The sequence below is a fragment of the Gopherus evgoodei genome, chromosome 16, assembly GCF_007399415.2.
Source record: "Gopherus evgoodei ecotype Sinaloan lineage chromosome 16, rGopEvg1_v1.p, whole genome shotgun sequence".
NCBI classification, from domain to species: Eukaryota; Metazoa; Chordata; order Testudines; family Testudinidae; genus Gopherus; species Gopherus evgoodei.
The window spans coordinates 14,123,848-14,367,640 of record NC_044337.1 but is presented as its reverse complement, the minus strand read 5'-3'; the positions used below and the strand labels follow the sequence as shown (position 1 = coordinate 14,367,640).

The following is a 243,793-nucleotide window of genomic DNA, read 5'->3' as shown; positions in this document are numbered from 1 at the left end:
CTTCTAGGTTCGTTGGGGAAGAGCCAAATTGGGCATGGGACAGGGACTGCTTTGGACAGCACACCTGACGTCTGAGCTCATGGAGACATGTTGCCAAGCAATGGTGCAACCCACAAGTCAGGGGACGTAGGAGTAGTTCACTTCCCCATCAGATTCCACCCCACATCATGTGTGTGTGGATGTGTGTGTGTGTGTTCTCTATATACTCCTGTCCTGCCATACCAGGTTATCAACTTAGCCCTGAACTTGTGGCGCTGCTGTTTTAAAGTTTTCCTCAGTGCAACAGGCTTCTCCAGAATGGACCTTGAGAAGAGGATGATATGACCCAGACTTAATGCTCCTTTGCAGCCATTACTGAATCTTCACCTCAGCAGAGCAGCAGTCAGGCCCTTCCTGTAGCTCCCTGAGGACAATTGACAGATACTGTGACCCAAACGTGTCACTTGTGAAGCTGTGCGACACACTGACTCTGTTCATTCCGAGAGTGAATGTTTGTTTCCCGAGCAGCTACAGCAGAACCACTCGACGACTTCTCCAACATTCCCCAAGGCTGAGCACGGATGGTCACGGTGAGATGAGACTCCAGGAACCGCCCATTAAGTATCCACCATCTATTCAAAACCTCTCTCCCGATCCCTGGCTGTGCTAGGATTTGAACTGGTGGTTTAGCAGTAAAGAGAAAAAAAAAGCTCTGTAGCCTGTTTCTGACTCCCTGAGACATGCGGTTGCTGTAGGAACTTTATGGCCAGGTGTGAAATGTATGAGGTGTGAGAGATTTTTAAACCCGTTTCCTCCTCATGGATAGAGATGGTCCCAGTCCAGCCCCGCTGCATCCATACTGCCCCCAGTTCTGGGATATTCAAAATCTGGCCCTGAGTATCGGGGTTTAGTCCTTCTCTGCTGCTGGGCATAGCTCAAAAAACGGGAAAGAGGGAACGACGTGAAAACAAGTGTCAGGGGCCTGCACACTGGAGCAGCGTGAAGCCAGACGTGGAAGAGCTCCCTGTGTATTAGAACCAAGTGAACACGGTGCGGTTGTGACCTCCCGAACAGGAGTTCCTGCGGCAGGGCTGTGGTGAGGGGCGGCTGCCCTTGCAAGGGGAAAAGAGTCATAACCGTGGGGGGGGGCTAGTTATGGGTGTTCCCCCCTTCACAGAGTACTAAGGCAGCCATGGCTTTGCCTGCAGTGAACCAATCCTATTACCTCTGACAAGACTCAGGCCTTTCAACCAGCAACCAGCACTTCCTGCCCCATGAAATGTAATGAAATCACTAGGCTCTGGCACAGCTCTGCAATGAAATGCCAGGCCGAGCCCTTCGATTCTGTGCCCCTGGCTGTAAGTTTCTATTCCCTCTGGACATCGATGGTGCCGGGCCTTGAAAGCCTCCTGGCTTGAAGAATTCCACTGAACTAATGTGCAGGACGGTTGTGGCTCCTTTCACGCCCACTCGACTGTAGCTGAGACTGTGGTGGGTGAGTGGAGGCCACGGGCAGCTCCCAGTCTCTGCAATATGCGTCTGTTCCTTTGGAACAGGGCTGAGCGACGCCTGGTTATTACAGGGTGGCCTACCAGACATTCAGAGTATGTCTACACTGCAGCTGGGAGATGGAGCAAGCCTTCCAGCTGGCGTCTGCAGCCTTGGGGGTAATGTCACGCAAGTGCACTAAAAATAGCCGTGTAGACGTTGCTTTCCCGCTGTGGCTCTGGCTGCGATGCCTACGCGGCTGTTTTGAGCACGCTGGTACAAGGCCCACCAGCCCAAGGCTGTGGGTATCAACGGGGAGGTTCGTTCCTCAATGCAGCGTAGACATCTCCTCAGTGCTGTGGCACAGTGCTCCCAACTGACATACTCTGTAAGGGATTGGGGGCCAGGCTGAGAGGGGATACAAAGGCCCAATCCCCAACCTGCATCACACATCACCAACATTAATGACGCACCCCTGGGAAAAGACCCAGGGGCAGCGCTAGCATGGAATTAACCAAGCACCTGTGGAAGGGGAACCATTCTCTACTAGGAATCCAACACATCTAGCAGTTAGAGCAGGGCTTGCGAGATCTGCAGCCTTGCTGTTCTGAGCTTCTGTTTCCCCACTTCTTAGCTGGAGATACTAATACACCCCCACCCCGCTTTTGTAAAACACAGAGAGATTCTCAACTGGCAGGAACTATGGGAGCATTCGACAATCATGGTGCAATAGTCAAATACACCCTTGGTGGGGCTTCAACAGATGAGTGCCAGCTCAGTTGGAAGAAGGTGATGCTAAATGCTGCTAAATGGCCCTATTCGTGTTCTTCATCTCGTTACTCTTCTTGGCCTGAGAAGTCCAAAGAGCCCCACCCCGCCATCTTCCAGCGCAGTGCAGCCTCCAGTCCTGCTGGGGGCCGGGCATTGTCCCAGAATTGGCTGTGACAGAGCAGGGAAAGGCTGAATCCTCATTCATGCATCTAGACGCTGAACTACTCAGTAAAATATTTATTTCTCAGTTATTTCACAAGTTGTTCTTACAAAAATTACTTCCCTCCTCAAAAAGAACCCCCCTGAAAACCAAACCAAAAACCCTACACACATGCACAAAAAAAACCCCACCTGAACAACCCCACCCCACCCCATAGATCCTGTTACAAGTAATTGAAATGTACAAATAAAATGGAAGAGAGCAAGCTTAGATTAGGACAATCCCTAGTTCTTGCTGTCACTCCACTGGGGCAATTTGTGTCTTGTCTTGGTAATGCTTTAACGTTAGCTGACAATTTTGGAGGAGGCTGCCAAGAGAGCTGTAAAATTAAGAGCAAATGTTTTCTAATTGAGATTGTGCAAAGAAATATCCCCCTCCCCTTTCTTTTTTACATTTAGAGAAACAGCATCTGCAAACTATTAAACCGGTTTATTTTCATTAATGCTCTCAAAAAGGGAGTGACATTTATATCTCTGCGGTTTCGTCTTATACAACAGGAAAGAGCCCCACGCTTTCCATGGGAATAAAAGCTCCAAGATTTTCCCTCTTCCCACCCCCAAGCAAAGTTTCTCATGATGGGAGTTCTATCTTCAGTGACTCTATGGCTGCACGTCTTGGCTTTGACAGGCTACCTCCATCGTGCGCTGCTTCTCTCATTGCTGCTTGGAGATCTTTATTTTGCATCAAACAAACACTGGGGCTGGAAATTTGGAATTCGTTGTTCCATGGCTTTTCTCACGGGGGAAATAGGACGTTTCAGTCCTTGCATGGTTATCCTGGGCTGTTTGGTGCTGTGCTAGTGACACCCGGTGTTAAACTGAAACCGGTGCAGCCAGAACTTTACTCAAGCCCATGATCTCTTTTCCCTGCCTCATGCGCTTCTGCCTGCGCTCAAGCTCCTTCCCGGGTAAAGGTTTTCTACACTTGCACTCCTGGTTCATGCTAATGGGCCTCAGCCCTGCTCCGAAGACGCTTGCCACCAGTTTTGCATGAAGTGTCACAACTGTTCTCTATGTGCTTGAAATGACCTCTCGCCGAGTGTTGGAAACTGTGCACTGGTTAGATGGTCTTCAAGAGGCTGTGTTAACCAGGATGCTGGCAGGTGCCTGCTGGCCAAGAGACTGCCCTTAAGATGAGGCCTCGCACAGTCACAGCAATGAGGGTAGGGTGGGGTGGGGGTAATTGGGATAGTATCTGATCTGACAAGTATATTTGACCTCATGGAGACAGAATTTTCCTAAGAGACCGGGACCAGATTGTCTATGCCCACCACCCACAGCGGGGGCCATACTTTCAAAGCATTCAGGGCCCAAAATGCTGGCCAGTTTGGAAAATCTGGAATTACTTTTTAAAAGAGGGTGGTTCAGGGGTCAGGGTGCTACCCTGAAGACTTAAGGGACCAAGATTCACGTCACTGCTGTGCCACAGACTTCCTGCATGACCGGCTTGTCTAGGCACAAAAAAGCCACTGCTTTAACTCTACTGGTACACCCAATGCCACTCCTCCTCCCATATCTCTGCACCTTTGCTCTCATCATTTCTGTGGAGATGATAGCACTTCCCTAGTTCACAGGGGTGTCGGGGGGGTAAATGCATTAGAGACTGAGAAGTGCTCAGGTACCACAGCACATGAATTGGTTGTTGGAATTTAAGTCCAGAATCACCAGCATGAGGGTGGGGGCTGGAGCAGCCTAAAAGCATCAGAGCTGTGATTCACATCCATAGCGAGCAGGGCAGTGAACATCTTGTTCCAAGGGGGTGGGTGCTATTATCTGCTCACTCTGACAATGATCTTGGCATTGGTTGTGCTGGTTTCTTTAAGAAGTTTGTGTCCCCATGTCCAGTTAAGATAAACGCACACTAGGTGTCACCACCTTGATTTTGGAAACATCTTTCATCTGTTGGGAAGCAGCTGGGAAGATAAGTCTGGCAGGATCCTCCCCACTGGACCGCCCAGGCCAGGCGTGGCCCTGCTGATGCTGCCCAGAAGGCCTGGGTCTTTCCAGACCTTGATAACAGCAGCTAAGGGTCACTCAGTGGCTACAGCATCACTTCGCTCTACTGGGTGGAAAGTTAGAACAGCTCAGTAGGATCTGCTCCTATCATAACTACAGCAGATACAAACCCTGCTGCTGCCTAGCTTGTGGGGACTCGCCCTTGGCTCAGGCACTAGAGACTTGTGTCTTTTGAAGCAGATGGGCCCGTGCATGAGTCCTCCTGCCAGCTAACGTATCAGGCTGCAGCCAAAGACCCATTGAAGAAAAGGCTGCTCCCAAGGGAAGCACTCAGTGTGGGAGGAATGAGGTTACCTTTATGGATGAGCTATGCCAGCCCGTCAGAAACTCCACATGTGCCTTTGTCCTGGAGCCCGTTCAGCATCTGTGACTACTGCGAGGGAAGATGGTTATGCCTTTTAATGCCACGTTGCAGAATACGAGCTCTTTCCACCTCTGTAGTACTGGCTACAGCAAAACTACTGGGCTTCCCATAGACTAGGGTGACCAGAGAGCAAGTGTAAAAAACCAGGACACGGGGTGGGGGGTAATAGATGCCTATATAAGAAAAAGCCCCCAAAATTGGGATTGTCCCTATAAAATGGAAACATATGGTCATCCTACTGTAGAGAGTTATCTGTAGAAGAGCATCTCAGTAGTAGCCGCCTTTGTTCTTAAAAGTACCAGCATATTCATTCATTCCTTACTAAATTCCCAGCAAGACACAGGCCTTAACAAGATGGCGACTGAATGGGCTGGGGGATTGGTATGGGGAGATGATGCCTTTTACTTCTAAGTCACTAGTTCAAATCCAGGGCAAGTCAGTCAGGACCCAAAGCTGTTTTCAGTTGGTGCCTGCTTGGTGGCCTATGTGAAATGAATAAGCAGTTTCAGCCCGGTTTCCAGTGGGTATTTTGTCCACATCATAAAACCAGCACCATGCAGCAGAGAGGTCGGGGCTTGAATGAAGCCTGGAAACTGAGCTCCCTTCTCCTTCCTGGCCGGAAGCCCCATCAGAGCAGGGCTGAGGCTCAGTGGTATAGCAGTACCAAGGGAAGCCTGTACTGCCCATGTTATACCTGTACTTGTGCATACGTAAGGAAAGCTGTCTCCAGAGCTGTCTGTCCAGCCCCCTGCTCTAGCCCCATTAATTAAAGCCGCAGAATAAAAAGCTCAGAGAAGACCCCTGAGGCCTCCAGCTGAGGTTCTGCTTGTTCACATCTTACACTTTAACTTTGATTTTCAGCTGTTCGGCAGGGAAGAGATTGCTAAGAGGTGGGGTGATGGGGAAAGCCAGCCACTTGCTGCAGAAGGCGTTTAATTTACGAGGCCAGGCCACCAACCACATCCAGGGGAGGCAATTCCACAAGAGAGGCAGTGTTTCCGAAGGAGGCAGCCTGCCTGGCCATTGGACAACGATGCACTCAGCTAAAGCCCACAGCCGTTTTTTTTCCCCCCCGGACAGTTCAAGGACCCGAGCCCCTTCAGACTTGCTTGTGAATTCATTGACTTAACCACAAAGTGCAGAGCAAACATCAACTTTTGGAAAGCTGCAAAGTCCCGTCAGCTAGCTGGAGTGAGTTCTCCTGAGCACTCAAACCATCATCTTTGCCTTTGACTAAGGGTTTAAAAAAAAAAAAGAAGTCGGTAACATATATCTTACATTGGCATGGGCAGCTGGCTACTCCTAAATGTACAAAGCACAATGCAGGGTTAGGGTAATGAATATATACAGCAGGGGTGGGAAGTCCCGCTTGCAAAAGTCTTTCTCTCTCAAGCACTGCAGTCTGGTGACACAAAAATATATGAGCAAAGTTGTCAGCCTTGGAACTGCTGTCGTATAATGTGTCGGCTACAAATGCAATGGCTGAACAGTCAAGTTTGAGTGACAACCACAGGAAAAGGGACTATATAATTGACATAATACAACGTAGTGATCCTCCCAACAAAGACCAGCGGGACGTCCCCAGCGTAGGAGGATACTCAGTCGCTCTTTGGCTGTCCAGCTGAGATATCCAAATTGGTCAAATCCTGCAGTCCAAGAGTCTTCCCTGTTCGGAAGCATCTTCATGTTAACTTGGCAAGTCTGTTCATCCTTGAAATGTGTGTGTGTGTGTGTGTGTGTGTGTGTGTGTGTGTGTGTGTGTGTGTGTGTGTGCGTACGTATATTTTATAATAGAGTGTGTGGGGAAAGCAACTTTCTTATCAAGTTCACTCCGTCCGTGGCTGCAATTACACGCCACTTTCCAAAGGGGATTGTGACTTGCTCTGCTTTCCAAAGGGGCTAGAAGAAGAAGGGGATGCTGGTGATGGACTTGGCATTGGTTGAGAATCAGAAGGGTTTGGGTTTAGACTGGGACAGGAGCAGCAAGCTGGCCTCTTGTGATCGGGAAGATGCTCTCCCGCCTAGGGCAGGCACATTGGTATTTTGTCCCGGTTCTGGGGATGTGCAGTCAGTTCACCGTGGGCACATGGCTCTGATTCAGGCTGAACTCTTTGGCTTTGAGGCGTAAGCTGGCGATGCTGTTTGCCATGTTCACCCCCTGGGCGGGCGTTGCGGTGCTGCTTGAGCTGTAGGATGGCACGGTGCTGCAGGGTGGGGGGGAGAGGAGCGAGGGAGAGGAAAATAGTTATGAGACTTAGGCACAGCCCAGGGAAAGCCTTAGATGCCGACGCTGCAATGGTTAAGTAGAATAGCACCTCTCTATTTGATTCATTTGATTTTAAGTTGTCAGGCAGTTGGCTCCTTTCACCAGCTTCTCAGAAACAATCGGCTGATGCCAATAGTAAACTTCCCCCGCAAACCATAGCAGGGGCTGGATGGCTTTATGCTGCTCAGTGAAGGCAGACAGTTTGTGCATACCAACTTTAAATGTGATTTTTAAGTCCCTGCTCTAGCTTCTAAACTGAATACATTTGAGATGGGCCCAGGGCAAAAACCTGGATCTAGACCTGGGGTGGGCAAACATTTTGGCCCGAGGGCCATATCTGGGTATAGAAATTGTATGGTGGGCCATGAATGCTCATGAAATTGGGAGTTGGGTGCGGGAGCGGGTGAAGGCTCTATCTGGGGGTTCAGGCTCTGGGGTGGGGCCAGGAATGAGGAGTTCAGGGTGCAGGAGGGTGCTTTGGACTAGGACCAAGGGGTTCGGAGCGTGGGACAGGGATCAGGACTGGGACAGGGGGTTGGGATGCGGGAGGGGGACAGAGGTGCAGGCTCTGGGGACACTTACCTCAAGCAGCTCCCAGAAGCAGCGGCATGTTCCCACTTCGGCTCCTACGTGGAGGCGCGAGCAGGTGGCTCTGCGCTGCCCCGTCTGCAGGCGCCGCCCCTGCACTCCCATTGGCTCCAATTGCCAGCCAATGGGAGCTGTGAGGGCGGCGCTTGGGGCACTGGCACCGTGTGGAGCCCCTGGCTGCCCCTTCATGTAGGACCCGGAGCGGGGACATGCTGCTGCTTCTGGAAGCCAGGCCACACACAGAGCGGGGCAAGTCCCGGACCCCGCTCCTCAGCTGGAGCGCCGGAGTGGGGCAAGCTCCAGGCCCTGCTCCCTGGCAGGAGCTCGAGGGCCGGATTAAAACATCTGAAGGGCCGCAGCCCCCGGGCCGTAGTTTGCCCACCCCTGGGCTAAACCCCTTCCCTACCCACTCTGAACATTACAGGGGAGGTTCACTCCAGACTGTGCGCTTGATCGCTAGGGTTGGCAATGGATTGAGTCACAAACCCAGAGAGGAGCATGTCCTGAAGTCCAGATCTGGATCTGAGCTTTGCAGCGCAGGGAAAACCCGCTATCTGAGCACTCAATGACACGAGTCGCTCAAGGGCTGAAGAATGAAACAGGCGTTAGATACAGAAGCAAATCAGATGGGGATTATGCTGGAGCAAACGTCTGTCTCCATACCAATATTCTGCCCTTGTGGCTCTTAGATACTGAAATGCTGGGTCCTTTTTGCAAAGCTCTTCCTCCCAGGCTTTCAAAGCACTTAGGGAAAGGTATTCATTACTGCAAGTATCCCAGGCTGACTTCATTCAGATCACCCGCGGGCCTAGGAGAGAACCCAAGACTGGGATGGCTGATGTTCTCCCCACCCCTTACAATTTCTCAGTTCCATGGTCTGTACAGAAGAGTACACACTCCCAGTGCAGTTTTTATGACTGACTCTGGTTACAGGATTCAACAAATGGGTTTGAATTTGCAATCCCTTTCTTCCCCGGAATGGCTTTGCCAAAGGAAATTCTATTTAAAAGTGAAAAGAAGCTTTTTCCTGGCTGAAACAAAGCCCCTGTGCAGTGTATTGGGGTAGAAGAGCCCACGGCCGCCCAGAGGATTCAGGGAGCCTGGGGTCTTCGTGAAGGGGGGCCCCTGCCACCAAATTGCCACTGAAGACCCAGCACTTCAGCGGCGGGTCCCAGAGCGGATGGACTCCCCGCCGCCGAATTGCCACTGAAGACCTGGCACATCAGCGGCGGGTCCCAGGGTGGAGGGACCCCCCACCGCAGATCTTCGGGGCACTTTGGCGGCGGGTCCCAGAGTGGAAGGACCCCCCGCCACGGGTCGTTAGGGCACTTCAGTGGTAGGTCCTGGAGCAGAAGGACCCCTCGCTGCCAAATTGCTACCAAAGACCTGGAGCAGAAGAAGCTCCGGGGGCCCGGGCCCTGAGATAGTTTTCCAGGACCCCCGGAGCAAGTGAAGGACCCCGCTCCAGGGCCCCCAAAAAACTCTCGTGGGGGCCCCTGCAGGGCCTGGGGCCTGGGACAAATTGCCCCACTTGCGCCCCGCCCCCCTCTGGGTGGCCCTGCAAGAGCCCCTTGACCTGAAACCAAGGTGGTGGGAGGGTCTATCTTGTCCCAACTCCGTGCTTGTAATTATTTGTTAATTAGAATTTCTTCCCTCCTCCTCCCCCTCTCCGGCTCTTTATTTTGATGTCTTTCCCAAGCAGAACATGAGTTTGCATTTCCAAGTGGGTTCTGGGTTAGATAAAACAGGCCAAATTCATCCCTGATGCAATTGCTAGAGTTACCCCAGAAAGAAATTTGACCCTGTTGAGTTTGCCTGTCCCTAGTTTACAGGATTCCTAAACCACTGAAAAAAACCTCTCTTGCAAAGCTTTCTGGGTTCTGCTTTACCCCCAGGGGGTGGAGGGGTGTCATTAGTGCTCAGGCTGCTAAAAAGCTCTGTTGGTTCTCATGACCCCTGGGGAGCACCATGTGCCGCTGACACTTAGAATATTAACTATCCTCACCCAAGTTTCACTCTTATAAATATTTAAACTCAACATTAGAAGACAAGGTGGGTGAGGTCATCTCTGTTATTGGACCAACTTCTGTTGGTGAGAGAGACAAGCTTTCAAGCCTCACACAGCTCTTCTTTGGGTCTGGGAAAGGCACTCTGAGTGCCACAGCTCAATCCAAGGTGGAACAAATAGACTCATAGACTCATAGACTGTAGGACTGGAAGGGACCTCGAGAGGTCATCGAGTCCAGTCCCCTGCCCTCATGGCAGGACCAAATACTGTCTAGACCATCCCTAATAGACATTTATCTAACCTACTCTTAAATATCTCCAGAGATGGAGATTCCACAACCTCCCTAGGCAATTTATTCCAGTGTTTAACTACCCTGACAGTTAGGAACTTTTTCCTAATGTCCAACCTAAATCTCCCTTGCTGCAGTTTAAGCCCATTGCTTCTTGTTCTATCATTGGAGGCTAAGGTGAACAAGTTTTCTCCCTCCTCCTGATAACACCCTTTTAGATACCTGAAAACTGCTATCAGGTCCCCTCTCAGTCTTCTCTTTTCCAAACTAAACAAACTCAATTCCTTCAGCCTTCCTTCATAGGTCATGTTCTCAAGACCTTTAATCATTCTTGTTGCTCTTCTCTGGATCCTCTCCAATTTCTCCACATCTTTCTTGAAATGCGGTGCCCAGAACTGGACACAATACTCCAGTTGAGGCCTAACCAGTGCAGAGTAAAGTGGAAGAATGACTTCTCGTGTCTTGTTTACAACACACCTGTTAATGCATCCCAGAATCATGTTTGCTTTTTTTGCAACAGTATCACACTGTTGACTCATATTAAGCTTGTGGTCTACTATGACCCCTAGATCTCTTTCTGCCATACTCCTTCCTAGACAGTCTCCTCCCCATTCTGTATGTGTGAAACTGATTGTTCCTTCCTAGGTGGAGCACTTAGCATAAGTAGTTAGCACGTGTTCCAAGGGACCATTCCAGGGGAAGTCACCCCTGTAGTCACAGGACAAAAAGGGGGGGGGTTAGTGGGTTACATATTGTTGTAATAACCCATGAATCCAGTGTCTTCATTAAGACCATGATTTTTAGCATCATGCAAAATTATGAATTTCAGCTCCCAGAATAGGCGCTGACTCCATGGGTGCTTGGGGGCTGGAGCACCCATGGGGGAAAATTAGTGAGTGCTCTGCACCCACCGGCAGCCAAGCTCCCCTCCTCCCCCGCCCCACCTCCTCCTCCCCCCTGAGCACACTGCATCCCCGCTCCCCCACCTACCTCCCAGCTCTTCCTGCCTGGCCACTGCCAAACAGCTGTTTGGCAGCATTAGCACGCTCCGGGATGAGGGGGAGGAGCGGGAACATGGCACGCTCAGGGAGGAGGCGAGGAAGAGGCGGAGCTGGGGCAGGGATTTGGAGAAGGAGTTGGAATATTGGCAGGGAGGGGGTAGAATTGAGGCAGGAACTTTGGGGAAGGGGTTAGAATGGGGGTGGGGAAGAGGTGGGGCCTCATGGAAGGGATGGAGTGGGAGCGGGGCTGGGGACAGAGGGGGCTTTGAGCACCCATGGAAAAGAAGGGAAGTCGGTGCCTATGGCTCCCAGGCTTGTCTTTTGAAAGTGTTGTGCAGTTTCCTTTGAGGATGAGTCTGATCCATGGGTCCTACACACGCCTATCACAACATGTCGTGTCGTGTACCTCATCCAGGGCACTAAACAACCTAACAAAAACTATGCGAGTGAAACCCATAGGTGCTGACTCCGTGGGTGCTCCAGGGCTGGCACACCCACAGGGAAAAAATGGTGGGTGCTGAACAGCCACCAGCAGCCCTCCTACTGGCCCCCCCTCCCCCAGTGCCTCCTGCCCACTGATGAGCCCCACTGATCAGCACCTCCCCCTCCCTCCCCATGCCGCCTGCCCGCTGTGATCAGCTGTTTTGCAGCATGCAGGAGGCTCGGGGGGGGAAGGGAAGGAGTGGGGATGTGGCGTGCTCAGGGGAGGGGTGGAATGGGGCAGAAAGAGATGGGGTGGGATTGGGGATTTGGGGGAAAGAGGAGTGACGGCAGGGTATGGGGGTAGAGCATCCCCGGCACATTGGAAAGTTGCCGCCTATGGTGAAACCAGACAACCGCTAACCCCCTGTTTTCGTCCTATGATGACAGTGGTGTATACAGGCCACTTCACCTGGAATAGTCACTTAGTTTAGCATAAGGAGTTAGCACATATTCTATCTATTCAGCCTCGTATTTAGCTGTGGCACTCGGAGTGCCTTTCCCAGGCCTGAGGAAGAGCTCAGTGTAAGCTCAAAAGCTTGTCTCTCTCACCGACAGAAACTGGTCCAGTAACAGATATTACCTCACCCACCTTGTCTCCTAATAACCTGGGGCAGACACAGCTCCCACAACACTGCATTCAACTCAGCACAGCCATTGCCTCCATCCCATATGCTGGCTGTGTTTGTCCTAGTGGCAGGCCGACATCTTGGCCCAATGGGCCTGCAGTTTATTCAGTTCTAACTTCTCCTTCCTACTTGAGGCTTAGGGCCCATCCCAACTCCCGCTAAAGCCAATGGAAAGACTCCCTGTGGCCTTTGTGCCTTCTCCATTTCCCCTGCCTGTTTAATTCTCTCCCTTGGAGGGGGAGCAGTTTTCTAATCAGCCTTCTCTGTCTAGGAAGGAGTATGGCAGAAAGAGATCTAGGGGTCACAGTGGACCACAAGCTAAATATGAGTCAACAGCGTGATACTATTGCAAAAAAAGCAAATCTGATTCTGGGATGCATTAACAGGTGTGTTGTAAACAAGACACGAGAAGTCATTCTTCCGCTCTACTCTGTGCTGGTTAGGCCTCACCTGGAGTATTGTGTCCAGTTCTGGGCACTGCATTTCAAGAAAGATGTGGAGAAATTGGAGAGGATCCAGAGAAGAGCAACAAGAATGATTAAAGGTCTTGAGAACATGACCTATGAAGGAAGGCTGAAAGAATTGGGTTTATTTAGTTTGGAAAAGAGAAGACTGAGAGGGGACCTGATAGCAGTTTTCAGGTATCTAAAAGGGTGTCATCAGGAGGAGGGAGAAAACTTGTTCACCTTAGCCTCTAATGATAGAACAAGAAGCAATGGGCTTAAACTGCAGTAAGGGAGATTTAGGTTGGACATTAGAAAAAAGTTCCTAACTGTCAGGTAGTTAAACACTGGAATAAATTGCCTAGGGAGGTTGTGGAATCTCCATCTCTGGAGATATTTAAGAGTAGGTTAGATAAATGTCTATCAGCGATGGTCTAGATAGTATTTGGTCCTGCCATGAGGGCAGGGGACTGGACTCGATGACCTCTTGAGGTCCCTCCCAGTCCTAGAGTCTATGAATCTATGAATCTCTCATCCATCCAGCCTTTGCCGTCTTTTCTGCCCACTAGGGACAGGCCTGGTAGGGTGGCCTTGGCTGGCTCTCCAGCACCTCCTGAAAGGCAGCCATGGTAACTCAGTTTGGGAATAGATGGGAAAGATAATGATGAGGCTGCCTGGACTTACCTGTATGGGGATGTGGTAGTCCAGGAGAGATACTCTGGGCTCAAGGCAGTCGGCCTGGGGGCCATGGGCTGTTCAATGGCTGCGTCTTGGCTATAGGATTTGAGGAGCGATGCGGACCTGTTGGCCAGCATCGCCCTCTCGTTGCGGCGGAACTTGGCTCTTCGGTTCTGGAACCACACCTAGCGGGAGGAGAGGCAGGACTGGTCACTTGAGCTGCACAGATGAGGCAGGTGGGAGGGAGAGGGGGAGCTGCCCCACGCTCCCTAATGCATAGCACAGCAGGCTGGTTGCACTGAGCAGGGGGCCGAGTTAATTCTGGCAGATCTCAGCCTGGCAGTGACACCTCTTTTCTGCCTGCCATGACACAGTGGGCCAGGAGGAGCTGTGATGCTCCTAGAGGATGCACTGCCCTGATCGTTCTGAACTCTATGAAGGCCTGAGTTCTAGCTGGCCAAGAGGGGTGGGGGGGAGCCAGCATCCTTGCCTAGAGCCAGGAGGCAGAGGCCTAGTGTCTCCCCATGGCTTTGCTCACCTGGACTCTGGCCTCACTGAGGTTGACCCGCCGCGCTAGCTCCTCTCGCACGAAAGCATCGGGGTAATGCGTCCTCTCGAAGACTCGCTCCAGAGCCTGGAGCTGGCTGCTGTTGAATGTGGTGCGGTTCCTCCTCTGCTTCTTCTTCCGCTTGGCAGCCCCGCGGCTCGGACTCAGACTCTCACCTAGGGGGAGCACAAAGGAGACAATCCCAGGGGGGCTGGGTACAAGTGACACGTCCATGGGGCCAGCCCACTTCTCCCCTGCCGGTTAGACAGACACACCCAGGCACTGTTGAGGGGGATGGGGCAGGCAGGGTGCAGCAGGGGCACTGCTCTGTGTCTCTATTCAAAGGGTGAACAAGGCCGGTGACTGACCCTTCTTAGAGAAAAAAGAACAGGAGTACTTGTGGCACCTTAGAGACTAACAAAGGTGCCACAAGTACTCCTGTTCTTTTTGTGGATACAGACTAACACGGCGGCTACTCTGAAACCTTCTTAGAGAGGATTTCATTGCTGGGCCTGGGAGATGACCTTGCTCGGTGCAGATGTCTGCAATTCGGCAGAGGAACACAGCCTGCCCTTCTCTGCAAGGCCTAGAGCCAAGCTTGGCAGAATACAACTCATTTAGAATGTTGATGGATAACATCAATGTTTATTTGAAAGCATGTTTTCCTATTGTTTCCAGCTGATATGTTCACAGCGATGCAGAATTATGGGGGAGAGGTCAGACGACGGGGAGAGTCAGGCAATAATTGTTTGACAGCAGACGTTGGAAGTCAAAAAGCTAAAGCTTTATAGCCATTAAAATACACATTGTCAACATCCCGTGTCAAAAGATACAAGGTAAATACCCTGAAATTGAACTGGACTAAGTTCTCAAGCAGCATTTTTCTTCCTTCGTCTGTCTGTACATTTCGATGATCATTGATGGAAATATTTTTTCTTCAGTTTGCGTGTATAGGGTGAAATCGCTGTTCACCAACATTTACCAATAGAAATCTAACTTTTCAGCCTACCTCGAGGGGAAGCAGCGTGGCCCACTGGACTGTCTATGGGAAGGGGAAGCAGTTCTTTAGTTCCAGTCCTAGCTCTGCCACTGACTGTGTCTCATGGCACATGTCCCAGCCCTTCTCTGTGCATCAGTTTTTCTCAGGGATAATAATTACCTTTGGGGGGATGAATGGGGAAAGGGCTTTCACTAGTTAATATATGCCAAGTGCTATGTAAGTACGAAGCTTAAAATTCCCAAAGGTGGCCACTGATTTCAGATGCAGCAGATGCTTGAGGCCTGATTCTCAGAGGCGACGAGTGCTGGCAAGTCCTGTTGAAGTCAATGCAAGCTGCGGGAGCTCAGCACCATAGCAAATCAGGCCCCAGGATGTCTCAAGTTGGGCACCCAAAAATGGAAGTACCCAAAATCCTTGGCCGCTTTTGCAAATGGGGGTCTTAGTCTCTAACGCCAGCGTCAGCGGTGCAGGAACTAGTGGTGCTGCAGATGCAGCCGCAGTCCCTGGCTTGGAGTAATAATAGCAATGACATATTAGACCATTTTGTCCAATGGCTTTCAACGCACTCACTATAAAAATGGTTCCAGCTCCCCTGCCAGTAATTCCTGAATTAGCAGCAGCTACATCTGTCTGCGACATGAGGAGGACCAGGAGGGTAATTAGAAGAACGTGATTTTTAAGGTGAACTATCTCATGGCCCGCCAGTGCTAGAAACAAATGTTACCAAGGCTCTGAGATTTCTACTCACACCCAGCATTTGTTTCCATTTTTGTGGCTCGTGAAATTTTGAACCTTAAGGCTGCCACTAGTCCATCTTTTTGCCTTTTTGGCCCAGATCCAGGTCTGAGTATGGCACATCTTGGGCCTTCATCCAGGGTAACTCATTCTTTCTTTGTCGCCAGCGTTACATGAGATGGGGCAGGCTGATGGAGACTGGTTCTGGAGGACACAGTCAGTTGCTTACAGAGGCCCAGTGGGGAAAGTATGTTGTTGTTTTTAATTCTTTAGTGGAGTATTGCTCAGTTGTTTTTTCCATTAGCAAAGCATCTGGATTCAATTTGTACCTAATGGCGGGAAAATATTTTTGAATTGTTTGAAATGTTATAGTTTTATGACATCCCATGGATTTACAGCCGTTGCATTGGATTTCTGTGCCCTATGTCAAAGTTAGAGCCTGTGAGGTGAGAAATTGTTGCCTCTTGCTAAAAAGCTTCAAATGCAGCTTTGCAAAATTGTCATGAGATGATACCAGCCCAGACACCAAATCTCCTGAAAGGAATATAAACCCTCATGCCACCCTCTGACTACTAAAAAAAGAACAGGAATACTTGTGGCACCTTAGAGACTAGCAAATTTATTTGAGCATAAGCTTTCGTGGACTACAGCCCACTTCTTCAGATGCACGATGCCCACGAAAGTTTATGCTCAAATCAATTTGTTAGTCTCTCAGGTGCCACAAGTACTCCTGTTCTTTTTGCAGATACAGACTAACACGGCTGCTACTCTGAAACTTCTGACTACTACGGGCTAGATGGAAACTTCTGTGCCGTACTCCATTGCTACCGCAGGGTTTCTTGCACCTTTCTCTGAAACATCTGGTGCTGGCCATTGTGAGTAACAGGATACTGGAGTAGATGCACCATGAATCTCATCCAATGGGGCAACGTGATCCAGTGTGATCTGATTCCTACTTTTACCACGCTGATGAAAAACTAAAGATAATTTAGACACCCATCAACCCCGTGCTCACCCACCCCCAATCTTAGGTGAGTGGGGCAGTAGAAATGTGCATGGCTGTTGTTACGACCCTTCGTGGTTCTCCAGCATCTCAAAGCACACTACAAAGGGCAGCATTACCCCTGTGTTACAGAGGGGTGAAGTGAAGCACACAAAGGTGAAGTGAGTTGACCAAGGTCACACAGTGACTAGAACCTGAGGGTCTGTCTACACTGGAGAAAAAGACACGTGGTAGTGAGTCTGAGCCTGGGTCCACTGGCTCAATGTTTGGGGCTCTGAGACCCTCCCTGCCTTGCCAGGTTTCAGAGTCCAGCTTCCAGTCCAAGCCCAAACGTCTACGCTGCTATTTTTAGCCCCACAAGCCCAAGCCAGTTGCCCTGGGCTCTGAGACTCACTGCCGTGGTTTGGTTTGGGGTTGGTTTTTTTCTGTGTAGATGTGTTCTAAGACTCCTGAGCCCTTGTCCTAATTACTGGTCTGTGCTGTCTGCTTTATCGGTTAAGGAAACCGAGAGTAGGCATCTGTGCTGCTAATTTCCAGGTGGACCCTTTCTTTGCTACACTTTGTATTTGAGACTCTCTGTAGCCTGGAGCACTGGGGAGCGTTCAGTATGGTTGGACAGAGACTTCGGGGACAGTCCCATTTTAATAATGAATAAACTGAGCCTAGTCTACTTCAGCCATGCTGTGCCTGTGGCTATCAAGCAGGGGCGGACATAGCCTCTCTCAATTCAATGAGACTGCTCCTCAGCCCGCCGAGGGGGCACCGACCACCCAGAGCACCTCCATCCCTAATCCTGGCCGGGCATGGAGGGGAGGCCCCAGGGGTGGGCATGGAGAGTGAACCCCCTCAATGCTCATTCAGCGGTTGTGACTCCTGTCCCATGGGGCTGGGCCCAGCTGCCCACTCCGGGCATTGTGACTGGGTGCACAAGGTCACAGTGCCACCACTCAGGTCTGGCCCAGCTGCCTCTGGAGGGACAGCCAGGCCCAAACCTGAGACAGGAGCCCCTGTGCAAGTGCTCCCATTGAACACTGGGCCTGATTTTGAAGGGTGCAGTTGCAGCCATGGACCTCCACTGAAGCCACCACTGCTATCAGGTCCAGGGTTCCCAATTTTTGGTTGGCCATATTCCTGGAGGTTTCATCGCATGACATAGTCTTTAATTAAAGATTAATCTTTAATCCCTGGAGACTCCAGGACTATCCTGGAGGGTTGGCAACCCTAACTTAGGGCATAATTGCAGAGGCAGCTCTCCCTGGCTTGAGTCAGAAATCCTGACAACCACGTGGCAGTTACCCCGGGGGAAGTGGCAATTGAAATCTCTGAGAATGAGGGGTTAGGTTTGTGGCTGGTGCTGACAATGGCCTAGTGTGAGATGAGTCTTTGGTGCTTTCTTTACAATGCACATTGAGGCCTGAGATCCCTGGATGCCGTCCATCATTAGAAACCATTACACATTACGGGCAGTGAGAATGCTCTGCACCTTGTAGGAATGGCCTCTAACAATCCACAGGTCAGGCTCAAAATGCAGCACTCACCCTACTCCCTGACCTGTTATTGGTGCAGCTCCTCAACAAGCGTGATTAAATAGATCTTGCGTTGTGTCAGGGTACCTCATTCCTCTGCCTCAGCCACACAAGTAGGTGTCCAGGGGATAGAGGAAGGGAACTGTCCACTGAGACCACCATCCCCATGACTGGATGGTGAAACAGGAACTCCCTTGAGGGGCTGTAGAAAGAGAGGTGACCTCAGCTACCATGGGCCCTAGTTGTCTGAATAGCGCCGGGGAGCTCCTTATGTACTGCCGCTTTCTGATCATTTAGTTACACATCTTTGCATTCCAAGTAAGTTTCATCCTTTCTTTGCCCCTGTAAACCCCTGAGGACAGAGGGACCCTCGGGCTGGTAGAAGCTGAGCGCGGCTGCATTTGGGAAGCTCCAGGACTGGGGCGGGGGAGAATGTTATGAAAGGTGACACGTGTTTGGTTCAATCTGAAATAAACGCAAGCTGAGTCAAAAAGCCGAGAGAGAAAGACGCTCTTTGCCCCGCCCAGGAGACCGCAGTCTAGCTTTGCATCACAAATAAAATTCCGAGAATTCCCTCCAGCCCTTGGTTCTGTTGAGAGCCTCAAATTCGCTGCCAATCTCTATTTTACAGTTGCCCCTTTTAGTTTAACTCCTTTTTTGGTTTTGTTTTCCTTCAGCAAGCTAATGAGCCTCTGGATTAAAAAAATATGTCAGGTCGCTGCTGTCCCAGCTTCCTCCCAGAACCTGGCATTGACATGGGCCGGCATGCAAGAACCATCCCTGATGGAAAAGCCCTACAGAATTTAATAGGGAGCAATAAGCTCCCTATAGGATTTATGAACTACCTGATAGGGTTTAATGGACAAATTATAGAAAGAGGATCTCATTCTCTATTAAATGGTATAGGTTTTTATAGTGATTTCTATTGAACCCAGCTGGGCTGATCCTTAGTTAAATCTGTCTGTAGGACTTTTCCATGAGCAATAGCTTCCAGGTTGCTCTGTTGAAAGAATGAGGGAGAAGAACCTATTGATTTAACTCTTAAAATGGCATGTGGAGAATGTGCTCTCAACCGCACCCACTCTGCCTGCCCTCTTTTCCTCCTAGCAAAGCAGGACTCCTGATCTGTCTCCCACTGAAATCAACACAAAACCTCACATAGAATTTAATGGAAATGAGGTCAGGCGCTACCACGGACCCACTGTGTAAAATTATTTCCATGTGGGATTTGCATCAGAGATGGGCCCAAGCTGCAAGATTCCAATATGGATTACACCCCCCTTCCATGTTTGGAGTGAGGCGGACCATTTTAAAGAGTTGTAAAGTCTGGGGGTGCACGGGTCCAGTTTTTATGTTCAAGCCCCTCTGCTAGTTTAAATGTGCCCCTAAACCATGTACAAGTGAGATCTTCTGAGCCACAAAACCATGCAGCACATTCCAGGCAAACTCTTAAAAGCTATTGTTAGCTGGTGAAAGCCTTTCCTCACCTAATCAAACCTTCCCTTGAAAGATATCTGCCCCGTACAGCTCAAAGGGTATCATTGTTCCTGAACTCTACATAGGTCCTTCTGCTTCCAGATGAATTCTCCATTATGTGATGTTTTTCCCTCCTCTTTAAAAAAAAGCCCATCCGTTGATTGCAGATGAGGCCGCTCTTGATCCAAACGTACCTGTTTGATTCCTCTAATTAGCCCAGAGACAGGGTTCTCCCGCTCCATAATGAATCCACATCTTTTCTCAATTAGCTTATGCTTTGGAGCCCTGCCCATACTCCAGAAATGTAGGACCAGATAAATGCCACTCTAATTGCTGATGGCATGTGTGTGATAGGTTTATGGTGTGCAAGGTTGGGAGTGATAGCCCGTTCTATAAAAAGATAGAGCTGAAATCAGCATTAAAAAATGAATGTCATTAAACGTTCCATTTTTGTGCTTTCACGGGGTGGGATAGGAGGATAAACCTAATAGATCCTATTTCCATCTGCAGTCACAAATCCTACATGAAATCCACAGCTGACTCTGGCCATCCAGCCATTACTTTTTCATGCCAAAGGCTGCTGTGCCATAAGATAACCCTATTCACTTCTGAGCGTTAGACACACAGAAGGAAAAGTTACTTAATTGGCTTCTCTGTGATTTTCACCAAGGAATTAGAATGTGTTTTCCCATCCTGATGCTCTTCCAAGAATAAGATTCATTCATTATGGAAAGGCAGAAATAGCTCCGCACAGGATTTCTTTCCCTCCTGAAGGACTTTGCAGGCCTCGTTTTGGGAGGCAAGGGGGGTTGAAAGGATGGAGCGAATTTGCAAGTTTGCATTTGTCATTTTTTGGTTACTGTCTGGCTCACTTGGAGATACTGACTGTGTTGATTGTCCAACCTAGAGGTCAGAGGGGACATGTGAACATTCCCCCTTCCTGTGGCCGCTTTTCGTATGGTGTATTTATTTTCCGCTGATTACAATTTCCTCTAAGGGGAAAAAATAAAGAGGGGAGGGAGGGATAATATTACTGAATAATGAACGATGACATTGCAAGGATAAAAAGGGAAAGCGAGACTGCTCAGTAACCCTGAGATGAAAAACACATTCCCCAGGGGAAACTGGCATTAAACGGAATATACGAGACATAGAATTAAGCTGTTGTTTTGTAACAAGTGCGTGTGTGTGCGTCTCAGACATTGCACAAACTAGAACCTTGTTGTCTGTTTAACACTAAATCTAGCCCACTCATCGCTGGGGTATGTTAACGATAAAGGCTGGAATGTCCAAAAGTGCCCAATGGACGTTGGCTTTCGGTAGAACTTGTATCCCTGAATCACTTAGAAGCTTTTGAAAATCTCATCCAAATAGTAAATTATTCCAAAGGACTTGAGCTGGGATTTTCAAGCTTGTTAGAGAAAATGGGATAAAATGTTCAAAGTCACCTAAGTGATTTAGGATCCTAAGTCCCATTGTTCAAAAGGGACTTAGACACTTAGGAGCTGAAGTTTCATTAGAAAGTCAATGGGACTTAGCTTCCCAGGTGCCTCAGTCAGGGTACAGCTAAACTGAGAGTGAAGGTCTGACTGTAGCATGGCAGACATACCACTAATGTTAATCTATCTGGTACGGGTAACAGTAACAACGTAGACATGGTGAAACAGGCTTCAGTATGGGTTAGCAACCAGTGTGTGTCCCCGTGTTCCCTGACAGGCTTGCGGTCTGGGTGCTAGATGGTGCGGAAGCCCGTGCCACCATGTCGCCACGGCTCTTGTTACCCGTACTAGCTAGATTAAAGCTAGAACGGCTGCACCTACCCACGCCACAATATGCTGTGTAGACATCAGGTGCTTCTGAACATTTTACTTTGGGGCTTAACCCTCTAAGGATCTTTTGAAAATCACAGCCCTTCTGGTCCTCTTCTTAAATTAATCTTGATCATCCCATTTGATAGCCTCCCTTTTCTCCTTTGCCTCTTTTCCTTTGTCATTGTCCTGGCCGTTCTTTACTTAACACTGCTATTCTACCAGGTAACCCCATAACGCATGTGAGACAGTCCGATCCTTGTCCCTCCGACGTCTATGCACATTATCATTTAGCTTCAGTGAGAGCAGGTTCAGACCTGTGGCTCGTAGGAAAACTGCTCTGTCAAAATACAGGACTGATCCTGCATTCCTTATCCAGGTAACATGCCTGTTTGGAGTCACTGAGACTGCAGGATCAGGCCCAAAGGCAGTATTCCGATGTTCATTTTCTAAGCAGCTCACAGCAGCTCTGCTGAGTTTGCACTTCTCATCTGTGCTCATAGCAGTTTTCTTTAATAATTATTTGCTGAGCTGAGACTAGAAAGCCAGGTATTATAGCAAATCTGGATCATGGTTAAATATATATGTAGTGAGGGATTTTAACCCTTGAACTCCTCCTAGGCTATCAGCAGTAGAAAGTTGTACTTTGTGCCATTAGAAAGGGAATTTTCCCTACCTTTCCACCAAGGTTTCAGATTTGATTTATGACCGTTGTTCACGAGCGATTCATGAGCTCAAGGCAGTCGTGATCCAGGCAATCTGAATGTATTATTATTATTATTTTGATTTGCGCTGAAATTACATCCGTTTACATGTTGGAACTCAATGAGGGGAATGTCTCAATTTCTAAATGTACCTTATCTACATGGAATGTCCCTGTGCCATGGGAGAGGAGTGCCCATATTCAGGGAGAGATGGCAATTCCCTTTCATTCAGGCAAGTGTACTATTCCTGTAGGCCTCACTAGGGTTGCCAACTTGGTAATATTTAAGAACTGGACCCTCCAGCAGGAGTGCCGGAACCTCCCCTGCCCTGCCTCTTCCCCCGGATGCCCTGCCCCCATCCACTCCTCTTAGCTCGCTGCTTTTCCCCTCCCATCCCCCTGCCCAGTTCAGGAGGGACTCACCTGCTTTGCTGGGGCTGGGAGCTGCAGCCACCCCACGCAGGTAGGAGGTGGCCCTGGCTGAGTAGGGACTGGCATGGGTGATGACCCAGCAGCTCCCCCACCCACTGTAACCAAAATTTAGGTGTCCAGTCAGTACAGCTGACGGACACTGTCAGGTCCCCTTTTCGACCAGCCTTTTTGGTTGAAAACCAGGCACTGGCCATCGTCACATTGTGTGGAAAGGGGAGATTTTTGTAATGGAATGTATGACCCTCGGTGCTTTTCTGCACCTTCCAAGTGCAAACTGCCTCCCCTAGTTCTTGCTTTGAGATGAATCTAAGGGGGAATGGTCTCATTTCTCAGAGGCTGAGCTACCTTAAGTCAACAGGGGATGGATACCTGAAAACTAGCCATCAGGGTTTATTTAAGGCCTAATCCTGCCACTCAGGCAAGGCCCTGAATGCAGGGGTTCTGATCATGGTATGCTGCTAAGCTCAGCTCCACGGCAGCTCCTGGTGCCCTATTGCTTAGGGAAAGTTTTGGGAACCCCTGCTGAGGTGGGGTGCTGCAACAGTCAGCCACAGTGCTAAAGTAGCGTCTGTAGAATGGGTCTGCAGCTATGGGCTAGGGAGAGAAATGAGCCTGGGGGTTAAAATAAGGCCTAGTGTGGGGAGCCCAGCTCAGAGTAGGAGTGCACCCCTCATCCCCTGGCTTTGGGGAGCAGTGCAAGAGACACTGGCTGGCCTCCTTAATATAGGAAAAGCTGACATTTAAACCAGGGACTATCATAGAATCATAAAATATTAGGGCTGGAAGAGGTCATCTACTCCAGCCCTGCTCAAAGCAGGACCAACCTCAACTAAATCATCCCAGCCAGGACTTTGTCAAGCTGGGCCTTAAAAATCTCTAAGGATGGAGATTCCACCATCTCCTTAGGTAACCCAGTCCAGTGCTTCACCATCCTCCTCGTGAAATAATGTTTCCTAATATCCAACCTAGACCTTCCCACTGCAACTTGAAACCTTTGCTGCTTGTTCTGTCATCTGCCACCACTGAGAACAGCCTAGTTCCATCCTCTTTGGAACCCCCCTTCAGGTAGTTGAAGGCTGCTATCAAATCCCACCTCACTCTTCTCTTCTACAGGCTCCCTCTGTTCCTATTTCAGTCTAGTTCTGCTTAGTGTGCAGGCGTTGGGTGGTGGGTGCTAGTGGTCCGTGACATACAGGAGGTCAGACTTAGATGGTCGGGTGATCCCTTCTGGCCACATGCTCTCTGATTGCTTTAACTACACAACCCCTTCCTCGCTATGTGCAGCCCATTCTCTGGACAGCAGCTTCGACCCTTAAACGATTATGATTTGGTGGTGAATACAGAACACTACTCCTCGTGCATCTCTGGCCTGGTCAGATCAGACCCACATCTCTAAAAGCTTAAATTACATCTCGCCCTATTGCGTTGCAATGTAAAAACCTGGAGCGGAGCAGTTTCTTGCCATTAAATTATTTTACACGTTCCATTTATTTGTGGATAGTTTGCCAAAGACCTTTTTAAGCTTTATATTTTTCACCCAGCCAAATGATCAAATCTCCTCTACAGTCACTTCCCCTCCCTTTCTTCCTCCCACTTCTCTCCCTCCCAACCCAGCCTTTTTTTTCTTTTTCCCCTGATTCTGTATAATTTAAGATTTGAAATAGCCTGGAGGGAATTAACTGTAAATTCTTCCTAAAACAAATAAATTCAGCCCTCTAAGTTTGTGCCTTTTTCAAACTGTTGAGAGACATTTTGGGTTTGTTTTGTTTGAAATAATGATCACGGCATATATGACCCCAAGGCTGCGACCAGCTCTAACCAAATAAATAGCTTTTATTAATTAATGTTTATCCAACCAAATAAAACCCCAATTTGATCTCAGCCGGCTGAATTAGCAAAAATAAACAACTGGTTCTCCGGACACTTGATGTGGATTTAACAAATTAACACTGGGCCTTAATCAGGGAAGCTGCAGGGCAGCGGAGGGCTTTTACAGCCAAGAAATTCTTTGGAAAAACAATGTCTTTCATTTCCCCCATGGTCTTTCTCAGTACACATGTGGACTGCCATTATATACTCTAGGGAAACCAAAAGAACTACACCAATGACGTCCACCTAGATTTCAGGTGCAATTGTTTTAACTTTTTCCTTAAATCACGAAATCTATTTTCAATGTTTCCCTTTGGATTAATCTGTGGAGTAAATGATCCAGGGGATGCAGTTATTTTTCTGTGTCCTTTCCCTCCCCCTTGAACACTAATAATTGTCTTGCCAGCACTTTTCATCTGAGGAACTCAAAGCACTTTACAGATGTTAATTCATCATAATTCCTCCCCAAGACGGAGGAAAAGGGGAGAACTGACCACAAAGAGTTACGGTCATTTGTTGCAAGTCGCATTTCAGATCAGTTGGGAACAGAATCTGGAGTTCTGATGCCAAGTCACCAGCTCTAACCACTAGGCAACTCCAAACTTCCTAAATAGTATCGCTTCCATTTTAGATTGTGGCTCAGAAAAGTATTCCTATTCAGGACAACACTTAAGCACTTGTTTGACTTGAAACCTGCTGTGTTTAAAACCAAATACATGCTATGGTGCTCTTGAATAGGAACGGACTTAACTCATGTGCTTTCTTGAACTGGGTCTTACAGAGTGGGGGAAGTGGAGGCAGAGAGAGACTTTTTGAAGGTCACAGCATGAGTCATCTGGGAATAGGACCCAGGCATCCAAGTGCTCAGTCCCCTGGTCTAACCACTAGACTGCACTGAATTTCCCATTAGACAGTCATGGAAATGGTAGGAACCAAATACTCTACAAAAACATTTTAATCTGTACAAATTATGTCAACAAGGCTATTGTGCTTGAGAGGTAATTGGAAGCCCTGACTTTTGAAAGTGTTTGTGCTTGCCTCTGTGATGTTGTTTTCAATTATTCCTTTTATTGAATTTGGCCTGCGTTACACAATAGAAATACAAGATTGCAAAAGTATGGGCAGGCTGACACCGAGTGCAGTGTATGTGCACTATGCTGGTGTCTGTGCTTTGAACTGTCTGCTAGTTTGGAAAGCTGACTGCATTTGTATAGCCAAGCTGGCTATTTGGGCTGGAACCTGCTTTCCATCTTATAGACTGAAAAATACAACAGAAGAAATATCTGCCCCCGCTCATGAATGCACAACTGTCTGCCACAGAAGGATTTGGTGAGGGGTGGGAAGCAATTAAGATGCATCAGTTTGCTGACACTGGGCCTGATCCTGCAAGGTGCTGAGTGTCTCCCATAAGGTTCTGTGCACCCTCCACTCCCATTGACTTCGCTCAGCAACTTGCAGGATGAGGTCCAAGCCTGCTCCATTCAGGTCAAAGCAATACTCTGGCTAACTTCAGTCAGAGGAGGAGCAGGCCAAGGGAGGGAGATTTTTTTAAATTATTTGTATGGCTGTAGCACCTAGAGGCCTTGGCTGAGATCAGGGCCCCATTGTACATACAGTGAGAGACAGCCCTTGCCCCCAGAGTTTACAATCTAGATAGACAAGGCAGGAGCAGACGCTCAGCATCACACAGCTGGTCAGAGGAGGAGTAGAACACATGTCTGCTGGAGCCCAGTCTAGTGTTTTATCCGCTAGGTCACACTGCCTTCCCAAAGAGAGAGAATAGAATGATCTTTTCTATGGAACCCAGCTGCCACTTTCTGTTTTGGCTCAGGGTGTGAAGCCACTTCTTGGCCCCAGAATTGAAGACAATTTCTTGGCGTGAAATGAACTGACCCAAGCAGGGTTCCTTGAGGTCCACTGAGTATTCTACTGGTGTAAGGTGATGCAACAAGGACACGGGGCTTGACCCAAAGCCCACTCAAGTCAATGGGAATCATTCCACTGACTTCAATGGCTTTGGGTCAGCACTAGAGCAGGTGCACCACGGAGCTTGCATTTTGCACAAGCAAGCTGCCCTGGGCAATTAGGACCTGATTTTTGTGCCCACTGATGCCAATGCAAAGTTCCTATTCCCTTCAGTGCTGCAGGATTGCACCCCTAATTAGCAACTCCAAAGATGAGTAGACACATATTTAATAAGTTATAGTGCATTTTATCAGCAATACTAACCTCCTCTGGGTAATCGTCTACCCACCCAAAAAAGGAAGGGAATGATTCAATCTGGACCCATTGGGCAATGAGCTAAATGCTCTGATGGCTGAGAAAGAAGAGCTCAGGTGGGCTGCCTCCAAAAGCAAGAACCCACCACTGACACTGTCTTGAGTCCTCATTAAGGCTCAGAACTAAAGATTACCAGCAACTCAGCTGTTGCAAAGAAGAGAACCACCTTGGATGTAGCCAGGTGCAATATAGGATGATGCCAACCCCTTGAGCTGCGCCATTTGGCCGGCATCCGTGAGCCAAGCTTAGTTTGTGTGGATGTGCCAGGGATGCGTGTGCAGTTCTAGACTGAGCCTGCCTCTCACGGTTAAGTCCCTGGGGACATTCACGAAAGTAAGACGTGGCTCTCTCAGGCCTATTGCAATGAACTCTCTTTTAATGACTCATCCCACGTTCCCCAGGAGCCATCTGCCACGGAGAGGGATGTTCTCTGCTTCTGCATCTCAAACCACGCTGAAAGCAGGTGTAATCTGCAGTCCGGGCACACGGGCCCTTGCTTGCTCTGATCGAGCTAATGCGCTAAAAATAGCAGTGTTGCCATAGCTGCGTGGGTGGCGGGGTGGGCTAGCTGCCCCAAGTATGTCCTGAGGGTTTCAGACGGGGCAGCCAGCCCATCCCGCTGCCCAAGCAGCTGGGGCTACACTAAGTGACTGCAACTAGGACGGGTATGTCTACCCCAGCTCCAGTGTAGACACACCTTGTTAGTGAGCTCTCTTCGGGGCGTGGCTAAGAAGTGGAGAGAAAGCTAAAGCCTCAGCCGATGGAGTCATCATGCAAGCGCAGGATTTGCACCCCGCCCCCTTCCTTCTGCAGAGCTCTGGCTTTAGACCTCTCCAAAGGCAGGGCAGGAAAACAATGTTTAGCTATCAAATGAACGCTTATCCAGGCCTCTTCTCCACCTCGCCTGCCAAAAGCCAACCCCCAGTCAGCCCCGCCCCTCATGGGCTACTCTGTCTCCAGAAATGCGTTTGAGGATTAAGGGGAGAGCTTTCATAGCAGCGATTACAGTGCCGGTTGCATAAATCATACGTGGAAAATTCTGCCTGAGTGCATCCTGCCAGGTGCAGCATTGCCAAGCCACAAACACTGGCACTGGTGCTCCATGGCTGGATGCAACAGGTTACTCCCCCTTGCCATCACATGGGATGGGGCGAGGGAGGGAATAATCATCCCAATAGGTGTACAGTTGGAGCTGTCGGTCAACAGCTACTAGGGAGAAGCTTTGGCCATCAACAGTGGCGTCGGGTTGAAGGCATGTGGCGCTGTTAAGATATAGAGTAAAACCACCCGACAGGAGGAAATATGCAAGAAGCCCCAAGACTTGGCTCCCATATCAATAACCAGCCTGCTTGCTGCTCTGGCTTTTTCCACTCTGTGGTGAGTTTTCAAACAAAGAGCAACGTGCGAGCTCATTGTGGAAGGGCCCAGGCTCAGGATGGAGCCAAGCAAAGTGCGTGTGGAAGGGGGGAGAGGCTGAAGAATTGCTGAATCCTACGGAAACTTCCCCAGCACAAGTGGAGTCCATGAAAAATTTGGGGGAGAGGGAGAAGATCTCCGCTACTGTAGCAATGTTACAGCGTCAGCCGAATGTTTCCGAGGATGTTTCACCTCATTAATTGTGAAAAAACTGAAACACTGACACTTTTTACAGGCTGCCAGTTTTGCTGGGGGGAAGTGTCTGTTTAAAAAGAGCAGCGAAAGCCGGGACCCAAAAGGAGGCCAAAGCTGTCCCGTGAGCCTGAGGTCTTTCCCTTCCAGTCACTGACAGGCAGCAGCAGAGGAGTTTATGGTTATGAAGCTGCAGCCTGCACCGGTCAGAAACCACCCAGCCCAGCCCTTCGCTGCCACAGACCTTGTTGTGGTGTGTGAGAAGCGTACAAGTGGGTTAGGAGGCAGGGTCTCTACCCAGAACTGTTTCTCCAGTGGGGATGCCCAGAAGCCTACGTAGATATGTGGGTGTTATGTGTATCCCCTCCAAATCAAGGGCTTCAAAGGAACCCCCAGAATTGTGCCCCCAAAAGATGCACATGCAGATCCTTTATGTGCACGTGGTGCACGATTGCCCATTTTGGGTGTGCAAGACATTCACACCGAGGGCTTTGGTTCAGGCCCATTGTGCTGGTCGGGACAGATCAGATTTATATGGGTGCCAGGGGCAGAACCACTCTGGAAGGGAAGGACCATAACTCCTGCGATTTGTGACACCATCCTGTGAATCCTGGCCACAGAGATGTCTGCACTAGATGGCTCTAATAGACCAAAATGGGAAAGCAGCTGCATTTTACTTCTGTAGGTAGGATTCCGCACTAGATGATAGCTAACAAGGTAATGTATTTGAAGGGCATGAACACCAAAGAGGGCTGAGGGCTAGAGGTGTCCAGTTTAGGATGAAATTAAGGCAGGACAATGTATGAGGAGAAGCGTCCTGCCAATGAGCTGTGTATGATCCCAGGGCAGTGGCAGAAGCTCCATTGTCTGGAACGTTGTGATTTCGAGAACAATCCAGCATTAGCCAGGAGAAGGGACTGGCTGGACTCTTCCCAGACCTCATTTTATTCTGCAAACTTGCTTGAAAACTTGCTGGGAGAAGGACTTGCAGAATGCCCCTGATTTCACCTGGCTCACAACTGGATGATAGGCTCTGCAGTCTAGGGACCAAATCCTGCTCTGAATTTACACCGTGTTACTTACAGCAATTCCACTGACTTAAATGGACCTAATTTGGATTTCTACCAGTGTAACTAAAAGACTCTGAACCTGTCATCCTTACTCACATAAATTAGGAATAAGCCCATTTACTTCAGTAGGGCTTCTTGAGTGACTAAAGGTAGATGGGTTGGGCCCTATGAACAGAAATTATTTAGACTGTAAACCCTTTGGAGAAAGGACCATCTTTTTGTTATGCGTTTGTACAGCTCCTAGAACAGCAGAGCCCTGTGCCATGACTGGGCTCCTAGGCATGATCGCAATCCAAATAATAAAGACCAAGAGCTGGTGCAAATCAGCATAGCTCTCCCAAACTCAATAAAGCCACATTTATCAACACCCCGACTGTTACGTTACAATACTGCTGATATTCGCTTTAACCTTAACTCTAGGCACGACCTACAGAATCGCAGTGGTTTAAGCTGTTTCCACAGCAGCACTTTTTAGTCTAAAAAAGACACTTGCCCCAGAGCTGTGCTGATCTAGCTGAGGCCAGGGCACAAACAAAGGCGTGTGGGCAGGGCAAGGCGCTTCAGTCAGCGGAAGTAATTGAGTCTCTCTCCCATGTTTACCCCATGGGGAAGGTGAGTTAGCAGGGAGTAAAGTGTCTAGGAGGGTCTGCTCAGCAAGGGAGAGGATAATCGATAAATACAAAGGACTGGGCGTGTAGCTGCAGGGTTAGCATTCTGAATAGCCAGAAGGACTCTTCTCTCTACTGCCCAGAGCTGCTCTGGGCTTGGAGAGCTGGAGAGGAGGCAGAGATGTGGGGATGATCACAACTGTTTAAAAGCAGCAAAGAATCCTGTGGCACCTTATAGACTAACAGACGTTTTGGAGCATGAGCTTTCGTGGGTGAATACCCACTTCCTCAGATGCATGAATACCCACTTCCTCAGATGCATGGAAGTGGGTATTCACCCACGAAAGCTCATGCTCCAAAACGTCTGTTAGTCTATAAGGTGCCACAGGATTCTTTGCTGCTTTTACAGATCCAGACTAACACGGCTACCCTCTAAAACTGTTTAAGAGACTTAGGCTCCCACATCTGACTTTGGGGGTAGGGATAGCTCAGTGGCTTGAGCATTGGCCTGCTAAACCCAGGGTTGTGAATTCAGTCCTTGAGGGGGCCATGTGGGGCAAAATCAGTACTTGGTCCTGCTAGTGAAGTCAGGGGGCTGGACTCAATGGCCTTTCAGGGTCCCTTCCAGTTCTATAAGATAGGTATAGCTCCAATATTTTATTATTATTATTTGACTTTCACAAGGAGTTGGATGCCTAAATATCTTTGAAGCTCTGCACCTTAGACATTTTTAAAAATGTTACTCAGTATGCTTTGAGCTGGGGAGAGAATGCCCTGCCTTGTTCAGGGGCAAACCCCACAGATGAACAGGATGTAGAGTCAACAGGATTCCCCAGCTTTCTGGGCAGGGGTTGTCTTAGTGTTTGTATGGTACGTAGCACAATGGGCTGCTGGTCTATGATTGGCACCCCTAGGCGTTACTGCAATGTAAATAACCAATAATGAATAGTAAGGGAGAATGATCCTCAAAGTGAGTGGCTGCCAGGGCCTCAGTGAGTGGAGAAAGGTTGAAGGAAGGAGGAATATTGAAATAAGGTTTGATCGCTCCTCCCGCCTGGCCTGGGGGCATGTGGGCCTGGGGTTTTGGTTCGGTCCCCTCTTCAATGAGGTGGACATGATATTCAGGAGGGGGAGGAACTGGAAGACAGCTATGGAGGAAAAAGTCTTCCCACAGGACCGGTATCGCACAGGGCAAAATTCTCCCACACTGCCCTGAGCAGGCCAACTCTCAAGGGCAAGATGATAATTCCATCTTCTCAGTCCATTCAGTCCTTGCTGAAACTGCCAATCAGCCAGCCAGTTCAGAGAGAGAGAGCGTGTGTGTGTGACAGTGTGTGTGCACACTGCACACTGCAGCCACTTGCCCACTGGGATCTTGGCTGAGACAAGCACATTTCACACAAGCCACTGAAGAATCATCACCTAGCAACGTCCTGTCACTGCCGCTCAGGACGGGATTTGAACAGAGGCCCTAGAAGCAACCTGTTCTTTTGCCTAAATGAAACATTGAATGTGACTCAGCCACAATGTTAACGAGTTCTGGACTCCGAAAAGACCTTTGGGAAAGGCTGAGGTAGGGCCGCTGAGAGCGGGATCGGGCCCAGGTGAAAAAACATTTTCACCCCCCCCACCCCTCCCAGCAAGGGCGGACTGGGTAAACATGGCCAATGAAGCCAGGGAAGCTGGGTCCCCTTCTGGGTCCCGGGCCCCCTTCTGGACCCCTTCCGGATCGTCAGGCCCCGATAATTTGTATTGGCTTCTCCCCCCTCTTCGGCTCTGAGGCCTTGTCCACCTGGGAACGTGCCATCCAGCCTAAAACACTGCTGTAGCTGCACCAGCACAGACCCCTAGTAGGCACAAAGCTACGGTTTGTACCAGCAGAGTGGGAGAAAGTGGCACTGGTGCAAACTGTAGCTTAAAGCAGGTTTAACTGCAATTAGAGCAACTCCCCATTGTAAAGCAGGCTTTTGTTACTGCATTTATAAGAACAGGCAAGAGCACACACGCCGTGATCTGTGACAATGACTGTTGCATAAAGATTTCTAGCTTTTGGACTGTCTGCCCGTAGTTAAAGTTTGCTGTCTTAGCCAGTGATCTGCAAACTAAAACTCCCTCCTGCGGCCAACACTATGCGGGTCATTACAACCCGGAGGAGAGCTTTCATAAGCTGCCAAGAGAATCATGTGCGTTCGAAAGAGTCTGTAATTACATACTTGCACAATAGACTGTGATGGCTCTAAAGCAGCCTCTTAGGTCTATTGTATCGAAGCTCCTACAGTTTTAAGGCAGATGGAGCTACAGCGGAAATTAAACCACAAAAGAAAAGAAATGACGTTAAAGTTGCACTGAGGATCTGGCTTTAACCCACACAAGAAGGGAGAGTCAAAATTCAAGCTGTCCTTAGCTCACCCGAGTGGGGGGGGGGAAGAGATTTCTTTCTTCTCGACAGCTTTGTGAATGAATTGCATGTCATGGGAGAGAGGGAAGGAGGGATTTGGGTGGGTTAGAGACAGACCTTCACTCTAGCTCTCCTGGTTGAATGTGCTTCATTCGGGGAACTTTAATGACACGGTAATGCTGGGCGTTATTTGTGTACTTTTATAAAGCTCTTTCTAGGAGAGGAGTGATGGTCTTCCGTTTAAGGCACTGGCCTAGGACGTGGGAGCTGTGTGTGCTGTTCTTGGCTTTGCTACGCATTGTGTGTTTGTGACTTTGGCAAGTCACTTAAGCTTGCAGTGCCTCAGCTCCACATCTGTAAAACAGGAGAGTGGGGGGAGGGCTGGGGGAATGCTTGTTTATTTAGACTATAAACTAATCAAGGCAACCACACAAGCCTTGGTTGGGGCTCTAGACACTACTGTAGTAGAAAATATAATAAATAATCCTGTATGCAGTGGAGTTACGCCAGCAGCACTTAGCAATTTTAATGTGCTCTTCATCTTCAAAGCATTTCCCAAACGTTAACTACTTAAACTGGGAGGTATCGTCCCCATTTCACAAACGGGAAACCTGGGAGGCTCACCGAGGTTAATGCGCTATAACGCCTTTCAGCGCCAGGTCGCCTATTCAAATTCGGCTGCTAGCAATCCATAACTCCTCCATGAGTGGCCTGGCGATCTCAGTCTAGCATCTCACTAACTCACGACTGCAGCAGACATTATTTGGCAGCCTCAGGAGAGAAGCCAAGGGCTGAATGGCCCATGGAGATCAAATGCTTCTGACACACAGAGTGAATCCCTCCCCGCCAGTGCTAAGGCAGGCTGATATGAGCAAGCCATGCCTGGCTGCTGTTTGCTCTGCAAATAAACGGAGGGCATAAGGCTGCTGGCTAATTCCACCAGAGACTCCTTTGCATAGCAGAGGGCTTGGTCTAGGGTTCTCTGTTCTGTGGTCACTTCTGAGTCCATCATCTTGTACCTATGCCCTTCACTCCTGTCGCTGTATTTTCATTTGTTGTCCTCTGTCTTTAGTTCATTCCTGGGTCTGTGGCCCCCTCCCTCATCTGAGGGAGGCAGACAGTTCATTCTGGTGAGCCTCAGGATTCACAAGCATGTAGAGACAAAATTAGAACCCCGCCAAGGCACAAAAGAAGATTAAGCTAGGTAGAGACATAAAGGGTAGCAAAAAAACTTTCTACAAATACATTAGAAGCAAGAGGAAGACCAAGGACAGGGTAGGCCCATTACTCAAAGGGTGGGGGGAAACAATAACAGAAAATGTAAAAATGGCAGAAGTGTTAAACGCCTTTTTTGTTTCAGTTTTCACCAAAAAGGTTAGTAGCGATTGGACGTCTAACACAGTGAATTCCAGTGAAAATGAGGTAGGATCAGAGGCTAAAAGAGGGAAAGAACAAGTTAAAGATTATTTAGACAAGTTAGATGCCTTCAAGTCACCAGGGCCCGATGAAATACATCAAAGAGCTGACTGAGGAGGTATCTGAGCCATTAGCAATTATCTTTGAAAAGTCATGGAAGATGGGAGAGATTCTAGAGGACTGGAAAAGGGCAAATTTAGTGCCTATTTATAAAAAGGGAAATAAGGACAACCTGAGGAATTACAGCCCAATCAGCTTAACTTCAGTACCCAGAAAGATAATGGAGCAAATAATTAAGCAATCAATTTGCAAACACCTAAAAGATAATAAGGTGATAAGTAACAGTCAGCATGGATTTGTCAAGAATGAATCCTGTCAAACCAACCTAATAGCTTTCTTAGCAAACCTTGTGGATGCGGGGAAGTGGTAGACGTGGTATATCTTGATTTTAGTAAGGCTTTTGATACTATCTCTCATGACCTTCTCATAAACAAACTAAAGAAATGCAATCTAGATGGAGCGACTATAAGGTGAGTACATAACTGGTTGGAAAACCGTTCCCAGAGAGTCATTATCAGTGGTTCACAGTCAAGCTGGAAGGGCATATTGCGTGGGGTCCCACAGGGATCAGTTCTGGGTCCGATTCTGTTCAATATCTTCATTAATGCTTTAGACAGTGGCATAAAGAGTGCACTTATAAGGTTTGCGGACAATACCAAGCTGGGAAGGGGTGTAAGTTCTTTGGAGGATAGGATTAAAATTCAAAATGATCTGGAGAAATTGTCTGAAGTAAATAGGATGAAATTCAATAAGGACAAAGGCAAAGTACTCCACTTAGGAAGGAACAATCAGTTGCACAAATGCAAAATGGGAAATGACTGCCTAGGAAGGAGTACTACGTAAAGGGATCTGGGGGTCATAGTGGATTACAAGCTAAATGTGAGTCAACAGTGTAACACTATTGCAAAAAAAGCAAACATCATTCTGGGATGTATTAGTAGGAGTGTTGTAAGCAAGACATGAGAAGTATTCTTCCGCTCTGCTCTGTGCTGACTAGGTCTCAACAGGAGTATTGTGTCCAGTTCTGAGCGTCACATTTCAGGAAAGATGTGGACAAATTGGAGAAAGTCCAGAGGAAAGCAACACAAATGATTAAAGATCTAGAAACTACAACCTACAAGGGAAGATTGAAAAAAATGGGTTTGTTTAGTCTGGAAAAGAGAAGACTGAGGGGGGACATGATAACAGTTTTCAAGTATATCAAAAGTTGTTACAAGGAGGAGGGAGAAAAATTATTCTCCTTAACCTCTGAGGATAGGGCAAGAAGCAATGGCCTACATTGCAGCAAAGGCAGTTTAGCCTGAACATTAGGAAAACCTTCCTAACTGTCAGGGTGGTTAAGCACTGGAATAATTTGCCCAGGAAGATTGTGGAATCTCCATCGTTGGAAATTTGTTAGATCAGGTTAGACAATCACCTGTCAGGGATGGTCTAGATAATACTTAGTTCTGCCATGAGTGCAGCGGCCTGGACTAGGTGACCACTCGAGGTCCCTTCCAGTCCTATGGTTCTATGACTTGCCCATGGTCACAGAGGAAGTCAGTGATAGAGCTTGAAAGAAAATCCAGCTCTCCAGACCCTCCTATGTTCACTTTGTGCCCCTTTTAGCTCTTCTTGCTGGAGAAGGAAGATTAATAATAATAAAAAAACAGCCACTGCCTGTTGCTCACCAAACTGGAACAAGTCCTCTGAAAGGAGCCTCCGTTTCTGTAGGGCAGTGCTGGCCGCTGTCACCTTGACCAAGGCATCGATGGACAGTGTGAAAGGATGGATCAGCCCAAGTACAAAAGGGTGGATGGATGTGGTCAGAAACTTCAGTTTAGTTGTCCAGAGTAATTGCCACCCCCTGCTGCAAAGCACGATGGACCACCACACACCCTTATAAAATGAACTTGCTGATGGGTTTCTCCTTAGTCTCCAGGCCAGGAGACAATCTCATGATAGAAGCGAACCTACTCCTGGTCTCTCCTGCACCCTGTCAGCTCCGCGAGTTACTTATTGGGATGTCTTGCTGTTACAACCGGGCCCCTGGAAACAGGCCCAGACTGACCCACCTGGGACTAATTTAGTCTCCTTGTCTGCTAACACGTTTTATGTGGTACGTTATGTCTTGCTTCTTAAGTTTTAAAATTAGTAAGGGAAAAAAATAGCTGAGCGAGAGAATGACACGCTGGTGAAGTTAACAGATGTGGGAATGGCTTCTGCTGTGAGTAAGTATGATCGATTCCGACTCTTAATAAAGGAGTCATGGTTGTAGCTCGTCTCAGAGTCTATGCTATCACCACTGCCTCGTACGTGTGTGTACATATTATGGTACGTTGTACTTCCCCTGCAGCTACTATTCAAGGAGCTCAACCTCGCAGCATCTCTGCATTGCAATAGCCCCGCAGCTCTGCAGGGTGGGTGTTGTGTTATATGTCCCCACAGTCACAGGTGGAGAGATCAAGGGACAGAGAAGCGACTTGCCTAGTAAGACAAGGAGTCAAAGTGGGAATAGGACCAGTCGGCTGCTTTCATTCTGTGACAACATTCCCACTGTAGAGATCCAGTACATGTGGGATCACAGCCAAAGTCTGCCCTTGTCATAGCTATCGTTGGCATGGGGGCTTCAGAGCTCGGCCACTGTAGCCTGGCCTGTGACCTTAGGGTCTCCATCCAAATCTGCAGAGGCACTAACGTCCTTCTCGTGATCCCGACATGAAGGGTGACCTGTGGTGTGTGGGGAGTGAACGGAGGCATTAATTACTGTTAATAAGGGTCTCCCCGCTGAATCACTGAAAATGGAAGCCTTTACTGTTTGCGGACACGCTCTATTGAAATCTCTCGGTTATTTTACTGGGAATCTCTTTTCTGTAAGTGGTTAAGAAATGTACTTACTGGAGAAACGGAGACACTGGTCAATGGCAATATTACAAACTCAGGTGTCTACGTTTATGCTTCCCTTCTCCGCAGTCCATACTGAGGCCCTTAACTAAGTAGTCTGACTTTTAAAGGGGCCAAGCACCCATAGCCCCCCCACTCCTCCCCAGAAGTCAATTAAATGTAAGTACTGAAGGCCCAGGTGCTCAAAGGGATTTTGGTGCCTAACTCCCACTGATTTCAATGCTTGAGGAGCCTAAATCCCTTTGTAGTTCTTGGCCAACAGCTCCAAACCGCCATGAGCTCCATGAAGGCCGAATTCTGCACCCGCTAACTGTAATGGAGCACCACATGGTGCCAGGATTGGCTCACACTTAGATCATTGCAGGAGTGAGACCTAAATGCTTAATGCCAAGTGCCCTGGTTTGAACCTGTTGGCTTATGTGTCCTGCAATTTAATGAGCTGGGACTAGAAACTAGCTCTCCTGAGTCCCAGTCTGCTGCTCTATCCACTAGGCAACACTGCCATCGGCTGCAGTATGTTTTAATGTTACTTTTTGTATTTAACTTCTTCCTGTTTCAAATTTGAATAGACAAGCAGTACAACTAGCCACCCCAGAACACATTGCTATTGACAGGATAGAGATCGGTGGGGTCCCTCACCCCAGTAGGATGTCAATAGTTGGCAGAGATTTTGCATACCAAAAATAAATCCAGTGTGGATTGCATAGTAAGACTATTATGCAAAGCCCTGGCCTTCCATCCAGGGGCCCCTGGCACGGTGCTCCCACTCCTCCCAAAGCATAGTCCTTGAAATTTAATAGGCATTATAGGGAAAGCCATGGCAAAACCAGTCCAGAGGGGCATCTGGCATGAAATCCAACACTGCCCCTCCAGGTTAAAGCAGAGACCTAATTGCATTAGGGAGACTGCCAAGTACAGGTACTAACATACACTCCCCTCTATAAGGATAGTTCCCTGTAGCCCTGCACTGCCACTGCAGTATGTACGGCCTGAGCCTCACTGCCTGGCACCAGGACTGTGTTTTCCGGTTAAAGGCCAAGATTTTCAGTGATTTTTGGTGTGCAGCCTGAAAACGCTTTAAAGGCCCCTGATGTTCAGACGTCCTGAGCACCCACCCTCTGTGACTCAGGCCCCTTTTGGGTGTCTCAACTCAAACCCCCTGCAAAGTGGAGGCGCCTGAACTCACTTTTGAAACTCTTGGCTGGTGACATAGAGAAGATCACGGGGGGAAGGGCCAGCGCCTGGGAGTCGCCCGGCCCGCACAGTCTGTGATGGCAACTCGGCGGGGCGCAAACACGCATGCTGGAAGCCCTCACTCTGCGCACGGAGTCGCTGTCCTTCAATCTGGTTTTCATTTGAGGTCGGTGGCCTCTCGCCAAATTTATTGTAAAACATTCATTTTAATCAGTGGCTTGTATCTCTTCAAACCCAGCCCCTTTAACCGTTTCTAGGTTAAACCAAAGCCTTGTTTAGCTTATGATAAGGAATCCACAAAAGAAGACAGTGGTTACAGGGGGAAACAGCGCTTTAGTGGGCAGGTGTTGGAAAGCGACCTCCAGCACACCTACTGGTGCTTCCTGCAAACTGGGAGAGCATCAGATTATATCAAATGGGGGCAGGGAAAGGAAACAGGGCACCGTATTATTTTCCAGACCCACCCCAAACGTCAGGCATTCACTGGGGTTTATACTCCCGTTCCCCTTGAAGCCACATTCCCCTCAATGCAGGGGAATCCTGGCCCCATTCAAGTCAATGGGAGTTTTGCCATTGAGGTCAATAGGAGCAGAACTTCTCCCAGGATATTTATAAATCTACGATGGAGAGAGATTGGATTCACAGATTCCAAGGCCAGCAGGGATCCCTGTGATAATCTCATCTGACCTCCTGCGTAATTCAGTCCATAGGATTTCCCCCCCAATCATTCCTGTATGAACTAGAACGGTTCTTTTAGAAAAAACATCCACTCTTCATTTTAAAATGGCCAGGATGGAAGCTCCACCACCAAAGGTGTTTCCTAGAGGTATGAGCAAAGGACTGGGAGCCAGGAATTGACACAGACTCACTCAGGCACCGAGCAGGTCCAGCTGACATGCCGGTGAGAATGGCTGGTCTACATCAATTGCACTGGTTCTAGCATAGTGGTGAGATTTCCAGAGAGTCCCAGCGTAGACACAGCCATGGGGCAAGGTCAGGGATGGACATAGATGCTGGTGTTGGGGGGGTCAGGGGGACAAGAGTGAATGTGTCTCTGCCCTTTCACCCCCTCCTACCTCACCAGGACACGTGATGTGCCCCAGGCTGTGTGGCTGCTGGGAGAAGATGAAACAGCAACTGTGTTGCTGGCTTCAGTCTGTCTGGCTCATTTGGGCAGAGACAGCTGACCATGTGAGTGACTCCAGTCTGCCCGTCACACTGCCTGAGCAGCAAGGGATGCTGTGACGTTGCGGTGGTGGTGGACAGGGAAGCACTTAGGAAGCCCAACCGACCGCGGGGCAGTCCGAGCAACACACGGGCACGCAAAATGCGGACAGAGGACTAGATTGCAATGAGATCTGGTGTTTCTGACCTCCTAGCCCCTGAGTCAGCTTAACCCACCCCTGGAACTGGAAACACAGCGAGTGTTTCTGAGAATAGATTCTGAAGTAGCAAGAGCCGGCTGGTTCTCCCTTCCGAAGTTCAGAGCAGACGCATAAGCCTTGCATGGCCCCTGATTTACCTTTGGGAAGATGAGATAAGACAAGAATGACCTATGAGAACAGAGGGAAGAGGCCTATGATTGAGCCAGCTCATGTGTCTTATCCGATCGAAGGAGAGCTAGTGCCTCTGCCTTTGGAACAGTGCACCATGAGACTGGCTTTCCGCTCTAAGGCATCGTCTGTTCTAGCCTACATTCCTGGGACTCCTAAGAGGAGTGGTTGTAAGGCCAATGTGGCTCCCAGAAGGTGCGCTTGAGTGTCTATGCTTGTTACAGCCTGTCCACCACTTGCAGAGATGCTTAGGAGTCACTTGTGGTTCTCCAGACAACAGAGAGTGAACACGGTGTTCCAGGAAAGAGAAGGGCTGGGAACGCTGGTTAAAGCCACAGCAGTGTAGGCAAATTTCCGCTAGGCACGACTCTACCCAAAGCCCTGAGACCTGACCTGCAATGTCCTCTGCGAATCCCAGACCTGCTGCTCCTCACAGCTCTGCCAATTCAGCTTGACTTCAAAAGGCCAGAAGGGACCATGAGATCATCTTATCTGAGAACCAGATTCACCAGAGGTGGAATTCAAACCCAGAATGTGCAGAGGACATTGGATTAGCAGGCTATTACTGCTCCGTCACCCTCATCTCATTATTCACTACTTTGCTACCTGCAGGACCTTCTGCTCAGCCAGGCCTGGGAGACTGCCATGTGCGCAGATGGGACCAAAGATCCACTCCCAACTCTATTTTATTTATGTTGGTGACCTGGTTCACCTTTGAACCTGGCTCTCCAGAGTGAAAGGCATTAAGGAATGTGATAATTCTCTCTCCCACTGTACTACCAAGGTCCCAAAGCCTTGAATGTCTTACTCCCAGAATCAGTGTTAAACTTATATTTTGTTAATTTAAATAAATAGCTTTTTGCCATACATGCTTACCAGAACATTCCTCCTTTATATACATGTGGTATAACAGAAATCCCTTGGTCCCAAGAAAAAGCCACGCAGACAGGACATGTGGCCAGTATTCCATATCAGTGTATATACCTACACAAATGGAAGAGGGCTTTTTAATATCAAACTGGGATAACTTACAATTTCTCTTTTTTCTTCTTTTTTCCTCCAAGGGAAAAATGTAAGAGGCCAAAGTACCAAACCTTGCAAGGGAAAAACCACTGACAAAGTAAACACAAGGTGACCTCTTCCTCCGATGTGCCCCATATGAAAACATTTATCGGAGTATCCATTTTCGTTCGTGTCCATTCAGACTGTCAGTGTGCAACTGAGAAGAGAGAGCCAAAGCTCTTTGCATGTAGCCCCACAGGAAAAGGGTTGGGGGCTGGGCTTACCTGAAATAGGCAAAGGGTTTTAAAACATTTTTCACCCTAGGGACAAGTTGTCTAATGAGGGTTGAATGTAATCAACAGCCTGGTTTGATTCCCTAGGCTAGCTTGATAACCGTGGTAGATAACTGTAATTACATTTGCATTCTCATCCCTTGCCATCTCCCTCCCTCAGCCAACAATGCAATTGGCATAAGCACATTTTGCAGGAGCACAGGGTGTTTGGAGACAGATTTTCAATGGGATTTAGGAGCCTAAGGATGCAGATAGGCGCCCATCTGCGTCTTGCAGGAGGAGCCTCAGCACTGTGCAGGATTGGGCCCTGAGGGGTGTAACTTTGTAAACCTGTTGATTGCAGGATTATGGGCCTGAGTCTGCAGAAGCGTTGTGCTTGTGAAAGAATTGTGTTTGTCAGGGCTATTTGTGTGAGCAAGGATTGGCGGGACTAGGCCCCAGATCTGTAAATGAGCTGCTTTTTCTAAAACAAAAATAAAATGACAATGGCAAAAAGCTTGTCAAAAATGGTCAGTAAATGACCACATTTAGTGGTTATTTGCTTCATTAAAAGGACATTGTCCGGTAGTTGAATTTCAACATTGTTTTACGTTTTATAAGTCCCCTAAAACTCATATAAATGGTTCAGTGTCTTTCCATTTTAATTAAAAAATGTCCCTGCAGTATTTACAATCCAAATGTGGACATGAGCTAACCTATAAAGAACCAGAAACAAAATAACTAGAAACCAAGGTGAAACTGACTATGTGAATGAAGTGCAGAAAATTCAACAAAGAACATCAATGGCAACAATATATTGTTAGCTGTGTTGTTCCCAGATCTGAGAGAGACAATATGTTATCTAATTCCTGTATTTTTAATAATGAGGTGTTATTCAAAAGGCTTGTAAGGAAAGTTGGTGCACTTAATATGGTCTTAATTGCCTATTTAAAATCAATGCACAAGTCATTTTAAAACTAATGTATAACACATGATTCCTACATGTTGCTTATTGACATTTAATGGACTAAAATCTATTCTGACTCTTTGCAAACCCCAGCCATAAATTCACAACTCTACAGTTATGACCCCAAGGCTATTTTTTATGTTTTTATCCTGAGTTGTAGGTGTATTTTGGAGCTGCTCTGGAGAGTAGGGTGTGTTTTTACAACAGAAGGAACTATAAAAAGAGAATTGGAGAAGATGCATCCTCACCTTTTCAGATTTAATACCAGTGAAAACACCTTATAAGCTTACAGTTGATTTGTGAGCAATCTGGTTGCTAATAAACAGGAAAATAAAAGCAAAATGGAAGCAACCCAATGCAGCTCCTTCTCCCTACCTAGATTGAGAGGCCATCACGCATTCCAAGACCCTCCCAAGTTTGTTTTAAGAACTGTACACAGATCCTTAGCTTGCAAGAACTAAGTAAACAAAGCAGCTAAGGCTCAGACTACTTCCTAGTGTGTTACAAACGATCTACCCTTGGTCCCTGATTTTTTTAATTATTGCAAGTAATTAAAACAGCCCTCTGCCTCTTTCTGGAGCAGTTGCTTAAATGTTAAACCAAGTCATCATTTGCAACTAAAGCGCTGGTGGTTTATTTTTTTCCCCTTTTATTTCCTTGGGAGGGAAAAAACTGAGACCAAGAGCCAGGTATTGAAAATAGTCCGCTGAGTTCTGCAAACAGGCTAATCACAACTGCAGTTTGCACCACAAATAAAAGGGTGGAGGTAGGGTAGGGACACTTAGGTCTCCGGGACCAGGGTGTTCCATCTCGGGCAAGGAAAACGGGTTTGTGGGGTTCTGCCCGCCAGGGTGATGAGGCGGGAGCGGGGTGAGGGCCAAGCAGTTTGTCTAGTGCAGCCTCCCAAGCAGGTGGGTTGGTTTTTGGTCTCCGGGGATCTGGGCACCTCGCCTTTGTTTTGCAGGGTACACGTGGAAAACGCGCGCGCCGCTGTGTGGACGGGTCAGCTGTGCAGCCTGAGTCCCGCGCGTAGCAAACCCCACGCGCCCCGCCTTGTTCCCGGGGCAAGACGCCTGCACCAGGTCACGGCGTTGCTCCCCGCGGGGAAGACAGGTGGAGTCCTGCAGCCTGGGCTTGCGGACGCTGGGTGACAGAGGAGAATTGCTGAGGGCCCGGGGAGCAGTGACCTGAGCAATGCCCAGCAGGGCTCGGGTTAGGGAAGGCGGCGCAGTGCCTGCAGCAGGACCCCCCCATGGCAAACGCCGTGCACGGCGCGGCAGAGCGGAGAGGGAGCAGCCTGGCCCTTGGCCGGGCTGCGCGCGCAGTGCTTTGATACCCCAATAGCCAGGCAGGCTCGGTGCACCCTGGCCAGGAGCCGGCTGGCTCGCTAGGGCAATGCAATGGCTCGCATCTCGCATGCGTCCCCCGGCAGCTCCTCGTTTGCCAGGAGGGTTGCGCGTCCTCTGGCTGCAGCCCCGCGCCATGTGCTCGCCGGAGCAATCCCCTGGCTCCCCTGCCATGTGCGCGCCAGTTTCCTTGCGTGTGAGGGCTGCAGCCTCTCGGATTCAGTGGCTGGAAGGGATGGCGCCTCTCCACATCTGGTTCAATGTGAGAGCCTGGCGCCTGGCTTAGCCACAGACTTCACTCAGAGACACACAGCCTTTAATAGACTCATGCATTCTTCCTGATCTGTCACTGCAGCCGCAGCTGAAAAGCTGCTTTATGAGCTGCGCTCCGAAGGGGAGGGCGGGCTAGGTAGGGTTTCTGCAGGACCGGCACCAGGCTCTGCTCTCTCTGGGGGCTGGCAAAGGCCGTTATCGCCCAGGTCCCGCCGTCTCCAGGGAAATGGGAGCCCCATGCTGCGCACCAGAAGGGAGGAGAACTATTGCCCAGGTCCGGGGATTGACTTCAGGGCGGGCTCCCCACACCCCCCGGGGATCAGCAGCCCTTGGCAACGTGGTTTTTGCTCCAGCGGTTCAGACACGCGTCCACACGCAAGACACTTCCCCAGAGCAGGACGCCTCCAACAACTGATTAATTTCCTGCTGAATTAACACCTGGCCCTGCAGAGAGCAAGCTGCCTACCTGCCTATGTAGGACTCAGTGTCCCAAACTCAGCTGTTGTGTTAACCCCCCCTTCTCTGCTGCACAGCGTGTACTGTAGTGTCTTCATTGGGGGGCTGCAAACGGTCAGTCTGTGCTTCCACACCATAGTGATTACTTCTGTGTTAAGTGTCTGCCAGGCACTCCGGAAGGGATGGGAGAGAGGGTGGGGGGTGCACAAAGCCCTAGACAGTTTAAATACCTAGATAGATTGATTTGTGGCTTGCCCGCTCCTAGCCTTTATTGTAGCTGCAGGTTCCCCATTTAATAACTGAGCTAATCCATTGCATCTCACCAGACCCTGGCTTTGAGCTTCCCAGAAACATGGTAGCTCTTGAAAAAGCCCTTCAGAGCCTGCCTTTGCAACTCTCTCCCCTCTGGAGTGAGAGGGGTGTGAATCAAAGAGGTCCCCTGCCTCCTCCTTGCCTGGCCTTTCTCTGAGGAATGGGCAAGACTCTGAAATTCAGCTCATTTAACGTTTGGGAGCGTTCAGCTGGGGCTCAGCCATTGCCAAAGCTAAAAGGGCCAGCTGCAAAATCTAGGTTTGAACTCCACAAAGTTTGGAGAGAAAAGAGTCTGTGGAGCTGAATCCAGGGTGTTGGCCTGGGTGCTTCTTTCATTTCTATAAAGTTCAGCCACCAGGTGAACCTAAGGCCCAGCATCCCAACTTCTCTAGAGGGTCCACAGGAGTACCTGTAGTAATTTACTAAAGTTTGAAGATCAAATCTGCAAAGCTGTTTCTCTAAAGAAGTCCCAGACTATTAACAATAATATAAAGTAAGACTTCAAAGTGCAAATATGCTTATAAGAGTGCAATATATTTAATATGTATATATTCACTTCCTTCACAGACTTGCCCAGTACAGCATTCAGGATTTGGTGTTTGATGGTACCTGGATGAGTATCAGGACGTGTTTTGTGAATGTCTGTGATACTACAAGGGAAACAAGGAATCCCGAGTTAATATCTTAGCAGGTAAGTGAAAGCAGAACTCCCCCAAAGTTTAAAAATATATTTATTTTCTATAAATGTGTTCTTTCGTGAAGGTAATATGTAGAGCGTTAGTACCAATAAAACATCATGAACATTATATCTAGGGCCCTAGTAGTTAGGGATGGAAAAGATGTATTGGATTCTCAAATCCACTACTACAAGGACTGGAGGTGAAAAAAGGGACATGCCAGTCATGTTACACTTGTAACATGTAAGGAAGAAGGGGCTTCTGGGAAAGGGCATTTCCCCTTGTTGTTCACTTACAAGACTAACATCAAATCTGAAGAGCTGCTGAAGCTGTTTAAGTGCCCCTGAGATACCACTTTTCACTTTGCTGCATCGAAGTAAGTGTGTGATGTACCTTGGATTAGGTAAACAATTAGACATTTATGCCATTCCAAAGCGCCACAGAACTTATTTCCATGTGTCTCATCTTTTTCTTACACCCAAGTATCTTCCAATGCTCTAGGAATATATTTCCCCCTATTTTTTCCTCTTAAAAAATCCAGCTTGAAGCTCATAGAAGTCACAACACACTCCTCTTATAGGCCAGGACTTAAAGGCTCACTCTCTGGGTCTGAATGCTGGATATAAACCTCAGGTCTCCACTTAAGATAGTGCCCCTGCAAGTTCTTATGAGCAAAGTGACTTGTTATAGTGGTTAAGCATTGACTGGAGCAAGGAAACCTGCAAAGAAGGAAACCTGCAAAGAACTAGTCATAACACCCCTAAGAGGGGAAGAGGGATGAAGAACAAAGAGATAGAGTTCACCTCATGGCTCCTCTTTTCTGATGTCTGCCCCATAATTGTTGCTCTGGTGGCAAATGTTTTGCATGATGGAGGGTTGGATGATTATACTGTGTAAAGTTTGAAAAGCCAATCTTTTACCTCCCTTATGGAGTGAAAGAACTGAATTTTTAATATGAAAATGCACTGTGATCAGTGAACATTAAAAGCCGCTGTATAATCAGACTTCTTATCTAGTAGAGCCTTATTTTACATAATAAATTAAGCCAGCCAACACAAGTCCCCTACCAGATGACATCAGATGCACTGAACTGGGGATTCTGTTACTAATATCGTTTCTTCAAAAGTTTAGGACCAATATTTTTAAAAGTAACTAGTGATTTTTGGGGCCCTGATTTAAGATATGTCAAAATGTCCTGGTTTTTAAAGGGTGGATGCTTGGCTCCTTTTGATGATCAGGACTCTTTAAGGTGTCCAATTTGTGCCTCCAAACTCACTAATCACTTTTGGAAAACCAGGGCTACACTTCCTCTAAACCAGAGCTTTCGATTTCTCCGTCTACGAATAATGCTATAAATTGTCCTGCCCACCCCAACTGATTTTCATACGAAGTAAGCCTCTAGCATAAACGTCTTCCTGTCAGTTTCCACTGGAACCCCTTCCATTCTACTTTTAAAAAGCATCACTTGTAGTTATAACTAAGGCTAGTGATGATAAATTATCCCCTTGTCTTGGCTCTGTAATTTATAATTTGTAATTTATCTCCCTTTCCCCCCACACCTCCTTTCCATACTGCAGCCAGGAACAATATCAGCCTCCAAAACAGAACTTGGGTCTAAAGAGCAGCACAACCACAATCACGAGGTTGCAGAATGGACCAGCTTAGCCAGAGGGAAACTTGAAGGAAGCAAACATTAGTTCATTGGCGTTGGGAGCTAAGATGTCTATATAGGGGAGGGAGTAGAGGAAGTGCGTTTTCTTCCCCCCCCGCCCATTCAACAGAATTGATCACTCTCTGTAGAATGCACAGCCTAACATATTGCCCATCCCAAAGACAAATCGTTGACTGCAGACTTCAAGTATTTGGGATGCCTTTAGCCTCTATTTCTGTCCTGCCCTGAATGATGCAGTTCCCTGCCTTATTTCGCCTTCCTGGTTAACTTGTTCCATGTGTGGGCTGTGTTACTGGAGTTTATGCTGCAGGCTGTTAAACTCCACAGGGGAGGGGGAGGGCTGGCCCTTGTAGTCCAAACATTGCCTGTGGTAAACCAGTCTGGGGGCTTAACCACAGGAAGTAACTAAACCCAGTTCCACTTCAAACCTAGCCCTTTCAACTCAATTATTTACAGCTTTCAAGGCTGGTGAAGGACTACTACAGTACACCAAGTTTAAGGGTGCATTGTAGTGTGTAGATGGTACAAAGGCATAAAATATTGGCTGGAGTTCAGAACTATAATGGGAAAACATTGCCCGGGGAGGGTTTTAATCACTGCCCCTAGGAAACCATTATGTCAGTGCAGTTGGCAATAGTATTTCATGCTTCAACACAATGGGCCAGATTCGGATTAAGTGTGACCCAGGAATAAAGCCCCTGAAGTCAGTGTTTGTTACTCTGGGTTTGCACTGGTGTTACCTGGTCTTCTGCAAGCTGCCCTTGCTCTGCTAAGGTATCTCAGTCCTGACACGCAGCTATTCTGTTCTTAAGAGATTGTCGACCATGTAAAAGTATGGAGATCTGGGATGTCAAACCCGTGCCACTGAGTACTAGAATCAGATCATCAGATTCCATTTACCTTGTGACCTCCACTCCCAGTCTAGTAAGTCTCCAGCAGATAGATGTTAGGATTTAATCAGCTGCCCCACTTAAATCCTCGAATATTTGTTGTTAAAACTTTGAAGGACCTGGCTTCAGTTTCATTTGCCAGACGTTTGTCTTAGCAGGCAATGCCAGCTTTTCAGAGCTAGTAGCAATTCATGGAAAACTGTTCAGTAAAGCCTGTTTATATATAATTATTATTTATAGAGTGCTTATCTACCAAAGGCTAAATGCTTGACAAAAAGTAGAGTAAAGGTTTACAGAATAAATCCAAATAGAATCAATGTACAGCAGTAGGATCAATTAATATATAATGTACAATTCGTATTTATGTGCATGTATTTATCCACACAGGTGCACACTCTAAAGGTGTACATGCAGGTGTGGGACACTCCCCAAGATCAAATTGCATATACATTGTCTACACAGAAATGTGTGTGAATATGCCTAGCTGCAAATAGACACATGGAGGTCTGTGATACTCCAGTACAGAAGCTAGAAAAGGAGTCTTTCTACTGGGCGCTTTGTGAAAAGGTATTGAATAAAAGTTGTACTTCCTTCTGAAGTTTAGGGCTAGGATTAGGTGTGGAAATCCCTTTGATCATATTTTTAGGGCACTAACTGAGGGCTGGAGGACCCTTCCCTCACACACAGCCCCCTTCCCGCTCCAGATCGCTTTAGCATTTATGGAATAACACAACTCCTGTCAATATCACTCAGAGCAGCGAAGATTTCGAACCACGATTAAATCATTTCAACAACTGGCGTTCCAGAGACACACGCCCCGTCTCCCTGAAAATGCTGATTCGGTGCAATTCGCCCCACGGTTTAAATTTCACATTTTCCCCGTGAATCAGACCCGCTCTCCACACGAGAGCCCCGGGGAAGATCGACATGATCCTCCACTGAGCCGCTCGCATTTCCTTTTGGGCCCCGTTTTAGCTGGACACCGCGAGGTTTAGGGGTAGGGAGAGGTGATTGATCCAATCCTCACCCCCCCGCAAAGTGATTTAAAATTAAACTGTGAGTTGAGGGTCGCTCTGTAGGAATCCTGCCCACCCGGCTCGGCCTCTCACTCCGCTCTCAGTCCCGTTCACACTACGGTGGAAGGGGGAGAAAACCCATCTGTGGGGGCGATGGCAACGTGCCGCTAATTAGCACTAATGAAGGGCGGGGCTGGCTGGCAGAGTCTGTGCACCACTAGGGCGCCGGGGCCGCTCGTCGAGGAGCCAGCCGGGTACCCTAGAGCCCCGCTCCTGGGGATGCTGCGGAGCCCGGACCGCGGACCTGGGTTCACCTGGCCGGCGAGGGCCGGCGGCTGCCCCGGGGATCCGCCGCGCGAGCAGCGACTGCACTGGGGCGTTAGGAGATCAGAGCGGTGTCTGCCCCGGAGACGCCTCCTAGGCGCTTTTCTCCTCCTCCCCTGCGTCCTGGGAGATCGGCAGGGATGGGGCGGGTCTCTCCTCCCCGGGGCTCCCTCGACCCCTGCCGCCAATACACTTGCAGCCCCTGCAGTCGGCCCAGACCTCGCTCCCTCTTCCCCCGCTCCCAGCTGGGTGATTGGCAGAATCATTCCTGCGCTGGGGGCCGTGGGTGGCAGCTCACGCCCGGGCTATGTGCGGGGCAGGGGGGTGCGCTATACAGAAAGCAAAGGAAGGTGAGGATGATGCGTCAGGAGGGAAAAATATTTATCTTCGGGGCAAACGCCGCGAAATCCGAGCAGTAAAAGGACAAGGGCTGAACTCGCGGGGGTGTCTTTAGGGCAGCGGGCCGATTTACTATCTGCTCTGAAAAGTTTCATTGCAAGAAATAACCTGGTAAGAGACAGAGATTTGCTAAGAGAACTTTTATTTTCACTATAGCAAGAATGAATTTGTCTCTAGGAGGAGTCTGGAGAGACTGGGGTAGGGGTGAGACAGAGAAACCAGTCTCCACAAAAATCTCCAATTAAAACAACTTCCTGCCTGATAGACTGGGCCGGGAGGGCGGGGACACCAACCCATTTGGTCCTGTTTTCTTTTTGACACTAACTTCCCTTCACGAGCGTGGGTTTTCCAGCAAATTTTCGTTTGTCTCATTTAAACAAACAAAAAACTTTTTGGATCCCTTTTTAGCTTAAATAAACAGAATTGATTACTGTAGAGAAATGATCTTTTAACGTCCCCCCACCATCACCACCAACCCCTCTTGATTTTTAAGCCCTTTGGAATAGCCACCCGCAAAACATTAACGGGGAACTTATCTCGAAAGCATCAAGGATGCTGATTCTAGTGTCCAGTCCTATTCGTGGGCCCCTTCAGCTGATAAACCAGGCCATACACTGCAAAACACCTGAGCACGTTCCTCTTTCCAACACGATGACATTAAGGGGCACGAGAAAAAGAGAGCAGCGTGCTGGTCTGTTCCTGCCCAGCAATTCGTGTGGGTGCCACACAGCTCATATTCTGAGACTCAAACTCTCTAAATACCACTAGGGCAGCAAACTCCCTTTCAGCTCCACCTACGTATAGATACACAGGTCCAGCTAGATTTTAGTTACAAGCCACATCTGCACTAATGGGGCCTGAACAGTAGGTTAGGTTATATTTATTTATTTGTTATTGGAGCCAGATCTGCTTTGGTTGAAAACATTTTGGTTCTGGAATTCTATAGAGTGAGAATTTATTAAGATGCAAGTGAAAATAAATGATTCCCTTTATCTTGTATGATTGGTGCGTGTGTGTGGTGTGTTGTGTGTGTGTGTTTTGTTAAAGCATCTCCCTTCCCAGTCATTGTCCCTGGTAAAAAAAAACCAAACATTTCCATCAGCCTAGGTATTTGTGTACAAAAATGCTGGCCCATCTCTGCTGCATACTGGTGAGGGTGAAAGCCGAGACATCGATGCACAAATATACACCTGAAGTTGTGAGTTTTGTATGTAAGTTGTATATTTAGCCTGTCTGCAAAATAACAGCAACAACCAGTCTGGCTCCCAAAGCAGCCGGGTAGATGTGAGACCTTGAATGACAAATAAAAGAAAATATGGTGCGGGAGAAGCAGGAATTTCCATCCACCATGCAGTAGAGAAAAAAACATGGAAACTTTTTTTTCTCGTTTATTTTTCCCAGAACAAAACTTGCTGTCTTCCCTCCAGAACCTTGGAAAGTAGGAAGCCAATGAGCCAGAGGAATTAATATTTCTTGCTTCCTTCTCCTTCCATTTGTCTGTTTATAAAGCACTTTCTCTTTCTCTATGGCTGTGCAATTGACAACTAAAATACGATCAATGCGTGATCGTAGCTTTAATCCGCTGGAAATCTGTTTTCTATCAGCCCCCCCCCCTGTGTGTTTTACAGTCACAGCAAGAGAGAAAGAGAGAGATCCGGTCCCATATTGACCCCAGCTTCAGACCTTCTGAATATGGCCTAATGCAGAGAGTATTGACGTCAGTGGAAATCTTTCCATTGACTTCAGTAGGCTTTGGATCGGGCCCCAGCTGAGCAAAGTTTGCAGCACACTCTCTTACCAAGAAACCCCGTAACCGTGCCTTATGGTTTTGTTCTTACAGACCGGGCTCTGTTTTCCCTGGCTCCTGGGTTCAGTGCCATTTCCCCTCTCCTCAGCTTGCAGGAGGTTTGCGGAGAATCAAAGGTCTGGTTTTTGGGCAGTGTAGGATTTGCATGGTTTCTACAGCCAGAAGAGGAAAAGGAGTATTCCCCCAGTGCTGTAAATGAATATGGCTGGGGAGGGGAAGGAACCTCACCTGGACAATAGGATGCTGTAAATGTTAATTGTGTGACTAGGAGAGAGCCCGCCAAATGCGTAGGGAGGAAGGTAGAACTGCCCCACTTAGCACTGGGCTTTTTAAAAACAGTTTTCTGATTTTATCCACCTCCTCTAGGAACATCCCATGTCTAGCTTGTGGCCACGGGCCATTTCATAATGTTTTGTACGATTATTGCACCATCATTCAAGGGGCTCAGCGTGCTGTACAAAAGGTGGGATAGCAGAGGTTGAGATTAAGGGCCCAATCCAAAGGCCATTGAAGCCAGTGGGAGTTTTCCCCGGGACTTCAATAACTTTTAGATCAGGCCACAACAGGCCTGGTCTACACACAGAGCTACACCAGTTTAACTAAAGGCCTGATTTAAAATCCAATTAAACCAGTGCAGCTTTGCTGATGGGACACTCTTCAATGGATTTGAACCTGGCTTACATTGGTTTAGCTTGCACCAGGACGTTTCCAGGCACAAAGTAAACCAATGTACCCAGTTTTAAGCTGATCTAAGTGTGTCCACACAGAGGTTTGCACCAGTTTAATTAAATATTTTTAAAACCGATTTAAGTTAAAGGGATGCAACTTTGCATAGAGAAATCTAAGCGACTTGCTCCAGTCAGTGAGAAAAGAACCTTCCCTCTCCAGGCTCCCAGCCCTCTGTTCTAACCAGTAGACCACACTGTCTCATCCAGTGATCTGTGCCACTGCTGTTTTAGAACATCCTGGACTCCTTGGAACTGTGAACTGGGTCCCTGCGGGGCTGGCTCAGCTAAATTAAGTATGCAGCAACCTGCATCGGAGTCTTTGGATGAGACATAGAACATGTAGGACTTGTCTGCTCTGCTTGCCTTAATATTTGCTCAAGGAGAGCTCCATCTCTCTGCGGAGGTGTTGTGCGTGATGGGTACCCATGGGAGGCAGCTCCCCATCCCTTTGAGTTTAAAATGGTTAGCATTTAATGACACATTGCTTTTCATTGTTGCATAATATGGATCGGGCCCATTTGGTATATAAAGAAAGAATGCTATGAATTCAGTGGAGTTGCATTGGTCTGTAAGCAAGGGCAGAAATGGCCTCCTCTGGCTCCGGGAACATATGCTGGAAAGGTTGTTGTGCATCTTCACGTTGCTTTTTACAATATTGGTTTGGGGTTCTCTGCTCCCCCAGTGAGGCACAGCGTGAATGGGAGGATAGAGAGTACGCTAGGGATGTGGCTGTATCATGCTTGTGGGGGGAAGTTACACTTCCTGGGGTGATGCCCACCTAAGTCTCAAACAATTCTATGCAGCTGAACCTTGGGGTGGGAATACTGCAATGTGGAACGCTCTAGGGGGAGGGAGAGGAGGCTTTCCCTATAATCTTTTGACTCGGATGGAGTTGGATTTTTACCCGCTGCTGAAAATTAGCTCACAGGCACCACAACTCATTAGTTTCCCTGAAAGGTTTTGGGGGAGAGGAGGTGCCAAGAGGCAAAAGACAAGCTTGATTAATTGGCAGATCTTAGTAAATACTGATTGATTGATGTTTGTCCAATGCCTCGAAAACCTGAGAGAAGTGCTGCTGTTGTTAAAGGAAGTTATGCAGCATGCCATCTGTATAAAAGAATGTGAATTAATGGGTAAAAAGGATTGAGAGTTACCAGAAATAACTTGCAATCATACAGCAATGCATCTCAATGGCTAAAGAGGCATCCAGGAGCCACCTCCATCCAGTGAGGATAGCACTGACTTACAATGTCCTACCTCTGTGCCAGCAAGAGGCAAGTGAGATTGAACACAATCCTAAACCTGTTTTCCAACATGGATTTTGGCTCTGCACTTGTTTTTCCCACTACTCCATGAAGTTTGCATCCAACTGCTTTGCACATGGCTTCAGTGCCATGTTCTCAGTGCTTATTATTCATGTATTTTTTGCCAGCGGATTTTGGCTCCTTCAAAGCTGATTCCTGTGAAGGGGTATCGTATGACCCTCAGTATTGTTATGGACCCTTAACGCATGTTTTAACCACCAGCACTGGCTGCAGCGGCCTTACAATGACTGAAACAAACTAGACTGATCTAACACATGCTCCTGGTTCACATTTCTCAATGGACGTTGGAGAAGATTCCCTTCTAATGCCTCATACCATTTCTGGCATTTGTTTCTCTTCTCTCCGTGCGAAACAAAAGGGGGTCAGACCTAAAAATATTAGAATGATCCTTGAAAGGTTTGTCTGAAGCTTGATAGTTATAATGGTTCCAGAAGGAATCGGTTCAGACATGAGATCCTGTGCCAAGGGGTCTCCAACTGATGCCATGTTTGGGAGAGAAAAGGGGAGATAGATAACATAAACTCCAACATCTATGATCTGGAACATCTTGTTATATGACACCAGATCATACGTTCAACCACAAAAAAAAGATTAATGACATAGCAAATGCCCTCAATTGTCTGAAACCTCAATTATCCACATGTCTAGCTATTCTCTGTCAGGTCATTTGGGGAACTGAGATTGCATTACGTATATAATATATGTGGTTCAAGCCAGTGCAAAATTTCTTGGAGGTTGCTCCATCATTAATTCCCCCTTTAATGTCTCAGTATTGGGCAGAACATGTAGGAGCATCATGCCCTGTTTTTAGAGTCCAAAGTGCTGCAACTGGGTGATGTTAGTCTTGCCTATGCTGGGTTAATTTTTTGCACTAGTCTAGTTGCATGGACTTTTGGAGTTTGACTCTAAGTCCTAGAATTCCCCTGGCTTTCACTGTGTATCCCACCATGTACAATGAGAAAAATCCCAGAAAGCACACACAGCTCAGTAACGAAGCAAAGGACCGTGCTAGTGAGTACCAAGGCCCTGTTGTGTGTCCGCAATCTACAGACCAAAACAGGACACCGTTGTCTGTAAGAATGCTATTACTGTGGCTTATGCATTGCACACCAGTTAGTGCGTAGTAAACACCGTGCATAGACAAGCTGCACGGCGGCACACGCTGGCTGTGCATGCACTACCTGGTGGATGCTGTCCCAGGTACCAGCATGGCTTTTCACCGCTTAAGGTGTAAGACCCACTGGCGCAGCCCATCTACACTAGATCAATGTAGTTACAGGGGTGCAACAAAATCAAGGGTAGGCAAAGCCTTAGTATAAGCTTTAACCTATTCTATTCTGTCTAGGATCTTACACCATACCCATCATCAGGGCCGATTCTAGGGTCCTGTTATTGGGCAGAGGGACAAGTGGGCATTTTGGGGCTCCTGGATGATGCTGTTTAAAAACAACCAGCCTTCCAGGAGTCCAGGGGCCAGTGAGACCCCTGGAAAAGCTTCGATTTTAAGATTTAGAAAAAGTAAACTTTGGCTGCTGTCAATATTTTGTCTTTGTCACTTCTGCTGCTTAGCACTGGATAACTTTGTACATATGTTGTATGTATGCTTTTGACAGTAATTTGCAGCCCTTTGCAGATTATTGGGGGGGGTAGCAGGGGGCAAATGTTCCTGTACTGCCTTGGTTCTGGGTAGCACCGGGGCTGCTCATCATAGCGTCTGAGTGCCTGAACTTGCTTAAAACTCATTTGCCTTGACTGTGTTCCGTGCGCTTGAGAGCATATGCGGGTCTGAGGTGATGTTTATATGCACAAAGAAGAAGAGCAAGTAACTTGTGGGAAGGCCCATTCTGGCTTTTGAAGATGAGGATGTTGTTTTTCCTCCCCACACCTGGGAGATCATGTATGGTGTGTGTTTATTCTGGAGTCTGACATGACCTGTGCTGCAAAGCTCCTGATGTTAGGAGGGCCCTTGCTAACTTGTACAAATAAATCAGTTTTGTTGAGGTTAGATCTGAGATCCACTGCAAGTGCTCCCCATACAGACAGAATGTCAGGGTCCTCTGCTTATTTTTCTAAGCTAATTTCACAAGAGTGTATTTTTACGATGTTTAAAAATAACTTGTTGAACCTTTGAAGCATGCTTCTTCCACCAGGCACCGAACCTCTAGTTCCCCCACCAAGATACAGGCTGCCAAAATATAAAATCACAGAACTAACCAACCCCATAATGTACATCACCGCTCACTCGCTGTCCTTCTCGGCATCTCATTCCCCATCCATGCCCATTGGTTTAAACTGGAAGGCCTGGATTCTCAAAAGTATTTAGGCACCTAACATCCAGCGAGTTCAATGGAAGTCAGACGCTGAAGTACCTTTGTAGATCCATCAGGGCCTAAGTTCTTTAATGCAACGACCTTGTCTCCTTTTAGGCTCTGGTCCTGCAAGAAGCGCCACGCGCGGCGTACACAGAGCTGTGTTACGCTTGCCTACTGCGCGGTTTCTTACACTTTCCCTCTTAGCATCTAGTGCTGGCTACTGCTGGAGACTGGATAGTTGACTAGTTGACCCTATAAGTCTGAAGAATCCTGGCTCCCTGAGAACACTATATAGGTTACAATACAACAGTCTGTCCATTTTCACACTTATTGTGCTGATAAATATAATGCATATCGCTGGTATAGTCTCTCCTTGGGGGGAAAACTACAGCCTGTAGATTAACTTGGTCTCTTCCATCTCCAGCTTTTGGGGCTAAGTCAAGAGTAGGGACCAGCACCAGAACCTCTCAGATATTGGCCTCTCCCCACAATAATCTTCCTCTTCCCCCGACACACACACACTCTGTTGGCAGCATGTGCTGCTGATGCAATTCAAGTTGGAGTCATGTGAGAGGCACCTTTGGCCCAGGGTTTGTCTCTTCCTATTTGGGGCCTGTGTCAGCAGCAGTCAGCTGTGTGCATTGCCACTGATTGCTCACGGCTGCACTGCTGCAATGGGCCCTCTGCAACTGAGGATTCCCTTGGATTCTGCCTTTAATCCTTCCCTGCCAGCTACAGCGATCTGTATGCTATATACACAGTCTCTGTGCCATGGGGCTGGAAGATTTAAGGTGCCTGATGAATCGTATTCTTTTCCCAGCGTCAGCACAAAAAGCTGTAATAACTGGCTAATGAAGTACAAGTGTTGCAACCAGATGGGGATTTTTAACACGGTCTGGGAGGTGCATTGGCAAACCCCATTGGCTCAATGGGGAATGGACTCCTAACCTTGCTCAAACTGCTTTTTGTGGTTGGAAAAAAACACACTGTGGCAGGGCAGTAGAGGCAGCTTTTGCAGATTTTTCCAGCGGCACCACTCGCCCCTAGATTCTCTTACGGTTGGGATTGAGCTGTCACAACTCAGCATGGCTACCCGTTTGCATTTCCTCACAAAGCGCAAGCACTACATCAAAACTAAACTTTCATTCATGTCTGTTTTTTAGGGGTGGCAGTGCTGTTGAAAAGGCCTGGACTGACAGCCTCAGACTGCAGATAATGATTATGACTTATTTGTATTATGGACATACTCAACATCTGGGCCACCCTGTGCTAGGTGCTGTACAGGCACATGGTAGGAGACAATCCATACCCTGGAGAGTTTACAGTTGAAATAGACAAGACTGAGCACAGGAGAATGGGAGCATTATTATCCCCACTGGGCAGCTGCAGTAGAAAGGATGGTCTGGGAGACAGGGTACACAACTGGCCCTCAAGAGATCTCTGTTCAATCCCTGCCTCAACTGCAGATTTCCTCTGTGACCTTGGGGAAGTCACTTAGGCCCAGATCCTCAAAGATATTTAGATTCTTAATTTCCACTGATTTCAATAGGAGTTAGGCGCCTAAATGCCTTTGGTGATCTGGGCCTTTGTTTCTCTGGGCCCCAGTTCCCCATCTGCACAATGGGGGTAGCAGTTCCTTAGCTCAGGGGGCTGTTGGGAGGTGCTCCAAGTGGAGGGAGGGCTGCAGGAATACAAACACAAGATTGGCCGAGGCACTTTCTAGTGACTGGAGTCACTTGCCAAGGGTCACACATGGCGTCTGTGGCAAAGCCAGGAGCTGAACCCAGGTCTCCTGAGTCCCACTCCAGACACTTAATCATGGGGCCAGCCTTCCTCTCTACAGCTTTCAGACAGATTTCCCCACCCCATCTTCTTATCTTAAGCCTGACTTAGAGGAATCCTCCCTAGGACTGAGATAGGAGCTTAGGTTCCCTGCCCTGTTTATTCCTGGGCCTCTCTGCAGAGATCACCCACAAGGCAACAAAGGTTGATATAGTTTTAATTTCTAATTTGCATGTGTCTGATACACTCACACTGTACATCTAGGTGCCATGTTTGTTAGTGAGGCCAGCACCGCTTCTGCCTGGAATATGCAGCCTCTACCCCCTGAGCACGTTCTGCTCCGCTCTCCTGTCGGATGTCCCTTTTATTCAACCTTGCGGGCCAAATACTGCCCTAGTCTAGAGAAAGATTGCCCAAGTGTAAATGGGGGCAAGAGCTGTCCTTGTATTTGCCGGCATCAAATAGAAACCGTGTATAATGTTTACATGGAAGCATTGGAATGGTTAGTATTGCCCTTAGATTTGCATCACTTTGGTTTATGGACCAACCAATGTCTACACTCCGGGACCGTATTGTAACTCCTGGCCAGGCTATCCCCAGGGTAGACCTGTAATCATTTTGCTGCTCTAAACACAAAACCTTCTCTCTCGGGATCTAAATATTGTAGGTGACACAACAATTAATCTCAGAACAGAATTCTTTGTTAACTTCAAATATGGTAAAAACCCTCCTCAATCCCTGGGTATTTAGACTGTCTTTGCCATGTAATTACATAGCAGCTGCATGGATGCAGCATGTACCATGGAAAATAAAGGGACTGCTAAAAAGATGGGCTTGGACTTGAGTGTGGTAGCAAAGGATGGTGACCAGTGGTAGAGAGCCCAGTGCCGGACCTCTGCCAAAGGGACGCCTGGATTGTAACTGTGCTTTGTGATTCCTCCTGTGACTGAGACAGTTGAAACAGAGTAAGCATTTCGATAGCATTATCCATCTGAGCAACTCAAAGGGCTGTACAGATGTTGATTGAGCTTCACATCAGCCCTACACAGTAAGTGCCACAGGCATGAGTAGCCTCATTTCACCCATGGGGAAACAGAGGCACATGCCATGGGTAAGTGAACTGACCCAAGCTGACACGGGTTCTGAGCTACAGCCCATTGGGTGTCTTTCTATTGCCTGAAGTGGATTGGGCCCATAGCGAATAGTCAGTTGTTGAGCTGGGAATTCAGCCCAGGGATCCTGCCTCCTGCTTCCCTGCTCTAACTGTGAGACCAAACTTCCTTCCCCCACTGCATCTTAGTAGATTTTTATCCTGTTGTGGAAGGGAAAGCCAGCCACTTCCCCCCTCATTGGAAGGGCTTGCTTGTTAAATCGTGAGAAATAAATTCGATTTAATTCTGAGCATTACGAAACCTGTGATCAAAAGGCAATTGGAAAGGGTGCGGGAGAGGGTTTCTCAGCTGCCTGCTGGCCCAGCCAGGCCACTACAACTAGGAAATTCATTTTCTTAGGCCCTTGGATTAATAGTGAGCCTAGGATCCATTGCCTGGCTGGAGAGTCAAGAGCCCATTGAGACTGGACATTGAGGGTGAGATATTTTTCAATGCTGCCAATGGGATTTAGACACCTAGGGTGGTGGTTTTGCCATTCATTTCAATGGAACCAGGATTTCACCTCCAGTTCCCAATCCCTTATTCCCTCAGTAGCTTTGTGACTCTTGCCCCAAGGGTCCATTGTCTAGCTGTGCCCGCTGTTCCTCTAGCTTCTACTCAGGATTTCAGGCCAGTACATGCATAGTATGTACAGACCGAACTCCACTGCTCACCAGGCCTGCTCACAATCCCCAGCTCTGCGCTGTTGAGCACCAGACTGCCATAGAGAGGAGTGCAAAGGGGACTGTGACTGGCACATCGACCCAAACTTTGGTTGGTGGGAGAGGGATCAGCAGCAGGCTCCATCCTCTCCTCCACCCTGCAGGAGTGACAGCAGAGCGACTCCACGCCAGCTGTTGAGCTTGGAGATGGGGATTCCACCCCTTAGCCATGATATGTGCATCGCCATGTGCACATCTCTTTTACTTGGGCTGTGTGCTCTGTGCAAGGATTTGGCCCTAGATGGGAGCTCGCACCATCTATTGTTTTGAGAGTGACTGTGATTCCTTTGGTGGGTGGCTGGGTCATCCTGGGGTGAGGTTAGGGATTTATCACCCGATAGGTTTTGGTTTGGCCCATTCAGAGGAAACCTGGATTTTCTGATCCCATAGCAGGAGAATTCAGTGGCAGGTGGAACTGCTGGACTTGTGATTCTTTGCCTTTGGTTGACATCAGCATGTTTGTACATGATTGGGATAGAGATCTGCACTCTGGAAATCAGGTTGGGGAGAATGAATCATGACATCTTCCCACTTTGCCTTGTCCTATGCAAGAGGTGAACTGAGAGGAGAAGGGGTCAACAGGAGAGAGAGAAACTGAATTAGCTGAATCAAAATAGAAACTAGAAATGATCCTGGGAATGATAAATACAAAACTTCAATCTTGCCCTATCCAACGTCCTTTTCATCAGAACTTCCAAGGCAGGTTCTGAAGGGACAGACCTTGATGGAGGGAGGGAGCTAATCCATCATCCATGTGTCCACCAAAATACCATTCCATCATCTGACAAAGATTATAAAACTAGCCACAGACACAGACAGCCAGGTTATACACGTGTCCTCTCTGCCTCTATAGAAACTTAAAATGAAGCCCTCTGTGGTTAGTCAATAGTAATACTAATAATTCATTTTAAAACTCATGTAGCAGCCCGTGAAGAGCCGTGGGAAACTGCAAGCCTGGAAAGATCTGACAAAAAACCATTGAATCCCCAAACTCAGAATGCAACTCACCATCCGGCACAGTAACCCCCTCATTAAAGGGGCACTGTCAAGATAAAAACCAACCCTATTTATATATTTTAGAACTGCTTGAAATGTTCTCCATTTTTTCCCCATTGAAAATCGCCTTTTTTCCCCCCAAACCAGAAACCTTGGTGAAAAATATTTTCAGTGAATCCCCCCCCAAATGTTTTTAATTTCCCCCCCACCGTTTTTTTCAGTGGCAAAAGGGGAAAAGAAGAGAAAAAGGGGGCAAGGAAAAGAAAGGGGGGGCTGAGCCCCAAAAAACTAGGAAATGATCTGAACCAAAATTTTTGTGACAAATTTCAAATAAATAAATTGTTTTTCAAAACCCACAAAGTGAACATTATTTTGACATTTTCTCTCTACCGTTTTTGACCAATTCTAACTTATTTCCTCTTATCTGTGCTGTTTGCAGCACCTTCATCTCACTACATCTGAAAAGTTTTAAAAACCCAATGTATACAGCTAGTCAAAAACTTTCCACTAACCTTTTATGAGGACAAATTGAATTTTTGACTAAAATATTTTTTTTTCATGAAAAGCGTCTAGTTTCTGTGGGGAAAAAATTCACTTTTTTTCAATAAACCAAAAACCTGAAGGATTTTCAGTTTTTTGATGAAAAATATAATTTTTCCATGGGGTCCTCCTCCCCCACCAATATTCTGACCATCTCCATCACTGTATTTTGCCTCCTTTTTGCTGTTTACTACTTGCGCTTTTCTTGAGACTGGTTGGTTTCACTTCCTGTTTGTCATCAGTGTCACTTCTTGGTTCTCCAGTTGGGACAGGGGAAAGGCCTGAAATGCCCTTGACCCAGAAACTCCAAGGAATAAAGTGTGTTGTTTCTTCTACTTTCCTTTTTAATTTCAGGCAGAGGACATGATTTCTGCTCCGCTACTTATCTCCTTATTCTTCCCTTTGTCTGTGCTTTCTTTCCCTGCTCCCCACCTTCTCTCGTTGGTTTAAGATTATTTATTTTCCTGCACCAGGAGATGGGCTTGTTTGGAGAAAAGCATTCAAAATGGAAGATGGGATTTTAAACCTCTGTTGGAATTGTAGGTTGTCACTTTAATTGGTAAAGGGGTTGCCATTCCTACTTGTGGGCTAGGGGGCTTTGTAGGAAAGCAAGAGATCCCAATTAGTCTAGAGGCAGCTATCCTACAGTAAGGTGGGGTGAATTGTGTCACTCTCTTTTAGGGAGCAGCTTGCTTTGTCTCTCTCTGTTTTGGGTTCTTGTGTGTTAACACAGTGAATTATCAGAAATAATGTTATGTTACAACCTCCCAGCAAGAGTATTTCTGTGTTTATTTAACTGTGTGTGTGTGTGTCTTGAATGTAACAGAGGACGTTCTCCTTTAAAGGCTAAGTCCTGCCCAGAAGCAGAGTTGTGTCAATGAGGGGGTCTGATCGGTCTCTTAGCTTTAGAAGAGGTTTATTTAGACTGGTTAAAGACCCCGTATACTGTGTCTACATATAGGTATGTGAAATATTATTGCTCTTATTGTCCTGGTTGTTGTTTATATTCACACTAATTTACATTTAAAAAATCACTCTAGCATCACTGGTCCCAGCTGCCATCTTGTATGTGTCTCTGTTCCTTTCTTCATTTACAGCTGCTTTACATACAACAAGAGCAAACCTTCCCATTCCGATGTCTAACTCTTATCATTTGGGGCAGAAGCCAGAACTAGCACAATGGGGTCCTGCTCCAGGACTACTGTTCCAAAGCACTATGGTAATATAAATAATAATAATGACAAACTTAGTAAATGAAGAAGGACCTGGCTTGAAATCAATCCATTCTGGTGTCCAAGACTATGAGGGGGATGAAACAGTCTCAGTAAACCACTGGACTCTCTCATGAACTGGGGGTTGCACATAGACTAGTCCTATCTGAGAAGGCTTTCTCTAGCCATGCTGTATGAATCGTCTCTTTTTTTTTCCTGGGAGCTGGGACCTCCAGGTGCCTTTGAAAATCCTGCAGAGGGCAAATGTTTCTCCTGGGTGACCACATTTAACTTTGGTGCAGAAAATCTTTGCAATGGAACAGCTCAACTTACAGAAATTTCTCTAGGAACCCTGATGAAACAGATCGTTCCCAGAGGTTTGTAGCTTTAGCCAGTGAGAAACCAACCAACCAAACCAACTCTGAGGTTCACAATTTCCTCTCCATCCCCAAGAAACACCAAAAGTAACTGTACTGTTTGAAAAGGCATCAGTCAAGGCCTGCTGGCTAAAATTATCCTTCTGCTTTATCATTTTGAGAACATTAAAGGCTGTTGTTAACAGATGGTTTGCATTAGACGTTATTTGTTAGTCTAATGAAAGGAGGTGAACAAGCTTTCAAGACCTCAAAAGTTCTGTGTAAGGTTTTATATGAGAGATTATTGCATCACTCTGGTAGAGAAAAGACCTCCTTGCCAATTCACTTGGCATTTCTTCCTTTGATTTTGTTGTATTCAGTCATTTTGCATTGTAATTTTTGATCTAGTTAAATGTCCCATTTAATAAGTACTGCACAATGTGTATTCATGTGCACAGCTGAACATCAACAAATAGATGGATACTTTTGGTAGTAGTTGGAAACTGAACTGGCTTGCCGTACCTGTGTTCTAGCAAGGAAGAAAGCAAATTACCCATAAAGCAAATGCTACATGTGAAGAGGGGAGTGGTGATGGCCATGCAGATGAGAAGCAAGAGATGGTGATGGCTGTTTGCCAAGAGCCACTTGGAGGAGAAGACATTGTCATTACATGACCATCTATGGTGGTGGCTTTGGGATGCCATTGCTGGAGAATGAAGGGGGCGTGTGGCCAAGGATGAAGATGAATTTGCTGTGCTCGCTGTGGGAGGTGTAGTCGTGATATTCCAGGAACAAGGAAGAGGGGCAATGCCTGCATAGGGCTTTCTGCTGGCCAAAGGAATAACCCTTTGTGTCTCTCTGGCAAGGATCTCAAAGTGCTGTTAATCCTCACAGCAGCAGATAAGGTAGGGAATATCTCTTTATGGATGGGAGGAAAACAGGGATCCAGGGAGGGGAAGCTACTTGCCCAAAATCACAAAGGGGATGGGTAGCAGAGTGAGGAATAGAACTCAGGGTACTGGAAGTCACCCTAGCCATTCTGGGCATTGGGCCTCCCTGCTTCCTCACAGCTGTGGCCTTTCTGTATATATAAGGGGGTGGAGGGAAAGAGTTGTCATGGAGACATGATGCAGGTCTTCGTTCAATGTGTTCGTGTTCAGGACACATGGTGAGAATGGCATTGCCACCATTGGGACCCACTGAATGATTCCATTCCAGAGACCTCATGTCCTGGAGGGGCCACAAGGGTGTTGGACTCTGGGCCTCAGCTCCTTCATGGAAATGCTCAGGGAGATTATTTCATTTTACTTTTAATGTTAATAAACTTGTTGCCACAGTCTGTGACGTCAGCCATCAAAAACTACATCTAGCAGAAGACGGCCATAAAAAGAAATGAGACATCATGTCGAGTGCCTGTTTCAGTTTAGGATGACAATAAAAGATAAGGTTATCATGCGAACCTTCTCCTGTCATCACACTGTCTCCTCTCCATAAGGGAAAGCATCCCAGATGTGCAGTGAGGGTGAGTCTGGTTGCAAAGGGAGGACATGCTAGTAGGTTCACCTGGTCTGTATTTGGATTCTGAGTTTAGACATGGCTCAAGAGGCCAATCCTCAGTTTAAAGGGCCTTGACACTTACATGGCTGGATCATTTCCCCCTCCTCCTCTTTATGTTCAGCTTCTGATTAGTGAGTTTTAGCTCCCAACTTTTCCATCACCCAATTAGCTAAATAGTCAGGTATGGCTGAAAGACTTCACTTCCATGGTGCCTTTCCTCAGAGAAGTTCAAATGCTTTCCCGAGATGCATAAATATAATTTATCCCCATTTTACTGATAGAGACACTGAGGTAGGGAGAGGTGACATTATTTGCCAAAGGTCACATAGTGAATCAGTGGGAGAACCAGCAATAGAAACCAGGAGGCCTGATCCCAGACCTGTGGTCCAACCATTAGAAAACATTAGGGCCCAATCCTGCAGACACTTACAGGGCATGATGCTTACTCCTGCATGGAGACTCACTGACTTCAAGAGGATAACTCGTGCAAGTAAGGACTATGCCTGGAAGTAAGCGTTTGCAGGATCAGACCCCAGTTAGCAGTTTGGACATGTGGTGCTAAAGTAAGTGCAATGGGAATTAGTTAGGAAACACACTTTATGACAATAATATCAGTTCAGGAAATTAAGGCTCAAATTCTGCTCTTTGTAAATCAGGTGTAAACCTGAAGTAACTCCACCGACATCAATGGCGTTGCTCCAGATTGACGCCAGTTTTGCAGAGATCAGAATTAGTCCCTCTGGATCAAACGTTGCCATCTCTCAGATCTACATGGGTGCTGTTCTGTACAGCACAGGGGAGGGCTAGGGAGAGAGGAATCCTTGCTCTGCAGATCCCAGCCAGCGTGTGCTTCTCTCCCAACACAGAGACCCACATTGGTGGATGAGGTTTATGAGCGGATTGAGGAAATTGGCATGCCCCCTACATGTGGTCTGCGGCCCACGCATCATTAGCCCCAGATGTGGAGCTTGCTGCTACTCTTTATGGCCCTGAATCAACAAGGCACTTAAGCACATGCTTAAGTTTAAGCACGTGAGTAGTTTAATTGAAGTCAGTCTATTCACACGGTTAAAGTTAGGCAGTTGCTTAAGAACTTTGCTGAATCAGGGCCTAGGTTTTGGTTAATTTGTCAGAGTGGGGTATGACGCTTACATGTTTTAATTACCATTTACAAAGCACTGTCAGGGCACTATTGGTATTCATTTGTGCAGTGGTAGCAGGCAGGAATCCTGGCATGGGCCCAGAACCCCACTGTGCTAGGTGCTGTACGTACAAACAAAACAAAATGCTGGTCTCTTCCCCAAGCCACTTGTGCTTAACTGGGAAGGTTCAATGTCTGACATTTGGGAAAGAATTTTAGGCTAGCAAATGCTACAAATACAATCTGCCAAATATTAGAAAGCAAATATTTACAACCCCTCCTACCCCACCTGTCTTCTTTTTTTAAGGCAATATTCCTTTGGAAGTGCTGCTTTGGTTTGGAAGAGATGCTGAAATTCTGCTTGTGCTTAGATGATTCCTGTCATTCCAAATGCTCAGGTGGAAATGCCATGTAAGTAAATAGGAAGGCCGATATTACAAGTAACTTGTGTGTTAACACGGAAACTTTAAGGCCCTGATCCTAATCTTGCTGAAATCAATAGCAGCAAACCCCTTAACTACAGGGGAAAGGTCAGGACCCTAAAATAGCAGTTATATACGTGATAAAATTGTGGGCTCATTGAATCCATTGGACAAACAAGGAATGCGAATCTGGACCCTGTGATCCTGTATCCCTGATGTCAACACTGGGTGAAATCCTGGCCCTGGTGAAGTCAATAGAAGTTTTGCCACTGACTTCAATGCGGCCAGGATTTCACCCACTGACTTGGGCTAGACAGTGCATGGAAGTCAAGACTGCAGCCTGGAGCCATTCAACGAAAAGACCTGCGGGCCATTTTGTGCAAATCTCTGCTCCGGGCACAACAGCAATCCGCAAAGCAAACAAAACGTTAGCTTGAACAAGGAATGGGATGCAAAATAATGCACAAAATATTCCAATGTCATTGCAGAAATCAATGGCGCAGCCTCATTTGGAATACTGCGTTCTGTTCTGGCCACCCCATCTCAAAAAGGACATAGCAGAAAGAGAAGGGTGATGAAAAGGACCAGAGCCCCGGAGGGATTTCCAACTGACAAGAGAGCGAAAGGAATGAGGCCGTTTTGGGGGGATGAAGAAGAGGAGACCTGAGGGAAGTCTTCAGAGTAATGACAGGTACAGAGAAGATACTTGGGTGTTCCCTGTCACCCGCCTGTGATTTACATGAGCAAGGGACAGATGAAGATGCTGAAAGGCAACACATTCAAACCCGATACCAAGTAATGTTTTTTTTTACCTGGTTAGCCTGTGGAACTTATTGCCACAAGATTTCATTGGGCCTGAGAACGCAGAAAGATTATAAAAAGGATTAGACTTTTACATGGATAATGAGAACAGCCCCAGCTACACTAGGCAGGGTGTGAACCAACCAGTAACTGACGGGGATAAGAGTTAAGAAGAAACTGTCCTTATGGGCAGTTTATCCCAGAACTGCCCTCATCGGGGTTTATTGCCCCTTCCTCTGAAGTATCTTGTACTGGCCATTGTGGGGAACAGGACACTGAGTAGATGGGCCACTGGTCTGATCTGATCTGGCAATTCTTATGCTCCCTGTGTTTATACAGCTCCCTCTGTCTATGCTACGCTCCTTGTATTTCCACATCTCCATTGAAAGAACGTATGGGGTGCCAGTGATGCATGGGAGGGGTCTATTGTAGCTTCATTTTCCCCAGTACTTTCTGGGGGCAACAGTTTTGGTCTCTTCGCTTTCCCCTCTATTCATCCCCTTCTCCGCAACACCCCATTTTGGGCGACCTATGAATGTTAACAACATGTTGAGGCTGCAGAACAAGATTCTGGCAAGCAGACTGCTGCCACGGCTTGCAAAATCTGAGCCCCATAGCCACCATCAGGCCACTACCAAAGGCATGCGGCATCACTCTCATAGCAGCCTCTGGCCCCAAGTACGGAAACAGGGATGTATGATCTAGTGCTAACAGCAGGGTTGGAAGCCAGGGTTATCCTGGGTTTGAATCTGGCCTGGGCCACTGCCTGCCTTGGTCTATCAGCCCACCTGTAAAATTGGGGAGGAGAGCAGGACTTTGGTGAACACCAGATTCCAACACCCCCTCCTCCACCATGAATTGTAAGCTGTGAAAAACAACAGCAACCAGTCCTCTGATTAATAAGTGCTAGGTACCAGCTATTGCAGTGCTCTTAGCCCCAGCCCATCAGAAAGCCAGATGCGGCTAAATGGGGCCTGTGTTAACCAGCCAGGACTTTCCAAGATTAAGAGAGCGTGCCTGAGATTTTCAAAGGAGCCGGCCATTCTTCATCTTCCCTTTCCCCCAGTTCAACAGTTTCATTCCCCTCCCTGTGTGGTCGATAAATCCTTCTGCTTTCCTCCTGTGCGGACACTCGCACGAGGTGGATTGGTGGGAGTACGCGCTATCTCGGATTGGTTTTTCTAGCTTTCTCTTTGCAAAGCGCTTCTACGTTCTACGCTACCCACATGTTCCTTATGCTGCTCTTGGCTCCCCTGGAGATAAGATGGGACAGACTGGAGGGGTAAAATCCATGGTTAACCCTTTACATTCCTGCTCTGGCAAGTGTCTGGTGCTTATAGAATTGCACTGAATGAACATCCTATCACGCACATTAATGGGGAACGTCTGAGCATATCAGTGGAGAGAGTTTTCCCGTTATAAGCTTTACTTAGATGTTAGTGAGCCCTTAAGGGGCTTAGGGATCCCTTAGGTTCAATGGTGAGGTCCTGATCAGAAGAAACAAAGGCAGTTGACAGCTGGAAAAGTGACTTTTGTTTCTGTCCTGCACTGGCCGGTTGGTTAAAAAGGCTTTTCTGACTCTCTGGTCCTCTTTAGTTTTCTGATATGAGCACACGGGAAATGTAACATTACATGGGTTCATTAGCCGCAGAGTTTCCAAGCAAGTCACAAAAAGGGGCAACATTAAACTTGGAAATCCAGTTCACTCCCTCATGGCACTAATTGATTACAGATGCCCCTCAGCTCAGGGAGGAACTAGTCCGTCTTACCCGAATCCCCCTATGCTGTCTCCCCAAACGAAGCCCCCTAAGAGATCCTGATTTATTTCTATATATCTCTTTGCAGTTTCCCATTATCTCCCCCACCACACCCACCCATGTTATACATCAGGCAAACAGGACGGTGCGGTGGAAGTTGGGGTGGGAACTAATCACTGGCGTCTCACAGGATCCGAATAAAACCTTCTGTGGTGCTCTCAATCTGCGAGAGCCTGCGACTGATTTATAGCTGCTGAAATCAAACCCTCCCTGTCCGTTTCTTGTAATCAGATCGGGAGAAGAATTACACATTTTACATTCAAGGGGGAAATTTATTTGCTTTTTTAAAAAAAAATTGTCTTATGCTCGTTAAGAAACAAACTTGGGATTTAGATTTTTTTTTTTGAACATGCGAGGGGGGAAATTGGAAAGGATAAAATAATTCTACATGGCAGGGAAGTTTAATTATTCCCTTTTCTATGTAGGTTTATTTCAGTGGCAGTGGTTATCTGTCCAGTGGGGAGAAAATTTCAGCACTGATATTATTTATTTGCTGTAGTTTACCGTGGATTAAAAATGAAGCATCCAAACCCTTTGCTGGGATCCATCTGCCTAGCTCCAGTCAGGCCAAATGACCTCAGCTGGGGATGTGGCCCAAACTTCTAATTTCTGCATGTGCTTGATTTATTTTAATACTCCTAATTCATACTTCAAAGTTTGACTTAGGGGGACCAAGACACGGCTTTTTTTGTGGCTGCCTCTTTGCAATGTTGTCTTCTGTTTGTAAATCTTTCTTTTTTAAGGGTCATCTCCTAAGATCTTTCCTCTGTTCCCACTCTGGTGAGCTCCTGCTCCCGTAAAACCGTCAGTTTCCCTAAGTAAGATGTGAGCAAAACTGGAGTAAGGACTCTAGGAAATGGTTACTTGGCAATAAAGGAACAATCTGGGCCAAATAACAAACTGGTGTAACTCAGCATAGCTCAATGGAGCTACTTCGATTTATGCCAGCTGAGGACGTATGAATCTGCAATTTCAGGAAAGCGACAGAAAGATTGTTAAGTGCAGGACTTCAGCTCAGTCCCTGCTAACCACTCCTCTGCTAATTTTTTATTTGTTGCTATTATTTTATATTTATTTGGAGCTATGGAGGCACATTTTTATCTCTTTCTCCTGTAAAACCCCAGAGCATCACAAAGAGCCGGGCGTGTTTCTAAAGGATCTGCTCTAGGAATTATTTTGGGAAAGTTCTCTGGCCTGTGTTTTATGGCAGGTCAGGCTAGATAATCACAAAGGTTCCTTCTGGCCTAGCTTCACAAAGGTGTCTGGATGCTTTAGGAGCGGGCTTCCTGTTTAAAAGGCTGAGGACCCAGGGAATATTATAAAGAAGTTGGCTAGGAATGGGATCACAGGGGCCTGACTGTGGCGGCCATCGAACAAGTCTATTGCTCTCGGCTTTCCCAGGCTTCCCATGTGCAACACAGACCCAGAATGAACTCCATGGCAGGACGAAAACCAGCAAAGGAGGCCGCTGGAAGTGAGGAAGTATTCACTCCTTTAACATGTACATAACTTTTCCTCCTATCGAAAGGCTTAATCTTGCAGCCCTGTCACACACGAGCGAGTAGAGCTGTCGCTGGGACTTAAGCGGGACAACTTGCACGCGTAAGTTGCTCGAGCAGAGCACATTGGGTTTATTTTTTAAAACTATTATTACTTCCTCTTCCTTTTTTTTGTGGGGGGGAGGGATCAGCTTTTTTGATGTATAAACATGTTCACAGCAACTCTGTTGCTGTCAGCACGTTACTCTGGAGGGTTCCTCTAGGAAGTACGGCACCGGCGAGCATCAAGGCTGATCATGCCTCTTACTAACTGTCTCTTACTCAACTAACATCTTGCCCAAGTAAGGGCTGCAGGATTGGGCCCTCGCTTTCATGCAGGACCATGAGGAACTGATGGGGTCCAAAATAAAACGGGCGGCTTTGCAATCAGTCCCAGTTAAGAGGCATGCCTGGGAGTGGCCTCGCATGGCAGCCTGCCTCTGACCTCTCAGGTATGTTACACTACAGAGGGGACGCTGGTTGAACCAGCAGGTCTCTGATGGACAGAAGTGCAGGTTGGAGTTAGGTGGAGGTGCTCAGGGTCTCTCCATCTGCTGCATGGGATGGTTCACTACAGGGGCACTTTTAACTTGCAGCTCCCCCGGTGCTGGTCTGGGACCATCACTTCCCAGTAATTCCCTTCCCTACGTGCAGCGACTTTGAAAAGGCTTTGAAGGGCCCTTTGTTTTCTCTAGCAATCAGTTACATCAGCCTTGATGCTCGCCGGTGCCGTACTTCTTAGAGGAACCCTCCAGAGTAACGTGCTGACAGCAACAGAGTTGCTGTGAACATGTTTATACATCAAAAAAGCTGATCCCTCCCCCCCACAAAAAAAAGGAAGAGGAAGTAATAATAGTTTTAAAAAATAAGCCCGATGTGCTCTGCTCGAATCAGATGTACTGCTGCTGATCTCAGTGTGCCACGGTGGAAAGGTTTAATTAATGAGCTGTAGAGACTGTCGTTATCTGACAAACTGATAACATTGCCCGAGTTCTCCCAGTCTTGAGCTGTGGAATGAGGAATCTCAGTGTTTCCGGGTAATTTTTTTTTTGGCAAATCTGCCTAAGTGATTTAGGATCCTATTAAAAGTCACCGTGATACCTAAGTCTCGGTGAAAAATCAATGGGACTTAAGGCTCCTAAGTCATTTAGGTGCTTGTGAAAATGTTGCCGTCTGTCTCATTGGTAGAAATGGCTAGTGTCATTTAAACTAGCCCGGTGGGCCTAGACAGCTATTAATCCTTACAAAACGGGCATTTTCCAGCCTTCCAGTCAAATACCTATTTAGGGATGTGTGTTACAATACAGCAAAGTTTGTCTGTGTACGTATTTTCCCCAGCATCCCTTTTCCTTTCACTCTGCAATTCATTGAGGGCACTATATGTTATCATCACATGGGTAGCGTTTAAGATTATGATTATGAAGGGATCCCTTCAGCAAGCCCTTACTCACATGAGTAGTTCCACTGTCGTCCACTCCCATAAGGACTGTTTCCAAAAGGGTTTTTCGGGATTTAGCCCTAATTCTCAACCCATGTCTCTTGGGCATTGTTTAGAGTCGGGGAGTACTGACGTAGAGGACTGTAATGTTCTACCCATTTTGGATAGAAACACCACATGGATGGGTTCCACTTGTTGTGATTTAGCAATTTGCTTCTTTTAAAATTGTGTTTATTTTCCCATGTATCAAATATTTTATTGATGAAACCCAGTGTAATTTGGCGGGAAAAACGGGATTATTATTTGATCAATATTTTTTTCCTGCAAAGTAATCTTGCAGGAAGTGATTTGATAGTATTTTCCCTCCTTATTCTGCAGAGGTTCACTATAACCAGAATTGCATTCTGTATACTGCATTGCTTAGAAACTTTGCGATTGCTACTTTGTTTTGCTGGAAAGCAGATGACGTTTCTTTGCGAAAGGAGCTTCCCACAGTATTTTAATCTCGACTCATCAGAAAAAATGTGCATTGAAAAAGCTTTGTAATGTGTGTTCCAAAGGAAATTGACTTGGTTGGCTTTCCCATAATCACTGTATTTTCTTTCCTTTGGCATCTATCTATCTATCTATCTATCTATCATACTTCTAAGGCACCGATTATATTGGTATCTTAAACACAATACAAAATCAAGAAGTATCAGAGTCTATATTCAAAAGTTGTGTCCATTCTCTGTGATTTGTGAAATTAAGTGCTGGAGGTTTTCTGTTGCAGAGGGTGTGTGTGTATATGCTCCTTCTGAAGGAGACTGTCTTTCCCCCTCTCTGATTCGGTAACAATAACAGATAAGACCAGCCACAAAAATAAGAGAGAGACAGAGAGAAACCTGCGTGGTTTTGGTCTTTCCTTTTTCAGAGATCCGCGCAGAACTGTAGCTGATTTGCTTTCCAGCTTCTCTCTCAAAATTTACTAGAAATCAGTAGGAAGAACTTTAAAAAAAATGTGCTAATATTTTTTTCCTGGGAGGGCAATAAACCAATATCCTGCAAACCCCCAAGAATCTTTCCAGTGCTTTTGCATCGACTGGCGAACGTATTAGTCATTTTCTAGATGCAATAGCTAGCCCAACTTCCTGGCAAGAATGATGCTGTGAAAAAGAGACCGTACATGGAGACTCTAATGATAAGGAATGAGATTAAGCGGCTTCTCTGTTGCATTCAGATAGATGCTAGTCACTCGACAAGACGCCGCTACCAGACTGAAAACAAGAAAAATGCTTGTTCTGCCTTCGTTTTAGTGCATTGGCTCTTTGGAGTGTGCTTCTTACGGGTGTTTACAAGTGCTCTGCTCCACTTCTTCAAGGGGTCTCTTTTCATTTTCTTTATGAGTTTAGAAGGAGCTGGGATGCCTACGTCTCAGTTTGCCTTCGGCGGAGAGGAAAAAGTGCCTATTGAAGCTCAGATTAAAAACCTAAGCCAAATTATTTTCCTTACTTAAAAAAAAAAAAAAGAGGGGCGGGGAGTAATTTTTGATCCATAAATTTAGGATGGGTAGAGACCTATTGTGAATTTTCCAAAGAGAGATCAAATAATTGATCTTTTTGGGTTACCCAGGTTATTGGACAGCTAGGAACCAAACTTGAGTGTTTATGGCATTAAAAAATACTTCTGGCTCTTTGAAGTTCGCTGTGTTTGGTTTGGACCTGTGATATTATTGCAGCAGACCCAGCAAAATATCAATATACTATTCTACCTTCGTGACTTTAGAAGCTTGCTTGCAAACCTCACACAGCACTCAGTTAATTTTAAACCAGAGGTCGGATTCTGCCCCTCTGACTTAGACTGAGCAGTGCCCTGCTGTGTGAATGGTCCAATGGATCTCATTGCTGTGATTTGTGGAGCCAGGGACTGCTTAATCTGAGTGAAGAGGGGCAAAATCTAGCCCTTTAAAAATCAAAGACGTGCTGGTTTAATTTAATTTTTTAAATAAAGATGGGCACTTGCTCTAGCCATAATGGTTTGGTATTATCTGTTCTGGAAAATAAAATAATGGTCCAGATTGTCAAGAGTGACTAGTGATTTTTGGATATCCAGCTCAAGACACCTAAACGCAGCCTGACTGTCAGAAACGCTGAGCCCTTGCTCTCTGAAAATTGGGCAACATTCAGATGCCTTGGGTTGGGGAACCCAAAACTGAGGCACTCAAAATTCCTAGTTATTTTTTAACATCTTGGTCAGGGGAGTATTTGGCCTGTAGCATTTCCTGCCTGAATGGAATGAGTTTCTTTCAATCGAATAGTCCCTTTGCTGCGCTGGTGCATTTAAAGTCAGAGTATTCAGACCACAAGGTCTGTCCACAGGCCTGTTAATGGAACTCGCAAATAGAACCAGCAAATCACGCTGCCCAAACCCTGTGTGCATCAACAGAGCTCTCCCTGACCATGGACGATGCTCTTCCTCTGCCCCTTACTCACTCCCAGGCACTTTTAAGTCTCCCATGCTCTTCTCCCAGCCCTCAGACCTGCGGCTCCAACCAGCCACCAGCCCAGTCTCACATGTCTATGCCCACTGGAGCCAGGCTTGATCTGGCCTTTATTTGGTGCCGGTGGCCCAACAACAACTCTCTTTCTGTCACAGTTTGTAAAGGGCAACCAGTGGCCCTGTCTCATCCACAATCAGTATAGAGATGCCAGCCACCCATTTAGGAGTGTGTGGGGGGAAGGGGAAGGTGTCCCATTCTTATCCCCACCCACAGCACAAATGTCTTGGCTGAGTCCAATCACATAAGTTTCAAAATTAGCTGGAGAAATAAGTTAAAACCAGGGCTGGGGGCCTGCGTCCCATCCCAGCTGACACTCAGGGTCTGACCCTATGAAATCAGGTGCTCAGAAGCTTGGTTCAATCGCTGTTGATACCCTGGATTGATGCCCTCCACTCAGTGCTTAATTTGTAGTGAAAGAGGTGCCGGGGCTCAAGCAATATTTTGACATTCATAACGGATGTGCCAAGCCCAGGGGTGCTGGGGCTAGGAACCGCCAAGCCCAGAGGTGCCGGGGCTCGGAACCGCCAGGGCCAGGGGTGCCGGGGCTTGGAATCACCAGGCCCAGAGGTGCTGGGGCTCAGAACGGCCAGGGCCAGAGGTGCCGGGGCTCGAAACTGCCAGGGGTGCCAGGGCTCAGAATCACCAGGCCCAGAGGTGCCAAGGCTCGGAACGGCCAGGGCCAGGGGTGCTGGGGCTCGGAACCACCAGGCCCAGAGGTGTCGGGGCTCGAAACTGCCAGGGGTGCCGGGGCTCGGAATCACCAGGCCCAGAGGTGCCGGGGCTCGGAACGGCCAGGGCCAGGGGTGCTGGGGCTTGGAACGGCCAGGGCCAGCGATGCCGGGGCTCGGAATCACCAGGCCCAGAGGTGCCAAGGCTCGGAACGGCCAGGGCCAGGGGTGCTGGGGCTCGAAACTGCCAGGGGTGCCGGGGCTCAGAATCACCAGGCCCAGAGGTGCTGGGACTTGGAACGGCCAGGGCCAGCGATGCCGGGGCTCGGAATGGCCAGGGGCAGAGGTGCCAGGGCTCGGAACCGCCAGGCCTGGGGTGCCCCTGGCACTAAGTAGCACTGTCCCCTCCCTTCTCAGTTGTGTCCCATCCCAGCTGCTGCTCAGCTGATGCCTCTAAGGGATGCTCAGATTCTGCCCCCCATTATACTGGTCTCACCCCCCCCCCGGCTATTTCTGGGGGCTCCGCTCCCTGCCCCAGCAGTGACCCTGCCCCCTGGCTATTTCTGAGGGTTCCCCTCCCTGCCCCAGCAGTGACCCCACCCGGCCGGCGCTACTCACTGTCCTGGGGGGTCGCCTCGCTGCCGCTGCTGCCGCCGGACGGCTCCTGCAGCCCCTTGGCGCCGTCCCTCGCCTCCGCGCCGGGCTCCTTGCGCCCGTTCATGCCGGCCGCCACTTCCTCCAGGTCCAGGAGGTGGCTGACACTGAAGTTTTTCCTGCCCTGCGGGTTGTCAGGCGGCTCCGGGATCCGCCCGGGGCTGGGGCCGAACTGCTTGTCCACGCCGAAGGCTGCCGCGCTGTCCATGGCTCGCTCCGGCGCCCCCCAGCCCGCCCCGCGCCCCCGTGCCCCGAGCGGCCAGGCAGCCACCCTGCCCCAGGCAGCCAGCCCCTCGCTCTCCCTCTCCCGGCCCGAGCGCCGGTCCGCCTTGTGCTGACGTCTGGGGGAGAGGGAAAAAAAAAAAAGAAACACCCAAAACTTTCCTCTCCCCTTCGCTCTGCAGTGGCTCAGCGAAACGTGTCCACACAACGCCCCTTCTTTGAAACTGACGCGAACAGCCCCCACTGCCCCCCCCACTTGTCTGCCCCCTCTCTTCTGCTGCAGAGATTTTTTTTAAATGAGAGAGAAACCACTTCGCTTTCCCTCTTACCCCGCACGCATTTTCCCCCCTCTCCTGTGCCTGAGAAAGTTAAGTGCTTCTATCAACAAGTGTAAGTGAATGTTTTCAGCAGAGCTTCGACAGGGGAAGGGCTTTTCACATGTACGGATTCCACCGGAGAAAGATCTGACCCATGCTTTGGCATAAGGGACCTCATAAAATCAAGCTCACACGCACATCAATGTAACCCCCCCCTTCCATATATACAACATACACACACCCTCCTCAAAATCTCTGCATAGCCCCCACTGCCTCCCTCAGCCTCAGATCAAGGTCACTTCTCTTGGGAAAAACCCAGCTCTCCTGCCTTAACGAGATAATTATGCCCTGCACCACAGTTAAAAACTCATAGGCTGCTTCCCTAGGGATTGCTAAGGAGCCTCCCTAATGAAAAGCAGCCACTGAGAGAGGAAAAATGAGTTTTTCCTCTCTAAAAATTAAAAAGAAAAAGAAAAAGAAAGAAGCAAGCTTTGAAAAGTGAGGTAGGGGCTTGTTATTAGTGTCTGGTGAGGGGCTGCAGTCAGGACAACAGGAGGGGAGGTTAGTTATTTTTTTCTTTCTTTTGATGTATCTGTGCCTATCCTGATTCTTCCTCAGTGCTGTGGGTGAGCTTGTTTTTGAAGGCACATGTGTGTACAGCTACGTGACCTGTATTGGCGATCCAAACTCCTAGCTCATAAAAATCTACTCCTGAACTCTTAACATGCCCTAAAATATCCCAGCTAGGGAGCTCACTGACTGAATCAAGTTAAAATATGTAGCAAGTTTCACTTGTGCATTCTGTTTTTCGGTGACAGATGTGCCTATTTTAAAACAAGAACAAGGATGGAGTTTCAGAGGCTGTTTTTTAAGCTTCCAAAACAGGACTCCAGCCTCGTTCATTAGTATTAAATGTTGCCAGTTCTGATCTTCTTAGCCCTGGTGTGATCTGGAAGTGACTTCACTGAAGTCAGCAGAGACTCCAGATTTAGACGGGTGTACCTGAAATCAGAGCATGGATCTCTCTGAATTAGAGTGAGGCAATTTGGGCTGATAAAGAAGCCAATCCAAACTTTTCTCTTTTCAAAAGATGTTATTGCATGAATTTAGAGATGGGCTGTCAACCTGAGAGTCTCTGACCAAAGGACAGGTAAATCATGAGACGAAGCATGACAGGTTTCCCATCATGCTCTGTCACCAATCAACTCCTCAGCTGAGCTGCAGGGTCCAGATCTATGGATGAGAGTTGAGTGTGGTCTCCTGGGCTTGTATAATCTGACTCCCACAAAGAATTTAGCTAATTTAATATCCTCTGTGACCTAATCCTCATCTCCACCTGCTAGTGTCACAAAGAGTAAATTATGTCTTCAAATGGGTAATGCGCAGGAGTGGATGGAGTCTGAAGGAGTAAAGACCTTGCTGTCATATAAATGTCTGTAAATTACTAAAGGATAAATTGAGAGCAAGACAGGATGCAGAAACAAGAAACAGGCCCAGGGTAAACCCCTGAATCAGACCTCCTTTGATTCTTAGATGGTTTGGAATCTAATCTTTTGGTCCGAGCCCTTTGGCTCCGGTTTTTATCCAAACCCAGGAAGGGCCTGTTTTGTCGTTCTGATGCTGGTGCAATCTCATGAGAACAGCTGGTGAGATAGCATCACCACCAAATCTGAACTTAAAAGCCTTATGCTGACTTGACCTCGTCCCTGAATCAGAGCCTAAATCAAATCTAAATTTGGACAATGCTGGCCCACCCTTGGTATAAACAAAATGCTTGTACAGCTTACAACATTTTTCAGTTTTCCTAGAGGAGTCAGCAGCTGGAGCCAGGAATGCTGTCCTTATGAAGAGTCGCCCGGCTCAGATTTGGATTCAAACTTCCTCAAGGTTTGCAGATACTGGAGCTGAGGTTTTGGGTTGGACCCATTTCTGTCCTTAGCCTTGTGTGTTGTGTGGGAAAGGATTGTGTTTCTAGTAGTACCAGAGAAAAAGGGGTGGGTGGCTTCCGGATGGAATCGATAGCATCCCTTCCATGTCAGGTTCGAATTAATCCAAAAGCTCAATGTGAAACCATCACATCTGACCTGGTTTCCACCAGGAACCATAAAGAAGGCCTGAAACTGGCCCAGAGTGGCTCATCAGCAAACTCTCCAGCAGTTTACATTTTTTGAAGTACTTTAATAAGATTCATGAATTAATGCTTCCCAATAGAGCAGGTCATATAAGAAAACAAACATGATGCCTTTTTTTTCAGATGTTTCTGCCTTTTTTTTTTTTTGTTTGGTTACGGAAGTTTGAAATTCATTCTATTTTAACCAACTCTATAGTTGGCTAAAAATGGAGGGGGGGGGAATTTCATCAAAATGTTCCCCTGCCTATTTTGTATTGATTGAATTTTCAAAATGTTGTTCAAATTTCAAGCAGCTCTGCACACAAAACCAATCCTCTTGGGAGGTAGGTGAGGATTATCACCCCCATTTTAAAGATGGGGGAACTGAGGCTCAGAGTAAAAGACCTTCTGTTCTAGTCATTGTCCTTAGGCACAAAGGGTTGCCCTGAGAGTATCTTAATCATAGAATATCAGGTTTGGAAGGGACCTCCCAAGGTCATCTAGTCCAACCCCCTACACAGGATCATTGGTACTTTTCAAAGCTTGTATTTTCATAGAATATCAGGGTTGGAGGGGACCTCAGAAGGTCATCTATTCTAACCCTCTGCTGAAAGCAGGACCAGTCCCTAGACAGATTGTTGCCCCAGAACCCTAAATGGTCCCCTCAAGGATTGAGCTCACAATCTTGGGTTTATCAGGCCAATGCTCAAACCACTGAGCTATAACCTCATTGGTATCATCAAGGTAGGAGCCTTCAAACACCCGGCTCCCAGCTCCAAACGCAGTTCACTAAGCCATGCTGCCATTTGGCAAATGTAAACCAAGTTTTGCTTCGTTTCACGTTTTGCTACCAGAGGTTTGCCCAGCTGTGTTTGTTCCCTCTTGTCAATTTCTGACTTGGGTGAACTCTTCCCAGAGAACGATCAAGACAGAGATTACTGGGATTAATCCTGAAGCACACTGGACTCAATTTTTCTCACGATAGTCGATCAAGCAATGGCCTGGCAGATATTTTGGCAGCTGCGGCTAGAAATGTATCTTTAAAAGAAGATTGGGTTTGCCCAAGAATCTGCTCGCCGCGTCCATTATTATGCACCAGGGAGGTCATAAACTCTGTCAGACCGATCTTACTCAATTATGTCTTACAGTTACTGTAAATTACAATTAAATTCTAGAAGTATCAGACCAAGCTGTGAACACTGAAGGATTAACAGGGCTGCCCAGCGCTGCCCCTCTCGGCTTGGTGGATGGAGATCTACCTCCCACAGCTGGACAGTGGACAGCACTGCTGGGCACCTCGCACAACACACTATTTTAGGGCATCAGAGGCAACACAGCAGGACTGGTGGAAAGCTAGTAGCTTAATACTGGCAACTAGGGTTCAAGGGCTGGTATCTCCTGGTTAGGGATTGAGCATTTGTGGCTAGAGGATAGGTCCTGAAGGCTAAGGACTGGCCTCTGACCTTCCCACAAGCCTTCTAATTGCTCAAACCCAGAGGCCTTCTTTTAGCTGGGTAACATCTTGCTGTGATTATGTTGTGGAGCGCTGGAGATCTGCAAGGGCTATTCATTTTCAGGCCATGGGGGAGGGGGAGGCTGAATGGTTTAGCCTTGTCTCCCTCCTACCCTATTTAATCAGGGTTATAATTATCATCAGCATCATTGTTATTATTTAGACCCTAGGCATGAACCCAGGCCAGCCTGTTTCTTTCAGAGGAGAGTTTTGCTCAGTTCAGAGTGTTAAATAATGAAACGGAGGGATTAATCGGCAGTGAAACCCCCTTGGGCTCGCACTTCCTCAGCCCCTGTGATTGCTGATATTTTTTTGGGTGAAATATGACCTTTTTTATGATCAAAGGGGATCAGAGTTCCAAAGGAAAGAAAAAAAGGCAGCGAGTTTTCTTTTTCCCAATCCTAGCGGTCTGGTAAAGTTTCTTTAGACATGCAAAGATTTACACACCTTTCTGCAGGGTGCCTTAAATTACCCTCCAACTCTTTACACATTTCCAGGAGCAGAGCAAGAACAGTAAGTCATTGAGAAATTAACTGGCCTTTCAATAATATCCCCTGTCGGCCTTTCAGAAGGGGAATGGCTAATGACTTTTTTGAAGTAGAGGTCAGGGTTTGCTTTTTTAAAATAAAACAATCTGTATTAATGCAATTTCCTTTCCAGCTGTAGTATTTTTTTAAAGCATCATTTTTCCCCCTCCAGCCATACGATGCATCTAGAGTTAGAGACATCTATGTAAAAACACCTATCTCCTTGCTTTGTTGGCTCCTTCGGATGGGACCCTAATGTTTTTTTTAAATTTTCATTTGTTTTAAATGATCAAAACCAGATCTCAGTGGGGCCCCAGTTCAGCAATCCACCCCTCATCCTTGTTCAGTGACGCATTTAAGCACGTGATCAACGAGATTTTAGCGCATGCTTAAAGTTAAGCATGTATGTTTTGCTGAATAGCTTAAAGTATGTGATTAAATGCTTTGCTGAGTTGTGGTGTAAATGTGGCATATTTCCATTGAAGTCAATGGAGCAATGCAATTTACCCCTACTACGGATCTGGCCCATTGTATGGTCAACGTTTGCGAAGGCTGCAGTTTGAAACCCTGTGGATGGACTTTTCATTGCCATGTCCTGTTTCCTTCAGTTTTTTTTCTAAACCTTTCTTTTTCTTTTATTTTATTTTATTTTAGTAATCTCATTGAATGTCTTCAGGTTTTCTTTCAGATTATTTATTTATTATGTAGTGCCTACCAGCACAAAGGAACTTAATATGTTTTACAAACACAATCCTCTTCCTCATCCCTGAAATACAGCTGCCTCTAGGGGTGGAACATCGCAGCAGTTCAGTAGCAATGCTACACAACACTTTTAGGTATGGAAGGTAGCTTGCACTTACTGGGTCGGTGCTTCTCTAGCACACTCGCATGCTGCAGTGATGAGAATGGCATCAGCATCTCTCTAGAACTAACACCATCTGAGATGTGACCCATATTTTCTGTCTGAAACTGCAGAGGAAGTTTACAGGGCATAGGCAGAATGCAATTACCTGGGTTCACAGGGGTATTCAGTGTTTTACTAGTGTAGCGTTTACCTTGCATCAGTACTGGACTACTCTGTCCATAATACCCCATTAGAGTTTCTCCACCTTTTGAATCTGCATCTTCCTTGAAACCTTCCTGCACTCTTTAACAGCTCTCATGCAAATCCTGGCTCCTCTTCTCCCTGAGCAGCAAAACCTCTCTTTGCAGTCAAGCTTTACGCATCCGACGAAGTGGGTATTCACCCACAAAAGCTCATGCTCCAATACGTCTGTTAGTCTATAAGGTGCCACAGGACTCTTTGCTGCTTTTACAGATCCAGACTAACACAGCTCCCCCTCTGAATCTTTATGCTGTGATAATTCCTAGCCATGTACACTTTTGACCTTTCTGTTTCATTTGCTGGGCTCTCTCCCCCTTTACGCTCGTAGAGGAGATGATCCAAGAGGTCAAACCAATAAATTTTCCTTATTTACCCTACAAGTTAGGAAGCCATTTACAACACGTGTGTCTCCTGACTTGCAACTGATTTCAAAACATCAGGCACTGAAACTAATTCCAGAGAGGGAATCTCAGCTAGAAGTTTATCTAGTTTCATCGCTTGCAACAAAAGCAGAATATTGCTATTCTCCATGTGTGTGTCATTAAGGACACGATCCAGCAAAACACTTAGACACGTGCTTAACTTTAAGCACAAGAGTAGTCCAGTTGCAGCCAAGGGACCTCGTGTTAAAACGTTTTGCTGGATTAGAGCCAAAGTCTTATCTTCCCCTTGGTTTTTATCCAGGCACAGCTCCCATTGGCTTCAAACAAGGATTATTTGCCTGAATAAGGATTACAGTCTTCAGGCTCTAGAATATCTGCCTAAACTTTCGGACTCCTACCCGCGATTCCTGAACACCTACCAGAATTGTCAGCTCCACAATGTGGAAGAGCCACATATGGTCTAGCTGAGTGTAGAAGGCACCTGATATCACAGCAGAGGAGCTGTCGGTGGCGTGTATCCCGTCGCGCTGCAGGTTCACTGCAGCGCAGGGTACAGAACATTACAGAGCCTCTGGGTGTTGGTAGTATTGTTTGGGTTTGGGTGGTGGTTCCACCTCCTCCGTAGCACGGTTCTCAGCTCACGGGAGCTGTGAGGAAATCAGAAGGAAATGGAATGGGGGGAAGCTGACAGAAACCTGCAATTGCTAACAACCCTCTCTGCCCCCTCGCTGGCTGTGCGGAGGAGAGTGGTATTCAGGTGAAGTAAACAAGCAGCTGGCCTGGTAGGAAATCCAGGAGACCTGCCAGACTGGCCGTCTACAGATCACAAGCTTTCGCCTGACATCTTCGCACCCACACTGATCCAGCAGGAAAGGAGTTTTTTCCACTGGGCAACAAGATGGGTACGAATGCGATTGCAAGGTTGTATATGTTGGCGTTGGTCCTGCTTTGAGCAGCGGGTTGGACTAGATGACCTCCTGAGGTCTCTTCCAACCCTAATAATCTATGATTCTATGCTGTGTGGTTTGCAGGTTTAAATAGACAAACTGAGCACCAAATCCACGGAGCTCCCAGGAGTGACATAACTGAATGGCCAAATTCAAGCCGGCACAGAAGCTTGAGGGCAAAGCTGCGCTGCTGGCTGCTTAAGAGCATTTATTTATTTATTTTTTAGAGGGAGTGAGCACCAGGCTGCAGGGGCTTAGGAGGGCAGCAGGGGCTGGAGGAGGGGGAGTCAGAATTAATCAGGGAGCTGTTGTGGGGTTTGCTCAAAGGCCACTAGGTTCTAGGTTTTAGCAGCTACACAAGGCTGCTGAAATTTGCCTCTCCCCCCCCCCCCCCCCCGTGGCTTAGACGTTGCCTCTGGAACTCCAGTATGGACTAATGTAGCCATGTCTCTGTGCACGTGTGTGTGTGTGTGTGCATGCGTGCGTGTGTGTGTGTGTTCCTAACTCCTGTCAGCAATAAGCCCCTTTCCAAATATACTGCCCTAGGGCTCTGCTGCGTCACAGTCGAGTGCATGTGACGGCATATGGCCCAGGGCATGACAAGGCTCCCCTGTGATGTTAGATACAATAAACACCAGAGGTGAACTCCTGCCTCATTGGCGTCAATGGGAGTTTGCCAGGCCAGGTTTTCAATCAAGTTCTTGACCGCTGGCCAGGATGTCTTGATTCACTCGCCTGCATGCCAGCTTCAAAGCCACCTACTTTGGAGTCCCTGCCCCTGTGCCCGTTACTCCTGGGGATTACTTCCCTTGGTGCACTCCCTCTACCTGCAGGACAGTTCCTCCTTTCAGTTTGATTCCCAGTCCCTGCTGTGCTCCGGGTGGCACCATCACAGGCTAGGAGGGCCATTGGTCCGAGCCCTTATGGCCATCACATGCCTGCAACAGGGGCCCAATTGCAAACCTGGGAAGCCCAGATGGTTGCCTCATGCTTTGGGTTTGGGTGGAGGGCCCAGAGCAGGAGCCTAAGGAAATGTTTCTAAGCCAGGGGTCCTCAGCCCTATAAAACATAAGAACGTCCATACTAGATCAGACCAAAGGTCCATCTAGCTCAGTATCTTGTCTCTGACAGTGGCCAATGCCAGGTGCCCCAGAGGGAATGAACAGAGCAGGGAATCATCAAGAGATCCATTCCCTGTCGCCCATTCCCAGCTTCTGGCAAACAGACGCTAGGGACACCATCCCTGCCTATCCTGGCTAATAGCCATTGATGGACCTATCCTCCACGAATATATCTAGTTCTTTTTGGGTGGAGGGCCCTTATGGACATCTGGGCTGGAGTCTGAGGTTCAACAGTAACAATCTCATCTCCTGCCCAGTCAACAGGTGACCAACAGGGGGATATTTTCGCCTGCCAGTGGCCACGCTTTACACTGCAGAAATAATAATTCCCTCCCTTCACTAAAAATGCCCATTTTCATATGTCTGACCCCTTTTGCAGACTGATTCTGCTGACTAAGCATGTTTAGGCATAGTGAGCTCTCCACAGCTGGATGTCAAAGGGGGGTGCTAGGTTTTTGGGCAGGGGGCTTTTTTTCCTCAGTGCTGTTTGTCTGAACTTATCTTCCTCTTGCATAGATTGATGTAAATCAGGAGTAACTCCACTGAAGTCACCAGACCGATAGTGGTATCGGGCCTTCTGTGGGCTGGTTGGGTTGTTTTCCCCATTAGCAGATGAGCAAGGACTACAGGTCGATAGGAGCGAGAATGCTGGAGGGTTTCAGAGAGCTGAGAAATCTAGACTGTGTGTGTGTGACGCGAGGGGGGGGTGTTATACTATATGAGAGAGAGAGACAGAGGCTTAGCTGTGGGGCTGAGTGGAGTGCAGTGCTAATCTATTCGGAAAGGAAATCTATTGTGAGGGAGGCAGGCCATAGAGGGTTGGCAAAGGAGGTGGTTCTAGCTATCTCTATCTGCCTAATTATGAATGATATTTCTTTATTCACTGATCTATTCCTATTTCTCCTGCCATCTCCTTAATTTCCAGAAGGTGCAATTCACTGGGAATTTAGATCCTCTCCCTGTATCTTTTAGGATACCCAACACACCCACACACACAGCCTGATTTAGCTACTTGTCCACATTGTTACAAAGTGCCCTGTTCCATGCTCTTGTTAAAGATTTTCTCCCAGATTTCTTATTCCCTCTATTTCTCTCTCTCTCTCTCTCTCTCTCTCTCTCTCTCTCTCTCTTTCTTTCTGTGCCAGGAATTCTAGTCCCAGATGAACCAATGCTCCGTGGCTCTGCTATTTCCCGTTTTCCCCCCACCCTTCAGCAGCGAGATGGGAAAAGACTGAACTAAAAAGAAAAAAAAGAAAGAAAAAATCAAAGCTGCACATATTGGATCCAGATGTGCTCCCTTGTATACAGCCCTCTCCAGCAATTTAATTAAATTCCCCCAGACAGCCAGGAGGGTTTCTTAATGATCAAATTTCCCTGGCTCTCCTCCTAAAATGCCCTCTCTCTCTCTCTCCCTTGCTCTGTCTCCCTGATGGATAGCCAACTGCATTCTTCCTGCAATCAGCCCAGCCAAAGAGATCTGGAAAGAGGGCAGCTCCCATCTCTATTATTCTAGCAGGGCACAGAATGCTTGTGGCTGGCGGTGGCCAGCAAAGCTTTTATTCACAAGGCAATCGCTGCTTGTTTCCCTAAAAATGCACTTCTTCCAGCTCTGGAATCTGGAGTCACTTCCCCACCGGGAAGGTTTGGCTTGCAGGGTTTGGAGCTGGATACCTAGAGTGGGAGAGATTTGAAGAAGGATGTTATACACATGGATACTTTGGCGCCCTTCTCCTCATTGGGATGAGGGACAATAAAGAGGCATTCACCTATGCCTTGGGGGTCATAAATATTCAATAATAAGGCGGGGCTTGACCCATTGGGTACCTCTGGCCATTACACTGCCAGAGGCAGTTTTTGATCTGCCTTTGGCACTGAGCATGGTCCCCCCAAACTAATTTCTGACCAGCCGGGGCTATTCTGAGATGGAGAAGGGCCTGCCTGGCCGGAGCCGCAGACTGCTATTGCTCTGCACCGTGCCCGTGGCATGTCACGTCTCAGGGCTATAAATGGCCATGATGGGGCAAAAGCCTGAGACCTTTGAATATGGTTAGTGAGAAACTCTGCTAGGCTGACAGGGCCGTTTCTGCAGCTGGTTCTGCTTGTCTTATCGCCAGCAATAGATCTTTGATGGCAGAAAAAAAGATTTAGCTAAGTTCCTGGAGGATCGGTCCAGCAATGGCTATTAGCAACGGATGCAACCCCATGCCCTGGGTGTAGGGTGACCAGACAGCAAATGTGAAAAATCAGGATGGGGATGGGGGGTAATAGGAGCCTATATAAGAAAAAGACCCAAAAATTGGGACTGTCCCTATAAAATCAGGACATCTGGTCACCCTTCCTGGGTGTCCTTAGCCTCTGATTGCCAGAAGCTAGGACTGGATGACAGGAGATGGATCATTTGATAATTGGCCCTGTTCTGTTCACTCCCTCTGGAGCATCTGGCACCGGCCACTGTCGGCAGACAGGATACTGGGCTAGATGGACCATTGGTCTGACCCAGTCTGGCCGTTCTAATGGTCTTATGAGAAAGGGCTGATAACCCTGTTCATTGGGTACCACCCCTCCCCCAGAAAGGTGGTGGAGCTTGTGAGAGCCAGGCCTGAATGATGATGCTAATACCTCATGCTTATCTAGCGCTGCCTTTCACATGAGTACTCGTGATTGACAGATGGGGAAACAATGACCTAGGATCAGAGGGGCAGCCATGTTAGTCTGGATCTGTAAAAGCAGCAAAGAGTCCTGTGACACCTTATAGACTAACAGATGTATTGGAGCATGAGCTTTCGTGGGTGAATACCTACTTGGTCGAATGCATGTATTCACCCTCGAAAGCTCATGCTCCAATATGTCTGTTAGTCTATAAGGTGTCACAGGACTCTTTGCTAATTTTAGTGACCTAAGAGGGGTTCTGTGACTTGCACGTGATGGCACAGCAAGTCAGTGGCAGACCTGGAACTACACCCCTGGAGTCCTGAAACCCAGCCTCACTGCTCTGACCACTAGCCCACACTGCAAATGCTTGTTCCTGCTCCCATTAATGGCAATGGGACAATGGCCATTGACTTCGATGGGCTGGCTCAAACCCCAAGGGGTGGATGCTTCCCCAGGTGGCATGGGGATAGACCCCGTCTCTGTGATCAGGGCAGTAGAAATGCAGTAGGAGGAATTATTCTGAGTGTCACAACATATCTCATTAACACATACACTGTTTGAGCTATTTCTAAGCCCCTTAATAGATGAAGAGGAAAAATGTGGTAAACCCATACAAACATTTAATGTGTTTGGTAGCGCAAGGGATTTTTTTTTCTGTTTTCCTTGCATGGGGCTATAAGACATGTTCATTGCCCCCATCCAGAGTGGTGCATGTAGGAAACCTCAGTGCCTGGTGATGCCACACAACGCCCCTCCTCCCCCGCCCCCAATGCACTAATGTCTGCAAAGTGCTTGGAGCTCCCCTTTCGAGGAGCGAACTGTTGTAACGGTGTCACTGTGCAGCAATGAACCCACGAGCCTCAGGCCTGATAGCCCACTGCCACAACTGAATAGTTACCCTCAGGGACCAGCCCCCTGGGTCACATAGGGGATGGAGTGTCCTGTGGTGTCATTAAACCATGATTTGAGGCCTGCCGTAACTCAGCCAGAGATTAGGGCAGAGGTGGGCAAACTTTGGCCTGTGGGATCATCCTGCCTGGTCTTGAGCTCCCGGCCGGGGAGGCTAGCCCCCGGCCCCTCTCCCACTGTTCCCCTCCCCCGCAGCCTCAGCTCGCTGTACCACCAGCGCTCTGGGCGGCGGGGCTGCGAGCTTCTGCTGGGCAGTGCAGTGGCGTGGCTGGCTCCGGCCGGGCGGCGTGGCTGCCAGTCCTGCTGCTCTTGAGTGGCATCGTAAGGGAGCGGGGGGTTGGATAAGGGGCAGGGGGTCCTGGGGCAGTCAGGGGACAGGCAGCAGTTGAATAGGACGGAGGTTCGGGGGACAGGCAACAGGGAGGGTTGGAGAGGCATAGGAGTCCCGGGGGGGGGGGAGTCCTGTCAGGGGGCAGGGTTGTGGATAGGGGTCAGGGAAGTCAGAGGACAGGGAGCAGGGGGCGGTTGGATGGGGCAGAGGTTCGGGGGGGCGATCAGGGGACAGGGAACAGGGAGAGTTGGATATGCATGGGAATCCCAGCAGGCCTGTCAAGGGGTGGGGGTGTGGATAGGGGTTGGGGCAGTCAGGGGACAGGGAGCAGGGGGGGTTGGAGAGGGGGTAGGGTCCCAGGCGGTTAGGGGCAGGTGATCCCAGGAGGGGGTGGTCAGGGGACAAGGAGAAGGGGGGGTTGGAGGGGTCAGGGTATCTGAGGGGGCCATCAGGGGATGGGAAGTGGGAGGGGGCAGATAGGGGCAGGATCCAGGCTCTTTGGGGAGGCACAGCCTTCCCTACCTGGCCTTCCATACAGTTTTGGAACCCTGATGTGGCCCTCAGAACAAAAAGTTTGCCCACTTCTTGGGCTAGGGGTCTGTGCCAGGAGTGGGTGAGCAGCTCTGGCCTGCGATGTGCAGCAAGTCAGAGTAGATGATCACGATGGGCCCTTCTGCCCTTAGAGTCTATGGGACAAAGCCCATTGTAGCAACAAGAGACTTTCCTGAGCCAGATCCCACTGAAGCCAATGCTTTGGGGCAGGCTCTTTGCTGGCTCACAGGCTCCGTGCCAGACTCAGGCCCCAGGAGCCAGTGCTCTGGGGAGGAAAGGAACAATTGCGAGCTGGGTGGGGGGTGACAGATGGGTCTTTATGGACCTCACCACAGCTTTCCTGCATGCCCTTGGGCAAGTCACTTAGCATCTCAGTCCCCATCTGTAACACGCCCTGCCTGTGAGCTTGTGGGGTGCTCAGATATTACAGCAAGCCGGACTTGCTAAGTACCATAGATAACTCACCCTGCAGCACCAGGGTTTGGGGACAGGGCACTCAATGGGCAGGCGATGTAAGGCTCTGCATAGTGGTAGATTCTGTTTCTTCCTCACCCCCAGAGGTTTGTTTGCTGTGCCCTGATGAGGGACAGTGGATCCGCAACATTGTACAAAAGTGCCCCCTGCACACCTATGCACACCTGGCCCTTTGGGGTCTTGTTCTAGCTTGGATGGCAGCACTGCGATGCTCTGCATTCCTGGGGACTGCTGTGTCCTGCTGAGGAACCTGGGGGCGGGGTTTAAAGTGCCTCCCCACAGCTGCACCTCTGCTCCAGTTTAAAACAGCTGGGGAAGGTGGAGAGGATTGGATTGCATAGGACTGGCCCTGGGCTACATCCCGTTCATCGCCAGTCAAATCTGCTTCTGTTAGTACAGCACCTAGCACATTGGCGGCGGGAGCGGGGACTCATCCACAACAGGGGGTCCTAGGCGCTAGGCTACTAAACCTAACTATGCTGGGCTGCAGGAGCTGAGCTTAGAGCATCCGTCTAGGCCCCAGGGAGAGCTGTCTGCCTGCTGGTAACTCTCACCACAGCTGGCATTTGTGCCCCTCCCCCGATTTCTTGTGGGGGTGAGGGGTCAGCAGGGAAGCCAAGAATTGACTGTGGAGTCTGGTCTCCCTTCTCAGTGCTAGAGGGGGACAGGCAACTCCAGGGCTGGGCTGAGGCGCACAGCAGGGGGCAGTGTGAGGGAACTTGTCATTACCCATAGTAGGTGAATTGGAGGCTGAGCCACAGATGATAAGAGTCTACTACTGCTGTGTGCTAACAGCATTAAACCATGGGTTAAAAGGGTAGTGGCGCATGGTTTTAGCCCTGGTGGTCACAAGTTCAAACTCCACTGGTAGCTCAAGAGAGGGGCTGTTATACTTAGTCTGTGGGGGAGAGGCTCTCAGGCAAGTGCTATAACCCCACCCTTTTGCTCTGCCTCCTACAGGAGATGGAAAGAGGGGGATGGAGGGAGCATTTCATGACTACATGTCAGAAAAATGCCAGATTATTTGGGCTGCATGCCTTCTCTGCCCCCGCCCCGCCCCCCTCCCTCCAGGGACGCAACCCTGTGTTGAAATTTGGATTCATTCCGTTAAAAAAACCAAACCCATCACCAGCCCTGCTTCCCTTATTGTTAACTTTCCAACGATCCAAATGCCTGGAAATGCCAATAGCATCGTTAAAAGCAAATCAAAACCCCAGACTAACACCACCCTCCCCCGCCAGCCCACCCAGCGATGTTCAAACTCTGTCGGCCCTGGGAGAGGGGCAGGGGCGATGTTGGCTGTAGGCTCACTGGCTTCGTTTGGCTAGAGAGCTTGGGCTCAGGAAGTCCTCCTGAGGCTGCAATGCAAGAGGGGAGCAGGCTAGGCCTGCTGCAGGTGGAGGAGAAAGCTAACAGCAGCCTTGCAGGCACACACGCAGCTGAGCTTATCCCTGCAGAAAGTCCTGTTTATCTGGGCCAGGCACATAAGCAAGGTAACAGACCTGGTGCTGGGCCCTGCAGGTGTGAGTGGGCACTGGAGGGGGGAGGGTTTTTTGGCGAGACGGGAGGTAGTATTTCAGGAAGGCAACCGTCCCGCCCCACTGGAATTTCAGCGCCCTGGGACGATGCTAGTTTTGGATTTCTGCAGCATCTTGACACGCCCTTGGGATTAAAGTGTTTTGCAGATAGTGTGGCTGATTCTCAGCCGCCCTGCACTTTTTGTAGCCATTTACACCATGCAAAGCGGATGGCTATAAAGCTCCTAGGCTGTTGGGTTAGGCCAGTTGGACTCTTTACTAGTCTCTGAGTACCCTGATGGGCTGCATCTCCCAGTGGCTCCAAAATGTATTTCTCTGCCTCGATTCTGCTCCTGCAGGAGAAGTCGGCTCCCGGGCAGGGAGGAAAAGTCTGGAGGGGAGGGCTCTGAACAAATCCTTCTTCCAGCATCTCAGTATATGGGGAAATTAAAGTAGCAAAAGAAAGAAAGCAAGTGAGACGAGATGATCACAATGGAGCCGTCAGGACCTGTGGACCAAAGAAAGCCTGGAGGAACAGCAACATGAAAGCAGACCATAGAAGGGACCGTAGCTTGAAGCTGTGTCTGAAGAACTCCACTGGAAATAGAGCTGTAACCGATCACCTCTGCCAACATATTTTCCCTGTTTGCATCTCCAACTTCCAGGTGCTAGGCCTCAGGTCTGACAGGTCTGGCTGCCTAAGAGCCTGGAGAGTTTTCACAGGAAAACTCTGATGAAAGATTGAGTGAGTTTCACACCCGTTCCAGGGCAGAACTAGTGGCAAGGGAGCGTGCCCCTTCCCCAAATTACAAACTGCTGATTAATTGGTGACAGAGAGAAGGCCAGGCTGTGGCTTACTGGCTTGGCCTCACAGTCTTCTGACCGCAGGGTTCTGACCTACCCATCAAGGCGGGGCAGTTGTCAGGGTTCATTTTCTCCCAAGGGGGCTAGCAAACACCCAGCTGTGATGCCCACAGCCCTTTCCAACCAAGGCGCAAGTAAACGTTACAAAGTGCCGTCGTGCTCATGGGGCGCGAGCGGAAAGGCAGACGCGAGGATAGGCTGGGACATGCTGGCTGCACGTGAGTGGCACCTTGCCGGTGTTCGTTTTGCACGGCCAACAAGGCGACCATGGCAAACATCTAACAGCCAGCCGGAGTACAGGTGTAGGAGCTGGGAACATCTCAGCCTCTCAGCTTGTTGTACAGACAAAACTACACAGGATCTTTTCAGGGGGCAAGACAAAGATGCCACATTTATTATGATAACAATCTGATTTATGACCAATAACTAATATCTTAATCCTTATACACACACATTATACCTAATACCTATACACACACACACACACACACACACACACAACATCCATCAGATGTTCTGCAGCTACTGCATAGTTACCAGTCCTGAAGATAGCTTAAGTTCATGGCTTGATTTTGCAGCTTGGGTTCGTAGCTTGTGGTGGCTAACTGGCCAGGAAACTCGGGCACAAGAATTTCTGTTGGGCATGCACCGATGTCCTTCCACGTTGACAGCAGAATGTTACCTTCCAAAGTCTCCCATCTCATCCATCCTTTTTGTAGGCTTTAGTTTGAATCCAGAGTCTCTAGGTCTTGCACTGTCACGCTGCCTCTGGGTTTGGTGACTGATCACCCATCAATTGCAGGCGTGACTTTCAGCCTGGGACCTGGCTTTGATCTTCCTTCTATTGTACCTTTTCTGTTTAGGGTGGACTCTTCTTACTTTGTTAGGGCTCTTGTCTGCATCTTCAGTCGGTGGGGTTTGAACTTTATTTCATCAGGACAGGCTGGGGCTGGAGGTTGATTCCATCATCCATACATACCTTAGTCACACATCTAAACTAAACTAATAAGATTACAGCAGGGTTTGCAAACATGAAGGTTGGAGGAGGCTTTTACAAAATGGAGTGAGTGTTTTAAAGTGGGGTTTGAATTACAATATGGCAAACAGTGAACAGAAGTTACAATATAGACAAGTGTAGTGGATGGTGAACAGAAGTTATATTAAGAAAGTGAACAATTAAAAACAATTTCATTTATCAGCTCTACAAGCTGACTTGGGGTCTTTGCTAAAACTTAAAGGCCTGAGGCTCCTGTCACTTGCACTCGTTTAGCCTTGGTGTAAATCCCTGGATTTTTGTGGCTTTACGCCTTGTCTGCATGAGAGGACAATCAGGTTCTTAGTGCTCGCAAGCCCAGGCTCTGCCCCTCTAAGCAATGACTCTGTCTTGGCACCTACACAGTACAGTGAAGGGCACTGGAGAAGACCCTTGGTAGGGCATTTGTTCTGCCATACGGTGCAGGAACTGCTGTGCCCTACCCCAGGATCGTCTTCACAGACTCTCCATTCCCCCCCTGCTCCTCTCCACCTCTCGGCCTCTCTCCTTCTGCTCCCCGCAGAGATAGCTTCAGCACTCAGCACGCTGTCTCCTCAGAGCTGCCTTGCCTGAGGCCACAAACTCACTTTTCATGCCCTACTCAGACACGCTCCTGAGCACACAGTGGGCATGGGTTGCGGAGCGAGCTGGGAACCAGACATGGCTTTTTTCCAGCTGCAGGTCAGAGTCACGGCCCCGAGGAATCACAGGGCCCTGAGTGCCTCCATCTCATCACGAGTATGGCCATAGCTCAGAAAACACAAAGGACCCCCATCACTACTACCCCAGCCCCACACTGTGATCATGGCCCTAAGAAACACAGGCACTCCCCCAGAGTTATACAGCCCTGGGAAAGCCAGTCTGCAAACCAAACTGCACCATGCATCGAGAGCCCAGCAGGATGATACAACGTCCAGGGCGAAAGAACATGGGGTGGGCGTGTGAGGAAGGAGAGGAATACTCATAAAGCAGGCTGAAGCTAGGAGAAACGGGGTGGTAACTAGAGCCTGATGGAGCTGGGTAGCAAACGAGGCATTTTTTATTAACAGAAAGGTTAAAAGGCAGATTCATTTCTGAAGACAGGAGCCTGACATTTGAACCTGCGGGGGTATCAAATGTCGTTGAGTGGCAGTTATCAAAAGTAAGTCCCACTTCCTCCGTTTCAAACTTAGGACAGCACCAGTGCAGAGAGGACGAGGCCTCTGGTCATGGTGACTAGTCATTGGACTTGCCACTGTTAAAAAAATCTTTTGCTTCAGCAGTCTCTGGCATGACGGACTCTTTGGTTTGCTGGCCATTCGGGGTAGGGGGTGGTGGTGGTGGTTTTGGATTGAATGAAAAAAAACTTTTAAAGTTTTTTGGGGGTGAATTGAAAAGTCGAAAAAAATTGTTTCAGTTAAAATATTTCGGGTTGAGTTTTGAGCATCATAAACCATTTTATTTTTTTAAAATGTAAAATTAAAGGATAGTTTGAAACAAAAAGGTCATTTTCAGTTGGGAAATCTAAAGGTTTTGATCGTTGGAATGTTGGGGGGGGCTATTAGGGTTGGTTTTTTTGTTTGTTTGTTTTTTAACCAAAACAATTCAGTGGAAATGACACAAATTTGCAAAATGCTCCAGTGTCACTGACTCTGCACTGGGGGGGGGGGGCAGCTCTACCTCTGAATCTTTGCTGTTTCTCCCCTAGGACTGCATGTGCCATGCCACATGGCCTGTATGTCTGCTGATGCTGCTACAAGGCAGAGGGTGACAGGATTAACATGGGCAAAGGGCTACACTGGGACAAAAGCAGGTCTATAACTTTGGGTTCAGCGGCCCCAGAGCAGACAGCACGATGCGCTATAGCGAGATGTGGCCGAAGCCAGTTGGGTAGAATTTCAATCAATCATACTGATGTTTATTTTAAGCATTTTTGTCTCTGTTTAGCTATTTAAATTTTCACGCCTGCATGAAAATATGGGGCTCAGACAATGACAGTAATTACTGAATGATAGTAAACGCGCTGCGATTCAAAAAGTTAAAGCATTGTACGTGCAAATTGTGAACATCACAGCACAATGGACAAAGTGACAAAAAATCCTTAAATCAAATCCTAAGAAGTTGTCAAGCTGCTTTTTTCTTACTTTGCCTAGCTGTGAAGTTTGATTAGCGATGGACATATTTTTTGGTTGGTTTGTGTGCAGCTGGTGCAATCAAAGGTTACTGATTAAAAGCTAACCCTGCCTAGCCTACCCTTACCTCATAAGAGACTGCATCGATCTTCAAGGACTGAATGAGAAGCTGGAGCTTCTGTGAGGGCCACTTAGTGGGTGCTACAAGGGACATGCTGTAATTACAAGCGTTTTCCCCTACTTACAAGTGGGGCGAGCAAGGCTGAGAGCCTGAGTGAAATTCTGGCCCCATTGAAACCAATGGCAAAAGGCCCATTGACATCAGTGGGGTCAGACTTTCACCTGATAAGATTTGTTCCGTGACAGACGGGGCCAGTGTCAAAGACAGGATTAGAATGCAGGACTGAGCCTCTTTTGCTTAGACCAGCGCTCTCTCCATGCAAAACCTTATATCAGCAAAAATTGAAAAAAAAATCACTGAAAACATTTCTTAAAATGTGACTAATCTTTTGGGTTTGGTAAAGCCAAGTGGTGCTATTGTCCTAGCCCTGGAGAACCCACAAGAGCTATTGACCATAAGCAAAGAGGAAAATGACCTGCCTATTTTCACTGGCCAGCTGAGTGAGTTGTAAGAACTAAATAAGCAGTAATGTAGTTTGGTTTATGGTTATTGCAGTTGCAATAACTTAAACTTAGTTTTAGCATCTTATTAAATCTTGGGTATTTCTAAGGCAGCTATCACCAAGGTTTCTCAGTGCCACATAGCTTATGTGAAGTATGTGTTTATTTCAAATGTTTGCTCTCCAGGAGCACCTCACAAAAAACAAGGAGACAAGCAGGTATACAATCAAACCCCTGTGTTTTTCAGAGGCCTCTGAATCCGAAACCTTCCTGCACCATCAGACGGTGCTTAGGGCACGAAAAGGTGTTACCCTCCCTGTCTCGCTTGGGTTGCTGCTGGCATGTCCTCTATGTTGTTAAGTCCCATAAATTACAGCTTATGGGGGGGGGTCACTGGGCCACATGCACCTTCCTACCATGTCAAGGTGCAGGCCCCAGGGAAGCTTTCAGAAGTCTAGACGAGCAATATGATATAGGACACTTTGGATGGGCTTTTTTTCAAAGGCCAGCACTGAACACAATACCAGGCACCATTTCAGGGGTTTTTTTTCCATTGGCAAGGACTTCCTTAGATACGTCAAAAATATCAGTCACGCCATGTGGCCCTGCATTTCAAGGAAACCAGGACATGAACTATGCAGGACAAAGAGTATTGCTAAGATAGAGCACCGCACAATGTTCTATTGATGGGATCAAACCATAGATGGCACAAAAATAATCAAACATTTGTATCATAGCATATGAGACTTTGTGTGCCGTTTGTTACTGAGCTATAGACACAGCGCAGCCTCTATCGCCATGCCATAGTAATGGGCCAACCAGCTCCAGATAAGGTCCATCACTTAGCCCAAAAGCTGAGTAATCACTTCAGGCTGGCTCTGTTAATGCGACAGAGCACCTGTCTGGAGCTGTGATCCCAAAAGGTAAAAATATGTACTTTTAAACTGCAGTGCCTGGCCCTGAAGCACAGCTCACGTACTGACATCATTTCTTTTTTTACGCATTAGCCCTTTGCAAGCCAAGCTGGCCCTGTTAGGTACTTTAAACTCTGGTTAACAGCAGATGGGCGTGTTTGGGTTATCAGTGCACAAACAAGGTGCACGCTCGCACTGTGTGCCACGCTTGGGGTGTGTGTGTGAATTTTGGCCCAAAGGGTTGTTGCTACATTTGCAAATCTTGCACGTGAACCCCGACCAACTTTGAGGGTGGGCATCTAGCCTGGCCCTGGTCCAGCGCTGATGGCCTTGAGACTTTGGAGCTGGGGTGTGTGACATGCCCAGCCCCCGAGCTACAGTAGCTGGGGGGGGGGGGGGGGAGCCAAGGTGGCGAAGGAGCCCCTGCAAAGCACATGCTCTGCGGCCAGCCCAGGCTGCAACGTGCATGTCGTGGCTGGCTCCCCTTCCCCTGTAGGCTGCTGCCCTCTGCCGAGCCAGCCCCCCTGCAGCATCCCCCTTCGGCCGCTAGAGGGACCCTGAGCTGCAGCCCGTGCGGCGGCGGTTTCCGTTTCCTGTGCGCTGCGCTGCCCGCGCGAGGGGCCCCGTGCAGGTAGGAGCGCGCGCGCCCCGGGCCGGGCTGGGGGAGCCGGACTGGCCCCGGGTCCTAGGGGGGCAGTGGGGACTGGGTGCTGGGGAAGGGAGCTGAGCCCGGCCGCCCCCCCCGGGTGGGCGGTTCTCAGGCGCTGCTGTGGGCTCAGGCAGGAATCGTGGCTCCCTCTGGTGCAGCGTGTGCAAGGGCATACATGTGCGTGCAGCAGTGTGCAATGGCAGGCAGGGGTGTGTGCAGAGCACTGTGCAACGACAGGGGTGTGTGCGTTCGAGTGTGCAAATGACGTGTGGGTGCAGCAGTGTGCAGTGGCACACACGTGTATGCCACAGTGTGCAATGGTAGGCAGGCGTGTGTGCACAGCACTGCAATGTCAGGGGTGTGTGTGTGCAAGTGTGCAGATAGTGTGTGTGGGTGCAGCAGCATGCAATGGCGGGTGCGTGGGTGCAGCACTGCAGGGGTGGGTGCATGTGTGCAAATAACATGTTTGGATGCAGCAGTGTGCAATGGCCTACACGTGTGTGCAGCACTGCAGTGGCAGATGCGTGTGTGCAGGTTGTGCAAATAAAGTGTGAGTGCAGCAGTGTGCAATGGCAGACGTGCGTGCTGTTGCTGACTGCAGGGTCTGGTACTTGTCTTGACTAGCTTTGTGGCTTGATGGTCACATCCCCTATTGCAATGCCTGGTAGCTGCACTGTAGCAGATGCTGTTGGTGGCCATAAGCACTAAATGAAGGCAAGATGCTGCTTTCAGTGAGAGATCCCCCAGAGAGCCACCCTGCTTCTGCAAGGAAGCGCATGCCCCTACAGATGCCAAGTGGTCATTGAGTCACCTGGCCTGTACCCTGGGACCCACTGTGTGAGGACTCCTGGTGTGTATGATCGGGTCGAGCTGCTTGGGAAGCATACATATGTGTGTGTGCATGCATGTAAACAACATTGCTTGTTTATAGTACATTTGTGAAATTTCCCATCCAGCTGGGTGCTCTTGTGCTGTGCATGGTCCTGTTTCAAGTGGAGGGAGGTGTTACCTGCTTGATTCCACTCTTACAAATTCCTCATTTGCATCAGGTGAATTAAGCACCTTGTGACTGCTGTGGTAACCTTGTGGTATCTTGATATTCTTGTTATTCCGCAGGTGGTGGTATTCATTTATTGTGGTAGCAACCAGCAGCTCCAGTCAGGATCAGGGCCCCAGGGGGCCAGGCCTTGCACAGCCACACACACAAAAGACAGTTCCTACCCTAAAGAACTTACAGTATTACACCCCAATCCTCTGAAGCTTTATGCCTGTGCTCAACTGTATGCACTGTGAATAGTCAATGGAATTACTTGCAGTGCTTAAAATTAAGCATATGCCTAGGTCTTAGTAGGGTCAGGGCCATAGCAGTAGAAGAGTCAGAAATTAAATCTATGTTGAAAGGAACACGCAGTCAGGCTAAAATTCTATTTTGGAGAAACAGAGCAAGAGTTCCTGCCTCTGGTTACTAATGATACTTAAAATGATTGAAACTGAAAAAAAATCTAATTTACTTCTATCTCTGGTTTTGGTTATTTTTACATTTGGTATTTGGACAATGAAAATAGACCAGTGGCTTTAATGTTTTGATTCTTCTGAATTAACCCAGGAAACAATGCAGGGAATGTTTTTTAATTTTAAAAAATTGTTTGAATTTAAAGGGGCATGACCTAGACAGGGGCCAAATTTTTAAAATGTGTAAGGAATGGGGGAAGCCCTCCAGCTTTTCTAAAAACCTAAGACCAACATGGTGTGTACAAATTAAAAGGGAAAAAATCCAGTGAAAACAGTTGCTTCTAAACAAAGATATTTCTCTGCAGAGATTCCAGTTGTGCTCCACACAGAACCTGAAAGTGAAATTGACTGAACAACAGTAGAGGTGACTTTATTGATTCCCATTGTCTACACTGGGAGAAATGCAAAAAGTAAACAAAGGAACTAAATAGTGATGACTTAAATCTGATCCTTACAATCCTTTCATTTTAAAAAATCTTACTCTGGTTAGGTTCTTAGATCATGCTCAGCACTACGAAATCAGAGCACCTAATGTGTTACTAGTAACACAGCAAAAAGTGTTTTGTTTGCAACATTATGATCTTTTAAGTTCAGCGTAGTTAATGGTTTTTAAAACACCTAGGGAATGTTTCTGTTTATAGCCAGTGTTGAGAACACTTCTTAAAAAAACAGAACCAAGACTCCCTGATCATTGTTTCTAACTATTCTATTGATTAAAATTAGGCCACAGCTAAACTAGGAAATACTGTTGGGTTTTAAAACATATTAATCAATGTGTTTTAACTAATACGAATTTTAAACAGGGCTTTGGTTCTAGTGTAGACAGGACAACTTGTGTTTAAAAACATGTTACCTGGTCATGATTAACCCTCAACTCTCCTTATTTATCCTAGGCTGCCTTTAGTGAGACCTCGCTAGTTTTGTGTGAATAAAAGATTTTTCAGTTCACTGGCAGTTTAAAAAAAATGTTTTGGGTCAAACTGAAAACTTTTTTTCAGCATATTGAAAAGTAAAATAAATTTTATTTCAGGTCAAACAAATCATTTTGTTTTGACAAAACAAACATTGTTTTGATCATTTTAAAACACTTTTGGTTGTTTTGAATAAAATTAAAAGATACTGTGAAACAAAAAGTTGTTTCAAACTGAAAAATTGAAACATTTTGAAAATACTGAAACAAAAATATTTTGATTTTTTTCCACAATTGTTTAATGTTTTTTTCCAATCCAAAACAATCGGATGAAACCAACACAAATTCGCTAAATGTTTTGGTGTCACCGAATTGTCATTTTTTGCCCAGCTCTGTATCTGATGCTCTCCTTCCAGAAACCTGTAACTGATCCGTGTTTGAACATCTCTCTGATTTCAGGGAGAAAAGAAGAATCCATCTCTTGGGCTTGAGACAACCGGATATTCCGGATGATCTTTGAATAGAAGAGCACAATGCCTTTCTTGCATGGCTTCCGCAGGATCATTTTTGAGTATCAGCCTTTGGTAGATGAGATCTTGGGATGTTTGGGGATACAGGATCCTGAAAAGCAGGAAATTCTAGAGAGGTAACAAATTTCAAGCCTGTACTCTGTGACAGCGTTTTGTTTGTTTTTTTCTTAAGTAACTGAATGAAGGATTAAATAAGCGATTGTGGGTTACTCTAAGCTTATCTCCACAGAAGTTCCTCTGAATAGCAGTGTTGTATCTAATTAGCACTCTAAATTGTTGTTTGTATTACAGTAGCATGTAGAGGTCATACCTGAAATCAGGGCCCCACTGCGGTATAGGCATGTTGTAAGAGGCGGTCCCTGCCCCAATGAGTTTACAATTGAAATAGACAAGACATATAGAAAGTGGAGGAGGCAGCAGAGAGATGAAATGACTTGCCCAAGGTCACCTGGCAGGTCCAGTGGCAGAGCTGGGACAAGAACCCAGGTGTCCTAAGGCCCTGAATCACTGACTGGACCATCAGAGACTTTCGCTGTAGGAAAGCTGGATGCTGATGTTGGATGGATGTGGATGCCAAGAAGATTTGGGGAGCCCTTTAATAGAGGAGGGCCAATTGTTTACACAGGGGTTAAAAGGCAGATTACGGTGTTCCCCAAAACCTGCAGAGGGGGGTGATTTAACCCTATAGAGAGACCTTCCCTGTTAGTCTGTTGACCTGGAGCGAACTCATGCAATAGGAACTAAGTCAGGCAGCTGACCCTTAATTCTGAGCAAGTAAAACCTCCCCCGGTGGTCAGACCCTAACCGAGAACAGCAGCGAAAGAAGGCGCAGTGCACCGAGGGGGCGGCTGGCTCCCGCAACACAAGACTGGAGCGATAGGAGGGCAGGACACCTGCAGAGACCGTTATTGGCCTGGGCTTTGTGAAGGAGCCCAACAGAGTCGCAAAGAATCCTGTGGCACCTTATAGACTAACAGATGTTTTGGAGCATGAGCTTTCGTGGATGAATGCCCACTTCGTCAGATGAACGTCACCCACGAAAGCTCATGCTCCAAAATGTCTGTTAATCTATAAGGTGCCACAGGATTTTTGCTGCTTTTACAGATCCAGACTAACACGGCAATCCCTCTGATACCAACAGAGTCAGGTGCCCAAATCCCATTAGAAGTCAAAATATCTTGGGCACCTCGATCGCAGCTGTGGTCCTTGCAAGGCTAGTGAGAAGGGAGAGTCATCTAGTGGTTGCAGCGCAGCTCTGAGAGGTTGGTGAGTGGGGCCCTGTTCTTAGCACGCCCTCAGATGTGCCATGTGGTTACAAGCAAGTCCCTCGTGCTGTCTGTGCCTTGATGATTTTTTTTTTCCTCCTCTGCAAAGTGGAGTTGAGACTTTGCTATGGTAGGAAAGTACTTTGAGATCCTCTGAGGAACGGTGCTGTCTCAGGGCCTGATCCAAATGCTGGTGGGCGTCTTTTCGTTGGTTTCAGTCACTGTGGATCAGGCCCTTCCTGCAGGTAATAGCAGTGTCAGTGTTAGGCCTCCCTCCTGCCCTTTGCCAATGCACATCCCAGGAGAAATGCGTGGAGCTCTAACAATGGGCCACTTTCTTGTGTCTCAAGCCCCAGCTGCCTAGCTGAAGACAGTGGCAAATTCTTGGTCCTCAACAAGCTGTTGGAGAGAGAGACCCAGTCCCCATTCTACCAAGAAGGCGTGAGCTACTCCTTGCTGAAGGTAACGGAACTCGGGCTGGTGCCTGCAGCTGAAATCCTCCTGCAGAACGGGGCCAATCTTGTCTTTGAAGGTAAATCTGGGGGAGATGATGCGTTCTAAGCACATCCCTGTTCCTGACGCAAACAGGCTTCACGGGCGGCAGAGAGGGGGAAGGGTTGTTTGTGGGCTGGCCAGCGGATTGGAGCCACGACGCAGCGTCCTGGATCTGAATCAAGGTCCCAAGCCCTGCCCCTTGCTCATTGGGCTGGTCCTTCCCGAGTTAACCTGTCTGAGGCGTGGAGCAGTGTTAGATGTGTTATGAGTTTTGGAAGAAGCCAACGCCCAATCCTCTTCCATCAGAGGGAAGATCAGTGAGCTGAGTGGGATCATAGGATAGTCCACTTTCCCCTCCAAGCCCCCATCAGTGGGTAATAAAATTGGTCCTTTGTTATCTGTCTCCTAAGACCTTCCATGCCCCTTTCCCTCACAATGGATTGATTCCCCCCCGCCCCCGAACACTTAAGCCAGGGAGAGGATGCCGCGTTGCCTTTTTTTTTTTAATCAATGTTAATGAAAATGCTATTGCTGGCACTGGGCCTGGTCTCTCCCAGCGGTCCTTGATGCTTTCTTCTGAGCCAACTTCGACATGTGTTGTGCTAATGGTCCGGGCATCGCAGGAAGTCAGTCAGTGCCTTTAGGTTTAAATCATAGGTAGGAACGTGCTGGCTTCCCAGGGCGCAAGCACCAGCGTGGTTCCAGGAAAACAGAGGAAAATGTTAGGCCAGAATCTGATGACACCACTTTGATTTTACCAGCTCGTGGGGCAGGCAGGCGATGGGCTAGTGCCGTGGTTTGTCTGGCAGTCTCTGTAGCACAGAGGATGCTGCAGGGGGGACTGCATGGCTCAGGGGTGAGTAATGGGCTCTCTGGCCCCCTCACCTTTAGGTTGCCAGTTCAAATCCACCAACACTGCCAACAAGCTGTTACCGACTGGTGGCTGCTTGTGTGAGATGAGCACAGTGGGGGTTCCAGCCAGTTCAGTGGCCACATCAGGCACCTGCGTTGCCAGTCCCAGCAGCGAGCACAAGGATGCGAGTCCCCAGGATTAAACCACCCCTTCAGCTCAGGATTGAGGCATGCTGGCTGGTCTGTGCTGACTAGCTTGTCCTAAGCGTGGGCTGTGGATGGCTAGTGAACACCAGGCTCCAGGGCTGTATGTCCAGCCTCGCTCAGCAACGCTCCTTGCATTAGCCCTGTGCGTTAGCACATGGCCTATTTAGCAGGGTGAAGGGTTTAAAAAGCTGCAGAAACCAACACTGACTCTTCTGTTCAGCCCGTGGCCAGAGAAACCCTCCCTTCCAGCAGTGGCTGGGCTTTTGTGACATCACACCCAGAATGCTGGCTGTGCTCCCGCGGGGTGGCCAGGTTTAAACAGCTGGCCCTGTGATCTGGGGAGCACCCAGCTGTTGGGAAGGGGGTGGGGATGGGGGAATTGGACCATGAATTGCTTCCCTTGCAGGCCCAGCCGCACCAGGGTAGCAGCGACATGCAGTGAGTCTCTTGTCCATCCATTCATCCCTCCCCCCTCCCAGCCTTGCTGCCAGGGAGGTGGTTGGGGCCTGCCTGTGGGTCGCAGAGCTTGTAAGGGACGCAGGCTGTCCCACTGCCGCAAAAGCAGGGCTGCAGCCTGCCAGAAAGGGGCTGGGATGGAGTTGGCTCTTCTGATCCAGCTGCTGGAGGCTTAGGGCCAGCTTGTTCATTGTCCTAGAGAGGAGGCCCGCACAACAGCAGAGCCTGGGCAGCCAATTGCTTAGCTTCAGCCCAGCCCTCCTTGTAATTCCTCCAAGCCCAGCAGGATCCAAGCCCCTTCCCACGCTCTCAGCCCCATTTGGGAGCTGGATTCTCTTGAACCCAGCTGCTTTGGGTTATTCTGCCTTAGCGTGGACTGTTTCTGATTTTTTGGAGAGTGTCTTTAGTCCTGAAACTCCCTGACTTTTTGTTTGGTCTGGCCCTAGATCCCGTCACCTATTACACTGCTCTGCACATCGCTGTTCTCCGAAACCAGCCGGACATGGTGGAGCTGCTAGTGCGCCGCGGGGCGGACATTAACCGGAGAGATCGGGTATGGAAAGCACCCACCTTAGACGCAGGGTAAAAGGATCTGACCTCTCCTAGGTTTATGGTACTGATAATGCCTCCTGGGAGACCTGGGCCTGTGAATTCCTTTGCAGAGAGCACACGCAGAGAGGGATCCAGAGTGATGCCTGCTTAGCTTATCTCCCTTTATCTTAACGTCTTGAGGGGCTGGGGTCCAGGTGGAGCATTGCATGCTGGGACTTGTAGTTTGCACAGGCTGCACTTCAGTAATGAGGCCTGGCTGCAGTCAGTCCTTTGCATGCCCTGCCCCATAGCGCTAGCACTAATGGGGGGAACCCCTGCTACTCCCTTCTGGCCGTACTAGCCCTGCTTTTCAACCGCTTATCTGACTGTGGAACCTTTTCATACGGCAGTGATCGTTCCATGTGATCAGCCGCCACAGCAAAGTACTAAAGCGGAAGATCATTGGCTTTTTCTCGTCCTTGTCGTCTTCCTCCCCACAGATTCACGAGAGCAGCCCCCTGGACCTCGCCAGTGAGGAGCCCGAACGGCTGCCATGTTTGCAGCGTCTCCTGGAACTCGGTGCTGACGTCAACGGAGCTGACAAAAATGGTCTGTGCCCCTTTCCATCACACACAAAGCGTTAATGCCCCCACCCCCCAACTCCTGTTGCACTTGATTCCCACCCAGAAGCAACCGTTGGTATGTGTAGCAAACAGAATGGGCAGACAGTGTGATCTAGTTAGAGCAGGGGACAGGGAGGCAGGACACTTGGGTTCTTTTGCCTAGGCTGTTAAATTTGGTTCTGGATTTCTGAATCGCCCAGTGCTCAGCCCGTTTTAGAAGTCAGAATCACCTGTGGAAATTCAGATCCAGGTTAAGATCTTCAAAGCCTACTGGCGTTCAGGGGCATTGGCATCTCTAGGACAGACAAAACAGGCAGGGATTTAAGCACATTCAAACATGGTGGGTCTCAGCCATGCCCTAGCACTGCAGTGTGGCAGTGCTCAGACTACCTGGTATTGCCAGTCTCTGGCGCCTTCTGGCTAGCACGCTTCATTCCTGCCCACCCCCATCTGTGCTAGTGCCACTCACGCTGTAACATGCCTGCAGTTGCCCCGCTGTGCTCAGGGGCTAATGGAAGTGTCACGATGTCTGATGCTCCCTCTGCTGACTCTAAAGCAGTATTGCGCCAACATGCACTAGCCCCAGGTTGGGTTGCCAACCTTCCCAGTTTCGCCCGGAGTCTCCCAGAAGCGGAGGGTAGGGGAGAGTGAGCAATGGAGGGAGGGGGGACGGAGTGAGCAGGGAAGGGGCAGGGCAAGGATGTTTAGGTTTGTGTGATTACACAGTTGGCAACCCTATCCCCAAGGCTGTGTGTGCTCCCGCTGCTGCATCCTTGTGGAGTTTGACTAGCTCCCTAATGGGGTTCCCCTCCATACTGTCATGGTTCGTGGACAGAGGCAGCCCCAACAGGGACTCCTCCTAGAAGTCACTCTGATGTAATGCTCCCCCTCCCCGTTTTACGCTCTTCTCCGCAGGAAAGACAGCTCTGCTGCATGCCCTGGCCAGCAGCGATGGAGTTCAGATCCACAACACCGAAAACATCCGGCTCCTGTTGGAAGGAGGTGAGGGCAGCCCAGCAGCTGTTGGCTCATTGCCCTGTAAAGACCGAGCACGCTTTTGGGCAGGGCCCGTCTGTTCTGTGCTTGTACAGCACCTAGCACCATGGTTCCTAGGTGCTACCACAATGCAAACATTTGGCACTGGCCTTTCCTCCCTGGAATAGTCCAAACAGGAGCTTTGTCTCTCCTGATTCACCTGCCCCCAAGTGCAATAACTCACAGCTTCACCCTTCTGGTTCGTGTCTGATAGTCCTAAAAGCTCATGCTTCAGGGCTTCAACCTGCAGGGGTCAAGAAGAGATTGCCCTTCCCACCCTATTCTGGAGTTTGGTTGGTCTCCTCCCTCTGAAGCATGAGGGATGATCACAGCTGGAGATAGGACATTCGATGAGGAGGGCCAGGGCTTTCAGGTGGCACCAGGCATTCTCTCTCTGAGGTGCTTGGCTGACTGGTTCTTGCTCCTATGCTCTAGGTCTTAACTGATCGCCATGTGGGATCAGCCAGGAGGGGATTTTCCCCCAGATCAGGCTGGCAATGCCTATGGGGTTTTTTTTGCCTTCCTCTGCAGCATGGGGTATGGGTTGCTTGCCAAAATCAGCTGGGTATATCTTGCTTAATCAGTTATTCTACAGGGGCCTGGCATTGGTGCACATCAGTCCCCCCATCCTCTGCCTGCGACATAATATTGGTCTAATGTCAGTGATTGGGTTTAGCATGCAGGTGCTGGGACCTGTGATATACAGGTCAGACCAGATGATCTCGTGGTGCCATCTGACCTTACACTCGACAGCTGCACTCTTCTTAAGCCTACTTGTCACTGTCTGCATGAAATCCTTGTATTGGTCACACTGTGAACCCTCGGTGGAGATTGTTTTAACTGGTCACACAGGTTGGTGCAGAGAGATGCTGTCCCTCCAGGTGAAACAGTCTCAGTTGCTACGGTGCGCTCCATCAACTCCCTAAATGGCAGGCAGAGGAGGGCTGGAGATGAGTGACAATGATCAGTGGCTTGGGGCTGCAGTTCAGAGGAGCGGTACCATGTGCTGTGACACATACCAACACCTGCTCTTCGGGGTCAGTTCCCCATTCTAGGGAGTCTGCGTCCATTGCGGCCTCTGACCATGGGTCCCCCTTTTGTCTCTGGCTTCAGGAGCAGACGTGAAGGCCACCACGAAAGATGGTGACACCGTCTTCACCTGCATCATCTTCCTGCTTGGTGAGACAGTGGGCGGGGATAAAGAGGAGGCACGAATGATCAACCGCTTCTGCTTCCGGGTCACCCAGCTGCTGATGGCCCATGGTGCTGACCCCAGCGAGTGCCCAGCCCATGAGTCCCTCACGTACATCTGCCTCAAAAGCTTCAAGCTCCACTTCCCGCTCCTGCGCTTCCTGCTGGAGTCGGGGGCCTCCTACAACTGCTCCTTCCACGGCCCCTCATGCTGGTCAGGCTTTCACATCGTCTTTGAGAGGCTGTGCTCCCACCTCAGCAGCTCGGAAGACGACAGTTTCTCTGCTGACCTCCTGCAGAAAGCAGAAACTGTCCTAGAACTCATGGTGGCCAGCTCGCAGATCCCCAAACTGCCCAGCAACTTTGACATCAGCTCCACCAGCTGCAGGTTCCAGGGGGAGAAGATCAAGGCCCTTTTCTACTCCCTGAAGCAGCTGCAGCATTCACCACAGGCCCTGAAACATCTCTGCAGGGTATACATCCGGCAGCGCCTCAGACCGTGGCCAGTGGATGTGAAGATCAAGGCACTTCCTCTTCCCGACAGGCTAAAGTGGTACCTCCTCATAGACCACGGCAACACTGGCGAGGACATCTGAGCCAGGCAGGGCGCAGACCTGGAATCCTCACTCCCATCCCTCCCCAAACACTCTGGTGACTTGGTTTCCCCACCCAGAAGAGCAGGAGGTTCCCTAGGGTCCAGTCAGTGTTTTGTTTGATCATGCTGTCCACAAATACTGCTGCGGGGCCTGTGCATTTAGGCGCCACATGGGCCTGGCTTCTCTGGGAAGGGACACCCTCAACAGCACGTTACCTGTATCCCACTGAAGTGTGATTCGGGGTGGGAGGGTAAAGGGATAAGTGGATTGGGCTGGTGATCTGGACTTTGTGCCTTTACGAGCAATGAGTGTTGGTAGGAAGGCTGCTTTGCACGGACGTACAGGAAACGCCTGCCTGGAGTTGGGATCATGAGCCCGGTCTGAGGAGCAGAAACCAGAGTAGACTCAGGTGATGCTCCCCCTAGGTTGTCCAAATGCATGTGCCATGTTGTTTGAATTAGGCCGAGGAACAACCATTCCCCCTCTCCCTCATGCGCCCGCCAGTCTCCGGCCGCGCACTGAAAGCGGGAATGGCTGAAGCGGTGTCTTAGACAAATGGCTGCTTCTAACTCTGCCGCCGCTGGGGAGTGCAGCCTGTGGCGGGAAGATGCCTTGGGCTGCTAAGAGAAAATGTTCAGCGAGTGCCTCCCCTACCCGTCTCCTCGGGAAGCTAGCAGGAGGCTTCCCCTCAGGCCAGGCCCAAGCGCAGGTGGTGCTGGCCGAGGGAGTGATGGCCTTTCGCCAGCCCCCTCTGCGCAGAGCTTCGAGCAGCCTTGGCTCTCCCAACACTTGGAAAGCAGGAGACGTGGCCCTTTGCAGCATGGGCCACGTGCCAGAGGAGCAACTAAATTCACCCAGGATTTCCAAGAGCCCTGGTCAACGTCAGCAGTCACACAACAGCTTGTCCACTTGTACCACCTGCTAGGACTAAACGAAGAGCAGAGAGAGGGTAGCGTTCTTGCTCTCTCTCTTTTTTCCCCAGGCATCTGCCAAGCACTTGGGGTGAAGGCTGGTGCCCCTGTGAGCCGGGTGGGCTGTGGGCTCAGAGAAACATTTACAAATGAGAGGGAAGTGGCAGGGCTGGGCGCAGCACCTGAAGCTGTAGCCCAGGGCTTTGCAATCTGCTGATATTGCAAGTGGAGGGCGGCACCTTTTGCGGCAAGAGGAAATGATTGGCTTGTGAAATGAAGTGCTCTGGGGCTATAGGAGGAGATAGTAGGAACAGTGCTAACATGGGGCCTGGTTGTGGATTCCCAGGCCAGGCTGTCCTTTTAGCTTAGTCTAGTAGCAAGTTATTCCCAGCTCCTCTTGTGTTGGGGTTTCTCCACGCTGCTGCCTGCACCACTCAGTGCCTTGGGGGTGGTGGACAAGTCTACTTGAGCAGAGGAGCCACTAACCTTGTTTCCAGCCTAGGCTCCATTGACCCTGCCCCTGAGGCCATGTCTTGGGCTGGAGGTGCCTCCTCCTGGAGGCTGTGCACTTTGCAGCACACTTCTTGCAGCACTCAAGGCCTGGTGGCAAAGGGTGGGGCTCTCGTTTTTCTCGGTTAGTGCCCTGCTAAACTCTAGGTGTGATCTTGCCTGGGGCTGCAGACACAAAAGGCCAAGTCACAGCACCGCCCACTCAGGGTAATTAACATGCTGGAGGGAAACCTGCCCTAAGTGCCAAAGCCAAACAGCTGCTAAGCCAGTCTCACCCCTGGGAGAAAAGGCAAGGCTCCAGTGAGGAAATCCCCTGTGATTCGCCTCCAATTACCAGCTAGGCATGAAAAGCCATCGTGTATCTGGGGCTAACATTGCAGCTGGGTATGATAGGAGGCTCTTCCTCCCCGGGCCATCACCTCCACCCATTTGTTAACACTCACAGCAGGGCAAGAATATGAAATTCACTCTCGTGCCAAAATCCATCCACCCATGTCTCCCCCCTACATCCCCACCCCAAACACTTCACAGGAGCAGCTGACAATCATATTGACAAATGAGTGTAAAATGAAACACTGTGCCAGTGTCTTGCTGAGCTCAAGCCATTAAACATGACCTATTGTCTCAGAAAATGGATGCTTGTTTCCTTTGGGGTGAGGGTTCCCCAGGGGCTCAGCAGCTGGGTCCTACCTGTCTCTTAGGGGGATGAAGACTTAACAGCAGCACTCTTTCGTGGGGGGAGGCTAGTCGCCCAGCTGTCAGTAAGTGGGTAACACTGAAGGGCCAGGCCCCATGGAATCATTCCTTATTTTCAATGAGAGAGGGAACAAAGGAGGCAGCGATTGCCCGCCCACATCTTTGACCGTGGGAGTAGGTGTAGGACTCGATTTTGAGCTTGATGAAACGAGTATAAAACTGGCATAACCCAAAATGATGCCAGCTTCCAGGATTTACATTGCTAGCAGCAGTAGAGAGATGCCAGATTTACACTAGATTGCGACCAGAATCTCAAAAAGAAATCGGGCTCAGCTGTTTGTTCACAGGGCGACAGAATAAAAACATCAAAGTTACCCAGAGCTAGTGGAAAAAAAAAGAGCCTTCGCATTGTCAAAGCCTGGCCCTGATGCCAAGATTTTATTCCCAGTTCTGTACTGGGCACTTGATCAAATCTCTGAACTGTAGGCAAGGGATCTCTCCCTCCCGGCCAACGGGGGCCTGGCTGCTGACAGCCCAGTCAGGGCTGGGCCTAAAGAGGTGCTAGACAATACTTGAAGACACTGTCAAGCAGTGAAGTCAGACCTAGACTGTTACTCTGCTGGCCCCTGCCCCTGCCCCAAACAGAGCAGCCACTGGGCCTGCTTGCTCTCTCTTGGGAAATTAGCCCCCCCTCTATTAGTCCAAGAGCAGCACTGAAATAGGGGAGGGGGCCCCCTGTGTAGCTTCATTCATGCCGAAGGACCACGGTTGCTCTCTACAAAACAGGCCGACTCCGCAGCATGGCCAAGGGGCTAGAGCCGCAGCTTTTCCACGTTAAATGGTGGGGGGGTTGGGTAAAGTACAAAAGCCAAGAACGAGCTGCCCTGGGCTGGCCGGGTTTGTCTGCACAGTGATGGAGCGCAGGGCGCACGTCGAGAGCTAGCGAGCGCCGGTGTCGCTGCCTGGCTTGCTCTAAGTCGCTGTGCAGACAAGCCCTTAACCATCCCCCCCGAGCTCCTCCACCAATCAGCGTTTCCTTGTGGGCTGCTCACGCGCTGAACGGTAATGGCTGGGCCCTTGCTCCGGCGGGGGTGGTTTGAGAGGCCTGCCGCAGGCTCCCACTCTGAAGTGCTAGAACAGCCGTGCAAGATGCCCTGCCCACCTGGAGCAAGCGGGATGCAGCCGTTCACAGCCAGGCTGTAGCCTGGGCTCTTTATTCTGCAGCGGGTGGCAGGGCAGGGCTTGCGTAGAACAAGCTCATTCGGAAGTATTTGCCACTTCCTAGCCTGTAATTCTACAACGGCCTCAGAGCCCCTGCCCCGTGTCAGCAGTGAGGGGCCAGCCTGCCCTCCCAACTCCCGCTCTGGGCGAGGGGCCAGGGCTGCATTTGGAGTCTCTGTTAATGGGTGGTTGGCTACAACAACATTATTTTAAAAATCCTTTAGGGTGAGAAATTTCCTTTCTCCTGGACAGGGAGGGAGGAACATGAGAGCACAACCCCAGCAAGCCATGGGGAGCCTGATTCCCCCCTTCTGAGTCAACTGTCCAACAGGTACAGCAGGCAAGCTGGTCCCGGCCGAGGTTGTGTATTAACCCAACTCTGCTGTGCCCCTGGGGAAGGGGGCACCGGCCTCTCAACCCCTACGCCTCCCACCCCAGCACAAATAAATATGGATTTAGTCAAATCTTGAAAAAGTTTTTGCTCTGAGAAACTTCCCGAGATTCTATGAAAACACTAACGATTTTGCTATTACTACTGATTTTGCATGAAAGATACAATGGTGATGGGCAGTCATATAAAACCCCACGATAGCCCCAGAGCCTCTTTTCTTCCTCCCCTTGGGAAGATCTGCTCCATCCTGAGGAAATGGCACAGATCTTGGAGAGAGGCCAAACAAAATCACCCCTTTTTCCATTACTGTAAGCGAGCCCCAACCTCTACTCTCTGCCTTTGCGACAGATTTCACGTCCCAGGAACCTACAACCTCCTGCCTCAGACTAGTTTCGGGAAGGCAGCAAGAAATGCCTAGCTGAACCGACCCCAGTTCAGGCACCCAGAGGAGAGGAGGGTTAGGAGCAGCAAAGTAGTGAGCTGGAGCAGGAGCCAGTGAGTTCTACCCTCTCATCTCCTGGCTCCCCTGCAGCAGGGAGAGCTGACGCTGCAGCTTCGTCCACGCGCCCAGAACCAAGCGGGGTTCAGGCATAGCGCACACAGCATCCTCTGGCAGCAGGCAAACAAACTGAGGTAGGGCAGCTGCAGGAGTTCTTACTCTGCCTCTCATACCCCCATCTGGTGCAGCTTCAAGGCTTTTCCTCTCTAGAGAGCCTCCAGCCTCGGTGGGTGGCGTGGGCGTTTAAGCAGAGTCTGTGTACAGAGGTGCAACAGCAGGAGAGTGTATTTGGCAACTGTCTTCTCACAAACAGCAGCAACGCAGAAGACCCGACCCGATCTTTCCAGCCAGCCCCAGCAGGGTTATTCAGGACACCCCACCCCACCCTGAATTTTAACCATGAAGTGTCTGAACCACACGATAGGTGTCCTCTGGATCCCCCCAGAAGGGGCCTGCTGGGCTGGTCCTGGCACAGCAGTACCTCTTGGTAAACAGCATCTCCCAGCCCGGGTTCATCTCATGGCAAATGTATAGACATGGTAGATTTCGTCAGGGAAGTTCTCTTGCCTTTCTTCAGCCAGGAGGTTGAGGCCTGCGCGCCGGACGATTGTCCGCACTACGTCCAGGTCCCGGCACACGCTGCTGTCCACATCGTCCATGATGACTCCCTCCTGGGCCATGTTGTCCTTGATGACAATGATGCCATTGGGGCGCAGGCCAACCTTGCATCTCTTCAGGAAGTCAGACAGATGGTCATCAGTCAGGTGTCCTGGCGAGGGGAGGAGCACACGAGCGTTAGCAGGGTCCATGTAGAACACAGACCAGTCATGAGGGGCTGAGTACTGGTGTATCTGTGGGAGGAATAGCTAGTGTTCTGGTGATCCACCCCTAGACAGGTGTGTGGGTCAGTTCTGCAGATCATGGCATCACCTAACGGATTAAGGCAAGCTGATCTACCTGCCCTCCTCAGATAAATCTCACACCAGCCAGTGCATATCCTCAATACAAGGGAACATAAGTAGGCTGGGGACAGCAGAACCGAATGGGCCTTTTCCATATGGCCGAGATTCTCTCACCTATTACCCACTGGATCCAGACGACGTCATAGGAGTTGGGCTCAGGGCTGAAGTCCTGCAGGCCGCAGCAGAAGTAGTTCCTCACTCGCCTGCCCTCTTCTCCCAGGTAGGTCCTCGCCTTGGTCAAGAAGTCCTCAGTCACATCCACCATGTCCACTGCTTTGAAGAGAGGCAACAGCAGCCTCTTGGTGATCCTGCCAATCCCAGCCCCACAGTCCAGGGCGCAGGTGGTTCCTGTCCTGTTAGGCCCATCCTGAAATGAAAGTGAAAATGAGGGACAGGAGAGACATAACCCTGCCAAGAGGAACATTAAAGCTCACAAGCTATAACAGAGGGACATGGCAATGGGCACTGGGAACTGGACCTTGGCAATGCCAGCTGAGGGCCTTTGTCATAGAACAGCATGGTCAGGAGCGCTACAAGCTGCCCTCATGTTGCCTGGCAGAGAGGAGGTCCGCTCCAACAAGGAAGTGGGGGGCTGAGTCTCCACAAGTTATTCTATCCATGGCCTCTCAGCTGAGACACCAACAGGGGAGTTTCCCCCCACACACACATTCAGTGAGACTCGGTTGGGCTGCATGGACACTTGGTTGCTACAGGTATTGAACTGAGATCATTTCCCAGTGAGCAGAGGTTTGGGGTTGGCTTCATGTGGCGCGATCAGCCAGACATCAAGACCACTCACAAATTCCCCTTTAATGGATGACCAGCTAGGCCTTGAAGGCACTGGGCAGCCAAAGGAAAGAGACAACAGTCCATCTTCCCCCTGTGCAGAACAGTCAGGTCTCTAGACAGAGAGCTATGGAAAGCTGTGGGATGGGAAAGAGCCACTCAGCAGGTGTTTGGAGCATGGAGGACATCCACCCACTGTTAAAGGACAAGCTGTAGGACATCTCCGCCCCTCCCCAGACGGATCCAGACCACCTACCCGAAGGAACTTAAGCAGGAATTTTTTGGAGCTGTTGATGTCAATGCTGGAGATGTGGCCGTACCCACCCAGCATGCCGTCCACCGTGGGCGGCACATCCTTCCAGTATTTCTCAGCCTTGGAATAAAATTCCATCTCATCCTCCACAACCTCGCTCGTCATGCTGCTGAGTGGAATTGCCCCCTGGGTTAGGGACTTACCTCACTCCTCAAAAGAGAGGAAAAGAAAACAAAGATATGTCAGCCTGCCAGAAGCAAAAAGTCACTTTACACCAAGAGCAGCACAAATCAGGGAGACCAAGCAGGGCAACGTAGCGTCAGGCCCTGTCTACAAGCCACCAGTATTCATACCACCTGGGCCCATTCTGAACAGGGTTAAATGATAAGAGTTTAACCACCGTGTTCTCAATTGCAGGAGCAGCAGGAGGGCCTGGTAAATTTCACTTTATGGCTACTTGAGAAAGTTTTGGGCAGTGGCAAAAGCATTAGAGCAACCTGCAAGCTCAGTGTATAAGTACTGCACTGGCTTGCAAGCTGGAGTCTTCCCCTTTGCAGCTATCAGGCCAGGGTTTACCTTTTTTTTTTTTTTTTTTTTTTTTCCCCCAGTGAAAACTCATGCCTGGGACACCACCACCCTCATTAAGGAAGGTTTCCTACCAACCACCCGCAAACATCTTCTCCCATCTCAAAAGCCCTGACAACTTTTCTCCCTTCCTGGCATCTGCTCTCTTCTAATCCATACATGGGTTTGCCCTTTGTTCTTAGAGCTTACATCTGTCAAGTGTTTGCGAATCCATCACAGCCTCCCTTTAAGAACTCGCAGCCAGACTATACATACTGAGCTCTGCTAACCTTTCCTCCAAGTCATCCCTTCTTGCCCTTCTCGTTGACAGGGTGAGATTCTGGGCAGCATCTTGGGGCTTTAAGCCACTTTTGCAGCCTTCCAGTCCTGGGCTCTTCATGGGGCTGCCTGACGAGCCACAGCATGGCACAGAATCTCTGCAGCTCCCACCACGCCCCCCCATTCCCACCACATGCCCAGCTGCAGGGCGACCTTTAAAGCTGATTTCTGCTTGGCCTGCACTGACAGAAGTCTCCCCTCAGCCAGATGCAGGCTTTTAGGACCTTTCAGGTCCAATCTGGTCCTTTTATGCAGCGTAAAGGCGTGGGGCCGATGACCTCAGCCCCAGTACCTATCTGGCAGTGACGTGCCCAGAACTGGACGCAACATCCCAGGGGCAGTCACACCATAACCAGATGGTCATAACCCTGCTCCATGATGTGCATTTTTGGAGGCCGAACTCTCATTTTCACTCATCCTTCCCTTCCCTTCCTACCCCTGCCTGAAAGCCTTATGAGAGTTACATTTTATAGATTACATGTTTATCTAGGTTGACACCCCATCAGTCACCCCCAATTACAGCCAGGGTAGCTAAAAGTTATTCTAAGCACCTACCTGAAGACTGTAAATTTCAGTCATGACCATAAGTTGGACGCTTGGCAATATAACAAAGTCAAGGTATAATCAGGAATACAAGCTGTAAATTCCTAAAGACATCTCATAATTCAAACCACTGAGGACTTGATTCAGTGCGCTGAGGATTAAAAACTAGATTTAACATGGCCAAAGGGTAAATTCAAGGACTCCAAACACCTTTACAGCGAAAGAAACAGATGGTTTCGTGGACTAAATTTCCTGAGAAATATAAAAATCTTTTCTAGGGTAGCCTAAAGAGCTTCCAATACCCTGGCAGGATTTCAAACAGCAACAGAGAGGGAACAAAATAAAAAGTATCCAGAGACTAATAGCTCAGGGAGGTGGTAACAGGTTATGGGAAGTCTCACCTTGATCACCAGCTCGAATCCAGCTTGGGTTGCTAATGATGAAAAGCAGATCCCTGTTCTATGGCCTGTGTGGAAATAAATGGCTAGGTGTCAGTCCAGCAGCTATAGCGCACACGCAGATTCAATACCGCAAGTGTCAGCGATTAGCTACCATCTCAGCAAGGAACCATGGACCGACGGAGTCTCTCTCTCTAACCTGCAGGGGGCTCCTGCATATAAGTGCTGAGGCACCTTTAGGTTTGTGATCTTGATGCCTGCACTATTCCTGTTGTGGGGATCTCAGCGGGTGTCAGTCATCAGGGCAGTCACATGTGACAATGTTAGCTCTGCCCCTCAAGGCACAAGTGGAAGGGGCTTACATACTATGGGGCCGAGGGCAATGTATGAACCTACAGAATAGGGCCCTCAGCCCCGCACCTTTCATCAGCAGTAAATTCCCTTTAAAGACACTTACGATGCAATGCAACAAAATACTCACACTTGTTCCCTGATGGGGGTAGGGGGACCATGAGTATTGGGTTCTATGCCCCAATTTAAACCCTCCTTTGGGGACTTGAGTTGGGCAGAGTTCACAGCCCTGGACAGGGACACAATCCCATGCTCTAGGTGTCCCTAAGCCTCTGACTGCCAGGAGCTGGGACTGGAGGCCAGGGGATGGATCACTTGATAATTGCCCTGTTCTGTTCATTCCCTCTGAGGCATCTGGCATTAGCCACTGTCGGAAGACAGGATACTGAGCCAAATGGACCTTTGACCTGACCCCTTACGGGCATTCTTACGGACAGGAAAAGAATGTGTTGTGGCAACCCTTCACAGAGGAGGCAGCAATATTCAAGTGGGACATTGGCACTTTAAGGGCTTGTCTACATTACAAATGCTGTGCTGGTAACACCAGCAAATTTAGCTTGGGTTGCTAGTGACCGAAAGCTAATGCCAGCAAAGCCGTCTAATGGAGACGCAGCTTCTACTGACAAAAGTTCTTTCGCTGGCATAGTTACACCACTTCCCTGGACAACATAAGTTACGCTGGCAGAGGGACTCTTTGCACATACACAAGGGCTTTTACCAGCACAGGTATGTGAGGCAGGGGGGTGTGATCATTTTCCCCACACTCCTTGCTGACATAACTATGTTGGCAAAACTCAGTACCGTGCACCAGGCCTACGAGAACATACCAGGTCCGCAGAGGAAGCACTGGGAGTTCGTTTTGCCCTTAGTATGTTAGGGCCTTACCCTGCTCCATGTGAAATTGACGAGATCAGGTACGTAGGGAAACAGACACATAAGCACAACTCAGAGATACTGGTGTTAAACTGACAAGAATGTAGGTTGGGTTTTTTTAGAATCCACTGCTCAGATCTGCCCCCAAATCACTGCAGGGATTGGGGCCCCTCTCTGCGTGTCTCCTTGCTCAGGCTGATGGGAAGAGGGAGTATCAGTGTTTGGAGGCCTGTGTCCAACTCCCAAAAGAAGTAAAGAAAGATACCCAAGTCACTGCTGCCCAGTCCCCAGTGAGCTCCCACAAACAACCCTCCTCCTAAGGACGTTCCCTCCTCTTGGCCTCCATGCAGGCATTTCACAAGCATGTGGGACACCTGAGAGTGCCAGGAGTGCAGGTGACACTGAACAACTGTGGCAGCCAACAGCTTCCTCCTGGGACGCTGCTCTGGTGCTGTCATATGAAACTTGCAGCCCAAAGCCAAAGGGCAGGTCCTGCAGCCTGGCTCTTATCTCCAGGGCCCCTATCTCCCACTGTCAGGCCAAAGAATGCACTGGACCCCAGCTGCCAGCACTCCAGTCACATGAGCATGCAGGAGTGTGACAGAGTCCACTAAATATACATCTGCTGCCTCTTTGCATGCCAGGGTAGTTCCAGGTTTCCAACCAGACAAGCACAGGAGAGCACTGAGTATACTCTATACCCAGACGGTGCCAGCAATCCCAGGGCAGAGAACATGGAACCACATCTTCCCTGCTATTGGTCAAAATCCTGCCTACAACAGGGTGTAAGTCCGGGCAGGGGTCTGGCCAAGTGGACCCATGTCTGCCCTAGGGGCTTTCATTCTTGCAGCTACCCCAGTTGCTAAAATCCCAGCCTAGGCAAGACCCAAGAGTTCAATATTTCAGTACCTGGCTCTCAGAAAGACCAGCCAAGTGGTGCTTCCCCTGAAGAAGCGCCTGACTTGGCACACCAGGGGCATTTGCATGGTGCTGTTTCGTTCTGTGCCCAGGCCCTCACCAGTCAGAGGAGCCACTGCACTCTCAGGACAGATCTGATTGGTTTTACCTTCCTACCGCAGTAAGAGTCAGGCTGGAGCAATTACACTGAACCCCCTCGAACCACTCTCTTCTGGGGGGTAACTTGCTTGGCCCCGGGCACATACACCCTTGTAGCGTAGCCAAGGCCTCTGCAGGTACATGGGGAAATGTAATTCTCCCCGAGGGCAGCCGAACCAGCAGAGGGAGCGATAGAGTAAACGGCACACAGGGTGTTTTACCGCCATATTAGTCAGTGCAGTGGTAAAGACACCTGCCCAGGCCCCATCAGAGTTTTCCCCATTACTGGAGCTACCTGGGTGGAGAATTAGAGATCTGTATTTTGCTAGACTCAGCGGGTGGAGATAAACTCAGGCTCCAAGCACATCCTTCTCATGTGAAAGGCAACCCCAGGCACTGGCGACACACCAGCCCCAAAGCTGCATACAAAGCTAACGCTGGTCAAGCTTTTTGTCCCTTGCACCAGCACCAAAAAGGTTCAGGGCACTGCGGCGATGCAGATAACTGTGCTTTTTCAGTTAAGGTTCCCCCGCCCTATCTCCTCAACCTGGCCCCACATTTTAAAACTTGGGCCCATGTTTAGACCCAACTATCGGTGCTGGGCACCCAGAGCCCCTAGTAAAATTGTGTGAATCCAGCAGCTTTTATTTAGGTGCCTAAATTCATGCAGTGAGTGTGAAAACTCTGGCCCCAGTGAATAGCGGCACACTGCTTTCCCCAGCATGCGGCGTGGCTGCTCACCGGGAGAGCCTGCCATTGCCCAGCTGGGGAAGCCAGAAGTGAACATGCTCCCAAGGCAGAAATCCCACATGCCCCTGCAGGCACCCTCATGCAGGGTGCAGAAGATGACAGGAATGCCAAACCCTTGTGCACCCCAGCGCACAGAGCAGAAAGATGTGGCTATGTACATGGTTGGGAGGTTTAACACCCCCTCTCCTTGCCAATTAAAGACCCCTGGGGCATAGGAGTAACAACCAGAAGATGCACAACTCAGCTAAAGAAGCAAATACCAGAGGCCTAGATTGGGGGCTCACAGGTAGATGACAACTCCTCCAGAGATGAGAGGGAACGTGCCTCTACTTCCAGGCACAGTGAGGATCCAAGCCTCCTGGGAATAAGTCCCCATTCACAGCAGCTCTCTAACCTCCTCCCCCACTTACCGTGTAACCCCATCCCCTGCAAACACACAGGGACTGCCCCATGCAAGGTAACGCTGAACCCATCAGCAACCCCCTCCATGCAGTGATGCCCCCTTCTCACAAAAGCATTCACAGGCAAGCATCAGCAGCAAGCACAGGGGAGCCCTGTGTGGAGGCCCTGGGTGGGTGGCAATTTCTCTGCAGATCTTGGGGTATCAGTGGACTAAGAAGGCTGAACGTCCTGCCTGCTCTGTGGGGGGGCAAAACAGGCCTACCCCCCACCCCACCCTCCTGGCAAGATGGCTCAGGGAAGCAAATCCTCTGGACTTCATCTACTCCACCTGTTTCTCACGGACTCTAAGGCCATGCCTACACTGGCACTTATGTCAGCAAAACTTTATCGCTCGGGCGTGTGGGGGAAAAAACAGCCATCTGAGCAAAATAATTTTTGCCAGCATAAGCACTCTCGTGCACAGCGCTATGTCCGCGGGAGACACTCTCCAGCCGACCTAGCTACCGGTGCTTGTTGTGCAGGTTTTATAACAGAGCTACGTGAGCGTTCTTACAGCCGCACAGTGTAAGTGCTCAACTCGACCATGTATTATGAGATTTCTAAAGGCAGAGGAACAAGACAGCTCCCTGAGCCACGGCCCAGGTAAATAGTACGTAGCAGTGTGGTTAAGAAATAAGACTTTGCACCTACAGAGCACCTTTCATCTGAGGAGCTCACAGCACGGAGGTGTCACATAATGCAAGCCACACAAAGAGGTGTGTGTGTGCGCACACCCTGACCATAGGGTGCACACAGGCACACACACACACCTGGTGTGACGTTATTGACCATTTACAGGAGGAAAGACGTGTTTTGAGCTTTGGGGTGGGGATTTCCCAGCTCACCGTACAAATAAGCTCAGCCAGGACTCTTGACACCCACCCCCTTGAGGTTACCCCCAAGTCCTGAAGAGTCACCAGGGGAACCCAACTCACGCTCCCTTGATTTTAGCCTGCTGTGTGTAAGGCTAATCAGTATCCTGCTGGCAGCACGCTGTGGCCAGGGCCCTGAGATATCGCAACCAAGGACCGAAGCCTTCCCCATGTGCCAGGGTCTCTTGCTTGGAGGCCCCGGTGCCCACGCAGAGGTCCGGCTGCCTGGGAGGCACTGGGGCCGCTGGTGCACGGGGTGTCTGGAGGACCCTGGGCCCGGGAGCTTGGTTTGGGGGTGCTGGTTGATGGGGAGAGGCAGGGAGCGCGGGGTGCTGCAGCCGACGGGGCTTCTCTCTCCAGGCCCGGAGCGGAGGAGGTGCCCTGGGGCACCTCGCACTGGAGCCGCCCCAGGATCCTAGCCTGCGGGCCAGCCTCTCCGCTCCCCAGCTCCCGTGCCACGGGGGCCGGCCCGGCCGGCTGGGGGAATGCAGCGAGCCCAGGGCCTCCTCGGGGTAACTGACCAGGGCAGGCCCGCTCCTCCCCTCCCTCGTCCCCGGGGAACCTGCTGCAGCTTCCTCCCCACCCCCGGTGCAAACTCACCCCGGGTCTGCAGCGCCTGGGGCTGAGCAGCTGGGGGGGGAGCGGGGGGTCTCCTCCCGTCCCAGCAGCAGCGATGCACCCCTGGATTTCCCCCCTCCTGCTGCAGCAGCTGCACGCTGGCCTGTCTGCTCCTCCTCCGCGCGAGCGTAATTTCCTTAAATAGTTCAGAGTGAAAATCCCTCCCATCAGGGCCGGGGGGAGAGATTTATTCCAGGTTACAGCAGGGAGCCACCTACCAGGGGGAGGGGCAAGAGAGAGCTCCCTCCTTTCACTGCTCTTCTAGCTCCCCTGCTGGGCTCTGCCCCACTCCTCCCTCTCCAGACCAAGGCAGAGCCACCCCGCATGAAGGCTCTTAGCAAATAGCACCAGGGACCCAGGCAGGCTGAGGCTGGCCCCAGAGTTAGGGCTGTTGTCAGAGTACACACAGCTCAGACTGAGGCCTGGCCCGATGTGGGTGCCCAGCGCCTCTGGAAATGTGGCCCTTTGTGTCTGCATGGTAGTTTCTATCTCACTCCCCAGCCTTAAGGGCCCCAGAGGGTGTTTGCAGCCCATGCCCGTGCAATCCGATTTGTGAACTTTCGACTGGCACGGTGAGCTTTACTAGCGCTCCCCAAGCTAGTAAAATGCATCTGGCCCCTTGGTCTCTCTCTGCGCAGCACCGCTGAAATGCAGCTGCCTATGGGGTGGGGAGTGGCGACCAATTCGTGCATATCGATGGACAAAGAGGGCGCGGAAGGGAAAATTTGGGTGAAGGGCACCAGGGCAAACTTCCTGTTCTTAGGAGGTGAGGTATCCTGGAGCAGAGGGTATGGCCCTGGATTGGAAGTCAGAGAAGCTGGCTTCTGCCCTTAGCTCTGCCACTGACTGAGTGACCTCTGGCAAGTCACATCACCTCATGTCACAGCTTTGTGCCAAGTTTCTCCACTTGCAAAACTGCGTATTGACAGTACTTGAGCTGCTTGGACTCAGGCCAAACCCCAGAGCCCCAAAGCAGGATTCTCAAACCAGGCAGAGGAACAACTGTCGCACAAGTTGGGCTCGATCCCATAGATAGGCGTAGAACACACTTAACACAGGGTATGTGCCTGCCCCTGCGGGAGGGCTGGAGCCAGGTCACTGACAGGTAGAGGAGGCAGCAGAGTGCCAGCTCCAAAGACAGCTTCATTCCCAGAGGTGGCTGCATTTCAGTAACGGCGTCGACAGGCAGATGAGTCCCTGAACATCTGGTCATGTTCACATATTGTGATTCTGTAAAGCTGCTCGGGGGTCTTTGTTTTTTTCAATATTGACTAATAGGGGTTTTTAATGCTTATCTACCAGCTAGGTGAGCGATGGCCCACGGTGAGCCATCACTCTATCACAGGTACTTACATGGCTCCTGTTACCACAGTATGTGAGCAGCTCACACCATCCCTGTGAGGTAGGGTAGAGCCATTTCATGGTTGGGGAACTGAGGCAGAGAGACCAAGACCCGGACTCACAAAGGGATTGAGGTGTTGCCATGCTGAGCAGGGCGATGCCCGATTTTAGGAGCCCAGAAAAATCCCAGGAACTGTGATTCACAAAGACCACGTTCAGCGCCTAGGAACCCCGTACAATGACTGGGAAGTAAGGCCTTAGAACAGGGGTTGGCAAACTTTTTGACCCGAGCGCCATATCTGGGTGGGGAAATTGTATGCAGGGCCATGAATGTAGGGGGTTGGGGTGCGGAAGGGAGTGCGGGGTGTGGGATGGGGTGTGATGTGCAGAAAGGGGCTCAGGTCAGGGGGTTGGGGTGCAGGAGGGGTTGTAGAGTGCAGGAGGGAGCTCAGGTAAGGGGTTTGGGATGCAGGGTACAGGAGGGGTTCAGGGTGTGGGCTCCAGCCCAGCGTTGCTTGCCTTGAGCGGCTCTGGGGTGGCAGCAGCGCGCAGCAGGGCTAAGGCAGGCTCCCTGCCTGCCCTGGCCCCACGCACTCCCAGAAGTGGCCAGCATGTCCAGCAGTGGCTCCTGGGGGTGGGATGGGGGCAGGTGGCTCCGCTGCATGCTGCCCTTGCCTGTGGGTATCACCCCTGAAGCTCCCATTGGCTGCGGTTCCCCATTCCCCTGAAGCTCCCAGGCTGCGGTGCCTGCAGGCGAGAGCAGCGCAGAGTGGAGCCTAAACCTGGGAGTTAGGCACCTAAGAGACAACACCCCAGATCCCACATGGGCAGGGAATTGAACTCCAAGTCTTCCAGGTGCCAGACTTGATCCCTGACCATCCGCCCTCCCTGCCAGTCATTGAGTGCCAGTGCCATGGGTCACTCCAGGGAAATAAATCAAATGATAAGAAATAAAAATCAAAGAAGTTACCTTCTGCCGGAACGTTTCAGTCACATGTTACCGTGGATACAGGGTTCTGTTAACAGTATTCGTCTCTTCCTAGGAATCACTGACAGGTTCAGTAACCAATAAGGAAGCAGCACTTCAGCCTCAGTGTTCCATAGAGTGTGTCTTTTTAAAATAAATGGACATCATTTTATTTTTTCCATCAGGAAGGCCCTCGTGGCCACATGCAAACCAGAGTGTGATGTGGGGCAACACCAGCAGGCCCAGGCCTTTCCCTGCCGGATCCACTGCTGATAAAAGAAACACAACTTGTGATCCCCAAAATAAGGACAACAACCCACAACGTACCAAGGTAGAGTCAGTCACCTCAGACACTTGGGCTCAGTAAACTCAGGAAAAGCTGTGTCCACTAAGTTTGGGATTTCAAAGTTCAAGAGTATTGGGATCCAGAGTTCTGACCTGAGCCATAAAATCTGGATTCAGAGCCAGACTTGTGGGGGAAATGTTGGGATCTGAGGTTTTGGCCTATCTCTAAGGAATGAGAAAACATGCTTTAAATTGTTCACATGTTCAACACATATGAATATACTCACATGCCCTACTGCAAGCACACACAGTTGCACTCCCCACACTATTGCACAAACATGTAAGCACATCTTCACACCTCTAACTGAGAGAGTTAGGAAGAAACTTCCTTCATGGACAGGTTAATCCATAACTTCCCACCTCTAGATTCTTGCACTTTTCTCTGAAGCAGGGAACTGAGGAGGTAACATGGTGCTGGAGAAAAACAATTGTGGTACCAATCTTCAAAATAGGAAAACAGAATGATTCTGGCAATTACCATCTTTTAAGTCTAATTTCAAACTTTCATGGACCAAAAATTAAGAGAAAAAAATCTGCAAGCACATCTGGAGGATAACAGAACGGGTTTCTAACGAACAAATCATGCCAGATATATTTGGTGTTCTGAAGGAACTCAAATATGAAATTGCAGAACTACTAACTGTGGTATGTAACCTATCCCTGAAATCAGCCACTGCACCAAATGACTGGAAGGTAGCTAATGTAATGCTGTTTTTTAAAAAGGGCTCCAGAAGAGATCCCGGCAACTACAGGTTGGTAATCCTAACTGGACAAACTGGTAGAAAGTATAGTAAAGAAAGGAATTATCAGATACATAGATAAACATGATATGTTGGGGAAGAGTCACACAGCTTTGGTAAAGAGAAATCATGCCTCACCAGTCTATAAGAATTCGTTGAGGGAATCAACAAGCATGTGGATAAGGGTGATCCAGTGGATATACTGTACTTGGACTTTCAGAAAGGCTCTGACAAGGTCCTTCACCAAAGGCTCTTAAGGAAACTAAGTAACCATGGGATAAGAGGGATGATCCTCTCATGGATGAGTAACTGATTGAAAGATAGGAAACAAAGGTAGGATTAAATGATCAGAAGAATAGCAGGGTCCCCCTCAAGGATCTGCACTGTTCAATATATTCATGAATGATCTGGAAGAGGGGGTGAACAGTGTAGCGGCAAAGTTTGCAATCTATACAAAATTATTCAAGGTAGTCCAAAGCAGACTGCGAGGAGTTACAGCGGGATCTCTCAAAAGTGATGACTAGGCAACAAAATGGCAGATGAAATTCATCTTAGATAAGTGCAAAGTAATGAACACTGGAAAAATCATCCCAACTATACCTATAGAATGATGGTCTTTAAATTAGCTATTACCATCCAAGAAAGAGATCTTGGAGTCACCATGGATAGTTCTCTGAAAACTTCCCACTGAATGCGCAGCAGCAGTCAAAAAGGTTAACAGTATGTCAGAAACTATTAGGATAGAAAATAAGACAGAAAACATCATCATGCCACTATATAAATCCATGGTGCACCCACATATTGAATACAGTGTCCAGTCCTGGTCATCCCATAACAGGAGGGATATAGTGGAACGGGAAAAGGTTCAGAGAAGGGTAAGAAAGGTGACCAAGGATACGGAACTGCTTCCATACAAGGAGAGACTAAAAAAAATTATGGTTGTTCACCTTAGAAAAGAGATGATTAAGGGGTGATATGGTCAAGGGCTATAATATCATAAATGGTGTGTGGAGGGGGAAGTGTTATTTACCCTTTCCCACAATACAAAAATCAGGAGTCACCTGATGAAATTAATAGGCAGCAGGCTTAATGCAAACAAGAGAAAGTACTTTTTCACACAGTCCACAACCTGTGGAACTCATTGCCATGGGATGTTGTGAAGGTCAAAAATATAACTAGGTTCAAAAAAGAACTAGATAAGTTCATGGAGGATAGGTCCATCCGTGGCTATTAGCCAAGATGGCTAGGAACAGAGCCCCATGCTCGGGGTGACCCTAAACCTTCGACTACCAGAAGCTGGTAGTGGAAGACAGGTGGATCACTCCATAATTGTCCTGTTTTATAAATACCTGCTGATGCTCTATATGGGCCACTGTCAGAGACTGGGTGGGCAAGATCGAGCATGGTCCAACCCAGCATGACAGCTCTTGTGTTCTTATGTAATTTTTATTGATTGAATCACAAAAGTAGCAGATATAGTAAAGTTTGGATTTCAGTAAGGCATTTGACATGGTATCTCACTAAACCTTATGTGGAAAAAAATAGTTCAAATTAGCTTTTACACACTGTCTTGGTGACTGAAAACTACCTGAAAGGCTAGTAATAACAATAGTACTGTAATACCTCGCTTTGATATAGCGCTTTTCATTAGTAGAGCTTAAAGCACTTTACAAAAGAGGTTAGTATCATTATCCCCATTTTACAGATGGAGAAACTGAGGTGCAGGGCAGCAAAGTGACTTGCCCATGGTCACCCGGCAGACCAGTGGCAGAACCAGGTATAGCCCAGGTCTCCTAAATCCCAAACCAGTGTTCTACCCACTATACCAGGGCTGCTGATAAATGGCAATGCAATGTGCTTTGGGGAGATGGCCAGTGGGGTGCTGTGGGTTCAGTATTGGGCTGGTCTTATGTGAAATCTTCATTAAAGAACTGGAACTGGGGGTCAGTAGCACAGTAACTGAACTGGGAAAGGATCTCAAATTGGGGAGTGATGAGAAAGAAGCAAGTACAGAGACATAATGCAAAGGGAGCTAGAGAGGATAGAAATATGGGCAGAGCTAGACTGGACAAACGGAAGCTAAAATCACTGCTGTTTAATAGAAAGGAGACCCTGCCAGAGTGGTAACAGTGACAGCAACATTAGGGTCATACTGGACAATGAACTAGGTATGAACATCATATACTGTCAAGAAGTCAACTCCTGCCAATGGGCCACTGACCAGCCTCGATTGCCCATGTGTTACCTTGTCAAACAAGCACAGGCATGATTTCACCCAGGCTGCCTCTCACGCTTGGGAGGAGCTCCCTTTAAACACCCACAAAGCCACTTCTCTGCCCTGCAAATTCCTCCTTACAACTTTCCTTTGCCAGGATGCCTACAGAAAAGTTGACACCAGAAAGGCAGCTGGCACGCTGGAATCGCTGCCCATCATGTCAAACAACAGTATTTTCCTGTGCTCCCCATCAGGGTGTCTGTCTCCATCTATTACCTCTTGCAAGACTGTAAGGTTTTACGTGGGCGTGGCAGAATTCAATAGTTATTTTTTAAATAATTTTGGCAGATGATAGCAACATTTATTTTTAAGCATTTTTAATTGTTTTAAATGTTCACAGTTGCACAAAATTAAGCATTTTTTCTCATTTTGTCGCTTTAATTTTCACAGTTGCGGGAAATTATGGGGGTCAGACAATTATTTAATGACAGTAGACATGGAGCTATTCAAAGATGAAGCTCTATACCCGTTAAAACACAAATTGTCAACGGCACATGTCAAAATAGACAAACTAAATATCCTTAATCAAACTTCTATAAGTTCTCAAGCAGCTTTTTTCTTACTTTGCCTACCTATACATTTCAATGACCATGGATGGATATATTTTTTCTTAGGTTTGTGTGTATATGGTAAAATCGACGTTTACTGACATTTACCAATCAAAATCTGACCCTGTCAAGCCTAATCATAGGCTCACTGGGGCGGGGATTTTCGTTCTGTGTTTGTATAGCACCTCGTACAACGGGTCCATGACTGGGCACTTAGGCAATACTACAATACAAATGACAACTTGCAGTGTGATGTGGCCACACAACCAAAGCCACCGTCATTCTGGGCTGCTTACACCAAAGTATCTCCTGATGGCGCATGGAGGAATTCCCTGACATGCTGTGCTCAGCTCTGGACACCTAAGATCTGGCTGAATTGGAGGAACTTCGGAGAAGAGCAGGGCAAACTGGTGAAGAAAAGATCCAAAGAATTAAACACGCAGAGTTTGGCTAAACCTCGGCTGCCATGGAGGTGGGTGAGTGAGTGAGTGTAAGAACAAGAGGATGAAACTGCGATACCAGGGAGCATGAAAAGCTTTCTGGCCATGCGTCTGTCAGACCAGATTTGGCAGAGCACTGGGAGCACAGCTGGGCGTGATACTGATGGAGACCTGGGACAGCAGCTAAAGTAATGGGCCTTTTCCAGCACTGGCTGGTTCTGATCTCACCCTGGGTTTAAGGGTGGAGTTATTCCTGGTTTACACTGATGTGTGTGTGATCAGGAACACGTAGGCTTGCCGGAACCTCTCTGGCCCTCCCCCGGTAATCCCCCCAAGTCCTCCCTGCTATGCCCCTGCCCTGCCTCTTATCCCCAAGACCCTACCCCACATTTGCTCCACTCCCCCACTCCCCTGTTGCTCACTGCTTTTCCCCTCCCCTCCCCAAACGGGGTCCACAGGAACTTCCCTGTGGAGCTGGGGCTGGGAGCTGCAGCTGCTGGATACAATGAGGATGTGGCCCTTGGCTGAGTAGGGGCTGGCATGGGTGATGACCTGGTGCCTCCCTGCCTCCCCTGCCCACAGTAACTGGGCTTTGGGTGTCCAGTCAGTAGACCTGGCCGGACATTGTCAGGTCTCCTTTTCTGGGGAAGCACAGCTTTGCATCTGCCAGAGCCAGAAGTGGCTTGCTGTGACAGGGTGGGGCTGAGCCCCGAGGAACATAGGCCCTGGTACCTTTCAACTTCCCTTCTCTGCAGACACAGGAGGGAATCAAACCTTGCGGGGCTCCAGAGCACTGACTCCGCACAGCCACTCAAGCGCAACCATGCCTAAGCCTCCAACTCCACTGTTAGCAAGGCTGCCTCCGGTTACCAGGCAACCTGAGCGGCAAGCGGCTGTGCGGGCAAGGGGCATGGGGCGAGGTGAAGGGCAGAGCCTAGGAAAGTTCTTCAGAGCCCTGCCAGGTACAGGACAGGACTCCGCAGCCATCCGCTAACAACCGCCTTCCTAGCAACAGAAACGTCACAACACTCATTCCTGGAAACCAAGGGCCGGGCTGGAGACAGCCCACTGGAAGGAACAACGGCTCACACTTCAGAGCAGCCCTTGCCAAAGGGATGTCAGACACCGTGAGACCCTTGGTGAGAGACTGATAAAACACACCCAAGGGAAGTAACACAGCCCAAAGAGATTCCACTGCTGCTCTCTACCTCTGTCTGCTTAGGAGTGTGTGTGTGTGGATCTCTCTCTCTACACACTGGTATACTTCTGGGTGAATGTATAAATCAAGTGTGCACGAGTGAATGTGTACGTGCATTTGGCCAGAGCATGTATGCGTATGTGTGTACATGCATCAGGAAGGACTGTGTGTGTGTCCATGCATATATGCATCTGGATGAAATGTGAGTGTTCGCGCATGCACACACACATATCTGCATGGAGAGAGAGTGGGTGTGTATACATGTGCATCTGAGTGGATTGTGCGCATCCTCTGCATTTTCAAAGGCTGAACCTTACAAACAAACCATACAGTCAGCAGCTGTTTCATTAACATTCACTGTCTCATCTAAACTCTACAGGGATTTGAAAGCCTTGTGTTCCTGGACTGACTGCCTGTGGCTGGTGCCCTTTCTCCTGGGCTCATCAGGACGTCCAAGCGGCATGGGGTCACCTACACCTTGGCATACCAACAGGGCTGGCGGATAGCTGCCACACCTGTCAGGAAGGAGGAGCTGCTGTGCAATCACTGTTTCTAGCATTCAAGAGCCTGGCAGGTAGTCTGACGTTCGTTCTCCACAGGGGGAGTCCGGAACGGCCCCTGCTGGGCACTGGCCAGTCCAAGAGGCTGGGTTTGTGATTCTTCCAACTAGGCCTGCAAATGTGCATGGGGGGGGGGGGCAGAAAAGTGCCCAGGTCCAGAGCTCTCCCCAGCAGAGCAGTAAGTGGCTATAATGAGCCAAGGTCCCCACTGACGTGGGAAGGGGACTCTCCCGACATTCACCCCTGCAGTGCATGGAGCCAATGGCCCCTTTCTGGCCAGACATCACAAGGACACACAGTGAGCTGGGGCTGGGGCTGGGGCTGGGTAAGAGGAATAACTGAAAGTGAAGGGCTAACGCAGCAGCAGCAGCTGGACTCACCCCTCTGCAGCTCTGCCAATTCACCCCCCTGCGGCTCTGCAGCAGCCCCGTGCCTGTCCCAGGCTCCCAGATGCCCCGTTCCCCTGCAGGCCAGTCACAGCGGCAACGTTCCTATCACCGAGTATTATTGCTTTGCCAAGGTCCCTCCGTGACGACCTGCAGCATTCCCTGCTGCTGCCGGCCCTGGACTCCCTCCAGCATCTGGAGAACTGTCTGGTGCTCTAGTGACACAGGCAAATGGGGCCTGAGGCCAGGCCATCCAACTAAAATGAGGGTGACCACAGGCAGAATTTGAATGCAGAGCTCCCAAGAGGTGACAGGCTAATGCCCTACCCAGCATCACTGCACAGCCCCCTTAGCTGGTCTCCCTCGTCCCACCGGACAGCAGCTGCACAGCTGGACCCTCAGACGGACCCCCTAACACTGCCACTTCCAGCAGAACCCAACCCCTCCACGTGGAACCACCAGGGCGTAGGTAGCCTCTGCTGGCTCCTGCAGTACCCCGGCACTGGCACACGGGGGCAGTGTTGGCTTTCCTTTGATGAGCCTCGGGTTTCCCCCCCTACATCGGAGCTGGGCTAAACTTCTCTCCTTCTTGCTAATGGGCTGGGAACTGTCCCACCCCCGCCCCTTCCCTCCCTCTGCTGCCGGTGATAATACCAGGCTGACTCCTCTCTTGTCCCCTCTACTTCCATGTCCCCTGCAAGGGGACGAGAGGGGTTTTAAAAGTTAAATGAGGGAGGGAAAGGAGGTGGGGGGGGGAATCCTGCCAGGGTTGCAACAGAGCTGGAAACTGAGTCACGAATGAACCTTGGGACACAGGGCGGCAGGGGAGAATGGGTCCAGTTCCCAGCCCCTCTCTCTCCTGTCTGCTTCCCACCACCCCATCCCTTCATTTACAGGAGACTCAGCAAATCCCCGGGGCCGATTTCCAGCACCTTTAGTCAGAGGATCTCAAAGCACTCTGCAAATAGGAGCTATTCGAGAGAGCTGGGTCTGCCTCCCTCCCCACCCCACACACACTGCATCTCAACACCTCCACCCTCCTTAGCAGCTTTATCCCATGCGCTTTGCTCACCCTGCCCTGGGTGCTGAAGGGGCAGGGCTGGGGATTTAATCCCCCTCCCCCCCTTATATCTCCCGGGTCAGTCAGGGTGCAGCCAGTGCCACCGGATCCTGGAGGCAACATCTCCCAGCCTATCTCCCTCCAGCCAGAGGCTGCTAGCTCTGGCAGGGAGCCATGCCAGGCTTATGTGGCTGAGGGGCTGAGGACCAGCAGGCGCAGAGCAATCAGCTCTGCAGGCTGCATTTGCACAGCAGCACTGGAGGTCAAAGGAACCAGTCGACCCTGCCTGAAATCCACAGAGGAAAGCAGGAATCCTGCTCCTAAGCTTAAGGGAGCCTGACTCCTGGAGAGCTGCTGAGCTTTGGTCCCCTGGGTGGGGGGGGAGGGGAGGAGGAGTCTCCCTTCGCTCTCCAATGTGTTATCCAGGGACTGTGCTTTGCACCCCTCTCTGATGCATTCAGCAAGGGGGTGCACTGTGCAAACACTCCTGCCCCCTCTCTGCCTTGCTCCTCTGCCAACAGAGGCCTCCCACAGGAAGTCTGGGGGAGCTGGTGTCTCACTGGCAAAATCTCCTTGTCGAGCGGCATGTGCCAGGACTGTGCCCAGCACCCAAGCAGGACAGCAGGGTCTGTTCCCGAGGAGGCTGCCCTTCCCTTGCTACCTTCTGCTGAGCTCTGCTGTGGGGGGTACAGAGGTAAGCAGAGTACCCAAGTTTGGATGAGTGCTGCCTACCCCCTCCAAAAGCCACCTGCTCCCATGAGCTAAGAATGCCCCGGCACCCCTGCAAGCCCCAGACCACTTTTAGGGAGAGGGAGATTTGTTCTGCCCAATTTCAAAGCCACGCCCACACGTTAGCTGTGTCGTGAACTTCAGCGCTGTTGAGTTCCCCTTCCACTACAGAGAGAAATGAGAGAGCAGAGAAGGGGACAGAGAGAAGGTGCCAATGTCAAGAATGAGAGGGTGAGAAATGGCAGATCGTGAACCACGTGGAAAAACAGACATAGAGATTTGGGGAGCTAGGAGAGGAGCAGAGATTAAGTCAGCTGGAAATAGACCTGCCCCCTACATAGTTCACACAAGACAGCCCCTTGCCCCATTCCAACTCGGGGGGACTTGTGCAGTCGTTCCTGCCTGAGATTACAGCTACCCCGGACCTACAACAAATGTAGGTTTTTTAAAAACAGAACCCCCCCTTGAAAAGCAACGAGTTTCCAGTAGGTCCGTGGCCAAACCCAGAGTGCTAGATCCAACCACAGCTGAGGCCTAAGGAAATTGGGATCCTGATCCGAATGCCAGGCCTCTCGCGAGAGTGGCCTCAATGGGCATGTAAGCTGAGCACTCCAAGCCTCGGGGGAGTTGGGATCCCAGTCCAAGTCTCACCTTGCTGCTCGGCTCCACCTGGAGCTTAAATTACAAGGAGGGGGAAGGCTCAAGAGCTGAAAACGGTTTATGATGATTAATTATCTGCATTGTGGTGGCACCTATGAGCCCCAGTCATGGCTCAGGGCTCTGTTGTGCTAGGTGCTGCACTAACCCAGAACAAATACTCCCTCCCCTGAGAAGCAGACAATCTAACCAGCTCGAGGTTCACCAAGCCTTGAATACCACCATGTTCCCTCACCCGAGGTCACTTCCCACCTTTCCTTGTCACAGTGGGAGGAGACGGGTAAAGGACAGGAATTATCAGCAGTATAAAATCACCCCACAGCCACATTTTCCCACGCTACCACTCTAGTCTTCCTACACATGGACTTGTTCTAGCCTTCCTTCACATTCCCCTGGACAGCGAAACCATCTTCACATGTAACAAGGCAGAGCTTGGTCACTGGCCAAGCAGCGTAGAGCCTGCCCCATTGCTAGGCAGGGTGACTCAGGAGACTGCAGTCTGAGCAGCAGCCTTGGGGTTGTGGCAAACTCTGAGCCAACCAGCCACTGGGGAGACAAATGAGGACTCCAGATCTCTTGAATGGGATGGATCCGGGAGTGGCCACTGGAACAGATGGGCTAGAAGGATGGGGTAGAGGAGCCCACTGGGCTGGGTTTCTGCATCACTGGAAGACCTGCTGTCGAACGCTGGAGCGAGTCCCCTGATGGTAGGGGAGGGAGAGACATAAAAGCTCTTTCGGGGAGATGGTGCATTTCCATTTCTAATGGCTGGACGGGAGCCAAGCTCCTTTCAGAAGGCTTCATGGGAAAATGCGATGTGAACGCCGGCTGGGCTACAGGCAGCTCGCAGGCAATGCTGCAGAGTGCCAGAGCTCCAGGGCAGCTGGAGACCCACTGGGCACCCCCTGCCTGCCCCAGTCAGTGCCTTGCTGGACAGAGCAGGAAGGGCAGTGAGGTCAGGCCAGACCTCTGAGCACTGCTATCCCTCACCAGTCTGATCTCCTGTCCTACCTCTGGGGGAGGACAGAAAGGGGATGGGGTGGAAACTCTGGTCTCCCATTTACATTCTAATGCCAGCCTGATCTCAGTGAGAATTTGGGGTCGGGGGGATTCCCAGCTCCCACTCAGCAGAATTCCCAGTCCAAAGGTCTCTTTATTGCATGGCTCGGTTGGTTTTCTTTCTGCTCCTGTCACCCCCAGCAATGTTGTGAACTATTGCAAGGAGCCCTGGTAACTAGAGGGGGTGGCATAGTGCACCAAACACCCCGATTCACTGTAAACCCAAGTTCCAATCACAGCTCAGGCATGTAATCGATGGACTTCATTTTGTGTGGGGGACGTGTTTGGGGTGATCCTTAGACGCTGAGGACCTGTGCTTTGTACGCAAGAGAAAGGGTTTGCCATAAGCAACAATAGCTCCTTCCACCACCTTCACCACCATGCCGGCTTGCTGCCAACCTCCTCCACAGAGGTGGCTGCATTTTAGTGGCGCTGCATGTGGATAACTTCCTGGCCCTTTAAAATTCCACTTGGGCAGGATATTTCCTGCCCTGGGGATTGAATTCCACTGATGCTCCCTTTCTACTGGGAATTTTTAAAGTTCTGATGGGGAAACACGTTGGGATGAGAGGCACTGTAAGGTAGAACCATCATTATGGACTTGATATAACAGTTGAGACAGAAAAAGATTTCTAGATGCCAGGGGCACAAGAGAAGGGGACAAGAAAACCCAAGGATCGCCCGTTCCTTCCCAGTCCCGCTCAAGGGCATGGCGTACTGCAGGTTCTTTGGCTCACTGAGCACACCCATAGAAAGGCTGGGCTGGAAGGGACCTCAAGAGGTCATGTAGTCCAGCCCCCTGCACTGAGACAGGATTAAGTTTGTCAGGGGTGGTCTAGGTATATCCTCGGGGAGGAGAAGTGTGCAGCTCCCATCAAGTTACCACAGCCCCCGCATTTCCAGAGTGGTTGAGGATGGGGCCTTGTTCATCTTTGGCAGTGCATGCCAGCATTGTTCATAATTACCGGGAGGGACTTGTACAGACACAAAGAGCAGTGGGACCTGGGCCTTGCTCTCAACTGTGCCTTTAAAAACCTCCCACTATGATCCCTGGTTTCAAAGCCAATTGAAATAGATCACAAACTAATCACATGGATGCAAAGGGACCAACCCCAGAATATCTTGAAATGAAGCACACACCACCTGGCCCCCTCAGCTCCAGATCCCACTCATGGCCCCGGCCCAGCGCTATTAAATATTAACGTCACCGACCATGTTAGACCTGCATTCAAAGAAAATTATTTATGGGGCTTGATCCCAAAGCCCACAAATAGGCAGGACTCCCACTGTTATAAGGAGAACACTTTGCATTTATACGGCGCCTTTGGTCTAACAGTCACCCAGCATTTGCCAGCCATGAATTAATTGTCCCAACATCCGTATGACGAAGGTCAATATTAATAACCGCACTTCATCTGACAGGGAAGCTGGAGTTCAGGGATGCAATCAGGCAGGTTGTCTGCCCAAGTACAAGTTGTGGGTCAGTGACAGAGCAGAGAATAAAACTCTCCAATAATAGTATTTTTCTCCATAGTTCTCAACTCATTTTACAATGGAGGGTAAATATCGATAGAAAAGAGACAGAAAGGAGGCAGAGCCAAGAACAGAATCCAGGTCTGCTAACTCCTACTCCAGTGGTCCGTCCAGTGAACCATGCAACCATCTAGCCCCTACACCACAACCCCACTGGGTGGGAATGTTGTGGTTTCTTCACTGATCCTCTCAGACAATCTCTCTTTTGTTGTGAGGAACCTCACCCCGCCCCGAACCCCTTAGACTCAGGTTGCAGCTGTACTCATAGGCATTCCTAGTACCTGCTTCCCATCACCCTCCTCCTCACTGGATGTTGCATATTACATGGAAATGGTTCATGCTGCAAACTGGCCACGCATCAGGGCCATGGCGTGTGTCACGGGAGCAGAATCGGCCTGGTGCATCCTGGCAACGCTCAGTTCTCTTAATACCCTGGACACTTCATGCTCTGCTGCTGGGATCCTGTGGAGCAAAGGTGGGGTTCTCCAAAGTGCTCTGCCCTGGCTTACCTGTTGTCTCATTGGCATCAACGGTAAAAAGAGCTGGCTGAAAAAGGCCAATTAGTTTGCAGGAGATTTCAAAACTCCCCCCCCCACCCCCCCAAAAAAAAAAAATTTCCCCAAGCAAATGTTTGGATCTTTTCAAAAAAAAGGCAAAGTAAAAAAAGTTGTGAAAAACGTGTGCAGGAAATCTCTCCAGTGCTAGAAAACCAAAACCTGCTGAGTTTTGCTTAAAAACATTGTTTTGACAAAAATATTTCGACTGGCCCTAAGGGTAAAATTCCCATTGACTTCAATGGGAACAGAGTCAGGCCAACACTTAGGCAGGGGTAGTCAATTATTTTCTATCAGGGTCCAAATTTCTTGGCCAAGGTATAGTCAAGGTCCAGATTCCAGAGAAAATAATTTAAAAAAGACAATAAGAAGTAAATAAAAAGATTTCGAGGTCCGTTCAAAAGCATCTGGCAGTGCGGATTGGGTCCCCAGTTCGCCTATTGACTACCCCTGAATCAGGGTATGTCTACACTGCAAAGACCCATGGCTGACTCGGGTCAGCTGACTCAAGCTTGTGGGGCTTGGGCTGTGGGGCTATAGCATTGCAATGTAGACATTTGGGCTTGGTCGGGAGCCTGGGCTCTGAGGCTCTGGGAGCAGGGCTGTCTGAGCCCAAATGTTGACATTGCTATTTTTAGCCCCACAGCCTGAGCCTGAGTCAGCTGAGCCAGGCTCTGCGACTTGGTGTGGCGGGATTTTTATTGCAGTGGAGACGGACCCTGAGAGCTTCTGCCCCATTCTGCCTGCCCAGTAATTGGACAAGCTTCATCCCATCCATGCTCAAAAGCATTTTTCTATTCTTGGTGGAAGATTTTTAAAAATCAAACACCAGGAAATTGTATGCAAAGAGCTTTAAGAGAGCAGCTGCTCCACCTAAGGTGACCAGACGTCCTGATTTTATAGGGACAGTCCCGATACATGCAGCTTTTGCTTATATAGGCTCCTATTACCCTCCACTCCCTGTCACAATTTTTCACACTTGCTATCTGGTCACCTAGCTCCACCCCTACTGTCATGGTTGGGTCAGTAGGAATCCCACTGCCTGGACAGTCCTCGGATCCCCAGGAAGAGTGGGGAGGTTACAGATGGAGTGTCCTCCTTAACTCTCAATTTCCTTTGGCACTATGGTTTTAAGTTAGTCTCTTAATGCTGCTTTACTGTGGATTTTGGGGGGTTAATTGAACTGACGATAAATCTATCTTGCAGATTCCCCCCTTGATCTTCCTTTTGATTATTATTAGCTCAACAGAACATGCTTTAAAATAAAAAAAAAATCATGTTTCCATATTTCCCCTGGTCTTCATTCCTTAACTAGGACCAAAAGCCCTGTTTCTCTTAATCTGTCCCTTTGAATTACACACAGATTTCCATCAGTGCACATGCTATCCCGACATTTGCCATCCAGCTAAATCTTCCAGAATACACGCAACCGTGGGGAAGTTGGCAGCCATCGTATCTCTAGGTGAACTGACAGAAACAGGTGCCATAACCAGTGCTATGCAAGCGAAGACAGTGCTAGCTTCCCCTGCCACCCGCAGGCCTTACCTTACCTAGAGGGCTGTATATGCTGACTACAAAATTAACTGCAGAATTAACCCTATGGCTCCAGAAGCAAATCTTTCATTTAAAAAAAAATGCTTCTAGCCTTCCTAATTGCAAAGAAAACTTTTCCAATGTGAACTGAGCATGAACCAATGCGATGTCTGCCTGAGTTTGAAGACAGCCTGAAGCAATAGTTCTCAGACAGGTATGACCTGCTCTATTATCAAACTGGGCTGTGGCTTCTGAAACCTAATGATGACAGTTTAAATTCAGTCCTATTAACTGTTTCACTGCTGGTACTTTTAGCAGAAATATCCAATCACCCTCAATCCCCAGCTGCCCAAACCTGAGCTCACCCCCAACAGCTTGTGATGCAGTTTTGCTTGGTCAGTACTTTGCAGCATGTGGCAAAGTGACAATGTAGGAGCAGAGTAAAATAAAGGGATTTTAAACTCCATATAAATGACACAAAAAGAATGTGCCCTATTCACTTCTGCATTTAACACACACACACACACACACACACACACACACACACACACACACACACACACACACACACACACACACACACACACACACGTGGAAGCTGTGGCAATATTCCCATTCAGCTACAGAAACTGAGAGATCTTAAGCTGAGCTTGCTGCAAAATGCATACGGCATGTGTTCTCAAGGGTCCTCTTCTAGGCAGGAGTGAGCAGGTGACTCTTTATGGTCCAGCCTACCCAGATCCTCTGCTGTGACTGCCAGCAATGAGCTAACCAGTCTCAACTACTACGGTGGCTTTTATTATGTAGAGACCTGTCTGCTAAGAACTGGACTGAGTCACCAGCTTGTTCTCACGGGCACCTGAAGAGACATCAAGAGATACAGGTTTGCTGTGGCCAAAAGGTCCTGTACTAGATATTAACTGCTGGAAGGTTCTCCATCTCCCCCATCCCCTCCAGTCAATCCAATCCCCCCAACTAAGCAGCCACCTCCTGTTGGGCCAGGAAATCCATAAATCTTAAGTTTGATAGATTGGGGTAAATTTGATGCATAGAAAGTTCAGGGAGTGCCACTCTGGCTAGAGACAGATTGGTGCACGGGTTCCTTCTTACCGCTCTGTTACCTCTTCCCAAGCCTGAGCTTTCCCAATGGGGTTCCCGTGGAAGTGCTGATTGGGCGACGGTGAGTTATCTGCTTTCTTCGTGCAATACCGGGGGTGATGACTGTACTTGGTAGTAGGAATCAGCATTCCAGCCTCTGTCTCTAGAACATCTTTGAGTGTGGGGAATGAGGCTCTGTGCTCTTTCTTTAACAGAACCACTGTGACATCCCTCATAGATGGCAATGAATGTCATCCCTCTGCAGCAGGTTTCATTGGGGGACCATTACAGCATTCCTATGGGGAGGCAATGTGAATTCTGCCTTAGTCACTGGTTATGTAAGGTGCTGCGGCTCGGTGGGAGTCCAGATGCGCCTGAGTCACGTAATAAGGAGGTAGAGCTGAACCTCCCCAAAGTCCAGGGCTGCCTGGATACCGGGCTTTAATCTGAGCGGTTACAGAGGTAGAGTCCAGGGCCAAGTATGGATCTGACCACCCACAGAGTCAAGGAATATTTGGAGGCGGGATTCTGAGCAGGTCCATCCCTGTCTCTGGAATGGTACAAGGGGACAGTCTTGAGAGCCAGCACTGTGCCATATAGAAATACCTGCACAACCATAGCACCGCTTCAGTAGCCCCATCTCTGCTTTTCCATATACCCTTAGAGTCACTAGCAGGCAATGCTGGAGCACGTACCATAGGGCTATTCCTGCTAAGCTTAGTGGCCAATGTGCTTGAACTTGCCAGGGCCTCCAGAGGTATTTGACATGTCAAAGCATTGCAGGATGAAAGGGAATCCGCTGAAACTTGTCTCCCCTCACAGATCACATCACCTCCCTCTTCCAGCAACCGGATCTCACTCAAGGCAACCAGCCCTTTGATGTTAAAGGAGAGAAAGGCGGCTCTTCCCCACTCCAATGGAGCCGAGGAGACAATGAGGCAAACATCAAAGGAAAAGCATCCAAGCCCCTGCTCACCAGCTGAACCCAGAGAACTGGGACAAGGCCAAATGGCTCATTGTGCTGGGCACATCAGCTGGGGATCAGCTTTGCAGCCACCTCTCTGGTCTCTGGTTCCCAGCTGTGCTTTCCTCAACCCCAAGCACACCCACCTCCTTCCAGTGTTTGATGCAGAGCGGTGTGGAAGGGGGAGAAGGTTGCAGGCAAGAAGCAGAAGGAGAGGGTGTTGACAGGGCATTGGAAAGAAATGAACCTTAACAAGGAAAAGAATAACACAAGCGGTGAAAGGGATGGGGGAGAGATGTTTGGGGATCTAAGTGGAGGAGATCTCCACCATCAAAGTGTGATGAGCGGTCAAAGGAGAAGCTGCTGCTTCATCTAATGTTGTGGCAATATGGAGAGCCACCGACCCATCCCTCTCCTTTCCCTGCAAACCCCCCACATGGGAGACTGGAGGTCACCCCCGAGGCATCAGCAGCTGTATGTCCAGATGTGCAACATGCAATAGACATAGTTGTTATATCAATCACAGCCATAAGAGGAGACCGCACAAGAATCCTGCTCCTTCTGCTGCCAAGATGGCCTTTATCTAGCATTAGGTTTCCTGTCCCCTCTGCAGGCCAGGCATTAGAGAGCAACACCCCACACTCAGTCAATGCATGTTACACAGTGGTAGATCCAGCCCTGGAGGACAGGAGGCACTGAAAGAGATGCAGAGAGGAGCAAAGCACCATCCCAGGGGGTTAAGCTCCCAGTTTCAGGGGAAGGAGAGATTCTGGGAATTTGACAATGAGCCATTCCAAGTAACAGAAGCCTCCGAGAGGCCAAGATTCCATTTCATTAAAATGTAACAAGATGTTAGGCCCTAAAGGAATGGTTCAGTGTGGCTGGAATTTTGACAAGGTCCCAGCACCCACATCTGGGGGCCAGATTGTCCAAAGAGCGTGGCGAGCATTGGGTGCTGAGCAGTTTTGAAAGTCTGGCCCCATGTGTAGAAATATTGACCTGTGAGGTCCTGGCACAGGGAGTGTGTTAGCCTTCAGCATGGGATGGTAGGGGGATGGACGGTCTTCAGCTGAGCTTTCAAACCTGGAATTCCATCAAGATACTGTAGAATAATATTAAGAGAAATTTGATCCAAAATGTTGGTGGTCTGCAGATGATTATTTAATATCTAAACTGCAGTAACTTCCAGTGGCCTCAAAGTGCTGGGTTCTGGACATACAGATAGAAAGACAGTCCCTGCTCTGAAATACAAATGGTCTATGTATCACTACCCCAGGAAAAATAGTTCCCAGGAATGAAAAGGCAAAGAATGATTTATCTTGTTTGGCTTCCTCATACACTCTGCTCTCAGTGGCTCCAGTATGTTTCTGGTTTGTACAGGGGCTAGCCCAATGGGGTCCTGGTCCTACAGTAATACAAATACAGAATGAACATCCTGACCAGAGTTACTCCAGATGTTACACTGGGAAATGGGAACAGAATTTGTCTCTCAGAACCAGGGTGACCAGATGTCCTGATTTTATAGGGACAATCCTGATATTTGGGGCTTTTTCTTATATGGGCATCTATTACCCTCCACACTCCTGATTTTTCATACTTGCTGTCTGGTCACCCTACTCAGAACATGCTCAGGCCAAATTCTGAAGTCAATGGGAGTTTGACTGAGGAAACACTGAGTGAGGATCTCAGGCTTAGGCCTCTGAGCTATCTGCACCAGATATTCGCCAGTCATTTTACTAGGAACACAGGATTTGTCATAAAAGATCAGATTATCAAGTGCCATCATGGCCCATCTCATGAGGTTTCAGACTAAGGTGCTCACTCTTCTCTTGGACTTCTACTAAGTCTCTAATGCTGCGCGTGCTGGGGGGGGGCAGCATTACCACCTGACCCCTGTAAGCCACCAGCTTGTGCCCTGAACTGGGAGAGCAGATTGCCCCATTACCTTAGCTTGTTTAGCTAGAATATATCCGCATGGTCATAACATCACTCCGCCCTTGTTTAAAGCCAGCAACGGTATCTGGCTCTGTCACTTACGGCTTACGCAGCCCTCTAAACAAACGACTTACTTTGAAGGCTGGAGACATCACACTCGCATCCCATCAGTTATTAAAAATGTTAGAGGACTCAGGGAAAGGCCAGCTCAAGTTAACCTAAATACACAAGTGACTGATTTTATAATTTGGTCTCTGTTGTTATTTATATCACAGTAGCACCTAGAGGCTCCATTGTGGTAGATGCGGTACAAAGCAAGAGAGAGTCCCTGCCCCACAGAGCTTACAATCCAAACAGAGAACTCCGAATTATCAGGCATATGGGAAACTGAGGCACAAAGCAAGGAATGCTGGGATTTTCAGAGATTAAGGTAGTAATATGCCCAACTCCCACTGAAACTCTCTCATGCTTTTTGGAAAATCCCAGCCCAAGTTGCTTGCCCCACTTCACCTAAGAAGCTTTTAGGAGAGCCAAGAATTGAACCCAGTTCTTGAGTCCTCAGCCAGTCCCTTAATTGCAAGACCATCCTTCCCATCAACAAAAGGTAACTGAAAATGTCTGTTTTATTTTAATTCCTGATCACACAGACCCCTCCTCTTGAAAGATCAGCTTGTTCAGATTCATGTAGACATTACTTAACTTTCTCTTACATAATCATAGGCAGCAGGGCAAAAAGTGTTGACATTTTGGCTGAAAAAGGGCCTTCATCGAGTGAAAAAAAACCACTGGCTTTTTGTTATATTTCTGCTCCCTAGCCATGACCTGACTCATGGTTCTGCCATTTGTGATTTAATAAAAGCCTGCAGCAAATTTGCAAAAAAAATAAATCTGGTATTTTCTTTCTGAGCCATATCACCTTCATGCAGGAACAAAATTTGCCAAAACCCCCCAAACCCTCACTGATAGAGGAACATATGGATTGCCAGACAGGATCAGATCCAATGGCCATCTAGTTCAGTAACCTGTCTCTGACAGTGGCCAGCACCAGATAATGTTTTGGATGATGGTGGGAGAACCCTGCAGTAACAGGTATGGGATAATCTTTCCTCATGTTAGGTCTCATCCTGATCTCTAACAGTCAGAGACTGGCTTCAACTCTAACACATATGGTTTAATATCCCTTCCACAAAATTTGCTATCATTAATTATGTCCAAACACTTACTAAATCTTAAGTCCTTGGTCTCACCAACCTCTTGTGGCAGGGAGTTCCACAGTCTAATAATGTGTTGTGTGAAAAAGTATTTCCTTTTGAATTTGTCATCTTTTAATTTCAAAGCCGACTGTAAAGAGCTACAAAAGGGATCTCACTAAACTGGGTGACTGGGCAACAAAATGGCAGATGAAATTAAACGTTCATAAATGCAAAGTAATGCACATTGAAAATATAATCCCAACTATACATACAAAATGATGGGGTTTAAAGTAGTAGTTATCATTCAAGAAAGTGATCTTGGGGTCACTGTTGATAGTTCTCTGAAAACAACTGCTGAAATGCGCAGCAGCAGCCAAAAAAGCTAACAGAATGTTTGGAACCATTAGGAAAAGGACAGACAATAACACAGAAAATATGATGTTACTATATAAATACATGGTACTCCCACTCCTCCAATTCTGCAGGCAGTTCTGGTTGCCACATCTCAAAAAAGATTTATTAGAATTGGAAAATGTATGGAGAAGGGCAACAAAAATGATTAGGGGTAAGGAACAGCTTCCATATGAGGAGAAATTAAAAAGTCTGGCACCGTTCATCTTGGAAAAGAGGTGACTAAGGGGGGGATATGATAGAGCTCTATACAATCATGAATGGTGTGGAGAAGATTCGTAGGGAAGTATTATTTACTCCTTCAAATAACAAAGGAACCAGGGACCATCCAACAAAATTAATAGGCAGCGGTTGAAAATAAACATAAGGAAGTTCTTTGTCACACAACTCAAGGTTGCCAAGGGATGTTGTGGAGGCCAAAAGTATAACTGGATTCAGAAAAGAATCAGATAAGTTCATGGAGGTTAGGTCCATCAGTGGCTATTAGCCAAGATGGTCAGAGATGCAACTCCATGCTCTGGGTGTCCCTAAACCTCTGACTGCCAGAAGTTGGGACTGGATGAAAGGGGATGATGGTTCACTTGATAATTGCCCTGTTCTGTTCTTTCCTTATAAAGCACTTGGCACTGGCAGAAGACAGGTTACGGGCTAGATGGACATTGGTCTAACCCAGTCTGGCTGTTCTTACATTCTTATTGAATGTCCCTTTATTCTTGTGTTATGAGACAGGCTGAACAGAAGCTCCTGACCTACCTTTAGACGATTCATTTTTTGATCATCTTCCCTCTTATTTGTCTCCTTTCTAAGGTAATGATCCCAATCTTTACAATCTCTCTTCAGAGGAGAGCTTTTCCACGCCTCTAGTCCTTCTCACAGCCCTTCCCTGAACCCTCATTAATTCTGCAATATCCTATCTGCAATGGGGTGCCCAGTGCTGCATGTAGTCTCCCAGAGGAGGCTGCACCACTAATCTATATAGAAGCATCATAATAGCATATGTGTTATTCACCATTCCATTCCCGATGTTAGCTTTTCTGAACACAGCTGATCGTTGAGCAGGGGTCTCCATGGAGCTGTCTACAGCGATACCCAGGTCCCTTTCCTCAGCTGATAAGAGTTCATTTAGAAAGCTCTAAAGTGTAGGAATCGTTTAAAATTTTCCCTCTAACGTACACTACTTTGCATTTATTAACTTTTAATTTCCGTTGCCACTGTGTTGCCCACTCACTTAGCTTCTTTAGGTCTCTCTGAAGTTCCTCACACACCTCTCTGGTCCTGACCAACCTAAGTAACTTCCTCTTATCAGCAAATTTTGCCCTCTCTGCTCACTCTACTTTGCAGTTCATTAATAAATATATTAAACAACATGGGACCTAATATGGATCCTCGAGGCATGCCATCGGTACTCCTTTTCCATTAGGAAAATTGATAATTTAATCCTACTCTTTGATAGCTATCTCCTAGCAAAGTTTTGCTCTAGGAGAATACTTTGACTCTCATTCCAGACCTACTTAACTTCTTTAGTAGCCTCTTGTGCTTAAGGTGACCAGATGTCCCAATTTTATAGTGAAAGTCCCAATTTTGGGGTTTTTTCTTATGTAGGCTCCTATAACTCCCCATCCCCTGTCCCAATTTTTCACACTTGCTGTCTGGTCACCCTACTTGTGTTGGACGTTGTTGAAGGCCTTTTGGAAGTCAAAATAAATTAGTTCAACTAGTTCTCCTTTATTCACTACTTTATGGACATTTCCAAAGAATTCTAAGAGATGAGAAAGACACAATTTTCCTTTGCAGAAACTGTGCTGGTTAGATACTATCGTACATAGGTGTTCAGTTTTAGGTGTTCAGTTTTTTAATTGTTGCTTCATTACCAATTTGCCAGGTACATATGTATGGCTTACTGGTCCAGATCACCCCTGATCACCCTGGAGCCTTTTTTAAATATAGGCATTTGCTACTTTCCAGGCCTCCGGAACAGTAACTTTTAAAATGAGACTGCATAATCTGTTAGCAGCTCAGCTACTTCATACTTAAGGTCTTTCAGAATTCTTGGATGGACCATCTCAGCCTGGCAACTTACTGCAATTTAAATGATCAATTTGCTACAGCAGATTCTTCTTCTGACACCTCAGTCTCCTATTGTAGCTCATCCTTATTACCAGGAAAGAGCAGGGCCAGGGTAAGTACTTTGCCAGTATCCTTAGCAGGAAGGGTTTATATAAAGAAATCATTTAGCATCTCAGCAATGTCCTTATCATCCTTAATTGCTCCCTACCCCCTTGGTGATCCAGTGGACCCACTGATTCTTGCACAGGCTTCCTGCTCCTAATATACTTAAAGATTCAGAGGTTTGTTATATTAACAAACAGGTCAGTAACTCAGCCAGTTTAAACTGGCATAGCGCCATTGACTGCAATGGAGGTACATCAGCTCAGTGGTTTGAGTATTGGCCTGCTAAACCCAGGGTTGTGAGTTCAATTCTTGAGGGGGCCATTTGGGGGATTGGTCCTGCTTTGAGCAGGGGGTTGGACTAGATGATCTCTTGAGGTCCCTTCCAACCCTAATAATCTATGATTCTATGATCAGTTTACTTCAGCTGAACATCTGGCCCCATGCTCTGTTAGAAATTCTGGAAAAGGCAACCAGCAACCATACATCCTCCAACCTGCGAACATAGCTGGAGCAGAGACTATCGGAGTAACGGTTAATATCCAGACAGGTGTGTAAGTGTCACTAGGGATGCACTGATATTGCCATAGTTAGTTATGACACTCCATTAAAAGGGGCATCTGGTTAACAAAATGTTGGCTGATCAGTCATGACCAGGCTGATCAGGAGCGCCTCAAAATCAGATGGTGGGATCATTCCTTGTTTCCTGGTCTCCATAAAAATTACTTTTGTGGCGACGGGAGCAACAGATCCTCAACTAATGCAGATTGGTACAGCTCCATTGACAGCAATGGATTGACATAGAGTTACACTGTTTGTCTGCTAAGACAATAGTAAAACCCTTTGCATCTTAGTGAGATTTAATGGCAAGCCCAGCCCAGGACAATCCCTGCTGGTTCAGATTCCGCTGACATTTGTTGTTAGCCTTAGATAATTTTGCTAGTGGAGCCTTAAAAATAATGAGATTTTAAAAAAGTATATACACTGGGTTCTTTTTATTTGCCTTATGGTTTTGAGGACTTTACAATTTGTGTTTTTAGCTTTCTTCCATGATCACAAGAACTAGAAACCTACTGTTCATTTTTTTTTCTTAAATTGAAAGCTGAGATTCTGCTGTATTCACATGACTCCATGAGCTGGGGCTTTAACAAACATACCATACACCATGAGACTCGTGATAAAACAATGAGTGACATGGTAAAAATACATTTTAATTTTTGTGTTTCTCCCTGACTTTTAATAATCTGAGGAGTCCCACGTGTGAGTGTGTATGTATGTATCTATAGATATCTATAGAGATATAGGACCTCCTCCTACTATTACTAGTCAATTACAAAAAACCCATTAACTTCTAGCGGCTCAATCCTGTAAGACGTTGTGCCCTCCCTGTGTGGTGTTGAGTACTCTCAGTGGTTTAAATGGGATGCACCTCCTCAAAGGGTTGGTCCCATAATTCTTAATTTGATTGCGTCTCTTTAAAAGAAACAAATATTTAAAGGAGAAGGCATCATTCTAACAGTCCTGGTGGTGGAGTATTAAAGTATTTCCTATTGTCACACAGTAAATTCACAGCGATGTTGGATACAGGCCCACTTGGATCTATTTCAGACTAAAGCTTAGCAAGCTCCTATTCTACCACCTTCGCAAACCTCAGACAAATCCATCTTGCGGGTCCATGCAGTAGTCCCCCTGGTTGCCGAGTATCTATAAAGACAAATCCAAGCCTGTCCATCATTTACTATGGTTGGCTCATGCCTGCTGGAGGGTGGTACAGTCAATGTGGAGCAAGGATTATGCTTTTGCCCCAGGCACTTTCCCCGGAAGTGAGTTACTACAGAGAATTCTTTCCTGGGTGCTGGCTGGTGAGTCTTGCCCACACGTTCAGGGTTTAACTGATCGCCATATTTGGGGTTGGGAAGGAATTTTCCTCCAGGGTAGATTGGCAGGAGGTCAAACTAGGTGATCATAACGGTCCCTTCTGACCTTAAAGTCTATGAGTCTATGGCACCCTACACCGTCCCAATGGCTGTCTCACTGAACGACAGCAGAAAGGGTAGAGCCAACAGGGGGAAAGTGTACAGAGCCTGGCAGCATCCAAAGTGGACGGCCAGCACCGAGCACAAAGGGGCTCGAATCCCAAATTAGGATCTTCAGGTGTGACCACAGTACCAATAGAAACAAACCCATTTGTCCCCCAATCACTCTTAGAAAATACACTAGCTCTTTACCTGGCAACCTGCATGTCCTGCACTAGGTCTCTGGAAGGCTAGCAACTATGGACCAGACTCTCAGCTGATGTAAATTAGCATAGCTCCATTGACTTAAAGGGTGCAAAGCCGATATACAGCAAGGGAGAACATGTGGAGCAACTGAAAGGGAAAGAGAAGGAGGAGGAAGAAATGCAGAGAAGGGTTCAAATGAGAGAGAGGAGAAAGAATACAAAATACTCTGAATTATAAAAGCTTCCGTATTTGATTAATTGGGCTTTCTGTTTGATAAATGTTACTCAGGAATATAACTATGCAAAGCACTTAACAAGTTCACATTATTAAAAGAACTCAACTAACCAAATTAAAATTCCATTATATTAACCAAACCACTAAAGATCAACTTCTCCTTAATGCAATGTTTGGGGAACCAACCCAAGCAAATGATTGTGACACAGGCAATTTTACACAGTTAAAACAATCTGGGCATGTTTTTCCTCCAAATGATTACCACAAAAATTGAACTGCAAAGGGAGTAGGTTTGGTCCCAGTGGCCACGGAGAGTGTTACGGGGAGGTGATGTTAGAGTTAGGCCATGTTATCTAGTGGTTACAGCAGGGAAGTTGGAGCAAGAATTTTGGGGTGTTATTCAAAGCTCTGTCAATGGTTTGCTGTGTGACCTTGGACCAGATTGGCAACGGAGCCCAGGACCCAAAGTGCTGAGCTCTTCTGAAAATCTGGCAATTTATTCAGGTGCCTAAATAGGAGGTGAGCTCATCTGAGAATCTGGGCCCAACTGAGAGTGGTGGGACCATCAGAAAATTTAAGTCTTAGTTGCTACATGCCTCCGTTTCCCCCGCCATAAATATTTCTCTGCCACACAGTGGGGTTGTAAGTCTTCATTAATTAACGTTAGCAGAGCAGTTACAGATCCTTGGGTGGAAGGTGCTACCATAAGTACCATGCCCTGTTATTAGGGACATATCTATTTCTAAGCACAGTGTATCTGTGAGACAAGCCATTGCTCAGAGCTCTCAGGGATTAAAATGACACAGGCCCAACTCTGGGCGGTACTGAGTACCTCGTGTCTGAGTTCAGCAGAGGTTGAGAGAGGTTCAGCACCTCACAGGATTGAGATCTGGGTGATTTCATTCCTTCTTTTCCCTGAGGAACCTTCTCCCCCCAGGAATAGTAACATACCAGAGCAAGGAGTAACCTGGTGATAACTAAGAGCTGGTTATTCCTCCTCCCCTAGGGCCTCAGCAGTCTCATTCTCTGGCTAGGCAGAGGCCAGGGGAGGGAGGGTGGAGGAGTAGCTGCACCTGGCCTTTTAGCTCCCAGGTTCAGTCAGACTCGCTCCACCTGTTCTCCGCCTCCAGGGGCAAATACCAGACTGTGGAGAGAGGGAGCAATGAGCATGACATTTTGTGTGTGTGTGTCTTTTGTCTGGAGTGTCGGTGTGTTCTGACGTTGCTCGGTGCATTATGTGAGTCTCATTGGTTGGTGTGTCTGTGTTCTGCCATTGTCTAGTGTGTGTGTTCTCCCATTGTTTTGAGTCTCTCACTGTTTGGTGTGTCTGTGTTCTGCCATTGTCTAGTGTGTGTGTTCTCCCATTGTTTTGTGTCTCTCATTGTTTGGTGTCTGTGCTAATGGATTGTTTGGCATGCCTCATTGTTTGGTGTGTGGGTGTGTGCATTTTCTCATTGTTTGGTGCATCATCCATTGTGGGGTATGTTTCATTGTTGGCTCTGTGTGTGTGTGTGAGTGCGTGCATGTGTGTGGTTCTCATGTAGTTGTTTAGGGTGTTTGTCTGTCACTCACTAGCCATGCTGAGCTGTGCTTCAGGAAGTGCAACCCAGGTTAGAAGGCAACATGGAGGGAGAAAGTGACTTGAAGCCACTTTTGCACCTTCTGGATTCTGAGGCCAGCTCAGATAGGGAAACCGAGGCCCAGAAAGGGTAGGCCAACATTTTTAAACACTTTTACATTTTGGATGCCCCAGTTTTCAGGTGCCCAACTTGAGGCACATTGGGCCTCATCTTCAAAGCAAGCTCAGCTCCCCTTGACTTTAACCGGTGGTAGGGCAGCTGGGCAGCTTCTAAAAATTAGGCCCCAGGCGTCTCAAGAGGGGCACCTCAAAAACTTGAGTGCTCAAAATGAATAGCCACATTTGAAAATGTAGCCCTGCTGGCTTCACAGCAAGTCAGTGGCAAAACTGGGGGCTAGTACTTAGGAGTCCTGGCTCCCAGTCCTGTGCTCACCCAGTGCACCACCCTATCTCAGGGAACAGGCAAGAGAAAGACACACACTCATTTGTTCTTATATTCCGCTGTGTCCTCATCCCTTCCTTTTATAGCCTATAAATCACCAACTCCCAAATCCTCCTCGACCTCTCCTAAAAGGGAAATCTGTCTGGTATGGCCAGCAACTGAGAACTGCTTTCCTGTCCGCTGCTTAACGGTTCTGACAGGTCCCCATCTATCCCCTCAGACCTGGCTTACAAGGCTACAGTGTGTTTGCTAAGCAGTTTCCATGGCTCCCGGCACAATCCACTCCAGCCTGGGCACGGAGTCCAGCCTGGGATTTCTCTGCCACTCTCCCAGGTGAGCAGGGTTTGCAGGAGGCTGCAGTGCCCTCATGTCAGACAGGTAGAGGACTCCTTCAGGATTGCATTTTCGAGGAGAAAGGGGGAGGAAAACCTGGACAGGACTAGAGTCTGGCTGACTCCTGGCTCTCAGGAAGGAACACAGCTGAAAGCCTCAGCTGAGAAGTTTAAACATGAATCCTGAAAGCTTCCCTCGGTCCTAGCACCCACTCTCTTCCTCGGGGCCCGAAAGCGAGGGCTGTCTGAATTAGTATGTGCAGGGGAGAAGCGGAAAAGAGGGGGATTAACATGAAGTCACGCTGGGTCCCTAAGATGACAGAACTCCGGCACTACCCGGGGTCCAGGCTTGCCGTGCTGTGCAAAGCAGTCCAGAGTTTACTTGAAACTACAGGTTTATGGAACCGTGCTGTAGCCTTGATTAACCGCTCTTCTTTCTCCCACTCTCCCCTCTCACTGCCTGATGCTCTGTGCTTTAGGAACTGACTCTGCTGCTCACCGATCCAGAGTGCTGGATTTGTCCCTTTCTTGCAAAATCTGACAAAACTCTTTGCAGCTCAGCATCCTCTACTCTCAGCGAATGCAGGAGTGGAGGCCACTCAGGATCAGGCCCCAGAGAAGTATAAAGGGCAGAGAACTCTTGAAAGACAGAGACCAAATTCTGCACTGATTTATGCTGCATTACGGGGCCATCTGAGCCAACAGATCTGCAGCAGGTGTAAACCTGGCTGCATGGCTACGTTAAAGCTGTGCCGTGCTGCTATTCAGTCCCCTTTTCATTCTTCTCCCAGATTCTTCTCCCGAAGGTCACCAAACAGTTTGGTCAATTACCGCAAGTTACGTCAAGAAATGACAATCCAAGAAAAACATGCAGGAAACAATGAATCAAAGAATATCACCAAAAAATACAGCTCCTAATACAGGCATGCTCTTGGCAATCCCTCTTCCAGTCCCCATCTTCTCATGTGTCTCTCCAGGCACTTCTCCCACCCTTGCCATTTTCACTGGATCCCAGCTGAGTAGCCTGGAAGCTCCTCGGGGCAGAGATCCTTGGCCAAGCTCAGCCCTGAGGCACACAGGCGTCAATTCCTTTGATTTCAGCGCCCATTTCATATGTTTGCAAAGGACCAGTTAGGGACCGATCCAATGCCCACTGGAATGAACAAGAGACCCTGTGGCTCGGCTCGTAATCTCCCATCTCCAATCCCTTCCAGACAAAGAGCTCCAATCGCCTTGCAAACATTCAACCGTCTCCTCCCGGCCACCAGGGTCTGAGCCAAGGAACTAACCATTGAGGGTTAAATGTGCAAGACCTTGGCAGAACTGGGGCAGTACCCACTGACTCTGGGCTTTGCAGCGTTCATCCCAAACCGTGAAGGGCTACAACAGTCCAGGGAGAGGGGCAGTTTACCTTTGACCTTTGTTGTAGGTTTTGCCATGTGGTGTCAACCATCAATCTCCGTATAATAGTGTTTGCATTTGCACATATAAGGCATTTGCAACTGAGGGACAGAACACAACCCCCTCCCCGCCCCAGCGCTGCCTACATCTCCCTGATTAAAAAGGCATGCATACTGCCTAGGAAAGGGTTAACCCATTCCTTCTCTCTCCAGCCTGCTTGTTTACAATTCCGGCCCTGTCATGTGATGCCGGGCTGCACTCTGCATGCAATCCAGTCCCCTATAAATATCTAAGCCTTTCCCTGAGAGATCTCACAGCTGAGCCCCCAACATTATAGCCTGAACCTCTGAACTCTCCAGCACCCAGCGTGGAGACAAATGTCCAGCATCTCTCTATGCCACCACGCTGCAGAGATGCTGTCAAGGGTTGGGGGGAGTCTCAGTTGCTGCTTGCACCCTTCCCAGTGGCGACTGCTTTTAAAAAGCCCGGCAGCCCCATTAGGTCAGCGGTGAGATTAAAAGATCTGTCTCTATCCAAGCTTAAATGGGAGGAAATGAGCTGCCATTTGTCCTCTGCCAGAGCTAAGCGCTTAGCAGACGTGGGTATCCATGGGCCAGTCACTTACTCTGGCTTTAGCCCTGGCCTGGAAGGGGGTGAGGCAGGTGACCCTCACTGTCTCCCTCGATTGTTTCAGCCAAACAGGAAGTGAGTGGCTGCCCTCGAATGCCCACCGGGCACCCACAGCGAGGGGCTGGGCCGTTCCCCAGCTATCTGCACCAGCAGGACAGAATGTTACCACGGCACCTGGTGACTCAAGCTGAGCTCCAGAAAGGCTTTGGCTCCAGCCCAAGTCCCGACTGACTCAGCGCAAGAAGCCTCGTTTTTCTAGGTCACAAGCAAAGCCTCAATCCTTGCTCCAGTCGTTTTGTAATCCACAGACGCCGCCCGGCCCCATACAGGCTTGGCGCTTTCTTTTGCTTTGGGCAAGCGGCCGGCTGGCTAGCACCCGTGAAAGGAGGCAGGAGTGCAGGGAGTCTGCATCCCACTTCTCCTCTGTCTTCTCTAGCAGTTGGACTTTCTTGTCCAGAGAGTGGGCCATCTTCCTTTTCCACCATGCGTGCAAGGGCTTTGCAACAACCCGGAGAGTCCCGGGGCCAGATTAAAGCTTGGTGTAACTCAAATGAAGCCAAAGGACTTACACCAGAGAGGAGTCTGGCCCTTCGGTTAGTAACAGGCCTCAGGCTCATTCCCCCCTCTGTCCTCCACCACTCTCCAGCTCTGAGTATGACCGAGAGCATCTGTGCCATTGAAAGCTGCCAGCAAGAGTGCCCGGCGAGGGAAGTCCTTTGTCCACAGAGCGAGCGGGGCGCAAGGGGACCGTCCCAGCTTCCCTGTACCTCTTGGCCAACGTCCCTCTGCCCTGCCTTGGTGAGACAGGAGCTCGGGCCGAGAGGGAACCACAACCTCCAGGGCCATTTCTGTCTTTAGCACCTGCCAACAAGGAGCCAATTATTGCCAGTCATGGTTATGCTTCTTGGTGTATGTCTGTGTCTGTGTGCGCGCGCATGCAAACGCTGGATGAAGACCCACCAAACTCAATTCACATGCTGCAGAGGGCCCACACAGCCTTCAGAAGATAGTGATTTTCCGAGCTAGGGCAGGAGGCTTCCTGCTCTGTGGACTGGCCACAAAGAAGGGGAGCCAGACAGAGGGGAGTTGGGTGCAAGGAGGGATGTACACATACGTGACCATGTGAAGTGAGGGAGAAGGAGATGCGTGAAAGGGTCCGGAACATGAGATGGGGAGGATCTGTGCAGAAGGGGTGTGCAGTGTGAATGGGTACAGGACGTGAGCTGGAGAGGATCTGTGCAGAAGGGGTGTGCAGTGTGAATGGGTACAGGACGCGAGCTGAGGAGGATCTGTGCAGAAGAGGTGTGCAGTGTGAATGGGTGAAGGATGTGAGCTGGGGAGGATCTGTACAGAAGTGGTGTGCAGTGTGAATAGGTGAAGGACGAAAGCTGGGGAGGATCTGTGCACAAGGGGTGTGCAGTGTGAATGGGTACAGGACGTGAGCTGGGGAGGATCTGTGCAGAAGGGGTGTGCAGTGTGAATGGATGAAGGACGTGAGCTGGGGAGGATCTGTGCAGAAGGGGTGTGCAGTGTGAATGGGTACAGGACGTGAGCTGGAGAGGATCTGTGCAGAAGGGGTGTGCAGTGTGAATGGATGAAGGACGTGAGCTGGGGAGGATCTGTGCAGAAGGGGTGTGCAGTGTGAATGGGTACAGGACGTGAGCTGGAGAGGATCTGTGAAGAAGGGGTGTGCAGTGTGAATGGGTACGGGACGTGAGCTGGGGAGGATCTGTACAGAAGTGGTGTGCAGTGTGAATAGGTGAAGGACGCAAGCTGGGGAGGATCTGTGCAGAAGGGGTGTGCAGTGTGAATGGGTGAAGGACATGAGCTAGGGAGGATCTGTGCAGAAGGGGTGTGCAGTGTGAATGGGTTCAGGACGTGAGCTGGGGAGGATCTGTGCAGAAGGGGTGTGCAGTGTGAATGAGTACATGGGCACAATGCTGTGCGGGTGGGGATCCTTCACGTCTCAGGACACAAGACTCCAAAAGCTCTTGTCCAGCAGGACAGACAGTGGTACCCAGCTGGGCTCAGACCTTCCTGCAAACTACCCAGCTGCTAGCTACAGAAATGTCTCCTGTGGTGTATTGTGTTACATGTGCCTGGTAGTAACAATAGAGTAATAATCTAGCCCGGCTGCTCCATGGGTCTCTCTCTCTCTACATCTCATTTCCCCCTCTTTTGCCATCTTCTCCCTTTCTCGTCTTGTCTCACCTTCTCCACATCCCCATTTCATTTCCTTCCCTCTCTCCTCCACATTTCCCCACTCTTTACTCCTCCTTTTTATCTTCTTGGTTCTCCGCTCTCCAGGAGCTCCGCCAGCTTTTTTGGTGCCCTAGGCGGCGGAAGGTCCCGCCCCCGAAATGCCACCCCAACAGAGGCGGCAGAAGGTCCCACCCCCGAAATGCCACCCTGACAGAGGCGGCGGAAGGTCCCGCCCCCAAAATGCCACCCCGACAGAGGCGGCGGAAGGTCCCACCCCTGAAATGCCACCCCGACAGAAACGGCGGAAGGTCCCGCCCCCAAAATGCCACCCCGACAGAAACGGCGGAAGGTCTCACCCCCAAAATGCCACCCCCGACAGAGGTGGTAGAAGGTCCCGCCCCCGAAATGCCACCCCGGACACAGGCGATGGAAGGTCCCGCTCTCGAAATACCGCTGCCGACTGGGGAGGCTGAAGATTCAGACGCCGCGGTCGCCGCCCCCCAAATGTCAGTGCCCTAGGCGACCACCTAGGTCGCCTAATGGGTTGCATCAGCCCTGCTGCTCTCTTCCTTTCTTCTCCCTCCTCTCCTCCTCCTCTTGTTATCCATTCTTTCCAGGGTGATGATAATTACAGCAACCATCACAGCAGTGAATAAGCTCAAACACAGAGGCAAAGGTTGTTTATGGGGAAGAAAGTAGCTTGCCATGGCCCATGTATATTGGAAAAGGAATAGTCACCCATAATGGAGATGGGTTTTACAAACAGAAATCTTGACTATGCTTACACCACTAATAACCACACTAGGAAGAAACTTGCATGTGGTAATTCAGGACCAGAGTCTCATGGAGAAAAAAAAATAGATGAACATTTTTTCTTCTTTGACTCAACTCCCCTCAAACAGCAAACTATTTTCTGCCAAACTCAACAAGGCTGTTTACTTTCTAGCCTCTCTTAAAAAATCACTATGGTTACATTTGTCACGTAAAGTGGCAGCGAGTAGGGGATTGACTTTCTAGCTTTTCTTACAGGCTCTCTGTGGTCAGAATCATCACCGGGTGGGTGACATTGGTGGACTGAAGTGAAGCAAACCTGATTCAGAATGAACTTGCCAAAATGGCTCTGCCCTGAGCTCCCAATTTCAAATAATCCCTGTGAATCCAGGACCTAACACCTGTAGCTCAAGGTTATTTCATAATCAAAGCTAAGCTAACGATATGAGTTACAGTCCATCCTTTCTCCCTTAGTACTTGGCGCTGTTCCCCATATCTATTTTAGGAGAACAACACCTGCCATCCTTTACTGCCGAACAATCTTCTGCACTATGTTGAAGGGGTGCTGTCAGCATTAAAATCATGGGTCAAATTCTGCACTCAGCTACAGCCACACAATCCTCAAGGTACCCCTGGAGGTTAAACTGGTGAAAATGACACTACAATTTAGCTCCATAAATGTAAAGAAGGATTCCTTATACGCATTGCTCGCTAGAACGGGAGCAGGCACAACTGCTACAGTCCAGTGATTACTGCTTTTACATTAGCACCCAGAAGTCCCAACCGAGATCAGGGTGTTGCACAGACACACAGTGAAGAGTTAACGTTCTAAGTCCTAATGGATCTAAAACTCCCCTTTGACGTGATGCCTTCAAAAAAACTTGACGCTAGCTAGGAAGCTGGGGCACTCAGCTCTGCCAACCCGCCCATCCAATATTATCTCATAGTTCCCTTGTGTTCCCTCATCTGTCTCTACCTACTTGTTGGCTCTTGTCTGATCCTCAGACTGGAAGCTCTCTGGGGCAGGGCACCCATCGGCTTGTTCTGTGTTTGTACCGTGGCCTGCACAAGAGAGGTCTGGTCCATGCCTGGAGCTCTAGGTGCCACACCAATACAAATAAATAGCTAAAATAATTAACAAGCAGACAGAAGCTTGTAAGGGAAAGAGAGGCAAAGTGACTTGACCAATGTCACAGAGCAGGTGAATGGCAGAGCCAGGAATAGAAGCCAAGACTTTGGCATCCCAGACCATTCCCCTCTCAGCTGACAATACTGCCCTTATCCCCCAGGTTACTTCTGCAATTTCCATTCTAATCCCCTGACTGTTAGCAGCAAAGCTGGGTCCATTTGAACTCCTAACTGATGCTTTACCAACCGATGGTTTTTCAGTCGTTTCGGAAATGTTCACTTTGGAGGCCTGAAATTTCCCAGGCTTGGCCTCTGCCTGTAGATGAATTTGTCTGGAAAGTTTGAGCCAAAACCATTCAGGCAGTATAGAGAACGAGGCAAGGGGAAAACAAAATGGGAAAGGAACATCTTGTGAATTTTGTTTGCTTGCCTCTGCAGAAGCAGCAGCTGGGGGGAGAAAGTTAAAGTCACTCCGTATTATTTGAGAAGATGATACGGAGTCAAACAAAGACTGCGCCTCAACACACAGGCACCCGGACAGCATTAGGTGTGTGCGGGCATTTCCAGACTTCAGAGTTCTTAAATGAGCATATTTGATGTTCTGTTAGGGTTTGATTACACTTGTATTTTTAGACATGTTTTAACACCTGTTAACTAATGCAACTGTAAGACAGGACACAAACGTTCGTCTCCTGCAACGCACATTTGTGTAGTGTTGACACTAGAATCTACAGTCTTATTAACGCACATTAAAACTTTACTACAAATTAAAAAACCCAGTTTCTCATTTACACTGAGGCCAACTTGGACGCTGATCTGGCAATGCAAAAGGACTTTGAAGTGGGAGTAAAGAACATTTACACCAAATCTAAAACCTTTTTATACAGCCAGAGTGGTGTAAAGGGCATTGTATACAGGGGCGGCTCCAGACCCCAGCATGCCAAGCACGTGCCTGGGGCGACAAGCCGCGGGGGGCACTCTGCTGGTTGCTGGGAGGGCGGCAGGCATGCTGCCTTCGGCAGCTTGCCTGCGGAGGGTCCGCTGGTCCCGCGGCTTCGGTGGAGCAGCAGGACCAGCGGACCCTCCCCAGGCACGCCTGCGGGAGGTCCACTGGGGCTGCAGGACTGGCAACTGGCAGAGCGCCCTCTGCGGCATGCCGCTGTGCTTGGGGCAGCGAAATGTCTAGAGCTGCCCCTGGTTGTATAGTGAGAATCAGCCCTGTGCAGAGAGCCGGCATAAGGACACATGGGCTGGCTCTGTGCAGAGCAATGGATTTCACTTTGAATGAGATGATATTTTGGATTACCAAAGTTGCAAGATATTTTAAAATCTCATTTGGTTTTCACCACCTACATTATTTCTTTGCTTTTCACTTGGCTTGGAGTTATTAGTTTCACCTCCTGTTTATAAGCAATTTCCTTTCATACACGGGACACCCAGACAAGGCAGCACTGTACTAGTGCTAGATTCCCACTAGGAACGTGTTTAAATTATGTGTGTGTGTGTTTGTGTGTAAAGCTTCTATTAATTTTTGTTTAAATTCGCAAAAACATGTGAGTGATATTAATCACTGTGAAAGCCCCTGGCTGCTCCGACCCTAAATTTTGGCCTATATTACCCAGCAGCATCCCTTTAATTGAAAAGGTGACTGCTACTCAGGGCACCAGTTTGGTTAGCATGTGCATAGCTATTCTTGGAGATGTGAGGAAGATAAATGCACAGAAGGGGAGTAAAAGATATTGGAAATTACCCTATGTCAGCTGGGGCCTTTTCCCAGGGGGAATCCTATTGTTTTCATTTCTTCTTTATAGGCCTGGCTCACAACCCACTGAAAGCAACCATTGACTTCAATGGGCTTTAGATGAGGCTCTGTCTGAGGGTAGCAGCAAGCCCAGCATATCAGGACCACCAGGATCTCAGCCACTACTGTCATGGGGCAATGATTTGGAGATTAATCCCAAGGGATGCCAAGTCTTTTAGCTCCAATCATGAGCTGTGTGGAAGTTTGGGCTCCAGACAGACACACATGCACACACTTATGGGTGGGGAGGGATAAATAGTTCTAATTTCTGTCCCTTTCCTAAATGTCATTGACCCTGAGCCTCCGATAAGACTCGAATAAGCCAGGAACGACGAGTCTTGGCATATCACGGTAGGAACTCTATCATCTCTAGACTATGTGTATTTCTGGAGGACAGACATCCCTCTCTAGCTATGCAGTGCATGTGTGCAAAAAAAAAAAAAATGATACACGCAGAGCTCCCATGAGAGCTTGCCAGCTCCCCGATTGTTTGTCTGAGTAACTGCATCCAAGAAACCTGCTTCTTAAAGACTCCAAACCGAGTTCCTTGGCTCGCCATGGTAGGTTAGATAAAATTGTGCTGACTGTGTTCTCCAAGCCCCCGCTGACAAGCCTGCTGCTTATTGTTAGGGGAGGGCAGACGCCTCGCAGGCTGCTCTAAACCTTCCCTACTGCAGGCTGGGCTCTTCTCTCTCTCTCACTGCTATCCATAATCTCGACAGCCTGCTCTTCCCCTGTATTGATTAGCCACCTTGGACAGGAGTCCTGATCTGTAAGCACCGCGCTGCAGAGAGAGAGAGAGAAAGCTGCCTCCTGGGGGTTATGGATACAGCTGTGAGATATACAGCTGTGTCAATAGAGGCAGCGCAGGCCAGGAGGCGACTCAGGATTTATCGCAACACACTTTCCACTTGGGAAATCTCTTCCAGAGGGGAAGCGAGAGCTCCACTGCTAGCCTAGAAACCAACACCTCAGCAAGGAGAGATTTATTGGTATCGACCCTAAAATATCATCGGTCTCTTTAGGTGGAAACAGCACTGGGCACAAGGGTGGGTTGGACTTCCAATGTTTCTGTGAGTATGAAAGTTTTTATCAGCATGAGAGACATTGCCAACACCTCTCACGGGGAATAGGAGGCGACCCAAAAGAGGGGATTGTTTCCTGCCGCAGGGCTGGGAAAGTATCTGGGGGGTGATGTCTCAATAGGTCAGACACCTTAATAAATGGTCTTGCCACCCACACCTACCCGGAAATCAACGAAAAGCAGGAGTCTTATTTAGGTACCTAAACATGGTGCCTCATTTAGGCACCCAAGTTTGAAGATTTTTACCATCGTGCTTCATTCTCATGTCACTTCTTTTGGGTGATAATCTCAAAGCACTTTATAAACATGAACGAATTAGCCTCACTGCCCACTGGGAGGCGGGTAAATACCATAAGGCCCATTTCAAAGGGGGCTAAACTGAAGCACAGAGAGGTTAGATTAATTTATCCAAGATCACACAGCAAAATAATAGCGGAACCAAGAACTGACCCAGGAGCTCTAAATCCAAGAGCATCTGCTCTAATAGATCATATGCCTGAAGACGCCTCAGAGCTGGATTTCTCTGGGGAAGTCTAGGGACAGATTTTCAGGTTTGCAGCTCCCAGGGTGACATAGAGGTCCAGTTTTTCCGAAGAGCTCAGCACCCAATGTGCACCCAATATGCTGAGCTCTGTTGAAAATCCGGTCCCAAATTTGAGTGTAGAACTCTTTTGAAAATTTGGCCAAAGGCCCTGCTCCAAACCCTAGGAAGTCAATTGCAAGATTCCCCTAGATTTCAGTGGACTTTGGATGAGGACTAGAATGAAGGAATAATTTCCCAGTGAAAGTAAAGATCAAAAGAAAACGAAAACTGACCCAATAAAACTCAGATCTGTTAAACTGAATCCTTTCTGATTTACAAATCTGACATACATCTTTTTATGAAATGTGTATTTATCCAACTTTTGCTTAATCACAAAATGCCAGAGAGCATCAATATCCCTTTCACGCACAATGGTTCAAAAAAAGTTGAGTTATGAGTAAGGGGATACACCAGTTATGGAACCACTGAGTTACTCTTCACAAGGCAAAGTTTATTCATTCACTCTGATACCTAGTTCCGAGATGTAAAATTAAGGGGCTGATTCTGCTCTTCCCTCTCTCACTGATCTATCACTCCCTGGGATGGAGATAGAAAACAAGTGCATCTGCCTCTCAACAGATTCATCACCGTATATTTCCTTGGTAGCCAAGGCCTTTTCACCAGATGCCTATTAAGGATCTGACCCAATAAGTGTGGAAGTCAGTTGCAAAACTCCCATTAACTTCAGTGATAGCAAGCCATAAAACAATCAGTCCTGTTAATAGAACTATTTTGGTGCAACTTGCAGCAGGATAGTGAAGACACCAATGAGGGAGAGGAACGTTTAGGGTGTTTAAAAAAAAAAAAGGTGGAACTAGGAATAAAGGGATGAGATTAAGGAAGAGAACGTTTAGGATGAATATCAGCAAGAACCTCTTGCCAGGAAACATTGCAAAACTGCATGATCCCGACGTGCTGCAGTTAGTACTGTTGTCATTAAAAAAAAAAAGTGAGAAATTAAATACAAAAAGTTTCATTACGGTAAAGTTAAGGCTGCAGATTTATAGCAAACAAATCTCAGTGCTGCCAACATTCAGCACTTGTGATTTTGTCACAAGCCTCATGATAGTCCATGTTTTCTTTAAGCACCAGTCCCTGCTATTGCTGGAGAAGCTCAGCTTTCATTTAAAAGTAAAGTAAGTTTCTAGTCCTCTTGGTTATGGAGAAAAGCTTGAAAATTAGAATGGTAAGGACTCAAAAAGCATAAGGCAAATTCACGGGGAGGGGGGCATGGCTGGAAGATCAGCTCTTGCTATCCAGGATCCAGTAAGAGATCATAGGACTATGCAGTAGAGTGGTGGCAAAGAGCAGCCAGACAGACGTCTTCTACAGATGTCCCAAAATCTAGGAGATACCTGGGTTAAGGGCATGGGACTCCTGGCTTCTTTTGCAGGGGGCTTTTGGAATTTAGCAAACTATGTACTTAATGGAAGAATGAATAGGAAACTAAGCAACTTTTCAACTCACTGGCTTTCCTTTCCTCTGCCTGAGCTATTTCCATGGAGGTGAGAATAGACTCTATCCTGATAAAGGAAGGGATTTTTTAAATAGTATTGTTCCTCTGTATTCAGTGCTGACAATTGCTAGGTGCTGTGCAAGACATTAGAGTAAAGGAAGACTCAAGAAACCTGATTTCTCCCCCCAAATGTCAAAATTAGGATTACAGAAAGAAAAAAATGTGACTTTAAAAAATACTTCCACATGGCCACTGTAGTTCAGCAGTGTATTGATGACTATGGACCGCTTGCCAATTAAGAGGCCAGTGGCCCAAGTTTTTAATGCTGCCAGCCTGCTTGCAAATCTGTAGCCTCCTGCGGGCCACCAAGCACCCACTGCCATGGCCGTGGGCACCTGCCAGTACAGAAGTCCTGTTTGAAAAGTGACTTGGATCCTGAATAAAGCAACACAATGGAACCCGCAGCGAAGATGCAATTGACAATGCACCTCAACTCACTAGAGTCAGGAGTGAATTTTAATGGTTTTTTTTTAGCTCCTTGGAGAAATGAGCAAATTCCACATAAAATCAGGGAGAGAAGGGAAGAGAGAAAAATAACTCATTTTAGTTCTACAAATTAAAACTTAGGAGCCAAAATCTCATGATTTTGTCAATAGGGTTTTGGCTCGTAAGTGCCTAAATCCCTTCTGAAAATGAGACTTGGGCTCTTGCTGGTCAGGCATTGCAATGCTGAGCAAACACAGCAAAGCCTACGTACCTTTAAAAATCCGGGCCCATGCTTATGGACTTCGGCACATGCTTCAGAGCTCTGCTAAATTCTGGTTTAGAAGCAGAATCTAGCCTGGGAAGAAGGTGGAGATATGCCAATGAAGGTCTCCCTCTCTGTTTTAAAGGGACAGGGATGTTTTCTGAATGGCAGGCCCCCCTGCTCATCTGGAAGGGTGCAGGCACCGAGGGGGAAGCAGGCACAGTCTCAAGGCTCAGAGAGAATGACACTACGAACAGTTTATTGTCTATATTTGTAACACGCTGGTACCAAGCCTGCTTCCTACGCTGCAGGATCTCCATCCTTTTTCCCTGCTCCCTCACCTCTCTTTCTCTCTCTTTCTTCCCTTCGTTCTCCCCCCATTACCCTTCCTTAGCTTGCCCTTTCCCTATCCTTCTTTCTTTCTCATCTCAAACCGACTCTCTCTCTTTTCTCACCCTCCCTCCTTTCCCTGCTGCCAAGTCCACAGGTTTCCTGCTGTGACCTTGAGTTGATTGCTGGAGTTGGTGGTGGGTTTGTTAAAGGAGCCGCAAGGGCAGCTGTCACTGGGGCGATTTGTGTTCTCCCGCTGCCAGCCACAGCAAGGGGCCGAACTCCATTGGGCCAGGGCCCTTTGTGGGTGGGGTGGGGGCGCACAACTCTGGCAGCAAATGGGGGAGGACATGGGCAGCTGGCTCAAAGTTCTGCAAGCCAATGGGAGCGCTCGCTCGCTCCAAGCATGGCCATTGGTTGCCAGAGTTATGGACTGGTCATTCCCATCTGTGGCCGCTATGTTTCAGCCGCAGTAGCACAGTAGATGGAGGCTGTTTCTTGCCTCTGTATCTGGCACCTCCGCCTCTCTCCCTTGACTGGGCTTTAGTCCCCATTTAAGTCCTTCAAATTTTAAAGCCTTTGACCTAGCAGGCCGGGATGGGGATCTGCTCTCTAATAGGCTAGTGATCAGGTTCAAGTAGCACAAATTGCTCAGCCTGAGCAATGGCAGCTGCATCAATGGGAGCTCTGCACAGAGATTACAGGGAGAGCAGGGCCCTTTGCTTCAAAGGAAGATTCCACTTCCAAGCCCTGTCGGCAAACCATAGACTTGCAGGCACTGGCAACTTCCGGAGAGTTTTGAATTTCAGCCATACCTAGAGGGGAGAAGTCTCCCTTCCCCTCACCGTGCAAACCCCTCCGCCCCTAGCACGTCCAACTCATCACAAACACACTCACACACCAGCTAGTGTGTTCACACAAATATCCACACACTCAAACTAACAGTGCGTTCACTCACTCTCACACACACACACACAAAGGCACAGAGTTTAGTACACACAGTTACACACACGCTAACCTACCTTCACACTCCTACAAACACCACCATACCAAAACAGCAAAGAGGTGTGCTGGGGATTCAGGTAGCTGGCTCTCTGCCCTCTCTGCCAGTCATGAACCAATGACCCAGCCTGGTGCTAGGGGGCACTGTGCTGCAGGAGGTGCCACTTTTCAGAGACTCAAAAAACCTGTGGTCTCTAGATCTCAACACGCTTTTCACAAGTATAGTATAATTAGTCTTGATGCCCCGGCCAAATGCCAATTTGGGCAATTACGAACTGCCAGCCTCAATCTCCCCAGCAGTTTCAACTGGAGGCAGTACCTTCTGTCTTCAGTTCATGTATAGTTTGGCTGTATACTCTTAAACACTTGTTGCGTCCCAACCAAGAAGTGGCTGCATTTCAGTGGGGGACAAAGTTTATAAACGGTTTTGTAATGAAGAGAGATTTGGGATGTAATTAATTGTGATTATAACATACAAACACATGCTCTGGACTAAAACATGAAAGCTCATATTTCCATTCCCTCAGCAATTAGCTACTGCAGAAATTAAGCCAGCAATGCACAGGTATTGGCCCCATGTAGCTGGGTGTGTCAAACCTGAAGCCGTTAGCCTAGGGCAAGAAATTGTACTAGAGGGTAATTGTGTAAATGCTGGATTGTGAACTTTCTACTCATGCTGGTGAGCAGTTACTCATGAAAGCAGTTCTTTTGACTCCAATAGAACCACTAGTGGGTAGAATTGCTTACCAGTGTAAACGGTTCAAAATCTGCCCTCAGACACTGACGTTCATGGTTAATAAACTCAGCAAACATTAAATAACTTCAGGTTTGTGATTCCTAACCCAGACTCTTTCCGAGTTCTCGCTAGAGCTGGACAGACCATTTGCAGTGCAAAAATTGTGAAATTTGGGACCCTTTTCTGCTGCCAAATTGTGTGCAAACACATCATGACTCCTGTGAATTCATGGGCTACTACTTCTTCAATGGATGTTTTGTGCAAACACGAAATCCCATGAGCGTACCATATACCCCAAACCTGAAGCTGATTTTGAGTTGTATCAAGCCAAAGAAGTCAAATCAAGTAATACCATAGTGAGGGACTTTCTTTACATTCACCTTAGAGTTATTTCCATGATGAGTCAAGTATCAAATTATGCCTGTGAAATTGGCTTAGTCTTGGTGAATATAAAGCCCAAGTGAAAATTAGGCCTATCATGGAGAATCGAACATTTAAAAGTCATCTAAAGTGACTACAAACACTTTACAGCCCAATCAGGAAAAAAGACCCGTGTACTGATGAGACCTCTGATTGTTCAGAACTGCCTCCTACGAAGAGAACTGCGTGCTACCGTGAGTTCTGCAGTCATGGAGCAGTTATTAACGAACTGTTGTCACCGGCATTTTAAGAGGTAATTTGGATAAACCGAATGGCATGAGATTCCAACCTTGTTTGATGGTCCAGGACATGTAGAGGACCACAGTTATTAAGTGCCTTATAGGTGAGTAGAAACACTTAGAAATTTTGCAGGAGTCCATAGTTAGGGTGGAGCTGAATTAACATGGAAACTCATGGGGAACCAGTGAAAGGGGATCAGTTTACAACATGGGCTGCAGCATTCTTCAGTGACAGTAATACCAGTAGCCAAGCCTAGGGGAAATGGTAGCTTCCAAGCCTTTCTTCTCATTAAGCAACAGTCTCAGCCTGTATGTTCTGGAGATGGAAGATGTTCTAGTTACATTGACAATGCCCAAACTATAGGCCTGATCCAAAGCCCGTTGACTTCAGTGAGCTAACTACTCGTGCTAAACTATCAGTTCGCCCTCGTATTTAGCTGTGACACTTTTAGTATCTTTCCCACACCTGAAGAAGAGCTCTGTGTAAGCTCGAAAGCCTGTCTCTGTCACCAACCGAAGTTGGTCCAGTAAAAGATAGTACCTCACTCACCTTGTCTTTAACATCCTGGGACCACCACAGCTACAATACTGCATACTGCAGAACTCTTGTCTTCTTACATGTCTGTAAATGCCATGTGCATCAAAGGTGCTAGATGAACAATAAACACTACTGTACAGCACACAGGCTCAGGAAAATAGTATCAACAGGAATTATCAAGCTGGTTGAAGAAGCACATGAGCAATTAGCAAGATGTCTGTATGAGTGGGATTTAAGCAATGACCTTGTTTACCTTGGGATTCCAGCCACCAGTGTAGCTGCACCACTTTAAAACTGGAGTAAACTGCACCAGTGCAAGCTGTGTGTAAACTGCGTCGGCACCAAAGACCAGATTTTCAAAAGGGTTCAGGGTCTGATTTTCAGCAGCTTGTTGGCACCCACAGTTGGAGCCAGACTTTCAAAAGTGCTCAGCCCCCAGTGTGTCTGGAAATCTGGCTTTGGTGATGGGTGCTGAGCATTTTGGGAAATCTGGCTCTAAGGGTTAGCACTGCTCAAGACAAAATCTAACTAAATCATGTGATTATAAGGATGTGGAGTAAGCAGCTGGAGGAGAAATCACAGCCCAGGGGGTGTAGATCTGGGGGATGAACGGCCAGAAGAGCAAGCTAAAGGATCCTACCACTAAGCCCTAATGCAGGGCAATGCGCAAAGCTGAAAGCTTGGTTAAACGGACCCATGAGAGCTGTTGCTGATCGATGTTGTAAACAAAACTGAAGCCATCGTGACAGCCCAAGAGCACAGTGCAAATGGATCACACAGTCAGCGGTGCTGAGTGCTGCCAAAACAGCTAAAAACCCAAAGCAACACAGAATCCGAATCAAAAGGATCCAGTCAACAAGTCTATAAATAGGATAAATGGACACAAATCAGACATTAGGAATGGCAATATACAAAAACCTGTAGGAGAGCACTTCAACCTCCCTGGCCACACTATAGCAGACCTTAAGGTGGCCATCCTGCAGCAAAAAAACTTCAGGACCAGACTTCAAAGAGAAACTGCTGAGCTTCAGTTCATCTGCAAATTTGACACCATCAGCTCAGGATTGAACAAAGACTGTGAATGGCTTGCCAATTACAGAACCAGTTTCTCCTCTCTTGGTTTTCACACCTCAACTGCTAGAACAGGGCCTCATCCTCCCTGATTGAACTGACCTCGTTATCTCTAGCTTGCTTGCTAGCACACATATATATACCTGCCTCTGGATATTTCCATTACATGCATCTGAGGAAGTGGGTATTCACCCACGAAAGCTCATGCTCCAAAACGTCTGTTAGTCTATAAGGTGCCACAGGATTCTTTGCTGCTTTTACAAGTCTATAAATGTTATCAAATCCACAGCTCCTCAGGAACTTCCTGGGGCTTGTTTCATAGCACCAGCTGGAAGGGAATTCAGACCCTCCTGCCCCTATCGCATGAGATGAAGGCAAGTTGCCGTTAGCTCTTATCAGTCTAGGTTTTATGACATACAGTGGAGCATTCTGGGAAGGAGGGAGATATTGTTGCTAGAAGTAGGACAAATTTGCAAAATCTGGCTCCAGATTTCAAGCACATCACAGTTTGCCAGAGTTCGGATCCAAGGTTTTGGTTCAGTCCATTAAGGTGACTGGTACTGAAATTCAAATCCAGGCTTGGGGTGGGAGGCTCAGATCCAGAGTTTTGGTTCAGACCCATCTCTAATTATTATATCCACATAGTAATGGGGAAACTGAGGCAGAGTGGGGCCAAGGACCCCGAGGTATTCAATGGCACAGCCAGCAGAGAAACCCAGGAGGGCTGACTCCCTATTAACAGACCACAAATGCAAAATAAGAAGTGTACCTAAAGGAAGAACCCCCAGGCCCCCCAAAAGTAGGGTGGACTCCACACTGCTGGATGGCGGCTTGGGAGCTCTTATTCCATCTCCTGACCTGAGGTTTGGGACTCGCTGACCCTACGCTCAGGAGAGAAGAACTTTCCGAAAAAAGCAAACATGGGAGGAGGGGGGCGAAGGAGGAGAGGAAAGAAAAGGAGAAAAATGAGTTTTCCTGCTGCCCCAGTGGCGCTGTCGATTGATCGGGTGCAGGTTACGGTGGAGCGGTGGTGAGAGCTTCATTCCCAACTGCTAGCTTACAATTATTGGAAAAAAACCTGGGCTGCTGCTGCAGTGAAATTAGTTATTGATCTCTTGTCTGGGTGACGAGGCTCTGCTCTCCTCTCTCTGCCACTGCAGAGCCTCCCAGCTGCTCTGGCGCTCTATGCTAAGAAGCCCAGATCCCACCAGCCTCCCTCTCCCTGCCTCCCCTCTGATGTTGTGGGGGCCAGGGGTGGGGCAGGATCCATGGGGCACTGTAATTCAGCTGGAGATTTCCAGTGGTATGAGATGCCTGGAGGGAACGGAGTTCAGCACACAAGGCTGGGGAGCCCCTGATAACCACCCCCCTCGCACACCAGGAGCCCACCCCGGCTCTAAATGGAAGGGCGTCTCCTAGGGAAGTCATGACCCCTCTCTGCATGAGTCCAGGAGAGGGGAAGAAGGGGGCAGGTAAGAGGAACAGGAGCCAGTCAGAGAATCCTGCTGTGTAAGAGCAAGCCCGGGGCCTGAGGGCTGCACTGGAAGAGACTTGTGCCATATGCCAGGCTGGAGCAGCCGCCCCCCAGCACCCTATTCCGAATTGCTCACCCCAGCAGATCACCACCAAAGCAATGCTCGAGGGCCTGATCCTGTGCCCTCAAGTCCTGCTGACATCAGCGGGGGGGGGGGGGGGAGGATGCTCAGCATGTCTCAGGATCGGAGCCCATATGGCGCTTGCTCCCAAGATACTACAGTGCTTTTGTCCCCACCCCCAAGTTGTGTCTAATGCCCCCTTCTCCGCTCTTCCCCTCCCTCCTGCCCACAGGCTGGCATGTGGTAATGGCTACTCCTAGGCTGGCTGGCACGGCACGGCCCAGCTGCTTAATGTCTGCCAGCTGGCTACTCACATGGCATCTCTCACTTGCTCTACCTGCTTGCCAGGCTACCTCCAGAACTGGCCAGAGCCCTGTGTGCCAGCTGGTGAATATGGCCTGACCATGCTGCAGTACTGCATGCACAAGCAAATTGTGTGTGTGTGTGTGTGTGTGTGTGTGTGTGTGTGTGTGTGTGTGTGTGTGTACACAAATCCCCCCTTTGCTCATGTGTGTATGTTCCCTAGGGATCCTTCATCTCCACAGCCCACTACCGTTTGGTCTCCAAACTGCCGTGGGAGTGGGAACACAGTAGGGTCTTTCCTGAGGCTCTTTTAACCTCTGGATAAATGGTCAGGCTCTGCTTGGGGATCCAGGGTATGTGCACAGATAACAGCAGGAAATCAGGCAATCTAAGGGCCTTTTGTTGTCCTAAAAAAGGCTCTTTACATCACAGGGTGGGCTGCTGCAGGGGGAATCTGTAGGAAGGGAGCTTTGTTCCTCACTGCCTGAAATGTAAACACTCTCCCTCAAGCCCACCAGGGTCAGGCTGGCTGGGGGGTCCCCTCCCCACTGTCAGTTTTCTCTCAGCAGCAACAGCCTGTGGGAAGGAGATTTTAACATTGGATTTTATAGTCCGGGGGGCTAGCCCGGCTGAGGTCAAAGGAGACAATTACGAAAGACAGGATGACAGGTAGAGCTGGGCAGGGAATGGTTTTCCTATCCTGGGAAAATTTTCAAGATTCCAACAAATTTTTCCCAGCCTGAAATAGGACAAAAAGTCAAAAACTTTGAAGATCAAACATGCAAAGAAATATTTTTTTAAGTTTGGGTCATTTGCAATGCTTTGATTTCATAACTTCAAAATTTTTTGTTTCAATGTCGATCTTTTATTAAATTTTTTTAACCAAAGGTTAACTTCGATTTCAAAGTGAAAAGTTGTTTCAAACCAAAAAACCAAACGTTTTCATTTAGAAAATGTCGACATGGGACATTTCAACAATTTTGAAACTTTTTTTTTTAAACAATTTGTTGAAATGGGAATTTGTGTCCAAACTGACCATTCCCTTGAAAAGTTTCAGTTTTGACAAACTGGCATTTTCGGATGGAAAACTGTTTTGTCAATAAATTCCTAACCAGTTCTAGTCACATGGGGAAGGGCTCCTTGCCTATAAGAAATATGGAACCTTTTCCCTCACCTCATGAGGGCCCTTCCTTTCACACACTCAGTTGGGGAGATTTCAATCTCCCCAGAGCCTGCTGGGAACAGGGCATCACCATTTCCCCCTCCAGGGGATAAAATGGAGGAATAGCTTCTCCCTTCACCATAGAGAAGGGAAAACTCTGTGGAGAAGCACAGAGGAATGGATGAAAGAACCGATTGGGGGAATGTTACAAGGAGGGGAATTTGCATATTGCTATCCATCTGTCCCCAGGGTGAAATGGCCAAGAGCCTTGGTAACTGAACCATTTGGACACAGTCAAGGTCTTGTGCTAAACTGCAATGGATTGAAACTCTCTGCCTTGGCATGGAGACAGGAAACATGTGGGTGAAAACATACTCCCCTTTGGTGGTCATAAAAACCAACAGGGTACTTACTGGGGTTTAGAGCCTCTTTTATGGTACAGCACTTGGGAGGTAGAATTCCCAGCTCAAACATTCATGGAGTTCAAGCCCAGAAGGGACCACGGTGAACATCTAGTCTGAGCTCCTGCATCGCACAGGCCGCAGAACTTCCCCGAAATAATTCCTAGAGCAGATATTTTAGAAAAACATTTAATCTTGATTTAAAAACTGCCACTGATGGAGAACCCACCATGACCCTCGGTAAATTGCTCCAATGGTTAATTACTCTCCCCATTAAAAATGTACACTTTATTTCCAGTCTGAATGGGTTTCAGCTTCCAGCCATTGGATCACATTAGACCTTTCTCCGACAGATGGAAGAGCCCATTATTAAATATTTGTTCCCCATGTAGGATATTTACAGACTGTCATCATGTCACCTGTTAACCTTCTCTTTGTTATGCTAAATAGATTGAACTTTTTGAGTCTGTCACTATAGGGCTTGTTTCCTAATCCTTTAATCATTCTCGTGGCTCTTCTCTGAACCCTCTCCCATTTATCAACATCTTCCTGGAACTGTGCACACCAGAAATGGGCAGAGTATCCCAGCAGAAGTTGCACCAGCGTCAACCAGAGAGGGAAAATAACCATTCTACTCCTTTTCCAGATTCCCCTATTTATGCATCCCAGGATCACATTAGCTCCTATGGACACAGTGTCACATGATTTGCTGATTGTCTACCATGATGTCCAAACATTGGCACCGACTCCATGGGTGCAGGGAAAAAATGGTGGGTGCTGAGCACCCACCGTCAGCCCCCCCACATTCCCCAGTGCCTCCTGTCCCACCCGTCGGCAGGCCCCACGGATCAGCGCCTCCTCCTCCTTCCTCTCACCTCCCACCCACTGCAATCAGCTGTTCCGTGACATGCTGGAGGCTCTGGGAGAGAGGTGGAGGAGCGAGGACACTGCATGCTCGGGGGAAGGGGTGGAACTGGGAGGGAAGAGGCAGGGTAGGGTGGAGAGGGGACAGGAAGAGACAGGGCAGGGTGGGATCTTGGGGGAAAGGGTGGAGTTGGGGCAGGGCCGGGGCAGAGCCAGGGCTCGAGCCCCCTTCCTCCCCCCCGGCACTTTGGAAATTCGGTGCCTGTGCCCCCAAATCTTTTTCAGAGTCACTGCTTCCCAGGATAGAATCCCCATTTGGTAAGTGTGGCCTGCATTCTTTGTTCCCAGATGTACACATTTACCTGTAGCTATATTAATACTCACATTGTTTGCTTGCGCATGGTTTACCAAAGTGATCCAGATCACTCTGTCCTCTTCATTATTTACCACTCTCCCAGGTTTTGTGTCATCTGCAGGAAGACAGACATGCATCAGCTCTACTTGGGCTAGCATGCTAAAAATAGCAGAATGGCCGTGGTGGCATGAGCAGTGGCTCAGACTAGCTGCCCAAGGTCAATCCTGCTGGACCCCGTGAGGATGTATTCAGGTGGCTAGTCTACGTTGCTGCAGCCCTGCTGCTATTTTTAGCACACTAGCTTGAGCAGAGCTAGCACGTGCTGGGAATTACACTTCCAGCTCAGCCAGAGATACCCTAAGGGTATGTCTACATCTAAAATTTTGCAGCGCTGGTTGTTACAGCTGTATTAGTACAGCTGTATAGGGCCAGCGCTGCAGAGTGGCCACACTTACAGCAACCAGCGCTGCAAGTGGTGTTAGATGTGGCCATACTGCAGCGCTGTTGGGCGGCTTCAAGAGGGGTTCGGGGAACGCGAGAGCAAACCGGGGAAGGAGACCAGCTTTGCCGCGGTTTGCTCTCGCGTTCCCCAAACCCCCCTGCAAACCGCAGGGAAGGAGACCTGCTTGCACGGAGGTTCGGGGAACGCGAGAGCAAACCGGGGAAGGAGACCAGCTTTGCCGCAGTTTGCTCTCGCGTTCCCCGACCCCCCCTGCAAACCGCAGGGAAGGAGACCTGCTTGTTCGGGGAACGCGAGAGCAAACCGGGGAAGGAGACCAGCTTCGCCGCGGTTTGCTCTCGCGTTCCCCGAACCACCCTGCAAACCGCAGGGAAGGAGACCTGCTTGCACGGAGGTTCGGGGAATGCGAGAGCAAACCGGGGAAGGAGACCAGCTTTGCCGCGGTTTGCTCTCGCGTTCCCCGAACCACCCTGCAAACCGCAGGGAAGGAGACCTGCTTGCTCGGGGTTCGGGGAACGCGAGAGCAAACCGGGGAAGGAGACCAGCTTGATTACCAGAGGCTTCCTCAGGTATGCTGGGATACCTGCTTATTCCACGGAGGTCAAGAAAAGCGCTGGTAAGTGTCTACACTTGATTACCAGTGCTGGATCACCAGCGCTGGATCCTCTACACCCGAGACAAAACGGGAGTACGGCCAGCGCTGCAAACAGGGAGTTGCAGCGCTGGTGATGCCCTGCAGATGTGTACACCTCCTAAGTTGCAGCGCTGTAACCCCCTCACCAGCGCTGCAACTTTGTGATGTAGAGAAGCCCTAAGTGTCCGCTAGAAATTGCTCCCCAGCTCAGGCTTCCCCTGCAGTGCTCCAGGAGCTCCCGCTGGTTTTCTTCTCACTTTGATCGAATGTTACAAGTATCTGCCCACAATAAAATTCTGGGAATTTGACCCAAATTCCAGCTCAATGGCCCTGGAAGGAGTCGTGTCAGGGACGGCTGAGAAACAGGGCCTGGGAATGAATGCTGAGAGCCGGAGGCCCCAGAGTGGCCTTGATACATAATGGAAGGCCTGTGGGACGCTGCAGAGTGGAGGGGCTGGAACCAGAATCCCAGCTCTGTAAAACCCAACGCCTTCCTACATTCAGATCCAGGTTCGAACTTCACAGCCAGGGCCTCTCTGTATGTTGGGCCTGACCCCAAGCCTCAAATCCATCACCCTGGTACTTCTTGGTATGGGCCTACCTCACTTGCTGGGGAGTTTCCACCCTCCTCCTCCGTCTACTATCTGTTCTCATCCCTTGGCCATGTGTCCCCACAGCAGAGCAGGGCATGGAGAGGAAGAATTGGGCGCAGAGTGATCCTAGCCTGGGAGAGAATCCTGGAGAACGCGCGTGGTGAATACGTAGAGAGATCTCCATGCAGGCAAGGGATCGCTTGGGGCTGTGTCCCCAGCAGATGGGCAGTTCACAAGCTGATCCAGTCTCCCACAGCCACTTTCACCTCGAGCAGTGAGACCAGAGGCAGAGCCACGCCGGCCCGGTTTCCCTCTGGCACATGGGGTGTCCCAATGGGCAAGGCGGGCCTTGGAGTGGAGGCATAGAGACCCCCGGCCCACCCCCAACTTGGCAGCTCTAGGGGTGAATTCCTCAGGGCTGCAGCAGTGGCTGGAGGGGGGTGGACAGGATCGGTAACAGCCACCTGATCAGTCCTGGAGCCAAGCGAAGGCTGTTCACTGACAACCGCCTGGCCGTCCCCTTGTCCTGACCCAACAAAAGGCCAGTAGAACAATGGGCTGCTGGGTAGGAGGGGGAGACATCTCAGGGGAACAGGCTGGGGTGAGTATTTGTTTAGCCTGTGGAAGGGAGGAGGAGGAGAGGAAACCAACTTTCAAAGTATTTCACCCTTTGTTAACCCTTCCCAGCCCCCTCCTCCCCCCATGCATTCCACACACACAGACTCACAGGGGGGTCCTGGCCAGGGAGGAATCAAGAGCAGCTCGTGTTACAGAGCTGCCTTCCAAGAAGCTCAGAGAAGCCTGATCCTTCCAAGCTAAGTTCACCCTGGTGGGACACTGAATTCCCCACTGCCGCCCCCCACCCCGCTGCTGGCCTCTCCCAGGGCAGAGAGATGGAAAAGCATTAGTTCTAAGAGGGAAAGAAAAGATTACTTCTGTTATCGGGGCTTATCCATAACCCGAAAGGACGGAAGGACTTCACGGTACAACTTCAGGGAGTCAGCATACTGCTGTGTATTTGCCTCTCCTGGGGAACGAGCCTTGAGAATTGTGATTTAATTTTTTTAACCTGTTTGTTGGATCCATTTCCAAACTTGAGCCTTCCATGGCGAGAGAGGCAGGCAGCACAGGTCACAGCAGCTGTGCACTGCCAGGGCTGTGTGCGGGGGGCCCAGGGTTGGGACTGCAGGTGTTCTGGCAGGTGGGGTCCAGAACTTGAATAGTCAGTAGGGTTGCCTGTCTGGATGAGCGGACTGACTGACTGATCACACCACAGATCCTGAAATCTGTTGGCCACACAGCAGGTTTCGGGGCGTAATTCTCCATTCCCCAGCACGGTGTGTTGTCACACACCCCAGTGACTAGTGGAGGCAAAGGAGATGTAAGTTATCATGGCAGTGCTTTGTTACCATTTTGCAGTAGCATAAATGAGAGCACAGTGCTGGGCAGTGGAGACCGAGGCCTACTGTATTCACACGAGAGAATGACCAAGTCCAAATCTGGCTTGCTGCCCGACCCTAGGCATGTCATTTAAAAAACACACAACTCTGTGCCTCAGTTTCCCCCTCTGTAACATGGGGATAATAGTTGCCTGTCTCACAGGTGTTGATGTAAGTAGAATCAGATGAATGATATACAGCCTCTGCATGAGAAAGCCATGAATTTTAAACAAACATTGGTGACTGTTCACAGGAAGTGAACTTCCAATTCATGATTGCGACTATCCTCATTGGAAACCTGAGTCCAAGAGTTACGTTCACTACTCAGGGACATAGAAACATTCTGCATGATCTAAAAATACCAACAGAGCTCAAATGCTGAATCCCAGATACTCACAATGGGGAACAATGAATGGATCCAGAATGAGCACAGCAGGGCTAGCCCAGTGCTGCCACACCTGGCAGCTGCAAGGGGCTCCCATGTCAGTAGGAACCCAGCTCACAAGGGACAGGTGGAAAGCAGAGTGGGACATTTACCACTCAGACTTCCTGCCATGTGGCACAAGCTGCTTTGCGCTGATTGAGCACTCGGTGGAGATAAACCAGGGAGAATTCTCATACCAGCTTTGGGCTCATTCCCTACTGACCCCAATCTATAGTTCTCAAGCCTTCCCCATCTAGCTCCACAGAGCTGTTTGAAGTACCCCATACACTGAACACCAGGCTGGGCAGCTGGTATGGCCAACTGATGACTTTGTAGGGGGCCTCAAAGTTGTTTGAACCGTCCCTGACTGAGTGAGTCATTTCAAATAATGGAGCACTTAAGAAAATCACCATCTGCTCAAGGACAATTCGCAACCAGAGGAAGAGGTGAAGTTCAACAGATGCATTATTTGCCCAGCTCTGGCACTGAGCACTGGGTCACTGCTTGTACCGTGTTTTGGAGGCGATTTGAATGGGATAGGATGATCTGCGACAGGCGAACCTTACAAAGTCTAGAAGCATGTTTGGGGTAAGCATCCAGAAGTTCAGCTGCTCCTCAAAACTCTCTAAACCTTTTGCTTCTACTAAATGTGGCAGAAAAATAAAACCACACTAGAAATGGCTAGTGATCTGAGATTTCGGGTGCTTCCTGCTTCCAGCTAGAAACCCCATGAAACCAGGGCATGCCTTGCATTTTAGTGCTCAAAGACGTGGGAGGAAACCAAGAGCTGCTGCTGCAAAAATGAAAAACTAAGGTCAACAATTTCAAATATGGGCACTTAACTCCATAGCTGGGCACCTAACTCCGAGGAGACATTTTCAGAAGCATAATTCATAGAGTTTAAAGCCAGGAGAGAGATTAGATGATTTAGTCTGATCTCCTGTCTATCACAAGCCATTACATTTGCCCCAGTTACCGCAGCATTGAGCCCAAAAATTTGTGTTTGACTAAAGCTTATCTTCTAGGAAAGGCATCCAGTATTGATTTGAAGATGTTAAGACCTGGGGAATCCATCTGGGAGTTTGCTCCTCTGGTTAATCACCTTCACTGTTAAAAATCTGTGCCTAATTTCTCTTTTTGGTTTGTCTGGCTTCCAACCATTGGTTCTTGGTATTTCTTCCTCCGCTAGATTATAGAGCCCTTGGTACCCAATATTTTCTACCCATCCAGGGACTTCTATTTTGTAATCGAGTCACCTCCCACTTTTCTTTTTGATAAGCTAAACAGATTGAGCTCTGTGGGGTACCCAAAGAGCCAGTGGCAGCAGACTCCAACTCACGCTATTGCTAAGAACAGCTGTGCAGACAGTGCTTTTAAGCTGTGGCTCGGGCTGGAGCTCAGGGTCTGAAGCCCACCCCCTTCCTTAGGCTTCAGGGCATGAGCAGCAACGTCTATACAGCCCAAGCGTGTCAGCCCTGGGTTTGGAGACTTGCTGACCCAGGCTGTGTAGACATACCTTTAAAGTCTCTCACTGTCAGGCATTTTCTCCAGCTCTCAAAACTTAGTTTGTGGCTCTTGTCTGCACCCTCTCCAGTTTTTCAACATCCTTTTTTAAACGCGAGCCCCAGAGCTGGACACAGTATTCCAGTATCAATCTCACATGCTGTATCCAGCGGTAAAATCACCTCCCTACCCCCTCCTCCCTGTTTAAACAGCCAAGGATCACACTAGCCCTTTCGCCACAGCTTCAGTTGCTTGTCCATTAGGACCCCTAAATCTTTGCAGAGTCACTGCTTTCCAGGATCCTGGCCCCGTCCCCATTCTGTAGTCATGGCTTGGGCTCCTTGCTCATCAGCATTTAGCATTCCACCATCCTGTGTGTCATTCACAAATTTGATCAGCAGGGTTTTCTATTTACTTCCAGATCATGGATGAAAATGTTGAATAGCATGTGACCTAGTACCAATCTCCACGAAACCCCCCTCGAAACACCCCCATTCAATGATGATTCCCCACTGACACCTACTTTTTGAGATTTATAAGAGTTTTTAATCAATCTACCGTGCGCTGTATTGATACTGTATAGTGCTAATTTTTCAAGCAGATTGTTGTGCGGTGCTAAGACAAATGCCTTACAAAAGGCAACGCATATTACATCAATGCAGTTACCTTTATGAACCAAACTTGTAACCTCAACAAAGAATGAAATCCAGTTCATTTGAGAAAACCTATTTTCCATTAAACCATGTTGATTGGCATTATATTCCTATCCATTAATTTTTCATCAGTTGAATCCTGTACCAGCTTTTCCATTATTTTGTCCAGGACTGATGTCAGGTTAATTGGCCTGTAGTGAGCATGGTGTTCCCACTTGCCTGTTTTGAATATTGGCACAACATTAGCACTCTTCTAGTCTTTTGGAATTTCCCTGGTACTCCGAGATTTATTAAAAATTAACATGTCAGCAGGCCTGAGATCTCCTCAGCCAACTCTTTTAGGGCTCTTGGGTGCAAGCTATCCAGGCCTGCTGACTTATAAATGTTTATCAGTAATAGATGTTTTTAACATCCTCCTTAGTTAAAGAGCTGGAAAGTCCTTCATCACCCTCATGTGATACAAATACATCATCCTACTTCTTTCCAAATGCAAAAATATTTATTGAACTCTTTCGACTTTTCTGCCTCATTAACAACAATTTTAGCACCCACAACTGCCACGGACCACAGAGTGCTCAGCACCCCTAAAATCTGGCCTCGTCTTTAAGTGCTTAAGGTCCTGTCTAAACGATTGAAATTGGCACTGGTGTAACAAGTAGCTATATCTGTGCCAACCCCTAACATACACACACTGTGCTGATGCAAAATGGGACTTGCACAGGGTAATAGTCCATCTACACATTTACTCAGTACAGAACTTCCCGGTACAGATAAGTCCTTACTTCAGGCAGCAATGGCTTTTTCGAACCTCAGAAACAGGCCAACTTACAGTTTGTACTACGGCAGCACGTCCAGTTCTTCCCTCCCTCTCAGTTACATCCTTCTAGACAACTGTATGAGCCATGTGCTTTAGTAGCAGCTTCAATCCCAAACCAGCGCCTCCCATCCCCAATATACCTAAGAGCTCCTCAGCTGGGAAACCTCATGATGGTGTTCCCTATATGGGAGGTCAAAGGTCCCTAGTCTTACCTTGAGCCCACCATGGAGTCCACTGGAGTTGCACCAGGGATGAATCTGGCCCATTGTTTCTAACTGGGTTTTCCAGGATATGGCATGGCTCAGAGACCAGCCTTCATTACTCAAATGGACGGAAGGAATCAGTCTCCAATAGCTATTATCAGGCTGGAGTCTTCCCTTCCCGAGACGTGATCCCTCTGCTGGTTCCTGTGCTGTGTGTGTAAAAAAGGCAGTCCATGCCCTGGTTAGCAATGTATCTACCAGTGTTTGGATTTTACAGGATCTACAGGAAACAAGATACTGTAGCAAACTTCTCAGGCCAAATGGATCCATGGTATAAGCCCATGGAAGTCAATAGAGTTCCACTGGGGTGGGATTGTCTGACATGTTGATTGCTCTACCAAGTTTACTCCAACGGTCTGTTGTTATAAGCCTCTTAAAAACAGAGAGAGAAAGAAAGGCAGGTGATGGCAAAATGCGGGCACTCAAGGACCCCCTAATACAGTGACCCTGGGTGGTGTTATTCTGCAGCAGCCCCCGTATCCATCCTACGGCAGGGAACACCACATTGCTGTAACGCCAGGAGCTCACAGTGTGATTCGCTGAGGCCAGGATCCTTGTGAGCGGAGGCTCCAACCTGGCGTGAGCACCCACGCCATCATACGCCTATAGGCTGTGGCTTCATAGTATCCCCTTGGCATAGGATCCCCCGTGCACTGTGACTCCACACTATAGTGAGCACCGTGACACGGTACCCCCCATGCTGCAGTACCCCATCCCTATCGGCTCTGATGCATGGCCCGTTATCGCCATGGTTCCATGCCACAGTAACCACCCTCCCCCCCCCAGCCGTGCTGCACCACATCTCTGATGGGGAGGCCCTTTGCTGCAGCGGATTCAGGCTGCCGTGCCCTTCCAGCCAGGCGAAGCCCTGTTGCAGCAGCTTCGCGGCTTGTTGGCCCCGGGGAGCTCGGGAAGCAGGGTAATAATCTGCACCCCCAGCGAGGAAGGGACCCAGAGAGGAAGGATACAAAGAGAAAGTGTCCTGGGGAAATGCCCGAGCAGCAAACCCAGGCAGGCAGACAGCAGAAGGAGGAGGGAGAGAGGCAGAGGAAGGGAGCGAGGGATGGAAAGAGAGAAGTGAAGGGGAGATGGTGACAGAGGAAGGAATAGAAGCAGAAGAGAGCGAGGGAGCAGGAGCGCAAGCATGAGCAGAAATCTGTTGCCGGGGATGTGTGCTTTGCTGTCAGCCGTCTCTGATTAACAGGCTGCCTTCCAGCTCCAAACAGGCTGCGTTCCTGGCAAAAAAAAAAAAAAGCTCCCCCAGCCCCCCCCGGCTTCTTGATGTGGGCGGGGCTTGCTGAAAGGTTACATTTGCACAATGTGCCTCTGGAAAGCTGTGCCAGGGGTTGCGGGCGGGGGAGGGCGAGTGAGCACGAGAAAAGGCAGCTCCATTCTGCTGTGCCTGTGTAATGGAAAAAACCCTCCGGGGGACGCGCAGGAAAATATCAAGTTACACTCAACCAGCACCATGCCCACTTCCAAGCCGCTGGTTCTGCTGAGAGAGCGGGAAGAGAGAGCGGCTGCCCAGCCAGGGGTGCCAGGGGTCTGCAAGCAGGGGTGGGGGGGAAGGGTGCAGAAGAAAAAGGGGAGGGAGGGAACAGCCAGATAGGGGGAGGAAGTGGGGACAGTGGGAGATGAGTGGGCAAAGGGAAAGAGATGGGCTGTGGGTTGTAATACGTCAGTCTAATTTCGGTGGTTGGGTTTGATGAGCAGGTGCTGGGTGGTGCCGGTGGCCTGTAATGTACAGGAGGTCAGACCAGGTCAGCTGGGGGTCCCTTCTGGCCTCAAACTCTATCACTGTATGACTATGAATCTATGAGAGAGGGAGGAGAAAGAGTGAGGCACCCAAACAACCTTAACTCTGCCCTGCAGTGACACCAACAGAAAAAAAAGAAAAAAAAAGAACCCCACCTTCCACTTGCATCTCTAAAATTCAGTTTCCTCCCTGGTGGAAGCACAAACACTAAGATGCATTAGCCAGGACCACACAGCTACTGCATGAGGGGCAGTGTTAAGGGTGTGTGGATGCATTTCCGTATCTTGACGTGGCTGGGTTTCGTTTAAGCTTAACCTTCAAGCTGAAGTTTCTGGGTTTACGATGCTCGGTTTGGAGATAGTTACAAAACCCCACCATGCTTTTTACACTTAAAATTACTGCTAGATCCTCCTCTACCTTAATCCCAGTTGAATGTAATATTTGGTTTGGGAATAGTAAATAAAGTTCTTGAAGAAACAAACCTTTTCTCTTCTTGCACCAATGCCTGTAATGCTGGTAGAAGACACTGTGCCAGGAAAGTCCAGCTACTCCAATATCTACTAGCTCATGATATCAGCGCTCAGCCCCACTGCTTCAGTTAAAGAGGTTCAGTCACTTTTTCCACCATCGGCTTTACACAGAAACAGGGCAGGGTCCTGCAGTCATGGCCCAATTTGCTACCAAAGCAGCAGTTTGTGATGCAGCATGCTCTTTACAAGAGAACCCCAGACCTGCCACGTTTTATTCACTGCCAGGGAGACCACCCTGCTTTGGGCCAGCTTTCAAAGTATTTCTTCCCTTGCAGTGGACGATTTTACAATTCCAAACTACTGCAAATCTACCTGGCTGGTTTCTGAAATCTCCTTCATTAGAACTGTTAAACTTGACAGCCCTGCTGGACTGGAGGTGTTTAGACTGATTTTCACATAAAGAATGAACCCAATTTTTGTGGGTGAAGGGATTTTTAAACTTTCCCATCCATATCAAGTTCTCTCTGGCTGACACTTGGCATAAAGTTTAGTGGAGTTTGCTGGTGGGATTTTCAAAGGAGACCATGGGCTTTAGGAGCCCAACTACCATTGACTCATAATATGATTTAGGTGCCCAATTCCCAAAGTCTCCTTTGCAAATCCTCTCCTTAATCATTTATTGGATACCAAAAATAATCCATGTCCCATGTAAACCCAGAGTCACTCCACCAAAGCAAATGGCCTTACTCTGGATTGACACCAGGGAAACTGACAGCAGAATGTGTCCCATAACAAAGTTTCAAAAGCAGCATTTGGCTCACCAAGCTTCAACATCCCAGATGTTTTTTCTGCCAAACAGTAAGTCCGGGGAGAACTGCTTCCACCTCCCAAATGGGTGCATAGTCATAGCCTCATGCATAGGGCATCCTTAGTGGCAGTGCTTTCTGGAACCCAGAGAGCAATGCTGCTCTGGAACGGGATGCCAATGCTGCTGGTTTCCATGTACCACTGAGATGCTGGTGACTTAGCATCAGATATTAGCTCACTTTCTGTTCTTGCACATTTTTGCAGCTGTAGATAAATCCCTCTGCATTTTCCCCTGGCAATGAATAGCCAGTGCAAAATGTGGGTGCCATTATTTGCAGGTGCTAAACTGTGCCCACAAAAGAGGAAGGCCATTTGTTCAAATCAGGCCCTCAGAGTTCACAGACGGGGGAGAGACCCAGAGTGGATTATCTGGAAGAGCTAGAGTGAAGAGAATGCCAGCTGACCCCCTCTGCATGCATCACAATGGACACAGCTTTGATGAAAGATATCACCTGGGGGAGGGTGGGGGTCTGCATTCAGCACCAGAAGACATACAGCTGTACTGTGTGGGAGCCATTGGCCAGAGCATGTTCCTAGCATTTGCTCCTCTTTGGAGGAGCTCAGCGCTCTGCAGAATCAGGGCCATCCCCCTTCCATTCCTTCGCCGCATCCAGTGATTGCACTATGGGCATTCTACTCGCAAAGGCATTATCCCGAACTCATGGCTCCTGCATGCTACAGCTCTGCTATCATGTTGACTGCACCGCAATTCACAAAGCTCTCCAGTCCTATGGTCGCCATGGAGAGTGCAAGGGACTGACCAGAGATTGTCAAGCCATCTGATCAAGTGATATTTTTATTCACAATGGGCCATCTCCTGAGCTCCTTATTCCGTTATTCATTCAGTCCTTGATTTCAGTGGGAGTCTGGCTCAGCAATGGCTGATTAAAAAAGAAGGAAGACCCTCAAGATTTGACCCCAAGGTTTTGCTGGAAACGGTTTAACTCAAGGCCCCATGTACAGTATTCTTGCCCCTATACCACCCTGCAGCCGTACGTTCATTTCATATTATTCCACCTCTCGCTGTGCCATTGTCTATGAATACCACCTACAATAGTCCTTCTCCGAGATCCAGTTCTCCAGCCAGCCCTAGCAGACAAATGGAAAGCACACTCAATTTCAGTGGCTGACTCAAGTCCAAAGTTGCACGTGATTTTCTTCTCTACTCTCTTTGGGGGCATGTGGTGCAGTGTTCAGAGCAGTAGACTGAAAGTCATGTTTTGTGTTCTACGCCCAGCCATCCTCCTATCTCACTGGAAGCCACCTTGCTCGCTCTGTGCCAGAGTTTGCCCAGTCCAGGATAATATCACCTAACTTGAAGGTAGGTTGGGAAGATTAATTAACATTTGTGTGTTCGTTAATAGGTTATGTTACAAAATTGACAAACAGGCTGTTGTTCTGGAGAGCTTTCGTGTATTCATTTTTATTGCAAATGCACCAGGAGGCGACATTTGGTGCAACACGCAATTGTAAAAAAATGAATACACTATTAGTTACAGCTCTGTGGCCTATTGCTAGCTAGATGGCACCTTCCTTTACTACAGTCGCCTTGTGGACAAAACAGGAAGTCCTTTTCTTATTCACCATCTATTATCCCATCTATTGCATCTCCAGCTCTTCCTTGGTCTCAGGACACCCAGGCAGCTGTTGCTACTCTGACTTCAAGTAAGTCATGTGATAGAAGGTTATGTAATAAAATATCATCGTTTTTTCCTCGCATAAGGCAAAAATCACATTGGTGTGAATAAAAGATGTCATGTGAGTAAAAGTTGGAGAATGAAACTTACACCAGAGAAGAGCTTTGCTTCAAGCTTTTGAGTATCATGATGCTCTCTGGCTTGGCAGTAATTTCTTTGTTCTTGTTGTCCAGCACTGCAGGGAACTGTTGCATTTCAGTGTCTCCCTTCTCACCGTTTCCAAACATTTTCTTTCATGGTGGGTCTGGTTCCCCTTACTGATCACCTCTTATTATCCTTGTTCTTAGCGGATGGTTCCAAAGTACCTAAGGGATTTAGATGCTCAACTCATTGAAAATCAATGGGAGTTGGGTGCCCAATTCCTTTAAACACCTTTGAAAATTTCATCCATTGCCTCAGGGCCAAATCCTGACATCCTTACTCAGGGCTAGACTGTGCAATTCTGCCTCACTACAGTGGGAACTTCCTCACACTACTATCAATGGGGTTGCTTGTGTGAGTGCTAACCAGCAGGAATGAGGGTGGGCCAGTCACACTGTCACTATGTACTCTCCCCTTAAGCAAATTCCTATTATATTTCAGAGGAGGTTTCTTGAGTAACGGTTGAGCAAATGCTGAGTGACCCCTGGAACTGGTCTGTTGGCCTTCAATGGGAAATCTGTCCAAACAGGATCCTAGTATAAACAGAGCAAGAATTTCAGGATTTGGTTGGATGTTTACCAAGACTGTGCTTTCCTGTACATTTTGTACAGCCCCAAGCACACTGACAGCACCCAACGTATATGTGACAAAAGACATCATACTAAGATGTTTATTTTAAAGTTCAAATCTTGTCACCACTTTGTGTCATTTCCTCTTTAATAATCACACTAACAGTCAGCATGGTAATGCTCAAAGATGCCAGCCTCCTGGATTGGTGGGCACAGACATAGGGTGAGCGATGGCCCCTGTCCCAGACAGCTCATGATTTAATTGACTTGTTTGTAAGTCTTAAAGCCAGAGGTTCAAGTCTTGTCTGGCTTTTTCTTTGGATGGTAATTTTTTTCTGGACGTGGCACTGATGACGGATTATTTCTAGCTCTTTCCTTTGCAACATTCCTGGCTCCGCCAACTTCTGATATCTCTCCTTTTCCACATTCAGGTGATTACCAAACACAGGCGCTTCTTCCTGTACATCATCTCCAAAATCTCCTGTACTCTCTGTCCTTCTGCCTTATAATCCTTGCCCACACTCCAGCCATCTCTCCTCTAGACGTTGGAAACTCTCTCGATTCCCAGATTGCATCTCCGCAACCTGTCCAGATCCCTGCTACCAAAACCTTCTTTGCTTGCTGCTCCGAGCCCCTCTTTGAAGCCTCCAGTGGACCCCTCTCTGCTTCCAACTCAAATTTAAGCTCCTCACCCTGGCCTCTCAGGCCCTGCCCAACTCTGCTCCAGCTGAAGTGCTACCCTCATCTCTTCTTTCCTCTGTCCACTGATACTTTCAAACCATCCATATTGTGGCTATCCACTTGCTGTCTTTGGCTTTTTCCCGCTGTTGTATCTCTGCTTGCTTTGCTGCCTGTCAATGGGAATTAGGGTAATGTTTTGAAAAACACTTCATTGAGGGATGGATAGCTCAGTGGTTTGAGCATTAGCCTGCTAAATCCAGGGTTGTGAGTTCAGTCCTTGAGGGGGTCATTTTGGGAACTGGGGTAAAAATCTGGGGATTGGTCCTGCTTTGTACAAGGGGTTGGACTAGATGATCTCCTGAGTTCCCTTCCTATCCTGATACTCTATGACTTAGGAGCTAAGTCTCATCAAAAGTCGCTGGGATTTCAGGCCTCAAATCAAATAGGTGCTTTGGAAATGTTCCCTTTGTTCTATTAAGTGCCTCAGGTTCCCACCGGTACAATGGGGATAACAGCACTGCCCTGCCTCAAGGGTAGTAGTGAGGATAAACCCAGCACTGACTGTGAGGCACCATGGGGACAAGGATCAGAGGGGCAGAGTGAGACCCCAGGCCCTGCATGTAGGACCAGTGGGTAGCTGAACTCAGACTTACATCTTGGAAAGTCCAAGTCAAACATCGGGATTTGCCTGTGAGTTCTGGATATTCTGATTTTCATTTCAGGTGATAAAGAAACTCACATAAAATAGTAACAGAGTGAGTAGCAACTCCTGTCACATGGTGGGGTATTAACTCAGTGCCCACAACCCATGGTAGGGGAGTGGAACCAGCAAAGAACGTCTGGTCCCTTAGATACAGTATTCCTTTGCGCTGCACTTTTGTTCAGTAATTTCCCATGTTTATTCGGGAAAGTCCAGAAAGAACTGGACAAATCAGTTTTGTAGAAGTTCACATAAGATACATTAAGAGCCACAGAACAACTATTTTTAGCAATGGATGGAAATCACTGTGTATCTCAGGCATTGGACTGAGACTCCAGACACCTGGGTTCTGTTCCTAGCTCTACCACCAAGCTGCAGGGTGACTCTGGGCAAGTCACGTCCCCTCTCTTTGCCCATTTCCCCTCCAACCCTTTGTCTGTCTTGTCTATTTAGATTAGCTCTTTATTAAGTATTGGTATTTATTTGTATTGTGGTAAGAGCCAGAGATTAGGGCCCCATTGGCTAGGCACTGTGTCCCTTGCTGTGTATCTGTACAGCACCGAGCACAAAAGGACCCCGATTTCATTTAGGGCCTCCAGGCGCTACCATAATACAAACAAATAATAATATTTATAATACTGGGCCAAATTTATCCCTGGTACGACTCCACTGGAGTCAACAGGGTGACACCAAGGTTGAATTTGCCCCATTACAGTCTTAAGAACAACCTTTTCCAAATAACAATGCTTTTAAAAGTGACTCGTACCAGGTCGCAGAGTGACTCAGTGTCAGGGAGAGAACCCAGGAATCCTGGCTCCCAGTGTCCTGCTCTAAGCTCAAATCCTTGCTTCGTGAGGCTAGGATAGAGCTGTTCCGCACCTCACCAATGACCTGCAATGCCCAGGGCGTATGTTAGGGAAATGAGGACCAGCAGACTGGCCTTCACCAAGCCAGCTGCCCCGTGTTGCCAAGTAGTCAAAGCACCGGACGGCACAAGGTCCCAGCCAGACAAGCCGTCTGGCAGGTACATTTGGAGGGAGGCTCTGCCTGAACTGCCATGCGAACACACAAAGACAAGCGAAAGTAAGCGGTGGACTTGGCAACGAAAGCAGCAACGGCTCTCAGAGCAGCAGTGAGTGCGCTGGGCTCTCCAGCCCCATCATTCTCATTTATATGCAAAGACAAACGCAGCAGCGCCTCAGGGGCCTGGCCTGCCTAACCCCAAGGATGGAATGGCTGTGGGCGAACACCTGGTGCACCCTGGAACCAAGTCCCACCAATGATTCCACCAGCTGACGGAGCTGCAGAGGCAGAGGGAGATCTGCATCCCCAGGACAGAAATAACACCCCACTCCCCGTATTCCGTGGAGGCCGTATTCTGTTGGGAGTTCACACTACAACAGCCAAAAACGGGGGTGGGTGGGAGGGAGAGGTAAACAGGAAAGGGAAGGCAATAACAGCAAGCCTGAGCACCCAACCAGTTCAATAAGTGTCTGCTGAGAAAGCACAGCACTGCCAGGTCCCAGTCCTGCTCCTCACGCCCCAGAAACTCCAGGACCACTGCTGCTCCACTCAGCAACTGATTTACAAGAAGCTGAGCTGTCTGCTGCTGCTGGGAACTAGAGAGGCACTGTTCTGTTTGCATAGCGTGTGCACAAGTGCTGAATATATAAACCTCCTGTGCTCTGCTTCTCGCCCCAATACTTAGCTGTTAAAAAAAAAAAGGGTGGGGGGGGCAGCTCAGATACCTTCCCCTAGAGGGCTTTCCCACTGGGATGGGGCTGATTAGACTTTTTTTTTTTTTTTTTTTTTACAAATTTTCCCTAGACCTAGGGAACATGGTGGAATGACAGGAGGGACAGAGCTGAAACCTGACTGCAACTGATTTTCCTGAGATTACTCCAGATGTTCTAAGCACACATGAACCCCCGCCCCCAACCCCACTTTCCTAGCAAGCTCAGCTTGATCGCTGGGTTATTTTAATGGCATGCTACTGGAAATCAAATGGACAAATCTCCTGCCCCCACCGGCCCGGCAATACAAAAATAACATAACTCAATAATAGCAAAAATTTGCACGTCCTCCCCCAAGGATCTCCAAGCATGTTATCACACTACAATCCTTGTGAAGTAGACAGGGGAGATGTAAGGATCATTGCATCTCACCTCTGAAAGGCAGGCTGCTCTGGGGCGAGACACAGCAGCTGTTTAAGAGCTGTGCAGCTGAACCAAACAGTGGATTAGGCCACCAAGTGAAGAAGAAACCCTATATCCAACTGAACAGTCCAGCAGAATTTAGACACCTGGGTCAACACTCCCTAATCTCCCAGAGAAGTATTGTGAGAGCTGTAATGATGGTAAGTTGTCAGCACTTGGGTTTAATGTCTCCCATGAAACAACTCCATATTGCACTAACGTGCCAGGAAGGACCTATTTTGTTTGGTCAAGCTTAGCCCAAATGGCCAACTAGTCCTCTGCCACTTGAACTTAAGGAGTAATTCCATGACAGCAGCAGTAGGCTGTTACCTTCTTAGTACACTAGCCACCAGAGGGGAATGCAGCCTAATACATTTTATGACCATTTACATTTACATACAGTCTTTGATTGGACTGTATGGCTCTCCCAAAATGGAGAATTTTTCAGAGCATGTGGAACTTTGTTTTTATTGCATTTTGATCACCAGATTTCTTTCACCCAGAAGCTCCCGTTAGCAACAATCCTGGCACAGAATATTCAGTAAATCAGGCTGTTCTTGAGAACTAATCATGCAGAGCAGAACTGGGATGCAAAGTATATTGGGTAAGGAGATGCAAATTGCCAGCTAAGCAGTTATTGGAGTAAAGTTCCAACAACATGGTGTTTACATGGGTAAACCCAGCTGAGCTCCATGCAACTCACAAAGAAAACAATACCCAGTAATTTCACCTGCAATACCCTCTCAGTGAACCACAAATTCAGGGTCTTGCATGAGGGATCCTTAACAGCAAGATGAGCACAAGCCCCAGAATTCTACTCATTGCAGTATCTGAGCACCTGCCAGAAGTGCATTAAACAAGAATGGTGGGCATGAAATCCCAGGTGACTATTAGCACATTTTAGGCATCCTCTGTCCTGTGCCACCCATTTCAACCATTGGCTCATAGAAGGAGGGATTCAGTTCAGCACTTGGGATCTGGGATGACTACATGATGATGACAATTTATAACTTCAAGGGCTCCCACAGACGCATTGATTGGCTCTCTGGAAATGTCCGAGGAGCACAAGAAAAATTCAAGCGAGGGGCTGCTGGTTGCATCTCTCACCGTGGTGAAATATTACTTGCTACATTTTCAAATGCCTCACTTGGCCTGGCAAAATTTGCCCCCATATCCATCCCATCCACCCCTCTGCAGTTGCCTGTGGAAATAGGTTTTCCAATTTTCCAGTGCATAGACTGGGGAAATGCACTTGCCAGTGAGAACTTAGGTGCACAGATACCCAATTTGTGCGTAGTGAGGCATTACTAGGCACAGCAGGTGCCCGCCTTTCAAAATGTAGCCACGAGGGCAGCTTTTCATAAGAGGTATTTACAAGCATAAGTCATGCAATGGCCTTAGGGGGTGATTTTGTCATGTCTGACACTGCTGAGTTCTTTAGCCCTGTTACTGTGATCCAGTCAAGGACTGTTCTTTTACTCCATACAGTGTGTTATAAAGCTGTCTCAGATACAAGGCTGTTTGCTGCACACTCTTAGTTCAAGGTCTTCAATCATGTCGGTATACCAGAGTCATAGAGCCAAAGACGAGACCACCTGACATAGGCGGCGGGTATAGTAGGCCAGGAAAGGCAGAGTCTTCTCTGGCACAGCCACCCCGCGAGGGACACCTGGGCCAGGGTGGCCCCTCCCTTTCCCTGAGGCCCTACCCACCCACCGCCTACTGCTGCCACCTGCCAGTGCCTACTTGCACTCCACCTCCCACTCCGGACCCTGCTGCTCGCCAGGTCGCTTCTCCTTGGACACACGGGAGTGAGGAGGGACCCTGCAAGCAAGCAACAGGCACAGGGTCTGGCAGGGGAGTGAGGCAGCTCAGCCAGGCACTGGGGCTGCCAGCTCTGCCCAGCTCTCAAGCCGCGGGGGAGCGGCTCGGCTTGACGCTTAGGCGGGGCACTCGGGTGGGAGTGGCTTGGCCCAGCACTTGGGGGGTGGCTCGACTTAGGCTGGTGTTGGGGCTGGCCCAGCTCCTGAGGGGGGTTGTGGGGGAGCTGACCTGAGGGGGCAAACTGGGGCTTATTTGGTTATGGAGTGGGCACTCAGGGCTCCTCCTGTTGTGGGGGGCAGTTCGGGGCTCTGGCATCTGTGGGGCAGGGTCGGTGGGCAGAAGGGGTGGGGCCAGCAGGCTGGCCAGCAGGCTAACCTCTCCAAAATGGAGGTTCACCCGCCGCCCATGCCACCAGATCATCTAATCAGACCTCCTATATATCACAGGCCACCAAATACCACCTAGCCAACTCCACACAAAGTCAACAACCAGAATTAGATCAGTGTTACAGTCCCGAGGACACTAAACTACTGCACGTCACAGGCAGAAATCAGGAGGGACAGAGGTACATCAGTGCTTGAGGCCAATGCAATGGCAGGAAATGGACGGAGATATCAAGTGATCATAGCAAGTGACCCTGCACCCCATGCTGCAGAGGAAGATGAACCCCATCCCACCAGGGACATTGCCAACCTGACCAGGGTTGGGGGATTCCTTCATCATCTCGTATATGGCAATCAGTTAGACCCAGAGCAATGAGCAAGGCCCGCCAGCCATGCCATTAAGAAAGAGAATTCCCAGTACCCAACTATATCTGTGGTGTGGAGCACTAGCAGGAGCTGGCATTCCTCCTTGTTTCCACCTGCTAAATTGCCTTACAGACAATTAAAATACATCACATACCTTCCTAATGTGACTAGTCTGTGTCAGCCAGTGTTACAGTTGCCAGAAGGACATTATGTGATGGCATGGTGGGCTGGGGCGTCATGAAGTGCTCTGCATGATCATGAATGGGAAGGGAGGTGTCCAGGTAACATTCTCTGTCCTAAGGTGTGATCCCCGTTTGAGAACCCACAGGGGTTATTACACCCCCACTCAAATCCTTGTTTACCTAGAAACAAGGGGAGGCAATATGGCCTTGTGGACAGATCACTGGGTTGGGACTTAGAAGACCTAGGTTCTATTCCTAGTTCTGCTGCAGCCCTGCTGGGTGATCTCCAGCAAGTTGTTTCACCTCCCTGGGCCTCTGCGTCCCCATCTGTACAATGGGGATAATGATACTGATGCCCTTGATCAAGCGCTCTGCGATCTCCTGGTGAAAAGCATGTTCCAATTGGTCGGGTCCCTGATGTGTCTCTGCTGGATGCGCACGGCAGCCGCAATCCCAGCCTGGCTCCACTGGGCAGTCCATCAACATCCTCTTCCCCCACCCCAAGAGCTGCCCCTGCTAGGGGCAGAACTAGTACACTGGCCACCTGTGTGTACCAACGCACAGTGCAGATCAATCCCTCCCAGTCCAAAGCAAGCAAGACTTGAGAAAGGGATTAGAGTGGCTGGGGTGGAGCAGGAGAGGGAGGATTTCTCTTACAGGAAATAATGTTATTAAATTGGGAGTCTGGAGGGTTTTGTTCATCAACGCGGGTCTCCGTGATGTGCCGGGATTTTGGTCAGTCTGAAATGCGCTATAGATGAGCTATTAATTATCATTAGAGCCTTATGGGGAAAGGGCCTTTTGGCCAGAGATCAGTGGCTATTACAAGTCCATTGTCAAGCTAGGAAAACATCAGCTGATTGCATTAAATGAGAGAGTCAGATTCCACCGAGCTTCATTGAAACTGCCCGAGCAGGCTGCAGAGGGCGAATTCCAGTTCTATCGGGTTCCACAGTAACTCCACCTACCAACTCGCCTGGGCAGGATCTCAAGTTACAAGCATTACTTCATCGGATCACATTCTAACTGGATGATCTTACCCCCCAGGGCACAGGGCAGGCTGCTTGTGCAAGCAGCTGCCTCATACAAATTAACCCTTTCGTGAGTGTTGTGTGTGCCATGGAGCCCTGGCGCAAAGCCCAGACATGTCACCAGGTGGATGACCAGGGAATTATAGTCCCTCTGATTGGCTAGAAAGCTGGAATGGACGAACAGAGTCCCTGAGTGAAGCCTTTAGAGGGTAGATTCTATTAACGCTAGGGAGGTGTTTCCTCCACATTCAATTCCTAATGTGGGATTGAATCATAGAAATTGTAGGGCTGGACGGGACCTTGAGAGGTCACCTATCTAAGCTCCTGCACTGAGGCAGGATTAGGTACACCTAGATCATCCCTGACTGGTGTTAAAAACTCCTAACGAGGGGGATTCCAAGCCACCCTTGGAAACCTATTCCAGAGCTTAACTACCCTTAGAGTTAGAAAGTTTCTCCTAATATCTAACCTACATCTCCCATGCTGCAAGTTAAGCCCATTACTTCTTGTCCTTCCTTTAACGGCTATAGAGAGTAATTGATCACTATACTTTTTGTAATGCCCCCTAATATATTTGAAGATTGTCCTTGGGCCCCCCCTCAATCTTGACTAAACATGCCCTGTTTCTTTAGAAAACCTGATCTATGAGGAGAGGTTAAACTGTTCAGCATTTTTGTTGCTTTCCTCTGGACTTTCTCCAATTTGTTCACATCTTTGCCAAAGTGCAGCACCCAGAGTTGGATACAGTGTTCCAGCTGATCCCTCCGTACTGCCACCTAGAGCGGGGCGGTTATCTCTCGTGTCATACACACAACGCTCGGGTAAATCCATCCCAGAAAGAGATTTGCTTGTTGTGGTATGTGATCAATGTTATGTCAGCAGGCACATGCCAGGCTTGTGTTTGGGCATAGATCACCAAAAGACGCTGCACGACCACGGTGGTACATGCAGGGTGGGCTTGGAGAAGGGAAGTGCTGCCGGGAGGTGAGTGTGCTGGAGCGTGAGTGGCCCTGGCCTGAGCCGGCTGCTATCCCAGCAGTCTGGGAATGGATGTCAAACTGTTCACGAGTGTTTATTCTCTTTAACCAAAGGCTGTGTCAAGACGACGACCTGCAGCAGTCACGTGTGTCTGAAGGGGAGGCAGCCAATAGACTCTCTGAATCTTTGCTACTGTCTTAGCTTGTAATATCCTCACTGCAGTCAGAAAGGTAAAACACCAGTGGCCCGAAGCCAGTATCAGGTCCCACTCAGAAGCAGTCTATGGGAACTCCAGGCTTATTTGGAAGAGCAGGCAGGGATCTGAGTGGAATCCCAGGTACTGGGAACCACAGATGAGTAGCCAATAGGCCTAGGGTAACCCCCTATTGTCAAGGAGCTGAAGAATAATGATATGAAAAAGACAGAGCAAAGTTTATTTCTCAGGGACAGTGCCCTACAATGGTACATCATTATATGCCCTGTGTACGAGCACTGCTTGGGAATATACTTTGTTTGTCCGATAGGGTCATGGGACATTAGGCACCAAACCAGGAACGTCTCTTGAAATACAGGATGGGTGGCCATCCCAATTAAGCTGGGGTGCCCAATATTTGTGGAGATGAGGTCCTCACTGGCCACTTGGCAGGGTGTCACAGCCACCTCGGATACGCAACTACATGGTCCTCAGTGTTTCTAGCAAAGATAAATACACCTGGTGCTAAGATTTGACTGGACCTAGAGAACCCGCTAGTCATTTGAATTCACCAGATATAAACCCCTGCAGCTGATCAGATTTGTGCGCGATTTGCCATTTTGTTGGGCCCCCTGCCATTGGGCTGAAGGTCCCTAGATGGCTCTATCTCCTCCCACAATCTTATTCCAATAGCAATACCAGGTGGGAACGTCTGGTCTGAAGGAAGAGAGAATAACCCAGCCCCGGTGGGAGCTGGCAGAGTGGAGAGCTTAATGGCCAGATCTTGTGCACCAAGTGCTGGCTCTGCCTGCCGCAAACGATGGACTTGGCAGCTTTTTGACAACCGTGTCAAGAAACAAAGCGTGCTCAGGCTCGAGTCAGGTGGTGGAGGACAAAGAGTGAAAATTGAGCCAGCAAAGAAAGAGTTAAATCCCTTCCAAAAGAGAGAGCCTGACCCGCTCACTCTTGTCCTCCTGCAGAGTGAATCGGCGTCTCCACACAGGTCTGGGAAGTGAAGAACGTGAAGCAAAGGGTGGAAGAAAGAGAGAGAGAGAGAGCACAGAAGGGAACACAGGAGAGACAGACAGAGGAGGCAGGGCAAGAGACATTGCTGCAGTCTCTCCTCTGCCTATGTGAGAGGCAGATAGAGGGGTGCAAAAAAAAAGAGAGAGAGAGAGAGAGAGAGAGACCAAGAAAACATGCGAGAAAGGAGACCAACCAAGGGAGCATGTGTGAAAGTCACAGCGAGAGAAGGGGCCTCTTTGATTCTGTGTGCCTCATACCAGACACTGTCTAGACTGCAGCAATTATTGTCAGCTCAGAACAGCCAGGCATTGCCATTGCAGCTGAAAGGGAGCTTAACAAAGAGAGAAAAAAACGGAAGAAAAAATACCCTGCCAGCAGAGCGCTAGTCTCCTTCCAGCGCCAGGGTCTCTCTCAACCGCCCTTGCCTCCCCCAGCCCTCCAGGCAAATACCAGCACAACTTACCCTGTGGAGCGGGCAAGCAAAAACCACAGTAGAGCATACGCAGAAGAGCTTGCAGCCCAGCCAAGGTGATTGTTGGGCTGGGCTGAAAAGGGGGGTGGGCCCTGTCCAGGAGTGTGGGATAAAGCCCCATTTGCCAGAGTAGCGTTCAGCCACTTCCCTGTAATTCCCCCTGGCCAGCCCCAGAGGCGGGTGAACCAGCTGGAGCAGTGGCGATACTGGGGGATAACGGAGGCGGTGGAGGAGGAGATTCTCCAAAGACTGGCTGATGCCGACGTGCTGTGTTGGGCACAGGGCAGGGCGAGAGCAGGGGAGGCTCGGCACCATGGCCACCTGAGAACAAGGCCCAGGTCAGCTTCTTCCCAGCAACAAGCCCGATGGTCTGGCCAAACTCAGCCCTGGTGTCCTTATGGCAACTTGAGGCTCCACATAACCCATCAGGGACACAAAGAACAGCAACACTGGGCACAGCTGTGGTCTTTCATCCGAGGGCCTCACAGCACTCTTGGTAGCTTTAACCCGTTTACAGATGAGAAAACTGAGGCCACATAAGGAATAAGTGATAGAGTCAGGAAGACACACAGTCCAGGGTATATGGTGCCCGGTCCCCTGTCCCCATAACTAGACACTGTAACAGACTCTTTCCCCCGCATACTAGGTACCCTGTCCCTAGTTGCAGCGCCACTGTCAGCCCCAGGCAAGATCTAGGATTTCACACTGAGGGACACAGCTAGTCAGCCCCAGAACCTCTCTCCCCTCCTTGACCCAGAGGTCAAGTTTCCCCTGTGTGCAGCCTCCTTCCCCCTCCTTGAGCTCTGGATGGAAGGGACCAGCCTGTCTGTAAAATACTAGCCACCCAGAGAAGGGAAGGAATAAGACTGCCCAAGGGAAGTCGTGAGGAGTGAGGGCAGGAGAGAGAGGGCAAAAGGGGCAAGGAAAAAGGGAAAAGGGGAGAGAGTTGTTAAGAAAGAGGAGAATGGATGAAAAGAGAGTAGGAGATGACATACCCCATCTCTTCACTCCTCCTTACCTCTTCTCCCTGCTCCCTTCTAACATGCATCCAATCTCCCCTTTCTCTTCTCTGTCCTCCTTTCCACTCTCAGTTTGTCTCAGAAGAGTTTTCAGACCTTCCCCTTTCAGGGCTTCTGCCCTGAGGCCTTTCCCCGTCTCTGCTCTCCATAGGTCTGGAATGTGCAAGGCCCCAGGGTGGGATTTAAAGCAAAGAACAGGCTGAGAGTCACAGGAATGCCACCCCTCTATCAGAAATGGCCATAGAACTCCCAGTCTAGCTGTCCTGGTGGGAACCAAGTGCCAGCACCTCGTAGAGAGGATGGTCATCAAAAAAGATTTTTGCAGTGCAGTCTTTACTGCACTGATGTAACCATGGGGCTTCCCACTGGAGTCTGACTATCCGTAGACGCAAGTGACCCAGATAGATGCAAAACATGATCGCTACCACTGGCTCTGCAAGCAGCTACCAGTAGCTTCAGTAATTCTGTGAAGCACAGTGGGGAAGAAAATATGACAAAGGGGCAGAAAGAGGCCTCCCCGAACATGATGTAGAAACATTTGGGGAACCATCAGGCAGGTGCCCTACAAGTTGAAGCAATTGGTGCGACGGAGGGAGGGGCCATCCCAGAAGGTGGACCTCTTTCCTATGACCTTGAAACAGGCTTGCACGTCCGTTAAGAATTCAGATTCCAATGAGTCATGATGAGCAATTGGGAAATGAAGCAGGGACTGCTGAGATACAGGGAGGAGACGGAGAACAGGATGAAATGGCTCTGAGCGTCACATGTGTACAGGGTATTAGCAGCTCCCTAGTGCAGTCCTAAAAGGGAATTCGTCTTCCCCTCTAAGCAGCTGGGCTGGTTACCAAAAAGTCAACTCACTCTGATAAGACTGTCAGACTTGCTGAGAAGGAGAGACACCGGACAGCTGGGGGACACTCTAGTGGGGATGTCGCTGTCCTGTTCTGAATTTCCTAGTTTTCTCTGCTAGAGGTAAAGCAGCTACAGGAGGCTCTGGCACGCAATTGAAATTCTCCTCTGCCTACCTGCTGAATCTGCCTACTGGAGAGGGATACAGCCACGCTGCTACCCAACCACTCATATCGTAAAGCAGGAAGTGGCCAAACTGGGGTGCAGCCTCGTTTCACTCTACAGGGCCTATGTGAGCCAGCTCTTAAGGGCTTTTCCCCCATCCCCTGCTGTTCTGTGATGGGCCCCCCTCAATTGATGACTCCCTCGCCCTGGTGCTCTTCCTCTTGCTCCTTCTTTATCCTCTTCACACTGATCATTTTGGGGACATTTTAAAGAGCTACTGTCACTCACTGTGCTCCAGTGAGGTGAAAGTGACTCAGAATCCAATATAGGTCCCGATTACAGCGGATAAAAATCGTTTGTTCCAAACGTGTTTTCCTATGAAAATTGGCTTTTGGATCAAAATGAAAATGTCCATTTTTGACCAAAAGAATTCTGGGTTTCTGTCAAAAAGTTGTGGGTCCCCCCACCAGAATGAAAATATTTCAGACACACAATAGATTCCCCTCCTCCATTTCCAGCAAAACTTTTCATGGGAACAAAACTCCATTTCTGGACCAGTTCTGTCCGTGGCCAATGTAACGCTCGCTTGGGCAGAAGGCCACACCTGTGGAGGGCATTGTCCCCGAGAACTGTGCAAACATGGGAATATTGCTTTGGAACAAATGAACTGCTGTGATGGGTCAGGCCAGTGCCCCCATCAAATCCAGCATCCTGGCTCTGCTCGCAACCAATACAGAGGAAGGTGCAAAACAACCCATAATGGATTCTGAAGAATAATCTGCCCAATGAGGAAATATCTCCTTAATCCTAGGGAGTTTGTGGCTGGTTTATGCCCTTAAACTTGAAAGTTCATGGCCTGGGTAAATTTTTGTCCTGGTAAGCTTAACTTCCTTCACTGTTGGAGATAATACTTGTTTCTAGCCCAAGCAGAGACCCAAGGTGTAACTCAATGGGATGCGGGGAGCCCTCATCTTGAGACACTCCCCAAAACGTCTCCAGATTAGCTGCAGTTTGCTCCTTACTGCAGGCTGCTCTCCACTTAAACCTGCATCTTACTCACTGACTCAGCAGATCGCTTTCATAGAAACGTGGGACTGGAAGGGAGCTCAGGAGGTCATCTAGTCCAGTCCCCTGCACTCGAGGCAGGACTAAGATTATCTAGACCATCCCTGACAGGTGTTTGTCTAACCTGCTCTTAAAAATCTCCCATGATGAAGGTTCCACAACCTCCCAAAATATGACTCTGATGGGTCTTGAGCCCACAACCTTCAAATGGCCTCATCTGTCACTGATCTAGAAGTCCAATGCACTCTCCATTGCACCACAGAGCCAGTTGGAGCATGCTGAGCTCTGCAGTGTAAAACCTGGGACTGCTAGGATTCCCATTCCCAGCAGCCCTGGAGCACTTGGACAATGGCAACCTACTGCCGGCTTAACCTCTTGAGGGATTTGCCTCATATACTTCAAGTACCTTAGCCAGATTTCCATCTCACGGGCCTCAGGTTAGATCGCAGCTGAAACAGTGACCTGACCTTCCCCAGAAGGACTCCAGACTCCTAATGTAAATGACTCTGGGGTCACTTCTTGGTCATTCAGGTGCAAAGTGATCAAGACAACAAGCAGGGAGGTGGGGAGGAACGCTGAGCCAGCCTGCAGCGCAAGTGGTTTGCTTGGGGGCTTCAACACAGACTCAGCAACTTATGGGGCAGCTCAGTGGGACCAGGGAGAATGAGTCAGTTCCCAGCCTGATTTCCCCCCCCCGGGCAGCTGGAAGTCTTGTGAATAGATCAGGTCTGGAAGAGCAGCTCAGGAAACCTTAGCAAATATGGAGTTTTCTGATGAAGGGAAGAGATGTTTGAGGGGAGCCAGGGCTTGTAGCATTTGAATCTAATGTTACAAGTTTGACGGACAATGAACTGGCAGGTGTTTGTTTCATTCTCTTCACTGGGCTTTGCATCAGGCCCTACATACCCAGATGTGAATCTCTGGGTGGGCAAATCCATCAGCTGTTTAGTACAGCTGGTAACTCATCTCTCAGGGGCTCGTGGGTCAGGCAAACGTGAAGTCGTGGTCCCCTAGGGACACACCCTATGAGCCTGCAGCCTCCACGATGGTCCTCCACGCATCTTGAGAATTTCAGGCTAGAAGACTTTACATCTAGAACCAAATACAGCTGCTCTTCTACCCCAGCCGGTGGGACTGGATGGTTCCTTACAAAGATGCAATGGCTGGCACTTCTGGCACCCTTCTTCCTTCTAGTCAGTACAAAGAAACTCCCTATTTCCACCCGCTATGCGATACCCATTCTGTTGCACCATGTCCTTTCCCTGAGGACATAAGCACTGGCTTCCAGGGCACATTTGGGCGGGGGCTGGTGGCATGCAGTGCACAGGACTGGAATAGCATGAGATTACACATGGCATAAAGGGACTTTCCAAGTCCCAAAAGGGAGAAGGAAAAGACTGCTTTAGCCCAATTATCAGCAGGTGTTTTGCATGAAATGGGGCCTGGGCCTCCAAACACAGGTCCCATTGGCTTTCAGAAAGCAGCTGCTCCCTGGGAAAGGCTTTCCCAAGTGAGAGGGATACAAAAGACATGTGCTTTCAGGGTCCAGAACAAGCTTCTTGTTGGTGGAGGCGTGCCCTACCCCACCCCATCTCCTCTCCAAGGTCGGTCTGGAGGGAAGGTACAACATTCTGGGGATAGAGAACCTACTGAAGTCTTTTTTGTTCCATCAGGGAATCTGTGTCCCAGTCCCATCCAGAGACGGAAAGCAGCGATTCTCCCACTGCACGAAGGGGACCACGGGGCATTTCCCACCAGATCTGCTGGGGCACTTGCTGCTCTCTGCCCACCATCAGGGACCCAAGCGTTTGCCAGGCCAGGGAAGTGCCCCTGGTTAGCAGGGCAGGGCAGGCAGCTCTAGCATGTGTCTCCAGCAGAACTGCACCTACCATGCTCAGCTCTCTCCTTCCAAAGTTGCCTCCTCGCCTTCCCCGAAGCTTCTTCAACCCCAACAACTTGTTTGTCAGTCCTCCAGCTAGTGCCCCCCCCCCTTCTTCCTGGGTTAAAAATAATCAAGTTTCTGGGAAGCAGTAACTCCTGCCGAGCCTCCCTGCCTGCACTTCAGAGCCCCTGAGAATATCGCTCTGCAGTTCTCAACCCCAGCCCCTCCTCTCTCCTGCCCCCCCCCCCGCACTGTGATCTCACTAATATGCCAGGGCTCTGTTTGCCAGCTCAGCTGGAAAGGAATTTAACCACTTCAGGGCCAGGAGAGAGGGAAAGCAAAGACCTTCCCACGAGTGGGAGAGAGAGGGAGTGGAGTAACCTCCCCCCCGCCTACCACTCCCAATTTCCTAACATCAAAAAGTCTCCTGTCTCTCTTCCAGCCGAGACTCTAGCTGCCTGTAGGGCCCAGAGTGGACAGCGCTCACACAGAGCCAGATGGATTCCATGGGCTCGCCTGCCTGTGGCGGGGTGCATGAATTCTTCCTCCCCGGAAGTGTCCCCTCTACCCTGGTGATGGGCTTTGTCTCCATCTGTACCACCCAGCAAATACAGAAACCCTACAGAGCCACAAAAGCATCCAGGTACCTCCATTAGGAAGCAGGGGAAAGAAACCTAGAGCACCAGGCAGTCACCTCGGTTGATGAGATTTCAAATCCACTTGGCAGAGGCTGGGAGGTCGTGGAGAGCAGAGTTCCCTAGCTATGACCCAGTTGTCATCAGGGCCCTGCAGATTCTTGTCTGGTGGCTGCACCAGGATCTATCTGTATATTTTTAATACCAGGCTGTAGGGGACCAGGCTGTTGGGCCCACATGAGGGTCACTCCCTTACAAAGGAGGCCATAGCTTTAAAAAGGCTGGAGAACCACATGGCTAAAACCTACTGCAGTGCGGTGCTGGCAGGAGACAGCACAGGAATGCCTTCTGAGCTGCTGGCAAATTAGCAGTCTCCTCAAGCACTGTGGGTAAGAAGCAATGAGCACATAGCATGTCAAGGCTGGGTAAAACCACCAGGGGACATGGGAGGGGAACACCTCTCCCTCTCATTCCCAGTCATTAGGCCCAACGATCTATCCAAGCAAGTAGTTATATGGCCCCCCCACTACTGGAGCTGAGTACCTCACTACTGGATTTATCCTCACAACAGCCCTGTGAGATAGTGACGTATCTCCCCAGTTTAAAGCTGGGGCCTGAGGCACAGAGTAGATTAAGTGACTTGACTGAGGTCACCCAAGATGATCTGTGGCAGAGCCAGGAACTGAACCCAAATCAGCATTCCAGTTTAGTGCCTTAACCACTAGCCCACCTTTGCACCAGGCTTTGGCAAAACTCGCACTGAAACTGATGGCAGTTTCGCCCAAAAAAGGACTGCCAGGGTCAGGCTCATTATGTCCAGCCCGCAGCACCCGCTGGACAATTTTATCGTGCTGTGATGTTCTTTGCATATCACTTCTTTGCATCCCAACCCCCAGGATCTGATTGAGTTGACCTTATTGCCATAATGACAACTTGCCAACAAACACTAGGCAGACACGGGAGTATGTGGTGACCATATTGGTATACTGGCCAGGGAACTGGGGGAACAGTGTGTGGTGCCAACTGAAAATTTCTCTCTCTCAAAGCCAGAGGCAGTAGCAGTAAAGTGGGGTATGGAAGATGAAAAGGTACAAAAGCAGATGTCCGCAGGGGCATAGGAGTGGTCCTTCCAAGAGAGTATTCTTTACCTCCTAGGGTGATTCAAGTAGCAAGTTGGTGGATACGCGACACTGGGCTAGAAGCTCTGTGAGATCACATGGAACATTGCTTCACACTCAGCCTGTGGAACTCACCATTACAGGAGGCCCTAAAGACAAATGCTGTGTCTGGATAATGTCATGACCACAAATAACATCTGTAGCTTTGCAGCTAAGGCAATAACAATAACGTTCATGCTTTAGGAAGTAAACGGATCAAGAGCGACAGATCAGGAAGGAACCTGAAGTCTGCAGGGGTCTCTCACCTTCAAATCCCTCCTTAAAGGGCAGTTCTGCTCTGGAAAATGGCATCATTGGGGCTCAGGGTTTTTTCCCTTTACAGGACTCAAGAGCAAATTAACTACAAACTCAGCCTGGGATTTTTGACTCAGTCTGGGCTCTTTTTCCCTCTGATAATCTCACCAGGCTCTTCGGTCCAAATTTGGCCCTCAGTGACACCTCTGCAACCTCACCATCTTCAGATGATGCACCCTGTGACATCTGTGCAACCCCATTGCCTCACATAAGTTTGCACAGGTGTAAGTGGATGGGAATTGAGCAAATCATCCTGTTGATGATTCACCTGAAAGAACAGACTCCAGCAAGCTCCCTCTGAAATCTTATCTGCACAAGGAAACTTACCGGTTGCTGACAATGGGTGTCTGCTGTGGGAACAGCTGAACATGACATAGACAAAGGCAAAGCATGCTCAGCACTGTTTCAGCAAGTGTGTCAGCTTCTGAACTGGGGCAGAATGCAGTTTGACTTGTGCTGGCCGGAGCGTCTGTTCTGGATAAAGTATGCATCAATGACACTGTGTGAAAGCAAGGGTGGAGGGATCAGTGGTTCGATCTGGTGCGGCAAATGTACGGTAGGGGCTGATAGTATGTGATTTATTGTTTGTATTGCTGTAGCACCTAGAAGCCAGTCCTAGCCCAGGACCTTTCTGCCCTAGGTGAAATATACAACACAGCCCCTGCCCAAACATGTCTACAAGCCCATGGGGGAGCGCAAGGAAACAATGAGACAATTCCTAATACCAAGCGACTTTCCGAACACCCAGGCTGCTAGGTGGGAGCTCCACTCAACCCCATTATCACCTATTATTATTTAACATTTATTCTGCACTAATGTCTAGAAGCCAGGCAGGCCAGGCCCTATTGTGCTCAGTGCTGTACAACAAGGACAGACCCTGACAGTGTTGTATCCCACCCCCTGTAGTTTTCCCACTCTCATCTCCAGCCCTTCTTCCTTGCAGGTGCCCAGTATCTGAATCCCCCTTCCCTGACCCAGTCTGCAAAGTCTCCCTCTTCAAATTTCTCCTTCCAAGATGCCTGCACGCCCCCATGCTCCCACAGCAGAGAACACAAACCAGAGCGTTACAAATAAAGCCATCCAACCAAACAGCATTACCCGAACATGATCCACACGAAACTTCCCCACTGAATTCCTTTGCTTCTAATTTTATCTTATTCCCTGCCCCGCGTCTAAGAAGAAGGATGGTCCAGGACTGCCCAGAGGATTCAGGGGACCTGGGGCAAAGCAATTTCGGGGGCCCCTTCCATAAAAAAAAAGTTGCAATTCTATAGAATAGTATATGCTCGTGGGGGCCCCTGCAGGGCCTGGGGCAAACTGCCCCACTTGCCCCCTGCCACGGGAGGTCCTGCGATGGTCTGGTGGTTAATGCACTGGACCGGGACTCAGGAGAGCTGGGTTCAGTTTCTGCCTTTGCTGCTGGCTTCCTGTGTGACCTGAGGCAAGTCACTCAGGTCCTGATCTGAAGTGAACAGAATGACTCCGGTAGGCTTTGGAACAAGCCCTTGGTCTGTCTATGCTGCAGTTTTCCTATCTGTAAAATGGGGCTGAACCATCCCTACCTCACAGGAGCCTTGGGGATAAATGTACTAGTGTGCGTGAGCTGCTCAGGTACTAAGGCGATGGAAGGCCATGTGAGAACACAGACAATTGGTATCTCACCTATTGGCAATGTTCAGGGCATGGCCCTTGTGTTCACTCCTACTTACCTACCACGCGACAAACACCATCAGAAGGCATCTCGTTTAAAGCACCCCCCAAAAGAGAGGGGATGAATACAGGGAGATCCACAAACAAGTTCTCTTTAAAGCAAATGTCTTACTGGAAAGCATTTGCTCTACGATCCCAAGTTTCCAAGGGACTCATGAATCTCTCCTGAAGCTTAACCCTCAGGCCTCTGATTACTAAAACAAAAACCTCGCACCCGAAGCTGCCTGGCAGCCAAGAGAGGCATTGGGAAATGCTAGGTAACGGGATGAGACATGACTGCCGTGGGAGACGGATGTAACTAAAGGATGATGCCGATGCCATGGGCCGATGCCACGATGAACCCGACTCTGCTTTTGGCAGCGACAGACGCAGGGGCAGGGGTTGCGAAATCTAGAGACCTGGAACTTCATGGGAATGCAGTGTTCATTCAGTGGAGTTCACCCTGCCAGGCAGATTGAATGTAAAGGCTCTAGGACTGTATATGAAACTTGATACAGACAGCGGTGGGTCTGCCAGTGGAAGGCACCTGGCACTTTGCTACACTCAGCCAAACTATAATCATTGTCACATCCACTTTCCTCCGTCCTGATTCTACACACCACTCACATCTGCCGCATTCACAGGCGAGGGCAGCTTCACATGCCAGAAGGGAAACCCACCGCCCCAGGAAGACTTCACTGAACAGTCCAGCAGCCACAGCAGAGGAAAGAGAGGCACTTTCAAAGGTGTCTGGAATTAATGAGCACACAGGTATCTTAGGAGGGTGATAGAGCCTTGGCTAAAACTGGGACTGAGAATCACTAGTGGTTGGAACGTGCACGGCCCAGAACGGGTGTGCCGGGTACATGCGTACAAAAGGAGGCACACCAGTTTCTTATACACCAAGCTAAGCAACCAAAGACATGCAATCAGGTGGTTTGAGCGTGACCACACTAAACATCGGGTGAACATTAGGTATTAACATCACAAGTCAGCCACAGACAGTCACATTTTCATTTCAAAACCTAGAATATAGTAGCATCATTTTGGACCAATTAACTGCCAGTTATGAGTCTGTCATCACTATCCATGTTAGGGTTTCAGTGGTGTTGGGGTCCTGTTTCATGGACCACAAGTGGGTAATAATATGAGGATGATTCCGTGTTTCTAAAACTAAACTGGCTCTTTGCTAAGAGAACTATTTACAGAAATGCTATAACTGTAGCTAGCATTCCAGCCATGGGCACACAGACTGACTCTCTGGTGCCTCCTCCAAACTCTGTAGCTTGTGCTCCTCCTGCCAAGTTCCATGGAATTTGCTACTGAGCCCCTCACTGAAGTATCTGACCATTTATCAGGCTAACAGAGGAGCACCGCGAGGTTCCTAACAGGCTTCTCTAGATAGCTGGTTTTAAGAGCTGTTTTTTTTTTTAATTATTCTAAACTCCCCCACCCTTTTTTTAAGCTAACATTTTTCCATGCAAGAGCTGGTATTTTTCTGATTTTTCAACAGAAAACAAAGCCAAAATAAAAATAAATAAATAAATAAAATTTTCCTCCCCCCAGGCTTTGTTTTTTTCCTCCTTCCTTTCCCTTTGTTCCTGCTCTGTGCCCACTTTTTCAGTGGCAAAACGGAAAAAAAGTTTAAAAGGGGGGGAGAGGAAAACAAGAAGAAATAAAAACAAAACTAAATACCTACCAAAACTAAATTTCCATCCAAAAATTAGAAAATTTCCAAGTTTTTCACAAAACATAACTTTTCAAAACAACTGCATTGGTTTCGTCTAGACACCCAGCAGCCTTATGCTGCAACTTCCTCCCCGTTTTTGAGCTCTATCTCCACCCAGGGTTCAATTCCAGATAGCAAGCGTGAAAAATCAGGATGGGGGTAGTGATAATAAGTACCTATATAAGACAAAGGTCTGAATATCGGCACTGTGCCTATAAAATCAGGACATTTGGTCACACTAGCTCCACTTGTCCAGGAGAAACTACATATCTAGGCACTCAGTGTGCGGATGAGTGTGGGATGGAGAGATGGAGACTGAGCCAGAGACCCAGATACGGATAGTGACAAAACATGATGACTTCCCAAGTGCTTTAGAACATTCACCAAACAGAATTTTCTTTCGACAGCAAATGCACCAGAGTTACACTTAAAATATTTCTTGCCCTTTCTCTGCTCCCCACCCCCTTGCTCCTCCCCAGAGGCCTTTACAAGGGCAAAGAAACGTTCTGCCCAACCTAACGCAGCTGCCATGCTCCGCAGCCGTGCCATGTGCCAAACTGGAGGTTGACAGCTCCTTCCCAAGGATAGTGGACTGGGAGCTGGCACATACACCTCTGCAATCAGGAGCACAGACAATCATGCCCACCTCGTAGCTGTGAGGGAGATGCTCTGGTTATGGAGCAGGGGTGCTGGAAGGAGGGTGTAGGTCTGCGGAATAATTGGCTTTCCATAGAAGGGACTGCATGACTTGAGGAGAAGGAGCGACAGTCCAGGCAGCTTCCTGGTGGGTTCTGCACCAATTTCTTTAATGTTCTATCATGATCAGCCCTTATTAGGCCATATCTTAAGAAGGCTTCACCTCCCCAAGCCTTGTTTTCGTTTCTGCCCTCTCTCTTGCCTGTGACTATCTGCGGCTGTAGAACCTTCCTGATACCAGAGGAGGCTAGTGGTGGATCTTGGTAAACCACATTAATAACATCGTGCACAGCTGTAGCACCCTCCAGCCAAAGATTTCACAGAGACAAGGTGGGCAAGGCAATATCTTTTATTGGATCAACTTCCGTTGATGAGAGAGACAAGCTTTCGAGCCATGCAGAGTTCTTCTTCAGGTCTGGGAAAGGCACTCCCAGTGCCACAGCAAAACGCAAGGTGGAACAGATTGTTTAGCATAAGTAGTTAGCACATATTGTAAGGGACCATTCAAGGCAGAGCGGCCTATTAATACCTTTGCAGCCATAGGACAAAAAGAGAGGGGGGTTAGTGGGTTACAGAATAAATCCATAAATCCAGTGTTTCTGTTCACTCCATGATTTTTAGCGTCTAGCAGAGTTTAAGCTCCCAGGCTCGTCTTTTGAAAGCGTTGTGCAGGTTTCTTTTGAGGATGATGATTGATAGGTCAGATATAGAGTGATCGCTTTGTGAAGAGTGTTCACCCACAGGTGATAGGGTGTTTTTGTCTTTTATCATTGCCCTATGGGCAGGGGCGGCTCCAGGCATCAGAGCTCCAAGCGCGTGCCTGGGGCAGCAAGCCGCAGGGGAGCTCTGCCGGTCGCCGCTAGGGCGGCAGGCAGGGTGCCTTCGGCGGCTTGCCTGTGGGAGGTCCACCGAAGCCGTGGGACCAGCGGACCTTCCGTGCTTGGGGCGGCAAAATGTCTAGAGCTGCCCCTGCCTATGGGAGTTCATTCGAAAGCGCAGTGATTATCTGGTTTCACCCACACAGTTATTCCTGGGACATTTAGTGCACTGGATGAGGTACACCACATGTTGTGATAGGCATGTATAGGATCCAGGGATCTTGAAAGGTGTGTTGTGGAGGGTGTCGATCATTGTAACAATGGAGAGATGTCTGCAGGTTTTGCACCTGTTATTCTGGCAGGATCTGGTGCTGCTTTGAGTTGGTGTGTCCTGGTGAATGGGGAGCTTGCGTCTGATGATAGCTTGGAGAGGACGGGGGGTTGTCTGACGGCCAGAAGTTGGGGCTCAGGAAAGATTTATTTTAGGACTGTGTCCCCATCGAGTATGGGTTGTAGTTGTTTGATGATACCCCATATGGGTTACAGAGTGGGTGGTAGGTGAGAGCTAGGGGTGTGCAGTTGGAGGTTTTATTTCTGTACTGAAGCCTGTTCCATGATGACTGCTTCTCTGGTGGAGTGTCTTGTTTGGTGAAAGAGGTTTTAAGTGTATTAAGGTGTATATCCTGGACTTTTGCCTCGGAACATATTCTGTGGTATCGGAGTGCCTGGCTGTAGATAACACATTTCTTGGTTTGGGGTGGTCACTGGATCTATGAAGGTAGGTGTGGTGATCCAGGGGCTTTCTTGTATATAGTTGTCTCTAGGATTCCACTACTGAAGCTGACTGTGGTGTCCAGGAAGTTGAAGTTAGTGTGGTAGTGTTCCAGAGAGAGTTTAATGGACAGGTGGTGATTGTTGAAGTTGTAGTAGAAATCTATGAGGGGGTTTAACACGTCTGTCCAGAAGATGATAATCTCATTGATGTATCTCAGATATATCACTGGTTTCCAAGATGGGGAAAACTGAAGAGACAAGGACATAAAGCAAATTGCCCATGGCCACATAGTGAATCTGGGGCAGAACCAGGAACAAAACCAAGGCCTCCTAGTCTTGGGTTTTAAATACAATGGTGTTCTCCTCCTAAAAATGGAAGTGTGGCAGAGAGATGGGGCTTCCTCCCCTCCAGCTCCAATCTCCTCTCCCTGCTGCTATGCCACCTCTTTCAAATACACCAAGAGGACTGGTGGCAGGGGCCCCACCTTCCCACAAACAGGAGCCCAGAGAGTTCCTGCCATTGGGTCTCCAAGCTCCCTCATTCAAGTATTTGTTCTTTCCATGAACCAATGACAGAGCTGCTCTAACACACCTGGCACAGAGCCCCACAGACATGGGGACCAAGTGATGAGCAACCAAGTGAGCTCCAGCTGGAGACGGCTATGCTATTCTGCTTCTCACTGCCAGTCGGGGAGATGACATTGCTCAGGTCAGGAAGCCATAGGCATAAATTAGGAGGAAAGAAACCCCCAGGGCTGTATGGGAAGTAAGGATACAAGATCTCAGACCTTCCCTGGGCATGAAGGTAAGGCAGGGCATCACTCAAGAACGTTGCAGTTCCCTGAGGATGAACAGAACAAAAGGCATCATTCTTCACTGTAGGTCCAGAGCTTTCCAGGAGCCTGCAACAGGCACTTACATGGGGGCTCCATGGGACCTACACTGACAGTCTCAGGGACTCAGCAACCCACCAGCACAGCTGCCGACAACCAAGGACAATGGTCACTTTGCACAGGAACCACCTGAAAGACTCTAGACCCAACTCTATCTGATGGAGGCTCTCAAAGGCACAGGAGGAAGAACTTTGTTCTCCTTCCCTTGCCCAGAATAGTCGCCATCTCCTGAGGAGTTCAGTCTTCCTATGGCTCTCCTCACAGCTCCACAACGGAACCCCAGCCCTCGCCCTCTGGGTTGAAGGGGGGGGATTTAACTTCCACGTTCCATCCAGTCTTGGCTTCGGTTAGGTTTCTCCATTAACAGACCTGACCTCTGATCCAAACCGACCATCCTCTTGCAAAAGGAAAGAGTAATTAAGCATTCTCCTTGTTCAAAGAATCCTGAGCATCCTTGCCTCAGACTTCTCCAGGCAACCTAAATGTGACCTAGAAAGCCCAGTGACTAGGGGAGACTTAAACCTCTTTATTCCTCTAAGTCCTGGTTTAACCCTTAGTGCTACCCCCATCCCTGCCCTGGAGAAACCACCCTCCATGCCACGAAAGAGGATTTCCTCTCCATATTCACGCAATCCTGTCCTGCCCCACACCCACTGTCCCACCAACAAGACCCCTTGGCCGGAAGAGTCCACTACATACTGGGAGGGAGAGGTGACTTCCTTTTCTGTGTCTGTTCACCCCCAATCATTGCCTTCTACAGTGCGCACAAGCCATCAAAAAGGACTGAGCTGAAAATGCCAAACTCATGACATGAAGGCTGAGGTCCATATTCAGGCCCCTCTGATCTCCATGGCTGCAGGGCAAGACAGATGGGGAAGGTGTCATCTCAGCACCCAGAAAAGCCAAGTGTCCTTAACATTGGTATTGGAGGGAGGTGCCGTAAAGAGAGGCTCAAAGGCACCTTCCATCTCCCAATTCCCCAAAGGCAGGGTCAGTCAACAGTGGGACCCTGCCCTACAACCTCACGCCGAGAGGTGAAACACCAGGAAACTCACAAACAAGTTAGAGAAAGAAAAATGGCATGAAGCCATGGCGCTGTGCTGTGGTTCGTTATCTCTGGTTAGACTAGAGATGGTACAGCCGGGTTTCGGGAGAGCACAAATATCAGCAATTAAAGATATGTCGTGTCAAAAAAACTCTAAACTGATTAAAGTTGAAGGCTCCGTTTTCTTCTTTTCATCAGAGAACCGAATCAAAACCTGCCTGGAAAGACACACTCCCCCCGTTCCCAGCGCTCCGAAGGCAGTGCCTGCATCCATCCTGCTGTGTCCCTGCATTTTAATTACCACCTTATTAATATTCATGAGGACAGGCACTCAAGTGGGATTGCAGTCTGTCATTCTCTCCTCTCACTCTCCCCCTCCCCATCTCTCTGGGCTGAATCTGAGGTTTTTTTCCCCCTCTCTTTCCAAACAGTTGGTATACTGCAGATTCTGTGTGAGTCTCTGTGTGCATATTTAGCTGCATGCTGTCTGTGTCCATGTATACAACCATGTATGTTTGCATGGGAGATGTGCGTGATCTGCACGCATCGAACGCTTCTGTGTTTGCAGGTCTGATGCCTGTGTGCACAATGGGCCGGTGGTGTGATTGTATCTATGTCATGTGGGAGCAGATACATGTGGGCGCACATGGTGCATGGGCATAATGTATGCATCTGGTTTCCTGGCCACTTGGACAAGTATGCGGGCATGCAAATGTGATTGCCATATGTGTGTTCACGCCATGCATGCCTGTGTGTGTGTCCAGTGTGAAGGTACCTGCGAGCAAGTGTGCAAGAAAACCATTGTGCAAGAGTTAGCATCCATGACAGTGAGAAGTGAGTGTGTGAGATGCATGTATGTTCCATGTGTGTGCGAGACACGTGTGTTCGCATCCTGTGGGGCAACTCTCTGTAACTACTATATTTTTCTGGACTCAAACAACAACATGGAATCCTACCGCAAATGAAGGCAAATCAAATGAGCAGTGACCCTGATGGGTCACAGGCACTAACCAGTGTCTCGGTGCCTGTAAACCCAGGAGGCTCCCAGCTAACGCACCCTCTCCTCTGCTTTATGTTTTCCTTATGTCTGCTGACCCACGGTACCTGAGGACAAGGGGCTCCTGCACCACCCACTATTCCAAATAGGGACCAGTTTGGCAGCAAAGGTCAAACAATCAATGCACACACTGGAGCGAGCTCAAAAGCACTGCTGCAGGCGGGTGTAGGCAATGTGCCATTGGGAAAGCCATTGTGCCATTGGGCTGATGGGGCCAGCTTGCCAGTAGGGCAGATGACAATGTAGGGCCTGGTTCCAACTTGGTAGGGTGGATGACAATGTAACGGGCCTGTTTCCAACCACCCGCATGGGTGGGAGGCTCTGAAATGTCACGTGCTCTTATGTCAAGACTGCTAGCAGCACATAGCTCCCAGACCTGATCTCGGGCAGAAGAAGCTGGCACCAACCAGTTTGCTTAAATCCAGGAGAAGCTGCTTCCTCACAAAGGGTGGGGTATCCTTGGAGACCAGCGCTCTGTGGTTCCAAAGGTCGAGGCCCCTGCTGAACTCTGGGGCCTAGAGGCCAATGCTCCAAGCAATCAGTCTTACTCTGCCACCTCCTACCGGTGTCCCCTGTGCAGCAGTGTCCTTGGCTGAGACACTGGGCAGTTTGGGGGATCCCTGTGGGAGAGGAAAGGTGGCAGGGAGCCCTCCATGGTTGGAGATCGTATTCCTGAACCAGCTGAGTTCTTTTCTAGCTGTAAGAAAGGACCAAGGAGGAAACAAAGACACAGACTGTACATTAATGCCATCCTCTGTTTCTCTGCTGCTTCTCCTCTCCCACCTCTGGATGCCACTACAGACTCCCAGCCAAAGAGGTGGCAGCACCTGTGCAGCCTCCCTGCAGCCACTGTGCCCTGCCCACTGCAAATAGCTAGGGCCTGATTCTTCATCTTCCAGTGCCTTGTGTAGCCGTCTGCACCAGCGGAAGGTGGGTGTAAAGCTAACTAATTGGAGTGGCTGTGTTGCTTTGGGGTACAGGACATGGAAGAACTGAGCACCTACCGAAGCAATGGCCCAACTAACTCTATGCAATCAGGGTTAATAGCACCAACTCACTCTGTGCCCTGCAGGACATCATGCCAAGTAGTGCCAAGTGCCCTGAAGATATCAACCTTCTATCACCACATCCAGCACCCTGGCCGGAGCCAGCCAGTCCAGGAGCATGCTGCTCAGCGTGGGATTGCACTGGACGCATGGACCACTCCGTGCTGCCCACGGGAGAACTCTGGCCTGTGTTTCCTTGTGTGGCTTGCCAGCGCTACATCTCCCTTTCTCCTCCCCTCCACCACGCACCTGCAAGAGACCTGTCAGGAGATGCTCCAACTCAAAAGCTCCCCAACGCCCCACTTGCTAAGCTCCACAAATATTTGAATTAAGGTCCCCCAGGGAGTCTCAGTCACAGAGTAACTGATTTCTCCTCCTTCATTATATCTCGGTGTAATTTACTGAGGGACGGGACGGCAGCGTGTGCCTCCGTTAGAGAGAATTCCCAGCAGGAGCCTCGGAGAGCTCACAAATCAGGCAAAGGGAAGGCATTAGAATATGAAAGGTGACTAGGCTGGCGGCAGGAAGAGGGGCCTCCCCAAGATGCCTCTCTCTTGCCCCAGCAGCCCAGAACGACATGTGCTTTCCGCCCACTGGCTCCAGAGGGTTGTGCTGTTTGACTTTCTGTCTCCTGCTGGTCTGTTTCAGTGCGGTGTTAGCTGGGCACCAGGCTGGACTCTGTCACTGACTCATGTTACCTTGAGCAAGCCTCTGTGGGGACGTCCACATGGCAACAAAACACCCGCAACCGACTCGGGCTAGAGCCTGGGCTCTGAGACACCCTCCCTCCCCGCCGCCCCCCCCATTTTATAGCCCTGCAGCCTGAGACCTGTGAGCTTAAGTCAGCCAAGGTGGGCCAGCTATGGGTATTTGGTTGTGGTGTAGAAAGACCTTATTAATTATCGCTTCCCTCTCTACAAAACAGGGATGAAAAGCTACTGCTTTGAGATAAGAGTTAGGTATTATTATTAAAAGTTAAACACGTGCTTTAGCACTTTCCGGGGCCTATTAGTATGGTCTAGAAATCTATGTTTTTACAGTTGGTCCGTCATTGGAATGCTAGAGCACATTTTTGTATATTTGTTTTGGACAAACACTGAAAAAATTTGAACAGCAACCAATTTAAAACAGAGTAAGGTGAACAAATGATGATTTTAACCCCATGTGCTATTAAGCTGTGGAACTCAGCGCAGCAGTATTTTTTTAAAGCAATGAGCTTAGTAAGGTCTTTTAATCCATATGAATCAGACTGACACCCAGTTACACCTGCTACAAAGGTACAATGACATGATCTAAACACTCATCTTCATGGTTCAAGCAGTAAGCAGACCACTAACTGGGGTCTGGAAGACATTTCCCCACACCCTGTATGATATGGCACAGTTAGGCATAGTACGGTATCTACCTCAGGTCTCTCTAGAGCACTGCCATTAAAATACCTAGCCATTATGAGCCTGCATTTTCTAAATCACCCAGTATTGGCCACTGCCAGAGACAAGATACTGGACTTGCTGAACCACCAAGGTTTCTGTGTTAAAGAAATGCAGCAAACATGGGAGGACATCGTTTTGCTGGATGGAAGCAGAGAGGAAAGTAGGTTTGGAAACATTTCTGCTGAGAGCTGCAGCTTACAGATAACCTATGAACAAGGTTTGAAAAATTGGGTTTGTGCCTTTCTGGCTCTCTGGGACAGATGAAGAAAACCTGAACAGTCTTAGGGTTTTTTTTTTAATATATTTCCTTTTGTTTTGTACCTTAGAAATATCAGGAATGTCAAATCGTGCCTTCGCTGGCTTGCTGGAGGTCTTCTGGGGGTTCTGGGAGGATGCACACTGCCAGCTTGCATACCTTCACATAAGGGGGTGGGGTGCTGAATCTTTAACAAAGATGAGCTTTCTCCAAAGCATTCATCAGGAGCTGGAGTTAAATAGGCCTCAAGAAAAACACAAACAAAAACTAGAGAGCTATATACAGCTGCACCAAAACAGTCTTCCCATCTCCAGTGCTCAGCCTTCACCCTCTTGACATCATTTCACTAGCGTCACACAGGCCACTGCCTTCCCGGGGATGCTGGGACACAGGATTGAAGTGAAGGTCTCCTACTGGAGCAATGTGAGAGCATGTGTGTGAGTGTAAGAGCACATGCATATGGAAAGAGCATGTGTGCGTGCACGAGCGAGTGCACCTGGGAGGTGGAGGGAGCGCACTGCGGAGACTTACACACCCTTTGAGCATTGCTGTAGCCCCAGTGTCTCATTAATGGGGACGTGTATGATCCCAGGGACTCTAGCTACCTATCCTCATGGGCCATGGAAAATACTGGGACCAGCCCACATAAGGCAGCCTTCCCGGACGAACTTGGAATAGTGGTTACATTTTTTCACACATGCAGCCCCGGCCACGACCAGGCCTCTAAAAACACCCTCCCAAGCGCCCACCTTGCTGCTAAGTACTTGCCAGAACCCCACCCTGCTTGGGCCGCTCGTCCCCTTTTGTTTGGGGACACATGCATCCCTGAGGGGGACGCCGCCAGGCAAGGCGCCCATCCATCTCAGCCATCGGCATCCGACAGCAGTCGCCTTGACAAAGCCAACCTTTGCCAGAGCAATTTCCTAGCGTAAGCCCAGGGGAAGGCGATGTATCTCAGACATACTTTGGTGGCGCTGGGCCGCTCAAACAGCAGCCACCACAGGCCACACCCAGCAGGGCTGGTCAGTGGGAGCTCTAACAGGTGAGTGCATGTCAGGCCCCCTTCCAGCCATCTAGACACCCAGCCTCTCGCCAATCCTGGTCTACTCGCTCTCTCTATCAGCAGCCAGTGATCAAAGTGCCCAATGGAGCTGGGGGGCTGTGGGCAGGAGGAGAGCAATGCGTGATGGTTCCCACTGAGGAGGGGGAAAGGACTCCAGGGCAGCCTGGAAGAGGAGGAGGAGCAGGACCAGAGCGGCAGCATTCAGCAGAAAGAGACGTCCTCATGGGGCACAGAGGCTGAGCACCGGTCAGGAGCCCTTCCAAGCACTGCTGAAAACCCCGCATCTCTCGAAGTCCTTTAACTGGAGCTTTAAAAAAATATTCTTGGTCCCTACATGGCGAGTGTCGCACTTGATGCCCAGGATGATTCAATTCCCCCCCTCACCGCCCCCCGCACACACACACACACAATGCCAAAATGCCCTTTGAAACATTTGCTAGAAGCTGGTTTCATCCCCCAAGCCCCTGAACCCCCCAGCCCCTTGTGCGTATTCTTGTTCTGCTGTAATAATCCACATCCCAGCTGCCTCTTCCCCCCCTTCACCCTCCGCCTCGCTCCTCCCCCCTCCCCCTTTCCATAACTCAAAAGCTTGTCAGGCTGGTTCCAGACTGCTGGCGCCAGGCTTCACTCCAGGAAAAAAATAAAGCAAGAGAGAAAGGCATGTGAGGCAAAACAGCCCCGCCACATGAACACACATCAAACCGGCCCTTTATCTCCCCGGAATGTTCCCTCTCTGCCTCTGCAGTGCGCGGCCCTCCCTACCTCCCTACCCCAGCCCCCCCAGACACAGCACTCCCCACAGCCATCTCGCTCTAACCCTAATGCAGCACAGCCAGGCTAGAAACACACACACACACACACACACACACACAGAGCCGGGCTGGAAACACACACACACAGCGCACAGCCGAGCTGAAAGCACACACGCACACACACACACACAGCACTCCCCAGAGCCAGCATCACTCTAACTCTAATGCAGCACAGCCGGGCTGGAAACACACACACACACACACCCCACAGCTGGGCTGGAAACACACACACAGCACACAGCCGAGCTGAAAGCACGCACACACACAGCACTCCCCAGAGCCAGCATCACTCTAACTCTAATGCAGCACAGCCAGGCTGGAAACACACACACACACCCCACAGCCGGGCTGGAAACACACACACACACACACACACACACCCCACAGTCGGGCTGGAAATACACACACAGCGCACAGCCGAGCTGAAAGCACACACACACACACAGCACTCCCCACAGCCAGCATCGCTCTAACCCTAATGCAGCACAGCCGGGCTGGAAACACACACACAGAGCACAGCTGAGCTGAAAGCACACACACACACACACACACACACAGCACTCCCCACAGCCAGCATTGCTCTAACCCTAATGCAGCACAGCCGGGCTGGACACGGACACACACACACACACACACATACACACCCCACAGGCAGGCTGGAAACACACACACAGAGCACAGCCGGGCTGGAAACACACAAACACACACACACACACAGAGCACAGCTGGGCTGGAAACACACACAGCGCACAGCCAAGCTGAAAGCACACACACACACACAGCACTCCACGCAGCCAGTCAGAATTGCTGTAATACTAATGTAGCACAGCCAGGCTGGAAACACACACACACATAGAGCACAGCACAGCACAGCTGGGCTGAAAACACACACGCTGAGCACAGTCGGGCTGGAAACACATACAAAGAGCACAGTCAGGCTGGAAACAAACACACACACACACACAGAGCACAGCCAAGCTGAAAACACACACACAGAGCACTCCACGAAGCCAGCCAGAGTTGCTCTAACCCTAATGTAGCACAGCCAGGCTGGAAACAAACACATACATACACACACACAGAGAGCACAGCCAGGCTGGTAACACACCCACACACACACACCCCACTCCATGCAGCCAGCATCGCTCTAACCCTAATGTAGCACAGCCGGGCTGGAAACACAAACATACACACATGCAGCACAGCCGGGCTGGAAACACACACACAGCCAGCCAAAATTGCTCTAACCCTAATGTAGCACAACCGGGCTGGAAAACACATACACACACACCCCACAGCCGGGCTGGTAAACACAAACACAGCATGGCCAGGCTGGAAATACACAGACAGACACTCAGCACTCCACGCAGCCAGCCAGAATCGCTCAAACCCTGGACACACACACACACACACATCAAACCCTAATGCAGCACAGCCAGGCTGGACACACACACACACACACACCCCACTCCATACAGCTAGTCAGAATTGCTCTAACCCTAATGCTGCACAGCTGGGTTGGAAACAAACACACACACACACACAGAGCGCACAGGAAGAGGCAGAGAAGAGGGAAGGAGCAAATACAAGATCTATTATTTATCAGTGTATCAATTATTTAAGGCTCCGTAGCTGGCAAGGGGTGGGGAAAGCGGGCTGGGAGGCCTCTGAGTCGCAGAGGAAGCTTTTATAAAGACAATTCAGGAAGCAGGCTCCTCCCTGGACCCCACCACCAGCGCCCTGACTCCATAGGAGAAGTAGTAGTGGGGGGAAATGCCTCGAGTTTCTCCATCGCCGGAGGGCACAAACTCCACTGAACTAAAATCCTCAGTGCGTGTTTTCATAACACATGCCATGCATTCAGCAAAACAAAGCGCTGGCCCATCCCTCCCAGGAGTGGCTCTCGTCCCCCGGGGTAAGTCCTTGGGGTAAATCCCAGCCCTCTCCATGGGTGTGTGCAGTGTGAAAACTGCCAAGCCAGCACGGACCTGCAGGGCTGGACTCAGAGCCAGGCGGGGCGTGCCAGGAGCACTTCTCCACAGGGCTCCAGCCACGCTATCATGCTGGGGCATTGTGAGGCAGCAGCCACCAGTCCTGTGACTGGCGTGGGCTTTGTGTGGTACGATGGAGGTGTCTTCAGCCCCTGGCGGCACTTAGTCTCCTAGAGGGAGGATTTGACCCAGCCCATTGAGTCCAGCTTGGCCCAGGGGAGCAGACACGGCCTTCTGAGTGTCACATGGCCATATACAAGCACCTGGGACACAGGCAAGGCTGGGCTTTGAAGCCATGGAGCCACCAATGACATGGGAGAAGAGCTGACCAGTGCAGAAGCTGCTGAGGCTTAGGGTGGATGCCTTTGAGCATCTGTCCAATGCGGAGGCCCCATAAAGTCACATGATTTACATCATGAGGTCATCACATAAAGTTGGCTCATTGCAACATCATGGAGATTAGGCACCACCCCTTCCCATTTTATTGTCCCTCAAGCAGAACTTGCCCCACTGAAATCCAAGAACCCGGGAAGAGCGGGAGAGGAGGCTGGGCTGACTGATGAGGCAGGGCCCAGTGGAAGGACAGTCCCAGCCAGAGGGCGGGACTGGCAGGAAAGAAATGGACAAAACACAATAGGTGAAATTCAAATGAGTCAGAGCAGAGAGAGCCCCAAGCTGTAAAACTCAGACTTCAAACAGCCCAAGTCCAGGAGGCTTGGATCTGGGGTTTGCTCTATAATCAAATCTCCATAATCACAGGCATCTATGCACACACCTTATACAAGCATCCATAACACCATGGGCTACAGTCTTGTTTGTCCCCACAAAGGATCAAGCTAGGCCAATAGCAGATGGAAAGTAGCATAGGTGGCATTCTTCTCTTGGATTCAGAACTGACCAATCACCCAGCACAGAACAGGGGGCGCTCTGCTGCATCCTTTTGGATTAATATCAGCCTGGGCTCCTGATCACACAGGATATTTTAAAGCCTCTGTCACGGTTTGCAAAATAAAGATGCTAACCATGGCTCTCTGGCCAAATTCCAGCTTGGAAATGTCCATTTCAAATGGATTTTGATCTGTTCTTTACTCCAAGTCTTAAACTGTTGTTGTGTACTGTCAGACAACTGCTGTGTCCCACCCTAGAGGTAGCTGCAGTTCAGTGGTGGATGACATGAGAGTATAGACCAAGGGTAGGCAACCTATGGCATGCGTGCCGAAAGCGGCACGCGAGCTGATTTTCAATGGCACTCACACTGCCCGGGTCCTGGCCACCGGTCTGGGGGGCTCTGCATTTTAATTTAATTTTAAATGAAGCTTCTTAAACATTTTAAAAACCTCGTTTACTTTACACACAACAATAGTTTAGTTATATATTATAGACTTATAGAAAGAGACCTTCTAAAAATGTTAAAATGTATGACTGGCACCCGAAACCTTAAATCAGAGTGAATAAATGAAGACTCGGCCCACCACTTCTGAAAGGCTGCCAACCCCTGGTATAGCCAGCGAGAGTGTGAGAGGAGGTAGATGTAGTGTAGAGATTTTTTTTTTTTTTTTGGCGCAATGAGTCTGGGATGATTTTATTACTCACTAGTGGAGTCATAGCTAAGTAACACATTCACCACACAGCTGAGACAATAAACTCCCCACTCCAGCACATACTTTGTTCAGGCCATTTTTGGATTGTTATTGTTGGTTCACTTTTTCTGCTTTCTCTGCTTTGTCCCGATTTGTATGGGTGGAGCTGGAAAGGCATCCACACAGGCTGCACAAAGTAAATGTATATCACACAGTGATATTTATAGTAGAGTTTAGGAAGAGGGATGGATACAGTAGCTTCTTCTATGTGCTATAACTACAGATACATATACAAACAGGGCCTGCAAGCCTCCAGTGCAAGATCTCCCACCGAAGTCAATATGAGTGGCTGTACGTGGGAGCATAGCTTCATCAACTCGAACGGGAGCTCATTGAAAAGACTATGACTTGGCTTTCAGGTTCGGGGCCCAAGTCTGCAAAGCCCATTGGAGTGCAAAGCCCTGCAAAGTCCAGTGGCTCACCCTAGATCCAGAAATAATTCTGTTTTAACATCTCCATAACTGATCAACCGCCTTTGGCACCACAAGCTACTGGCCTGCTGCTACTACTAGCTTTTGGATGAGAAAGCAGCACCTGAAGCTGGGGCTTAAAATTAGAAAATCCAGTACAGGATGACTTTGATCCTGCAGCACATTGGGGGGAAGTGTAAAGGTTGGCCAACATTTTCAAAAGTGGCCCCTGATTTTGGGTGCTCAATTTAGGACACTCGACAGAGTCTAACTGGACTGGAGCACCCCCAAATTCCATTGACTTCAGCTGGTGGCGTAGGCACTCAGCACCTATAGACCAGTGCCCACTTTCGAAAATTGTGGCCAGAGTGATGGGATCCTTTTAATTTACAGAGGAAACAACTGCCCTTTAGATTGATAAAGTGACTTCCAGTGGTGAATCAGATCCTCACAGCCTCACCGAGGCTCTCCAAGCACTCTAAAGACACTCATTAATTAACCTGAGGTAGGTGAGGATCATCCCTTTATCCCAATGGGCTAATGGTGTCACAAAGATCTTAAATGCCTCACCCAAGGCCACACACCAAGGCTGTGGCGGAGCTGTGAACAGAATCCAGGAGTGGTGAATTCTAGTTCCCTGCTCAAACCACTAGAAAAACTGCCTTCTCGATTTCTCAGAAAAACCTTACCACCCTGCCCCATCCATGGATCAACACCCATGCTTGTACATGCCTATATTCATCTCTGTTTGGGCAGAGGTTCTGGTGAAGACTAGGAGAAGACTGTTTCTGAATATCCTCCCAGTTCCGGTCCATTGCTGGAGAAGGCACCAGGAGCCCCTGCTGGCACTGGCTTTTGGATGGCAACATTTTCATGAGACTTCAGAGCTCCTAATGGAGAAGATGATCTTGTAAACCCAATATTGAAACTGAACAACTCTTTCCCTTTGGAGAGAAAGACACCTGATTTCAAAGCTCTCTTGCATCAAATGCTTAGTGCAAACCAGAGGTGGCTGGAAAACAGGGAAATGATTTTGCAAACCATTTTGAAATTTCAAAGTTGTTTCTATTCTGAAAGGGCTTTTTTGGTCAATAAAAAATGCCCATAAAAATGTGGAAAAAAATATACTGATTTTTAAAAGATCATCAGCCATTTTGGGAAAAAGCAGAAAAACTCCATGCTGCTGAGAATTTTTCATAAAAAAGTTTTGTTGGTTTTTGTTTTTTAGAAGGCTGGTTTTCAACTAAAAACACCTCTTCGTGGGAATAAAAGTCCATCAACATAGGGGAGTCTCTCTTCCATGGGCGGAGGTAAGAGCACTTCAGGGAACAGCATCTCCAGCTGGATTCAGTTGTGCCTCCTCTAGGGAGCCTCAGTTTTTAGGACACGGATCCTATTAGTCCTTGCTCTGTGCAATGGAAGGGTTCAAATACCATGTACTCCTCCACGCTTTCTTTAAACACCCCCTCACCCCGGCACTGGGAAGATGGGTCTATAATGCACTGAAATTGTCAGCAAAAACGTTTGATCTGCAGTGAACCTGAGGTACTAATAACCACATCAGGCTTACTTCCTCATGGGCTATTGGAACGGCATGGAAAACTGACTGCAAAAGGCAGCAGCCCAGTCTTCTCAAGAGTGATTATTCCAGATCTCACTTTCAAGGGGGTTAGGATGGCCTGTTCCACACGCTTCTCTGCTCCATCCAATGCATTTTCTCCAAAGCCTTTGACACCTGACAATCACCTACGGTCCCAGTTAGAACACTGCTCGTTATGCATTAAAGTCAGCTCTGGGTAGCTCTCATCCAGAAGATGGTCAGAAGGGGACACAGGCTCAGTTAGCTCCTACAGTCAGAGTTAGAACAAGAGAATGAGCCCGAGGGAGTCTGGAAGCCGAAAAACTATAGGGTCAGATCAGGAGCGGCGCCAGAGTTTCTGGCACCCTAGGCAGAATTCAGGGGGGCGGCATTTTGTGTGCTCCCCACAGGGCGCGCAGGAGCTTCGGGTTCTGCTCCCATCGCACTGCCGAAGAAGGACCTTCCGCCGAAATGCCGCAGATGACAGCGGCAATCATTGAACTGCTCAATTGCCAGCCGCCATTTTCCGTGGCACGTCGGCAGAAGGTCCTTCTTCGGCGGCGCAACAGGAGCGGAACCAGAAGCTCCCATGCACCCCGTGGGGAGTGCACAAAATGTCGCCCCCCGAATGCTGGCGCCCTAGGCGACCACCTAGGGTCGCCTAATGGAAGCGCCGGCCCTGGGTCAGATCCACTCTTGCTGGCTGGGGCACCCAGGAAGGGGTGTTTGTGGCTGCCATGGCCTCCCCAGCTGGCAGCCTTACCACAGACGGGAGCCCTGCACCTGAGGTTATGTTGGCAGGAGCTGGCATCACCCTGGGCTCAATCCAGCCTATTGTTTGCCTGGCATAAGGACAGCGCGGAGCCTGTACGTGAGTATAACAGCAGGACCCAAACTCCGTTGCAAGCAGAGACAGCTGGAACATGAGGACAGCAGCCCTCGTTAGCCGATATCCCCAGCACTGCCTGTCCCATCTGTATCCTTTTCCTATTTCCCTTTCATCTCCGCTGTTGGATTCTCCACCCCCTCCCAACCCCGTGAGGTCACTTCCTGCTGTTCTCTCATCTGTTTCCTTTTCTCCCGCTATGCACTTCCTCTCTCCCTTTGATATTTCACCTTCCTTGCGTCATTCCCCTTGTGCCATTTTGATGCTTGATTCCCTGCTCCCCCTTGCTATTGTTAGAGATTTGAGGTCGAATTCATCACTCGCGTAATCAGGTACAGCTTTCGTAAGGGAGTTATGCCTACTCATGCCAGCCGTCAGCTTGGGATGCTTCCAGCAATGCCTTACCCCATACTATGGCCTGCGTCCTAGAGACTTGGTCTAATCCCAAATGGCATCTTCAGCCTTAAGGATCCAAACATGCTTTACAACAGAAATGATTTTACCCATCACTGAAGTGCAACCACCTCTTGGCTGGCACACGGCAGCTGTCTGATGGCACGAAGGAGCACTACACTACAGTTTAGGCCCAGAAAAGGACAGGAAAACTAGACCACTCCTTTGGTTTCTCATTCTTACGTCTATAAAACAAATAGCTCCTTAACCAATTTATGTGGGCAACATTTGAAATTAACCAAAGCAAGCCTGGCAGCTGAGCTCGTGCCGAGACCCAGTAAGACATCTTTAAATGGCACGAGTGGGAAAAATCATAAAAACCGAGAAGACAGGAAGCGGCAAACTCCATATAAAACAGAAGGGTTTTCTTTAAAGATGCAGAACAGAAATGGCCAAATCCTGAAGACCTTACGCAGCATTTACTTAGTTTTAACTTTGTACTCAAACAAACTCCACTGCAGACAGGATCTAGTCCAGTGTGGTCAGGGTCGTGTTCCTACTTCTCCATAAACCAGCCTTCTCAGCATAGCCCTAGGCCCTGAGACAGGGCCAAATTCTGTTTTCTGTTATGTTAGTGCATCCTTAGCAACACAATGGGGTTACACCTCTACAAGACAGCATTTGGCTTGTAAGCTCAAGCCCTGCAGTAATACCAGCTTCATTTTAGGGCCAACTGGATTGCAAGCCCTCTCTCTGCTGAGACAGAAGGGCTGAAACCCTGGCTCTACTGAAGTCAGTGGCAAAAAGCCCATTGTCTTAGCTGGGACCAGGATTTCATTCCAGGCATTTCTGGTAAGACTTCGGCACCCATTCACTAATACATTAGGAAGGGCTGTGCCAGAGCATTAACGGGCCTCCATAGGGATTATCTTCCTTGTTTTCCAGTGGTCCCCACCAGCCTTGCAGTGGCATCCCTAGTTTGCAGAGAAGGCGAACTCTTTCCCCTTTGGACTCCCTGTAATCATGGGCTTCTTCCACAAAGTCTCTGATGGGGAACTCATCCGAGTAAGCATGACTAAGGCCTCTGGCCAGTGGAATGTCTGAATGGCCCTCCTTCTCCGCTCCCCAAAGATGTTTTCTAAGGCGGAATCACCCCCATTTACACCACTGTGCTGCAGCAGTAGAATGTTTTTGATAAACTTCACCCTGGTTGTTGGGCGGATTCTCAGAGCCTCACGGCTAAGATGGGAGCTAAGCCAAAACCCGTAGCAACAGTAACAAGAGCCCTTATTCTGAGACTGGCTCCCACTTTCATTCTGTGGTGGATTTCCCTTGACGCATGTCAGCTAAGGGAATCATCTGATCCCAGCCAGAGCAAAGTAGCAGCCGGAAGGCCCCTCAATCCTAGCCTGACGGAGGTGGCACATGACGGTGAATGCTGCAATTTATCTGTAACGTGCAACAGGCTGCAGGAGGTCAGTTCCTGTTCTCCAAAACCACAGCATTTATAAAGGTGTCACACCAGCTCCATGTGAGCCGTTAGCAATGCAGCCAAAACCCAGCTCCTGCCAGAAATCCTACTGACATTCAGAGCAGAACAGGGCAGCAAGATGAAATTTTAAACACTGGGATGGGGCCAGATAAGGGAGGCTTTAAGGGGTAGAGAAAGGTCCTATGCTACATTTTTCTCTTTGGGCTGGAAAGCCTTGTAAGATGGAACCAGATCCCCAGGCAAAGACTCTCTCTCTGGTTTCAATGTGAATTACTGTCAAATATTCACAAGTGGGGTTCTTCTGGGTAATACAGACTAGTTAATGGGGAAATTTTAAAGGAAGGCCTCAGGCTGGTGTGGTTTGTTTACACAACGCCTCTACCTAATGCACCAGACACTTGCATGATAACACTTCTTTCAAAATCCAAGAAGACCATCTCCATGTGCCCAACAAACTCTGACCCTCTGCAGATTCCTGAGAATCTTTTCCGTGTCCCCTGAAGGTTGGCAAAGGGAGGCTTGGCCACACTGAGATGTTACTCCAGAGCCAGCACTGAAAAAACTCCATCCCCAGTGCTCAGATGTCGGGACTGGAAGCCTTAGTGGCCCCAATTCATGTCAATGGCTGGGGTAAAAGCCAGGGAGAGAGGCATGTCAGTAAGGTGCACAGGACCCCAACTGGACAGGGCTTCCTGGATCAACACTGTTATCCTGCACTGTGCCCAGAAATTAATCAAATCAGTGCATGTCTGCTGTGGGGAGCCACACTGGGAAATGAAGAGCTGATGCCTTTTAAAGCCTTTGGAAAGGCAAAAAGGCTTCGTGTTGTGTCTACGCAGTATCCAGTCTGGACCATTACTGGATGGGAAAGAGTAAAGCATGGAGTGCATGCACAGATAGATGGGCATGCACCCCACCCTTTCAGGTGCCACCGCTGTGGGAAGAAGCAGAAAGATTTAGCCAGGTAAGCGGGCACAGTAGCATTGCAAAGGGTCTGCTCAGTGCACAAAACACATGCTACTTACAGTCCTGTAGCCTGGGAACATGTTGCTCTATTCAACTATGCAATAAACAGAGAGGGAGAGAACTGGGTTCCCTTTCTGGATGTGCTCTGTATGTCAGAATCATGGACTGTCCCTCGACCTATCCCCATCCTGCTCTCTGGGCAGACCCCAGATGGCTGGGACCAGATCCAGCCCCTGAATCTCACCTGCCTCTAACACAGCAATTTCTTAACCACAAACACACTTAGGCTGTTGGAACAATTTTTGTAGTGGAGGTGCTGAGAGCCATTCAACCAAACTGTAAACCCTGTATGCAATGGAAACCACTTCAAGCCAAGGGGTGCAGCAGCACCCCCGGCACCTGTGAACACACTTCCTCCTGAACAGCACCAGTTACAGACCTTAGGAAAACAGCAGGCTCCGGCACACGTTCCCCTCACCACCCTGGGTTTGGGCCGAGTCCCTTAGACCAGGCAGCCTTGCAGCAGAATGGCTTCCCCCTTTGCTTAGAGTACATTCCTCTTCGAAAACAACTTCTGAGACCTTTCCTGTCCCTGCATTTCCACTGGAGAATTTCCAGACTCCAACCAGCATTGGAGCAGAGTCCTTCCAAGTCAATGGCTCTGCCGGTAGCAAGCCATTCAACACTGATGGCCTTTGATCACTCATGGGATGCCTTCCCTGCAAAGTTAGACAGGTAATCAGCACCTCGGTCAGCCTCATCTGGGTGCGGGAGTCCTACTGCAAAGCCAGACCCGCACTGTGTCCTCCCCAGTTCTGCACGCACGCACATGTGTCTGGCAGCATAATTCCATGGTTCTTTGGGCTGAGATGCTCTAGAATTCTTTCCCAATTACACCGCTACCCCGATATAACACCACCCAATATAACACGAAATTGGATATAACGCAGTAAAGCAGTGCTCGGGGGGCGGGGGAGGCTGCGCACTCCGGTGGATCAAAGCAAGTTCGATATAACAGTTTTGTTTATAACATGGTAAGATTTTTTGGCTCCCAAGAACAGCGTTATATCGAGGTAGAGGTGTATTGTGGGAGAATTTCTCTGTTCTTTTGTGGGAGGGAGAGAGAATTATGGGAAGACACTGAAGAACAATCAGCACTTGTGTGATTTAGCCTGTGTTCTCATTGCGACATGGGAAAGTTCCAGCCCAAGTTAAAGGACAGCCTGGACTCCTATCCACCCCCTCAGCCAGGCCAGCTAGCCTGAGCTTAAGCACCGACAAGCCCAGGTAAAAGGTTTTTCTCTGTGGATAGTAGGGGGGTGGGCTAACACTCAGCCAAGGACCTGCGTTAAATGTGCAGTGAAGACGCACCTTAGCTAGTCTCTTCAGTAAGCGTCAAGTTCCAGATACAAAATGAAGGCTCAAAGCCACGCTATAGGCTATATTCAAAATGGAGAATGAAATACAACATGGGGGTCATTAAACAGTGGAACTCGTGAGCAAATACAGGCATATGCCCCAGACTGTCACAGCTGGCCCATCTCCCCCTTAGTCTTTACTGATTCTGGTTTGTAATAAAAACCAACCCTCCACTTCTAGCACTGCCTGAACCTCCTCCCTCTCTTCAGAGCGCTGGGGCTGCCATCACCATGTCTGCTTGGGCTGGAAATGGGCTGAGTTTACTGGATTGGGGGGGCTGGCCTGATCTATTTTTCCTGCTCCAACTGTGTCTACTCACTGTGCTCAATAGGTGAAGGGATCACCATATGTGTGCCTACAGAATAGGTTGCCAACGCTCCAGGACTGTCCTGGAGTCTCCAAGAATTAAAGTTTAATCTTCAATTCAAGGTTATGTCATGCGATAAAACCTCCAGGAATACGCCCATGCAAAATTGGTAACCCTATTACAGGGGATCTGGCCAGGCAAACTTTCAAGATGGTCCCTCCAAAGGGCCTGGCCCAAGGGTGTTCAGCAGTGCTGCTTAAGGCTGAGCTAGGGTGATCAGACAGCAACTGTGAAAATTTGAGATGGGGTGGGGGGTAATAGGACCCTATATAAGAAAAAGACACAAAAATAGGGCTGTCCCTATAAAATCAGGACATCTGATCACCCTAGGCTGAGCGGAGTATTAAAGATGGCTGGGTGGAAATAGGTTGTATCTCATTGATGGAGGAGATGGCTGCATGCACTAGGCCTGAGGCTTGAAATTATTACATTCTCTGGAGCCCACAGGGTCAAATCCTGACATGGCGGTCTCGTCCCTTTGTGTCCCTGAGCTAGAGGAGTCACCTTCCATGCAGTTTACTGGACAGCAAAGTGCATTTCAGCTCAGACCTTAAAAAGGGAACACCAGTCTGCTCTGCATGGATAGTAAAACTCCCAGGCCACTCTTCCTATGAGCCAGGGTTTACCCAGCACCTTTGGTCAAAATTTCTAATCCTCCCTGTTGCTCTCATGCAGCCAGCTATGCATTTTATGATAGCTGCCCTCCAACGCAGAGTTGGCTGCATGTCAGAGGAGCCATATGTACTGATCTGTACCTTGTAAAGTGCTTGGGGAATCCTCCTCCTGTGGGGGGCGGCGCAGAGAAAGGTAGAACAACAGAATGAATAATACATGACTTGCGGTGTATGGAGCAATGTAACCGAAAGGAGAGGTCATTCGGTTTGCTGGGTGCTGCATCTTGAAGTGCAGGGGCAGCTAGGAGGAGTGCACCATTTTGTGTTTCACATTGTTCCAGGGTGAGTCATTGTGGGTTTTCTTCTCTCTTGTGGAGACCTGATATTCACTGGTGCTTTGTCATTTGCTTTAGCCTGAAATATTATTAGTCAACTACCTAATCTGAAACTCCTTGTTTTACGGAGCGCTTATGAAGGAAAACACAATTTTAATCAATATAAATAAGTAACAGTATGGCCAGCCCTGAGCATTCAGAAACCATGAGCCACCCTCTCCCCCTCCAAATCATACCAATTTAAAAAATAATAAATATTGGGTTATTTTGTATTTGTCTTCTGCCTTTTAAGCCTTTAGGCTACACTCAGACCATACTTTCAAGCTTTTCTCCACAACTATGAGATCCAGAAACTTACTTTATTTTTTTAATGAAAGCTGAGTTTTTCACCTAAATCACATGACTCCCAGAGCTGGGGCTTTAAGAAAAGCATTGAATATTGTGTGACTCACGATATAAATCGTAAGAGTTGGCACCATTGTAATGATCATCGATATAATAATTAATTAAATAAAACTACCATAATAAGGAAGTTAGAACTTTTCAGTCACACTAGACATTCCCTTCTCCCTTAGTGGCTACAATATAGGGATGAAACATGATTCTGTCATATTATAGTGATCTCTCCCTTCTTCTGACATATACTGGATACTCCATTTGCAGGGCACTGGGACATTTTCTGCACCAAAACAGAATAGTCTGATCTTATTGCTCCCATGAAGTTCCAGTTAAATCATTTCCTGTGGCTGGGAACCCAGGCCTCCAGCTTCCTAGATGAGTGTTCGGATGTCAATCTACAGCAGCGAGATCCTGGGCAACCCAATCTGAAGCTACTCATCTATCCCAACTCTACATATGTTCAGTTTACCCCAGAGCCAGTGCTCTGCAACTGGGCTTGGCCTTCTCCCTAACAGTATTCACATCATCATCATCCTGATGCAATATAACACTTTGCTCTTCTCTAGCACCTTCCTTCCAAGGATCTCAACACTTTGCAAACATCAGTGGACTCATCGACCCAACCCTGCTCTGGAGGTAGGTAAGTATAATCCTCATGACACACACGGGGAAACTGAGGCTTTGAGAGGGTTAAATTACCTGTTCACAGTAAAATGCGATTAAGACCCATAGGATCATCTTGAATGTTTACAATCCAAAGATTATAGGATTTCTCCATTTAGGTATTACTATTATTTGAATAACAGAAGGGCCTAGAAACCCCAAATCCTATTAGAGCTGCATTGAGCTAAGTTCTGTAAGTGCAGAGTAAGAGACAGGCCATGTGGCTGTCCTCACCTTAGCATCTGTGCTCCGGACTGTCACAGCAGATGCCAGTCCAACACCCACAATTTCAATCCCCACCACATCTTTCCCCCTTAGAGAACTATTTCTTAAATCTTCACACTGGGGATTGGATCCTTCAACCCAATGTGGGGCTGGCTGACGTGGGGTCTGATCCTGTAGGGTGTGGGGCACTCAGTCATTAGGCTGGCCTTTTCCCTACTCAACCCTTCCTATAGCACTGCTCTGTGTCAGCACTGGGCTCACCGTCCCTCTGGCCCAAATGTTTTGGTGGACGCTAGTCTAATGCTGCCTGAACACAACAGGGGACCCTTAGACATTTGTGACAGCATGTTTAACCTGCAGGGAGAGATGGCACAGAGAGTTAGTGACTGGCTCTCATAGGGAAAAATCTTCCCAAGCAGCAATCCTTGGGGGATTGCAGAAGGATCCTGGGGGGATTGCAGAAAAGAGACAGTGAATGGCAGGGTTTGGAGTGGAGCAAGATCGCTGACACCCTGTCCAGCTGGCGCAAGCTTCTTTTAAACACATTAACAAACCCTGCTGCAGCCTTTCCAGGCAGAACCCCTCCAATAGCTGCGATAAATCAGTGCATTCTATGGAGTTCCTTCCATCCAAGAGGATCTGGGAGAAACATGGGTCTGACTCACAGCCCATTAAAGCCAGTGACAAAGCCCTCACTGACTTTAATGGTGTAACATCAGGGACCTGTGAGGGAAGGAATCACTTCACATGGGACCTGATATTCAGAGATGTGGGGCACCCACAGCTCCATTTGAAGCCAGTGGGAGTTGTTGGTGCGTAGCCTTCCTTGCCTGCTTAGTTCAGGCTCTGAGTTAGGGAGGCCATGTAGGGGATGCAAGGCAACACAGACTGGATTAGATGGCAGTTAAAGAGAACCACAGAGTTGGTTTGCATCCACCAGCCTGGACAAAGAATCCACCTCGACAGCCATTACAACCACCCCCACATCCCTTAACTAAGAGACACCAATGTAAAGCAACCACCTCTGGGGTAGTGTGCACCACCTCATACTGCACAGCTATGCCCACAAAAGAGTTTAGGACAGGAAGTAAAGAAGAATCAAATCCAAGCTGAAAGCGCTTAGAGAACATATAAAGTGTCAGACCGGAGATGGAAATTAACGAGGCCAGGAGGGCTAGCACCCGTTACTCTGCCAAGATCCGGAGGACCTGGAGCTCACATTGCATCAGGAAGATGCTGCGAGAGGACACGGAATCCCCACGCCCCTCCTACGAGAGATGTTCGCAGATCACCAACTCAGAAAGCTGCAGGAAGGAAAAAAAACAACCACCCAGAGCAGAGGCCCACACTGCATTAGGGAGCGTGGATGGGGAAGGAGTCCCAGCTTCCATCAGCGTCCAGTGATCTGCAAGGGGAAGAGATTCCCTCCTGGACAAGCTGCGGGCACAAGGCAACTTGCGCCAATCCAGGAGGAGGAGGACGGGGAAAGCGAAGGTCGGGGTTGGGAAGACAAAGCCGGCGGAGCCCACGGAAACAGAAGAACATCAGGGTCTCAATGGCTCCTTTGGAAACACAGAGACTGAAGCTGGGGGGGGAATTATTTTATTAATTATTATTATTGTTATTTAAAAATTAATCAGGCTGCCAAGGCTTCTCTGCAATGCTCCAGGCCCAAGGAGCATCCCCGCACACAGCGTGGAGCAGGGGGCTCTGCGCTGCCTGGCTTGCCGGCTCTTGAAAGCAAATACAAAGGCTTTCAGCTCCCCAGCACTCGCTAATGGTCGACCTCTCTGTTGTCCTCGATGCATGCCTGTCCCAGTTACAGCAGCTGGTTGCTACAGCAACTGAGCTCTGACTAATCATTTGCGCAATGACCTTTTTTCCCCCCAGAGAGAGGGAGGGAGGGAGCTGGAGAGAGAGAGAGAGCGAGGGAGGGAGGCAAGGCGAGTGGAGGTTACAAATAAAAGCAACTGCAAAGAAGAATGCATTTTGGGGGGCTTGCAAGAACTGGGGGCAGGGCAGGACAGGTGCTGGAGGTTTCCAGAGTCATTAAAAGCAGCCGCATGCAATCTTGCCTGCCAATTAGCAAGAGCCTGCTCACCCAACCTCAAATCTACCCGAGGTCACCATAGAGGGGGCGAGCAGGTGATGCTGTCGGCCACTGAGCCCTAAGAAGTCTTGCCGAGGCCATTTCCATCCAAGGCATGGGGCTCTGGAGCTGGGATTCAATCACCCCCCCACACACACACACCAGTTCCCAGCTGGCACTCAATGGGCCAGAGTCAGGATCTGGCCCGAGCTCACCATGTGTCACCTTGGATGGATCTGGCCCTAACTCCATTGACTCAGTTACACCGGGGGGGCTGTGATCCTAATTCCCCTGACTTTGCTGGGATGACTCTACCTCTAACGCTATTGACCTCAGCAGAGTTACACCAGGGTTGAATCAGGCTCCTTCTCTGGAAGAGAACAAACAATGCAAGCGATGCCCTGTGCATAGCCTCTCGAATTTTCTAGTGGGTTCGTTGAGGCTTCCAAGGAACGCTCGTGAGATCCAGGTTTTACAGACACAACTGTTTGCAGAGAGCAAATTTCAAGGTTGCAGACTTGCTTATGCATGGGAACTGAGGTCTAGATTGTGCTCCCCTTACTCATGTTAGCCAGCTCTTACTCACAGGAGTAGATCCATTGGTGTCAAAGGGACTGCTGCTCCCCAGCTGAGTAAGGCTTATGCAATCGAGCTGTGAATTTTTCATTATAATGCACATGCCAGAAGTGCTTGGGCACCCACCCAATCGAAATGCAAGCAGTCCCATATGACCTTGCTGAGACCAATCACAACTCATCAACCCAGCTCAGAGAGCCAATGGCAGAGATCTGTGAGAGACCAATCTTGAGAGTTACAAAGATTAATAAAATAACGTACTGAATAATTTTGAACTGCAAGTAACTTTGATGAAATTGCGATGGGTTTGTGGAGATTCCACAAATGGAAAAAGGGGCGAACATACACTGGGGTTACCTTGCGCTCTGAGCAGAATAAAGCAGAGAGAGGACATGAAAAACAACGGAGAGAGAGGAAAAGAAAACACTCAAAAGAGAAAGGAGCAAATAGAGAAAGTTGGGCAGGGAACGTGAGAGGGAGAGGGGAGGGAGAAATGGACTAGACAGAAAGAAAGTGCAAAATAATTGAAGAATGAGCCATATCCCATATGGTGCTGCACACCTGCTGCCTGCGTGCAGCTCCCACTGAACTCAATGGGAAATGGGGGCACTCAGCATCAAGCTGGACTCGGCTCAAGAATAACCTGAAAGTCCCCAAGTGCTTCACAAACTCTGCATGCAGAACACCATCGAAAGAAAGGCAGCCACCTCTGGGGCCAGCAGCCAGGCAGAGAGCACAAACCATATGGGGGCTGCTCTACAGGGGCCTTCAGTAAAACAGGGAGCCAGACCGACACACCCATTGACTTCAATGGGCTTTGGATCAGATCCCAAATGACCAGCTGCCATTGAGGAGTCTGGGTACAGGGTCTGTGCTGCTGGCTACATTCGCTAACAGGCTCAAGCACTCCCACTGGACTGGCAGCCACATTACTGTTGGCTAATGAGGCCGCGCAGAACTGGGTCAGTTTTATAAGCTGTACCCAGGGCAGGCTCACAGCTAGGAGCAAAAAAGAAAAAACAAATCTTTCCAAAGAGAAACCACCATGGTATCCTGAACTCGCAGGGCGGGGAGTGGAGAACAGGTCTGGTTGACACAGGCCCTCTTCTTTCCCTTGGCCCTCCCTTCCCTTGACCAGGTCCAATGGAAGGGACAATGCCATGCTAGCAACACACTGTACGATCCCCAAGGGATGGATTCATAGATTCATAGACTCTAGGACTGGAAGAGACCTTGAGAGGTCATCGAGTCCAGTCCCCTGCCCTCATGGCAGAACCAAATACTGTCTAGACCATCCCTGATAGACATTTATCTAACCTACTCTTAAATATCTCCAGAGATGGAAATTCCACAACCTCCCTAGGCAATTTATTCCAGTGTTTAACCACCCTGGCAGTTAGGAACTTTTTCCTAATGTCCAACCTAAACCTCCCTAGCTGCAGTTTAAGCCCATTGCTTCTTGTTCTATCCTTAGAGCCTAAGATGAACAAGTTTTCTCCCACCTCTTTCTGACCCCCTTTTAGATACCTGAAAACTACTATCATATCCCCTTCTCAGTCTTCTCTTTTCCAAACTAAACAAACCCAATTCCTTCAGCCTTCCTTCATAGGTCATGTTCTCAAGACCTTTAATCATTCTTGTTGCTCTTCTCTGGATCCTCTCCAATTTCTCCACATCTTTCTTGAAATGCGATTGCAACAATTCCACTAACTCTGGGGTCCAGGGCTAAACTCTGGCTCCCGATTCACCCTGTGAAACCTCACCAAGTCCAGACGGATTGCACAGGTGCAACTGGAGCAGAATTTGGCCTCATTCTTTCAACAACCGTTAATAGTACGGGGGGTGAAGCAGGGCGAAAAGAGAGCGCACGTATGCACACATGCGCTCAGGTTGGAAACAGCAGGCATAACAGCAGGTGAATGGGATCAGTGGATGGAGCAGCACAATGACAGCACAGCGGGCCATAAGGACTGGGAGTTTTCAGAATAACAGCCGACCTAGTCTTAACAGTGACATTGCATAAGGGTCTTCCAACTTGGGAGGCAAGCTGGAGAAAAAGGCCACCTCCGGGCCCCAGTAAAGATAATGGCAGTTTTGTCCTGGCTTTGGCTGGGAACAGGATGTGGCTCAGGTGAACTCACTCCAAATTTACATGGGAGAAAGGAGAGCAGAAACTGGCTCATAATGTTGAGTGTTTGTGTTTTAGAGCTCAAAAGCCCTGCATCAGCATTATTGTGCTTGTCCAGCGCCTCGTGCTATGAGGACCTAGCCACGACCACCATGCAAATACGTAGCAACAACAACAAGAAGCCATTTGGAAAATTAAGGAATATGCCACATCCAGTAGAGCAGGGGTGGCCAACCTGAGCCTGAGAAGGAGCCAGAATTTACCAATGTACATTGCCAAAGAGCCACAATAAGACATCAGCAGCCCCCCATTAGCTCCCCCAACCCCGCTCCCAGCACCTCCCACCCACAGGCAGCCCCACTGATCAGCGCCTCTCCCTCCATCCCTGCACCTTCCAATCAGCTGTTTTGTGGCGGCGAGGAGCTAGGGCACTGCAGGCTCAGGGGAGAGGGCGGGAAGGAGTGGAGTGGGGGCAGGGCCAGTGGAAGAGCCAGGGGTTGAGCAGTGAGCATCCCCCGGCACATTGGAAAGTTGGCGCCTGTAGCTCCAGCCCTGAAGTCCGTGCTTATACAAGGAGCCACATATTAGCTTCTGAAGAGCCGCATGTGACTCCAGAGCCCCAGGTTGGCCATCCCTGCACTAGAGAGATGCACCAGATCCATCCGGGAAAATATAAGCTGGTAGGGAGAGGCACATATTATGGCAACCTCGGAAAATTGCTGATTTTTCCTTGCCCTGTGCCTTTCTACTTGAGATGGGCCAGAACCAAACCCTTAAGCACTCAGATAACTACAGTGATGGGTTGCACGTCAGTACCTATAGTCACGGATTACTAGAGCTAAACCTCTCCAAACTTCGGGGAATTTTGGACCCAATCCGAAGTTTTCAATGGATTCTTTTCTCTTGATGGATCAAAGCAAAATCCCAGATCAAAGCAGTAAAACTTCAGCATCTGGATCCAGGTCTAGCCCTCCTGCTTCAGGCTATTTCTCTGCTTCCTACCCATTGAAACAAAAAGATAGGCAACGTTACTAGTAGATATTTCACCAGGACATGAGCTAGTTATTGCTGCTAGAAAACGTGGGGCCAGGATTACAAAAGCATTCATGTTCTCATTTAGGAACCCAAATAACAGCCATGTCTGCACATGTAGTATCTCTCTTTGTGGCGCTTTCAGTGCATGATGGGTGCTGATGTAACCCACACACCTCCTGGCCCATCTAGTGGCACCAAGACCACTTACACCAAGATCCTTTGAAATATGACCCTATGTAGTGAGCTCTACAGAAAATCTGGCCCCCTATTTATAGGGCCTGGGACCTCCCAAAAATCTCAGCTCTAGGGTCTGAACCAAAGCCCACTGAAGTCATTAGGTATCTTTCCTTGGGCTTTGGATCAGGCCCTTACAGGGATCTTGGCTGCTTTGAGATTTCAACCCAACATTTCAAAAAGCCCTTTCCACAGTTAAATCTTTCTGCAGTTTGCAGAGTTGCAGGTCTCCAGCGAGGACGATTAATTCCAGCATGCCCTGCGTGTGGATGCTGCAACTAAACAGCCCCAGGGAAGGAGTTTCATCACAGCCTGTTTGTGTGTATGAAAAAGGGAACTTGGATTCCAAGGCCCCCTCAGCCTCACCCTGAGCCAGAGGAAGGCTCTGTCCTGCTCTTGCTCAACCCTGCTGTGGTGGGAATGAGGAAGTAGAGGAGACAGGGTGGGGGAGGAGGGGAGAAATAGTCAAGCTGGAGATAAACAGCCTCCTCTGAGCCATCCTGGTTGGAAAGTTTCTCTAAAGCGAGAGGGAATGGGGGCAAAGAGAGATTTCTGTCCCCATGCAGGAGAACAATTTACAGAGCATTAGAGCAGGAGTCAAACTATTGGAAACCGAGATAGTCCATCTCCTCTAGGTCCCCCTGAATATACCCAGGCAGCTGGGAGGTAGGAGACAGACACTCTCCAGGTTTGCTCTGGGCTTTGGCAGTATTTGAAATCTAAGCCCAGATCTTAATTTAAATGGCCCTGGTCTTTGAACTGAACCCAGATCTGAAAAGCCTTTGTGAGACCAATCCAGATTTTGCAGCTCAAGCCCAGGACCATCATGGCAATAACCATCCCTCATTGATTCTATCCAGCCTTGCCTCAGTTGTGTGCATGTGCAACAAGCAGGGGCAGCCCCAGGCACCAGCACACCAAGCGCGTGCTTGGGGCGGCAAGCCGCGGGGGGAGCCCTGCCAGCGCCGCGAGGGCTGCAGGCAGGCTGCCCTTGGCAGCTTGCCTGCGGAGGGTCTGCTGGTCCCGTGGCTTCGGTGGACCTTCCACAGGCGTGCCTGTGGAGAGTCTGCTGGTCCCGTGGCTTCGGAGGACCTCCTGCAGGCGCTGAAGCTGCAGGACCAGCGAACTCTCCGCAGGCAAACTGCCGGAGGCAGCCTGCCTGCCGTGCTTGGGGCGGCAAAATCCCTAGAGCTGCCCCTGGCAACAAGTGTGGGGAGGTTAGTGGCTGGAGTTCCACTGAAAGCAGCTGGAGCTGGAGTTGGCCCATCACCTTCCTCAGTTGGATTCAACCTTCAAAGAAGTCGGCAGTTTGCTAAGTGGCCTCTATTAGCCAGAGCACCACATTTAGTACAAAGAAAGTTAATAGAAAAATAAAAAACCTACAATAGCTGCAAAACGTTCTGAACAGCCACACGTTCCTGTTGCTTGTGCTGTCCCCTCTCCACTCGGTTTTGCTTGTATTCATTTGTCACGCCTCACCTCTCACGGGAGAAGCACTGCCTGTGGGTCAGATCCTCAGCTGGGGTAAAATGGCCATTGAAATCAGGGGACCTATGCCAATTAGACACCAGTTGATGGTCTGACCTGTTGTGTGCTGCAAAGTACTTAGCATATAGAAATAACAGTGGTAGCGATAGCATCACTGTCTGATCCACTATGGATCATCCCCCAACTCACCCACCGTAATGCTCACTTCCATATTGCTTCCAAGCAGGGGAATCAAAACTATGAGACAGCGTTAGTTTCTTAAAGAGGCACACTGACACGCCGGAGTACTCAGTTACCTCCACTGATACCTGAGACTAGCAGCCTGTGGTCATCCTCCTTATCCCATCTTCTGTGGGGAAAGTTTACTCTTCAGATTCAGGAGTAAAGGCAGATTTCTCTTCTCCATTTTATCCTAGGGGGAAACCCAAATTCAAGTGATACTATCATTTACATTGTCCACTCAGATATAAGCCAATCCACATATAAAGCAATGCCCCGAAAGCTGATGTAATACCCAACACTTGCATCTAGGGCCTTACCAAAGCCACGGTACGTTTTAGTCAATTTCACAGTCATAGGATTTTTAAAATAATAAATTTTATGATTTCAGATCTTTAAATCTGAGATTTCACGGTGTTGTAATTGTAGGGGTGCTGACCCAACAGGAGTTGCGGGGGGTGGGGGTGGGTTCACAAGGTTATTGTAAGAGTGGTTGTGGCACTGCTCCCCTTACTTCTGCGCAGCTGCTGGCAGCAGTGTTGCCTTCAGAGCTGGGCAGCTGGAGAACAGCAGCTGCTGGCTGGGAGCCCAGCACTGGAGGCAGAGCTGCCGCCAGCAGCAGCGCAGAAGTAAGAATGGCCTGGTGTGGTATTGTCACCTTACTTCTGTGCGGCTGCCTGCAGAACTGGGCCCTCTGTCAGCAGCCGCCGCTCTCCGACCGCCCAGTGCTGAAGGCAGCTGCACAGAAGTAAGGAAGATAGGGTATGCTATTGCCACCCTTCCTTCTGTGCTGCTGCTGGCAGGGTGCTGCCTTCAGAGCTGGGCACCCAGCCAACAGCCGCCACGCTCTGGCTGCCCAGCTCTGAAGACAGCGCAGCAGTAAGGGTGGCAATAGCACCACACACCCCCTAAAATAACCTTATGACTCCCCTGCAACTCCCTTTTGGGTCAGGACCCCCAATTTGAGCAACACCGGTCTCCCCCATTAAATCGGTATAGTATAGGGTACAAGCACACAAAAAACTAGATTTCATGCGGGGAGACCACATTTCGTGGTCCATGACATGTTTTTCATGGCTGAGAATTTGGTAAAGCCCTACTTATATCTAATTAACCCTTACTGCAGCCCAGTAAATTAGGCAAATATTATTAATTCCATTTTACAGTTAGGAAAACCGCAGCAGAGCAACTACAGGACTTGCCAAAGGCACAGAACCAGATGGGACTAGAATTCAAGGGGCAAAGTTCACAGGCGTTGAGTAAATTAGACTTGTCTACACTGAGCGCTGGTCTACACCTAAAACTCAGACGGACCTGGCTATGTCAGTTAGAGGTGTAATTTTTTACCAGCATAGTTATGCCAATATAAGCCTTCATGTAGATGTACTTACACTGACTTCCTGCTGTAGCTTATGTTTCTTGGAAAACTGGTGTAAACTATGCCAGCAGAAGCACTTTCATGCTGGTATAAACTGCATCTACACTAGGAGGGTTTGCCGGTATGGCTATACTAGCAAACATTTTCTAGTGGAGACAGGGCCCTCAGAGGCACTCCACTGATATTTAACAGTCTACACACAAACATGGGTCTGGCCTACACTACACCGTTTGGTTGACATAAGCTGCCTTGCGTTGCCCTTGCTGTGGAAGTGTCTTCACTTAAGTTTGACTTCTGCCAACGTAAGTGCCCCACTGCGCCGATTCAGTAACACCCCGAGCGGTGTAGAGTCGTGATCAATGTAGTTAGGTTAGCTCTGCATTGCTTATGTCAACTGTTACTGGCTTTCAGGAGCTGATCCACAATGCCTCACACTCACAATACAATCGATACAAGCACTCCTGGTGAGGACGCATACCATCGACACAAGGAGCCAAGTGTGCACACACACAAGCAATTTAATAATTGCAGGGGCTGTCAGTTCTCTTCCATCAACATAGTTGTATCTACACTAGGTCCTAGTCTACACTACAGAATTAGTTTGATGTAAGGCAGCTTTTGTTGACCTAACTCTGTAAGCGTCTTCAATAAAATGTAGCTCCCCTTGATGTAACGCACCCACTACACCAACTTAACGCCACCTCCATGAAAGGCGTAGCGCTTAGGTCGCTGTATCAGTGCAGACAGACACTGTGTTGCTTATAGTGACTGTCGCTGCCGTCCCACAATGCCCCACGCTCACAATACAACTGATACAAGCAGTCCTGGCAAGGATGTGCACCGCCGACACATGGAGCGCAATGTGGGCGTGCAAATGCTGCAGTGGCTGTACGTCGATGTAACTTGGGTCAACTTAATTTTGTAGTGTAGACTTGCCCTAGGGATTATGTCAGCATAGCTCCATTGTCAGGGGTGATGTAGCTATGCCAATGTAACATTTCAGGGTAGACCAGGCCCTAGTTGTTTATTTTGGTTTACATTACACCTGCTGCTAGCAGATTTTAGCTAAACCAAAATAAACACGGTTTGAACTAAGAATGATGACGCAGCCTTTTGCGCTAGTTTAATTAAATTGGTATAAAGCCACCCCTTAAATTCAGGGCCGGCTCCAGCTTTTTTGCTGCCCCAAGCGGTGAAGAAAAATAAAAAGCCAATTGAGCTGCCGCCGAAGTGCTGATGACGAGTGAAGAGAGGGAGTGAAGGACCCACCACCAAATTGCCGCCGAAGATCCAGACGTGCCGCCCCTTTCTATTGGCCACCCCAGGCACCTGCTTCCTTTGCTGGTGCCTGGAACTGGCCCTGCTTAAATTAAACCAGCGTGGCTTTGTGTGGAGACAAGTCCTAAGGGAGTCCATAATACTCTAATTCATACAAGGAGCAGAAAGAAGGTGGAAGGCCAAGCGACCCCTTCTTACTTTAACTTACGTTTTCTAACACCTTCTGGTTCCTTGATGCATAAGTAACATTAACTTAGGGCTGGTCTATGCTGGGAACTTAACATCGGCATACCTGTGTCCGTCATGGATGGGAAAAATCCACACCCGAGCGATGTAGCTATCCCAACCGAACCCCTGGTGTAGACAGTGCTAGGTTGACAGAAGAATTCAGTCAACTACCAGCTCTTGGGGAGGTGGATTACCTACCCAGACAGGAGCACCCTTCCTGTTGGCGTAGAAGTGTCTGTGCTGAAGTCTACACAGCTGCAGCTGTGCCACTGGAGCACTTGAAGTGTAGACATACCCTTCGCCTCCCTTATCAGAAATGTTCCTGGCCCCACTAAAGTCAATGCAAAACTGCCATTAACTTCAATAGAAGCAAGATTTCACCCAATTAGTTTAGGTCCAACACCGGCATTACACAAAACCCACTGTGAATGGAAACATTTTACTGCCAGCCAGGAAAGCCCTTCTCTTCATTTAAACTCCCCTCTGCAGCACTAGGAATCCAAGGGATACGAGCATTTCGGCTGGTCTATCCTGAGAACCAGGCAGGGAAACTGACTGAAAACACAGGTGAAACTGAACAAACCCTTGTCCCAAATGGAGAGACGCGCAAAGGAAAAGAAACCAGCTGCCTCAACAGCAAAAACAGTGGCATTTTAAACATTCTTTCCTTGCATGGCTGTACTGCAACCTGTGAACAGTAACTAAGGTAGGGAATTGTTTTCAATTTAATTGGGCCAAGCACACTGCTGGCAATTCCATAGCAGCCAATGAGTTTACACCGGGACCAAATTGAAGCCCTGTGTTTGTGTGTTGGAAGCAGCCTTTTAAGAGAAGAATTGCTGCTGAGAGTCAGGCGTTCCAGCTGTCCAGATTTTTGAGGGAAAGGCAAGCGGTTTATATTTTTGATCTGACAAGTAAACCAGAAAAATCTCTCTGAAAACCCACCCCTCAAAACTTTATTCTCCAACCAAGAAAGAATCATTAGTTCTGACTGACAATGGGGAATCTGTTTTCCAGGAGGTGAAGGGTGGGGATGGGGGACACTTGATAATAGCAATGGCTAAGGGTGTTTGTTTTTTTTGTAAACTGATGGGTTGAAGTGTGTGTGCAAGAGAAGCAAATACGCAAAGGGGGGGTGGGTGGGGTCTGCAACTGCACCTGCCTGTGCTTTGTTTGTCCCTGGAATAAAGAACTGGCTCAAGTTACTTGAGTGCGTTCAACTCTTCCTTGCCCTGCCCCTCCCTGAGCCGCAGAATCCAGCAGAAACATGGAGAGAAACAAACCCTTCTCAGCAACCGTGCAGCAGACAGAGCAGTGAATTTAAATAAATAAATACAATTCTACTTAGAGAAAAGGAAAGAAAGGACGCGCTTTTCTGCTCCTCTTCTCATCCCAGAAACCTGTGTGCTATGTAAATATATGCAAATGAGGCAATGAAGCGGGGGGAAGAAACCAGGTCTATAAAATAGCATGTTTTTAGATTGGAAATAAGGGGGGGGGCAAAAGGAAGGGGGTCGTTGAAAAGTTTTTGCAAAATCAATTAGGAAGTAAGAAAGGTCTGTAATAACGACTAGGGAATGCGTAACTCAAAATGCCATGAATGGACTTCAATGGAGCTATACCAGCCGAGGATCCAGTTCGGTGTCTCTGTCCCGCACCTCTGAGTTCAACCCAGTTCAACAGCCATTCCTGAACTACCTTGGAAAGCATTCAGCTGGTATTTAAAACAAAACAACACTGTCTCTTGCCTTGCTGATCATTGTGATGGTGTAGAGCAGGGGTGGCCAACCTGTGGCTTTGGAGCCACATGCGGCTCTTTAGAAGTTAATATGCGGCTCCTTGTATAGGCACTTGTATAGCTGGAGCTACAAGTGCCAACTTTCCAATGTACTGGGGGTGCTCACTGTTCAACCCCTGGCTCCACCACAGGCCCTGCCCCCACTCCACCCCTTCCTGCCCACTCCTCCAAGCCTGCCATGCCCTCGCTCCTCCCACTCAGAGCCTCTTGCATGCCATGAAATAGCTGATCGGGAGGCAGGGGGAGGAGGTGCTAATTGGTGGGGCAGCCGGAGGGTGGGAGGCGCTAGGAGCAGGGTGGGGGGGCTGCTGACGTATTACTGTGGCTCTTTGGCAATCATAGATTATTAGGGTTGGAAGGGACCTCAAAAGATCATCTAGTCCAACCCCCTGCTCAAAGCAGGGCCAATCCCCAACTAAATCCCCAAATAGTTCCCTCAAGGATTGAACTCACAAACCTGGGTTTAGCAGGCCAATGCTCAAACCACTGAGCTATTCCTCCAATGTATGTTGGTAAATTCTGGCTCCTTCTTGGACTCAGGTTGGCCACCCCGGTGTAGAGAGACAAGAGTACGTGTGTGCGGGAAGGGGTGGCGAAAGGTATAGGCAGGATGCGAAAGATGGAAAGACTAATAAGCCCAAGCAACCTGACATGTAAATGAAGCACAGATCAGACCAGATCAGAGATATACCACACCCTAGGATAGACGGTCATCTCCTTACATTGGGTGCTTTACCCATGGGACTGCTTGAGGAGTAATGTACAACTTTACACAAATAAAGGTATCGTAATCTGACCAACAGCAGTGCACGTGCGTTGCAAAGGAAATATTTTATGATATGCAAGTGTAACCATGGGTCAGTGGGGTTGCATCATTTTATTTCAGGCCATTTAGCCACCTAAATAGTTCCATGGCTTGCAAAATTTTCTCCAAATAGCAGCGCGGCATTGAAGCAGGTGATATTTTGAATGTCATTGGTTTTAGTGTGAAAATGGCCTTTATCTGAATAAGGTTTTTCATCTCAATATGCAACATCTGAACATTTTTGCTCAAAAATAGGAGTGTTTTGAGTGGGAAACTATCTGCCACTCAAAACCAGTCACAATTCTGACCAACACCTATGTGACAGACATGGCAATTTCCTGCAATACTCCTGAAAAAAAAGCATCACTGTATTAAATGCAAAGTTTGTGTATTACCATAGACTGGGATTGTATGTAACCTCTCTAGCGGAGAAATGTGATGTGAGGCCTGAAAGTTCAAAGGACTGTATTGAAAGCATGCCAGACAAGATGGACTTTTGGGACAAGAAGTGTGAAGTGGATTTTATGGAGAACACCTAGGGAGAAGTTAATGCAAATTCCCTACTTCTGGCTATTTAAAAAAAATAAATAAAAGCCTTTTGAAGCTATGCCCTGGGGAGTGGGTGATTAGGAACTGGTAATCAGCAGCCAGAGGTTGAAGATCAGAGCTCAAAAGGTCCAAGCTGTATAAAGAAACCGGTTGATCTGCCCAGTCTAGGTTCTGGTTCTGAGACTATTATGAACTTCAAGGAGTCTGGTGGCACCTTAAAGACTAACAGATTTATTTGGGCATAAGCTTTCATGGGTAAAACCCCCTCACTTCTTCAGATTTTTTTTATCCATGAAAGCTTATGCTCAAATAAATCCGTTAGTCTTTAAGGTGCCACCGGACTCCTTGTTGTTTTTGTAGATACAGTCTAATATGGCTACCTCGATATTATGAACTTGTAACCCCAGGGACAACACAGTTGTGGGTTTTGAAGGACTCACTTACCAGGGCTTGAGGTTGGAGTTCGGGTGATGTGTGGTAAGCTTTTTAGCAGGCATGTAGGTTCTTTTATTGTTTTTAATGTTTTCTCTGTGCTTTCATCTTAAGAACAGCTGAGGAGCCAGGAGCCTTGAGTGGGTGCCCTTGGTGGACTACGAGGGGGGGAATACAGGTGCAGTTGCCCTGAACTGTGACAGCTGCCTGCTCTCCTTTTCATAAGATTGTCCAGTGCTAACTCCCTCTGACCTCTTCTGAGATTTCAGGATCTATCACTGGAGCCTGAAGGTGGGAGACATTGGAGAGTAGCAAAGGTGAGATGCCATATGAGTGTATGGTGCAGACAAAGTCACATACCCTGACCCAAGGTGCTTCCCACCTAAGTTAGACCCAAGACACAGACCAACTGAAAACAGAGCTGGAGCCGGAGGGAGATAAAACTGTTAGGAAGTCAAGGATTCTGCTTTCACAACACCCCAGTGGAGTTACTTCCAGCGTATGCTGGCCTGAGTGAGAGGAGAATCAGGCCTAGTATCTTGCCTGTCCTTTCTTTCAAGCTGTAGCTGACTCTCCATCTTACACAAGGAAGAAGGAAGTGAGGGGTGTATTTCTGTATGGCACTTGCATTGATTTTACTGGGCAATGGTCAATATCCATTGATTTCACTGGGAGTCATTCCTGGGTAAAGTGTACAAAACAGGTTACATTGTAGAGTGAAGTGATCCTAAACCAAAGTCCTGTTGTAGGAACAGACCCAGTTTAAAAGAACAAATTCCTGCTGCACTACAAGGAATGGATGAAAGGGCTTGTTCAAAATTTTCCATGTACTAAACCTAAATGATGAGGAGTACAGAGGCAGCCAGTCAGGGTGCATATATTTACACCTTCCCACAATGCAGGAAGACCTAGGAACTCAATGAGAGTAAAAAGGCAACACATTTAATAAAGATATACAGTGTGTGAGTGTGTGCGTGTGTGGGGGGGGGTTGGGTTTTAAAAAAACAACAACATACAACCTATGATTGACTTGTAGAATTTGTCTGCACAGGCTAATACTGAGGCAGCTAACTTGTTAAAAGTCAAGCAATCTATTAAACATTGAGGACATTAAGAAGAAGATCTGTACACTAGCTAGAATAAAGGTAATAAGGGCCACAAACCCTATATTTCAGGTGAGAGCTGACCACCCAAAGGGAGTCAGGAAGAAATTCCACTTCCTCATGGTACAGTATTTCACAATCAGATCTGCTAGGGGTTTTAAGCCATTCTCTGACATCTCCCATTGGCCACTGTCAGGGAAAGATACCAGGCTAAACAGAGCATTAGTCTGGTGTTTATCCTGCATTGCTTACAACCCTTGTGTGATGGCTGCCATCTTAGCTGACACAGTGTGGACTGAACTGGGGACCTCCAGAGCTAAGATGTCAGCCACCGCACAAGGGTTATAAGCAAGGGATGACAACGAGGGTTCCCACTGCATGCTTCCAGGTGGTAATTATGACCTTGCAACAACAGAGCTGTGACTGTGAAAGCAAAGGGTGAGGTGAGGCATGCAGGGAGTCAGGCACTGCAGTCTGTGAAGTACTCTTGGCAAAGAGGGCTGAATAGCTTGGCTCACAGGCAGAAGACTGACACTCAGTGTTTCCCTCAGGGAAGTATGAAAGGGAGTCCTCGACAAGCAGTATGGTGGGGAGGAAGGACTTCCTGGATCTCAGCTGATCAAGGTTGCCTCTGGGGCCCTGGTTCCAGGCTGCGGCCCAAGATAGGGACATCTCCCAGGGTGGAGACGTCAGCATAAAGCACCTCAGGTTCCTGAGTCTGCAGGCAAGGAGAGGACAAGTGGAAGCCACTGCCAGACTGACTCCCAAGCCACCCCCGGGGTGCTATGGAAAGGGCTAATCCCACTAAGGCCAGTCTAACAAAGCCAGAGGCCGAGTCCCTGTTCACTCACCCCTGCCGTTGCCATTCCTGGGAGGGATCTCTCTAACTTAACCCTACCCAAATGTAGACAATGTCACGGCCCTGTTAGACACCACCCCCATCAGCTGCTGCCTCTCACATGTCCAGCCAGGTAGCGCTCTCCAGGCACCTCTCGCTGTATCCGAGCTCTTTCGATGCTCTCTCAGCAGAGACACAACGGGCCAACGTCAGGGAGGAATCTGGTCCTCTCCCCATTATGGAGGGTTGAGCTGATTTCCCTCCATTCTCCCCCTCAGCTCTCTGGGCATTTGTGTGTGTTACTTCAGCGAGCCAGAGAGGCTTGAGGAGCTGGCCCCTCTGTGAGGGAAGTATAAAAATGGAGTGTGTGTCTTTCCATTGCCAGGGAGGAGGCCTGGTCACAGACGAGGGCAGCTGGATGCCTGACTGGCAGCGCAGGGCACTGACGAGTCAGGGAGCACTAACGGACCCACCCCGGAAACAATGCTGCCCACCAGGCATCCGCCCACCGATAACTCGCACCACTCAGGCCTGGTCCCATCCCCAAACCCTGCTCCCCTTTCGGGAGCTTATGTCCCCACCCGCCCATAAGCCTCTTGGTAAAGCTCACCACAGGGGGTATAGCACACAGAGCAAATCTCCTGGGGGGGTACTTCTATGTAAATCACTCCCCCCAAATAACACCCCCCTCACCACTACCCCTCAGGCAGAGGGAAATGTTCAGAGGAGAAGGGTTAGGAAATTATCTTCCTTTCTTTCTAAGGCTGAAACCAGCCCTGCGAGCCTGTGGAAATGAATGGTGCAAGCTAGCTGGGATTTCAAATTCCGTGATTAAGGGCTGAGGCAATTTTTACCCCCCTCCTTGGGCTGATAGAGCATGCAAGGGATGAGGCCAGCTTTTTGCGTGGCTGCCAGCAGCTCTGATATGCTCCTCCGCCCTCACCAAGCCGAGAGATTATTCTCCGGATCTCCCAGGCTGTTTATCAGGAATGCTCACTGCTGCTGCCGCTAAACCAGTTTAAATACCAAAATTAAAAAAAAAAAAATCACTTCCCTAACCTCAGAAGCAGAGAGAGAGAGAGAGAGAGAGTGAGTCAAAGTCAGCCAGAAGAGGAGGTAAAGAATGCCTGGGAGCCAAGCAGGATCATAAGGAAACAGCAGAAACCTCACCAGACACAGATACGCCACAGCGAAACCAACCTCCACCTTGCTCCAGAACCAGGCTCCATCTAGAGCTGCACCCGTGGGATTGTTACCCTTGTCTTATAAGGAGAGGGGCAGATGTACTCTAAAAGCTCCTTCAAAAGAGGACAGCAGCACAGGGCTGTTAACTGGGGAACCTGGCAGCCCCCAAGCACTGGAGAGAGGTGTATCATTACAAAGCCTGCAGAGGAAATGAACAGGTCAAATTCAGCCCCTGTCTAAGTGGACACGTCTCCCATGGACTTTGCCTTGGTTCAGTGCGACAGTGAGTAGTGTGAGGCAGGTGTGGTATTACCACACCACCAGCAAGCTGACCAGCTAGAGATAGGTTCATATTGCTGAGAGCCTCCGAGCCTCTTACCTGAGCCTTTGCTTGCTCTACATGCCATGCACAAGACAGAAGGATAGCAACAGGCCACAGAGTAGGTGTCAGCAGCAGGGTCGGGGGAAGCCAGCAATGTAACAGCATCACCCACCCACCTGCTAGTTCGGAAAAGCCACCTGTGACCATGCAGGCCTGCTTGGTCAGCCTTGCACTATGTGTTGTGAAAAGGCACTGTGGAGGTATCGGACGAACCCTGCCGCAGTTGGAGGAGACCCGTGAAAGCCCTGTGGGCAGCGTGTGCTCAGAGACACAGTGTGTGCTCAGGGGTAATGAAACACACAAGAGGCCATAGCCGGTAGCATGGCCGTAGAGGGAGAAAGCCACTGGGGCCAGATTCCAGAAGGCTGTGGAACTGCTGGTGCTGAATGACTCTGAGAAACCAGGCCCTTCGTTTTCAACAGAAAGGGATTAATTGCAAGGATGACTATCAAGCAGGCAGTGCTGCCTAATGGTGGGAGTGGGATTTGGGGGTCCTCAGTTCTATTCCTGATCCTGCCACTAATTGGCTGAAGGTCCACAAAGAGAGTCAAACCTTCTGAGTCAAAGTGAAAACATTCCCTCTGACCCGACTGCCCATCACCTAGTCCCACCAGGTCTCTGGCTATTGGGGTAGTGCCTGGTCCCAGTTATACCTATGGAAATGTGGAGTAACTCCATTGACATCATGGTGATGGAAAGCAGAACACGATCCTTGCCTTAAAAAAGTATTGCCCACCAGTCTGCTCCCCCAGAGCGATGCTCAGCGTGAGCTGGGTCACAACTCCCCACTCTCACCCGTCAGGCCAGCAAACAAGCCAACTCCTGGTCCTTTTGAAGTCAACGGTTTATGTGTCCATTACAAAATGCACCTGAGAGGTATAATGGGGTGGAATTAGCCATATAGACCACACGGCTGTGCTGAGATATAGCTCCAGCCTACTCATCCGAATCAGTCCTGGGGCTGCTCCCGCAGCCCTTCCTTCCGTGAACGGTAGCATGGCCCTGGCGGAGCTCACACTGAAAGGGAACCATAAAAGGCTGGGAAGGAAAGAGTTCCTTCTGCTACAAATCACAGCCCAGCAGTGTTTGCTAAGTCATTGTCCCTAAGCACCAGCAGTACATCCTCGTGTCCTGCACCAGCACCTGGGCACCAGTGTGTTCAACAAAACCCTCCCTCAGCTGGAAAGGAGCAGAAACAACTGGGATCTTCCTGGAGCCTTGCACCATGACTGAAGTTATGGGCTTCTGAAGACCACATGGCTGAGATTCTCAAAGGAACCTAATTCCCTTGGTCTCCTTGGAAAATTCCAGCCTTAGGGTACATCTGAACTGGAGTTGGGAGATGTAATTCTCTGAATGAGCTAGTGTGCTAAAAATAGCAGCTTAGCTGCATGGTCAGTGGAATGGACTAGTCGCCGCAAATACATATCTAGAGTTTCCGATGGGATTGTGTCAGGGCAGCTAGTCCCTCCGACCACTCGCACGTCCGACACTGCAGCTACGCTGCTTTCTTAGTGCACTAGCTAGATCAGAGCTAGCACAGGTATGTCTGCCTGAGCTGGAAATTACACTTCCAGCTTCAGTGTAGACATATCCTACCCGCACATTGAACCACTGAAATCTCCTGCAAAGTAGAACATTCTTCTCCCCTACCACTGTGCCTGGTATGTAGTCATTAAGTTAGAGCCCTTCTTGGACAGGTAATGAGCTCCATTATCTGGATGCTTTTCCATTACAGGGCTTATTTGGGATGCGGCTTCTGGGCCCAGTATCAGCACTGCCGCCATCAAAAGCCATCACCACTCCGAAAAGGTGGGTACCAGCTGCAGCCAACCCATCACCCTTAGGTGGGAGCAGAGATGCCTGCATCCCCCAGGAGCATGAATGCACAAAGCACTGTGCAAAGACAAGATTCTGGATTCATACAGCTGGCAGTCTGGCTCTGACAAGTAGCACACATAACCGTTCAGGTGCAGAGGAGTGCTCAGGGCAAGAGAAATCTACACAAGAAGTGGGCCCTAT

The 243,793-nt window shown here is 48.9% G+C and overlaps 3 protein-coding genes across 11 annotated transcripts; 1 reads left to right on the top strand and 2 right to left on the bottom strand.

The window, feature by feature from the left end:
* Positions 1-272: 272 nt before the first annotated feature.
* PRRX2 (paired related homeobox 2) lies at positions 273-74,707 on the bottom strand. Its single transcript, XM_030536008.1, has 4 exons — positions 74,464-74,707; positions 13,758-13,942; positions 13,226-13,404; positions 273-7,041 (listed from the first exon to the last, which is right to left on the bottom strand). Exons 1-4 carry the CDS (start codon positions 74,705-74,707, stop codon positions 6,906-6,908), a joined length of 744 nt encoding a protein of 247 aa, XP_030391868.1. The 3' UTR covers positions 273-6,905.
* A 20,592-nt stretch (positions 74,708-95,299) lies between these two features.
* Positions 95,300-107,627, top strand: ASB6 (ankyrin repeat and SOCS box containing 6). 4 transcript variants are annotated; one of them, XM_030535467.1, is made up of 8 exons: positions 96,246-96,420; positions 97,189-97,293; positions 98,253-98,439; positions 99,939-100,120; positions 102,045-102,151; positions 102,630-102,738; positions 103,668-103,754; positions 104,901-107,627. In XM_030535467.1, the coding sequence occupies exons 3-8, from the start codon at positions 98,327-98,329 to the stop codon at positions 105,572-105,574; spliced, it is 1,272 nt and encodes a 423-aa protein (XP_030391327.1). In that variant the 5' UTR covers positions 96,246-96,420; positions 97,189-97,293; positions 98,253-98,326; the 3' UTR covers positions 105,575-107,627. The 4 variants fall into 4 exon arrangements, with proteins under 4 accessions (XP_030391329.1, XP_030391330.1, XP_030391327.1 ...); XM_030535469.1 differs by lacking the exons at positions 96,246-96,420; positions 97,189-97,293 and adding an exon at positions 95,300-95,353; XM_030535470.1 differs by lacking the exons at positions 96,246-96,420; positions 97,189-97,293 and adding an exon at positions 95,401-96,221.
* A 470-nt stretch (positions 107,628-108,097) lies between these two features.
* Positions 108,098-167,989, bottom strand: NTMT1 (N-terminal Xaa-Pro-Lys N-methyltransferase 1). Of its 6 annotated transcripts, XM_030535472.1 has the most exons (6): positions 167,962-167,989; positions 166,726-166,876; positions 113,651-113,715; positions 111,807-112,013; positions 110,879-111,131; positions 108,098-110,571 (listed from the first exon to the last, which is right to left on the bottom strand). In XM_030535472.1, the coding sequence occupies exons 4-6, from the start codon at positions 111,966-111,968 to the stop codon at positions 110,315-110,317; spliced, it is 672 nt and encodes a 223-aa protein (XP_030391332.1). In that variant the 5' UTR covers positions 111,969-112,013; positions 113,651-113,715; positions 166,726-166,876; positions 167,962-167,989; the 3' UTR covers positions 108,098-110,314. The 6 variants fall into 6 exon arrangements, with proteins under 6 accessions (XP_030391332.1, XP_030391331.1, XP_030391337.1 ...); XM_030535471.1 differs by lacking the exons at positions 166,726-166,876; positions 167,962-167,989 and adding an exon at positions 118,591-118,757; XM_030535477.1 differs by lacking the exons at positions 166,726-166,876; positions 167,962-167,989 and adding an exon at positions 118,591-118,757 and having other exon boundaries at positions 112,007-112,013.
* Positions 167,990-243,793: the final 75,804 nt, after the last annotated feature.

Bases quoted from the DNA above. Each gene is read 5' to 3' on its own strand.
- PRRX2 (XM_030536008.1), bottom strand. From the start codon at position 74,707: ATGGACAGCGCGGCAGCCTTCGGCGTGGACAAGCAGTTCGGCCCCAGC. The intron at 13,405-13,757 runs GTGAGCAAAGCC...TCCTCCCGCTAG, and splicing joins TCAGTGAGGCCAGAGTCCAG to GTGTGGTTCCAGAACCGAAG. The intron at 7,042-13,225 runs GTAAGTCCAGGC...CCCACCCTGCAG, and splicing joins ACTACCACATCCCCATACAG to CACCGTGCCATCCTACAGCT.
- ASB6 (XM_030535469.1), top strand. From the start codon at position 98,327: ATGCCTTTCTTGCATGGCTTCCGCAGGATCATTTTTGAGTATCAGCCT. The intron at 98,440-99,938 runs GTAACAAATTTC...TTGTGTCTCAAG, and splicing joins AAGCAGGAAATTCTAGAGAG to CCCCAGCTGCCTAGCTGAAG. The intron at 102,739-103,667 runs GTCTGTGCCCCT...TCTTCTCCGCAG, and splicing joins CAACGGAGCTGACAAAAATG to GAAAGACAGCTCTGCTGCAT.
- NTMT1 (XM_030535472.1), bottom strand. From the start codon at position 111,968: ATGACGAGCGAGGTTGTGGAGGATGAGATGGAATTTTATTCCAAGGCT. The intron at 111,132-111,806 runs GTAGGTGGTCTG...CTTTCATTTCAG, and splicing joins TCCTGCTTAAGTTCCTTCGG to GATGGGCCTAACAGGACAGG. The intron at 110,572-110,878 runs GTGAGAGAATCT...TCCCCTCGCCAG, and splicing joins CTGGATCCAGTGGGTAATAG to GACACCTGACTGATGACCAT.